At 36.4% G+C, this 248,546-nt stretch overlaps 9 protein-coding genes across 12 annotated transcripts; 5 read left to right on the top strand and 4 right to left on the bottom strand.

The window, feature by feature from the left end:
* Window positions 1–26,535: 26,535 nt before the first annotated feature.
* Window positions 26,536–112,234, top strand: LOC117326258 (receptor-type tyrosine-protein phosphatase mu-like). Its single transcript, XM_033882937.1, has 16 exons — window positions 26,536–27,783; window positions 48,227–48,317; window positions 52,733–52,806; window positions 61,891–61,927; window positions 62,647–62,744; window positions 74,202–74,333; window positions 86,734–86,882; window positions 87,210–87,345; window positions 87,724–87,873; window positions 88,198–88,297; window positions 89,921–90,000; window positions 90,713–90,844; window positions 92,175–92,297; window positions 98,795–98,976; window positions 101,977–102,112; window positions 102,487–112,234. Exons 1-16 carry the CDS (start codon window positions 27,571–27,573, stop codon window positions 103,225–103,227), a joined length of 2,574 nt encoding a protein of 857 aa, XP_033738828.1. The 5' UTR covers window positions 26,536–27,570; the 3' UTR covers window positions 103,228–112,234.
* Window positions 112,235–112,690: 456 nt separating this feature from the next.
* Window positions 112,691–133,801, bottom strand: LOC117326257 (HMG domain-containing protein 4-like). 3 transcript variants are annotated; one of them, XM_033882935.1, is made up of 10 exons: window positions 133,639–133,801; window positions 131,682–132,133; window positions 129,513–130,857; window positions 129,008–129,048; window positions 128,687–128,774; window positions 120,626–120,690; window positions 119,515–119,760; window positions 117,484–117,579; window positions 116,644–116,857; window positions 112,691–113,324 (listed from the first exon to the last, which is right to left on the bottom strand). In XM_033882935.1, exons 1-9 carry the CDS (start codon window positions 133,715–133,717, stop codon window positions 116,690–116,692), a joined length of 2,580 nt encoding a protein of 859 aa, XP_033738826.1. In that variant the 5' UTR covers window positions 133,718–133,801; the 3' UTR covers window positions 112,691–113,324; window positions 116,644–116,689. The 3 variants fall into 3 exon arrangements, 2 of the variants coding, with proteins under 2 accessions (XP_033738826.1, XP_033738827.1); XM_033882936.1 differs by having other exon boundaries at window positions 117,484–117,576; XR_004532448.1 differs by lacking the exons at window positions 112,691–113,324; window positions 116,644–116,857; window positions 117,484–117,579; window positions 119,515–119,760; window positions 120,626–120,690 and adding exons at window positions 124,925–125,537; window positions 125,906–126,523.
* An 8,600-nt stretch (window positions 133,802–142,401) lies between these two features.
* LOC117326256 lies at window positions 142,402–155,229 on the top strand. The gene is made up of 6 exons (XM_033882934.1): window positions 142,402–142,573; window positions 149,093–149,279; window positions 149,812–150,039; window positions 151,486–151,564; window positions 152,275–152,385; window positions 153,839–155,229. Exons 1-6 carry the CDS (start codon window positions 142,484–142,486, stop codon window positions 153,918–153,920), a joined length of 777 nt encoding a protein of 258 aa, XP_033738825.1. The 5' UTR covers window positions 142,402–142,483; the 3' UTR covers window positions 153,921–155,229.
* An 11,679-nt stretch (window positions 155,230–166,908) lies between these two features.
* LOC117326578 lies at window positions 166,909–168,002 on the top strand. The gene is made up of 2 exons (XM_033883337.1): window positions 166,909–167,232; window positions 167,659–168,002. Exons 1-2 carry the CDS (start codon window positions 167,160–167,162, stop codon window positions 168,000–168,002), a joined length of 417 nt encoding a protein of 138 aa, XP_033739228.1. The 5' UTR covers window positions 166,909–167,159.
* A 3,427-nt stretch (window positions 168,003–171,429) lies between these two features.
* Window positions 171,430–180,986, bottom strand: LOC117326255 (eukaryotic translation initiation factor 2 subunit 1-like). The gene is made up of 8 exons (XM_033882932.1): window positions 180,889–180,986; window positions 177,623–177,915; window positions 176,192–176,271; window positions 175,408–175,556; window positions 175,101–175,207; window positions 174,733–174,830; window positions 173,518–173,661; window positions 171,430–172,809 (listed from the first exon to the last, which is right to left on the bottom strand). The coding sequence occupies exons 2-8, from the start codon at window positions 177,858–177,860 to the stop codon at window positions 172,651–172,653; spliced, it is 975 nt and encodes a 324-aa protein (XP_033738823.1). The 5' UTR covers window positions 177,861–177,915; window positions 180,889–180,986; the 3' UTR covers window positions 171,430–172,650.
* A 2,470-nt stretch (window positions 180,987–183,456) lies between these two features.
* Window positions 183,457–190,620, bottom strand: LOC117326254 (eukaryotic translation initiation factor 2 subunit 1-like). 2 transcript variants are annotated; one of them, XM_033882930.1, is made up of 8 exons: window positions 190,522–190,620; window positions 189,085–189,363; window positions 187,723–187,802; window positions 187,327–187,475; window positions 186,479–186,585; window positions 185,908–186,005; window positions 185,126–185,269; window positions 183,457–184,360 (listed from the first exon to the last, which is right to left on the bottom strand). In XM_033882930.1, the coding sequence occupies exons 2-8, from the start codon at window positions 189,320–189,322 to the stop codon at window positions 184,181–184,183; spliced, it is 996 nt and encodes a 331-aa protein (XP_033738821.1). In that variant the 5' UTR covers window positions 189,323–189,363; window positions 190,522–190,620; the 3' UTR covers window positions 183,457–184,180. The 2 variants fall into 2 exon arrangements, with proteins under 2 accessions (XP_033738821.1, XP_033738822.1); XM_033882931.1 differs by having other exon boundaries at window positions 190,529–190,576.
* A 172-nt stretch (window positions 190,621–190,792) lies between these two features.
* On the top strand, window positions 190,793–193,686 carry LOC117326253 (centromere protein K-like). The gene has a single exon (XM_033882929.1). The coding sequence runs from the start codon at window positions 190,941–190,943 to the stop codon at window positions 191,754–191,756; it is 816 nt and encodes a 271-aa protein (XP_033738820.1). The 5' UTR covers window positions 190,793–190,940; the 3' UTR covers window positions 191,757–193,686.
* A 2,709-nt stretch (window positions 193,687–196,395) lies between these two features.
* LOC117326250 (importin-13-like) lies at window positions 196,396–236,841 on the bottom strand. The gene is made up of 29 exons (XM_033882924.1): window positions 236,725–236,841; window positions 234,744–234,818; window positions 233,857–233,976; window positions 231,662–231,720; window positions 230,796–230,904; window positions 225,542–225,640; window positions 224,964–225,017; window positions 223,735–223,807; window positions 222,922–223,138; window positions 222,162–222,246; window positions 219,959–220,090; window positions 219,654–219,734; window positions 218,072–218,210; window positions 217,278–217,327; window positions 215,671–215,772; window positions 214,387–214,534; window positions 213,355–213,536; window positions 212,206–212,232; window positions 211,389–211,523; window positions 209,325–209,471; window positions 208,726–208,806; window positions 207,647–207,784; window positions 206,628–206,724; window positions 206,230–206,282; window positions 204,315–204,381; window positions 203,817–203,875; window positions 203,546–203,635; window positions 200,760–200,941; window positions 196,396–200,079 (listed from the first exon to the last, which is right to left on the bottom strand). Exons 2-29 carry the CDS (start codon window positions 234,771–234,773, stop codon window positions 199,971–199,973), a joined length of 2,865 nt encoding a protein of 954 aa, XP_033738815.1. The 5' UTR covers window positions 234,774–234,818; window positions 236,725–236,841; the 3' UTR covers window positions 196,396–199,970.
* A 102-nt stretch (window positions 236,842–236,943) lies between these two features.
* Window positions 236,944–242,117, top strand: LOC117326252. The gene is made up of 4 exons (XM_033882928.1): window positions 236,944–237,157; window positions 238,715–238,873; window positions 239,323–239,546; window positions 240,925–242,117. The coding sequence occupies exons 1-4, from the start codon at window positions 237,016–237,018 to the stop codon at window positions 242,020–242,022; spliced, it is 1,623 nt and encodes a 540-aa protein (XP_033738819.1). The 5' UTR covers window positions 236,944–237,015; the 3' UTR covers window positions 242,023–242,117.
* Window positions 242,118–248,546: the final 6,429 nt, after the last annotated feature.

Genomic DNA, 248,546 nt, shown 5'->3' with positions numbered 1-248,546 from the left:
TTAGTGGTGACTGGTTAGCGGAACAACCAGATTAGTGGTGGCTAGATAGTGGGACAACCAGATTAGTGGTGACTGGATAATGGGACAACCAGATTAGTGGTGACTGGATAGTGGGACAACCAGATTAGTAGTGACTAGATAATGGGACAACTAGATTAGTGGTGATTGGATAGTTGGACAACCAGATTAGTGGTAACTGGATAGTGGGACAACCAGATTAGTGGTGACTGGATAGTGGGACAACCAGATTAGTAGTGGCTAGATAATGAGACAACCAGATTAGTGGTGACTGGATAGTGGGACAACCACGATAAGTGGTGGCTAGATAGTGGGACAACCAGATTAGTGGTGGTTGGATAGTGGGACAACCAGATTAGTGGTAACTGGATAGTGGGACAACCAGATTAGTGGTGACTGGATAGTGGGACAACCAGATTAGTGGTGACTGGATAGTGGGACAACCACGATAAGTGGTGACTGGATAGTGGGACAACCAGATTAGTAGTGGCTAGATAATGAGACAACTAGATTAGTGGTGGCTAGATAGTGGGACAACCAGATAAGTGGTGGCTAGATAGTGGGACAACCAGATTAGTGGTGGCAAAATAGTGGGACAACCAGATTAGTGGTGGCAAAATAGTGGGACAACCAGATCAGTGGTGGATAGATAGTGGGACAACCAGATTAGTGGTGGCTGGATAGTGGGACAACCAGATTAGTGGTGACTGGATAATGGGACAACCAGATTAGTGGTGACTGGATAGTGGGACAACCAGATTAGTGGTGGTTGGATAGTGGGACAGCCAGATTAGCGGTGGTTGGATAGTGGGACAACCAGATTAATGGTGACTGGATAGTGGGACAACCAGATTAGTGGTGACTGGATAGTGGGACAACCAGATTAGTGGTGGTTGGATAGTGGGACAGCCAGATTAGCGGTGGTTGGATAGTGGGACAACCAGATTAATGGTGACTGGATAGTGGGACAACCAGATTAGTGGTGGTTGGATAGGGGGACAATTTTAATACTGTGAATTACTGAATGAAAACCAAAGCTTTAATTGATGTGTTATTGCCTTGTATATCCTTTACCATCAATATCTCTTTGTTTGTCTCAGATTATAACAGATTTGTTTGGATAAAAAGGGGATCTGGTAAATTTGCTGATTTTCTGCCTGATTTTCTGGCTGAACGATAACGTTTCTAGCACATTTAGTTCTGAAATATTTGTATTACTTTGAAACCCTGGAGTGTGGAGTGATCATTTTCATCAAACATTATAGTCTTGCACTTTTATAGACAAATGCAGGATTGTAAGCATCACAGGAATGGATTGACAGTCAATCAATATGATATTGCTAGCATCAAATCAGTGAAGTATCAAAGCCTTTGTACCTTTGAAATAACCATCCAACAGGATCAAGCTGTGATCTTAATGAAATCACTTCAAAATCTGTTGTCTGTCTAAACGTATCAGTATATCCAGTGTACACAAGCTCTGAAGCTAGATCACATTTTAATCATGGCTGGTGTACGTGTGAGGACGGCATGAAGCATCTGAATCCAAACTGAGACAGAAAATTTATCTTTTTCCTAGCTGATGTCTACTATATCAGGTAAGGAGGGTACGTACACTAACGATTAAAAATCTGTGTGATCTGTTGATTGATAGAGTTTGAGAGTAAGGGATGGACTTAATTGGACAAAAATATTAAAGTCACCAAGTACATGATGGTTTGTTAGTATCTTAACAGCTGGGTCAACTGTTACTCCCCTTCATAGGGTTTAGTGTGATAACAGATCAGGAGTTACTCCCCTTCATAGGGCTTAGTGTGATAACAGATCAGGAGTTACTCCCCTTACAGGTTAGTGTGATAACAGATCAGGAGTTACTCCCCTTACAGGTTAGTGTGATAACAGATCAGGAGTTACTCCCCTTCATAGGACTTGGTGTGATAACAGATCAGGAGTTACTCCCCTTACAGGTTAGTGTGATAACAGATCAGGAGTTACTCCCCTTACAGGTTAGTGTGATAACAGATCAGGAGTTACTCCCCTTCTTACAGGTTAGTGTGATAACAGATCAGGAGTTACTCCCCTTCTTACAGGTTAGTGTGATAACAGATCAGGAGTTACTCCCCTTCATAGGACTTGGTGTGATAACAGATCAGGAGTTACTCCCCTTCATAGGACTTGGTGTGATGGCCTCAGACCACAATAATACTTCCGGGTCGTTGTACACGAATGTAGTACATATTGAAATTTCAGGACTGTTGCTAAATATTTTTTCCTGACTTACCGTAAATATTCGGGTATAGTGCGCACTCGCGTATAGTGCGCAGGTACGTTTTTGAGGTTCATTTTCAAAAAAAAAAAAATTAACAATTTTTTTTTTTCAATTTTCAACTGAGCGGTAGATGAATTCTAAAGCATAAGATGATAGGAAGTTGTAACTTATGAAAGATTATTTACAATGTACCACATTTAATTGGAATCACCGGTCAGATTTGACACATTGGATTGACAGGTTGTTTACATTATACCGCCACAGGCCTAGTCAGCTTACAAATTGTAGCGGTCCCATCTAGGTCCCATCTACGCTGTTGTACCAACAAAATAATTAATCCTACCCTCAATTACCTTGTGATTTTCACGCAGGTATGATCTCTTGTGGTATCTGTCCACGAACATACAAAGCTTATTAAGCTCAATTATAACAAGATTGACTGGTAAGCTGACTGCTACGTAATGTTACACAGGCCGCCATTTTGTATACAGTACGGAAACAAGTCTGCAGTCGTCGTGCTGGTCACAACTTTTATATCAATGAATTAACATGTGTAAAGGATACATCTACAGTGAAGACGATAAATAAGAGTACCCTGGTAGTTTTCACAGTCTTATCATATTTTTTTATGGCCAGTTGGTCAGTGACTGCCGCACGAGATCAAGGCATTAGTGTTACCCGTGCCTAATTGCGCATGCGTGCTGTTTCAGCTTCCGTAAATAAACAAGTTGAACGGTATCAGTTTCTGGCAACATTCTGGATTTATAAGGTGATTAATTTAGAAGTATGAAATAACTAAGTACTGCTATATCATTTCAAGTTTTGTTTGATGTTAATTGAGATGTTATACATCGTTTTGGACCTGAATACGGGAACATCCTCAAGTGAGATATCGTATGTGTACGGAACATGTGGCTCACGATCGACTTAGATAAATCCACGTAATTGCTGATAAATACACAATTTCAAGGAATTAAATATTAAAATAACTATTCATTTCTTTGATTATTTGTTAACTATTACTTTCTTAATGCTTTATATATGTTATATAAATAAGTATTAAATCAATCCTGCTGTGAAAGGAAACGATCACAAATCTCCGTCAAATCACATTCATTCTGACTGGGAAAAGGCTTGTACTTGCGTATAGTGCGCAGTGGTCTTTTTCACTTGTCAATTTTTGAAAAAAAGTGCGCACTATACGCGAATATTTACGGTAGCTGTTACAGATATGGACATAATTTTAGCATAGATTTATAGTGCAATATTTAATCTAGTGGCAGAATTTTGTTTTGACACCATTTCCATGTTTGTTTGTGAGGCAGGACACGGGGAGTTATAAGGCTTGAGTAGTAATATTTTGTGATTTTCCGGATTTTCCTACAATATATTAGGGTGGTTACACTTAAATATAAATAACTTTGTTAAATGCCGGTCATGGGGTACTTTCCAGCTCACTGTATGTTCAGCTTGAATAGTTCTACACGTGATGTGAAAGCCAGATTTTTTGCAAACTTCTGAAATATTTTAATTTCGATTTTTCTTTGGTAGAACAAAGAGGGAAATTAATTGTGGTCTGAGGCCTGCATAGAACGCACCTTTCCGATGTAAACATTCGCGCGTGGACCTTAAATTAGAAACATCGCGAACTTTTAACATTTCCTGTGCACTTGTGTGTATTTTACCTATATGCAGACGACATTTCACGTACTTTCTGTGAGTTTTTAATTAATGACAGCTTCATTTTAGTAACTACACCCCCAATACACCTCGTTTCGATGATCGTTTCTATTGCGGATCCTTGTCTCTGATCACACTGGACATGTTTGTCGAGAAAACATGTTGGTATTTGTGTTTGCTACACATTTCTAGTATACACTTTGAGGTTACTTTAAAGTTTCAGATGTGTACTAGCAGTGTTTATGAAGATAAACGGTTTTGCGCTATATTTTGGTATAACTTTTAGGGTAAAAACCGTAATACTGTTAACCGCAGTTTTGCTCATTTCACTATTTACATGTACTGTACAAAGTCAGGGGCTATATTTTCCAATAGTACATAGTGTGCTGACATGTTAAATGACTGGCCACATAGCAAATGTAGATTATTTTGTAAAATTGTGATTAAAAAATCATGATTATTATTTGAATTAATCACAAAATCTTCTAAAATTTCACATTTTCTGTCAAAAATCTTTTCTACATGCAACAAAGCAGGTGCTGTTGTTATAAGCTGGGCATAAAGTGTAATGTATGTATCTTGTGATGTACTGTAGTGGTTTAAATTAATTTTAATTCAAAATTTGAAAGAAAACAACACAATATTGTTCCCCCCCTCCCAAATATTTGAATTTCACTCAATGTGATATAGTGTATACATTCTAATTCACAATATTTCAACACATTTTTCTCAGAACAGGTTTTTCCTTTATTATTTCCTTCGTTCTATGTAAGCGAATGGTTTAAATATGTTTTTTGGCATTTTAAACACAGATCATTGAAAATTTGGTATTCATGCAAAAACAGATGATAGGATTTTGCCCTGTCCAAGGACATGGTCTCTCAAAAGGACACATAATGTAGATATACAGTGAAATTTTACATCAGACTTGTGAAACTTTAATTGATAATTAAACATTTTCTCTGTCACAAAGGGAATTTGTTCAATTGTGACCTTTTTTTTAAAGTATTTATGAGTTTAAATAGGTTCAAAGTTTGTCCGTCACGTCACTCCAGATTTGGGTCTGAAAATTAGTCAAGTATGAGGCATACCTATGCACATTAAACTCACTGTAATTTCCATACTTGTGCAAATATATTAATTGTCTTTGCATATTTGAGTACAGCTTTAGTATCACTTTATATAATTGAAGTAATGATTTCAGAAAAATGAATTTAACTTCACATTTTAAGCATTTAAATGAATTTTTTTCTTAAAAAATTGTAAAATCCCATTTTAATTTTCAAAAAAATCATTGAAAACTTGAATTTATGCCAAAAATTTAAACGGTGAGATGTTGTGTAACTTCCCAGAATTACTTAACATGAAAATTCAGTCACATTACTTGGTGCCAGTACAAGTTATGCTCTCTTTAATACTCTGAGGTAGACTTCCAGAACAGTGTACCCCCAGGGGACCCTTGACCACTTGACCACTAATTACCTGATTACTACTAAGTGACCCCCAAGTGTGTCTATGTAAATATTATCTTTAAAAACTGGTCTTTCAGAATGCAAAAAGTTAGACAGGCTGAGACATCTAATAAAAAAGTTATTCACTAATATATGCAAAAATCTTTTTTAAATCTTGAATTTTCAAGTTTTTCTTAATTAACATGTTATAACATCTTTATTTTTTTCAAGAGCATAATAAAAATATGACACAAGTTAGTCTGCTGAATGTGTGTTATTGTCATAAATTCATTGCAACTATTCCATCAACATTGTGTGCAAAACAGGAATGTTTGCATGGTGACCCTGCTCAGTTAGTGAAAATTGGCCCCTGGCCAGGGGTAGGGGTAGCAAAATGACCATAGAATTTTTATTTTTGAACAGAATAACTTCAAATTTGATTTTAAACTTAATCAATAACATACAATACTGTGTACTTTATGAAAATTTTATTTTTCAACATTTGACATATATACAGGCCTCAGACCACAATAATACTTCCGGGTCGTTGTACACGAATGTAGTACATATTGAAATTTCAGGACTGTTGCTAAATATTTTTTCCTGACTTAGCTGTTACAGATATGGACATAATTTTAGCATAGATTTATAGTGCAATATTTAATCTAGTGGCAGAATTTTGTTTTGACACCATTTCCATGTTTGTTTGTGAGGCAGGACACGGGGAGTTATAAGGCTTGAGTAGTAATATTTTGTGATTTTCCGGATTTTCCTACAATATATTAGGGTGGTTACACTTAAATATAAATAACTTTGTTAAATGCCGGTCATGGGGTACTTTCCAGCTCACTGTATGTTCAGCTTGAATAGTTCTACACGTGATGTGAAAGCCAGATTTTTTGCAAACTTCTGAAATATTTTAATTTCGATTTTTCTTTGGTAGAACAAAGAGGGAAATTAATTGTGGTCTGAGGCCTGATAACAGATCAGGAGTTACTCCCCTTCATAGGATTTGGTGTGATAACAGATCAGGAGTTACTCCCCTTCATAGGGTTTAGTGTGATAACAGATCAGGAGTTACTCCATTTCATAGGACTTGGTGTGGTAACATATCAGGAGTTACTTCCCTTCATAGGACATAGTGTGATAACAGATCAGAAGTTACTCCCCTTCATAGGGTTTAGTGTGATAACAGATCAGGAGTTACTCCCCTTACAGGTTAGTGTGATAACAGATCAGGAGTTACTCCCCTTACAGGTCAGTGTGATAACAGATCAGGAGTTACTCCCCTTCTTATAGGTTAGTGTGATAACAGATCAGGAGTTACTCCCCTTCTTACAGGTTAGTGTGATAACAGATCAGGAGTTACTCCCCTTCTTATAGGTTAGTGTGATAACAGATCAGGAGTTACTCCCCTTCATAGGACTTGGTGTGATAACAGATCAGGAGTTACTCCCCTTACAGGTCAGTGTGTTAACAGATCAGGAGTTACTCCCCTTACAGGTTAGTGTGATAACAGATCAGGAGTTACTCCCCTTCTTACAGGTTAGTGTGATAACAGATCAGGAGTTATTCCCCTTCTTAGGACTTGGTGTGATAACAGATCTGGAGTTATTCCCCTTACAGGTTAGTGTGATAACAGATCAGGAGTTACTCCCCTTACAGGTCAGTGTGTTAACAGATCAGGAGTTACTCCCCTTACAGGTCAGTGTGTTAACAGATCAGGAGTTATTCCCCTTACAGGTTAGTGTGTTAACAGATCAGGAGTTACTCCCCTTACAGGTCAGTGTGTTAACAGATCAGGAGTTATTCCCCTTACAGGTTAGTGTGATAACAGATCAGGAGTTATTCCCCTTACAGGTTAGTGTGATAACAGATCAGGAGTTATTCCCCTTACAGGTTAGTGTGATAACAGATCAGGAGTTATTCCCCTTACAGGTTAGTGTGTTAACAGATCAGGAGTTACTCCCCTTACAGGTCAGTGTGATAACAGATCAGGAGTTACTCCCCTTACAGGTTAGTGTGATAACAGATCAGGAGTTACTCCCCTTCATACACGTAGATTTTGTGTTATCACACTGACATATGTGAAATACACACATTACTGAGCACTCCAGCTCGGTTTCTTAATATTTGGTGAAACACATGATGTCTTCAAGAACTAAATCTATAAAATGGTGAACTTGTCACATCGCTACATTAGAAAACTTCCTAATCCAGGAAAGGACTAAAAACTGGATCAGACTGTGATTCATAACTTTATATTCAATTGTTACATTTGACTTTGTAGTGTTATCTTTGAATATTCGCACAGATTTATTTAAACAAGTAATATTTTTTGATAAAAATTACAAATACAACGATTATCATGTACTAATACTTTGATCACTTTGTAAATTTAAATAATTTTCAAATATATGATTATTCTATAAAAGTAATTAATGGACATTCATGTCAAATAGATTAAAAGTTGTCATTTATGTCAAATAGATTAAACCTTCCTTCATAATATGAACCAGTTTTGTCAGATAGGTGTGATTCAGCTTTAGTGGCTAAATTGGGAGAAGATGAATTCGGATTTGAAAGTAAACATGTTATATGAGTCCCCAACAAATTGAATGATGATTGTTAATTTTATTTATCTAACTTGTTAATTAATTTTTGAGTTTAGAAAAGACACATCACTAAAGCTTGTGTCCTTCCTAGACTAAAAAAATCACTCTTCAGACAATGATATTACTAGTATTTTTTGGTATGGGAAGGGAAACGATTGCTTCAATCCTCTGTTAAACTTGATTGTAAGAGTTGCCTCCCTTTGCATGATTTTGATTCATTTGATTCCCAAATTTTTTCTTCTTTTTTTTCTTAAACTAAATTGGATAACGTACGGTATGTATATGTCTAGGTATGTGCACCACTGCTAAAATCCTAATATCCATAACTTAATAAGTCCTATTAAAAGTTTTCTGAAAATTGATTGGAGCATTGATAATTAATTGGTTTACATGTGTAGTACAAATTACACTGGCTAATTGACTTAATGACATTTTAATTTTGCTGTAGTAGAATTTCTGTATGATAAATTTAAGTGAATGTTTTCAACTGAATGTCCATGATTTTGACTCTAGTCTTTTAATCATTGCCATACCGTGGCGTCCGTCCGTCCGTCAACAATTGACTTATTTGACTTCTTCTTCATAACCGCTGATCAGAATTTTAACAAATTTGGTCAGAATCATCCCTATGGGTAGGGGACTCAAAATTGTACAAATGATAGGGTTGACCCCCTGGGGGCCTCTGGGGCGGGGCCAAAAGGGGTCAATTTGACGCTTTTGATATAAACGACTTCTTCTCTGAAACCAAGCAATGGCTATCGCTCATATTTGCCTGGTAGCATCACTATGGGGTGGGGATTCAAAATTGTACAAATGATGGGGTTGACCCCCCAGGGGCCTGAGGGGCGGGGCGGAATGTAGTCAATTGGGCTATATTGATGTAAACGACTTCTTCTCTGAAATCAAGCAATGGCTATTGCTCATATTAGCCTGGTAGCATCATTATAGGGTGGGGATTCAAAATTGTACAATTGATGGGGCTGACCCCTTAGGGGCCTGAGGGACGGGGCCGAATGTGGTCAATCCGGCTATATTGATATAAACGACTTCTTCTCTAAAACCGAGCAATGGCTGTCGCTCATATTTGTCGGTAGCATCACTATGGGGTGGGGATTCAAAATTGTACAAATGATGGGGCTGACCCCCCAGGGGCCTGAGGGGCGGGGCCAAATGTGTTCAATCGGGCTATATTCATATAATTGACTTCTTCTCTGGAATATCTCTCATATTTTACTGGTAGCATCACCTTGGGGTAGGAATTTGAAATTGTACAATTGATGGGGCCGAACCCCCTGGGGTCTGAGGGACGGGGCCAAAAGGGGTCAGTTTTGCAGAATTAATATAAACGACTTCTTCTCTGAAACTAAGCAATGGATATTGCTCATATTTGCCTGGTAGCATCCCTATGGGGTGGGGAATTCAAAATTGTACAAATGGTGGGGCTGACCCCCAGGGGCCTGAGGGGCGGGGTCAAAATTGGTCGATTTCTTTAAACAACTTCTTCTCTGAAACTAAGCAATGGATATTACTCACATTTGTATGGTAGCATGGTTATGGGGTGGGGATTCGAAATTGTAAATGTTGGGGTTGACCTGGCCCACCAGGGGGCTGAGGGGTGGGGTCAAAAGGGGTCAATTTGGCTAAATTGATTTAAACATCTTATTCTCTGAAACTTAGCAATGGTTTGACTGGTAGCATCCTATTGGGGTAGGGATTCAAAATTGTATAAAGGAAGGAGTTGACCCCCCAGGTGGCAGGGTCAAAAGGGGTCAATTGGGCTAAACAAGTTCTTCTCTGAAACTAAGCAATGGATATCACTCACATTTGTGTGGTAGCATCCCTATGGGGTCGCCCCAAAAGTCAATTTCATTTCATGGATTAATGCACTTTGTGGCATTTTTAGTATTAAAATAAAACCAATGTACATGTAACCATGCATATAAAATGCTTATGATGTATACTGACATAGCAATACCAGCGACAAATATACTTAAGCATCATTCTTGTTTCATATCTCATGAAACCAGGTGAGCGATACAGGCCCTGTGGGCCTCTTGTAATTAGATTGCAATTGTACATGGCTTTAATTAAGGCTTTGTAACACATGTAGTTTGTTAAAGTCTCAGGGAATTTTTTCAACTTAAATTATATCATGTTTTTTTGCGAATAAACAAATCCCCAATTTTTCTTAGTGTCAATCCTTTATATCTCAATGGTTCAGGTAATTTAATTAATAAAGGCATAAAATTGTAGGGTTAAATTCTATTATAATGTTAGCCGTCATTAAAATTGATTCCTAACAGATATTTATACCATGAATTATATATAATCCCTATGAATATAATATAAAACATAGGCATCTCAATAAAACATGCAATTTATACAAGAGGCCCAAAGGGCCTTAACGGTCACCTGAGATTTGAAATATTTCGGCCAACTAAATTGACCCTTTTTGGCCCCACCCATCAGTCCTAATGGGATCAGTCTTTGAAGAGTATTTGATTCTAACATATAGTTGATAAGAAGATTTTGGAAATTTCAGTCAATTTGACCCTTTTTGGCCCCGCCTGGGGGTCAACCAGGGCCAACATGTACATAACATCAAACTGTAATCCCATGCTGATAATTTGAACCAAGTTAGAATGAATTCCAATACAAATCCAACAAATAATAGTCAAAAATGTGATTTCCCTATATAAACTATAGTAAAGTTTACCCCCTCCCCAGGGGCAAACGTGAGACCCCAGGGTCATGAAATTCACAATTTTGGTAAAGCACCTTAAGACCCTTCCATCTATGAAGAGTATTTGATTCTACCATATCTGAGAGTAGGAAAGAAGATTTTTGAAATTTTAGTCATTTGACCCTTTTTGGCCCCGCCCACCAGCCCCTGGGGGTCAACCAGGGCCAACATGTACATACCATCAAACTGTCATCCCATGCTGATATTTACTTGAACCAAGTTAGAATGAATTCCAATAGAAATCCAACAAATAATAGTCAAAAATGTGATTTCCCTATATAAACTATAGTAAAGTTTACCCCCTCCCCAGGGGCAAACGTGAGACCCCAGGGTCATGAAATTCACAATTTTGGTAAAGCACCTTAAGACCCTTCCATCTATGAAGAGTATTTGATTCTACCATATCTGAGAGTAGAGAAGAAGATTTTTGAAATTTTAGTCAATTTGACCCTTTTTGGCCACGCCCACCAGGCCCCTGGGGGTCAATTAGGGCCAACATGTACATAACATCAAACTGTCATCCCATGCTGATAATTTGATACAAGTTAGAATGAATTCCAATAGAAATCCAACAAATAATAGTCAAAAATGTGATTTCCCTATATAAACTATAGTAAAGTTTACCCCCTCCCCAGGGGCAAACGTGAGACCCCAGGGTCATGCAATTCACAATTTTGATAAAGCACCACAAGACCCTTTCATCTATAAAGAGTGTTTGACTCCACCATATCTGAGAGTAGAGAAGAAGATTTTTGAAGTTTTAGTCAATTTGACCCTTTTTGGCCCCACCCCTCAGGCCCCTGAGGGGTGGGGACCATATAATTCACAATTTTGGTTGACCTTCAGCCATAGAAACGTTCTGCCAAATTTCATTGAATTTTGTTAAGTGGTTTTGGAGAAGAAGTCGAAAATGTAAAAAGTTTACGGACGCACGACGCACGACGGACGACGACGGACAAAAGGCGATTAGAATAGGTCACTTGAGACTTCAGTCTCAGGTGACCTAAAAAGTTAGAAAATGAACAGATGTTTAAAATTTTGTTTACAGCAGACCATGTTCCTAAAGAGATAATACACCAACATTAGATCTGAGGATCGAATCGCAAGGAAACCTGAAATATATTATTACCACACAAATTTAGAGTAAATAAACAACATACATATACATAGATCCAGTTCCTTTATATACCTCTCAGTGCTATCTATCTGAACATTTCTAGCATTAAACCTGGTAAATAAGCCAGACCAACCATTGCTGAGGTTCATGTTCTGTATACTCAACATCTCCAGATTCTCCACTATAATTCAATAGAAATGATTAGATTTGTACTGTAAAAGTTATTTTGAAGGGGTTTCATTTTTGCTGTTTTAATAACTGAGTATTCTGAAAGCAACATTATCACAAAATTATAATCAGTTTCATATTCTGTCAAACAAATTTATTCTTTAAGGGTTGCTTAAGACTTAAATTAACCCTAAAATTTAAACTATGAAATAATTTCATAATTACTATAGTTTATCAATTCCTGCTTTGAAAAAAAATCTTGATCAAATGTACTGTTAAAGTTGAATCTATGTTAAAGTTTAATGACATTTTTAGAAATAAAATTTACTTGATAGCATTTTTTGTTATTCTAGTGTGAAGTTGTAAAGTACCTCATGCCACCATCACTATAGTAACCAATATCGCTACATGTACAGAGCAGTCGTGTGAGCTAAGCAATCTTGTGAGCGATACATTTTCTTGCTTCTTGAAGACTCCTATAAAATTCATTAAGTTGATTCATTAAACGTTTTAAGGGCAGAATGCACCTGTCCCTTTAAATGTAAATCCCAGCATGCAGTTGGAGAGGTTTTGTAAAATATCGGGAGATTGATTATAAGCCTTATTGGATTATCTCTCCGTCTTTGGCTCCCGAGTGCGGGTGAGCCGTTGAACCAGATATCATGACTTGTTTCATTATCATTTCCTATTGTCCCCAGAGCAGAATTAAGATTCAGATTGTGATGCATTTGATTCTCGAAAAAAAATGCATCTTAATAACATTTTCAAGAATACGTTGTACTTAAAATCAAGTTAAAAATAGATTTTCTTTATTCACCAATAATAGTATAATAATTGTATGATTTGTTACGATCATTATCTTCTTAAATATTCCATAACAACACATCTTCTAAGGACTAATTGAATTACAAAAGATATTTTCAAAAAGTGATCTTACTTTTTTTTTACTGCAACTTGCCTACTTGAAGTCTGCAGCAGTTTGAGTCTCCAGTATATTTCAGGAAGTATTTTCTCTCGATTCTGTACGATTTAGGTCAGAAACTGAAAATAAACTGAATTGATTACAGTACATGAAGTCATGATGTTGATGGGCAACAACATGATTGAATTAATTAACATGACTAGTTTGTATCATGTAATACACAATCAGTCTAAATTGGGGATCGATATTTTTCCCATTTTTACCAGGTTGACACGGACAGTTTCTGTAAACACAGTTATTTTCGTAGGGGGGTTAATTTTGGAATTTTGATATGTAAACTATATGCGCGGGGGTAATTTTTGCAATCAATCCACCTTCATTTATAGTTAGAAATTACCCAAATTGATATTAAAATAATAAGCATGGGGGAAATTTGCACGATTTAAAGGACTATGCATAATTAGCGAAAATTCCCCCCTTGCGTCAATTTCCATGTTTACAGTAGATGTTTACAATATAAAGTTGTAAACAATACAGAATAACTCATCAAGAGTATTATGAAGATTAATATAGAGATTTTTTTTTCATTGTTAAAATTAATCTTTTCAACCCTAAGAAACTTTAGTGGACTTTGCCATTCATTCATCATTTTAAGTCCAGTATGGTCAGTAGGGTTGAAAGGGTTTACTATCTTTAGTGGACTCTGCCATAATTCATCATTTTAAGTCCAATATGGTCAGTAGGATTGAAAGGGTTAATGCATGTCCTATCATTAAAGCTAAGGTCATGGAGGGACTTTGAGCCTTCCTTGTGAACAGATGCTTGGAGTCTACAGTATTTTCATGATCGTCTCCTTTTGATAGCACAAAACTGATGTTGACTTTATAGTGCTACCTCACTGAAGCATACTGCCGAAGACACCCAGCAGGACACCCCACCTGGCCACATACTGACACTAGGCAAACCTGTTTTCCACTCCCTAAAATGCTGAGCATTAAACAGGAGCATTTTTTTTCATAGACTCTGGTCATTGTCTCGGGGAACATTAAACTCAAAGCCTAAAACCTGACACTCATGGGGGAAAACATTCAACTAAAAGCCAAAAGTTAGGCAGTGTCAAGGGAGACATTATCTGAAGAAAGTTGCTTAGAAAAGAAAAGATAGATCCAAATTTAGTCGGCTTTTACGATCATGCAAAGGGTGGCAGCAGGCACATGATTCTTACTTATACTACCTGCATGGCCCGAAGATTTGTAGACTACATGTAATGAATATTATTGAATTATCAGCTATGCATGAGTATAACAATGGCCATGATGAAATAATGATGATAGTTGCGATGTTATACCTATGTATTGATTAACTGATATTTCCCAAGTGTGTTGTATTAGGCCTACCTTTCTCACCTGGAAGTTGACATCGTTTCTATATATATATGTACTGTCGTGATAGAATTAGTCCAGGCATTGATATAACAATGTATACAGTCTTTGTGTTATTAGCTCACCTGCCCGAATTAGTGACGCGGCGTCCGTCGTCCGGCCGTCCTGCGTCAACTTTTCCATTTAAGCAACTTCTTCTCAATAACCAAAAGACCCAGAGACCTAATATTGGGCCTGTAGCATGCTGGGGTGAAGGGCTACCAAGTTTGTTCAAATGAATGACCTTGACCTTCATTCAAGGTCACATAGTAAAAAAATGCTAAAATCTTGAAACGAGTTCTTCTCAATAACCAAGAGTCCCAGGGAGTTGATATTGGGTCTGTCGCATGCTTGGGTGAAGGGCTACAAAATTTGTTCAAATGAATGACCTTGACGTTCATTCAAGGTCAAAGGGGTCAGAAAGGCTGAAATATTTAAACGACTTTTTCTCAATAACCAAGAGTCCCAGGGAGTTGATATTGGGTCTATAGCATGCTGTGGTGAAGGGCTACCAAGTTTGTTCAAATGAATAACCCTGACTCACATTCAAGGTCACGTCGATCAAGTATGCTTAAATCTTCAAATGACTTCTGAATAGCCAAAGTGCCGAGAGACATTATATTGGCCCTGTAGCATGCTTTGAAATAACTGCAGGATCCATATATGAAAAAATCACTGCATTGTAGGTGAGCGATTCGGGCCCATTGGGCCCTTGTAATTGACTGTCTCTGACCTACCCTATGAGAGGGGTGGCACAGCTACATTTAGTACAAAATCACACCTGTACTATCTTTTATTTATATCCGAGGTAATAATAGAACATCGATCGTAAATTGTATTATCACTGCACAATAATCAGCTGTCTTATGTGGTATGGCTGAATTGATGAACGCAGCTTATACCTGTATCATACGATTCAATCCTTAACATTTGTCCTTGTACACACTTAAAGCTACATGAGCACATATGAAGATTTTTTGTCTAACATATAAATTAACTGCAGAAAATAATTTTGTATGAAATAAATAATCTTATGCTGAGATGGACATTTCAGATCAACATGAACTAAATTCAAGATTCTGTAAAAAAAAAATTAAAATGAAATAAAATTAGTTTTATTTCCCTTTAAAGCATCCCAAAAGCTCCAAAGTCAATGAATTTGAATTTAATTATGATTTTTTTCCCTATTTATTGACTATTTTGTACTTGTTTTAAACTTTTCTTTCTTTCTCTCAGATATTTTCTGTTCATGCAAATGATTGACTTTTCAGTTTTGATTGGCAATTAAAGTGAAAAATTCCATTATCTACCAGATGGAGTACACCTCGCTACATCTCAAAAGTACTACAACTTCCTTGGGATAAAGTAATTGGCAAAGAAATAACCTTGACCTCTATTTAAAAGGTCATAGAGGTCTTATTCGTTGAATAGTTCTGAATTCCAGTGATATTTTTGCTGATTTTGATTTCCCTCAGCAAAAAGTGCTACTTTCCCTGAAGTTCCAATCTTCCCCATTTTAACTTCGATACTGCTTTTTTCCCCAATTTCGTCCACGCACAGACTGCTTGAAAACTAAACGTAAAACAAAAATAACATTTGAAATGTCCTGATCAACCATGTAGCCACAAATTATCGCTGACGATAAGGGCAGGACCAGATCTTTGATGAGAAATTATGTTGACCCGTATGCGTAATGGAAATTTTACGTCCTTGAATATATCTGTCAACGATCCTTATGCAGCAGGAGTATTGATGGCACCTATCAAAGCTTTTGAAAAATTCACAAGAGATTTAAAAAAAAAATAATTTTTAATTGTGTTTGTTTGCTGTCGCCCGTGAATAACTAAGTTCATTTTAAGGAGGGGTATGCTGTAGTAGTTGGTGACTACCTCACTGAATAACATACCTGAGACCTGTCACATACCATTCACAGCAATTTCATATATAAGGTAAAGTGTCTTGCCCAAAGACACAACCACAAAAACGCAGACTGACTCGATCGTTTCTCAGCTTCCTGAGAAACACAAACCAATACCTGTAGGGATTGTTAAAATTCTGTATTAACAGTGTTGTGTACTAACCAATACAGGGCATGCTTTAGGTACAAAGTAATTATTTGCGTGACCACAATTAACCCAAATTCGTCGGTTTTTAACAGTTTTAATGAACGCTCTGATACCCAGTAAGGATGCTGACCGTTGAATCAATATATCATTCTGGACATATACCAATGTAAGCCACTGACCACTAGAACAGTCCTCAGGCAAATTGATATGATGTGTTAAGGAGAATTGATTGACTTTTATTTGCTATTTGATTGTGGATTTAAGGTAATTGAGATGTAAATCAGCGTTTGTGCTAAGCCTGCAGTATCTGTTACAGCGGCTAATTGGTAGTTTTACAGGTAACAATGGCCACTAATGGCCGCTCAGGGCCACCAGATCATCGACACACATGTATGTGTATATCAATATAATGTTATTTACTTATGGACATATGATAACACAATATTTCCTTAAAATTAACCGCGCCATCATAGCAACATAACACTGGGATTGTAATGGATGCTTGATGCCTTGTAGAGGAAATTAAATTTTAAATCCTGTCTCCAAATAATTGTTGAACAATATCTTCCAGCCGTTAATGGACTGTTTCCCTTAGCTGGCCGGCTATAGATTGTCAATCCTGTCTCCGAATACTGTTTAATAATATCGTTCAGCCATTGGGCTGCTGTCCCTATAGGCTACATGGCAAGGTTATATTGTGTAATTATGACTGACCAACTTAACTTTTATTATCAACTTGTTCATTTATCCAAATAAAAATGTATTGTATAGTTCATGATTGTTATAATCATTTAAACTTCCGGTATTTTCTCTAAATATTAATTAGATAAGTTAAATTCCTAGTTTATACCTTCAATGATATTGAATTAACACAATTTGTCAGTCACTAAGCTTACGGTTTGGTGCAGGAGTGGGAAGTGATAGTTTCCTCATACCAATGACCTTGACCTGTTTTCAAAGTTCCAGGGGCCAGATATGTTAAGATCTTAATGATCTTCTTTTCAATTTCCGATAGATCCATATTGCTAATATTTTGCCAGCAGGTAACAAGGATTTAGTGCTATAAAGGTTTAGCATACATATGACCTTGACCTATTTTACATACTTGTAAACCTGTCTATAAATGCCACTTTTACAATACATACTTGTATAAAAAAAACTGTCTATAGAGGCCACTTTTACATACTTGTACAAAAACCTGTATATAATGTCCACCTGTATATAATTATACAAAAACCTGTCTAAAGGCCACTTTTATATACTTGTACTAAAAACCTGTCTATAACGTACACCTGTATACAAAAACCTGTCTAAAGGCCACTTTTATATACTTGTACTAAAAATCTGTCTAAAACGTACACCTGTATACAAAAACCTGTCTAAAGACCACTTTTATATACTTGTACTAAAAACCTGTCTATAACGTCCACCTGTATACAAAAACCTGTCTAAAGGCCACTTTTATATTCTTGTACTAAAAACCTGTCTATAACGTACACCTGTATACAAAAATCTGTCTATAAAGGCCACTTTTATATTCTTGTACAAAAAACTGTCTATAAAGTCTGCATGTATATATTCCAAAACCTGTCTATAATGGCAACTTATACATAATTATACAAAACCCTGTTAATAAGGGCCACCTGTTTTGTTTCCCAATGTAACACAATTCATTGTTATGAAGTTATAAAGGTCACCTGCCTGTAAAGGTCACATTCTCTGGTTTATTTAGTGACCTTTGTATACAGGTTAAATTGTTAGTTTCAAGCCTTTTTGACTCAACTTTTCATGTATGAGATTCCTTAATGAAATACTGTCTGTGCACCTGCTGCCAGCTGTACATTATAACAATCGGTATTTAGCATTAGGTATCTATCTATCACCCGGGGAGAACCGCCTGTCGACAGTTTACAGGTAATTCACTGTTAATTTGTTTGAACATTTGGTGAATTTTTAAGTTAATGGACAACACCTGTGCACATTTCCTGTGAATTTGATATCATAAAATACAAATGAAATATCCCCCCATGTGTGACATCAACATGCTAGAAATTAATCTATATTTTCTCACAAAAAATAATTTGTATATGCTTTTGTTTTAAATATTGTAATTTTTGGTCTCTGTGTACAGTATAATTTCCCCAATACACTCAATCAATCCAAATCAAATATGTCATGAAAAATTTTAAAAGCCTTGTATATTTGAGGGTTTTTTATGTCTGAAAAGTATTTTCATTCAGAATTTCAAAATGGAAGATGCTTATACCGTCAACAGTGTTTGTCTATAACAAATGAAATTAATATTAAAGTTATAGAATTATGTGAAAAATGTGTGTCCCATTTTCCACGGAAACAATTCCCAAATTAAATTGAAATTTAATGTTAGTTTTAATTTTAAATTTAAAATAAATGAATTACCTTAAGAAATAACAAACTGTTTTGTTTTTAGAGATTATTGATGATTATTTTCTGCTATCTCATTGAATTGATAATAATTTCATGCTGATTTTCCGCATACAAAAATGCACTTTCCTTGCTTGATATTCATGGTAAAAGAAACTTTCATACTGTTTTCATTACATATAATACTATCAATAAAACTATCTAAAAAATGGATGTTTTTTTGGTGGTTTTCTTTTTGTGGATCTTAGATACTATGTGTTGAACAGCGTCGTAACATTAATTTTCTAATTAAGACCGAAAGATGCGTACATACCAAATTTAGAGGCAGAACATAATTAATAAAAATATTTTGAGATACATTTCATGAATATTCATTTTTAATTTAAAAGATAAAACAAAAAAAAGAAACTGAAACTCTGAAAGATGTTGTTCTTATTGTTGATCGATCCTTGCTCTTTGTCAGAGCTGAATTATCTGTAAACAATGGATAATTAATATAACAAAGGTTTTATACATGTGTTGTACAGGTTATAAATGTAACGGTGTTTATACAAAAATAATAACACGATGCTCAATTTGAATGTGTTTGTAAGTACAAGCTGTGCAGTGATATGAATTCAGATCGCCATAAACATCTCACTGCAGGGAGGGGTTGTCAGACCAAAATCCTAAAGTAAATCTGTTTTTCGTTCGAAAATAAACTCTCATTAGATTAGGTAATAAATATTTGATGTCTATGTTTGATATTTAGATGACCTTGGACACATTGTGACGTCATACCTTTGCTTGGGAAAGCATAAAACTCCTCTTATCTGCTATTATAGTTGAGGTTTTTGTAAGCACAGCAGTGGCCAAAATGACAATTCAAGTTAATGCCATGGAATGATCCTAATATAGAGCTGCAAGACACAGGTGTGCTAATTCTTTGTCAAGGGTTGATCCCTGTAACCTTAGGCCCTGGGCAAAGGGCTGAAAGGATTAGGGCTGAAATGTGATCTTGAACTTTATCCTGTATGTTCTTGTAAGGTATATTGACCCAGTTGGACATTTATTTAGTTAGTTTAGTATTTAATTAAGCATTGATGTCATTTTTTTTAGTTTCAACGTGGTATGAAACAAATTTTGTTTACAAACTTCTGTAAGAATCTGCTATATGCAGATTCTTACAGAAGTTTGCAAACAAAATTTGTTTCATACCCCGATGAAACTAAAAAATAATTGACATCAACGCTTATAATTAATTTTTGAAAATGATTTTCTAATTTAAAACATGTTTCATGTACAATTTTACTGGTTTTAAATGGGATTCTTTTTGTCAAATCAATACGCAACGTCAATTGTCGTATTGTGACGTCACATTTTTCGCGTCATTCTCAGAATTTCTTTCATGGAAGAATGAAAAGAATTTTTCGACCAATCACATTTGAGTATTTACCATGAAAACAAAGAAAAATTGATTATTATTCCTATCAACAGCTAATGTTATTTGAGGACTGTGTCCCATGTGTGCAAGACGTTTGGGTCTGGTGAGAGGAGTTTTTGGAGGCTGCGGACATATGTTCGTGTTTGTCTCCTTGTGATAGCCTGAAACTGATGCCGACTTTATAGTGCTATCCCCAATGAAGCATACTACCAAAGACCCCTAGGAGGACACCCCACCTGGTCACATTATACTTACAATGCCATACCAGTCGTCCATGTTTCCCTAATTGCTGAGTGCTAGGCATGTATATGTCTCTGCCAGGGACAGAACCAAAAGCCTTCCTCACAGGGACGAACGCTCAACTAAAGGTCAACAATGAGACAATGTCAAGGGAGAAATTAGGAAGAAGAAAATTAAGAAAGAAGAGAGAATATAAGATCCCTAATTTAGTCACATCTTATGATCATGCAATAGGGGCGGCAGGTACAACTCTTACTCCCTACCTGTATGGCACAGGAGGACATAATAGGGATTTATACAGAGTTATGGCCCTTTGGCTCAGACAATGGAAATTAAAGTCTATAGATTTGTCTCTATTTAAAATCTCTGACCACTTATGTACCATTTTACCCTGAAATAAGCGAAGTGGGCAATGCATAAACTTTGGCTCAAAGTACATGTTGGCCTATTGCAAGGATATGAAATATGCATTTATATCATGTGGGCTTATTAGTAATTATAGACTTAGTACAGGATATTGTTTTGTAAATTTTCAATTTACCCTGGTTGCTTCTTCACATTTTTAATGTAAAAAAGCACCATAAAAGCAAAATATAATGTTTTGATAATTAGTAGGTGTATACTGTTAAACCTGACTTAAGGCCACCTACATAAGAAAAATAACCTCTTTATGAATGACATGGATTGGAGCCAGTCCAGCAGAGATTGACAGCATTGGTCTTCCAAACTAGCAGAGATTGAAAAACTAGGTCTTCCAGTCCAGCAGAGATTGATAGCATTGGTCTTCCGGTTGAGCAGAGATTGATAAATTAAGTCTTCCTGTGCAGCAGAGATTGATAATGCTGATCTGCCAGCCCAGCAGAGATTAATTGGTCTTCTAGTCCAGCAGAGATTGATAACATTGGTCTTCAAGTCCAGCAGAGATTGATAATATTGGTATTTCAGTCCAGCAGAGATATTGGTATTTCAGTCCAGCAGAGAATGATAACCTATGTCTTCCAGTCCAGCAGAGATTGGTAACAACAAATGCAAAGTCTTTTCTCTGACAAATACAAAATTAGACAAAAATGTCCAAGAATTTATCCAAGATGCCATGCTGGTTGACATGGTAACCTTTATAGAAAGTTAATACAAATTAGTGTTTAATTTCTAATAATGAGTTGGAAATATATGTTGGGACCTCCAGCTGTTATTGAAAGGTGATGTTAGTGTAATATTGCTTGAAATAGAACTCAATGTATTTCTGTAAAGTGATTCATCAGGATATTAGCTTTACTATAAACCTCAAAGGGGTAATAAATTCTGTTCACAAAATAATCTTTTTAGACAATTATGAGAAGAAAAGGTAATATATTGGAGGAAATATTAGAAATTACAATCTCTGTTATAGAGAATGATACACACCAACAAATGATTGACTGGACCATAAGAAAAAAAATATTTAAACACACAGAAGCAAAATATGAGGACCTCAATATAACTGGTAATATCGTATGACAGTCCGTGTATACACCAATAATATACAGTAACTGTCCCCTGTGTCTACACCAGGTAATACCCTGAAACAGTCCCCTGTGTCTACACCAGGTAATACCCTATAACAGTCCCCTGTGTCTACACCAGGTAATACCCTGTAACAGTCCCCTGTGTCTACACCAGGTAATACCCTGTAACAGTCCCCTGTGTCTACACCTGGAAGTAATACTCTGTAACTGTCCCCTGTGTCTACACCAGGTAATACCCTGAAACAGTCCCCTGTGTCTACACCAGGTAATACCCTATAACAGTCCCCTGTGTCTATACCAGGTAATATCATGTAACAGTCCCCTGTGTCTACACCGGGTAATATCCTGTAACAGTCCCCTGTGTCTACACTAGGTAATACCCTGTAACTGTCCCCTGTGTCTACACCAGGTAATATCCTGTAACAGTCCCCTGTGTCTACATCAGGTAATATCCTGTAACAGTCCCCTGTGTCTACACCAGGTAATACCCTGTAACAGTCCCCTGTGTCTACACCGGGTAATATCCTGTAACAGTCCCCTGTGTCTACACTAGGTAATACCCTGTAACTGTCCCCTGTGTCTACACCAGGTAATATCCTGTAACAGTCCCCTGTGTCTACACCAGGTAATACCCTGTAACAGTCCCCTGTGTCTACATCAGGTAATATCCTGTAACAGTCCCCTGTGTCTACACCAGGTAATACCCTGTAACAGTCCCCTGTGTCTACACCTGGTAATACCCTGTAACAGTCCCCTGTGTCTACACCAGGTAATACCCTGTAACTGTCCCCTGTGTCTACACCAGGTAATATCATGTAACAGTCCCCTGTGTCTACACAAGTTAATACCCCGTAACAGTCCCCTGTGTCTACACCAGGTAATACCCTGTAACAGTCCCCTGTGTCTACACCTGGAAGTAATACCCTGTAACAGCCCCCTGTGTCTACATCAGGTAATATCCTGTAACAGTCCCCTGTGTCTACACCAGGTAATACCCTGTAACAGTCCCATGTGTCTACACCAGGTAATACCCTATGACTGTCCCCTGTGTCTACACCAGGTAATATCCTGTAACAGTCCCCTGTGTCTACACCAGGTAATACCCTGTAACAGTCCCCTGTGTCTACATCAGGTAATATCCTGTAACAGTCCCCTGTGTCTACACCAGGTAATACCCTGTAACAGTCCCCTGTGTCTACACCTGGTAATACCCTGTAACAGTCCCCTGTGTCTACACCAGGTAATACCCTGTAACTGTCCCCTGTGTCTACACCAGGTAATATCATGTAACAGTCCCCTGTGTCTACACAAGTTAATACCCCGTAACAGTCCCCTGTGTCTACACCAGGTAATACCCTGTAACAGTCCCCTGTGTCTACACCTGGAAGTAATACCCTGTAACAGCCCCCTGTGTCTACATCAGGTAATATCCTGTAACAGTCCCCTGTGTCTACACCAGGTAATACCCTGTAACAGTCCCATGTGTCTACACCAGGTAATACCCTATGACTGTCCCCTGTGTCTACACCAGGTAATATCCTGTTACAGTCCCCTGTGTCTACATTAGGTAATATCCTGTAACAGTCCCCTGTGTCTATACCAGGTAATGCCCTGTAATAGTCCCCTGTGTCTACACCAGGTAATATCCTTTTAACAGTCCCCTGTGTCTACATCAGGTAATACCCTGTAACAGTCCCCTGTGTCTACACCAGGTAATACCCTGTAACAGTCCCCTGTGTCTACACCAGGTAATGCCCTGTAACTGTCCTCTGTGTCTACATCAGGTAAATATTACCCTATAACAGTTCCCTGTGTCTACACAAGGTAATACCATTAAACTGTCCTCTGTGTCTACAAAAGATAATATCCTTATCAGCTGTCTCAAATGTCAGGTAATATCCAGTTACTATCCCCTGTGTCTAGACCAGTTTAAACTTGATAATTGCCCCATATGTCATGGTATACATGGACTATGTAATACTAGTACCAATGAGCCTGAATAATTGATTAGTGACTGGATCCGATGAGGAAGTTGGCTGCCTATATATATATATATATATAAATGTCCTTGTTTCAATGTTTATATTCCTGCTCTGGCTTATTGTTACAGTAATGTCAATATCAGCGGCCAGCAGGGTCCATATCAGCTCCAGTATCTATAGATAGTTATTATACTGTAAGGTTCCTGAGGCTGGGAAACCCTGCTCTGTTGTAACTCTGTATTGTAAGGTCTCAGTAACATGGTATTGTCAAAGTAAGGTTACAGTAACATGGTATTATATCGAGGTATGTCTAAAGGTTGGGAGGTGTCTCAGTAACATGGTATTATATCGGGGTATGTCTAAAGGTTGGGATGTGTCTCAGTAACATGGTATTATATCGAGGTATGTCTAAAGGTTGGGAGGTGTCTCAGTAACATGGTATTATATCGGGGTATGTCTAAAGGTTGGGAGGTGTCTCAGTAACATGGTATTATATCGGGGTATGTCTAAAGGTTGGGAGGTGTCTAGTAACATGGTATTATATCGGGGTATGTCTAAAGGTTGGGAGGTGTCTCAGTAACATGGTATTATATCGGGGTATGTCTAAAGGTTGGGAGGTGTCTCAGTAACATGGTATTATATCGGGGTATGTCTAAAGGTTGGGATGTGTCTCAGTAACATGGTATTATATCGGGGGTATGTCTAAAGGTTGGGAGGTGTCTCAGTAACATGGTATTATATCGGGTATGTCTAAAGGTGGGAGGATGTCTCAGTAACATGGTATTATAATCGGGGTATGTCTAAGGTTGGGAGGTGTCTCAGTAACATGGTATTATATGCGGGGTATGTCTAAAGGTTGGGAGGTGTCTCAGTAACATGGTATTATATCGGGGTATGTCTAAAGGTTGGGAGGTGTCTCAGTAACATGGTATTATATCGGGGTATGTCTAAAGGTTGGGAGGTGTCTCAGTAACATGGTATTATATCGGGGTATGTCTAAAAGTTGGGAGGTGTCTCAGTAACATGGTATTATGTTAGGGTATGTCTAAAGGTTTGGAGATGTCTCAGTAACATGGTATTATATCGGGGTATGTCTAAAGGTTGGGAGGTGTCTCTATAACATGGTATTATACCGGGGTATGTCTAAAGGTTGGGAGGTGTCTCTATAACATGGTATTATATCGGGGTATGTCTAAAGGTTGGGAGGTGTCTCAGTAACATGGTATTATATCGGGGTATGTCTAAAGGTTGGGAGGTGTCTCTATAATATGGTATTATATCGGGGTATGTCTAAAGGTTGGGAGGTGTCTCAGTAACATGGTATTATATCGGGGTATGTCTAAAAGTTGGGAGGTGTCTCAGTAACATGGTATTATGTTAGGGTATGTCTAAAGGTTGGAGATGTCTCAGTAACATGGTATTATATCGGGGTATGTCTAAAGGTTGGGAGGTGTCTCAGTAACATGGTATTATATTAGGGTATGTCTAAAGGTTGGGAGGTGTCTCAGTAACATGGTATTATATCGGGGTATGTCTAAAGGTTGGGAGGTGTCTCAGTAACATGGTATTATATCGGGGTATGTCTAAAGGTTGGGAGGTGTCTCAGTAACATGGTATTATATCGGGGTATGTCTAAAGGTTGGGAGGTGTCTCAGTAACATGGTATTATATCGGGGTATGTCTAAAGGTTGGGAGGTGTCTCAGTAACATGGTATTATATCGGGATATGTCTAAAGGTTGGGAGGTGTCTCAGTAACATGGTATTATATCGGGGTATGTCTAAAGGTTGGGAGATGTCTCAGTAACATGGTATTATATCGGGGTATGTCTAAAGGTTGGGAGGTGTCTCAGTAACATGGTATTATATCGGGGTATGTCTAAAGGTTGGGAGGTGTCTCAGTAACATGGTATTATATCATGGGTATGTCTAAAGGTTGGGAGGTGTCTCAGTAACATGGTATTATATCGGGGTATGTCTAAAGGTTGGGATGTGTCTCAGTAACGTGGTATTATATCGGGGTATGTCTAAAGGTTGGGATGTGTCTCAGTAACATGGTATTATATCGGGGTATGTCTAAAGGTTGGGAGGTGTCTCTATAACATGGTATTATATCGGGGTATGTCTAAAGGTTGGGAGATGTCTCAGTAACATGGTATTATATCGGGGTATGTCTAAAGGTTGGGAGGTGTCTCAGTAACGTGGTATTATATGGGGGTATGTCTAAAGGTTGGGAGGTGTCTCTATAATATGGTATTATATCGGGGTATGTCTAAAGGTTGGGAGGTGTCTCAGTAACATGGTATTATATCGGGGTATGTCTAAAGGTTGGGATGTGTCTCAGTAACATGGTATTATATCGGGGTATGTCTAAAGGTTGGGATGTGTCTCAGTAACATGGTATTATATTAGGGTATGTCTAAAGGTTGGGAGGTGTCTCAGTAACATGGTATTATATCGGGGTATGTCTAAAGGTTGGGAGGTGTCTCTATTAACATGGTATTATATCGGGGTATGTCTAAAGGTTGGGAGGTGTCTCAGTAACATGGTATTATATCGGGGTATGTCTAAAGGTTGGGAGGTGTCTCAGTAACATGGTATTATATCGGGGTATGTCTAAAGGTTGGGAGGTGTCTCAGTTACATGGTATTGTTACTAGTCAGTAAAGGCCAGAAAGTGTCTCGATAACACCGTATTTTATATAGGGTTGGTTGCCTAAAGCTGGGAAGGCCTATTACCCTCTCAGTCACACTGCTGTACCTATATCACTCCAGAATCAATTGTCAGTACCAGAAATTCAGACCTATCTATATCTGTGTTGATTTTTTCCTGCAGGTATAGCAGGGCTGACATCCCAGTATTATACACAGGTAGATTATGTTAGCTTCAGACAGTATGTCCCAGAGTAACACCGAGACAGGCCGATGATATTGTGGATTTCACTATCATCTGGCTGATCAGTGCAGGGTTTGAATGAATGTGACAACTATTGGAAATGAGTTGAGGATAGTAGACTTCTTCACATGGGAATCAGCCGGAATTATGGATTATTAGAGAGCGAGAGTATCTTTGTTCATCGGGAGACAAAGGATCGTAATATTGAAGCTGGTTGTAATTTCTGCAGCCGTAACAGCTGTAGATGTTTTAATTGTCACAGCAATTCAAGACAGTCATCGTGTCCTGAGGAGTAGATAGCATGGTGTGTTAAATGGTACAGATGCTGTACAGGGCAGCTAAATGTCAGATCCTAACTGTATCACGAGACTAACGAGGACAACTACAACATAAAAAGTGACACTACGCAAGAATCATGTGACAATGTTAGAGATTTTGGTGTCCTAACTATTCCATAAATAGGATATACCCTATGGCTTTACAACTGGAGTCGACTGTAACACATATCCCTGACAATCGCCTTCGCATGGCTGTCGATAAAGACTGTCTCCCAAACAAATCAAACTCCTGATTATTCTAGAGGACTTTGTTGAAATTTCAATGAGAAATTTTCGTACGTTTTTCATTCGGATGTCAAGCTGAATGTGAAGCTTAATGAGTGAGGAGGGTAACATGGGAAAACAATTACTTGTGGCTTTAAACCGACGTATAAACAACCTAAGGTCTGCACTAGGCTTCAATGTTTCTACTTCAGATAGGGAGGAGAAAGCGGTGACCGCCGTCAAGAGAGACCCTATCATGGCTGAAAATTTCCTTCAGAGACTGAAACAGAAGAAATCTGACAAATATCTGAACATTGAAGTGAGGGTGAGTATGATTTCACATGTAAGAATTTATGTCCATCCACATTTTGTGATATCAAATTTTATTAGATACATGTATTACTTAGTAAATAAACCCTCTAAATTCAAAAAAAAAAAATATTTTATTGAAATTCAGAATTATATTAAAAAAAAAAGTGTAATTAGTCCAAATAAAGTAAGTCACTTTTTTCCATGCAACCCCAGCTATAAATCTGTAATTCAGATCAAAAATGATAAATCAATTTATTTTAGCACCAGTATTTTTCACACATCTACAGTTAATAGTTATAGACAAAAGCTACGACACTTCAGATGTATGGGTGTTCTCTGTTTCCAAATTTATTAGTAAAATCTAATTCTCAAGAAGAGTGTTTATATGTAATGGAAATAAGTTTGTATGATTTTCTTCAACATTTCATCTGTAAAGATTGTCATGAGTCACCGTACTTCAATCCCCATTGTAGTGTAATGAAGCTGAGAACTTCTACCATTTTTTTTAGGTATTAAGCCTATATCAGGACGGACTTAATTTCAATAGGGCTGATAAATCTTCTGAACTGTTCTAAAATATTGAAATTAAAATCTCAGCATTTATCCTCAAATATAGTTCTGATTGTCCCCTGAATTCTGCCTATTAAGGACAGACTTGATTTCCATAGGGCTTATGAATCTTCTGAACTGTTCTAAAATATTGAAATTAAAATCTCAGTATTTATCCTCAGATATATTTCTGATTGTCCCTGAATTCTGCATATTAAGGACAGACTTGATTTCAATAGGGCTGATGAATCTTTTGAACTGTTCTAAAATATTGAAATTAAATTTACTGCATTTATCCTCAAATATTTGCCAGTCATTCCCTGAGGGTAAAAGCTAGTATTAAAATCTGTGGAGGGTTTAATTATGTGAACTACCTACAAGCTTACTATATATTATAATTAATGATTCTGTAAAAATGAAGTAAGTGGCTTATTTAATTGTGGGCAGAGGCTTATTTGTGGACTGGGGACTTATTTGTGGACAGGGGTTTATTTGCAAATAAATACGGTACTGTGCAGAAACGTTAACGTTGAGTATACTGTATTTATCCTCATATAAGCCCCCTTTAAAGTTTAGTATCAAAGCCTTATAAGGGAGGATTTACTATTTTTAGCCACTTTTAGATTAATTTACTATTCAAAAACTGATGATGCTGCATAAATGAAGCAGGGACTTATGCCAGATAGCTGGCATAAAATATATCAAGGTTATTCTATATTGTAGATCCCTGTAACAACCTTGGCAATTTATTGAAAAGATTATAATTAAATCTTAAATTTACATTCAATACCATCTTACTTGGTATATACCTTGATTTTTAAGAAGTCTAAGGTATGGTAAATGATAATTGAATGCTGAAAATATTTTGAATTTTTTTTCTGAATTTTACTCATTTATTTTGGATTTATATCCATTGCAGATATCAGAGCTCAAAAAATTGGTTGGATTACTTCTGGAATTTGTTTCAACTCTGCAAATACGTTTCTACTGTATAAAATGCATCAGTTATGAAGCATTAATTGAGATTTCATGTCATAATAAGTTTTTGAAATTTTAAGGTATCGTTACATAAAAGATTTTAACATATATTACTGTTCCACATAAGAAACAACCAGTATACGTTCTGCAATGGCCGCCACCGATGAGCTTCAAATTTCACTGAGTTGTTGCCTGTGTTATTTTTTTTAATTTAAAACTTAAGATAAATTATTAGCAACGAGTCATGAAATATATTCTTATAAACACGGAGGTGCATTTACAACACAATATGATATCCTCAGTTAACAGTGCTTATAATTTGATCTTTTTAAACGATTTATTTCAGGCTGACTCTGGTTTTGCCTGGGAGAGGACGCTTCCTCAGGGCCTCCATTCATCAGGGCCTCCCTCTCCGGGGAAAAACCAGTCGGCTTTTAATACATATACAGTAAAAAGAGAATAAAGCAACGCTAATTAAGGACATTATAGGCCCCAGTTGTTCTTAAGGTGATTAGCTTAATCACTTAATTAGTGAAAATCTCATTTCTACTTTACTGCAAAACCTGAGTGCATGTATTCCATAAAATAGGCATGTATAGGAAGAGACTGACGAGTGTTATAGTTTCATAAAATTTTGTCAATTTAATTTTACCAGAAATGATTTTATCAGGATGCTAACATTGATTTTAAACCGTGATTACCCTAATAACGTGTCGTTTGAACAAATGGACCCTGGTTGTGTTTTGATTTTTGCACCTCCATATTCGTAAGTCTTAGATTTATGCAATAACCCTGAATACCTGTTAACATTGATAACATTCTCTCAGCCTAGAAAAATCAAGAAGTAGACTGGACATGAGGAAATATTCTTTCACTCAAAGAATTGTGGACAGTTGGAACTCAATCTTTACTAGAAAATGTAATTCAAGCCCCAAATTTATTAGGTTTCGGAAATCGTCTGGGCAAATTTTGGAGTAAAGTATGTCACAACATAAACACTAAAATATCTTTGTTTGAATATTATATGGACTACAATGTGAATATAGAGGCAATTATGTCTGCGTTCATCAGAATATACAAAGTTATACTAAGTTAATATGAAGAATTTATGCATAATGGTCAAGTTGGATCCACTTTAAGAAGCAAGGCACTGTCTCATCTCCACCATTCTAAATACTTATGATGATAAATTAAAATCATTTCAATCAAATTGCTTAAAATTCCATTCTTTTTAATAATTTTTTTATAAAATTCCTTATGTATTGATTTCATATTGGAGACCCATTGCACTGGTTTACTGAAGCTATGTTGCTGGAACACTGACAATTGTACAAAAACTAGTTCAGATAAAATTGGAAGTGTTTTCTAGACAGTCATGTACATGAACTGTCTGTATAGATTTCCTGAAGTATAAACTGTTTAAGTTTAGCTATCAGAATTTTACTTCGTATTTGAAATTTGTGAAATTGAAGGCTTTATATTTGAAAGAATCATGAATATATTTAAATCGATCAGAAATTTAACGTTCTCGTCTGGAGTCAGACAAGCCAAAATGTAAATTTAATGATCCTACAAGCTTCGACTTTGAAATAGTTTCTGTCCTGTTGAAATTCCATATTAACTCTCCCTTAATGTAAAATCAATCCTTTTGGAGAAAACATCGATACTTCAAACCCTCAGATTTGACTGTCGACCGTTTTTGAATTTTAGATTTGTAATTTGTCTGCAAGGAGCGGATCAAATAATTAAGCCTGCAGTTCTATGTAGATCTGACGGTATTTCAACGGAAATCTTTTAAACAAACATATCAGTATATATGAATATACAAATTGATTTCTTGTTATAAAAAAAACGCAAACCAAATTTCAGATTAAAAGATTTATAAACTTTTCTAAAAAAAAAAAATTTTCAATTCTTTTTAAAATCATTTCTGAAATGTTGAATTTGTGGTTTTAAAAAAAATCTTGAGTTTTTAATCTCTTAGCTATCACTTCAAAATTAATTAATTAATTGTTATCCAGTAAAACAAATGCTAAGAAACTACACCCCTCTCTATATAGACAGGAAATTCGGTAGTTGTCCATATGGTGCTTACTTTGGTTAGTGAGCATGTGTGTTTCAGCAATATTAGCTCATGTACAAGATATCATATGAACCCATGTAGTGGGCCTGGACAGATCACAGCATCAAGTACTATATTTGATTAAAGTAATTGATGGTCAAGGTCACACTTTACCACTTTTGAAATAAAAAGCTTAAGTGTATCTTAATTGTGAACCACAATTTTTAGACAGATAAATTTATTGATGAAGGACTCCTGAGGGATGGTGTATCTTTGCCGTACTAATCCCCAGGGGGGGGGGGGGCTATAGGTTTTCTCCCTGGTCAAGTGTCCGTCCATCTGTCAGTCTGTCCACTCAGTCTTTCTGCACTTCGAGCCATATATGCTTCATGATAATGTAAATTGGTTAAAGTGGGTATGCAATTTCAGCATGAGTAGCTCAAGTTCGAGTTTCATATATTCAGGGTTTTTGAGCCAAGGTCAAGGTCACCGTTACTATTTTTAGCAGAAGACAGTGTTGGACATAGCAATACACAGAATGCTTGTTTTTGAGTCAAGGTCACTGTTACTATTTTTAGCAGGAGACAGTGTGGGACATGCATTGCTTTAACAATAGCAATACACAAAGTGCTTGTTTTTGAGTCAAGGTCAAGGTCACTGTTACTATTTTTAGCGGGGACTGGTTTGGGACATGCTTAACAATAGCGATACACAAAATGCTTGTTTTTGAGTCAAGGTCACTGTTACTATTTTTAGCGGGGACTGGTTTCGGACATGTATTGCTTTAGTAATAACAATACACAGAATGTTTGTTTAGCTTAAATCTTGTTAATCTTTATCCTGATATACAAATAATTGCACCCGTTCAAAACAGCGTCTTGTTTACATTTATTTATTATCATCCCTGCCTCATCATATGTTACATAACTCCATTTACACCCCACACTTGCCAATTTTGTCTGCTCTTAAAATGGTTTTTGCTCTTAGATGATTTCAGGTTTGCTACGATGCTGTTGGTTTGATCTCAGACGGCCGTCACATCAATGTTAAATTACAAAATTACCATGGCGGTTTAACCCACTGAATTATCTCTAAATGGATTTTCGTGTATAACGTGTCGTTCATGTCACCCTAGCCTGGACCATGTAGACAAATGCCTATTAGAGCGGCCATGTTTTATTACATAGCAGGGCTTGATCTATATCGGAGTCTGAGAGAGATCGGCTCAAACTGACACAGCTCATAGCCTCTACATGTCCTGTTTCATCATTGTATTTTATCAATTTCAACATATATGAAACCATAAATGTTTAATATCAATAACATTCTGTCCAACCCTGGCCATTTTTTGGTATGTGAGGTCTGCTATTACTAGCCCTGTACAGACCAACCATGTAGGTCTTCTGGTATGTCAGCCCTCAGTACAGACCAACCATGTTGATCTGCTGGTATGTCGGCCCTGTACATTCCAACCATGTTGATCTTTGGGTATGTTGGCTCTGTTACAGTCTGACGATATTGATCTTTGGGTATGTTGGCTCTACATGTACTCTCCAACTATCTGTGGGTATGTTGGCCCTGTACTCTCCAACTATCTGTGGGTATGTTGGCCCTGTACTCTCCAACCATGTTGATCTTTGGGTATGTTGGCCCTGTTACAGTCTGACGATGTTGATCTGTGGGTATGTTCGCCCTGTACTCTCCAACCATGTTGATCTTTGGGTATGTTGGCCCTGTACAGTCCAACCATGTTGATCTTTGGATATGTTGGCCCTATATAGCTTTCTCCAAGTCCAGCCATGTTGATCTTTGGGTATGTCGGCCCTGTACAGTCCAACCATGTTGATCTGTGGGTATGTTGGCCCTATATAGTTTTCTCCGAGTCCAACCATGTTGATCTTTGGGTATGTTGGCCCTGTACAGTCCGACCATGTTGATCTTTGGGTATGTTGGCCCTATGTAGTTTTCTCCGAGTCCAGCCATGTTGATCTGTGGGTATGTTGGCCCTATATAGTTTTCTCCGAGTCCAGCCATGTTGATCTTTGGGTATGTTGGCCCTGTACAGTCCAAACATGTTGATCTGTGGGTATGTTGGCCCTATATAGTTTTCTCCGAGTCCAGCCATGTTGATCTTTGGGTATGTTGGCCCTTTATAGTTTTCTCCGAGTCCAGCCATGTTGATCTTTGGGTATGTTGGCCCTATATATTTTTCTCCGAGTCCAGCCATGTTGATCTTTGGGTATGTTGGCCCTATATAGTTTTCTCCGAGTCCAGCCATGTTGATCTGTGGATATGTTGGCCCTGTACAGTCCGACCATGTTGATCTGTGGGTATGTTGGCCCTATATAGTTTTCTCCGAGTCCAGCCATGTTGATCTGTGGGTATGTTGGCCCTATATAGTTTTCTCCGAGTCCAGCCATGTTGATCTGTGGGTATGTTGGCCCTATATAGTTTTCTCCGAGTCCAGCCATGTTGATCTGTGGGTATGTTGGCCCTATATAGTTTTCTCCGAGTCCAGCCATGTTGATCTGTGGGTATGTTGGCCCTGTACAGTCCGACCATGTTGATCTTTGGGTATGTTGGCCCTGTATAGTTTTCTCCGAGTCCAGCCATGTTGATTTGTGGGTATGTTAGCCCTGTACAGTCCGACCATGTTGATCTTTGGGTATGTTGGCCCTGTACAGTCCGACCATGTTGATCTGTGGGTATGTTGGCCCTATATAGTTTTCTCCGAGTCCAGCCATGTTGATCTGTGGGTATGTTGGCCCTATATAGTTTTCTCCGAGTCCAGCCATGTTGATCTGTGGGTATGTTGGCCCTATATAGTTTTCTCCGAGTCCAGCCATGTTGATCTGTGGGTATGTTGGCCCTATATAGTTTTCTCCGAGTCCAGCCATGTTGATTTGCAAGGTATCAAGTTGGCCATTATTTTTCCCCATACTCTTTTCACTTCATTTACCAAAGTTTCTATGCCTCGATCCAATCCACGTTCCCTAAGGAGCACCAGACACAGCATGAATATCCATGTATACCTTACAGACATCTTCAATGTATACCAGATATATACAGAAGCTGATAAATGTCACGCTCGTTAATTTTTTATGTACTTTATAATGGTTGTAATATCAGACCTACCAGAGTTTAACTCCATTACCTGTCATAGCAAGAGAAAAACTATCAATTATTTATAAACTTTTCCTTTTTTAAGACTTCTATTTTTGTCTAAACAGTAAAATTTCACATTGCCAACAAGTACTGAGCGGTATTGTTTTTTTAATGGTGACTGTGAAACAGAAATTAAGTGAACGATCAATACTTTGGTGGTTCGAGGGAATATATTTCTGATTAATTTTAGTTTTGGCCACATATCCATCAACAAATCAGAGATATTTTTACAGTTTTAAATTGAACATCTAGCTCAAAAAAGGTGAAAGGAAGTTTCAGTCGCGTTAGAATTAAAAAATCTCTAACTTTGTAATAGTTAAAAGACAAAGTCTTGTATAGTCAGTAGAGATGTTAGACTCTCTACCTTATGACAAGGCCTGTATACAGTAGAGAAGTGATGGGACTCTCTACCACAACACACTTAGGCCTGTATACAGTAGAGAAGTGGTGGGACTCTCTACCACAACACACTTAGGTCTGTATACAGTAGAGAAGTGATGGGATTCTCTACCACAACATACTTAGGCCTGTATACAGTAGAGAAGTGGTGGGACTCTCTACCACAACACACTTAGGTCTGTATACAGTAGAGAAGTGGTGGGACTCTCTACCACAACACACTTAGGCCTGTATACAGTAGAGAAGTGATCGGACTCTCTACCACAACACACTTAGGCTTGTATACAGTAGAGAAGTGATGGGATTCTCTACCTTATGACAAGGTCTGTATACAGTAGAGAAGTGGTGGGACTCTCTACCACAACATACTTAGGCCTGTATACAGTAGAGAAGTGATGGGATTCTCTACCCTATGACAAGGCCTGTATACAGTAGAGAAGTAGGGAGACTCTCTACCACAACACACTTAGGCCTGTATACAGTAGAGAAGTGGTGGGACTCTCTACCACAACACACTTAGGCCTGTATACAGTAGAGAAGTGATCGGACTCTCTACCACAACACACTTAGGTCTGTATACAGTAGAGAAGTAGGGAGACTCTCTACCACAACACACTTAGGCCTGTATACAGTAGAGAAGTAGGGAGACTCTCTACCACAACACACTTAGGCTTGTATACAGTAGAGAAGTGATGGGACTCTCTACCACAACACACTTAGGCCTGTATACAGTAGAGAAGTGATGGGACTCTCTACCACAACACACTTAGGCCTATATACAGTAGAGAAGTAGGGAGACTCTCTACCACAACACACTTAGGCCTGTATACAGTAGAGAAGTGGTGGGACTCTCTACCACAACACACTTAGGCCTGTATACAGTAGAGAAGTGGTGGGACTCTCTACCACAACACACTTAGGCCTGTATAAAGTAGAGAAGTAGGGAGACTCTCTACCACAACACACTTAGGCCTATATACAGTAGAGAAGTAGGGAGACTCTCTACCACAACACACTTAGGCCTGTATACAGTAGAGAAGTGGTGGGACTCTCTACCACAACACACTTAGGCCTGTATACAGTAGAGAAGTAGTGGGACTCTCTACCATAACACACTTAGGCCTGTATACAGTAGAGAAGTGGTGGGACTCTCTACCACAACACACTTAGGCCTGTATACAGTAGAAACGTGGTGGAACTCTCTACCACAACACACTTAGGCCTGTATACAGTAGAGAAGTAGTGAGACTCTCTACCACAACACACTTAGGCCTGTATACAGTAGAGAAGTAGTGAGACTCTCTACCACAACACACTTAGGCCTGTATACAGTAGAGAAGTGGTGGGACTCTCTACCACAACACACTTAGGCCTGTATACAGTAAAGAAGTGGTGGGACTCTATACCACAACACACTTAGGCCTGTATACAGTAGAGAAGTAGGGAGACTCTCTACCACAACACACTTAAGCCTGTATACAGTAGAGAGGTGGTGGGACTCTCTACCACAACACACTTAGGCCTGTATACAGTAGAGAAGTAGGGAGACTCTCTACCACAACACACTTAGGTCTGTATACAGTAGAGAAGTGATGGGACTCTCTACCACAACACACTTAGGCCTGTATACAGTAGAGAAGTGGTGGGACTCTCTACCACAACACACTTAGGCCTGTATACAGTAGAGAAGTGGTGGGACTCTCTACCACAACACACTTAGGCCTGTATACAGTAGACAAGTGGTGGGACTCTCTACCATAACACACTTAGGCCTGTATACAGTAGAGAAGTAGGGAGACTCTCTACCACAACACACTTAGGCCTGTATACAGTAGAGAAGTGATGGGACTCTCTACCACAACACACTTAGGCCTGTATACAGTAGAGAAGTGGTGGGACTCTCTACAACAACACACTTAGGTCTGTATACAGAAGAGAAATGGTGGGACTCTCTACCACAACACACTTAGGCCTGTATACAGTAGAGAAGTGGTGGGACTCTCTACCACAACACACTTAGGCCTGTATACAGTAGAGAAGTGATGGGATTCTCTACCACAACACACTTAGGCCTGTATACAGTAGAGAAGTGGTGGAATTCTCTACCTTATGACAAGGCCTGTATACAGTAGAGAAATGGTGGGATTTTCTACCACAACACACTTAGGCCTGTATACAGTAGAGAAGTGGTGGGACTCTCTACCACAACACACTTAGGCCTGTATACAGTAGAGAAGTGATGGGACTCTCTACCACAACACACTTAGGCCTGTATACAGTAGTGAAGTGGTGGGACTCTCTACCACAACACACTTAGGCCTGTATACAGTAGAGAATTGGTTGGACTTTCTTCCACAACATACTTAGGCCTGTATACAGTAGAGAAGTAGTGGGACTCTCTACCATAACACACTTAGGCCTGTATACAGTAGAGAAGTGGTGGGACTCTCTACCACAACACACTTAGGCCTGTATACAGTAGAAAAGTGGTGGGACTCTCTACCACAACACACTTAGGCCTGTATACAGTAGAGAAGTAGTGAGACTCTCTACCACAACACACTTAGGCCTGTATACAGTAGAGAAGTAGTGAGACTCTCTACCACAACACACTTAGGCCTGTATACAGTAGAGAAGTGGTGGGACTCTCTACCACAACACACTTAGGCCTGTATACAGTAGAGAAGTAGGGAGACTCTCTACCACAACACACTTAGGCCTGTATACTGTAGAGAAGTGGTGGGACTCTCTACCACAACACACTTAGGCCTGTATACAGTAGAGAAGTGGTGGGACTCTCTACCACGACACACTTAGGCCTGTATACAGTAGAGAAATGGTGGGACTCTCTACCACAACACACTTAGGCCTGTATACAGTAGAGAAGTGGTGGGACTCTCTACCACAACACACTTAGGCCTGTATACAGTAGAGAAGTAGTGAGACTCTCTACCACAACACACTTAGGTCTGTATACAGTAGAGAAGTGGTGGGACTCTCTACCACAACACACTTAGGCCTGTATACAGTAGAAAAGTAGGGAGACTCTCTACCACAACACATTTAGGCCTGTATACAGTAGAGAAATGGTGGGACTCTCTACCACAACACACTTAGGTCTGTATACAGTAGAGAAGTGGTGGGACTCTCTACCACAACACACTTAGGCCTGTATACAGTAGAGAAGTGGTGGGACTCTCTACCACAACACACTTAGGTCTGTATACAGTAGAGAAGTGGTGGGACTCTCTACCACAACACACTTAGGCCTGTATACAGTAGAGAAATGGTGGGACTCTCTACCACAACACACTTAGGTCTGTATACAGTAGAGAAGTGATGGGACTCTCTACCACAACACACTTAGGCCTGTATACAGTAGAGAAGTGGTGGGACTCTCTACCACAACACACTTAGGCCTGTATACAGTAGAGAAGTGATATGACTCTCTACCACAACACACTTAGGTCTGTATACAGTAGAGAAGTGGTGGAATTCTCTACCACGACACACTTAGGCCTGTATACAGTAGAGAAATGGTGGGATTTTCTACCACAACACACTGAGGCCTGTATACAGTAGAGAAGTGGTGGGACTCTCTACCACAACACACTTAGGCCTGTATACAGTAGAAAAGTAGGGAGACTCTCTACCACAACACACTTAGGCCTGTATACAGTAGAGAAGTGGTGGGACTCTCTACCACAACACACTTAGGCCTGTATACAGTAGAGAAGTAGGGAGACTCTCTACCACAACACACTTAGGCCTGTATACAGTAGAGAAGTGGTGGGACTCTCTACCACAACTCACTTAGGCCTGTATACAGTAGAGAAATGGTGGGACTCTCTACCACAACACACTTAGGCCTGTATACAGTAGAGAAGTAGGGAGACTCTCTACCACAACACACTTAGGCCTGTATACAGTAGAGAAGTGGTGGGACTCTCTACCACAACACACTTAGGCCTGTATACAGTAGAGAAGTGGTGGGACTCTCTACCACAACACACTTAGGCCTGTATACAGTAGAGAAGTGGTGGGACTCTCTACCACAACACACTTAGGCCTGTATACAGTAGAGAAGTGGTGGGACTCTCTACCACAACACACTTAGGCCTGTACACAGTAGAGAAGTGATCGGACTCTCTACCACAACACACTTAGGCCTGTATACAGTAGAGAAGTGGTGGGACTCTCTACCACAACACACTTAGGCCTGTATACAGTAGAGAAGTGGTGGGACTCTCTACCACAACACACTAAGGCCTGTATACAGTAGAGAAGTGGTGGGACTCTCTACCACAACACACTTAGGCCTGTATACAGTAGAGAAGTGATATGACTCTCTACCACAACACACTTAGGCCTGTATACAGTAGAGAAGTGATGGGACTCTCTACCACAACACACTTAGGCCTGTATACAGTAGAAAAGTAGGGAGACTCTCTACCACAACACATTTAGGCCTGTATACAGTAGAGAAGTGGTGGGATTTTCTACCACAACACACTTAGGCCTGTATACAGTAGAGAAGTGGTGGGACTCTCTACCACAACACACTTAGGCCTGTATACAGTAGAGAAGTAGGGAGACTCTCTACCACAACACACTTAGGCCTGTATTCAGTAGAGAAGTGGTGGGACTCTCTACAACAACACACTTAGGCCTGTATACAGTAGAGAATGGGTTGGACTTTCTTCCACAACATACTTAGGCTTGTATACAGTAGAGAAATGGTGGGACTCTCTACCACAACACACTTAGGCCTGTATACAGTAGAAAAGTAGGGAGACTCTCTACCACAACACACTTAGGCCTGTATACAGTAGAGAAGTGGTGGGACTCTCTACCACAACACACTTAGGCCTGTATACAGTAGAAAAGTAGGGAGACTCTCTACCACAACACATTTAGGCCTGTATACAGTAGAGAAGTGGTGGGATTTTCTACCACAACACACTTAGGCCTGTATACAGTAGAGAAGTGGTGGGACTCTCTACCACAACACACTTAGGCCTGTATACAGTAGAGAAGTGGTGGAATTCTCTACCTTATGACAAGGCCTGTATACAGTAGAGAAATGGTGGGATTTTCTACCACAACACACTTAGGCCTGTATACAGTAGAGAAGTGGTGGGACTCTCTACCACAACACACTTAGGCCTGTATACAGTAGAGAAGTGATGGGACTCTCTACCACAACACACTTAGGCCTGTATACAGTAGAGAAGTGCATGGTGGGACTCTCTACCACAACATACTTAGGCCTGTATACAGTAGAGAAGTAGTGGGACTCTCTACCACAACACACTTAGGCCTGTATACAGTAGAGAAGTGGTGGGACTCTCTACCACAACACACTTAGGTCTGTATACAGTAGAGAAGTGGTGGGACTCTCTACCACAAAACACCTAGGCCTGTATACAGTAGAGAAATCGTTGTGTTGACAATATTGTTTCTGATGAAGGCACAGCAAATGGAAATTACCAAGAAGTAAGAATAATGATAGATGTGTTGCCTGCATTTTCTACATGTAATTTGCATATGTATGAACTTTAATGGGCTTGCTGTTGTATAATCCTTTCTCTAAACAGTGTTAGTGAAGAGTGAGGATAGGTGCCTCCACAGTGTGGTGTGTTGTCATCAAATCCTGGGGATTAGTCGTAGTTTCCTCAGTGAACATGGTATATGGATTAGACATCAAGGGTTTGTGTATGATGCTGAGATTTTTCCCCACCATGGTCACTCCCACAGCATCCTTTGTAATTTTTTCCTCAAAATAAGATTCAAAACACCTGATTAATTGACTTATAGATTTAAAATAAAATCAATTGATGCCTTTTTAAGGGTTGTAAAACACACCTCTTGATAATGAAATGACAGTATATAAATATAATGCTGATGACTTCAGTTTTAAAAAAAACCAGCATTTTTACTTGCTTATAAATTGTAGGAGTTCTGTAAGGTCATGTTCATGCAATATTAGCCCATTGTTTTATAGCTGTTCAAATCGCCTCTCATCTATGACCCATCCCATCAAATCTTAGGGCTATTTTTCAGGAAACATTATATAGATGTATATTTCACATGGTGCCTGAAGATGTACATTTTTACATTTTTTCCTTTTTATTTGGGCTGATTGGAAGCAAAAATGGCTGATAGGCAACCATGTTGAATAATGAGAATATAAAGTTGTTTCAGTGCTGTTTGGTCTGAATTTTTTTTCTTTTTTTTTCTTATGTTTATAACACATGCAGATTCTTTTGAAAAGTTGTGCACGTTGAATTATGACACACTAATCGGTAGACTAATGGATAGCAATCGGAATATTAAGATGTTAATTAAGAAACTGGTCCTTTAATTAATATTTGCATTTGAGGACATTATCTTAAATTGATAATAGATTGCTATTTCTCAAATAACACGGGTAGGTTTTTTATGATGCCTGTAGCTGTGTGCATCAAATTATGGAATTTATTGAAAAAAATATGATGGCTAGCAGATGGTGATCGTTGGTTTTGAGAGCCGTATTTAATAATTCACCGGGAACACTCAAATTGATGTTTTTTATTTCCTCATAGTCAATACATGTATATAGATTTGACTAGTTTTATGATATAAGTTCATAGTTTGTTCTAGATTTATTTAATTGTGGTAAATATGGAAAACTGACCACCTGAGCTCAGTTTTGAAAGATAATTTCACATTCCACCAGGATCTCTGATGTCAAATTCTTAATAACATTTTTGTGTCACCTGTAAAAAGCATGCAACATACACACGCATCACTATAATAATTATTATATATGTCCGCTTCGGTGGCAGCTTCTGCATAGATTTTTCATGTAATAACTCAAATTCCCTTTGGCAAATCAGACTCAAAGTAAATGACGATCTTCCTTACCAAAAGTAATCGCTTGGGGTTGCTTTTCAGGTCCAAAGGTTGAAGGTCAAGGTCACTGTTACTAAAAATAGCAAATTTGTTTCCTTTTGATAACTTAAGTTCCTTTTGGCCTAACACGCTTAATTTAATGCTGTTTTTCCTTACCTCAAGTGCTTGCTTGGGGTTGTTTTCTTTACTGGTCAAAGGTCAAGGTCACTGTTACTATAAATAGAAAATCAGTTTCTATGAAATAACTACAGTTTATTGGGCTAATCAAGCTCAAACTTCATGATCGAGGTACTTATTTACCAAAAGTGCCTGCTCTGTATTTCTGAATTCCAATCATACTTGAGTGATGCTGGTCTAATGCTTGTTGAAATTATAAATTGGACATTTCGAAAGATGGATCCAGAAACATAATTTCCAATTCTCGCTTACTTTTAACATTATTTCTTGAGGTGATAAATGCATCTAGTTCTTCATAATCTCCCAACTAATGCTGCACAGGCAATGCATCAACTTCAGTGAATTTTTGTTCATGTTTGATTAAACAGTTATGGTATTTACTCAAAAAATTAGAATTGTAAACAAAGAGTTCTCCTGATTATGGGAAACTCTGTGATATAATAAAAATTATCTAAGCAAAACATCTCTTTCTTTCAAATTTGTTGACCTCCTCGTCATACGTGGTTATGGCCAATTTAACTTTGTGAAAAATATCTGTAACATCCCTGTGTCATTAAATCTAAATCTGGTACAAGTTTTGGGAACATGGATGTGACATTAGATACAAAATTTGCCGTGAGCAAAACCAGGAGGTCAAAATTAAGCTTTTAAGCAAGAGATGTTTTACTATGTTACATTGAATGATTAACCTTTCGTTTTTCTGCGAGGATAACAGCTATTTCTTTAAATCGTTCTTGTTCAAACAGATGTTGTATGGTATTATTATTTTCTAAATCAATGTGACTTGATCTATACAGAATCATTCTGAAAATTCAAAACCCACAAAAATGTTAGTTCTCTTTTTAAAGAAACAAATTTATAATATTTTAACTTATGGGAAGCAATGAAACTGTATTAATGTGTATGAAACAGTCTATTCGATAATCGTGGTGGTATATAATAAATCACTACCAAGCTAATATCATTATAACGGAATCAATTAAAACTACATCGCTGCATGAATGAATCTTTAGTGAAAGTATTTTGTCTCATTTAGAACTGAGAAAATTAGTGGTAGAATTTGAAAGATTTTTTTTGGGGGGAAAAACATCTTAAGTCAATCCCTCCTAGCCCACATTACTATTTAACAGATATGTGGCCGCCAAATCTCCAGAAAATGTTTTATAATTCATATCCTGTATGGATCACGTCAGAAGCTTTCTCACACCAGTGTTTCTAATTATAGCCTGTGTTCAATGCCGTTGTCACTGGGCAGTCTGTAGAAACAAGGAAATTCAGATAAATATTTGATGTAATTAATGCATTAAAGGGTGTGAGCATGACCAGGAAGATGTCTTGGTCCTTTGAACGTTTGAGTTATATGACCGACTAATACAACCATGCAAGCTAAATATCTTACCCTGTACATAGGAAAACAATTCACTACTAATAGTTATTGCTTTCCGCGTGAATTTATTATCACACTAATATAGATAATAGGGAAACACCACTTTCTTTAAGCTTTCAGAAAGTAATGAAAATAAATAAACCAATTTGGTTCCGAGGGTATTGTGATAGTTTTTAATTCATCTGGAACAAAGTGCTTGTAATTCGAGCTTATCAAATTATGACTGTTCATTTTCTGTCAATACCTCTCCAGGAATCCTGGAATTGTTTTAGAGAATGTTCTATGGTATACAGTTGCTTTGTAAGTTGCTTTTAGGATTTTTAAGTTGGAGAGTTAGCTTGAACTTTGTAGGACTGACCTTATACAAATTTTTACATTGTTTTCTGCTTTCAGAAATCAAATAAAGATTTTATTGTAGTAAGCCATGGGAATAACAAATTGATTTAAAGAAGAAATTGGGCATATTGATTACATGATAATTAAAATGAAAGAATTTTACCGAACTGCAATATAGACTTGCGGGTGGGCTTATTATCCAGCATGGGATTATTTCTTGATAAATAAGGTTACTTATTTATTAACATTTAAAGCATGATTTTAACTGGAGTGTTTTTTTTATAAACATTTGGAAATTCACCAGGAGCTGTTTGAACTTATAAGTTTTACATTGTAAAGTAATTAGGATAATTGCTGTCCTACAGAGCAAATGTGATTTGAGACTAAATTATTTAAATGTAATTGGGATTCGAAGGTCATGAGACATTGGAATATGCTAATTAGACATAGCATGGCGCCTGAACACAGCAGACTGCCAATATATTAAACAGGTTATATCTCACTCCAATACCTTGGTTCTTGCACCAGGCAGTCATCAGAAAAAAATATCTGCAAGGCGGAAGGGGGGAGGGGGTTGGACCAATTAGTTAACTATCATTAAAGGCTGTTTCATGATAATAAACAAAAAAATGAGTAACAAAATAATATTTAATTTTTTTTTTTTTTTTTTTTTTGAAGAAATGGTAGAACCTGAAGACATTTTGTTTGATAAAATATCAAGAAAATATATCAAGAAAATATCAATGCATGGCCAGAAGTTCTTGACAGTGTCTGTAAAAAATCTGTCTCCGTTTTTGTCACAAGTTAATTTTCAATGAATTTCGGCACATATGTAAAATATCAGGATGCCTTGACCATATGTTCTCAAACAATGATTATTTAAACAAATGTCAAGGGCCTCATTACTGTTTGTAACTAAGATATGCCTTCTTTTAGCCATCTATTCGTTTCAATTCAAAGCAAGGAACATTGTATCTAAGAATTCATTGTAAAGGTATAGAGAACCGATCGACCCACATCCCCAAATTCCCCACCCCAATTTCTACTGAATACAAAACTTTTGTCAGTATTTTTTTTTTTTAATTAAGAAAAGTTCCATGACACCTGTAGGTTGTTGGGTCATCCATGTAGTCAGGTGTGTGACATTGTTAAAACTTTTCGTAATGAAGAGTTATCTGTCCTTTTGAGCACGTATTGATAACTATGTCATTTTTAGGTCATCTGACCCGAAGGGTCAGGATGACCTATAGTCATCATGCTTCGTCCGTCGCCGTGCGTCGTGCGTCGTGCGCCGTCCGCCGTCCGCCGCCCGCCGTGCGTAAACTTTTCACATTTCAAACTTCTTCTCAAATTCCACCAGTGGGATTGAGCTGAAACTTACCTGAAATCTTCCTGAGATGGTCCTGACCAAGTGTTGTTATTTTTCGGGTCAGTCTGAAATCCAAGATGGCCGCCATAGCCGCCATTTTGAAAACACATTTTAAACTTCTTCTCAAGTTCCACCAGTGCTGCTGGGCTGAAACTTGCCAGAAATGATCCTGAGATGATCCCGACCAAGTGTTGTTATTTTTTGGGTCGGTACGAAATCCAAGATGGCCGCCATAGCCGCCATCTTGAAAAACACATTTTAAACTTCTTCTCAAGTTCCACCAGTGCTGTTGGGCTGAAACTTGCCTGAAATGATCCTGATATGATTGCGACCAAGTGTTGTTATTTTTTGGGTCGGTCCGAAATCCAAGATGGCCGCCATAGCCGCCATCTTGAAAAACACATTTTAAACTTCTTCTCAAGTTCCACTAGTGCTTTTGAGCTGAAACCTGCCAGAAATGATCCTGAGATGATCCCGACCAAGTGTTGTTATTTTTCGTGTCGTTCCGAATTCCAAGATGGCCGCCATAGCCGCCATCTTGAAAAACACATTTTAAACTTCTTCTCAAGTTCCACCAGTGCTATTGAGCTGAAACTTGCCTGAAATGATCCTGATATGATTGCGACCAAGTGTTGTTATTTTTTGGGTCGGTCCGAAATCCAAGATGGCCGCCATAGCCGCCATCTTGAAAAACACATTTTAAACTTCTTCTCAAGTTCCACTAGTGCTTTTGAGCTGAAACTTGCCAGAAATGATCCTGAGATGATCCCGACCAAGTGTTGTTATTTTTTGGGTCGGTCCGAAATCCAAGATGGCCGCCATAGCCGCCATCTTGAAAAACACATTTTAAACTTCTTCTCAAGTTCCACCAGTGCTGTTGGGCTGAAACTTGCCAGAAATGATCCTGAGATGATCCCGACCAAGTGTTGTTATTTTTTGGGTCGGTCTGAAATCCAAGATGACCGCCATAGCCGCCATCTTGAAAAACACATTTTAAACTTCTTCTCAAGTTCCACCAGTGCTATTGAGCTGAAACTTGCCTGAAATGATCCTGATATGATTGCGACCAAGTGTTGTTATATTTTGGGTCGGTCCGAAATCCAAGATGGCCGCCATAGCCGCCATCTTGAAAAACACATTTTAAGCTTCTTCTCAAGTTCCAACAGTGCTATTGAGCTGAAACTTGCCTGAAATGATCCTGATATGATTGTGACCAAGTGTTGTTATTTTTCGGGTCGGTCTGAAATCCAAGATGGCCGCCATAGCCGCCATCTTGAAAAACACATTTTAAACTTCTTCTCAAGTTCCACCAGTGCTGTTGGGCTGAAACTTGCCTGAATTGTTCCTGAGATGATCCCGACCAAGTGTTGTTATTTTTTAGATTGGTCTGAAATCCAAGATGGCCGCCATATCCGCAATCTTAAAAAACACATTTTAAACTTATTCTCCAGTTCCGCTGGTGTCATTGAGCTGGAAATTTGTGAGAATGTTAAGGAAGGAGGGCAAACTAAGTGTTGATGTTTTTTTCGGCCTCGTAAAAACTTTGACATGGCAGCAATGACGGCCATTTTGTAACATGATTGCGCAATCATGGTTTTCATGAACAACACCTATTTCAAACTTCTTCTCAAATTCCACCGGTTGGATTCAGCTCTTACTTACCAGAAATTATCCTTAGTTGGTCCAGACCAAGTGTTATTATTTATTGGGTCGGTCAGAAATCCAAGATGGCCACCATAGCCAACAGTGCCACTATATACTTGCTACAGAGAATGCATACTACAATAATATAAGGGTTTTAATTTAGAGTCAGATGACCGTTAAGGCCCCTGGGCCTCTTGTTTTGTGTGAGCAACATATTGAGTTTGTGAGAAAATGAGATATCTTTCTCACGCAGACTAATGACAAAACAATCAATGGTAATACTTGCTCACGCGGGCAGACAATTCCACATTAGGAAAAGACAGAATATCTGGTCTGAATCCCTTCAAAGCTAAGGACAAATTTAGGGTGTATTAAGTGTCACCAACATTAACATTATAATCAATATCATTGTATAATTTTTACACTTTGTATGATATTATGTGTTCAATATCTTTATAACTTTAGCTTTTGTTTTTATGAAGTTTATATTTGATCCAATAAGATATCAGGTGTTTGCAGTAGCTTCATAGAAGATTTATTTTTGTACTTCAAAATTTTATATTCGATTATTGAGAAAGATCCTTTTGACCTATCAAATGTGTTAATTGTAATCACAATATTAGTTTAAAATTGTAAATTAGTTTGTGCAAGCATTTTTTTTTTTTTTTCAATTTTGGTAAAGTATCTGGGAGTATAGTATAGTTTATTCAACTTGAAGCCTTACGGCTCATAAGTATAACATAGAAGCATCAACATACACATATATACAATACGTAACTAATTGTTACAGAGGATGAACAAAACAGTAGGCGTAACTGGTGAAAAACATCCGCAAACATTGATTTTAACAACAAAAGCACAATTTGTCAGAGAAGTCAGGGGGTGGACAAAACAATAAACATAACTGGAGACGAGTACCTTAAGTCATTAATAAAAAGTAAATAATACAGTTTGTAAGAGTAGATAGATAGTAGTTACCAAACAATAGGTATAACTAATATAAGTATCTAGGATTTTTCAAATGCAAATATATACTTTGTGAGAATAATTAGATGATGAACAAACAATATATATAAATACACTAAATACAAAGTGTACATAATTTAGATGAATAGGAGTAAGTCACATAGCTACAGTTGACTCAATTCTTGAAAATCAATTGGGTTGATGTATTGAAAGTCTAAACAAGTGCCCTGAAAGTGCCTTCAGTATAATTAAATACACTTAAGGAACAATTAAATGTTAATCCTTTAGTGGGAATGGGTTTGGGATGCTCAACAACAGGACAATTTTTGTTATAATTCATTTTCAGTTTTCTGTTTTAATTATTTCACACTCAAAATTAAGAACAAATAGCATCTTTTAGCAATGCAGTATTTTACAACCAATTGTTTGTAATTTACTTTTTTTTTTTTTTTTTTTTTCGATAAAGTTATTGATCTTGATATATGATTTCATTTTCAATAATCAATAATGAACATGTTTTGTCCTTACAGGCGATTGTTCGTAATCAAGATGAGTTTCCATATTCAGTGTCCATGACTCCAGAGAATGTTATGAAGAATGTGAATCAAGACGTTGTACCATGTGAGTTTATTATTAGTCCCCTACTGGTTTGAGTTTCAGGGTTGTTGGGTTAAGGTCAAGGTCATTGTTACTATTTTTAGAAAACCCTTGTCAGTGCTCTAGCAGCTTCATTCCTTTCTCAAATAGTCCCCCAATCCTCCAAAATGACCACCTTACTCTCTCACAAATATAGTCCCCCAACCCTCCAAAATGATCACCTTACTCTCTCATAAAGTATAGTCCCCCAACCCTCCAAAATGATCACCTTACTCTCTCATAAAGTATTATAATAAGTCCCCCAACCCTCCAAAATGATTGTCCAGCCCTCTCTCTCATAAATATAGTCCCCCAACCCTCCAAAATGATTGTCCAGCCTTCTCTCTCACAAATATAGTCCCCCAACCCTCCAAAATGATTGTCCAGCCCTCTCTATCACAACCCTCTCTGTCACAAATATAGTCCCCCAACCCTCCAAAATGATTGTCCAGCCCTCTCTATCACAAATATAGTCCCCCAACCCTCCAAAATGATTGTCCAGCCCTCTCTCTCACAAATAGTCCCCCAACCCTCCAAAATGATTGTCCAGCCCTCTCTCTCACAAATAGTCCCCCAACCCTTCAAGGTGATTGTCCAGCCCTCTCTCTCTCTCACAAATAGTCCCCCATCACAAATGATAAATAATGTGTGTGAATGGGTTTAAGAAACTCCTATTGTTTACAGCCTTTGTATGTTAAGCTATATACACTTATGAACCTTGAAAACCTTCATTTGCACTGGCGCCATGCTCTCGGAATCCATACAGCTAAAAGCAATGTTGACACAATTTTAACGTAATTACCACTTATACTCCATGGCAGGAAAATGAGCTCAAACTCTGGTATTGGAATAATAGAATAGTTTCTCCATTAATGGTAGGCATAGTGTTATTGACAAAGGTATTTTAGCCTCATTTTGTGTATCCTAACTTAGAGACCAGGGACACCAAGAACCATAAATATTCGCCTTAACTGGGTTAGAAAGGATATTATGGCGTTTTGTCTGGCAGTCTGCGTCTATACTGTATTTGCCATAATAAGCACAACAGGACCCTTAAAATGACGAAAAGAACAAGGGCTTGTTTGGATGATACGACCTGAGTCAGCATCAGAATATTAGAGGAGAAAGTACTTGATGGGTATAGGTAGTGTGTGTCATATTAAATTTTGTTAAGTGTTATTTGGGATAATCCTTGCTTTGTTTCAAATGTGTAAAAATCATAGTTTATGGTAACAGTTTCCTAATCCCTGTAACCCCATAGTGAGTTACCCTCTTCTACCCAAACCCTCCAAGGTGATGTTACTGCCTTCCACTTCCGGTTAGACCCACCCAACACCCCCACCCCCACCTCCCCCCCCCCACCCCAGGTCAATGTTACCGTTTTTCACTCCCTGTTAACCCTCCAGTTGATGTTACTGTCTTCCAACCCCCCCACCCCCATCCCCAAGTCGATGTTACCATTAAACTCCCCAGCCAATGTTACTATTAAACCCCCAACCCCCATCCCCCAGCCAATGTCACTATTAAACCCCAACCCCCATCCCCCTGCCAATGTTACCATTAAACCCCCAACCCCCATCCCCCCACCCCAAGTCCATGTTACCATTAAACCCCCATCCCCCTATCCCCCCATCCCCCCACCCCAAGTCCATGTTGCCATTAAACCCCCATCCCCCACCCCCAGTCAATGTTACCATTAAACTCCCTACCCCCCTCCCTGTGAATGTTACCATCTTCCATCCCAATCAAACCCATTCAAACCCCAACCCCCCACCCCCCACCACAGCCTAAACACCCCTCCCCAGTCCATGTCACCATCTTCCAACCCCAGTCTCCCAGTCAATGTGCTATCTATTCTTTGCAACTCTCACAGTCTGTAAAACTGTCAAAAGTTGGCATAATTTCAAATATTTAATTGTTAAGCAATATTCGATATATTTTGTTGTCAATTCCATAAATACATGTATTATAGAAACAATATCAGCTAAGTTTTCTACCAGTAGATAGAAAGTTCTGTACTCTACCTGGTTCATACATGAACGTGACACTGATTTCCTGTTACCCAATCGTATTAGACATTTAATACAGATCTGTTTTTCCTGTGACCCCTCTGCCCAAACATGTTTATTAGCTGTGTAAATGCCTGTCAATTTTCCACTGATGCTGTGTAAACTACCCTTGCTTTGATGTCCCACAAAGATTTTTTTTATGAATGTAGAAGATAATTGGATGTACAATCAAGCAGGTAACGTGCATTGTGTGTTAACGGTGTAACGCACACAAAAAATGACTGATCCGGAAACAGCTGTATCTCAGCTCCCTAACACTATAATTCACTTATGTACAGAGTTTCCTTCTGTCAACTGAGACGTTACAAAACTATCAAAAGGTCAGTTGATTTTCCTTCCGATGATCTGTACCATGTGTTCGTTATATAAGATATAAGTGTATTTCAGTGTGGTGCTAATGATTCTCAAGAGTACAACTGTCTCCACCGTAATAGGTGTGACCGAGTGCATTATTTGTAATACTTCAGCCACAGATCGAACACAGGACACCAGTGGCTTACATATAACAGTCTCAAACAACTCTGGATCTACCTTTTGAGCTGAAGCGATCATACTTAATCTACCTAGCAGATTCAGAGGCGCCCAGCTTGCATATCACCAGGTTAAATAATAAAGAAAAAAAAAAATTGAAAATATTTTGCTGATTACTACCAACAGATAAAAAGAAAATTTGATTATTTTCATTTTTTTTCCTTTTTTTTTCTTTTTTTTTTTTCTTTTTTTTTTCGTGGAATTTGAGATTTCACTGCTACCATCACAAATAATAAGAGTCCCAGGCATATACTTTTTATTAAAGATTTTGTCAGCACATGCACACCTTACATTAAACAACTGCAGACTCCGAGATAGCTGCACCACAAAAAACCTTGTCTACCTAATATCACATGCTCTACAGTCCAACAACAATACGTTGGAGAAACTAAGCGTGAATGTTACCTCTTCATCATGGAATATGTTCAAGACATCAAAAAACACCGTGACAGCCCAATAGCACTCCACCTCAACCTCCCATCACACTCACTCCCAGATGTAGAATACCAAATCATTGACATCCTCCGCACAGACCCCTCATCCTCCAAATCTACCTCCCATTGGAAATGATTGGAGTACTATTGGATACGCCAACTGCACACCCTGACACCACTGGGGATCAATGTAAACGGTAAAAGTTGCATCCTTAGGCAGTTTTTATGCTTGGAATATTTGGTTTGGTTAATTTCGTTTAACGTCCTATTAACAGTCAGGGTCATTTAAGGACGTGCCAGGTTTGGAGGTGGAGGAAAGCCAGAGTACCTGGAGAAAAACCACCGACCTACGGTCAGTACCTGGCAACTGCCCCACGTAGGTTTCAAGCTCGCAACCCAGATGTGGAGGGCTAGTGATAAAGTTTCGGGACACCTTAACCACTCGGCCACCTCGGCCCCAGTTTTTATGCCCCTGCCATGAAATAAGGGAGTATATAGTGTTACCCATGTCCGTCCCGTCCCTTCCCGTCTCGTCCTGTCCCATCCCATCCCGTCCCATCCCGTCCCGTCCAGTCCTGTCTCCTGATGCAATGTAAATCTCAGGAACCGCTAATGGAATTCTCACCAAACTGTATTTCAGGGTGTCAAGTGGGGGCGTTTATATCTCACAGACAGTTTCTAGTTTATTATTAAGAATTACCCTGCTTAGTATTAAGAAGATTTGTAGAGGTCAACATTGAAGTAAACAATATTTTGAAAGTGTTTGTTGACTCATTTAAATCCCTGCTCACTCAGTTCTATCAAATTAAGAAAAGAGGGGGTGGGGGAAGATATGTTCAAATTTTTGAAATTTTGAAACTGCATGCAGTTGTTAAATGTCTGACACAAATTAAGAATAGCCATGTTCTTTATATTATATCTGCTAGAGTTTATACTTGCCTTTAACATTTCCCAAGGGTTTTGTTAATCTGATGCCATTTGACAGTTCAACCTTTGTCTGATAAATACCTACTGTACCATTACTCACTCACCATGGTAACCGATATCAATATTAGGGGCCATATTGACTCGAGCTATTGGTCACAACAAGCCATCCCTCTGGAAATGATATGGAAATTATTCGACAGTATTGGAGGAAATTTTCTAGAATCTTCTTTATGTCAGATTCTATTAAAAGTTGTTAAGAAAATCTTTCAAAGGTCAAATTTTTAATGTTTGGTTCGTGTGTACTGTTGTTAAAGAAAAACGTCAAAAATATGTCATTGTATGTTAGATTGTTTGTACTCTAGAAATTTCTAGTCCTAAATATTAATGTGTTCTAAATCATGTAATTTATCTTAAAACATTTTTATGATCCTGTTTTCAGATGATCACGCAAGAGTGGTGTTACGAGATGCGCCACACGGAGAAAACGACTACATCAACGCTAGTTACATCGAAGTAAGTATCAGAATTCAGCCGAATTCGTTGTAGATAACTGATTCCAGAAATATTCTGTATTTTGCCCTTGGGAACCATTTCTCAAGCATATGGAATCGGAGTTCTGTATATTAATCTTGCTGGTGGGAATTCTGACAGGATGTCGCTCTTCATTAACTTAAGTTTCAGATTTTGCACAAGAGCTTCAATCATGCTATGTATTTCTACTATGTGGTGCTAATGTCTTCAAATTCAATTCAGAAAACTTCTTGGAAATAATCCTTTTGCTCATTGTTTGTGTATATATATATTACAAATTCAATTATATTTCTGGAATGATTATTTGACGTAATTATTATTTGGATATTAATTTCTATTTAAAGATCAATTACTATTTATATATTAATTACTATTGGAATATTTGACAATAACAACATACAGAGAATATTAATTTGATGGATTTTTAGCTCACATGAGCAAAAGTCAAGTACTTCTTACGATGGAATCGGGACTCGCCTTTCTGGCATCAACTCTTTAAATGAAGAAATTATGTTTCTCACTAAAGAATATTAGTCAAGGACTATATAGTTAGTTTGAATGAATGACCTTGACCTTGTTCAGGGTCACAGAGTTCAAATGTTTTAAAAAGCTTCAACAAATTCTTTCCAATAATTTAGATGTCTCCGGTCTTGATAAAATTACTTTTAAGGTCAGATAGGTTGAATTTAGGTCACTCAAATGTAGGTCACTATTCCGTATTTTACCGGGTATAAGCCCAGGGGGCTAGTGCACTGAAAATGGGCAAAAGTGGGGGGTGGGCTTATTCCTGCAAGAGGGGTAAAAAAATTGGTCACCATCTTGGATTATAATCAGAAAGAGACCAATCTACAACATTGATCTATGACTGAAATTTTCTTTTTTAAATAATGCAATACATTGGTTATTTCATTCGGATCTTGTCAACAAATTGCAGGTGACATAATCGTACCTGCGGTAAGTGACAAGGTTCGGAAAATGTGTTCAGTCACCGCATACAGTAAAACACGGTTATAACCATCCCAGTTCGTATTACGTGTTTTACGAATTTTATTGTTTTTTCCTAAAAACTTTGCTGTATGAAAATATTAAAATAGAAATACAAGCAAGTACAAATTAAAACCGATGCAAATATTTTAAGTCAGTTATAACTTTCTACCGAAACTTTTCACGTGAGGCAAGTGTGTACAAAGTACTAAAAACATCTGACGTACATGTATCATTTTGAGACTCCAGAAAACGGCTTATCTCGCGTAAATAATCACTCGCCGTAGCACCACTGATTACGGAATGTTCCTCCTCTGTCTCTATTTTCTCTTTGTCTTCACTGTCTTAAACGTTCATAATGTCTTTTAAAACATCTGTGTCAGTCATCTTCGTAGAATTATTGACGAAATCGGTCATGGTGACCTTTACCCCAGAAGCCTCATTTTCACTAGCTCTCAGTCTCTTGATGATAAAGCCATTGCGAAACCATGTACTGTATACACGCTGAGACATCTAAGAATGGATTAACAACTCAACATAAACATCAATAAAACAACTCACTTTATTCAGAAGTCATGGAAAACACAACTCACCGATTTAATAGCCGTACGAATATATACCCTGAAATGTACCCTCGGGCGCCTCTCGGTCTTGATCACCAGGGCATGACTTTCGACTTCGGAAGATGGGTTTGTACTATAGTGTTATAATAAGATGGAATTTCAGCCGACGGGACCGCTAAATTGGTTCGTTAAAGACAATATTTCGCTATGTGAAATTCGTAATATAATAATAGATTACATACATGTAAGAGGGAGAATAGCTGGAGAATTGGAATCAGTTCGCAATATCCTTAAAATCGCTATAAGATTAGTTTCTGTAACACAAATCTAGAAAGTGTCAGTTATTAATGCTGTACATATACTTGTTGCAAACAAATAATTTCAGAATTAAGTCTTAGATAAATTATTTTGGCTTGTTGCGTATTTGAGCTGGATTAAGAGAGATACACACGAGAAATCAAATAGGAATTTTGTCATGTCAATCTGTTGTCCGTTGTGTACTTTTCTCGCCGTAGACTCGTTTTGAAATCTACTCTGAGGATATGTATTATTCGGACCATTTGACTTTGCAACAAAAAATGAATGTTTAGAATATGAAAAAAGAGATTTATTCAAGTTTAATATGTTTGTTATTTATCCAGAATAAAATAAAATATCAATGATAATGTAAAAAGATCATTTTTATCCAAAAAAAACATTTTTCATTTTTTTAGCTCACCTGCCCGAAGGGCAAGTGAGCTTATGCCATGGTGCGGCGTCCCCAGCGGCGTCCAGCCGCCCGTCCGGCCGTCCGGCGTCAACTTTTTCATTTAAACAACTTCTCCTCAATAACCAAGAGGCCCAGGAACTTCATATTGGGCCTGTAGTATGCTGGGGTGAAGGGCTACCAAGTTTGTTAAAATAAATTACTTTGACCTTCATTCAAGGTCACAGGGGTCAAATACGCTATAATCTTCAAACGACTTCTTCTCAATAACCAAGAGGCCCAGGGACTTTATATTGAGCCTGTAGCATGCTAGGGTGAAGGGCTACCAAGTTTGTTAAAATAAATGACCTTGACCTTCATTCAAGGTCACATTTGTCAAATAGGTTATAATCTTCAAACGACTTCTTCTCAATAACCAAGAGGCTCAGGGACTTGATATTGGGCCTGTATCATGCTGGGGTGAAGTGCTACCAAGTTTGTTAAAATAAATGACCTTGACTATCATTCAAGGTCACATGGGTCAAATAGGCTTATACTCTTCAAATGACTTCTCAATAACCAAGAGGTCCAGGGACTTGTTATTTAGCCTGAAGATATTTAGCCTGTAGCATGCTGGGGTGAAGGGCTTTAAAGTTTGTTAAAATAAATGACCTTGACTTGATATTGGGCCTGTAGCATATGCTTGGGTGAAGGGCTACCAAGTTTGTTCAAATAGATGACCTTGACCTTCATTCAAGGTCACATGGGTCAATTAGGTTAAAATCTTTAAAAAGACTTCTTCTCAATAACCAAGAGGCCCAGGTACTTGATATTGGGCCTGTCTGCAGCATGCTTAGAGCCAAGAGCCAAGACCCGATCTTAGGCCAATAGTATGCTGGAATGAAGGACTAAAAAATATATTGACATGAATAAACCTAGCTTACTCTGATATTTGAATAAAGTTGTTATCAGCATAGTATCTGTAGAAATGACCTCAATCAACTGCAAATTTGCTCTAGAGCCAGGTGAGTGATACAGGCCCATTTGGCCTCTTTGGTTTTTTTTACATTAAATAGAATCTAGATCTGGATTAATCAACTCGTTTTCACTAAATGTTTTTTCGTTTTATTTTTTTATTATTTTTCCTAGTGTGAATTAGACATTCAAAAGTTGGGGATGGGCTTATTCCTGAATATGAGCCTTATGCAGAAAAAAAAGTGAAAAAAATGGGGGGTGGGCTTATCCCTGAGCATGGGCTTACCGGTATTCCTGGTAAAATACAGTATATGGCTAACATTTTTACCTTAAACCTACATGACAGAAATAAAATTGTCCATCCGCCATAGCCGCCATTTTGAAAACACACTTTAAACTTCTTCTCATGTTCCACCAGTGCTATTGAGCTGAAACTTGCCAGAAATGATCTTGAGATGGTCCTGACCAAGTGTTGTTATTTTTCGGGTCGGTCCGAAATCAAAGATGGCCGCCATAGCCGCCATTTTGAAAACACACTTTAAACTTCTTCTCATGTTCCACCAGTGCTATTGAGCTGAAACTTGCCAGAAATGATCTTGAGATGGTCCTGACCAAGTGTTGTTATTTTTCGGGTCGGTCCGAAATCCAAGATGGCCGCCATAGCCGCCATTTTGAAAACACACTTTAAACTTCTTCTCATGTTCCACCAGTGCTATTGAGCTGAAACTTGCCAGAAATGATCTTGAGATGGTCCTGACCAAGTGTTGTTATTTTTCGGGTCGGTCTAAAATCCAAGATGGCCGCCATCTTGAAAAACACATTTTAAACTTCTTCTCAAGTTCCATCAGTGCTACTGAGCTGAAACTTGCCTGAAATGATCCTGAGATGGTCCTGACCAAGTGTTGTTATTTTTCGGGTCGGTCTAAAATCCAAGATGGCCGCCATAGCCGCCATCTTGAAAAACACATTTTAAACTTCTTCTCAAGTTCCACCAGTGCTATTGAGCTGAAACTTGCCTGAAATGATCCTAATATGATCCCGACCAAGTGTTGTTATTTTTTTCGGGTCAGTCTGAAATCCAAGATGGCCGCCACAGCCGCCATTTTGAAAACACATTTGAAACCACTTCTCAAGTTCCACTGTTGAGATTGAGCTGAAACTTGCCTGAAATGATCCTAGGATGGTCCTGAGGAAGTGTTGTTATTTTTCAGGCCTGTCAGAAATCCAAGTTGGCCGCCATGGCAACCATCTTAAAAAAACACATTTTAAACTTCTTCTCCAGTTCCACTGGTGCCATTGAGCTGGAAATTGGTGAGGATGTTAAGGAAGGAGTGCCAACAAAGTGTTGTTATTTTTCAGCTTCGTGAAAACTTTGACATGGCAGCCATGGCGGCCATTTTGTAACATGATTGCGCAATCATGGTTTTCCTGAACAACACCTAATTCAAACTTCTTCTCAAATTCCACCATTGGGATTCAGTTCTTACTTACTAAAAATGATCCTGAGGTGGTTCTGACCAAGGCTTGTTATTTTTCGGATCAGTCAGAAATCCAAGATGGCCGCCACAGACGGCATTTTGAAAACACATTTGAAACTTCTTCTCAAGTTCAACTGGTGAGATTGAACTGAAACTTGCCTGAAATGATCCTTGGATGGTCCTGACCAAGTGTTATTATTTATCGGGTCAGTCAGAAATCCAAGATGGCTGCCATGGCAACCATTTTGAAAAACACATTTTTTACTTCTTTCCAGTTCTACAAGTGCCATTGAGCTAGAAATTTGTGAGGATGTTAAGGAAGGAAAGCCAGCAAATTGTTGTTATTTTTTGGCCTTGTAAAACTTTGACATTCTCAAATTCCACCAGTGGGATTTAGTTTTAACTTACCAGAAATGATTCTAAGATGGTCCTGACCAAGTGTTGTTATTTATCTGGTCAGTCAGAAATCCAAGATGGCAATCATCATGAAAAACACATTTTAAACTTCTGCTCCGGTTTCACTGGTGCCATTGAGCTGGAAATTGGTGAGGATGTTAAGGACGGAGAGCCCACAAAGTGTTGATATTTTTCGGCATCGTAGAAAGTTTGACATGGCAGCAACGGTGCCAGAAATGATCCTGAGATGGTCCTGGCCAAGTGTTGTTATTTATTTGGTCAGTCAGAAACCCAAGATGGCCACCATAGCCAACAGTGCCACTATATACTTGCTAGAGAGAATACATACTACAATAATATAAGGGTCTTTAATTTAGAGTCAGATGACCGTTAAGGCCCCTGGGCCTCTTGTTGGAATATAATTTCACTTTCTTAAATTAAATGGCAGACTGCAATTATCTGAATTGTCTCGTTATCAAAACAGCTTAGACTTTTGAAAAAGATCAATATTCTGTCGTTAATTAAGCATCTAAATACGTGTATTGGATAAAAAATAAAGGTGAATAACAACAGCTATATATAGAATTCTATCCTATATATAGTACCTGATCTGTATTGATGGTGTGACACCTACAGACTGTATTGATGCTGTGCTAGTTGACCTCTTGGTTACTCCAGTAGGAAATCACTCCCAATATTGGAATTGAGAGAATGTACTGTAGCCATTTCTGTGGCATTCTTATAAATAAATAAATGGTTATCATCCTTTCTCCTCCAGTATTTTTCTTGAGAATTTAAATTGAAACATAAAAGGAAAAAAATAAGTGAATGGCAAATTGGGGGAGGAGGTTGGTATGGGCAAAATTATGGAAGATCATAAAAAAACCTGACCTTGATTATATAAGTGTCTATTTTCTTGATCAGAGCAATGACCTATCACTGTATCAGGAATGTACACTGGTGTTTTCATCAGTGATAAGGCCTTGACCAAATAACTCCTCAATACCCCATGTCCTTCCACAGTAAACAAATAATGCTAACAAAGTAAACAAAACTAAAAACAAAACAATATTCTAGCCTGTATAAAATTATTAAAATTGATAATTTTGATTTTCTGTTGAATCATTAAAGGGGAGATTTAACCCATAACTAAATTAATTTCATTCAATATGGATATGAGATTCACATTTAAAAAAAGCTTAAAATGCATGTGCACATTCTTAATTAGCTCTACATAAGAATTTGAACAAGGCAGGCTGAATTATAGCGAGCCCTGGGGACTGAAGTCTGGAAAGCAATGCAGGTGGCACCAAAGTGACTATTCTAGATTAGTCAGTATTTTGTTATGACATCATGATGGAGGGTTGGTCAAGGTCAAGGTCATAGGGAGGTCAGGGTCTGCAAGGTCAAATCTTGTATCTTAACTTAATGCAATGAATTATATTCAAAATAAAACATGGCAGAGAGCGTTATATTGTTGTGCCTTATATGCAACTGACCCAAGGTCAAAGTTATCAGGCCAAGGTCAAATTTTGTATCATAACTTAATTAATATAATGAATTCTATTCCAATTCAAACTAAAAGCATGAAAACAGGATTTTTTTGTCTTATGCATTATTTCAGATAAGTTTTTTTTTGTAACAACAGTTATATAAATTAGGACAATACCATTGGTTTAGCTGTGATACATGATATCTGATCTCTGATGTACAGTATTATGTCATCAAGGAATCTTTCCTTTCAAATCAAAATAAACCTAACGTTTAGAATTTGTTGTGGAAACATTCACTGGCTAAATCATAATAAAAGCCGTTTACAAAATTAACAATTGATAAATTACAATAGCTTATTCTTGTTGAGAAGGGTCGTTACTTTGATTACAATGTGCTTCAACCTAATTGTTTATTAGTTCTCCGAACAGACAGGGTCACAGAGGAAATAGCCATACCACTGTTACTCAGGGCCTCTGAGCCTCACAGTGTAATTAGGATACGTTTTATTTAATTTAGCTGAAATGATGTCCGCAGAAAGTGTAGCTTGTAATGTCAAGCTCCGATTAACGACTCGTAAATGGCTTCTACCTGCTTCGTCAGCATCTGTAGCTTCCCAGCTCGAAGCTTTTCTCATAAAAACCTCATCACAAGCTGTCAGAACCAAAGCAGAATGCGTTATTGCTCCTTATAAAGCTACGGAAGCTGCAGGGTGTGTGTTATAGGCCTCTGGAGAATAGTATTGTGTTGTAGAATCATCATATCTTGTTTCGATGGGACCAGTATCGTTCTGTAAGTTTATAACCTAGATTTTGTCGGTCTAATTGTTGTACGATTTCCCTCTTGTCTCCTTAATTTACTTCTGTATCAAAGTTATTATTTCTCTTAATTGTGGAACAATAAAGACACACTGAGAAGTTGTTAAAAATGCATGTGTATCTATCTTTAGCACGCTTTTAACTAGACTTAGGTACATGTATACGCCAGGAACTGTAACACAATGGAGGAGAGGGATCAAAATACTGAACATCACTTTAAATATATTATATCATTGACCTTGAAAAGTGCTGTTATAACACTTCTTTCATTCTTATTAGGGCCCAGCATCATGGGTGCCCTATAGTGATCACAGTGTCTGTCCTTTTGTCCTTCTGTTCATCAGCACATTCGTAATTCCAGAGATATATCTCAGAATCCAGAAGGTTTAGATTATAATCAATTGACTTTCTAAAACTCAATATGGTGTGATGTGCAGAAATGCAATAGCGGTTTGAATAGTTATTCTTAAGGTCAAGGTCACTGTTGCTAAAAAAAGAGTTTCTGCTGTCAAAAATACACCATATAAGGCTACGATAGGAAGGCCAAACTTTCAAAACTTTCATATGAGAGTAACAATGCAGACGTGAGCAATAGGAGTCTTGAAAAATTACCTAAGGTCAAGGTCACTGTTACATCTAAGTTTCTTATACAGATGGTCACACTTTGTGATGGAGTTCCTAAAGCCAAGGCCAAAATCAAAGTCAAAAATCAACCTCATTAGGTCTTAAGGTCAAGGTCAAATTTTGTATCTTTTCACTGAGGAGCATTTTGTTATGACATGATGAAGCAAATTTGATTGGAATTTAATGAGGAGTAAACTGACCAGAAGTCAAGGTCATAGGTATTAAGTGGCATTGAGATGTGATATTAAGTGACATTGAGATGTGATATTAAGTGACAATGAAATGTGATATTAAGTGACAATGAAATGTGATATTAAGTGACAATGAGATGTGATATTAAGTGACAATAAGATGTGATAATAAGTGACAACGAGATGTGATATTAAGTGACAGTGAGATGTGATATTAAGTGACAGTAAGATGTGATATTAAGTGATATTGAGATGTGATTATAAGTGACAACGAGATGTGATATTAAGTGGCATTGAGAGGTGATAATAAGTGACAACGAGATGTGATATTAAGTGACAATGAGATGTGATATTAAGTGACAGTGAGATGTGATATTAAGTGACATTGAGATGTGATATTAAGTGACATTGAGATGTGATATTAAGTGACATTGAGATGTGATATTAAGTGACAATAAGATGTGATAATAAGTGACAACGAGATGTGATATTAAGTGACAGTGAGATGTGATATTAAGTGACAGTAAGATGTGATATTAAGTGACAGTAAGATGTGATTATAAGTGACAACGAGATGTGATATTAAGTGACAGTGAGATGTGATATTAAGTGACAGTAAGATGTGATTATAAGTGACAACGAGATGTGATATTAAGTGACAACGAGATGTGATATTAAGTGACAGTGAGATGTGATATTAAGTGACAGTAAGATGTGATATTAAGTGATATTGAGATGTGATATTAAGTGGCATTGAGAGGTGATATTAAGTGACAATGAAATGTGATATTAAGTGACAATTGTGGCAGTATAAAAAGGGTTCCATGTAATATTAATCCAACAATGCTTTGTATATTACAGGGTTACAACCAGGAAAGGGAATACATTGCCTCACAAGGTAGGTCAGAGGTCAAACTCACGATGTTGGTCAGAGGTCAAACTAACGATATAGTTCCGATGTCAACAATGTAGGTCAAAGGCTAATCTCACAATGTAGGTCGGAGGTCAAACTAACAATGTAGGTCAGATGTCAACAATGTAGGTCAAAGGCTAATCTCACGATGTAGGTCAGAGGTCAAACTAACAATGTAGGTCAAAGGTTAATATCACAATATAAGACAGAGGTCAAATTCACAATGTAGGTAAGAATTGGAACTAACAATGTAGTTCAGAGGTCAACAATATAGGTCAAAGGTTAATCTCACCATCTAGGTCAGAGGTCAGTCACAATGTAGGTCAGAGGTCAGCAATGTAGTTCAAAGGTTAAACTCACACAGTAGATTGGAGGTCAATCTCACAAGGTAGGTTGCTTTCTGAAGTTGTAAGATTTATAAAGATATAGGTCAATGGAGTACTGATGAGGTGAATTTTGAGAACTAGTAATTTTGCAAAATTTTATATTTGTTTTATCAACAAATCAATGTTTACAGATGTCCACAACATATACAAGCCACTTCCATACTGCCACTTAATTAATGTGGAGGTTTGCTTGGTTCTTTTTTTAAAATACAGAAATTTGATTGAATCATGAAGTTTATTTAAAACTTAATTAGTATACTGTCTCAGTGGGACAGATGAGACAAATAATCACACTTTATTCTTCTTTACCTCCAACAGGTCCAAAACAGAAAACAGTTCCAGCATTTTGGCACATGGTTTGGCAAGAAGATGTTCATTGTATAGTCATGGCAACAGGACTTTTTGAAAATGCCAGTGTAAGTTTTTTGATAAAATGAATTCTTTTTATAATTTGCTTTCGCGTTATAATTTGCTTTTTTTATTTTTAAAGATATTCATTGCTTTTAGAAGTGCATGATCACGTTATATAAATGTGTATGCTTTTGGCATGCTTGAGTCATAATAATAATCTTTACCATTGCATTATTATTATTATTTTTGTTTTTTTTGCCTAGAATTGATAGATATAGTAACAAGCAATGTGTTTTTTATTGCTTATGTATATATTCAGAATAAATGTTGTTCACTCTGGTATACAAATGTAACAGTACTTGGCTTATAAATATCATTTAAATGAAAAGAAATGTATTATCAAATATATACTCCAGTGAGAATGTATTATGTGTGGCTCTTTTAATATGGTAGTATGATGAAGGTTCCTATATTGACGACTTAAAACAAGTCACTATCATAGGATTGATAGGTTGGTAAATAGTTAGTTCTCCCTGAATCGGAACATAATGGTTTTATGTCAAGACTGTTTATATCATGATCTATTTATATCATAACTGTTTATATCATGACCTGTTTATATCATGACTGTTTATATCATGACCTGTTTATATAATGACTGTTTATATCATGACCTGTTTATATCATTACTGTTTATATCATGACCTGTTGATGTCATGACTGTTTATATCATGACCTGTTTATATCATGACTGTTTATATCATGACCTGTTTATATCATGATCTATTTATATCATAACTGTTTATATCATGACCTGTTTAAATCATTACTGTTTATATCATAACATGTTTATATCATGACTTTTTATACCTTGACCTGTTTATATCATGACCTGTTTATATCATGACCTGTTTATATCATGACTGTTTATATCATGACCTGTTGATGTCATGACTTTTTATATCATGACTGTTTATATCATGACCTGTTTATATCATGGCTGTTTATATCATGACCTGTTTATATAATGACTGTTTATATTATGACTGTTTATATCATGACTGTTTATATCATGACCTGTTGATGTCATGACTTTTTATATCATGACTGTTTATATCATGACCTGTTTATATCATGACTGTTTATATCATGACCTGTTTATATCATGACATGTTTATAACATGACTGTTTATATCATGACCTGTTTATATCATGACCTGTTGATGTCATGACTTTTTATATCATGACTGTTTATATCATGACCTGTTTATATCATGACTGTTTATATCATGACCTGTTTATATCATGACCTGTTTATATCATGGCTGTTTATATCATGACCTGTTTGTATAATGACTGTTTATATTATGACTGTTTATATCATGACTGTTGATGTCATGACTTTTTATATCATGACTGTTTATATCATGACCTGTTTATATCATGACTGTTTATATCATGACCTGTTTATATCATGACATGTTTATAACATGACTGTTTATATCATGACTATTTATATCATGACATGTTGATGTCATGACCTTTAATGACACCTGTTTATATCATGACATCAAAATCCTGAGTGTTATTCTTCATGTCACCTTCAAAAAAGTCATACTTTGCACATGAGGTCACAGTATCCCATTAAGGAACACTACTCACAATATTTACAATTAATTGAGGTTAATAATCTCAATATTAACCATTCCATGAGGTCAATATCACAGATTAGTAACTTTTCAAGGCTTTTGAAATCCCGAAATATTTCCATGAGGTCAATATTTCCAAAATATGAATTTATCTGCAGATGCCACTGTTTTAAACCATTCTATTAGGTTCCATTTTTTTTTCATCTGACAAGTGATGGCTCTTTCAGTCATGAATAAATGTAAAAGTACAGTTCAAAATTAATTTAATATTGTTCATGTTCCATCAAGAACTGACTGTGGTCAGAAACAAAAGTAATGCTACCATCCATCCATTCATCTAACATAAAATGTTTAGAAGTTTTGCAGGGTTTTCATGCATTCGTTCATATAGGATGCTGCCATGTAGGTAGTAGGAGTCTTTCAATTAATGATGCGCAGTTGAATTGGAAAGTATTTTTAGATTTTGGCATTATTTTGGGTTATGGCAAATTTTTGGATTATCATTAAACTCCATTTCTGTCAAGGAGAAAAGGGGAGGCATACATGCATGTTAAACAAATAACCTCTATAGTTATGAAAGATCTTTGTTGCTCAGTGAGGTAACCTTAAATGTTCATGAATCATTCATGAACATTCATGAGCTCATGAATACCATCAGCAGGGGCTCGGTGGCAATGAACAGCTGGATAAGTTACAGGCCACTGTTGTTTGTTCATACATCTATGAATGTTAATGGTTCAGTTTATCAAAGTCTAGAAAGCTGGACAAGACTTGTTTATTTGTGAAATTTTAGGACAGACTTTTCATTTTTGTTTTAATTTCTGGCCGACCTTGACAATGACTTTCTGTTTTGATACCTCTATTTAGGATTCAGGATTTAAACCTGACAAACTACATGCATTGTTATAAACATATTAAGAACTTATATTTGAAAATGTTTTAAACCATCCATTGTCTGCGCAACTTACTGAACCTGCCTTCGTTGCCACCTGAATAATAGATTCCCTCTCTTATGTGACAGTAATTTCCCCTCCAAAATAGTTTTTACTATACTAAGTTACCTGTACCTGTATGAAGAGTCCACCTGTCATATGTGACCATTTTTTATTGCCCCCATTAGACGGTCACATGACAGGTTTGACTGTATAACAGTCGTATGAAGTGTGGTTAATTCCTTGCTAGATTAATGATATAGCCAGGGTTTCTCCGCTAAATGCATGTTACAGATGCTGAATTTGACTTGCTTTAAATTTACACGCTTGAGTGATTTATAGCTACTAGTTAATTTCATGTAAGATAATAATAACACTGGACGCAAATGCCTATATCTTTAGTGGATAAGTTTATCATTGTCTATTTCATGGTTGAAAAAACATTCTGGTTGTCCTCAGTTTCTGATGGCCGAACAAAGGAATATTAAAATGCCAATTTAAAAAATCTTTGATTTAATCAATTCTTTTTGAAAATTTAAATCCAATTAATATTTAAAAACTTATACATGTACATCTTATAGGTATAAGTTACCTTCATGATATAACTCAGGTAGCAAGTGAAAAACACAGGTTTAAAGCTACTCTGAAATAGACTATAATTCTTATCATAACACTCCACTCATTATAGGATTTTAGAATGTGGGCAAATGGAGATACAGCCATACTTATCCAGCCAGGCCTCAAATATTTTCAGTGTCGGTGATGTGATGACATCATTTGTATTGATGTTTGTATAATGTCCATATGCCCTAATTAGTGTAATGTTCATTATTATAAATATCTTTTTCCAGTGATGTTCTGCTATGATATATATTCATACTATAGCGTTCATCTTTTTTAAGCATTTATTTAAAATGCTGATTAAGTGTGTCATCAACAACAATTCTAGTAGGATTCTTATAGTGGTTTTTAAAACAGAATGTATTTTTTTATATGTGTTTGTCCCCATAGAATGTACATCTGCTTTGATATAAAAATGATTTTAAGCTTGATTTAGTTTTTACCCATTGATGAGTAATTTAATTCTAATTTAGAAATGAAAATAAAAATTTTTATTTACAAATTGACATGGTAGGTTAGAAAATTTCAGTCGGCATGTGAAAGTTTTTAATTCATAATTATAGGAAGCTAGTATCAAGCATGCTGTTGGATGTAGCAAAGTTAGTTTTCTCTATTTCTAAAAACACTATAAAATCTGTGTGCTTCAAATATAGAATTATAAAATATTGTCCGCAACATTAAGAGAAGCCAGTGACAATCAAGTACCATAAAATGTTTATCAGAAAATATTTTTAATGAAGTCGTATAAAAAAAGGGGGAGACAATTGAAGTACATCAATGATAGCCGCAATGAGCCACCGAGCTGTATAGATGAGAAAACCGATGATGATACGAGCCACGGTAAAAAACAGATAGAGCTTATCACTAAGCACTCTCTATAACATCGCCAGCCATTTTCGCATATTATCACTCGATGTTTAGGCTGTTATCACTTTCTATTGCGTCAGTATGGCCATCAGTCCAGCCAGCGTACAATTTTCATGCTGACAACGTGCTATTTAATATTTCTAGAGCAGGATTTTAAATTGTTATGGTGACACATCTCTTCAGATCTCAAACACACAATTTTCAGTTAACAGAAATATTCAAACCTTGGTGGTCTTTTAAATTGAAATTTTTAACAATTAAATTGAATTTTTTTTTTTTTTTTTTTTAATTTTTAAATTGAAAATCTATAATTATTACAAATAAGTGTACTAATTGTGATGAATTTGGTGAAGACTCGTATATAAGGTAAAGCTTAAAATTCTTATTTCAATTCGAAGATCACTCTCTCTGACTCATGGCTTTGATGTCAATGCGGAGATTTAAAGAGTACTTAGGTGACTCACTTGTAATGGTAGATCGAAAATTGTAATCAAAATTAATCCAGTATTATTCAATAAACAGAATATGGATTTTTTCCTGGGACAAATTTAAATTCACAGGATTGGCATCTTATGTTTTACAAAAGAATATATAAACAAGTTAAGGGCGATCGTCTGCTGCCAGGTCTCCATTGAAATATATCCCTTTACTTTACGTCCACGTCGCTAATCCTTCATCAAGAATAATGAAGAGGTCCTGAAAGATTCCAAGCATGCATGGTTCGAGGCTCGGGTATAAATTACTCGGGACACGGTGATATTCCATGTAAGACATGCGTCTTTAAATGTTCTTGTGACTCGAGAGTTTGTGTTGAAGTTGTACGTCCCAATAACCTTTTAAGACATAGAAAATAGAAAAGGACTTATTTTCTCGAGGGCCATACAATTTTACTTTACACTTACGGACCCCATGTGTGAAACACCCATTGGAAAACCTGTGAGGTTTTTACACTAGAGATCAGAGAGATTGAAAAATTTAGCAAAGTTCCATTTCATAGACTGTAATTTCAATCAATTTTCATGCTTACAGTGGTGTTTTTGCATCTGATGACATATATTTAGTTTTCTTGTCAATGGTTTGCATGTTGATATGTTTGCATGCCTTACACTTCAGTGGCCCGCCTGTATTATCGTAAATGGTTGTGCCCCATATAATTTTCCAGTCTGTTGTCTGCCCGTGCATCCCTGAGCCCCTCAACCTGCATAAGATTTGTTTTCTGCTTAAGTTGATGCTCATCAGTCAGTTTACCAGTCAGTCTGTGGGAATACCTGTATCTCAATCCTATCATACTTGAGTCATTTGTAATGACGAATTTCTGTATCAATCTTGCCAACTTTAGCTGCTCTGAAAATTAACATCAAAATTGAAATGTTGATCAAAACACAAAATGGAATGTAGTTTAATTGGTTGATGAATTTTCTGAACATTGGGACCAAATTTCCTGTATAATATATATCTTATCATTGCTTAAAACAATTTAAGAAATATAGATGTGTATTATCTGATGTTGATGTATATATATATGCCATTTTAACTCACCTGGCCCAAAGGCTTGTGAGCTTCTGCCATGGTTTCACGTCCGTCAGTCATCTGTCCAACTTTTTCAAATAATTTTGTCTTATACATTTGGTATGGAGCATGCTGGGATACATTGATCAATAGAAATTCTGTCTGCACCTCTATAGGTGTGTGAAGTTGGAGTCAGGGCAATGAGGGATATCAAATCAACAACAAATCCTTTTTTACAAATAATTTGATTTCAATACATTTCTGGAGAACGATATTTGGAAAAAAATTATAGTGATCAGGGTCTGGCTCTCCTGTTAAAAGGGGAGTGGAGGTCATAATCTGGGGAACTTAGTGATAAATCTTTCAAAAATGTTTCTTTCTATATAAATAAGGGTATTTCAAACTATATTTGAAAAAATCTTTTAATGAAGATTGAAGATAGTAAATACAAACAAGCTAAGGGATCTGGCCCCCAATGGCAACCTGCATAATAAACGATTTGAGAGTACATCGTCAGCATCATAATTTATTTTTTTATATTTCAAAATTCACAATGAAATTCAGGTATTGTAATACTTTATAAAGAGAGGCAGAACCAAACTGGCTGAAAAATTGTAATAAATTATAATTTTAAGCCAAAATCATTCATGATAATTGCTGGAAATATGTTTAATAGGTGAGCAATACAGGCCCTCTTGGCCTCTTTTGATGTCTGATGAGTGAAATACTTAAAATATTGAATTATGAATATTGAATTTTGAATATTGAATTTTGAACATTTTCTCTCAGAACTACTCCTGCAATTGGGTAAACACAACAATGGATGTTTATAGCTCTTCGTCTGTATGAAGTGCCGTCTTATTTTCCTGGGCGATAAAAATGCCATTTGTTTTTGTTCACCTGTCACACCTGCACGCACCTGTGTTTGATATTTGTAGGTAAAACCTGATTGGTATTTGACACAGAATCTGCACTCTTTTCCGAACATGTCCCCCTCACAATTATTTCTTATCGTAAAATATTTCATGTTGCCTATATTAAAATCAAAAGAGTAAATTTATTTGATAAAAATTTTCAATTTCAGAGTATTTTCTAGTAAAAATGTATAAATATTAGTATAGCTATGTAGGAATTTATATGATTTTTATTAAAATCTGTGTTCAAATTGTAAAAATTTCTGAGAAGAAAAGAACAAATGAATTCATTGAAAAGGAAAAAAGAAGTTTTTTATTACAAGAAATGTTAACAAGAAATGTTTCAATATTTTTTTTCCGTGGTAAAGAAGTTGGGGAGGGCTGAGGTAGCGTTATGTCCATTCATAGACTTGTTTGTTCATTCATTTCACCTTATCAGTGCTTAAGTGACTGTATTTATCAATGGAATTTGATCAAATTTCTTATGTAACGTTCAAGTAAGAGAATTTAAACCTTGAATGAGATTGTGTTTCAGGGTGCCAATGTCAAGGACAAGGTCATTAGTATTGATACTATTTATAGAAATCTTTGTCATTGCTCTAGCGACTTCATATTTAAATGGATTCGGTCAAACTACAAATAATGGTCAAGTACGAAAATTCTTCTGGTCTTATAAATTGTAGAATATTCGAGCAAGTACACTATCGGCAAACGAGGGGAATTTCATCACTTACAATGTCTTGTTTCCTCATAGAGATGATAATTGTTTTTCTTTTAAGTGACTGCAGCTTGTGTTTTTTTAGTAGTTTGTTTTGAAATGTTTAGTTTCATTTGTAAACAATTTATGAAAGATTTGTCTGCTTCATAAAAAAAGTAATAAAATCTGTTGAAATATATAATGTTTAATAGGATTAGACAAAACAGATAAATTTGCAAAATGATTTGGCTAAACATCTTTAAGTCCAAAATGTACATCTTATCCAAAACCTCCTTGTCCAAAATGTCCTGATCTAAAATGTCCTTTTCCCCTAATGTCCTTGTCCAAAACCTCCTTGTCCAAAATATCTTGTCCAAAATGCCCCCATTGTATGTCTGAAATGTCCAACTAAATTTCCAAATTTAAACCCTTCATAACTTGCATAATGATTTGGCCTTTCCACCTCATACTTAATATTCATGGGTACAAATTGACACAAACATTGTGTGAAGTAATATGGTATATACAAAGTACTTGACAATTTAAGCACTTTGAAAGAAAAGCTCACAGGATGTTAGTTCAAAAATTGTTGTGTTTTTTGTGGAATGTTTATTTTGGACGTAGATATTTTGCCATCAGCAATGTACTAACTGTCAAAAATCATGTGACATTTTAAAATATCAAATGAAAGTAATTATACCCCTGCTAACATTAACCATTACTATGGAAACATTAATGGAGGCATATGATTGGTCATGTGATATTGTCTGTTTAAGCTGAAAATTGGTATAAAAGGAATGTCAAATCAAAGGATACCATACTTCAACCACAAGAATATATATATAACGCAAGTGATCGATAGTGGAGGTAAAACCATTGTCTTATAGTCCAAGTTTCTTTTGTCATTCGAATTCAGGATTATGAAAACTTTAAGCTCCATGGAGAACGATAAGATATTTCACAGTTGGATGTCCCATATGACATTTGCAACTTGCAGACGCAAATGTATAAACATGCTATAAAAAACAGTGATGTTTCCGTTCTGAGCTGCAGATCTGCAGCTTCAAAGCTAATTAGTCCACAAAACACTTAGTAGAAAAATAGATCAATATTTTATTGCTAGTTGAGTGATCAGAGGAACTTTTACTACCTCGACGGATCTCATTGAGCCAGTAAATTAAAAATGGTTATCACAGGATACATGTAATTAATGAGCATTCCTTGTTTACAGTGCATGAAATATTTAAATGATGCATGCAGATAAATTTTCAATGATATATGGACATGAGATATATTTAGTAATTTTATATCATAGTAATAGAAAAAAAAATTTCACATTTCCAAATTTAATTTGCTTGTGAATTTTTCACATTTTCTGAGAATTGGTAGCTAGCTAACATCTTGTAAATTTTGTTGTCACATTTCCTGAGAATGGTTACCGTAACTACTAACGTATATAAAAAAAAATCCTGAAAAATTGTTATTGTTTCACATATGTCTTGTGATTTTTTTTTTTTTTTTCACATTTCCTGTGAATTGTTCTCTTAACTTATTTGGAGTTTTTACATATTTTAATAAAATCTTCACATTTTCTGAGAATTGCTTACTCTTTCTACTTTTAGTGAACAAATGTTTTATACAGCAGTTTTTATGCCACCTCTCAGGTGTTCTGTTTGGGCCACTAATTTCTGTACTTGCATGCATACACCCAATAATTCTGTAGCTAAAACAGCTTGTGTGGTAAATATCTCATGACCACTCAGTGCAGATCATGTTCAATAGTGTATCACGTTTTACTAATTCAAATTAGAGTTATATGGTCATTACAGTCAAGGTTAAAAGGTCAAAGTTCACACTTGACCATTTTTGAAAATGATTTCAGGTATTATCACAGACCATTCCATGAGGCTGATGTGAAATGTAAATCTAATGTATATAATTTAGATATATTGATATAAAAAAAACACATGCCAGGAGAACATGTACAATAATATTTCAATAACTGGTAAAAAAAAGGAGGATGAATTAATAACGCACATTTATTATATGCAGACAATTTTAATTGATTAATTAAGCAGAATTTTAGTTTCTCAAAAATTATTATTTCCCTGTGGAGGGGGGGGGGGGGAAACAGATGTGGACATTAGTTTTAAAGACAGAAATTATTATCTAAATTGATAAGGATAAATTACTGCCTCATAATAAAGTTGATTTTAAATTGTAATTTTTGTAATGAATTTTAAAAAAGTGTCCTATTTCATGATAAAAATAGGGCATGCTAATTACCCACTCATTATACATTGATCATTAATTGATTAATTTATTGATTTATTGATTGAATGACTTGTTGTTGTGGAATTGTTATATATTGTTGTTGTTGACTTGTTGTTGTTGTCATTGTTGTTGTTGTAATTTATTGATTGAGTAAATGATAAAATCTATTAAATGATCAAATCTATCACTTCTCAGACGAGTAAAACAATCAGCAGATGTTTTATTTTGTTAAAATGTATTGCAGCTTTATTTGTAAATGAGAAATTATAATTACGATTTTGAAATTGAGCTGTAGGATTTCATGAGTGATGTGGTAAATTGATTCACTCTCACACAATCACCCATAAAATGTAGGATGACAGCATCGAAAAAATTTCTAACAATGCGTTCAAGTTCGATTAAATTTCTTTAAGTTTAGGATGTTTTATTGACCCTTCAATGCCTGCATTTCATGAATCCTCTTATTAAATGTGGTAAAAAACAACGTAAAATGATTTATGATATTTAAATGTTGCCTAATGAGAGGTAGCGGATGAGGTTATTGGAGGAAATCATTACAATTCCAGGTATTCATTATTGAAAGGTCAAGCCGGGGGGGGGGGGGGGGGGGGGGGGGGGGGAATCACCGAGTTGTATATCACTATGTTGTGTTTGTTTACATGATCCTAATGTCAATTACAAACTTATTTACTAGACCAGATGTATTCATATTGTGAGGTATCAGATACCCAGAGGTTTAGGATCATCACGGATGGTAAATTTATTTGGGATTCGAAATATCGGATACTTTGAGCTTTGGAATCATATGGGAGCAGATACTTTGAGATATCAGGAATAATTAAGTAGGATTGGATATTTAGAGGTTTTGAATCATGGGATCAGATATTTTTGAGATTTAGGATAATAGGATCAGAAACTTTGAGGTTTGGAATCATGGGATTTGATACTTTGAGGTTTGGAATCATCACCAGGGATTTGATATTTTTGAGGTTTGGGATCCTGGGATTTGAAACATTGAGGCTTGGAATCAGATAGGATATTGGAAACTTTGAGGTCGGGATCATGGAATCGGAAACATTGAGGTTTAATTGGATTCATAGGATTTGATACTTTGAGGTTGGGATCATATGTGATTGACACTTTTCAGTTTGGGATCATGGGTTGGACAATTTGAGGCTCAGAATCATGGGATCAGATATTTTTGAGATTTGGGATAATAGGATCAGAAACTTTGAGGTTTGGAATCATGGGATTTGATACTTTGAGGTTTGGAATCATCACCAGGGATTTGATATTTTTGAGGTTTGGGATCATGGGATTTGAAACATTGAGGCTTGGAATCAGATAGGATATTGGAAACTTTGAGGTCAGGATCATGGAATCGGAAACATTGAGGTTTCATTGGATTCATAGGATTTGATACTTTGAGGTTGGGATCATATATGTGATTGACACTTTTCAGTTTGGGATCATGGGTTGGACAATTTGAGGTTCAGAATCATGGGATCAGAGACTTTAATTGAGGTTTCAGGAATCTTGGGATTAAATATTTAGAGGTTTGAGATCATTGGATTAGATACTTTTAAGGTTTGGAGTCATCGGATCGGACACTTTGCGGATTGGATTCATGGGATTGGATACTTGGAGGTTTGGAATCAGTGGATAAGATACTTTGATGTTTTGAATCATGGGATTGGATACTTGGAGGTTTGGAATCATGGGATAAGATACTTTGAGGTTTGGAATCATGGGATTGGATACTTGGAGGTTTCGAATCATGGGATAAGATACTTTGAGGTTTGGAATCATGGGATTGGATACTTGGAGGTTTGGAATCATGGGATAAGATAATTTGAGGTTTCGAATCATGGGATTGGATACTTGGTGGTTTTTTATCATGGGATCCACTAATTTGAAGTTTGGGTTCATGGGATCCGTTACTTTGAGGTTTGGAATCTGGTCTTGGATTATGGGATTAGAAACATGCATATGGGCTCATTGTGGTAAGATCATGGTAAATAAATGACGATTAATAAATTACTGTTTTTTACATTCACAGCAACAATGTGACAAGTACTGGGGAGATGTGTTTAGTATGCAGAAGTATGTTCGTCATGGTGACATTCACATCTGGCTTGACTCATCCATGGAGATTGCTCAACTTACTATCCGCAACTTTCGGATAAAGCGGGTAAGTTTTGAACTGCATAGACAGAATATCAACAACTTTTGAATGATCAGGTAGATTTTGGTTCTAGTAAACTGTTTAAAGTGTAACTGCACCTTTATTTATTCTGTCTCCTCTATTTTTAAATTCTAATAATGTCGAGCAGTTCTAGAGACAGGGTATTTTAATGACTGATATAGTAAGTTGGCTGTGTGAGGTGTTACTGACTCCTCTCTCCATAGTCTAATTCTCAAATAGCTCTTGTGAATTTCTTAACTGTAATATTTCAGTCAATCCAGCATGAATTCATATTTCAAGGTGTCAAGGTCATGGCTACTATTTATAGATTTTGTACAGCAATAAAACTATTTTGGTATGAAATTTGAAACATAGTCTAGTTTGTCTTAGATAATCAACAGTGTGATGATGATCCTTTACATAACAACAAAAAAGTTTGTGGTTTATTTATATGCCAACAATTTTAAAGATCTAATATAATACAGTCCTCTTCCATCTGTCCTTCTGGGTGTCCATCTATCTCTCAACAGTTGGTTTAGTTTTCATGCTTTTTTCTTCATTTATCGACTATAGTTCAGTCAGATAATGTGTTTTTATCCTAATTTTCGGTATGCATGTTCTTGTGGGATCTACAAATTATAGTATGGATGATGTGATGTACAGAAAGAATTTCCAAATGTTTGTTCAAAAACATGTAAAATTCATTCACCTCTAATATTGAAAACTCTTTCGGTAAAAGTTTTGATGCAGTATAGAGTTCAGCCAGCTTTGTTGTTACTGGTAACCTTCTAACCTTTTTATCGGTGTACCAGGTACATTATTTAAATATAACAGGAAAAATAATTAAATATGATTAGACAGGTATCTGATACAGCCATTTGTGGTCACAGCTCTTCTTTAATTTGGAAGCCTGCAGATGCTGCTATTTTACGAATGAAACTCTGATATCAGAAGTGGGTTATTTTTAGCTCACCTGCCCAAAGGGCAAGTGAGCTTATGCCATGGTGCGGCGTCCGTCGTCCGTCCATCTGTCCGGCCGTCTGGCCGTCCGGCGTCAACTTTTTCATTTAAACAACTTCTTCTCAATAACCAAGAGGCCCAGGAACTTCATATTGGGCCTGTAGCATACTGGGGTGAAGGGCTACCAAGTTTGTTCAAATAATTGACCTTGACCTTCATTCAAGGTCACATGGGTCAAATAGGCTATAATCTTCAAACGACTTCTTCTCAATAACCAAGAGGCCCAGGGACTTGGTATTGGGCCTGTAGCATGCTGGGATAAAGGGCTACCAAATTTGTTCAAATAATTGACCTTGACCTTCATTCAAGGTCACATTGGTCAAATAGGCTATAATCTTCAAACGACTTCTTCTCAATAACCAAGAGGTCCAGGGACATGATATTGGGCCTGTAGCATGCTGGGGTGAAGTGGTACAAAGTTTGTTCAAATAAATGACCTTGACCTTCATTCAAGGTCACATTGGTCAAATAGGCTATAATCTTAAAACGACTTCTTCTCAATAACCAAGAGGCCCAGGGACTTGATATTGGGCCTGTAGCATACTGGGGTGAAGGGCTACCAAGTTTGTTCAAATAATTGACCTTGACCTTCATTCAAGGTCACATTGGTCAAATAGGCTATAATCTTCAAACGACTTCTTCTCAATAACCAAGAGGCCCAGGGACATGATATTGGGCCTGTAGCATGCTGGGGTGAAGGGCTACAAAGTTTGTTCAAATAAATGACCTTGACCTTCATTCAAGGTCACATTGGTCAAATAGGCTATAATCTTCAAACGACTTCTTCTCAATAACCAAGAGGCCCAGGGACTTGATATTGGGCCTGTAGCATGCTGGGGTGAAGTGCTACAAAGTTTGTTCAAATAAATGACCTTGACCTTCATTCAAGGTCACATTGGTCAAATAGGCTATAATCTTCAAACGACTTCTTCTCAATAACCAAGAGGCCCAGGGACTTGATAATTGGCCTGTAGCATACTGGGGTGAAGGGCTAACAATTTGTTCAAATAATTGACCTTGACCTTCATTCAAGGTCACATTGGTCAAATAGGCTATAATCTTCAAATGACTTCTTCTCAATAACCAAGAGGCCCAGGGACATGATATTGGGTCTGTAGCATGCTTGGGTGAAGGGCTACCAAGTTTGTTCAAATGAATTGCCTTGACCTTCACTTAAGGTCATATTGGTCAAATAGACTATATTCTTCAAACGACTTCTTCTTAATAACCAAGAGACCCAGGGACTTGATATTGGGCCTGTAGCATGCTGGGGTGAAGGGCTACAAAGTTTGTTCAAATGAATGACCCTTGACCTACATTTAAGATCACAGGGGTGAAATCAGCTTAAATCTGTAAACAATAATTTTGCAATAGCCAAGAGCCTCCTAGACCAGATATTAGGCCAATAAAATGCTGGAATAAAGGACTATAAAATTTATTAATATGAATAAACCTAGCTTACTATGATAATCAGCATAGTATCTGTAGAAATGACCTCAATCAACTTCAAAGTTGCTGTAGAGCCAGGTGAGCGATACAGGCCCATTGGGCCTCTTGTTCAGGACTCTCATGATCAGATGTCTATCTTTTTACTTAAAGTTAGGTGATAACGCCAACTGATAAAGGTGGTTAAAATTACATCATTGTATTGGTCCACTACCGGTGAAACCTAGGGGACTATACGTTTCCTCCCTGTCCGTCCGTCCACACTCACTCAGATATACTTGTGGGGTGAATTCCGTGATTCATTCCATGCAAAAATCTTCGTCGCCTATAGGAAATGAAATTTTATGTAAATTTGTGTTTTATCCCATAATTCATCAATAAATCTTACTGCGCATATGCTTTTTTAGCGACCGAATGAACTGAATTTAAATGTGGTGTCCATATCAAATTAAAACTTGTGCCTTGCACCTCACAAGTTCTCTGACAAAACACGTACAACACCCCATAAGTCGATCTTGTCCATATCACTGTTCGTCCGTCTGTCCGCTCACTTTTCTCAACCATGCTTCAAGATATGTTGTGAAAGTTGGTATATAAATTCAGTATGAGTACCTATACTGATCAAATTTGAGTTTCAGAATTTATTAATATGTTCTCTGAACAACAAGTTGGCATGCTGACTAGTGTTAGCGATGACATCGAGTTTCTGTCACAGATCAAAATAGATATCGCCAGCACCATTCTATGTTTGTACTGGCCCCTAAGTCAACATTGACAGCTACAAAGGTCAGTCAACAAATCAATGAGTTTAAATTAGAGATTCTGGCACAGGAATTTCTCATTATATGATTCTGTATACACAACAAGTTTTATTGATACAAAAAAAAACAATGAGAGCAAATATTTGTTGGAAGTTTCCGTATCCAGTGTTTCGAAATATAATAACTAAAAAAATCAATATTTTTGGCGGGGTTGAAATTAATAAATGTTTGATCATGAAGTATTGTTCAATAATATTTTAATATATATATAGGTACCCTCTTTATCTGTAAATAAGCCCCTTGCAACCCACATGTAAGCCCCTGCCAGTAAATAAGCTCCCTTATTCATTTGGATGAATCATCAGTTTTAGGATTAGTAAGCTATAAATGCGGTTCACCAATAAGACCTTCCCAACCTTTAATACTGAACGTTAATAATAATAAAAAAACACACCAGGGGATAAAAACGGTACTTAACATTTTACACAGGGGTGTTGGCTTATTTGAGGGTAAACACAGTACCATACATTTTATACTTGGGGAGCTGGCTTATGGATAAATGCAGTACTAAATTTGGTACCTGGTAGTAAAGTTGGCTGTTAATAAGCCGATGTCTGGTAATAAGCCCATGACTGGTAATAAGCCCATGTCTGGTAATAAGTCCATGTCTGGTAATAAGTCTGCCTTTGGTAATAAGTCCATGTCTGGTAATAAGTCCATGTCTGGTAATAAGCCTATGTCTGGTAATAAGTCTGCCTTTGGTAATAAGTCCATGTCTGGTAATAAGTCCATGTCTGGTAATAAGTCTGCCTTTGGTAATAAGCCCATGTCTGGTAATAAGTCCATGTCTGGTAATAAGTCCATGTCTGGTAATAAGTCCATGTATGGTAATAAGTCCATGTCTGGTAAAAAGTCCATGTCTGGTAATAAGTCCATATGTCTGGTAATAAGTCCATATGTCTGGTAATAAGTCCATATGTCTGGTAATAAGTCCATATGTCTGGTAATAAGTCCATGTCTGGTAATAAGCCCATGTCTGGTAATAAGTCCATGTCTTGTAATAAGCCCATGTCTGGTAATAAACCCATGTTTGGTAATAAACCCATGCCTGGTAATAAGCCCATGTCTGGTAATATAACCCTGCCCGTGTCTATTGCAGTTTCATACTAATGTGCTATTTTATCATCCTCCATTAGCCTGCAGTACTCTCTTCTCTGAAGTCTTAGTCTTTGTAATGTTTGTACCGTATGGACTTATGTATGGTCTTTGTAATGTTTGTACCGTATGGACTTATGTATGGTCTTTGTAATGTTTGTACCCGTATGGACTTACGTATGGTCTTTGTAATGTTTGTACCTGTATGGACTTACGTATAGTCTTTGTAATGTTTGTACCCGTATGGACTTACGTATGATCTTTGTAATTTTTGTACCCATATGGACTTATGTATGGTCTTTGTAATGTTTGTACTGTAGGGACTTACGTATAGTCTTTGTAATGTTTGTACCCGTATGGACTTACGTATGGTCTTTGTAATGTTTGTACCCGTATGGACTTACGTATAGTCTTTGTTAATGTTTGTACCCGTATGGACTTACGTATAGTCTTTGTAATGTTTGTACCCGTATGGACTTACGTATGGTCTTTGTTAATGTTTGTACCCGTATGGACTTACGTATGGTCTTTGTACTGTTTGTACCCGTAGGGACTTACGTATGGTCTTTGTAATGTTTGTACCTGTATGGACTTACGTATGGTCTTTGTTAATGTTTGTACCCGTATGGACTTACGTATAGTCTTTGTTAATGTTTGTACCCGTATGGACTTACGTATGGTCTTTGTAATGTTTGTACCCGTATGGACTAACGTATGGTCTTTGTTAATGTTTGTACCCGTATGGACTTACGTATGGTCTTTGTAATGTTTGTACCGTAGGGACTTACGTATGGTCTTTGTAATGTTTGTACCGTAGGGACTTACGTATAGTCTTTGTAATGTTTGTACCCGTATGGACTTATGTATGGTCTTTGTATTGTTTGTACCGTATGGACTTACGTATGGTCTGTGTAATGTTTGTACCTGTATGGACTTACGTATAGTCTTTGTTAATGTTTGTACCCTATGGACTTACGTATGGTCTTTGTTAATGTTTGTACCCTATGGACTTACGTATGGTCTTTGTAATGTTTGTACCTGTATGGACTTACGTATAGTCTTTGTTAATGTTTGTACCCTATGGACTTACGTATGGTCTTTGTAATGTTTGTACCGTATGGACTTACGTATGGTCTTTGTAATGTTTGTACCCGTATGGACTTACGTATAGTCTTTGTAATGTTTGTACCCGTATGGACTTACGTATGATCTTTGTAATTTTTGTACCCATATGGACTTATGTATGGTCTTTGTAATGTTTGTACTGTAGGGACTTACGTATAGTCTTTGTAATGTTTGTACCCGTATGGACTTACGTATGGTCTTTGTAATGTTTGTACCCGTATGGACTTACGTATAGTCTTTGTTAATGTTTGTACCCGTATGGACTTACGTATAGTCTTTGTAATGTTTGTACCCGTATGGACTTACGTATGGTCTTTGTTAATGTTTGTACCCGTATGGACTTACGTATGGTCTTTGTACTGTTTGTACCCGTAGGGACTTACGTATGGTCTTTGTAATGTTTGTACCTGTATGGACTTACGTATGGTCTTTGTTAATGTTTGTACCCGTATGGACTTACGTATAGTCTTTGTTAATGTTTGTACCCGTATGGACTTACGTATGGTCTTTGTAATGTTTGTACCCGTATGGACTAACGTATGGTCTTTGTTAATGTTTGTACCCGTATGGACTTACGTATGGTCTTTGTAATGTTTGTACCGTAGGGACTTACGTATGGTCTTTGTAATGTTTGTACCGTAGGGACTTACGTATAGTCTTTGTAATGTTTGTACCCGTATGGACTTATGTATGGTCTTTGTATTGTTTGTACCGTATGGACTTACGTATGGTCTGTGTAATGTTTGTACCTGTATGGACTTACGTATAGTCTTTGTTAATGTTTGTACCCTATGGACTTACGTATGGTCTTTGTTAATGTTTGTACCCTATGGACTTACGTATGGTCTTTGTAATGTTTGTACCCGTATGGACTTACGTATGGTCTTTGTTAATGTTTGTACCCTATGGACTTACGTATGGTCTTTGTAATGTTTGTACCCGTATGGACTAACGTATAGTCTTTGTTAATGTTTGTACCCTATGGACTTACGTATGGTCTTTGTAATGTTTGTACCGTATGGACTTACGTATGGTCTTTGTAATGTTTGTACCCGTATGGACTTACGTATGGTCTGTGTAATGTTTGTACCTGTATGGACTTACGTATAGTCTTTGTAATGTTTGTGCCGTATGGACTAATACATAATGACGTAACAGATTACGTATATTGTTACAGAGTTGTTGTTTCTTACTGTTCAGAAGGATGGACAAAATGTGTATATATCCTTGTTATTTTACATAAGTGATTGGTATAGTGTTGAAATCAGAATTTCAATATGGAAACGTGATCGATACACATGTACACATTGAAGATGATACTGTAGTGATAAAATCAAGGCACTCACCTCATTAGGGTTGATTGCCACATGATCAATAATGTCATTGTTTTTGTAATTTGATTAGTTTCATATCCTACTTGAAGAATCGTTCAGCACTCACGCAGCAGAATCACAGGTACCAGGAGTGAACCCATTGCTAATTCAGTATGGATATTATCCAGTATACTCAGTCTAGCTCAGACCCCAATATCAGTTTTTTCCGTTCCTTTGATTTGAAAAAAAAAAATCTAGGTTAGAAATTGATACGAAAATTGAAGAATCAAATCTTACCATATTAAAATAACTGAATTGATTTGAAGTTGTAAAATCCTGCCCATTTGTAACTTAAAAAGGCTAAATGTTTTTAAATATAATGTTTAAATGTACAGGGAATTGAGACTATCCTACCTCCAGCATCAAGTTCATAGAAGCTTCAATCCTGGTGATTCAAATTAAGTACCTTACCTCACCATTGTTATCATATCAGCCTTACATCGACCAATGACATAATCTGCTCAAATCTTGAAAAAGTCTGAAGCTATGCCCGTTATTTCATTCAAATTTTGATCAGAATCAAAATGGCAAAATTCAGTTTTTGAAAATTAAGAATAATCCAGGTAAGGTTTAGACATTAAGATGGACTATTACTTTGAGAGATACAAATGGGATATTATGATGCATTAAGATTGAGGTAACCCTTTTGAACTTTAACCTTTGAAGCGCTCACACAGAGTATTTAATGGCTGAAGGGCATTAAATTGAGGTAACCCTTTGAACTTTAACCTTTGGAGCGCACTGACCCGATATTTGATGATTAAAAGGCATTAAGATTGAGGTTGTCCTTTTGAACTTTAACCCTTGAAAGACTCTGACTCAATATTTGATGGCTGAAAGGCATTAAGATTTGAGAACTTTAACCCTTAATTGAAGGGCTCTGATCCTGTATTTGATGACTGTAGGGCTTTCGGTTGGGACCCTTTTGAACTTTAACCCTTGAAGGGCTCTGACCCAATATTTGATGACTGAAAGGCATTAAAATTGAGGTTGTCCTTTTGAACTTTAACCCTTGAAGGGTTCTGACCCAATATTTGATGACCGTAGGGCATTCAGTTGGGACCCTTTTGAACTTTAACCCTTGAAGGGCTCTGACCCAGTATTTAATGACTGTAGGATATTAAGATTGAGAACTTTAACCCTTGAAGGGCTCTGACCCAGTATTTAATGAGTGTAGGGCATTAAGATTGAGAACTTTAACCCTTGAAGGGCTCTGACCCAGTTTTTGATGAGTGTAGGGCATTAAGATTGAGAACTTTAACCCTTGAAGGGCTCTGACCCAATATTTGATGACTGTAGGACGGTGACACGGACTAGCAGACATCAGGGTATAATGTATATCCGGTTATGACATGAAAATTAATCATTATGCAAAAATCAATAATCATGTACTGGATGGCTAGGATGATCTCAGTCAGTCTTAACACATAAAGGTGTTGATAGCTGTTAAAGAACCTGATAATATACAAACAGGTTAAATAGTTGGCAGATAATGGATATATATTCTAAAATGTAATATATTTAACTTAACCAGTGTAATACATGGGGGTAACATTTTCATGGATATTTCACCTTTTGCATTTTTTAGTCGAGAATTAGCCCCTGTGAGGAAGAAAAGAAATTTATCCTGATTTAAAATTACTTTGAAATTTTTATTACAAATTGCATTGATGTGACCACGCAATTGCAACTCGACGCAATTTTTAAAATTAACTTTTTTTAATGTCATTATCGATAATTAATAGTTATTTTTTACTAGAAATAGGTTGAAACATGTACAAAGGAAAGATTATCGATCATCGCATCTGTTGCCAATTTATCTGGTTAAAGTAACTTCGAAAATTGTTATCACAAATTGCGTTGTTATTACAAATTGCATGGTGACAGTGGTAGCACGATAAATTTAGGTATCTGCAGTTCCACGCGATCACATGGACGCAAACAGACTGATGAACATGCAGCCTCCTAAAACTCACACTCCCCACACACATTCAGTTTGTACGCAGGGAAAACCATCGTTAATTAACCATTAAGTTAAACAATTCAAAACAATTACTCAAATTTGGATTTAAAGCAGGTCTTAAATAAACAATGATTGTACCAGGAAAAGCTGTAATCTGGATCAAATGCAGGAAGAATTTTCAGTTTAAATAATTGCTTTATACCAATTTTTATACCCCTGGCATTTAATAGGGTGATGGTCCTATGTCTGTCTTGTCGTGTCCCATCTTGTCTTGTCCTGTGTTGTCTTGTCCCATCTCGTGGTGTCCCATCTTTGAAGTGTCCAGTCTTACCATGTCCCATCTTGATGTCTTCCATCTTGTTGGTCCAATCTTGTGTCAAGTCTTGTGCCCCTTCTTGATGTGTCCCGTCTTGTCATGTCCAGTCTTGTCGTGTCCCGTCTTGTCGTGTCCCATCTTGTCGTGTCCCGTCTTGTCGTGTCCCGTCTTGTCGTGTCCAGTCTTGTCGTGTCCCTTCTTGTCGTGTCCAGTCTTGTCATGTCCCATCTTGTCATGTCCCATCTTGTCATGTCCCATCTTGTCATGTCCTGTCTTGTCGTGTCCAGTCTTGTCATGTCCCATCTTGTCATGTCCCATCTTGTCATGTCCCGTTTTGTCGTTTCCGATCTTGTCATGTCCTGTCTTGTCGTGTCCCATCTTGTCCTGTTCCAAATCACTGACATGTCCCGAGAACCTCAAAGCAGATTTGGTTCATATCAACAGCACTACTGCTGTACTAAGTTTTAGACCACATTCTGGTCGTTATTGGTCAAGATTAAAGGGTCACAGGTGACTAAAGGGTCAAAGGTCACCTTTGACCCCTTCTGCACGGAACACATTGTTACATGGTACAGAGCAGCTAGGGCATCGTCATGTTGTAATTACAGACAATTTTTAGTCTGTCAAACATTAAATTTGAACTCAAAGGATATTTCTGTTTAAACCAACTTAATTGATGGGAAAGTGGGAAAGATAAAAATTCTGATTGAAAAGTCTTTTATCAACAACTTGTAATTAAGGAAAGATTACTTGATGATACGGGGAGCAATAATTAAAGTTCTCATCAAAATCAAATTAACTAAAACATTTATTTAAAAAAGGAAATTCTTAGATTTTCCAGAAAAAAACATATTCAAATTAAGTTAAATCTTATTATGATATAAAGTATAAAGGTTATTCGAAGGACTGTGATATCTCAGAAATCTGAAACATTTTAATCACAATGCTTATAATTAATTGCTATTGTCGAATTTGTTGTAGAGTTTTAGGAATGTCCTCACAAATGTGTGATCAGTCTTTGTTTTAGACAGTAATTCTGATAAACTGATTGAAAGACACCAAGGTTACTGAAATGTGATCATTTTCAATCTTTTTGTGTTTATAAATTGCTATGAGAAAATTCAATTTCGTGAGGTATTTTTGCAGTCACATAAATAATTGCTTTGATTGAAATTAAGTTTTCTGTGAGAAGGAAGGTGACATAGGCAGTTTGATTTCAGTTGTTTGTGACCTGACCCCAAAGGACCTACCTAAAATTTGGGTGATGAGTAAAGTTTGATAATGTCTTCAGTAGTTTAACTACACAACAATTAGTCATTCAAAGATGGTAGGAAATAGATGTGCTTTTCTGAATGATTTTCTGTGTCATTAAGTGCTATTCTTTAATCATGTAATTCTATTCTGTAACAATGATGTAGTGCTATTCTGTAATGATGTAGCAGTTTTCTGTGATGTAGCGCTATACTGTAATGATGTAGCAGTATTCTGTGAGGTAGCCCTATTCTGTAATGATGTAGCAGTATTCTGTGAGGTAGCGCTATTCTGTAATGATGTAGCGGTATTCTGTAATGATGTAGTGCTATTCTGTAATGATGTAGCGCTATTATGTAATGATGTAGCGCTATTCTGTTATGATGTAGCGCTATTATGCAATTATGGAGGGCTAATACTATAATGATGAAGTGCAATTCTATAAAGATGTGCTATTCTATAATGATTTATCACTATTCTGTAATGAATTAGTGCTATTCTGTAATGAATTAGTGCTATTTTGTGATGAATTAGTGCTATTCAGTAATGATGTAGCGCTATTCTGTTATGATGTGGCACTATTCTTTATTTATTTGATGATCTGTAATGCTGTAATGTTCTATAACAAAGTTCTGTAATGATGTAAATTTGTTCTGTCAGATGTGGAAATTGTGACACAACGTTTTGTGTGAGTCAATCCACACAGTTGACAGAGTGAGCAATCGATGTAAAGAGCTAGGCAGATTTAGATCACATTCATCATGGTAATTTAGCTCCTGTTTCAGTAAATTCTGTTTCAGTTTCCAATTATTGTCTGTACTGGAATTTTATTTGAATCCAGCAAACATCAATTTCAGTTTTCCTGATTTGTTTTCACTTTGGAACAGCAAACAAAGGATATCATTCAATTTGTCAGAATAACTATCTCGTTTACGCTTGCTAATCGTTCCCTGATCTACTCAGCCCTAGAAATGCTCAATAATGTTGTTCTCCAATTGCAATCTTTTCAAAGGCAATGACTAATCATTGAACTAAAGTTCAAAAAGCTTCTATTTTCTGCTTCAGCAAAGGCCTCAACTTTTATTAAAAAAGCTGACGTGAAGTTTTTGTTCGTAGATTTAAAAATTGATACCAATAGCTGTTTTGGCTAAAAAAAACTATCAAAAGTAAACTTTAATACGAAATGTTGTGACATTAGTAAAAGCTTGTCAATGGAAGGCTGTGGTGCCGATAGGCATGACAAGGTTCAGGTATATGGTAGGCAATTATTGGCAATAAAAGGTTGAGGTGTATGTTAGGCATGGCAATGAAAGACTGTGGTATATTGTAGGCATGGCAATGGAAGGCTGTGGTGCCGATAGGCATGACAAGGTTTAGGTATATAGTAGGCAATCGTTGGAAGGTTGAGGTATATGGTAGGCATGGCAATGGAAGGTTGAGGTAAATGGTAGGCATGGCAATGGAAGGCTGAGGTATATGGTAGGCATGGCAATGGAAGGCTGAGGTATATGGTAGGCATGGCAATGGAAGGTTGTGGTATATGGTAGGCATGGCAATGGAAGGCTGAGGTATATGGTAAGCATGGCAATGGAAGGTTGTGGTATATGGTAGGCATGGTGATGGAAGGCTGTGGTGTATGATAACCTTGGCAATGGAAGGCTGTGGTGTATGATAACCTTGGCAATGGAAGGCTGAGGTATATGGTAAGCATTGGCAATGGAAGGCTGAGGTATATGGTAGGCATGGTGATGGGAGGTTGAGGTAAATGGTAAGCATGGCAATGGGAGGTTGATGTATATGGTAGGCATGTCAATGGGAGGCTGAGGTATATGGTAGGCATGGTGATGGAAGGCTGAGGTGTATGGTAGGCATGGCAAAGGAAGGTTGAGGTGTATGATAACCTTGGCAATGGAAGCTGTGGCAATTATGGTAGGCAAAGCCATGAAAGGTGTTGATATCAGTCAATATCTGATCAGTCATACAATGATGGTTACAGGATGGAGCCAGGGAGGAGAGAAGTATCAAGCATTTTGAGATGGTAGGATTCAATGATGAAGCTACCGACCCAGGATTTCTCCTCGACTGTATACGCCGTGTTAACACATACACGCTGGGAGTCACTGGGCCCATCCTTGTCCACTGCAGGTAAGTCTGAAAGTGCTAAGATAGAATTAATTTATAAAACAGGAAATCACGATTGTTTGGTTACCATTAGTAATCTCCGTCATAAAGGTCAAGGTCATTGTTAACACTACCAGGTATGTGTTTTATCTGACAATGGCGTTTTGGATTTAAACACTCAATATTTATACATGTATATGCCTGGGATCTAAAAAAAAGGATATTTTGTTTGTATGTTTACCTGTGTAATGAGTACCTGTGATGTTGGTCAGTAATCGTTACCTTGTGAAGGAATTACATTGTGATAAATGTTGATGTTCGTATCTAAACAGTCGCGGTATTTTTTATCAGGTGTGGTGGGGGTAAGACGTCTGTATTTATAGCCCTGGACTGTTGCCTGAAACAGCTAGAGAAAGAAGGCTGTATTGACATATACAGTACTGTCCTTCATCTCCGGAAGTTCAGAAAAAATATGGTTCGCACACTGGTAAGTGTTCTGTACATTAATGGATCATTGGTTCAACCTAACTTGTCCATAAAAGTCAGTCTCCGATATCCTGACCAGTACTGGTTCCTCAGCAGACATGATGGAATTTTTGCAACATTTTAACTCTAAAATAACTGGTACATCAGAAAGTTTGATAAGAGATTAAGATATTGGATATTTTTCTCACGATTCAGTAGATATACCAGATGTTCTGCCCTTTTTTTTCGGTGTTTATATTTGAATAACTCAATTGCGCCCATATTCTGCATCCTTAATTCTTTCCATTGATTAAAATTTGTTGGCCAGACTCAATTTTCACCCAAACCTGGAAAATGTTGAATAGTTTTGCTGCACAAGTTGAATCTTGTTCTCTTACAGTACCAATATCGCCTTATTTACGAAGCCGCAGCTATGCATATCCAGTGTGGGACGACTGTGGTGCCGTCTGCACAACTCCCTGCCGTGGTCCAGCGACTCGCTGTTAAAGATCCGCGGACACGTCTGCATGGATTTGAAAAAGAACACCAAGTAGGTTTTTTGTCTGTAACAAAATAAGCATTACCTATAAGCTATCAGGTGTGTTGAATTATACTGTAATCAGATATGTTGAATTATACTGTAATCAGATATGTTGAATTATACTGTAATTAGATGTGTTGAATTATATACTGTAATCAGATATGTTGAATTATACTGTAATCAGATATGTTGAATCATGCTGTAGTCAGATGTGTTGAATCATACTGTAATCAGATATGTTGAATTATACTGTAGTCAGATGTGTTGAATCATACTGTAGTCAGATGTGTTGAATCATACGCCAGTCAGATGTGTTGAATCTTCTTTTTCTAGATAATAAAAAACATTGCAACACGACTGAGTATTGGAGACTGCGCTGGAGGACACCGATCAGAAAATAGGACAAAAAGTCGTGACATCATGTTACTTCCACGTGAGTTACTTCAGAGAGTTGATTGAAATCTTTATATTACAAATACCCCTCATTTATCAATCTTTGTAGAATGCCTCTAGTTTATGTGTCATATTAAACAGTATAATTACCCTTTATTTGATAAAATCTCCATTATTTATGATGGACCTTTACATAATGCTCCTAATTTATTAATTCCGAGAATGGCGCGAAAAATGTGACGTCACAATACGACAATTGACGTTGCGTATTGATTTGAGTATTGATTTGAGAAAAAGAATCCCATTTAAAACCAGTAAAATTGTACACAAAACATGTTCTAAATTAGAAAATCATTTTCAAAAATTAATTATAAGCGTTGATGTCAATTATTTTTTAGTTTCATCGGGGTATGAAACAAATTTTTAAAATGTGGATTCATAAAGTTTGCAAACAAAATTTGTTTCATACCCCGATGAAACTAAAAAAAAATTACATCAATGCTTAAATGAATTGTAAAGATTATCGGAGTACCAGCTTGAGAAGATTGTGTCAGGCATGAGAATTACATCACTTTCTGCTCTAACTATTGGTCCCCTACTGGTGAAACCCACGGGGCGACTTGATGTCTTCTCTGTTACATATGTATGTAACACTGAAGTGCACTGTCAGCACTCCAGGGGCTTCATTCCTTAAGGTATTTTCATCATGCTTCACACAATGATAAAGGACTATAAAATCACGGCAAAAGTTTGAGTTTCAGAGTTGTTGGGTTTAAGGTCAAGGTCATAGTTACTATTCTTTAGAAAATCCTTTGTCAGCACTCTAACCACTTCATTCCTTGAGGGATTTTGATCAAAACTTCACACAATTATCAAGGACTTATAATATCTTGGAAAAGTTTGAATTTCAGAGTTGTTGAATCAAGGTCAAGGTCATTAATACTTTTTTTTTCAAAAAGGCAATCCTTTTTAGCACTCTTGCGGATTTCATTGAGGGACATTATATGAGTGCAAGGGTTGTTGGGTGAAGGTCATTACAATTTCTCGAAAATCATTGTCGATGCTCTAGGGCTTCCTTCCGTAAGGGATTTGGATCAAACTTTAGGCACTTGTAAAGGACCATAATAGCTAGCAACCTGGGCTGGTAGGGGACATGACGTATTACTTCAGCAATACTCAGTATGCTGGTTTTGAAATTTGACCTTCAATTTGAAAGGCTAAATACATTTTTCAGACCATTATCTTACAAGGTATATCTATTGTGACTTGTAAGATTGGTGTTTGGGTTTATCTTAGGTGGGCAGTGTGTCAGAAGTAGGTCAATATAAGCAAAAGTAGGTCACTGCTACTATATTTATACCTTTCAAATTTGACCTGCATAAGTAAAAGCAGAAGGCATTGTATTACACTGTAATAGTTTTACAATTTATCCAAGTTCCCCAGTATTGGGCCTCGATCATTTTGTTGCACAAATCAGGATGGAAAAGGACACAATCTTTTATTGAATCCTCTCAACCTAGACAAAATTTAGTGAAATCCCCTCGGGATTCTGCTCAGGTGTTCTTACAAGACTTTACAAAAAAAAAAAAAAAAAAAAAGAATGGACAGACGGAAGCCATGCAACAAATGGTTACCAGCTTTTTAATACCAGTATCTGTTTCAGCGGAGAGAGCTCGACCGTATCTGTTGACGTCGGAGTCCAGCGATAACGGGACAGACTTCATCAACGCAGTGTTTATTGATGTAAGTATTGGAACTTATACTCAGAAATGTACATAAGTTGGACTATCAACTTCATTACCTATCAATATACAATGCAAGATGTCGATATGGCCATCAACAAAAAATTTGCAAATAAAAATTATTTTCATATTTTTATTGTCAAATTAAACATCAATATTACTCATATGAGTAACTTTTGTTTAAAGATATGTGTTAATACAGGGAAAATCAAAGACTTCTTATTTACTCCTCAATCCTTATATTTAAAATCTTAATTTGTCAATCGAAATATTATAGCCATGTTGTGTTCATTCTCAGTCTTTTGTTACTTACCACTGGCACTTTGATTGAATTTTAATGGGCGTTCCTTTGTTCGGACATCAGAAACATACACAATTTCTAATGATGAAAACTATATCCGAAAAATGATTATATGAGTGTTTGTGCCTACATGTAATGAAATTACCGCCGAAATGTACCAGAAAAAGGCGTATCGTATACAAATACTGTATGTCTTTGCGGTAATTAATGATACTTCCACGGGTCGAATAAAGAATTTTCAGGACTTAATACTCAAAGAACTTTGGTTTATCTTGAGAGTAAAACTGCCGCATTAATGTGAAGATTATAACTTAATTTATATATGTTTAATTTTGAAGACCTAAACTTTATTCAAACAAAGGAGTGCCCCTTTAATACTCCGTCAGTCTATAATGTATGTTGTAAATTGCAGGGTTACTATCAGGAAAATAACTTCCTAGTTACACAATGGCCTATGCAAAACACAGTCAACGACATTTGGCGCCTCATTTACGACTACAAAATTATGTCCTTAGTGGTTCTCAATGACGTCAAATATTCCCGGGTAAGTCATTTTGTTTTTGTTTTACATGTTATTTCCCTTACAACAAAATTCCTGAAAGAAAAAAAGAAAAACAAGTACATGAACTGTAGGTCTGCTGAACTTTAAAAATAAAACAAGATCCTAAAATCCATGTTCCACTACAGTGTTTCAGCCTGATGGTTGTTGTATGCTGCAAACTGTTTTGACATTTTGAACTTCTTTTCCAATTCTGCCATTGGGATTTGGTTGATCCCTAGAATGCTGTCATGCCAATTTTTTTTTTTTTTTTTTTGGTTGGTCTGAAATCTAAAATGGCCGTCATAGCTGTCGTCTTAAAAAACACATTTAAAGCTTCTTTTCCAGTTTAATCGGCAGAATTTTATTACAACTTAACCACCAGGAATTGAATCTGAGGTGGTGAAGAATTGAATCTGAGGTGGTGAATTTGGTTGAAATAACTAGAAATTACCTACCAAGTGTTTATATTTTTTGTGTCAGTCCACAATACAAGATATATAACAACAATCTTCAAAAACAAATTTGTCTTCTAATGGAATTTTGTCGAAACTTATCAGGAAAGATCCTGAGGAATCTTGGCAGATCATGTGGTGTTGTTTTTCATGACAACATCTTGGATTTCAGATTTGCTTATTATGTTCAGGGCATCCTGTTGACCCTTGACTTTTACCAATTTCAGAAGTCAAATCGCCTTTTCTCAGAAATATGAAGGGTCAAAACATTATGTCTAATAGACATGCTCCTTCAAAGTCAAGAGTCGGATCTAATTTTGGAGAGTCAAAAACATACTCTCAAGGGTCTACTGGATGCCCTGTATATATGTTGGTAGGGATTGCATGTTCCAGAAAGGTTTCAGCTTTTCCCATACCTAAACCTAAGATGAAGATTTTTAAGATGATTGACAATCTTGGATTTTGGACATATCTGAAAACAAGAGGCCAACGTGGCCTTTATATAAATGGTCATCAGCTCTTTCTAAAGACCCAAGTACTAGTGAAGTATTAAACTTTTAATGATATTACACAAACCTTGAGTTCCTACTTTGGTAGTCAAATGACCAGTAAAACCAATCAGCCTCTTTTTGGGGCCACGGTGGCCGAGTGGTTAAGGTGTCCGACACTTTAACACTAGCCCTCCACCTCTGGGTTGCGATTTCGAAACCAACGTTGGACAGTAGCCAGGTACTGACCGTAGGCCGGTGGTTTTTCTCCGGGTACTCCGGCTTTCCTCCACCTTTAAAAAAAAACCTGGTACGTTCTTAAATGACCCATGGCTGTTAATAGGACGTTAAACAAAAAACAAACAAACCAATCAGCCTCATTTTTCATTACAGAGCCACCCATGTTTCTGGCCCACAGACTTAGATGTGGAACATAAGTATGGTCCAATCGGGGTCCGCTATCTTGGTTGTCAGAAATTTCCAAACATTGTTATCCGAGCCTTTGCAGTGCGAAAGGTAAGAATATCTACACTTATTCAAGAGCAGTTAGCTTGCACAATTACCAGTTTGTAATTAAGGGTTTGTTTGTTTATTGTATTTATCATACCTTGAACTGGCAGAGTCAATTTGAGGCAGAGTCTCTTTGTAGTAGCTTGTGGCTACCTCACTGAACAATTTTTGATAATCCAATCACATGCCATTCAGAACAATAAGGGATATATAAGTGTCTTGCCCAAGGACACAAACACGACATCACAGAAAGATCCGTTTCTCAATTCCTGAGAAACACAAACTGCTACAGGTAAAACCAGGGGGTCTATGGGTTTCCTCCCCGTCTGTCCGTCTGTCTGTCTGTCCGCTCAGTTTTCTCCACTTTTCTCAGCCATGCTTCGAATGTATGTTATTGAAAGTTGGTATGTAACTTTAGTATGAGTAACTACAGATCAAGTTTGAGTTTTAGGGTTTTTGGGTCAAGGTTAAGGTCACTGTTACTATTTATATCAGTGGAAGGTAAGGGATATGTATTGCTTTAGCAATTACTCAGCATGCTTGTTATCATAAAATTGATGAATCTGCAAAAATGAAGAAAGGGGCTAAGTATATATTTGTGGCGGGGGTTTATTTGCAAATAAATACGGTATGGTAGATAAATGTCTGATAAAGTAGACATTGTTTGTGATACTGGCGCCGCTATAGGTAATTATCGGAGTGGACGGCATATATATTTAATAATGACCCACATAATTACAGCTTAACGCAGTGACAAATGTGGCGGTGGGGAGGATGTAAATGAACACTGGAAAGACAGACAGACGTAATCAATCGTCAGATTGAAGAGTATGTGGGATTGGTGCAGAGTGCTTTAAAGATTTTCATTATATGGGTGTTATATAAATGAGAACTGTTTTACAACAGAGGGAGAAATCTATATCAGATCAGGACACAAGTACACACCCTATGTCGGCATAATCTACTCTTCATAACAGTGTGGGGAAAAAAAGATTATCAAATCTACATAACGGCACACAAATTCAGACCATAAATCTTTATACAAAATCTCAACAAGCATGCATTTATTTCCAATTTCAATCTCAAAATCATTATTCTGATTGGAGCACATCTGAAGGAAAATAAACTTAATGGTTTACAGAACTCTCCAAATAAGATTTTGTTTGTTAAATAACCATTATTAGATGCAATTATTGATGTGCGAGTAATAAAAAAAAAATTGAATTTGAAAGTATGGTTTATTTCTGTTATTTCAGGGTTTAGTTAAGACATAAAAAAGATTCATACAGACAGAGGATTTTAAATCACTGATTGATTTGTATATAACAATAATTTCATTCAGACAAAATAGCTTCGGCACATTCGTTTATTTTTCAACTTTCAATTGTTTTATTAAAATTATAGTGTTGTGTAAATAATAATGTTTTCGAATCCTGAGTTTGAATAACACTTCAACTTTATTTCTGGTTGAAAAATTGCAAACTCAAAAACTGAAAGTATCTATTAAAGCATATTTCCATGGGTATATGAAATACTTTGTGTCTGAACTGTATTTAAATCGGGAGTACCAAACTTCCCAAAATACCGGGTAAGGGCGATGCTCATATCTACCGGTAGGCATACTTTTAATGTCTGGAAACATTGATTTCATCCGCTGTATAAGAAACGCTGGAAACTTTACAGACGCTGAAGTCAGAATCTAAATAATTTAATCACAGACTTTGCCAAGTATGGCTATAGATTACAGCGATGTTAGAGAAACACGGAACATCTGAGAATGGTCGTAGATTATTTGTTCTGACAGGATGGCTGAGTGTGTAAATTTCGCTCCCCATGTTTTACATTCGTGGACTTATCAAGTCTAACGTTATGGGTTGTATTTCCTCTGTTTTGGGAATTTTAACGGTATTTTCGAGATACATTTGCCACATGTATTGAGATTCTTCCACGAGATGTCAAGATTAATTTTGCTGTTGCACTGACTATCTCTGAACGGTTTGACATGTGAAATCTCGGGAGTAGGGTATCGGCATCCACACAATAGACTAGTGTCTACCCACACAAATGTTGATCAAAGCATTTGACAATAACCATCAGTTCTGTACCATAAACTCTAAATAGTTTAAATAAAGTTATTGAATGAAACATTATTTCAGGAAAATCTTTAAAGGTCTTCTTCTCAACGAGAAAAAGGTCCAGGGTCATGATATTGAGCCTGTAGCATGCTGGGATTAAAGACCTACAAAGTTTGTTCAAGTTAATTACCTTGACCTACTTTCAAAGTAATTGATTTCTATTGGCTCTTATTTGATCAATATAATAATTATCTTGAGGAAATTTCTTAACTTGAAATTTTCGATAGGAAATGCATTAAATATTGCATGTATTCAAGGCTAAAAGGCTTAGTTAAGGGTCAAAGTTGCCTTAAATTAAGTTAAGGAATTTCCGTAAGCAATGCATGCTGATGAAACGACCAGGACCAGGATGTATACACCTATACTAGAACCTAGAGGTGTCCATCTGTTGGTCAGTATACATAAGTTCTTGCAAAGAAGTTAAGGGAAGGGAAAAGTGGTTGTGTACCATTTCTTCAGACGAGAGTTTGTTATGAGATTTCCTGCTTATTGATTTCTGTCATATAACCCCTTACCTAAAGTTTGAAGTAAATGTGGCTCCTCCCTCATATAACCCCTTAACTAAAGTTTGAAGTAAATGTGGCTCCACCCTTATATAACCCCTTACCTAAAGTTTGAAGTAAATGTGGCTCCACCCTCATATAACCCCTTACCTAAAGTTTGAAGTAAATGTGGCCCCTCCCTTATATAACCCCTTACCTAAAGTTTGAAGTAAATGTGGCTCCTCCCTCATATAACCCCTTACCTAAAGTTTGAAGTAAATGTGGCTCCTCCCTTATATAACCCCTTACCTAAAGTTTGAAGTAAATGTGGCTCCACCCTTATATAACCCCTTACCTGAAGTTTGAAGTAAATGTGGCTCCACCCTTATATAACCCCTTACCTGAAGTTTGAAGTAAATGTGGCTCCACCCTTATATAACCCCTTACCTGAAGTTTGAAGTAAATGTGGCTCCACCCTTATATAACCCCTTACCTGAAGTTTGAAGTAAATGTGGCTCCACCCTTATATAACCCTTACCTGAAGTTTGAAGTAAATGTGGCTCCACCCTCATATAACCCCTTACCTAAAGTTTGAAGTAAATGTGGCTCCATCTTCATATAACCCCTTACCTAAAGTTTGAAGTAAATGTGGCTATGGCCTCGACTTAGAATCTTGTGAAACTTAATATTGACCCAGAGGTGCTATTTTTACACCTTATTTACTGGTTTAGCTATGTTAGGGAGACACCATGTCATTGGTACCAAGTGCCGTGATTATTGATTCCAGCCGTCTAGTGCATGCTGACGTCAGTGTTTCACTTAATATAGAGCGTTGTTCGTGTCCATTGTAACGGGGTGCACAACGGAGACTGTGGTATTTCTAGTGACACAGATAATCCAGCCCTGTGGGAGCAATCTACACACACTTAATTTGATTTGTATGACGTCATCGCCACCATATAGCCACCGTCCTTGAACAAATGTCACAATGTCATATCGGTACACTCCGTCTCCACCACACAAACGGGGGATATTAAAAACCACAGATATTTTTGCATTGGACTATTGTTTGACAAGTTTACGTTAATATTGGTCTCAACATTACTGTTACGACTCAGTTTTACATTTCATGACTATGATACACTCCTTGCCATTACTCTTTAACAATCATATTTACAGACAGATTTCATTTTCACAATTTGCTTCGGACATACCTGTATATATAGACAAGTTTGCATATTTTTGCTATAAATTGTCAATGTACCTGACCTATACTTAATGTCACAGGGGTCAAATGTATCAAATTTTTCAAACAATATTTCTCAGCAACCAGGAGCAATAACCTAGAAGCTCAGGCTTATAATGATATTATGCCAGTGTGTTTAAATGAGTTGCCTTTACCTTCTTTCAAGGTCACAAGGGGTCAGATGTGTTCAAATCTATAAACAAATTCTTCTCTATAATGAAGATGCTTGGATGAATAACAACCAATTTGTTTGTTCAACTGAAAGACCTTGACCTACTTTCAAGGTCACATGGGTCAGATATATTAGAATCTTTAAAGGACATTTTTTCAATAATGAAGAGGCCAATGGTCATACTATTGAGTCATTAGTATGCTACAATAAGGGGCTAGCAAGTTGTTTAAATGAATTACCTTTACATACTTTCAAGATCACATAGATCAAATTATTAAAATACTTCAGTAATAAAGAGGCCCATGGTCAAAATATTGGGTCAGTAGCATGCTGGGATGAAGGACTAACAAGCTTGTTAAAATGAATGACCTTGACCAACTTTCAAGGTCAATGGGTCTAATGTGTTGGAATATTGAAACAGCTTCTTTTCACTAATGTAGAGGCCCAGGGTCCTAATGTTGGGTCAGTTGCATGTTAGGACAAAGGGCCAGCAAGTTTGTTCATATGAATGACCTTGACATATTTTCAAGGGGTTTTATTTGTTCAAATCTTTGAAACAAATTTCTCCTCTTTAACCACAAAGCACAGATTCATGGTATTGTACAAGTAGCATGCCTGAAAGATTACAGGAGTCAAATTTATTCAAATCTCATAAATTATGAGGCCTATATGGTCATGATATTAGTCAATCAACATGCTGGAATGAAGAACTTCAAAGTTTGATCTAATGAACAAACATTTATCTACTTTTAAGTTCCCAGGGCCAGAGTGAGATGTGTTAAATGTCAGATTAAACGCAAAACATCTATCAGTCATATCAGAACTGATCAGGTTACAAAAAAGGCTCATGGGCCTCTTGTAAGTCTTCTATCAGGATCCGGGGGCTATAGTTTTGTCCATCATGCATCCAACCTTCTGTTACCGTGTCCAGACTCTATCTCCAAGTCATTCTTGTCACTGGAGCTTCGTACTCGGGGTATGGGCTCAATTTGGTGAGGAAGTATGTCATGTATCAAAAGTAGGTCACTCTGACCTACATTTTGACCATTGGCCTACATGAAAGAAAATGTTTGTCTGTGCTCTATCTACTACATTACTAGTCACTAAAACTTTGTTAGACTTCGGATAGGGGTGTACCTCGGTAACATGCGTGTCATGCATAACAAATAGGTCACTCTGACCTACATTTTAACCTTTGATCTGCATCAAAGAAACAGTTTGTCTAAGCTCTATCTCCTGTGTTACTGGAATTTCATACTTGTAGTATGGGTTTACTTTTAACTATTTAGTACAGATCTATCATCTGTGCATTCTTGGCGTATAATTTCACATTTAGTGAGTAACTGTAATTCCTTTGTTATAACAGAGCTGTGTGTGTCATACCATTGAATCCTTAGACACGTTATCTCCTGAGTCACGACCAGACACATCACGAAAACACTTGACAGATTAACATTGTCGATTACAAACAGAAAATGCAAAAAAAAAAATGAAGTATGCTATATGGTAGCCACAGCCAGGCTAAAGTGTTGGTTGTCGCGCAATAGCTCTAGGTACAATACGGCAATAACATCTGAGGGCCAGATCACTCAGATATTTGCTAGACATTGCATACATTGTGTACACTGACGAAGATTGGCCATAATGTTATATTAGCTTGGGATGACAAAGACTGCCAGTTGTCACTAATTTATAAACCTGTACAAACATTGAGGGATCTTAAAACCGCTGAGCCAGCATCACTCAGGACAATCCTTACCTCAGACTTGTCTCGGGGTTGGTAGCAGCTCTGCTTTGCTGAAATAGAGAAATTCAGAATTTTCTACCCTTCCTAATTCATTGTACTGTATAATTGTGATATTTATAATGAAGTATTGTTACCGTAGGAGAGTAAAAATCATTGTAATGTATTCATAAATATAGAAATATTCACGCAGTATTGTTATATATATACCACAATTTCATAATTATAATGACCAGCTTGACACAAGGAAAACACAAGAGGCCCCTAGGGCATGTATTGCTTTAATTTTACAATTATTGTCGATATTTGTTATCAAGAGGATCAAAACATCTTCCCTTGAAAAGTCATAAATTTTTAAATGGAAGCATTTAGATATTAAACTCTGGACCTCTATGACCTTAAATGTGATGCAAAGTTACGATCACATTTAAGTGGTTAGTGGTCAAGGTCAAAAGGTTGAAGGTCACACCTTTTTTTATCAAAAAAAATTACTGTAACAGGTAATTATATGATTAATTTCATTTACATACCATCAACTGATCACAGAGCAGGTGCAATGTCTATATATATGTATATGCAAACCTCCTCAGTTTTTCTTTGAATTTGTAGTATGCAAATTTAAATGTATGACAGATTTGACCTGAATTTTTCATTTGAAGATCAGATTTATCATGAAAGCAATATGGCTGAGAATACCAGACTAAGCTTAGAGTATCTTTTTCAGAACCTGACGTGCATGTCTGACATCACAGCTGAGTATGCTGTGGTCAAAACTTTCCAACTAACCTGTTGGCCAGCCAAGGAAAAGACCCCCCACAGTTCTAAGTCCATGATCTACCTGATGGGCTGTGTGGAGGAATGGCAGCAGCGTACCAACCCACTCAACCCTGTCTGTATCATGTCTAAGTGAGTAGTGTACCAACCCACTCAACCCTGTCTGTATCATGTCTAAGTGAGTAGTGTACCGACCCACTCAACCCCGTATGTAGCGCGTCTAAGTGAGTAGTGTACCGACCCACTCAACCCTGTCTGTATCATGTCTAAGTGAGTAGTGTACCGACCCACTCAACCCTGTCTGTATCATGTCTAAGTGAGTAGTGTACCGACCCACTCAACCCCGTCTGTAGCGCGTCTAAGTGAGTAGTGTACCGACCCACTCAACCCTGTCTGTATCATGTCTAAGTGAGTAGTGTACCGACCCACTCAACCCCGTCTGTAGCGCGTCTAAGTGAGTAGTGTACCGACCCACTCAACCCCGTCTGTAGCGCGTCTAAGTGAGTAGTGTACCGACCCACTCAACCCCGTCTGTAGCGCGTCTAAGTGAGTAGTGTACCGACCCACTCAACCCCGTCTGTATCATGTCTAAGTGAGTAGCGTACCGACCCACTCAACCCTGTCTGTATCATGTCTAAGTGAGTAGTGTACCGACCCACTCAACCCTGTCTGTATCATGTCTAAGTGAGTAGTGTACCGACCCACTCAACCCCGTCTGTAGCGCGTCTAAGTGAGTAGTGTACCGACCCACTCAACCCTGTCTGTATCATGTCTAAGTGAGTAGTGTACCGACCCACTCAACCCTGTCTGTATCATGTCTAAGTGAGTAGTGTACCGACCCACTCAACCCCGTCTGTAGCGCGTCTAAGTGAGTAGTGTACCGACCCACTCAACCCTGTCTGTAGCGCGTCTAAGTGAGTAGTGTACCGACCCACTCAACCCCGTCTGTATCATGTCTAAGTGAGTAGCGTACCGACCCACTCAACCCTGTCTGTATCATGTCTAAGTGAGTAGTGTACCGACCCACTCAACCCTGTCTGTATCATGTCTAAGTGAGTAGTGTACCGACCCACTCAACCCCGTCTGTATCATGTCTAAGTGAGTAGTGTACCGACCCACTCAACCCCGTCTGTATCATGTCTAAGTGAGTAGTGTACCGACCCACTCAACCCCGTCTGTATCATGTCTAAGTAGTGTACCGACCCACTCAACCCCGTCTGTATCATGTCTAAGTGAGTAGTGTACCGACCCACTCAACCCCGTCTGTATCATGTCTAAGTGAGTAGTGTACCGACCCACTCAACCCCGTCTGTATCATGTCTAAGTGAGTAGTGTACCGACCCACTCAACCCTGTCTGTATCATGTCTAAGTGAGTAGTGTACCGACCCACTCAACCCTGTCTGTATCATGTCTAAGTGAGTAGTGTACCGATCCACTCAACCCTGTCTGTATCATGTCTAAGTGAGTAGTGTACCGACCCACTCAACCCTGTCTGTATCGTGTCTAAGTGAGTAGTGTACCGACCCACTCAACCCTGTCTGTATCGTGTCTAAGTGAGTAGTGTACCGACCCACTCAACCCTGTCTGTATCGTGTCTAAGTGAGTAGTGTACCGACCCACTCAACCCTGTCTGTATCATGTCTAAGTGAGTAGTGTACCGACCCACTCAACCCTGTCTGTATCATGTCTAAGTGAGTAGTGTACCGACCCACTCAACCCGGAGTGTATCATGTCTAATGAGTAGTGTACCGACCCACTCAACCCTGTCTGTATCATGTCTAAGTGAGTAGTGTACCGACCCACTCAACCCTGTCTGTATCATGTCTAAGTGAGAGGTGTACCGACCCACTCAACCCTGTCTGTATCATGTCTAAGTAGTGTACCGACCCACTCAACCCTGTCTGTATCATGTCTAAGTGAGTAGTGTACCGACCCACTCAACCCTGTCTGTATCATGTCTAAGTGAGTAGTGTACCGACCCACTCAACCCGGAGTGTATCATGTCTAAGTGAGTAGTGTACCGACCCACTCAACCCTGTCTGTATCATGTCTAAGTAGTGTACCGACCCACTCAACCCTGTCTGTATCATGTCTAAGTAGTGTACCAACCCACTCAACCCTGTCTGTATCATGTCTAAGTGAGTAGTGTACCGACCCACTCAACCCTGTCTGTATCATGTCTAAGTGAGTAGTGTACCGACCCACTCAACCCTGTCTGTATCATGTCTAAGTGAGTAGTGTACCGACCCACTCAACCCCGTCTGTATCATGTCTAAGTGAGTAGTGTACCGACCCACTCAACCCTGTCTGTATCATGTCTAAGTGAGTAGTGTACCGACCCACTCAACCCCGTCTGTATCATGTCTAAGTGAGTAGTGTACCGACCCACTCAACCCTGTCTGTATCATGTCTAAGTGAGTAGTGTACCGACCCACTCAACCCTGTCTGTATCATGTCTAAGTGAGTAGTGTACCGACCCACTCAACCCTGTCGGTATCATGTCTAAGTGAGTAGTGTACCGACCCACTCAACCCTGTCTGTATCATGTCTAATGAGTAGTGTACCGACCCACTCAACCCTGTCTGTATCATGTCTAAGTGAGTAGTGTACCGACCCACTCAACCCTGTCTGTATCATGTCTAAGTGAGTAGTGTACCGACCCACTCAACCCTGTCTGTATCATGTCTAAGTGAGTAGTGTACCGACCCACTCAATCCTGTCTGTATCATGTCTAAGTGAGTAGTGTACCGACCCACTCAACCCTGTCTGTATCGTGTCTAAGTGAGTAGTGTACCGACCCACTCAACCCCGTCTGTAGCGCGTCTAAGTGAGTAGTGTACCGACCCACTCAACCCTGTCTGTATCATGTCTAAGTGAGTAGTGTACCGACCCACTCAACCCTGTCTGTATCATGTCTAAGTGAGTAGTGTACCGACCCACTCAACCCCGTCTGTATCATGTCTAAGTGAGTAGTGTACCGACCCACTCAACCCCGTCTGTATCATGTCTAAGTGAGTAGTGTACCGACCCACTCAACCCCGTCTGTATCATGTCTAAGTGAGTAGTGTACCGACCCACTCAACCCTGTCTGTATCGTGCCTATAAGTGAATGCGGTGTTTATTCTTGTCAGGGATGGGTACACACGTTGTGGAGTATACTGCGTCACGAATATTTGTCTGGACCAGTTGAAGGCTGAAGGAGAAGTTGATGTGTTCGGTGCTGTTCGGATTGTCAAGAAAAATCGCCCAGACTTGGTGCCAAATGTTGTAAGTAAAAAAAAAAGTAAAATTGTTTTTTGACAACAATCAGGGATATTTAGGTACCTGCCTTAATAATGGGCATAAATAAGATCATACCATGTTGAAGCTTGTCCTCCTTCATGCCACCTCGTAATATTTTGAAGCATTAAAAAGATTTATATTGTCTTTTATTCTACTTAAAAAATCCCTGAAAGATTATTAAGGACATTGAAAATCCCTGAAAGATTATTAAGGACATTGAAAAGGCCTTGAATTCGGTTTAACTGAATGTTGTAAGTTGATTAATTCAGTTGAATTTTTGTATAAAAAACGTCTTAAACGAGGTGTTAATATATACAGCTCACCCAATTATATATAATATCACATTTTTTTTTACATAGGTGGAATATGTGTTCTGCTATTCCTTTGTGGTGACTGTACTGGACATTATGCAAGAAGACAAACCAAAAATTGTGATAACTGGTCCGGCTTCCAGAGGAGGCCAGGTCAACAGGGGTTACCATGTGGACATGTCCGGTCTCCATGGCAACCTCTTTAATAACGATGAGTTCACCAACCTTATCACCAAATCTTCACAATTAAGCTTCCACCAGGGATTTCTGCCTGCCTTGGACAACAAGAATCTGGCCGCCAAAGGTCACATCACTACACAGAGGGCAGCACTTGCACACCTTCAAATCCCTAGTATTGACAGCGTCAGCGTATCATCAGCCGACTCGGCCTCGGACCAAGGCGAGACAATAATAATGAATAAGAACGTGCTGCCAAACTGTACCGTGGCAAATGGTGTGGGTACAGGAAGTAGGTACGAGGAAAATAACAACGTTCGAGTACAAAGTAGCAATGGAAACCTAACAAATGGTGGTCACGCAGGAAACTGTCCTCTGCAAATGGCCTCTCCCAGTGCTTTCTATCCTTCTGCCTCGTCCTCACGAAACTCAAACTCAGAAATATTTCGGAGTGACTTTGTGCCAACTCAAAAGCCACTTCGTGACTCCAGAACCAAACGACCAACATTACGTCGTCAAGATGCTACAGATTCAGATGCTGTGGAACTGAAAATGCTCGAAACCAAAAATCAAACCGATGAAAGTCTTTCACTTCAAATTTCACCATTATGATCAATATTACGTTAAGGTGTATTACATCATTATTATACATAGTACAGACAGTTAATTTTGCAGTATTTTTACCGATTCACTGTGATGGCAAACATTTTATCAAATTATTGTATCACTAAGGTAGCACCTGTCTTATGGTTATCAAGGACAACATTCATAAAAATCTGATACTTTTCTACTTCTAGGTCATGAAACTGTATTCTGTATAAAATTCCCTTCCGTTTAGAAAATCAAGCAGCAAAAATTCAATCTGCAAAATTTTCTGGCTATACAGTTATATGTTGTGTATAGTGTTTCCTTTGACCAGTTATAACCATGAATGACATTCTATACCATAAATGACATATTCTATACCATGAATGACATTCCTTGACATTTATGACATATTCTACACCAAAAATGACACATTCTATACCATAAATGACACATTCTATACCATAAATGACACATTCTTTACCATAAATGACACATTCTATAATGTAAATGACACATTCTATACCATAAATGACATATTCTTTACCATAAATGACATTCCATACAATGAATGACATATTCTATACCATGAATGATATTCCATGACATTTATGACATATTCTATACCAAAAATGACACATTCTATCCCATAAATGACATTCTATACCATAAATGACATATTCTATCCCATAAATGACACATTCTATCCCATAAATGACATTCTATACCATAAATGACATTCCATACAATGAATGACATATTCTATACCATGAATGACATTCCATGACATTTATGACATATTCTATACCAAAAATGACACATTCTATACCATAAATGACACATTCTATACCATAAATGACATTCCATACAATGAATGACATATTCTATACCATGAATGACATTCCATGACATTTATGACATATTCTATACCAAAAATGACATATTCTATACCATAAATGACATATTCTATACCATGAATGACATTCCATGACATTTATGACACATTCTATACTGTAAATGAAACATTCTATACTATAAATGACACATTCTATACCATCAATGACATTCTATACCATAAATGACATATTCTATCCCATAAATGACATATTCTATACCATGGATGACATTCCATACAATGAATGACATATTCTATACCAAAATGACACATTCTATCCCATAAATGACATTCTATACCATAAATGACATATTCTATATCATGAATGACATTCCATACTGATATAATGAATGACATATTCTATACCGTGAATGACATTCCATACAATGAATGACATATTCTATTCAATGAATGACATATTCTATACCATGAATTAACATATCTGTATCACCATAGGATAAAAGCTTAAAATTGTCCATAGTGGATTAGCAGGAAATAATCTTATTTATGGAATAGTCCATAAATTCAGTGATGATTTTAAATCCTTTGAAAACATTTAAGTTTCGAAATATTGATGAAGCTGGGGTCTAGAGCCACATTGTTCAGAATTACTTTTCCGTACTCTGATTAGTTGTTCACGGTGACGAAGATCACTCATGTTAATTAACTGGTTATCGGTCTCACAGGTCATGCCAACAAATATAGATTTTTACAGTGGATTTAAATGAAATTGTTTTATATTTGTGCACGATTCTTAAACCAACAAAATGTTTTGTTGCATATTGATTTAAAACGGAGATAAATCCATCAGAAAACATGGTGTATTGAGATTACATTGGTTAGATTGTACCACATTTTTTTTTTTTTTTTTTCTTTAATTTCTGACACATGATCATTTGTCTATTGTTTTATTTTTCCTTCATTTTATTGATGTGTTCATATTTTTTTGGGTACTGTAAACCAGCTTATTTTTGTGAGCGATTAATTTTCGCATATTCCGTTGGCGGTTAAAAATCGCAAAAATTGTAATTAATTTTTTTGATTTTAGGGAATTTTAATAACTGCGAAAGACTTTCAATCACAGGAACAGTAGGCCTTTTATGACTGTAAATCATGAAATTAAATCGCCACGAAAAGGTTTTGAGGCATGAAAAAGCAAAATTAAGTCACCACAAAAATGAGTTGGTTTTTCAGTAATTTATAGTCATGTCTGTATCACAAGACCATCTAAAGGAAAGCTTAAAAGTGAACTTTGAACAGAGGCGGCCTCTTTATAGAGGAAATATGTACCCAGGTGTAAATGGTCTCATAACACAGGTTTAACAGAGATGTTCTATCTAACAGAGGATGTTTATTTAAAGGATAATTGGTCACTTTAAAGAGGTGGTCTACTTATAGAGGTGGGCTCATCACAGATATGTGATATTGTTAGTGTATATAATATATAGTTTCAAGCCTTGGTGTAAAAATTAAAAGTATTGGACAATTATCTAGAACAATTTGACAAAATCATTGTCCAGCGAGTGATGCACAGGGCCATGATGGGAATCGTTGTTGTTTATATATCTATATATAATAATCTAAGAGGCACTTGAAGAGTACTGGGTTGAGCTGGCATATAAAATAGCCTGCAGCCATGGATGAACAGAGAACAGGAAGCTGTTATATTATAAATATAAAACCTGGAAGGACACAGAACTCACTACTGGGTCGAGTCTTATGTAGGCTTGACAGAGGGAAGTTTGTACCTATAGTCTGACCTTGTTTTCTTTACAAGAACCTGTGTTTATACATGTACGACTGCCTTGCATGATGTTCACAATTTTTCAATCATTTCATGTTGTGTTTACATTCATTTGCATTCCGAAAAAAAGATGAAATGAATTCAAGTGATTTTTTTTTTCCTTTTGTGTCAATATCGACAAGATATACTTGTATGTATGAGAAATCTTAAAAAAGTCTTCCTCAAATCCATTTTGTATCATGTATATAATATTGTCTGTTTATATCCTTGTATAAAATTGTTGATACATTTTTCAACGTGTACTTTTAACTTGCCTTTGGTTTATGAGGAACACCACCAGATATTCTGACAGGTTCTGTATAGATAAAGGGAGGTAAGCTGGTTCATGTTTTTCCTATTTTCTTCGTCACCATTCACACCTTCCATTCCTTGTTACATTTTCGTGCTGAGCCTCACAATATACACTGGCATAAATTTGCCCGATATTACAGAGGGAAGAAAGGGTTGTGGGTTTCAGATCAGCTCGCATATATCTTTGTACATATATTGGTATTTTGAAATAGTTTATACATTCCGAAATTCATAACATATAAATTGTGGTTATAGTATTCGTGTACACTGACACAGGTGTTTTCTTTGTATTTAACAGGAATTGTGACATGCTGAAAACATTTAGTTCTTCAGCACACCTATGTGAAAGTATGACAGGCTTTGAGATAAAATTTAATTAAAGACAATGTGAATTGTTTGCTGTACAATAAGACTTTATATATTTTTGTAAATTTTTGTATGTTGTTGATACTTGGAGCAGGAGAGAGCTTTTTTCACATTTTACACAATTTTATACACTAATTGTCACCAGTTTCTCACCAGTTTCTCACTCATTATTGGTAATATAGCTTTTTAAAGAAGAATTTTGCCGAGCATCATTTTTTTCACCTAGTTGCAAATCATCACATGTTTCACCATGCATTGGAAGAAGGGTTTCCATGGAAATGTTTTCAATCATAGTCACTTATCAACTGACATTGCTTTTTGACCGATACAATACTTGTTCATGTTTGAATCTGCAGTTCAAGGCTTTGCTAGCAATTGGATTGAATTCATTCTCTTAGAAAATTTCAAATCAAGAAAAATTTTGACAATTTCAATTTTGTACAGGCTTCAAGTGAACTCAAAAATTCAATCCAGGATTCAATGTCTGAATTGACTAAGATATTTCTCAACATTAGGAATAATTCAGAAGGGGAAAAAAATCAGAAAGAAAAATGAAGAAAAAGTAATGAAATGAACAATAAGATCACTACATGTTTATCATCTAAACCTGGAAAAATTGGCAATGCCATTTAATTTAATTTCACAGTTCAATATTTTCTTGTCCATTCCAACGGAAAACAAAGTGACCATTCCCGACTGTTATAATAATATGGTGCATCATTCATGTCATTTGTCATTCAATCATGTTGTTCACAGAGAATTTGTACAGTTTTCACTTGGTAGAGAGTTATTACTGGCCTAAAATATACAGTTTGAAAATGACGAGATATTTAAATATTGTTTATGGATGTACCACAGTCCTCATGAGTTCATATTCCCTAGAAAGCTTTCAGAAAATGAAATTTAAGACTGAGAGTTTTGTGGTATAAATGTACGTCTATTCAGTTTTCCAGTAAAATGGGTTATATGAGTTTTAACTGTAAACTGAGTAGACTTTTAGACCTGGTTTTGAAAGTATCTCATTATTGACAGACCTTGCAGAAAGTCTTGTTACTTTAATAATACATGATGTAATTGTGCTTTAACATATTGAAGAAAATCCACAGGAAATAAAAAGCCTGCTTAGCCTAAAATATCAAAAACTGGTCCAATTTTCCTCAGTTCTCATTGACTAATTATAAAGCATGTCCACATGGAATTTGAAATTTACAGATATTAACCTATGTTTCAATTTTTAAGAGACACTGGGTCAATATTGCATTAATGACATCATAATTATTGTGACACCACAATGCCCAAATGTAAATTTCCTGTTACCAAGATAAATATAATGCAATCCCACCATTTTGTAAACAAGTTTCATACCCAATAGAAAAATGAAGTATTCGGTCAATATGGTTTTATATCGATACCACCATATTGACCTCACGAAAGGTCCATAATTGATAAATATTCAATCATTATATATATATTGTTGATAATCCAGTGGATTGCTTGATTGGCTCAGGAGATGTATCTATAGTCATAGGATTTAGAAATATTTTCAACCTATACTTTTAACATGCTGTCAAAACACTTGCTGGGTAACGCTTTAATCTGTGTATCAACTAAACTTACAATCTATATAAACAGAAATTTAGAAACATTATCAAAATGGTCATTTATATAAATAAGTTTTTTATATGAGTGAAATTAATAGTGAGATTATGTTTCTAGAACCAAAGACCAACAGATCTTCTTTGACGAATAAAAATACCCCACAGGGACTTGGCATGAATTCCCATCCTGTATTTCATATTTATATAAATACATTATATACAGGACAGAATATACATGTATATGGGATTTTGTGTCTATCAAGTCCCTGTGAAATGCACCATTCCTAAGTTGTTTATTTTAAGAAATGAGGGGTGATTTACATTACTTGATAAGTTACACAGTTGCTGTGTTTTCATATTTGTATGGTTGTTACTATAATTTGTTATTTCCTTTTTTTTTTCCTTTTTTGAAATTTCCTTATGACAGGACACTTCAATATAGAATTATTTCATTCTCCCATAGAACAGAACTCACTAAGAGGGTACCTTCTGGAAAATGGGGTCTTCACAAATGTCATCTGCCTCTAAAACTACACTGACTTCCAGTCAAGTTATTTTTGATGCCTGCAGTTACCTGGTATCAAATTTTTAGGTCACCGAGATAAATTTTTGATTGACCTGCTGCAAACTCCTTGAACCTGTCATAATCCATTGTCTGTCTACAAAACAATTGATATTATTTTACTCTTAAAAAACCCTAAATTGATTTAATAAATATTCCTGAAACCTTCCTTGGCTAGATAACCTTGCTGAAAGTGTGGAATTGGCTACAATTTCAACATCTTCTTTTTCAGACCCAGATATATCCTAGACTCAAATACTCTTTAATCATAAATTTGTATACAGAATCTGATACAAATGTATTAGAATTTTCTTTTTTTTTAAATTCAAAACTGTATGTATAATGCATGTTTGTCAAATTCATTATTGTCAAATTACATGTATATCCATACCCTGCTGACATTCAGGCCCTTGGGCCTCTTGTCAATTTATGTTAATCAGTACAAATATTAACTTGGTTATATTTGATCTATCAAAACAGATTTAATAACAATATACAAAGCAAATTAACAAGTGTTACTGGAAACGAAAAAGTTTAATGTTTATAAGCTTATCTGGTAGTAACAGATTAAAGATATATATCAATTACTATAAATGTATATATTTTAGCAGTAATCTTATTTTAACCATTTTCGTGGTGAAAGTATTCCGCTAAATTATGATTGCACTGATCTTAATTTCTGGAAATTGTTTTCTTCAGCAAGTACTGAGGATGCGCCAATTTATCACTGCTTTAAATGAATCTAATATTTAAATCCATTTAAGCACTTAATTTTTTACCAAAATATATACAATGTACGTTTACGGTACACTGAGCTATAACAAAATTATAGAAAAATGAAACAAAGGTTTGATCTGTATTTATCTGCAAATCAAGTCCCTGCCCAAAACGAACTAGCCCCCTCCTTCATTTTTGCAGAATTATCAATTTGAGTGATTCACAAATTAGCCCGGCCTCCCTTAACTTTACGCCAAATATTTTACACTACATGATATAAGAGGGTACATAGGGGATTTCATTTCTCTGTATGTCGGAATATGGTTTACATTAAATACATGTCGCTCCAGCATATGTTGGTCTTAATCTCCGAGATTATTTTTTTATAAGATGGAATTACCCTCTGCTGTGATATGTGGTAGTACGTACAATTTTAAATGAACGATTCATTGATATTTTTTAACTAACGTTTCATATTGTTGAGATCTTTAGACATATGCTCATGTCCACAATCATTATTACCTTAAACATTGTGTAATTCTTGTTTTTTCCGAAGGGAATTTTGTCCTTTGTACAAAGGGAGGTAACTCATATCGACATTGTATGCAATTTTTTCAGCAATAGACCTTTTTTTACATTCTCTGTGATTGCCTAGGTTTATTTGCTCCTTGTGAAGAAAATATCCTTTACATAAACTGTTGTATAAGATGCTTCAAGGTTTTCAACTGCAAAATAATCTAGTTTTTGCTCAAGTCTTGTGTGTGGGCTCCATTTTCTGAACTTGAATACAGCTTTGTAACATTTCATTATGTAATATTTACCAGTGTTCAATTTGTGTTCACACCAGGGATACATGTAACCATTCACACAATAATTTGTTCATTGATAATGTATATGTGGCAAGTTCACCAGAATGGCCTGCATTTAAGTATCTACTTCAGGGTATGGTTTATATAAGGATTTCCGCAACACAACCAATGAATGTTTATACGCGACAATTTGATGACTAGTACGGTATGTACACCGTCACCTTCACCAGACAAATGACTAGGGAAGAATGTATACACAAAGGTGTAAAACGTGTACAAGTTTTTTTCCAAACTCAAAGATCGATGTCGATTTCGGCCATGCTGCAGTGTACATTGCTATGCTGACGGGGCTTTTTCTCACTGGTTTGGGAAAGGGACTTTTTTTCTCATTTTGGGAAGAAAATTGGTGAATTGGGAAAGATTTTTTTTTCAGGAGTGAACTGCAAATTTTGGGAATTTGTCTTAAATATTAAATAATTTCAATTGGGCCCATAATGGCCCCAAAAAGCCCTGGCTATAGTATTGTAATTGGACTGAAATGACGATTCTGCAACTCTTTGCCTAATACAGTATTAGTCATCGAAACTTCACATATAAACATTCATTGGTTGTTTTGCGGAAATCCTTATATAAACCATACTTTTCAACGTGAAGAAAATGTTTAGAAATATACATCTGAGTGATTGTAGAATGTGGCTGGCAAGTCACAAATCATCGTTACTCGAGGGATTATGTTGACTTTTGCTCTCTGTACCCGGGGAATATTTCATGGCAAAATTAACAGCACACAACTGTTTACTTGGTGGTCAAGAAAAAAAAAACTTGACCAAAGCTAACCTGAGGTTTTCTTTTGAAGATTTCAGAGGAGTGATAACAAAATTTAAAGCCAGTTGATTTAATTTTATGGCGACTTCGAGATTTGTTTCACCCAAAGATCAAACAAGTCTGTTCATCTACAAGATTGCAATGACTGGGCTGTCGATTTTGCCACAATATATTCCAGAGATGCATGCTGTCAATGTTTCCCTGGGTATCGAGGATGGTTCCAGGGGAACCGAGAGCAAAAGTTAACACAATTCCTGTAGTATGGAGGATGGGAGTGACAATGATTGTGTTCTTGGACCAAGGATCATGATATGTTCAGAATTTTAAACGTTGATATTTTTCATGGAAATTGCACTCATCTGGAAGTTCATATGCACAGCAAGCACTTTTAAGTAACATGCATTTGAATGGAAAACTAGAATTGTTTGAGCATTAATTTTTTTCATGATCACAGGTCTCACGATCTTCTCTCCCATTTAACTGTGAACTGCTATTTGATGTTACCATGGTGACCTTGACATCTGGGGCCTGTTAATTTATGTGAACAATTGTCTATTATAAGATGTTTAAATTGTTTTATTCCTGGCAGACCTACAGATGTTAATACAGGCCCCGGACAAGGCTAGCCAGGCATTATCTAACCCTAACAGACCTTCACATATTGATACAGGCCCGGACAAGGCTAGCCAGGCATTATCTAATCCTAACAGACCTACAGATGTCAATACAGGCCCCGGACAAGGCTAGCCAGGCATTATCTAATCCTGACAGACCTTCAGATGTCAATACAGGCCCCTTACAGTCTTAAGGCTCGCCAAGCATTATCTAATCCCGACAGACCTTCAGATGTTAATACAGGCCCCAGACAAGGCTAGCCAGGCATTATCTAACCCTAACAGACCTACAGATGTCAATACAGGCCCCTTACAGTCTTAAGGCTCACCAAGCATTATCTAATCCTGACAGACCTTCAGATGTCAATACAGGCCCCAGACAAGGCTGGCCAGACATTATCTAATCCTGACAGACCATCAGATGTTAATACAGGCCCCAGACAAGGCTCGCCAGGCATTACCATGGTGATGAGTTACCCTGCAATGTTAAGTTTTCCTTTTATACACTTCTTACATTCCTTTTTACTCAAGAATAAAAAAAAAATGAAATGTTCTTTTGAGTGTTTGTCTTTTTGTATTGGCCTTATTAGTCAAACATTTGTTTTTATAATTCACTACAGCAGCTGTGAAAATACTTATATTGGAGCACTCATAGCTCATATTAACTGAATTCAATCAGATTAGCAATTTGCTCAATGATGAATTTGTGAACCACAGAAAAGCAATACACAAAAACTGTATTATAATTACAATAATAATTAAGCAGAATGCTTTCAATGCAAAAAGCACTAAATAAGAAAACTGCTAATATAAATGTATTTATAGCATCAAAACTTTCACTTTTGTCTCCAGTGACCTAACAATGGACAGAGGGGTGAAAAAAATGATTAAGAGAATTAACATATTGTTAATAAATTCATTTTGTTGAACAAATAAAATTAATACAAAACTTAGGTGTGTATGGTCGTATTATGTAGCCATTGTCAATGTGTAAAATCAAAAGTCAAAGTTATTAATGCAAATACAATTTTAATGAATTCACAGAAAATAAAATCCTGTATAGACGGTGATCATCTACCTCTACATGATGCACATGTACAACAAAAAACATTTTAATCATTTTAAAATCTGCACATTTCAACAATTCTGTTTTGAATTAATTTTTTTTTTAAAACATAATTTTGTGGCAGATAATGTACTACAGTGTTATGACCACTTTTAAGCAGTAACATTACTAACAAAATGTACACCTGTTCAGTAGTAGTGTGTATTGCTGAATGATAGGACCTTGTTACACAATCGCCAAGCTGCTTATTTAGCCATTTGCCAAAAACTTACTTAAGATGGCATGAATGAAATAATTTGGCTATCAAAAAAAAAAAAAAAAATTGTTTTCTCCAATATATTTGATCCTCATAACTTTGAAGGTAATTCAAGGTCAGGCATTTGAATAAATCTGGTATGTAAAGCTTCATCCAAGTCTTTGAATGAACAGACAGATGGGTGATCTCTGAAAAAACCATATTGATACAGTGTTTAAAAAAAATCTTCCTGGTATAACTGAAAATGACCAGATTTGTGTATGTTTTAAAAAAATCTTCCTGGTATAACTGAAACTGACCAGATTTGTGTATGTTTTAAAACAAGAGGCCCATGGGGCCTGTATCGCTCACCTGGTTGGATTTGACCAAATGTCAAAATAATGTACATGTTCAATTTGTCAATACATATACAAAAATGTACTCTCTGAAAGACCATATGGATTATTTTTACACAATAATGGTGTTTAAAGAAACTAAGTCCCTTAGGGTGGGGAAAACCCTTTGGCCTATTTTTACATAAAAATTGTCTTTATCCCTTAATGACCAGCGATACTATACATAGTTATGGGATTGAGGGTCACAGTAACCATTTATGCAAAATCTGTTCCCCCATCACCAGGGATGTTTCTGACCAAATTGGGTTCAAATCCATTTAAAACTCAAATCTCTATTTCCCCTATTTGGCCCCTCCCTTCAGGCCCCTTGGGGGTCAGAGTCAATATTTATATAAACTCCCTTTCCCCCTTCCCCTAAGGATATTCCAGACCAAATTTGGTTCAAATCCATTCATAACTTTATGAAAATAACGATTTAAAGGAGTAACCCCTATTTCCCTATTTGGCCCAGCCCCTCAGGCCCCTCAATATTTATACAAACTCTTTCCCCCCCTTCCTCTCTGGATGTTCCTGACCAAATTTAGTTAAAATCCATTCGTAACTTAATAATTAATAGCGATTTAAAGGATTAACCCCTATTTTCCCTATCAGACCCCACTCCTCAGTCCCCTGGAGATTCAGAGTAAAACATTATACCAACTCGGTTCCCCTTCTCCAATGAATATTCCTGACCATATTTGGTTTAAGTCCATTTAAAACTTTATGACTAGTAGCAATTAAAAGACTAATCTCTATTTCCCCTACTTGGCCCCGCCCCTTAGGCCCCTAGGGGTACAGAGTAAAAATTCATATAAACTCTGTTCCCCCTCCCCTCAAGGATATTCCTGACCAAATTTGGTGAAAAGCTATTCAATACTTCAGGAGTAGTAGCGATTTAAAGGAGTGACCCTATTTCCCCCCACCCCTCAGGCCCCTGGGGGTTGAGAATAAAGATTTAAACAAACTCTGTTCCTCTTCCTCCAAGGATGTTCCTGACCAAATCTGGTTCAAATTCATTAATAACTTTATGACTAGTAATGATTTAAAGGATTAACCCTATTTCCCCTATTTGGCCCTGCCCCTCAGGCCCCTGGGGGTTCAAAGTAAAAATGTATACAAACTCTGTTTCCTTTCTGCCAAGGATGTTACTGACCAAATTTGGTTCAAATTCATTCATAACTTTATGACTAGTAACGATTTAAAGGATTAACCCTATTTCCCCTATTTGGCCCTGCCCCTCAGGCCCCTGGGGGTTCAAAGTAAAAATTTATACAAACTCTGTTTCCTTTCTGCCAAGGATGTTACTGACCAAATTTGGTTCAAATTCATTCATAACTTTATGACTAGTAACGATTTAAAGGAATAACTCTATTTCCCCTATTTGGCCCCGCCCCTCAGGCCCCTGCGGGTTCAGAGTAAAAATTTATACAAACTCTGTTCCCTTTCTGCCAAGGATGTTCCTGACCAAATTTGGTTCAAATTCATTCATAACTTTATGACTAGTAGCGATTTAAAGGAGTAACCCTATTTCCCTATTTGGCCCCGCCCCTCAGGCCCCTGGGGGTTCAGAGTAAAAATTTATACAAACTCTGTTCCCCTTCTGCCAAGGATGTTCCTGACCAAATTTTGTTCAAATTCATTCATAACTTTATGACTAGTAGCGATTTAAAGGATTAACCCTATTTCCCCTATTTGGCCCCGCCCCTCAGGCTCCTGGGGGTTCAGAGTAAAAATGTATACAAACTCTGTTCCCCTTCTGCCAAGAATATTCCTGACTAAATCTAGTTCAAATTCATTCATAACTTTATGACTAGTAGCGATTTAAAGGAGTAACCCTATTTCCCCTATTTGGCCCCGCCCCTCAGGCCCCTGGGGGTTCAGAGTAAAAATGTATACAAACTCTGTTCCCCTTCTGCCAAGGATGTTCCTGACCAAATCTGGTTCAAATTCATTCATAACTTTATGACTAGTAGCGATTTAAATGATTAACCCTATTTCCCCTATTTGGCCCTGCCCCTCAGGCCCCTGGGGGTTCAGAGTAAAAATTTATACAAACTCTGTTCCCCTTCTGCCAAGGATGTTCCTGACCAAATTTGGTTCAAATTCATTCATAACTTTATGACTAGTAGCGATTTAAAGGAATAACCCTATTTCCCCTATTTGGCCCCGCCCCTCAGGCCCCTGGGGGTTCAGAGTAAAAATGTATACAAACTCTGTTCCCCTTCTGCCAAGGATATTCCTGACCAAATTTGGTTCAAATTCATTCATAACTTTATGACTAGTAACGATTTAAAGGATTAACCCTATTTCCCCTATTTGGCCCCGCCCCTCAGGCCCCTGGGGGTTCAGAGTAAAAATGTATACAAACTCTGTTCCCCTTCCCCCAAGAATGTTCCTGACCAAATTTGGTTCAAATTCATTCATAACTTTATGACTAGTAGCGATTTAAAGGAATAACCCTATTTCCCCTATTTGGCCCCGCCCCTCAGGCCCCTGGGGGTTCAGAGTAAAAATGTATACAAACTCTGTTCCCCTTCTGCCAAGGATATTCCTGACCAAATTTGGTTCAAATTCATTCATAACTTTATGACTAGTAACGATTTAAAGGATTAACCCTATTTCCCCTATTTGGCCCCGCCCCTCAGGCCCCTGGGGGTTCAGAGTAAAAATGTATACAAACTCTGTTCCCCTTCTGCCAAGGATATTCCTGACCAAATTTGGTTCAAATTCATTCATAACTTTATGACTAGTAACGATTTAAAGGATTAACCCTATTTCCCCTATTTGGCCCCGCCCCTCAGGCCCCTGGGGGTTCAGAGTAAAAATGTATACAAACTCTGTTCCCCTTCTGCCAAGGATATTCCTGACCAAATTTGGTTCAAATTCATTCATAACTTTATGACTAGTAACGATTTAAAGGATTAACCCTATTTCCCCTATTTGGCCCCGCCCCTCAGGCCCCTGGGGGTTCAGAGTAAAAATGTATACAAACTCTGTTCCCCTTCTGCCAAGGATATTCCTGACCAAATTTGGTTCAAATTCATTCATAACTTTATGACTAGTAACGATTTAAAGGATTAACCCTATTTCCCCTATTTGGCCCCGCCCCTCAGGCCCCTGGGGGTTCAGAGTAAAAATGTATACAAACTCTGTTCCCCTTCCCCCAAGGATGTTCCTGACCAAATTTTGTGACGGACGACGGACGCCGGACGCCGGACGCTGCACCATGGCATAAGCTCACCGGCCCTTCGGGCCAGGTGAGCTAAAAATCTTTCTGGTATAACTGAAACTGTCCAAGTGTGTGTATGTTTGTTAAAGTCCGGGCATAAAGAAGGCTACATTGTCCAGAGTCCTGGAGTGAGTTTCACTGGAACACCCGTTCATTTCTGGGATCTGAGTGGTGAGGCACATCAATGGTCCTAGGGCACACAACACCGAGTCCAGTAAAACAGAGAGACTTCCTTGTACTGCTATCAGTCCCTGGGAAAGAGATCCGAAAAACAAAACTATTCAATTACAAGACACACAACAATCGATTCCAGTATGTAATCGTTCCGAATGATATATGAGTGCGGTTTAATCAGAATACACTGATATGATTTATCAAGTTAATACAATAGCAGAAATGTTTGGATATTCCAGCAGATTGGAACACTCATGTTGGAATATACATTTTTTCCTGCCTGTATCTTTGGAAGTCCGTTTATAATTAAGGGTCATTTAAGGACATACCAGGTTTTGGAGGTGGAGGAAAGCCGGAGTACCCAGAGAAAAACCACCGACCTACGGTCAGTACCTGGCAACTGCCCCAAGTAGGTTTCGAACTCGCAACTCAGAGGTGGAGAGCTAGTGATAAAGTGTCAGGACACATTGACCACTCGGCCCCTTTTTGGGAGTCCAGATACAGGTCCCATCCCAAATTGTGTATCAGCAATCAAATTCCTAAAATCTTAAAACCTGGTGTTTTATGTGATAACACAAAATCCAGCCTTTGCTGTGATCCCAAATTTCCTCCTAATATTTTGTCTTTGCGTTCCCAATTTCTGCCAGGTGGCAATTTTCTAAAAATGCCAGGAAAAACACCGACTCCTTAGCTCCATACATACCCGGTGTTCCTGGAGCCTCATCCCGATAATGCTGAGTGATTCCCCGACCAACTTCAGGTGAGCAGACACATCAATGGGTTCTATTCCGAATGCCTGCTGTCGGAGGGAAATTTCCAATTATTAAACGGTTTGGTCCATTTGAAATGTATCCGGAATAATTGCTAAATCCATACATTAATAGTAACTTGCATGCTGCAATTTATATGAAATATTCCATTATCTGTTAAATTCTGTATTTAATTTTCATTATTTTTCAAAATTTAGCCTTCTAAAATCAAAACATCTGCAATTTCAAAACATTTTTTCAAATTCACTTACTCATATGCAAAATCAATTATCATAAAAGGTGACAATCATAAGATCAACAAAGTATGTTTTTCAAAAAAAAAAAAGTAACAGTAAATTCAAATTTGTGACAGATATTATGGTCATTTACCATAGTGTGAAGTTTGATGAAAATCCCTCCAGGAATGAAACCGCTAGAATTCTGACAAACTGAAGCATTACATACAATTGATCTGATATTTTCTAACCCCTGTCTTGGACAGTTTCTGCCTGACATATAATCCTACATTTTACCTTCGACATAGACAGTTTCTCCCTGACAAATTATCCTACATTTTACCTTCGTCATAGACAGTTTCTCCCTGACAAATAATCCTACATTTTACCTTCATCATAGACAGTTTCTCCCTGACAAATAATCCTACATTTTACCTTCATCATAGACAGTTTCTCCCTGACAAATAATCCTACATTTTACCTTCGTCATAAACAATTTTTCCCTGACAAATAATCCTACATTTTACCTTCGTCATAGACAGTTTCTCCCTGACAAATAATCCTACATTTTACCTTCGTCATAGACAGTTTCTCCCTGACAAATAATCCTACATTTTTCCTTCGTCATAAACAGTTTTTCCCTGACAAATAATCCTACATTTTACCTTCGTCATAAACAGTTTCTCCCTGACAAATAATCCTACATTTTACCTTTGTCATAGACAGTTTCTCCCTGACAAATAATCCTACAATTTTACCTTCGTCATAAATAGTTTTTTCCCTGACAAATAATCCTACAATTTTACCTTCGTCATAAATAGTTTTTTCCCTGACAAATAATCCTACATTTTACCTTCGTCATAGACAGTTTCTCCCTGACAAATAATCCTACATTTTACCTTCGTCATAGACAGTTTCTCCCTGACAAATAATCCTACATTTTACCTTCGTCATAAGACAGTTTCTCCCTGACAAATAATCCTACATTTTACCTTCGTCATAAGACAGTTTCTCCCTGACAAATAATCCTACATTTTACCTTCGTCATAAGACAGTTTCTCCCTGACAAATAATCCTACATTTTACCTTCGTCATAAGACAGTTTCTCCCTGACAAATAATCCTACAATTTTACCTTCGTCATAGACAGTTTCTCCCTGACAAATAATCCTACATTTTACCTTCGTCATCTATAGACAGTTTCTCCCTGACAAATAATCCTACATTTTACCTTCGTCATAGACAGTTTCTCCCTTACAAATAATCCTACATTTTACCTTCATCATAAGACGGTTTCTCCCTGACAAAATAATCCTACATTTTACCTTTGTCATAGACAGTTTCTCCCTGACAAATAATCCTACAATTTTACCTTCGTCATAAATAGTTTTTTCCCTGACAAATAATCCTACAATTTTACCTTCGTCATAAATAGTTTTTTCCCTGACAAATAATCCTACAATTTTACCTTCGTCATAAATAGTTTTTTCCCTGACAAATAATCCTACAATTTTACCTTCGTCATAAATAGTTTTCTCCCTGACAAATAATCCTACATTTTACCTTCGTCATAAGACGGTTCCTCCCTGACAAATAATCCTACAATTTTACCTTCATCATAGACGGTTTCTCCCTTACAAATAATCCTACATTTTACCTTCATCATAAGACGGTTTCTCCCTGACAAATAATCCTACAATTTTACCTTTGTCAGACAGTTTCTCCCTGACAAATAATCCTACAATTTTACCTTTGTCGTGGATTGTTCCTCACGCTGAATAGGAGTGACCTTTGCTGGCTGTGATGGGGGAGTGGCTTGTAGAGTCGGCGTGGCATGGGCAGTAGTGTTGGCGGCTGCAGCAGCTGCAGCAGCTGACATGGCTTGGGAGGAGGGGATTGTGGTTGTGATGACCCCACCCCCGCCCTTGGATGTGGAGATGAGTAGACCTTTTCCCAGTAACTTGCGTGCTTCCCGCTTTGCTTTACGTTTCCATGCCTGCAAAATTATAATCATGTATTGAACAATTTCTAGGGCAAATCTTCAATGTTACAGGGCATGAATTATCTCCTTTCAATTTGAAAGATATAATGATAAAAGGCACTGTGCCTTTAAGTTTGTAAAGATTTGATAAATCATCACAGGATTTCATACAGATTTGGATTTTATACTCTGTGTTTCCAAAAATATCACACTTTAGATTGACATTGGTTTGTTCAAAAAATAAATTAAAATAAATTACACAAGAGTAACCTTCTAAGTAGTATATATATATATATATATAACATAGTAACACAAATGAAGAAAGAAGACAACTTTTTGACTCGTGCCCTGACCAGGCCCTTGAATTCACGATCTACGGCACCCAATCGCCTAGCCAGAAATACCCGCAGCTTATACCGCTGCGCCACATCGGCGTTCTAAAAAAGAACGTTTCAATGGCGCAGTGATAGATGCCCAATACCCTGACATGATCATTGTGGAAGTCGTCTATTAGATGATATGAATACCTGGATCGCAATGTATTTACATACATGGATACGAATTGTACATATATTATAAATATTTCTCTCGGTACAACTATGACAGGAAATTCAAAACTATATCTTCGGATCACCAACACATAGTGTATATGATACATTGTGCTAATAAATAGATATATAACTTAGCAACACAAATGACAAAGGAAGACAACTTTTTGACTCGTGCCCTGACATGATCATTGTGGAAGTCGTCTATTAGATGATATGAATACCTGGATCACAATGTACTGAACTTAGCGATTTCGCTCCATCATGGGAGTTCTTCAGATTTCATGGCCATCAATTTTATGAGAAAGCTGACAAAATAACCATATACTTACCATTTTTGCCTTTGCTGGTAAGCCTTGCCAAATTTCACCCAAACGCCTACTGAGCTGTGCAAAATCTAAAAACAGAAAAATAAATACATGTAAAACATTTAAATTCAGTGGGGTTGAATTCTTTCATTAATGGTTGTCATACCATGAAACATTGTCAGAAACCCAGGAGATCCTGCGGTCATTTTGACTCAAATGACAAAGCAAGAAGCAGGGCTCAAAGTGGATATTTTTACCAGGTGGCCTATTTGGCTACCAAGTCATACAATCTAGGTGCCCATTGGAAAAGTTAGTCACCAGGCCTACATGTAGTCGTCTTATAATTTAAAAAAAATCTTTTAATTCTTTAGTTCAGTGTAACATCTCTGTAACTTTTTTGATTGTGAACGTCATTTTAACATTGATTACAACCTTTGAAAGATTAACCAAATCGCAAATTTACACAATATTTTAGTGGCCATGCAGGCGCCTTATAGGTCAATAACTGGTTGCTAATGGTATATTCAAGGTGCCATGGCCACTAAAATAGGCGCCACTTTGAGCCCTGAGTAGTCTTGTGTGATTCTGACATTGACCGTAAAATATTCATGGCTTAGTTATATATTGTCTAAGATTTTGTCTGCTAAAACACAATCTACTATAATTAATTTTTCTTTGTTTTCATGGTAAATACTCAAATGTGATTGGTCGAAAAATTCTTTTCATTCTTCTATGAAAGAAATTCCGAGAATGGTGCAAAAAATGTGACGCCACAATACGACAATTGACGTTGCGTATTGATTTGAGAAAAAGAATCCCATTTAAAACCAGTAAAATTGTACATAAAACATGTTTTAAATTAGAAAATCATTTTCAAAAATTAATTATAAGCATTGATGTCATTTTTTTAATGACATCAATGCTTAAGTACAGTAAATGTTATCAGTTGTAAATGTCGTATCTAGAGTGGTCATACTACAGTGGATAGTCGACAAGTCTCTGGATCAACAAAGTACTTCAGCTGGGGTTCGATTCCCAGATTGGATGCGAGAAGGCATGGCTACTTTATATACCTGCCTGTATAACCAAAAATGGTCTTTCTTGAGAAACACAAATTTCCTCCCACATTTATGGCTCTCTGTACACTTCAGTTCAAGCCAACGAGATCAGTGATTAATATAGGTCTATTGAATACAGCTTGTTTTGCGATTTCTATAGATAATGTACTGTAGTTAACATTAACACAGTACGGATATAGATATCCCCAGTATAGCCCGACCAGACCTCTGGAGAGATCTGTAGTGAAGTCACATCATAGTGGCACCGTAAAACCACCAGACCTTGGAACCTCAATGGCCATCAGTGTCCATCCGTGGATGATTTTAAGTGTTCCGGAGTAATGTCTCCTTCGACCAGAGATGTCGCCACCAGGGACAACCGTAGCATGACCTTAATTGGAGAACTGGGACAAACTGCATAATACCAGTAATGACACTAATAGCATGACATTGATGTACCGTGCTCATACTTAGCTACATGTATTGAAGGAGATCTGTGGTAGTCATCAGCTAGCGCAGGATTATAGTGACATTGTACAAAGACAAACTTTATGAGATCCATGTTTTTGGACCAATATTAAAGAGATCGAATGCAAATTCCCCAATTTATGTAGAACTGGAGACATCCAAGATACACTTTGGTCTTAAGTTTACCAGATAAGCGTGAATTTTAATTCTAATCCAATAACCATTTATTCTGCATAATGATCATTGATGAGATGTCTCGAATCCTATTTAATTTGTAGACAATGATGAAATTCTATTCCGGTGATGACTGGTCGCTTATAGGTTTTACGTCTCCGAGGGATCCTTTCATGGCAGTTGCTGTGTCCAGGCGTCTTGAGGGGTCCAGTGGTCGAGTGCCTGTATCCCCCTTAGGTGAGTCATGTCCTATCCATCCAGCTGTACATCCACAGGACTGGTTTTGGTTTGGTTTATTTCCTTTAACAGCCAGGGTCATTTAAGGACATGGCAGGTTTGGAGGTGGAAGAAAGTGAGTACCCAGAGAAAAACCACCGACCTACGGTCAGTACCTGGCAACTGCCCCACGAAGGTTTCGAACTCGCAACCCAGAAGTGGACAGCTCCCTGGGACGAACATGGGTGCGGCTAGGTGGTCATTCTCGGTCCAATGTTGAACTCTGTATATCACAAGTCAATGACCAAACTCAACACTTTAGTTTTCAAGACATACAAGAAATTTCTATATTCTATTTACAGAAACCACATATGACCTAGGGCTTGTTCGTTTATTAAATATAGTATTTCCAGCATATATATTGACGACCTGCAGATATTAGTGCAGGCCTTTAAAGTCTTTGAAGCTGGTCCGAAAACAACAAATTATCACCAGGTCCGTCTTTATTTCATAAAAGAACAACTCTGGTCCAACTGTTTGGACCGCAGTAATCTAAAACGGACCCAGTTAAAAAAATTCTGATGCAAGGATCCCAGATGTCAAGATGTTAAAATGGTCAATTTTCTTTTTACTATAAAAAGTTTGTATATGTACATATATATATATATATACCCGGTATAAAAAACAAACTTGTAAAGCTGCAATTACACAGTTTTAATGAAAAATTACAAAAGCAAATAAAAATGACAATTCAAAAAAAAACTTCATAAAATTAATAAGTATAATTTATTATATCTTTGACATTCACAGTCAATATGACTCATAGTTAAAGAATGTTAGGTATCTATGTATATAACACTTGATTACATAAATCCCAAAATTGCTTCGAAAATCGAGAGAAGATAATAGTTTAAGATATAATTAGTTTAAGACGCCTCCCCTCCAACAAAGAGTGGGTAATTATGATAGATTGTAAAGAAGAATACACAGTTATACATTCTTATACAATAATGTGGGGAAAAAATCCCCCCAGAGGAATTTTATCTTGCACTTCCTATTTTGTATGTATTGTTCAGTCATATGTGACCATTATATTTATTGAAGTTTTGTTCTTTTTTCATTTGTTGCAATTTAAAATTTGCTACAGGTGAGACAATAATGACTAAAATAAATACTATATACAATGCATAAAGAAAAATAAAAATAAAAAATAAATACCATAAAAAGTTCAATTAACATCAAAGGTATATGAAGATTTATCAATACATCCAGCATTTTCTCATAAAACACACATCAACACGCCCAGCATGCACTATGTAGATTTCTTACAAAACACACATATAACTGCTTACATTACTTTAGCACTGACCATATTAAACATTTTAAAATCAAGTACAAAAAATACTTACATGAAATTAACATCACATTATGTACCATAACAACCAACATGAAATGTAAATTTTAGTTATTGTTACAAGGTACTAGAATTTTTGGCACTATATTTTCTTTTCTTTTTTCAACAAGAGGCCCATTTTTTACCATTATGGATCTGTATCACTCGCCTTTAACTGGAGCTTGTAAAGTGAAGATATTATTGAAAGATTTTAATATATACATGTATGCATAAGTTGATTTAAAAGGTGGGATCAATGCCTATGGAGATTTAACATTAGCACCAGCCCCCACTTCAATTTCTTTTACTTTTTCACCAGTTATAGATACATAAAAATAAACCATAATCGCATAAATGATTAATAATTATATAAACTGATAGTCGTAGTGGACCTCCTTGCATAACACCAAGTCGAGTAAGGGGGAATACCCTAACAAAATGGTTAATAATTTTCACAGTCTACTGTCAATTTGAAAATCAATAATAACAATTTAAAGTGTATAAAGTCACTGTTATTTTGATAGCAAATATGTCATATTGACACACATTAGCTAAACATTGTGAAAAATTTAATTAGAAAAACATTCAAAATGTTCACAAAGTTTCAAATGTATCCAACATTGTCAACATGAATTAGTACAGTTGTAATCACAGTCTATATTTTATACTTCTTTAAAAACTTCCCAAAGCTGTTAATACATTTGACTCCTTTGACCAAAAAAGTAGGTCAAGGTCAATAATTTGAACACAATTGATAGCTTTATTTTCTCCCCAGCATACTTTTTAGTCTATCAGCCAAATATCACGAGCCCTAGCTGGACGATTTGGTTACTATGAAGTAGTTAATTATGTTAAGAAACATTCTCTAAGGTTGGTAATTATAAGTATGCTTCTAAATAAACTTTCAAATATCACAAGTTGTGATAATTAAATTTAAACAATACATTTCTGTTTCAAATTATATATATATTTTTATAACATATAATAAAATTACATGTACTACAAAATGCACTCATACCCAAAATCAATTATAATTAATGAGAGGGATATACTTGTGCTATTTATAGAACAGAAAATGATGAAATGAAACATTTGTAGATTTTGCATGTACATAAACACTTATCTAAAACTATGTTTTATACTGCCAGGGTTAAAGAAAACCTTGCTATACTGCCAATATTTGTCCAGCAACATAATGACACAAACAAGAGTTCACCAAGTATAAATTAGTCATTCTTATGAGAATTATGTAATAAATATCAATAAACTTTAACAAAAACATAAAATGAATTTTCCTTTCGTGACTTTTTGTCCAAGAGGAGGAAAAAATGAAGCATCATTCCATCAATTTATCAACACATAGATATGCAACTTAAGATTTTCAGGTTTTGTCCAGTAAAACACGGAACATTGAATTACTGGAGTTTAGTGATTGCTCGTTAACTAAGTTCATTTGATGGTCAAGTTTTAAAATTACAAATTTCTCACAAGTACTGGCATGGCCCCATGGTCATGATCAGCCATCTTAATTCATCAATACTGATACAACTGGACACAACAGAAAATCTCAGGCACTTAAATGTATTATTAGATCTTGATCTACGACATCATCAAACCGCTGTCAGACCTACAAAGATAAAAGAAAGCATTGAGAGATTTGTAGCTAGCATAACATACTTTAGATAACAGGTAAATTAACATTACAGAGTTGACATGTTATAAGACATGAAAGATCTACAAATTATATCACCTGACACTTTCATGTTTTAAAATTCCCATGATAAAAAATGAATAAATTATTGTATAAATTTTTTTTTTTAATTTGGTTCAAGACCATTCAACATGTTCAAATGAATTGATAAATCAACAGGTTCAAATGAATCGATATTTATCAATTAATTTAACACATTAAAGAAGGACATCACAATTCATAAAAAAAAAAAAACAGATTTCTCCTCTTCATTAATTAAAGTGAACACATACATGTACAATTACCTTGAACTTGACAGAATCCATATGTTGATTTCAGAAGCCTTGTAAATTCTGACTTGCGATCAAGACTAATCACACTGACTAAGCAAGAGGCATTCCTTCATTGTCTCACTATGACTAAATGGTCTCTCTAGGTTCCTGACATACTTTAATCTCACAATGACTAAGAAGTCTGTGTAGGTTCCCGATCTGCGCTAATCTAATCCAGTTCTAATGTCTTATTTTCACAACTGAAAATCACATTGTGTCGTTTCTTCCATCTTCTTAGCCATCCGTTTGATGCCTGAAAGCCGTGCACATTGAGTTCAACAGCAACATCTCGAGCCTTGGACATAAGCACCCCGTTGCTAACAGATCTGCCCGACATTCGTTCATCCATAAACCATTCAAACATCAAATAGTCAAGTTCTGAGGAAGCTGGTTTAGACTTGGTAAAAATGCATTTCTTACTTCTGTCAGGGCCAAGAGAAAGGAAAAGAAGATAATCGTAATCTCTGTTCCACTCGCGCACCTGCTTCCGAGCAATGCCAAATTGTCTCTCTGTCGCCGAAAAGTTGCCTCCGTGTTCCCTGCACCACTGAACCACTTCAACCTTCTCCCCCGTTGAATATCGTCTGCGCACTGTTGGCATGACGATAAAGTGTTTTTTAGTGAAATGAATCGCACAACCAGACTAAAATCACGTTTTTTTAATTCTTATCTGTAGTCTATTATATATAATCTTGTTAAATCCAGCAGTCACTGTCACCATGCCGAGACTGGCAGGAGATATATAACAGACAGATTACATGTCCAATGTGCCTTTTTCCTTCTACTTAAGAAACAACATTCGTCCATGGTCTCTCGACTTGTATGATGTCTTTTGAACGACCATGAACAAATTTTTGAATAATTAATAAGTTCCTTGCAGAAGTCTTTCATGCAAATCTGCCTGGCACAGATCAGAGTAGGAACTCTGGATGACGCTCGGCCCATATTAGCTGGGTTCCGTATATATATAAATACAATTACATGTCTCCACACCGAATTTCTTAAGCAGTAAATCTGTTAGGCTTCACTGTCATGAAATTTGGCCTTTACAAACAGCCAACAGCTGTTAAGATACAGGACTATAGCTAAATAAGCTATATGTGTGGATTAAATCAGTACATATGAGTTAATACTAGCACCTGCTCAATATAGATTTTTGTCTAAACCTGGTGATTCGTCCAGATATTGTATGAGTGTTTTGCTATACAAGCTAATAGGTTGATTCTCTACCAAAACGCTGAGATGATGCACAGAACCAGACCTCCCTGTATGTACAGACCAAGACCGTCAAAGCTATGGATGGTCACCCCACAATTCTCTCTTATCTATATTCCCTCTATTTCATCAGAGTTTATGACATGTTACACAAAGACAGGAAATGGTTCCTCACATTCACAAAACCAATAATGTTTCTTCTGAGGACCAGCTGTGTTTGAAAATGTGAAAACAATAAATCTAACACTCATCTTTTACCCATCACTGAGAAATTTGTTACTTGTTCCAACACTCACACTTGTCACTGAGAACTTTTATTTGTTACTAATTCCAATTCTTTCTCTGACACAGAACCATAGTTGTTACTAATACTTTACCAGAACTTTGTTACTAACACTCACCCTTCCCTGTCACAGAGAACTTTGTTACTAACCGTCACCCATCCCTGTCACAGAGAACTTTGTTACTAACACTCACCCATCCCTGTCACAGAGAACTTTGTTACTAACACTCACCCATCCCTGTCAAAGAGAACTTTGTTACTAACACTCACCCATCCCTGTCACAGAGAACTTTGTAACTAACACTCAACCTTCCCTGTCACAGAGAACTTTGTTACTAACACTCACCCATCCCTGTCACAGAGAACTTTGTTACTAACACTCACCCATCCCTGTCACAGAGAACTTTGTTACTAACACTCACCCATCCCTGTCACAGACAACTTTGTTACTAACACTCACCCATCCCTGTCACAGAGAATTTTGTTACTAACCGTCACCCATCCCTGTCACAGAGAACTTTGTTACTAACCGTCACCCATCCCTGTCACAGAGAACTTTGTTACTAACACTCACCTATCCCTGTCACAGAGAACTTTGTTACTAACACTCACCCATCCCTGTCACAGAGAACTTTGTTACTAACACTCACCCATCCCTGTCACAGAGAACTTTGTTACTAACACTCACCCATCCCTGTCTTAAAGAACTTGTTACTAACACTCACCCATCCCTGTCACAGAGAACTTTGTTACTAACCGTCACCCATCCCTATCACAGAGAACTTTGTTACTAACACTCACCCATCCCTGTCACAGAGAACTTTGTTACTAACCGTCACCCATCCCTATCACAGAGAACTTTGTTACTAACACTCACCCATCCCTGTCACAGAGAATTTTGTTACTAACCGTCACCCATCCCTGTCATAGAGAACTTTGTTACTAACACTCACCCATCCCTGTTACAGAGAACTTTGTAACTAACACTCACTCATCACTGTCACAGAGAACTTTGTAACTAACACTCACCCATCCCTGTCACAGAGAACTTTGTTACTAACAATCACCCATCCCTGTCACGGAGAACTTTGTTACTAACCGTCACCCATCCCTGTCACAGAGAACTTTGTTACTAACACTCACCCATCCCTGTCAAAGAGAACTTTGTTACTAACACTCACCCATCCCTGTCTTAGAGAACTTGTTACTAACCGTCACCCATCCCTGTCACAGAGAACTTTGTTAGTAACACTCACCCATCCCTTGGTTTTCACTCAGGACTTTGTTTCGGACAGTATTACACCACATGGTATAAGCAGTCAGTCGCTTCTTTTTCTTTTCCTTCTGAAAACAATCAAAAATTATCTGATGAACATGTCTTTAATGCCTTCCTCTTTTATATACGATGGAGATCACAATCCGGATATGACAGCTTTCTTTAATTACCGATGTTGAACTGGCCGATACTCAAATGTGAAATACAACTGTAATATTCAGTTATCAATTATCAACACAAAATATCAATCGGACATGGAAATTATATAAGTACACTGTATATGCAAAAAGTATTTATTTACCGATGCTTTTCCACCTTTCTTTCCATCGCCTTGCTCACCATCTGAAATAAATACTGAAACATTACCAAAGTATCCTTTAAGTAACTGTTGTAGGATTGAATTTCCCTTTATGTTTGTTGTCATTTATTATAGCGCGAAAATAATCATATATACCCAGCAAATATCTACATATAATTTGATCTATAAAAGAGCTTACTGTTGTTTGCATGACATATATAGTGTTTACAAGGCACGGTTGCACGAAATTTAATACCTAGGTCCAACTTGGACAACTGCGACATATTAGCCCTGCAAAATATTAGTCCTGCAAAACATTTTCCCTGCAAAATATTAACCCTGCGAAATATAAACAGCTAAACAGATAAAATCTTTAATCATATTTAACCACTTATTTACTCCTCAAATCCTGAAATCTCTTATTCATGGTCAGAAAAAAGTATGCAATAACAATGATGCATCTTCACAGATACAAATTTAAGTCATATTCATTCAATGGAAATTTTACCTGCGTCTGCCCCTTCTGACTTGCCCTTGCTTGGCGCTCGCTTTTTAGGGGTTGGTCGTTTTGGAGATTTCTTTCCTTTACCTGAATCCATAGCATGTTTATCTTCCTCTGCTTCCTCATTTCCTTTCTTAGGAAAATCTGCTATTACCAGCTTACCGTCCTGGTTTTCAAACTCCCATTCACCAGATTCATCAACATTGTCAAAATCATCGTCATCATCGTCTAAATCGTCCAGGTCATCGTCATCATCATCGTCATCCATTGGATCCATCAGAATTGTCTTTTTAATGATTTTTTTAGGTTTTTTCTTATCGAACACATCCTCATCCCCAACTGTCTCTGTTTGCTCCATAATATCTGTGGACAGTAGAATTGTCGATTCATCTCCGAGGTACATGGCTTCAGACTTGACAATGCTGGTATCCATGGACTCAGGAGAGTGTTTCTGTGCCTTTTCACCAGTATTTATAGACTGAGTGGACACTGTCGGACTAGAGAATTGAGTTGGAGTATTTAATAACATTTTAATGACACTACCACTTTGCCCTGCCATGGTGGGTGGGATGCGTATCCCAGTTTCAATGAGGGATGGATCGATGGAAGGAGGCGATGCTTTCAACCCCTTTTTAACAGTCTTTCCTGGCGATACTGGTTCTGTTTTTACTTTAATAGTGTTATCTGACAAAGTCCCAGATTGTAGTATACCAACCTCCTGGTCCTCAATCATGGCCCCACCCACTAAATGTGGTTCAGTATCCATTAGATCGGGTTGTTTGGGTTTTTTAACTTTTGGAGTAGTTTTGACTTTTTTAGCACCAGATATAACTGGAGATGTAGGAGCAATCAAAGGTGGGGCAGGTAGAGAACCTACTTCATCCTTCTTTTTCTTCCCTTTTTTAGAAGAGTTTCCAAGCTTTGACGGTGGAAATGGTGGAAGATTTGCTAACACTGGATCTATCTTTCCAGGAATGGCTGGTTTTGATGAAGTTCCTAGTTTTGAAGGAGGAAATGGTGGGAGATTAGCCAATGCAGGGTCCATTTTCCCTGGGATGGCTGGTTGCGACAGAGCCTGAGGTGGAATACTGGTGTCCAGCATCTGTTCTGCTGGCTCCATCTTGACTGCGGTCAGTTTGCCGACCTCTGCGGCCACTCCTTGAGACAGACCGGTCAGTGTAACAGCTGTAAGACCAGCATCCACAGCCTTCCCTACAATCTGACCACTTTTTCTAGCTGCAGGTGATTTTTGACTTCCTTTAGCTTCAGGAACTTTTTTTGCAGTTGTTTTTGTTCGCTCTGCCTCCTCAAATGCTTCCATCTCCAGTACTTTGGTTGACTTCTTTCTCACCTTTAAAAGTAATAAAGCAGAAAAAATTGTGTCTTAATTAATTAACAATGTATTGGAAACCTAAAAATCAAAGAGAACCTAACAAAACATCTTAATATTCCTTCACATAAATATTTGATAGTACCATACTAATTTTCTTTACACTGTTAAGTAAAAAAATGAATTGTAAATTTATACATGTATTGATCATTTGTTTTGAAGGGTTTCTCACATTTCACAAAACTGAAATGTCCTGTATATGCATTCGTTTGTTTGCTGGTTGTATCACCCCATGAACAGCCAGCTGGGTCATTTTGAGGCAGGGTCTCCTTGTAGTAGTTGGTGACAACCTCACTGAACAACAACATATACACAATTTGCAATTAATGTTAAATGTCTAGCCCAAGGACACAAACCCCACAGCACAGACCAGCCTGTTTCTCAGCTTCCAGAGAAACACAAATGAACAGGGGTAGGGAGCGTCGAACTCGCAGATTTTCACGTGAGGCTATGTGAATGGCGCTCCACTGACTAAGCTATCACAGCCCCTTTTGTTTGATCACCCTATACCAGATCTATGATCAGGGACCAGTTGTTCAAAAGGCGGATAGCTTAATCACTTGATTAGTGAAAATTTCATTTCCCCTTTACTTCAAAACATTTGTGTATGTATTCCTTAATATAGGCAGCTGGTAGGAAGACTAGGCTAATATAGCTTTTATAAAAAATTGTCAAGTCAGTTTTCCAACAAATTATTTTATTGGGATTTTGACTTTGTTATTAAATCATGATTAGCCTAATCACCTTTTAAACAACTGGGCCCAGATTTTAATCCAGAAGCTTACCCTTCCGGATTTATTGTCCAATTCGATGCTCTGTTGTGTCTGAGCTTTCACAGCCACTGGCGACTGGACAAGGGGCATAACTGGTGCTTGGACCACAACAGGCACCGAAATAGGTGCTACTGTAGGAACAGATGCCACATGTGGCGATGCAGGTAAAGGATTGGTCTCCACACTTGCCGCAATTAGGCCTTGGTTCTGTACGATAATTACACCCGGAGATTTGGCGATGACTGTCTTAAGTTTGGGCCCTTTTGATGGACTTGCCACTGCATCTGGTTTCAGGATGAATGGTACAGCTGCAGGTCCCTTGGGACTTAAAACAGACTTTACAGGGATCGGACTGGTACTGTCAGCACTTTTAGGGGTCTTTACTAATTCTCCTTCTTCATCCGATTCCTCTTCCGTATCTTTGAATCTAGCTGGTTTCTTTCTTACTCGACCAGATCTTTTCACTGTAATCAATGTAATCAATTCATTTTTATTTTCTCTTTTTAGCAGACAGGGATGAATATAGAATATTATTCTACAGTAACACTTATGTCACATTTTCTTGATAGTGGAATTTTTATAAATCTGGCGTTTAAGTCGCATAAAAGTACATGTACATGTACGTAGCTCTATTGAAAGTACATGTAATTAATATTTTTTAGTTAGTACTCAACATTTAACATAAGCAAATATACATGCATTTGGAATATTAACTTTGAATTTTATCACCTCAACGTTAACCTGACATTTGGATATGTTTGACAAAGTCTTTAATATTTAAATAACATCCTTTTGGTAACACATCGCTTTACTAACAACCTATATCTAAATTGATTGTGTATATAGTGGTGCGTAACGTAGCGCAGCCGAAATGTAGAAAAATAATCCGCAACAAACTGTAAGATTTTTTTTTTGCGAGAAACATTTGCTGGAGGAAACTTTCTTTAAGGAGAGGAGAAAATGTAGCGGCCAGACCGGGGTTCGAACCCGGGACCTCCGAACACTAGCCGTCGATGCTCTACCATTTGAGCTACCTGGTCGCCGATGATCGACCCGGTCCAGTTCCGCTACACTCTTCCCTCCTATTTTTTTAAGTCTTCGACCCAGAAGACTTCACAACTTACAACCCAGGTTCGGGTATCCCCTTGTCAAGTATTCACCTCACTTGAAACAAGGTTTGGTCACAGGCACCAAATGTAATAGGAGTGGAAAAATGCACGGCCAGACCGGGGTTCGAACCCGGGACCTCCGAACACTAGCCGGATGCTCTACCAATTGAGCTACCTGGTCACCGATGATCGACCCAGTCCAGTCCCGCCACACACCTCCCTCCTTTTTTCCAAGTCTTCGCCCTCGAAGACACACGAGACCCTTATACCACCACCGTGGGTATTTTAGTTGGGCGCCAATGTTGTAACAGGAGAGGAGAAAATGTAGCGGCCAGACCGGGGTTCGAACCCGGGACCTTCGAACACTAGCCGGATGCTCTACCAATTGAGCTACCTGGTCACCGATGATCGACCCAGTCCAGTCCCGCTACATAATATAATGTAAGCTACTTGCAATTTTGGTTGTATTTGTAGCAATAACAGTACTCTGGTTAAGACATGAAAATCAAAACAAACGATACTTTGGATGATAATTAGGTTAACGTATCTGTTTATTCTCTTTTTACATACTGTACTCTACATAATTCCGTGTTCATTGTTCAATACGATCGATCCGTCGAAACTGGTGACGTGATATAACATTTTACTTTCAAACATCAACATAATACTGTTCTATCTGTATGTGTAGGCCTATAAGTAAAGGTTATAAATAATATCAAATGCTGTTGATGGAAATTTATTGATTTCATTGGCCTTCTGGTTATATATATTTACTAAAAGCACAGGATGTTTGGGGGGGGGGGGGGGCTGCAAAATAACATATCGGCCTAAATCATTACAGTTTGCATACTATAAATCACCTTCTTCCGACAATTTTGCGGCTTTGCTAGGAGTGGCGAACGTTTCTGCATCTTCTTCGAGCTTGCGTTTACTCGCCATTCTGCAAATATAGCCTCAGAAATACTAAATCTGTGTCTGTTTACATCTCTCTTAAGAGACGGCCATTGTTTCGCGCGCACTGCATTACTGTATGCATCACAATGTACTTCCGGTTTTAGAATTTCTTTTAAGGATGCTTTCACGTTGTTTTTGTTTTCCTTATTGTTTTCCTTATTGGATGTTCATATCTATATGAACATCACTACACATATTTGATTTCAGACATGCAAATTATTTTTGGGCAATTTATACGAAAATATCAACTCGTGATGATAAGTGAAGAGGAAAAACAAAATGGTCACACACACAATATTATTTTGACACATGTATGTACAAAGTTGTTGTTTTTATTTTCGATTTTGTATACTACACTGTGATAATTCATCCGGGCCAACATGCGTGATTGATATAAGTTGATATAACTTGTTTCGAATCGGTGTAAAATCAATAAAGTTTAATTTTTTACATTTTTGCATCTGCACTGTATTATTTGTATGCTAGTTAACTGAATAAATACGTTATTATTCGAAAGAAAATAATATTTCACGTAAATGTGTGTATTGACTATATAGCGGATGGTGATGGAGACCCGTTAACCAAATTAGGGGCGGTAACTGAGAACAGAGCCACAGGAAATCAGATGTAGATGGAAGGGTATCCTTGAGGCAATTTTCATCTGTGGTCGGGGATGAGGGACGGGATACCGTGGAGAATGATCGAAATTCTTTGTTTCGACGAGTTTCACAAAGGTAGGTAGAAATCCAAGGAAACAGTCACTTGTTCACGACTCATTTTTAAGTTCTGAGCCTGGTTGTTTACTTCAAAACCTGAGTGTTTGTATTCCTTAAAATAGGCAGGTAGGAAGAGGCTGGAGAATTTTATAATAGTTTCTTAAAATTTTGTCAACTTAGTTTCGCCAGAAATGATTTTATCTGGAATTTCAAATTGTTGTTTAATTGTGATAAGCCTAATCACCTTTTGAACAACTGCATGAGCCCTGTTTTTTTAGTTTAGGCGTGCTGTCGTACGTGGGATCTCATGGGACTTGTTTAAAATGGTCGTCCCCGTAAAAGTTACCTAGCGTTACATACGTTAATTGTTATTTTCGAGGTTTCCATGGTCACTAAAAAGGTGTATTGTGTTGCAATATAATCTTCGCGATTAGCATCAACAGAAAATGTATGAAAAACTCTTTTCTCTGACAAATAATAAACCACGAAACTTCGAAAATCGAATGACACAGCAATACGTGTAGAGGGAGGCGTACGTATTTTGAAATGATGTCACCAACATCGCGCATACTGTCATGGCATTACAAAGGATAGTGTAAGTACGGAAGCGAAGTAGGCTCAGTTGGAGTATATTTTTCATGGCATGCGAAAATATTTTATCTGGCGGCCGCCACTTAATTATATGGCGGCCGCCACTTAATTTTCTGGCGGCCGCCACTTAATTATTTGTTATTGTTTTTACAATTTAATATGATACCTGCTACGGTAATTACAGTGATTGTCGTTTTCAAATCCAATATTATGATTTAGAAATGATTTGTTAAATTTAAATTTGATTTTTATAATTTCCGGAAATCTGAACCGGTTACCGGATCTATCTTCTGTTATTATTACTAAATGAAGAAAACTGAGACAAAATCAAGGTGTTGTCATGTTGCTACATGTAATTCCCTATGACTAAAATGCTACGGTTATGTTGCGGATAACGCTTTGAAAACGATCAGATGATACAAATAAATAAAGTTTTACAAAAAAAGAAATCTTTTGATTTTGTTGGAAACGGTAATATATTTCAATAGCTTAACTGGGCAATTTTCACTGAGGCTGAAAGCCGAGGTGCATATTTCTTAGGTCAGATCCGTAAAACTATGGATTGTCCTAAACTAAAGTCTGCATTTACTTTATTATGATTTCTACAGATTTTGATGGAAGTCTATTTTTATATTTTAAATCTTTTTATTACAGTTTTGCCAGTGAAATATAGATAATTATCTAACTAATAAAGCTGATATTTTCTCTGCAATGGAAATATAAGATGACAAAACCTTATATTTTCAAATATAAGCTTATATTTTTCACTAGTGAAAATATAAGGTTTTGTCAGAACTACCCTAAACTGAATAAACACGAACTGAAGTTTATGTCGTTTATTATTTATAATACATTTTTAATTTTAGATTATTCTGCGAAATCTTGACTGTTGAGCTTGTTGTACCTGAACTACATTAAGGGGTTGATATAACATTCCGCGGACCTGGCAGAACGTCATATTGACTTCTCGGTGACGTCATGATGTTTTATAACGAGATAATCAATGTAATGTTATCCGGTTTGGACCAATGAGTAACATTTGCCCAGGTCAGGTTCGTAAAACCATGGATTGCCCTCAACCAAAGACTGTATTTGTATAATATATTTTAAGGATCCGAATTACTTAAAATCTAATAAAGGACAAAGAAGTAATTCCAACAGTGTAGACAAAATGGCGCTGTAAAATTTTCGGAGCATTCCGCTCCTTTATCGAGAAATATTTATATGTATATATTATATTTCTCTCGGTAGAACTTCGACAGGAAATACAAATCTATATCTTCGGATCACCAACACATAGTGTATATGATACATTGTGCTAATAAATAGATATATAACTTGCAACACAAATGCCGAAGGAAGACAACTTTTTGACTCGTGCCCTTACCTGGCCTCGAACTCACGATCTACGGGAGATATTTGATACACGATATATTGTAAATTTTAAGTCTTGTCTTACATATATGGTGTTCCGTAAGGGCCAAATTTCCAATATCGCTCCTTCGCTCCTTCGACCTAAACGCGAAGGAGCGAAGGAGCGAAGGAGCGAAAACACGATGGCGAAGGAGCGAAAACATGATGGCGAAGGAACGAAAACACGGTGGCGAAGGAGTTATGTAGGAGCGAAAACACGATGGCGAAGGAGCGAAGTTCCATCGCTCCTTCGCCATCGTGTTTTCGCTCCTTCACTCCTTCGCGTTTAGGTCGAAGAAGCGAAGGAGCGATATTGGAAATTTGGCCATAACGGAACACCATATATATAAGATACAAATGTATCTTATATAGGAACGAAACCTTGCCAAAGTATAAAAAAAAAAAAAAAAACGAACTCTCCCCACCCGGAATCGTTTTATGACCAATAATATGTTCTCTAGAACCATTACCGTTGATGTGGAACAGCTTTGTTCTCTTGATCTATTTTTCCATATCATCGAGCCTTCCCCGGGCTTTGTTTCCCAGATGTGATAATCGACACAATTTTACCGTTAAAGGAGTTACCTCTAGCGACTAATATTTTATAATCACGAACATTTTTACAATTAGCTCAAATTACTGCATCTCTTTTTCGGCATAGCCGTATAATATTTACTTTTGGCCGCGGATATGACGCGACAGGTGGCGTTACTGGTCAAGATGAAGTATGTGATTGGTCAATGTAGCGGTAGATGCAAAATGTAGATATGCAGTTAAAAACCAAACAAAATTAAGATTGAATGCAAGCTGAATAAGTGGATGTATCTTTGCAAATGACACATTAATAAAATTATATTACTGATTCAAATGCAGCCTTATTATCACAAAAAATGATTCAAATCGATATAATTTTGTTATCCGTGCTGAAATGCATTAGTTCGTTAATTTATTTCAACAGCAGATTTACATTATAATCAACAGCATTAAAACTATGCCTTTTATCTTTTTAAAGATATTTCTTGTTATGAATATCTTCTACGAGAATCTGTTCTAGTAAGCTCATACATGTGACGTAAAGTTATTCAAGTATATTACCGTTTCCAACAAAATCAAAACATTTCGTCTTTTTTTTGTTTTTTTTTTGTAAAACTTTATTTATTTGTATCCTCAACATAACTGTAGCATTTTAGTCATGCTTTCGGAGTACATTTTGTATTTCCGTAGTAATACCGTAGTGCTACCGTACGTAGCTTATAGGGAATTAGATGTAGTAACATGACAGCATAGCACCTGGATTTTGTCTCTGTTTTCTTCATTTAGTAATAATCACAGAAGACAGATCCGGTAACCGGTTCAGATTTCCGGAAATTATAAAAATCAAAATTAAATTTAACAAATCATTTCTATATCATAATATTGGATTTGAAAACGACAATAACTGTAATTACCGTAGCAGATATCATATTAAATTGTAAAAACAATAACAAATAATTAAGTGGCGGCCGCCAGATAATTAAGTGGCGGCCGCCAGATAAATAAGTGGCGGCCGCCATATAATTAAGTGGCGGCCGCCAGATAAAATAAGTGGCGGCCGCCAGATAAAACATTTTCGCACGCCATGAAAAATATACTCCAACTGAGCCTACTACGCTTCCGTATGTAAGAGACTGATGTATTAGATCTACTATGCATAATATAATTTCTTTACAAGAGTGCAATTATTTTTCGGCATAGTCGTATAATATTCTTTTGTCCAAGGAAATGACGCGACAGGTGGCGTTACTGGTCAAGATGAAGGATGTGATTGGTCAATGTAGCGATAAATGCAAAATGCAGAAATGCAGTTAAAAACGGAACAAAGTTAAGATTAAATGCAAGCTGAATAAGTGGATGCATCTTTTCAAATGACACATTAATAAAATTATATTCCTGATTGAAATGCAGTCGTATTCAGGCGCGTAGCTGCCTATACGCAGTTGCGTACACATCAGTTTTCAACAACAACAAAAATAAACAAAACAAAACAAACAAACAAACAAACAAATGGGATGGGTGTAGTCTCGGTGACTCAGACAAACTAGAAAAACTTCAACTAGAAGCTGCACGTGTGATTACGGGATTACCATCTTACACTAGTATACAGTCATATTCTGAAAGTGGTTTAGAACCTCTTGCTATTAGACGCTCTTGGCGAAAATTGCAGCTTTTTTTTTATAAAATTAAACATAAATTATCTCCTAATTACCTAACATCATTTCTGCCAATAATTACTAGATACCAAATTACCGTTTACATCTTACTAATTCATCTTTCTTTTCCTCTACTATCCAACTATGGAATCATTTAGATAACGAAATCCGACAAAGTGTTACGTACTCGGCCTTTAAACATTCTCTTCAAAATTTTACAGACACAAAAGTTCCCTTCTACTATCAAATTGGTGACAGAAAACAGAACATTATGCATGCAAGATTAAGAAACAGGCCTAGTACTCTAAACAACGATTTATTTCATGCAAATTTGATTAATTTTAAACACTGCCAATGTGGACACCCTGTTGAAGATGCATATCATTTCTTTTTTTAATGTAATAATTACTCTGTTCAGCGTTTGCAACTGTTTCGTGATCTAAATTACTTCATCCCACTAGACCTGCAACTTCTGCTATTCGGAAAAAATGAACTTTCTCATCAAGAAAATGTAACTATATGCCAATCAACCCAACTATTTATTAAAAATACAAATAGATTTTAATAATATCTTTATTGGAAATTAATGTACATTGTATTTTTGTCTTTGCGGACTCGGGTGACATTCGGGTGTGTGTGAAATGTTATAAATGAAGGACCAGAAAAGAAAAGGAGGAAGACACCACTGGCATGGATTATCATAGACATTAGACAAGTTTGAACGAAAGGAAAGTCGAATTGTGTACCAAAGTGATTGTTGCCCGAGTCCGCTTAGGTCTACCACAAAACTACTTGTCTTTATGAAGTATTTAGATATACATGTATATCCCATCATATATAAGATTGTTTGTATCAATATCTTATAAAATCTCTCTCTGTCTCTCTCCTTTCCCCCTCCCACTCCCCCTCTCTTCCTCTTTCTCTCCGTCACTCTCTCCGTCTCCCTCCCCTTCTGTCTCTCTCTCTTTCTCTCTATTTCTTATAAAATTAGATTGTAAATATGTAAATAAAACTGCCATCATGTGAATTTTCTCTCAATGTAAAATTGTATCGGGAGAGGGCTTAATATAAGTTGGAAAACTTGTGCCCAATCCCGTTGTAACAAATTGTAAATTACAAATAACATATGTTTAAATCAAAAACAAACAAAACAAAGAAAAAAAACTCTGATATTTATATGAGCTTATCTATACACAAACTATGAATGCTGTCCCTAGGTGATGGTTCTAGTGAAACCCACTGATTGATATACATCTTGTAACTAGTCATTACGTGGTAGGGAACGCAATCAATCGGTCGGTTAAAGGGAGACAAAGAAAAATCCGAAGACCTGTTTCTTTGGAAGAAATTTCAGCTCGCCCAGCCGGAACCATCAGCATCAGAAACAAGTCAAAATGATACACCTGATGTAACAAAGCTCCCTGGTGGTTGTCAGAATTGCAAAATGCTTACGCTAACATTTTAGAGCATTGAGGACATTAAGGGTCAATGCCAAATGTATCATTTTATATACAAAATTTGCAAGATATATGTATAAATGAGAGGTTGAAGCAAATTCTAAATAGCACACCAAACTTAGTTTGGATATCCAACGGTTTACACAAAATTTGTGAAAAATGAAAATAAATCCAAATAATTTCAAAATTAGTTGTCAAATAAAAAAAGATGCCAGATATAAATATATACTAATATAGACTTAAAAACTTAATTTAGACTTAAAAGTGTTTCGATAAGTTTAAAATGAGCTTTGATACAAAAACGTTAAGTCCTAAACATAGGAAACTTAAATTAAAAGAAAAAAATAGAATAATTCAATAATATTTTTTGTAACTTTACTCTACTAAATGATTATTAACTTGCTTCCGGTTTGGCGTCCTCCACCTCTCTTGTCTTGATCAATCAGTCTATTGGTTATTGTACCTTCAAAATAGAGCAAATTGTTTTCTAAATTCTCCTAATTTTCTTCTGTTTATCTCTCCTACCATTCCCTTTTACAATACATATTTATTTTATACAATTCAGATTATCTTTTTTATACTAAACAGATTATATTTTTAAATATGTCTCAAGTACACGTATTTGCTTTTTAGCAGTTAGACGTACATGTAAAACCATTTCAGGTAAAAGTAGATTTCAATTGATTCCACGAGGAAAAGGGGTATCTGAAAGCTCTTTTACACATGTCAGACAATCTAACAGCTATATTCAGATACGTGCTGAATGTAAACTACATGTATATAGCATTGTTAGATCTCCTACCCCTTAAATGTATTTATTATCTTATAGAAGATATGTTATCAAGATAATATGCCGAAACACAATATAACAAAGAATTATAATTTAACTCATTCCATTATAACAATTATACACAACGAGAAAACTTTTTTTTCAAATAATTTTTTAATGTGTGTGTGTATTTCGGCACAAATTGCATGAAACTTGTAGAAAAAATAATCTGATACTTTCTCAATTAAGAAAAGTAAAATAAGCGCCTATATCATCTATTGTTAAACGTACATGTAGTGAATGAGCGAATAGTGAAAATTGGAGATAATATCTCATTTACATATTCAAATTGCTCATTTAAATATGATTCAAAAGGGCATAGTAACATTTAATTTTTTTTCTGGGGTCTGATCTAGCCCACCATCCTCCCTTTGGTGCCATTCCTATAAAGGACTACTTACAACCGGAAACCAGGGTGAAGTCTGATTTACATATTTGTTACTGTTAATCTTAAAATGAATTATAAAACATTAACCAAAATAACAGGTCCGGAGTTATATATGCGCATAGAGTACAAAATTCACTCTTGGATTTTCCTAACTACATGACAGTTGGTAAGATGCAGAAATGAATCAATACGTTTAAGGAAATCGTTTTCCTTCAAACGTTAGGTGAACGTTACTATACGTATGCTGAAGAATGTTATTGAATATATGAAACACAGCTTTCTGAACGCAGATAGACACAGAAATCTAATTTTCAAATGTACAGACTTTGATATTATATACAATGTATGTACCCTTTGTCTGATCTTCAATGAAATTAACCAAAACGTCGTGTTACGGTAACGCGACTTAAATACAAGGCTGATCTCAGGTTTTTGGTCTTGATTTCTTTCTTTTACAGCCCTTCCCACAGGAAAGGTATTGCTTTGCCCAATGAAATATTGTTATGTACGTATGGTTATTGAACACATTCGGACATTATGTAAACCTGTTCCAAGCGTGCAAAATAAGGTAAAGTCAACACAAATTATCATTCTAAATGTTGTACAAGGTTCGTCGTTTCAAGAAAACAGGACAACGTAACTATTCGGACATCGTTAAATGACGGACATAAATTGTCCAAACACTTAACTTAACTCATTCACCCCTCATTTCATTTCTCTGCATACACATACAAAATAACTTTGGTACGCGCATGGTATTATCACCAAAATGATTCAAACTGATATCATTTGGTTATCTGTGCTGAAACACATTAGAATCTGGTTCGTTCATTTATTTCACCATGCAGCAGTTTTATATTATAAACACCAGCATTTAAACTATGCCGTTTTTCTTTTTTTAAAGATATTTTTTGTTAGATATTGGTTGAAAAATAAAATCAAAAAAATCCAAGAAAACATATGACATTGTATGAAACGAAGAGGAAAAATGACAAAAAGTTTAAATTTTTGGCACGTAAGAAGCCTAAGAATCTTGCCTCAACAAGGGAAGTAACTCTTCAAATGTAGCTCTCTGAGTATTTCCCCTTTGGTTATGCACTTCCGCTCAAGGTAACTACAGACGCCATTTTCTGGTGTCCAGATAGAAAAGAAACTAGATAGGCATACTATGGGTTCTGGAGCGAGTAACGAAGCCGTCGGAGTTCCAGCCAACCCTCGGATGATCTATTCCGATGCTTTAGGGAAGAGAGAAAGGAAGGTAACAATAAATTTAGGGTACAAATTGAGTTCAACGAGACTCTGAGCACTGCTTCCTCAACAATATGTTGTAGAGGTTGACAGGCGATACAATCATAATAGGCGCTGTTTAACTATCAGCACATTAACGTCAGATAATAAATCCGCCGACCAGCGGCCTGTTATGATATAGGATTACTCCAAAAGGTTAGCACCGGCAAATCTGGTCGACACGGACCATACAATTTTTTTAAATGTCTATACATATAGGCTATTAGGCTATTATAATTAGCCCGAGTTTTCTCTGGCCCTGTCACCATGTCTGGTGTAGGGCCAGAGCGCACTACTATATGAAAACGTGGAATTATCCGACACTGTTTGGTGTCGGGGATATTTTTTCATGTTTAAAGTTATCCGAGGGCACCAGTGAATAGATAATTGTGGTGGATTAGGTTAATATAAACCTTTTTCACCTCCATACGAAATATATTCGCGATCCGAGGCCAGAAACCTCTAAATTTGCAATTATGCCCACAGGACAGGTAGTAAACAAACCAGACGCTGACAACGGCGTGCGGAAGAGTAACCGGGTGTCAACATCCAAGGGAGCCAAAGACAAGTCTAAATCAACGGGAGGATCATTTACCACTCCATGGACAGATGAGCCATGGACATGCAACATTTGCAATAACCTATATGAGGATCAGGACTCAAAACTGCTGGAATGCCAGCGCTGCGAAGGCCGCTTCTGTACTAAATGCCTGGATAAGGGAGATAATGAGTACACCGTGTTGTCAAAGTCGAATGCAATGTGGTTCTGCGCTCCATGCCGCGTACACATTGAGAAAAATATCAACAATGATAAGATGATAGAGCAGAAATGCAAGGAAATAATGAACGAGTTTGAAGAGAGGATCACAACAATCGAGGAAGCTCTGAAAAATAAATGTGACGAGCGAAAAGTCAGGGACATTATAAAAGAGGAGCTGGCTTCAGGAACAAAAGGAGATACACCACAGGAATCAACAACAACACAGCAAAAGGCAACATCCAACACGCAGGAAGTTCTCACGGAACTAGAGGACAGAAAGAAGAGGGAAAATAACATTCTAGTCTTTGGAGTAAAAGAACAAACTAACAATGATGGAAGTGAGAGGAAAAAAGAAGATGACAAAATTATACAGGACATGTTGTCCGCATGCAAGCTAACCAAGGAATTACTTGATGGCATTACAAAAGTGGCACGATTGGGAAAATTTAAGAAGCCAAAGGAGGAGTCAACAGAGTCAACAGAACCAGCAGGTATAAGGCCGATACTAGTCTCATTCGGAACAACAGATCACAAAAAATGTTTCTTCAGAAACATAAGTGAACTGCAAAAGCATGACAAGTATAAATCAACTAAGATAAGCAACGACCTCACGAAAAATGAAAGGGAAAAAGAGGCATCACTTAGAGAGGAGGCAAAGCGAATGAGTCAGGAACAATCGCAGTCGGGGAAATATGTCTTCCGTGTAAGGGGCCCACCCTGGAACAGAAAAATCGTACGGCAAACAAAGAAAGAAAATTAGATCCAGACAGGACAAAAAACCACCGAAACTCTCAGGATCGTCTGCAATGTTTTTACACAAATGCCGACAGTTTACCAAACAAATTACATGAATTAAAATTTAGATTAACAGGCAAAGAAGCTGATATAATTGGAATTACAGAAATATACCCGAAAAATGCCAGATATCTACCTCAGAAGTCTGAATTTCTCATCAATGGTTACGATCTATTTATGAATGATAACAACAAAAATTGTCATAGGGGAGTTGGTATATACGTAAAGGAAGGATTTAAAGGTGTAGAAGTAAATATAGGAAATGTATTCAAGGAAAGCGTATGGGTGAAAATCAATTTGTCAGATAAGAATTGCTTACTTATAGGATGCCTATATAAAAGCCCTAATTCAAGTGCAGAAAACGTGGAGGAGCTAAACAATATAATCGCAACAGTGTCATCTAACCCAGCATATAGTCATTTGTTACTAATAGGAGATATTAACATGCCAAAAATTAACTGGAATACTTGGTCATCCAACAATGATAGGGAAGGAGAAAACTTTATTGAATGCCTAAGAGACAACTACTTGTACCAACATGTAAGAGAACATACAAGGGACAGAAAAGGAAACGAACCCAGCATCCTGGATCTTATTATAACAAATGAGGATGAAATGATAAAAGATATCTCTTATGAAAGTCCTATTGGAAGTAGCGATCATCTGGTACTTATATTCGATTTTTTCTGCAAAACACTACAATCAGTAAATGAAACACCACGCTTGAAGTACAGTAAGGGGGATTACAATGGTATGAGAGGAGAAATGCCAGATGACTGGACAGGAATCATGCACGGAAATATAGCAGAATTGTACAGTAAATTTACCGATTTTATAACAAAACTTTCAAATCAATATATCCCAAAACACAAATTTAACAGCCACCAGGGAAACAAAAAGGATCACATGCCACTAAAAGAGTCTATTCTGAAAAAGATTAACAAAAAACACAGAGCATGGCAGCGCTACATGGAAACCAAATCTGAAGAAAAATATAAGGAATATGCGAAAATCAGAAACCAGCTGAAATGGGAAGTCAGAAAATCCAAAAGAGAACTTGAGAAAAAAATTGCCGAGGATATTAAGGAACAACCTAAGAAATTTTGGAAATATGTCAACTCCAAAAGAAAGGTCAAAACTGGAATTTCGGACCTTAAGGGTCTGAACGGAGATGATACAAAAATTGCAGTGAGAGATAAGGACAAAGCCGAAGTTCTCGCCAAGTTCTTCAGCAGTGTTTTTACCCAAGAACCCCTAGGAGACCTACCAGAATTCAACAAAAGCAACATAGTTCACCCGTTTGAGGATATCATATGCACTCAGCAAAAGGTTGAAAAACTGCTGTCGGATCTAAATGAAAATAAATCTCAAGGACCAGACATGATGCACCCTAAAATACTGAAAGAACTACGAAAACATATCAGTAAACCTCTGTCAGAAATATTTAACAAATCACTACAGGACGGTAAATTACCAGAAGCTTGGAAAGAGGCAAACATTACTGCTATTTTCAAAAAGGGCTCAAAATCAGAGGCAGGGAACTACAGACCAGTCAGTTTAACCAGCATAGTAGGAAAAACATTGGAAAAATTAGTAAGGGATAGCATAGTCAATCATATGAACATAAATAATCTACTCAGCAATAAACAATTTGGCTTTGTCTCCGGGAGATCTACACAACTTCAACTACTAATGGTTTTGGAAGAATGGACAGAAATAATTGATAATGGCGGTCAGCTGGATGTTGTATACATGGACTTCATGAAAGCCTTCGACAAAGTCCCACATCGTCGATTACTCGAGAAAATTAAAGGATACGGAATTAGTGATCAGGTCACTAACTGGATAAAAGACTTCCTCAGCAACAGATGTCAAAGAGTACTAGTAAATGGAGAATCCTCAAAAACGTACCCCGTAGTAAGCGGTATACCCCAAGGAAGCGTGCTTGGACCAATCTTGTTTGTAATATATATTAATGATTTACCTGGAATTCCCAAATCAAATTCCCCACTTTTTGCGGATGATACAAAACTATACCGAGAAATCAGAAATAATAACGATAAAGACATTCTGCAAAATGATCTCAGCAAACTTGAACAATGGTCTGCAAAATGGCTACTAAAATTCCACCCAAACAAATGCAAAGTGCTCTCAATTAACTCCAAAGAGAAAAGATTATATTACATGTCAGGAACAACGGGTGAAAAATTAGAACTAGAAAGTATAACATCAGAAAAGGACATTGGAGTGACAGTAGATGAAAATTTAAATTTTAGAACCCATATCCAGTTGGGAGTGAATAAAGCAAATAGTATTCTAGGACTAATTAGAAGAACATTCACATATTTAGACGAAAAGATGTTCAAACTATTATTTAAGGCACTAGTAAGACCCCATCTTGAATACGCCTCAAGCGTATGGAGTCCCTATAAGACGAGGGACATCGATTTGATAGAGAACGTCCAGAGGAGGGCCACAAAACTCATACCTGGTTTTAAAAACTTGTCGTACCCGGAACGCTTGCAGAGACTGAAACTGCCAACCTTAGAACACCGAAGGAATAGAGGTGACCTAATCAACGTCTTTAAAATCGTGAAGAATATTTATGACGAGCGAGTCACAACAAATATGTTCCAAATGGACACCACCAGCAGGACAAGGGGACACTCGCACAAAATATTCAAAAAACGATGTAACCTAGACATAAGAAAAAACTTTTTCAGCTTCAGGGTAGTAGATGTTTGGAACAATTTGCCACAACATGTTATAGATGCCGAGGAGGTTAAACAGTTTGAAATTGCACTGGACAATCACTGGGATAATACCAACAAATAACTTGTGTATATACAATGTATATGAAAAAGGACAAATTAACTCATTGCACACCAGATGTATATCACATTGTAAACATTGTAATATCAATTGATATGGACATAGAGGCTTACAGCCTGCGTCCATTATTTATCGTATTAAATCGTATTAAATCGTGTCGCTAAGAATCTGGTGTAAATACAATAAAATCGGGAGTGACATAACACCTAACGTTACCTTACATATATGGATAAATGAGATATTTATTTACCCCAGAACACCCATTTAGTCCCATCTAGGTGTTTTATTCCGTCCGTATAGACCCTCGCTTTACTCTAGTCAAAATTTCATACTTGACTCGATGCCATATTGCTAACTATGTAGGTCGCGGTCGGCCTAATTACCCTAATCAGTACGCGATGGAGCGAAAACGAAAAAATACAACATTTATTTGTATATATATTTTACCCCTTATAATTTATAAATAATGAATTTTTGAATTTAATATAACAGGTTTTGGGGAATAATAAGCTTAGTTATCTAAATTTAAACTATGCAAGAAGAAAAACACAATAAATCATATGTGGTCTTTTCGAACCATTGCGTTCCGATTCGGGTGGTTAGTCGTACTGTCACTTACAAAATGGCGGGTCAACAGTACGAAATTTTGACTAGCATAAAGCGAGGGTCTATACAGACGGAATAAAACACCTAGATGGGACTAAATGGGTGTTCTGGGGTAAATAAATATCTCATTTATCCATATATGTATGGTAGGTGTTATGTCACTCCCGATTTTATTGTATTTACACCAGATTCTTAGCGACACCAAATGGTGTTGGATAATTCCACGTTTTCATATAGTAGTGCGCTCTGGCCCTACACCAGACATGGTGACAGGGCCAGAGAAAACTCGGGCTAACATAACACCTACCTTACATGTATGGATAAATGAGATATTTATTTACCCCGGAACACCCATTTAGTACAATCTAGGTGTTTTATTCCGTCCGTATAGACCTTCGCTTTACACTAGTCAAAACTTCATACTTGACTCGATGCCATATTGCTAACTATGTAGTTCGCGGGCGGCTAATTACCGTAATCAGTGTGCAATGGAGCGAAAAGAAAAAAATACAACATTTATTTTTATATATTTAATTTACCCCTTATATATAAATTTATTTATATTATTTATAAATAATGAATTTTTGAAGTTAATATAACAGGTTTGGGGAAATAATAAGCTTAGTTCTCTTAATTTAAACTATGCAAGAAGAAAAACACAATAAATGATATATGATCTTTTCAGTCCAATGCGTTCCGATTCAGGGTGGTTAGCCGTACTGTCACTTAAAAAATGGCGGGTCAACTGTACGAAATTTTGACTAGCGTAAAGTGAAGGTCTATATGGACGGAATAAAACACCTAGATGGTACTAAATGGGTGTTCTGGGGTAAATAAATATCTCATTTATACATGTAACTGTAAGGTAGGGGTTATGTCACACCCAATTTTATTGTATTTGCACCAAATTCTTAGGGACACCAAACGGTGTCGGATAATTCCACATTTTCATATAGTAATGAGCTCTGGCCCTACACCAGACATGGTGACAGGGCCAGAGAAACTAGAGGGCTAACTTGTAGGCTATTAGATTATAAGTATAACATCAGAAAACCCCGGATTAACTACCGTACTGCAGTACAATTTCCACGGTATACAGGGTAAAATATTTTAATTATACTATCACACATCAATACCTAAAACAAAAGAAAACAGGCCGTAACATCAGAACCTAAAACATTTAAAGACATCCTGACCAGCAGTGTAATAGAGAGATCTGTACTGTATAAGTACTGTATATGTTGGTCACCACTCCAAAGGGACCCAGATACCAACAATAACGACCAGTATGAAAACTTGTTCTTCATATATGTATAAGTAGTAAAATAATCTGTACAAATCTTTTACAAAGTTCTCAGTCCAAAAGTCTTTTATACTGCAAAATGCCTCAAATTTGATTCTTCCTTCAAGTATCTCAATCACCTACTTTTTAAACAGTTGAAGGCATTGCATGTACACCATACTGTAATTGGCAATATAAATATATTTTTTTTGTAGCGTCTACGTATTGATGCTCCAGTCTTGGTAGATGTAGAACATGGTTCCATCCGCTACAGGTACGGAAACAAGGATTCATCCGAGAATGTAGATCCACACAAGACCAAGGGAAAACCATTTGAGGGAACGGACAGGATCGACAAAGATCACTACTTCTACCATGCAAGACTCAACGACTTCAGCGAGAGTAAATATTTATATATGTTTTTTGTTAATCAAGCTGTTCGACTTTATTGTTTATGTCTGTAGAGAACTGGACAGGGCTGAACGCCTAATGGTGGCCAGGTAGCTCAAATGGTAAGAGAGTCTGTCCAGAGTTCAGAGGGCTTGGGTTTGAGTCCCTGTCTGGTCATTGTGTTTTTCTTCTATTACATTTCCAAATGGTAGAAAATTTGTATTAGAGAAATATTTTATTCCTTTTTACATTTAGCTATACCTATTTTAAATATAAAAATAGACGACTAGAATATGATGTCATGTCGTTATACGTATGTGTAGTTTGATAATAGTCATATGGTTAAAGTTTTGCTATTGAAGGTCAACTAAGAAAAATTTCTATAAATCTATACCTATTCATAACCCATGTGTAGTGTCATTTCAGTCATTTTATCTTTTTTAGCAAAACATTCAAATATATTTTTCTTAGATAATATAAACAAAAATTACTGATAGGTTTAATTTAACTAAGTTTTCTTGCAAGTGTTGATTATTTTTGACAGAGGGTTCTCGTGAAAAGGAAGATGACTTCAAGTTTATGTATGTGCAGAAAGGCCCCAATCGGGCTAAACAAAAGAAATTATTTTACGTATACGGAAGAGGATGGAATGCTATGGATGGAAAACGGACCCTTCCCACAGAATCTAAACAGGAAGGCAAAGATTTTGCGTGGCCAGTGGAGACAAGGATTCCTAATGATGTGTACTACAATGTAAACTTTATACCCCAGGGTAAGTATAAATTTAAGTTTATTTTCCCAGTTTATCTCTGAAATTTAATAAGATACCTTGTAAAAGTTTATGAGTTATATAGAACTTCTCGTCTCTTGAGATTTCCATGAAAAGCCATGGAATGTTGAGGGAATTTTTACTTCTTCCATGGAGTTTTTGGACCAATTTTTCCATGAAATTCCATGAAGTATAGAAAAATATCATACATGAAAATGCAACTGGACCTTAGTTGAAAACATTCATGTTTTTCCATAGAATTCCATTTTTTCCATGGAATTCCATGTTTGTCCATGGAATTCCATGTTTGTCCATGGAAATCTATTGCAAATCATGAAATCTGAATGTATCCTATAGGAAGCTAGTAGTGGCTGTGTATTTTGGATTCATTTAAACCATGCAATCATCAAGTGGAGTATGGTACACGATATACAGGCCTTTCATGAAGATGGTCAGGACTCTTCTAATTCTTCTAAAAAATAATCAGAAGGTTCACAAGATGCCTTTCATAAACCTCTAAAATTAGAAATCTCCTCAGCTTGTTACCAAAACATACTTAGAAATTAAACCCGGTCAACAAACATAGTCAGTATACCGGTAGGTATCTGGATAAGACAAGTTAAGCGTTCATTGTGAGACTTATATCAGAGGTTTGTGAAAAAGGCACTGCATGAAATTTCAAGAGGTTGTATAAATAAAAGTTTGTGAACAAACATATATATTTGTTTTTGCCAAACTTGCAGAAAACTTTTTATTTCCTTGTATGAGTTCTGTTTAGGTGATACTATAGATGTCATGTAATTTGGGGAGCTCCGCCCATTCTTTTGTAAGGGAAATAACTAGTTATCCAGGTCATATGTGATAGGTCAACTGTAGTGGTGTAACAATTCACTGATGGATCGATGTATTGTATCGTAGTGTGGTGCATTGATGCATTGTCTATCCTTGATTTGTATCGCAATTAAATGTGTAGTTATCTCCCTTGACCAACGTTAGCATACGTTTTGTAGTAATTCCAGCGGCTTATATAGCTGCCCGTTGGAGTTCTTTCAAATCTAAATTATCTTAATTCAAGAACACTTCGTGGAAAAACGGACAAAACATATGTGTTTTGTAATAAATATAGGCAAAGACTCAAATATTCTGGAATTACTACAAACAAAACACGAGTACTGTATGATGGAATACCAGATATCTGACAGGTCATCAGCTTCTCATATAACGCGATACGTATCGTATCATGACCCCTGTATCGTGATACAAATTGTATTGCTACCCACCTTGTGATACAAAGCTCTAATCAAATGTCATTGGACAGTAGGATCAATTTCAGCCCTTCGTTGTTCTGCATTCCAGAACCCCATATAATACCTACTTGAAAAATTCATCTCCACAATGCATTTTGTATAGATTTTAAACAATTCTAATTCTTCGGATTTTATTTTCCAGAAGCTGAACTATTGGAGGAATCAGCTGAGGACAGACTTATTGTAGATCTATCGTCTACTGCCAACAAACAGGAAATAGAGTAAGTAGTCGTAGACTTATTGTAGATCTATTGTCCTCGGCCAAACAACAGGAAATAGAGTAGGTAGTCGTAGACTTATTGTAGATCTATCGTCTACTGTCAACAAACAGGAAATAGAGTAGGTAGTCGTAGACTTATTGTAGATCTATTGTCCTCGGCCAAACAACAGGAAATAGAGTAGGTAGTCGTAGACTTATTGTAGATCTATCGTCCACTGTCAACAAACGGTAAATAGAGTAGGTAGTCGTAGACTTATTGTAGATCTATTATCCTCGGCCAAACAACAGAAAAAAGAGTAGGTAGTCATAGACTTATTGTAGATCAATCGTCCACTGTCAACAAACGGTAAATACTAATAGAGTAGGTAGTTGTAGACTTACTGTAGATATATCGTCCTCAGCCAACGAATGGGAAATGGAGAATTAGTCAAAGTCTTAATCCCTGCCAAAATTGAGGGCAAGGTAGATGATATATTATGTGTTTGTTGTTTTTTTTCTGTAAACTTTGGACATATAATCATTTACTAAATGTTGTATTTTGTCAATTTATTTTGTTTTCAATGATTTTCCTTTGGGTTATGTCCCTTTGATGCTTTTGTAAAACACATACTTGCCAACTTTCCCGATTCAGTCGGGAATTTCCCAATTTCAGACTCCCTGCCCCTGTTTTAAACAGATAAAACGTTGACAGCATTTTTGTGTTATTTTCAGACTCAGTTTGACAGATGCAGATACAGCAAAGGACATACAGAAAAAGATTGCATACAAAATTCTCAAGTCAGCGAGTAATATCCACATATGTCATAAGGGGAAGGAGATCAGGTACGTCAGGTCAGAAATAAATAAAAAAAAACTAGATTATATTATGACATAAGTTTATCAATTAAAGATATACACTTGAGTACCAGCTCACCATACATAGAATAAGTTAAGATAGGTGTATAAGATTTGATCTTTAATAACTAAATGTAGAAGTCAATACGAGGGTTAGGGGTGGGGACACAACATCCTAGAAGGTAGGGTGTAAGAATTGAACCTGCTGCCCCCATTGCATGATCGTAAGAGGCGAATCAATTTGGGATCTTATCTTTTCTCTTCTTTCTGAACAACTTTCTTCTTCCTAATGTCTCCCTTGACAATGCCTCACTTTTGGTCTTCAGTTGAGCGTTCGCCCCTGTGAGGAAGGCTTTGGGTTCTGTCCCCTGGCCGAGACATACCAGAGTCTTTAAAAATGGTAGTCGCTGCTCCTGCTTAGCCCTCAGCATAGTTTGCCCGTTGTCAGTTTAATGTGACCGGGTGGGGTGTCCTTCTGGGTGTCTTCGGCTGTATGCTTCAGTGAGATAGCACTATAAATCGACAAAAGTTCCGGCCTATCACAAGGAGACTTAACACAAACATACCGCAGCCTCCCAAAACACACATACGCACTTATACCACATGCATGCATATCACACGCATAGGAGGCCGTTCTTAAATGACCTTAGCTGTTGATAGGACGTTAAACAAATCAAACCAAACCAAATCGAACCAAAGGTAGTGAATCGTAAAAATCTAGACGAACCTGCTGTGGGTGAAGGTGTATACAAGAGGTGTCACCAAAAACAATGAGCCCAACACATAGGTTCTTTTGATAGTCCAATTTCTTAATAGAGAGCATTGTTTACATGTTTCACTTATAGGACTGTCATCAGAACAACAATAACTTATTGTGACATCTTAGATACATGTGTAAACATCAGAAATTGATAATGTCATCAGCGAATTGCACAAAAAACAGCCAAACAGCAATTTGGCAGAGAAATAAATTTGATGTGTAGATGAAGTTAATAGTGCACTTAATCAACACATCAAAATTATTTACAATTTTGTATGTATTGTTCCCGACTCTTTCCCTTTATTACTGTAATTAGGAAGAATCATGTATTCATATCCCAGCCCTACGAAGTACCTAGCATGTATACCTGTACATTACACCTGTGTATACCTGTACATTACACCTGTGTATACCTATACATTACACCTGTATATACCTGTACATTACACCTTTATAAACCTATACATTACACCTGTGTGTACCTGTACATTACACCTGTGTATAACTATACATTACACCTGTGTATACCTGTACATTACACCTGTATATACCTATACATTACACCTGTACATTACACCTGTATATACATGTACATTACACCTGTATATACCTATACATTACACCTGTATATACCTGTACATTACACCTGTATATTACACCTGTATTTACTTGTATTTCCAGAGATGAAGATGTGATTGGTGACCTTAGGGACCCAGAAGAAGGCAGCTGGACAGTATTTAAAGTGACCATGAGGCTTATCTAAGTTACACTGTCGGGAAGTAAAATAAATAGCACTGGATCTTTCAGTATTCTGATGAACTTTCATATTCTTATTGAAGTTGCAGTAATTTTGGGAGGTGTTAGATAACTTGTTTAAGATCAGTTAAGTTTTTATGATAGTTCTGAAATAAGCCCATAATGACCAGAGTTTAAGGGTATAGAATTAAATTGGTGATTTAGAGAAAAAGCTGCCATTCGATAATGCCAGTATTTGGTTGTGGAGCCTCCGTGTAATACCAGTACAGTGTCAAGCGATAGTCTGTACAGCTCTCGACACGGGTGACTTGCCCCGACATTTTCCCCTCCGCGTGGTGAAAAAATTGTACGGTTTATTGCGGGAAATTTACTAATGAAAAGTATGTTCCGTTCCCAAAATGGGGTTCCGGAATCCGAATCCGAATTTCAGGACTGTTGAGTACAAATAACGTTACGGAAATCTGGTCCTGTGCATTTCCATCCAGACTGCGAGTTTTCCGGCCTATCGGCGTCCGGATTATCGCGGGTCCACTGTATTCACAATAAAACCTCATGATACAATTATAAGATTTTTTTGGCATTTTAAAAAGGTGTAGCAATATATATTAAGCGTTATGCTATAATTCTCAAATTATTTAAGAATGAAATAGAAAAGGGATCTAGAGATATGTTGGCAGTAAGCCTTTTGGAATGACATTATATAAAGGTTTCACTTGGTGATGTATAGAGGTTGGATGTTTACCAGGTAAGATATGGTACTTAAAACATTTTACATGACAAGGAATGCCATTAATAAATTAACTGTTCCATAAATGAGATATGTACTAGGAATTGATGTTTTGAAGTTTCTCTAGATACATTGTCGTAATAATTAGCAATGTAAGTGGTTTTCAGTTCCTGGAAACTGAAGGTTTCTGAACAGCGATGGTTTTTTTTATTAATTGATGTCAATATTAATATTGATTATAATTAATCTTTTTTTTTATTGAAACTTGAAAACTATTGATCGATTTCCACTGTTTTTTACACTGTATTAATTAAATTAACTAAATTTTCTTATATTTTATGAGGGAGAAAACATGCAGGAAGTTTGAAAAGCAAATATCCATGTAAAATCACCAATATATGTTGTAGTATAAATCAATACTAATATGTATATGAATAATTCTATGCAATGATTAAATATCTGTCTCTGTAATCTCGGTTCCTTCCCTGATAACATGCTGGACATGTAAAGCTGTTTTATCTTACTTTTATTCTTAGTTGTCATTTTAGCTTTATATAATGATTAGGTAATAATATTCATAATAATTTTTCTTTTTTTGTTCTTTACTTACTGCCAATTCACATAAATAGATTAAAGTATAAATGTCAAATTCTTTCGTAAGACTAAATACAGGTTGTACACGAAAATATGAAAATTGTAGTAGATCTATAATTAAAGTTATTAGACTTGTTTGTACTCAATTTTATTTGTGATATTTTATTAAGTATGTGTAAGAAGAGCTCCTTAAGAGGAATTGCTTTCGACAAACTAGTTTTTATTCATACTTTTTCAAAACCATTATTCGAGCAATTTTTACATTACTATCTTGTCATCTTACCATTACATTTGCTACCATTTTTTTATGGCTATTTCATCACCAATTAAGAAAACACATATTTCAAAATAAATAAAAGAAATTTTCTTTTTTTTTATGACAATTTCATCGCCAATTAAGAAAACAGATATTTTAAAATAAATGAAAGAAACTTCCTTGCAACAAGTAATATACCATGCGATATGCAATAATAAACTCTGTCCAATTGTAGTATAGAGAAGGATTATGTATGATGGTCATTCATCAGATTTCTATTTTTGTATCTGTATAAGTATATATAAATATAAGGGAAGATTCTATTTATAATCAATGTCTGAAATCCAAGTTTTGTTACTACAGTGTACTTGTATGTATCATACACCGAATCAACACGCTACTTTCTATTCTCAACTTCCGAAAAATTGTTATACTTAATTGTTACATAGCAGCTTAAATATTAACTTTGTTTGAAAAACTTTTGGATAATATAGATTTATGATAATATTTTTGTAGAATTTTAAGTTTAATTTTGATCCTACTATTGTTTCCATTGCATATTTAACCACTGTTTTTAACTTGAACAAGATTATGGGATTGTAGGCTTTTCAAATTGCCTTTTGTCCATTGTCTGTCCATCCGTTACCTGACCTTAAAAATCTGTTTAGCTCTATTTCTGAAATTTTCTGTCTTCCCTATCAGGTCTAGAATGTAGTTATAGATATTACATTTTGGGACTGATCAGAAACCAAGATGGACGACAGGCGGCCATCTTGGATATTGAATTTTGAAGTTTGTTTTACAGAGAGCTGTAGTATATCGGTAAATAATGGAAGGAACTGAATGGATCGCTCTTCACTTAAACAGAGATTAAGTGTTCTGTTTATACTTAAGGAATCAATACTCTGACTTTTAAACGACGATACCAATACATGTACCTGATTTACAACCGATAATTTGAAAGTAACAGAAAGAAGGGACAAATTCAAAGAAATGGTGATCGTCCATACCCGCGGGGATCTTCTGTTTTAGTGTGTTTTTTCTTCATCATTGATGTGTTAACATTGTACAGAATTCATTTGATATAAGGAATCTGTTTTGAGAGATATGTAGCCGTATTTACTAGGAAGCTGGGCTTCAAATGTACATAATATATACCAATTTTTCCATTTAAATCTTATATATGACATGTTATAACAATAAACTGTGAAAAATGAAGTTTCTTTCAATTTTGTACAGCTTTCCTTTTGGTCATTCATTTAGGCATATGGAGTTGTCAATCATAAAGTTTGGTCAATGTGAGAAATATTCACAAAGTTTGGTCAATGTGCGATATAAATCACGAGGTTAGGTCAATGTGAGATATAAATCACCAGTTTAGGTCAATGTGAGATATAAATCACGAGGTTAAGTCAAAGTGAGATATAAACCACGAGGTTAGGTCAATGTGAGATATAAATCACGAGGTTAGGTCAATGTGAGATATAAATCACCAGTTTAGGTCAATGTGAGATGTAAATCACACAGTTTGGTCAATGTGAGATATATATCACGAGGTTAGGTCAATGTGAGATATAAATCACGAGGTTAGGTCAATGTGAGATATAAACCACGAGGTTAGGTCAATGTGAGATATAATCACGAGGTTAAGTCAATGTGAGATATAAATCACCAGGTTAGGTCAATGTGATATAAACCACGAAGTTAGATCAATGTGAGATATAAATCACAAGGTTAGGTCAATGTGAGATATAAATCACAAGGTTAGGTCAATGTGAGATATAAATCAGGAGGTTAGGTCAATGTGAGATTTAAATCAGGAGGTTAGGTCAATGTGAGATATAATCACGAGGTTAAGTCAATGTGAGATATAAATCACCAGGTTAGGTCAATGTGAGATATAAATCACAAGGTTAGGTCAATGTGAGATATAAATCAGGAGGTTAGGTCAATGTGAGATATAATCACGAGGTTAGGTCAGTATGAGATATAAATCACCAGGTTAGGTCAATGTGAGATGTAAATCACCAGGTTAGGTCAATGTGAGATATAAATCACCAGGTTAGGTCAATGTGAGATATAAATCACCAGGTTAGGTCAATGTGAGATGTAAATCACAAGGTTAGGTCAATGTGAGATATAAATCACCAGTTTAGGTCAATGTGAGATATAAACCACGAGGTTAGGTCAATGTGAGATATCAATCACAATGTGAGATATAAATCAGGAGGTTAGGTCAATGTGAGATATAAATCAGGAGGTTAGGTCAATGTGAGATATAAATCACAAGGTTAGGTCAATGTGAGATATAAATCACGAGGTTAGGTCAATGTGAGATATAAACCAGAGGTTAGGTCAATGTGAGATGTAAATCACCAGGTTAGGTCAATGTGAGATATAAATCACGAGGTTAGGTCAATGTGAGATATAAACCACGAGGTTAGGTCAATGTGAGATATAATCACGAGGTTAGGTCAGTATGAGATATAAATCACCAGGTTAGGTCAATGTGAGATATAAATCACCAGGTTAGGTCAGTATGAGATATAAATCACGAGGTTAGGTCAATGTGAGATATAAACCACCAGGTTAGGTCAAAGTGAGATATAAATCAGGAGGTTAGGTCAATGTGAGATATAAATCAGGAGGTTAGGTCAATGTGAGATATAATCACGAGGTTAAGTCAATGTGAGATATAAATCACCAGTTTAGGTCAATGTGAGATATAAATCACCAGGTTAGGTCAAAGTGAGATATAAATCACCAGGTTAGGTCAATGTGAGATATAAATCACGAGGTTAGGTCAATGTGAGATATAAATCACCAGGTTAGGTCAATGTGAGATATGAATCACGAGGTAAGGTCAATGTGAGATATAGATCACGAGGTTAGGTCAATGTGAGATATAAATCACGATGTTAGGTCAATGTGAGATATAAACCACGAGGTTAGGTCAATGTGAGATATAAACCACGAGGTTAGGTCAATGTCAGATATAAATCACGAGGTTAAGTCAATGTGAGATATAAATCACCAGGTTAGGTCAATGTGAGATATAAATCACCAGGTAAGGTCAATGTGAGATATAAATCACCAGGTTAGGTCAATGTGAGATATAAATCACGAGGTTAGGTCAATGTGAGATATAAATCACGAGGTTAGGTCAATGTGAGATATAAACCACGAGGTTAGGTCAATGTGAGATATAAATCACACCAGGTTAGGTCAATGTGAGATATAAATCACCAGGTTAGGTCAATGTGAGAGATAAATCACGAGGTTAGGTCAATGTGAGATATATATCACGAGGTTAGGTCAATGTGAGATATAAATCACCAGGTTAGGTCAATGTGAGATATAAATCACCAGGTTAGGTCAATGTGAGATATCAATCACCATGTTAGGTCAATGTGAGATATAAATCACCAGGTTAGGTCAATGTGAGATATATACCACGAGGTTAGGTCAATGTGAGATATAAATCACGAGGTTAGGTCAATGTGAGATATAAATCACCAGGTTAGGTCAATGTGAGATATAAATCACCAGGTTAGGTCAATGTGAGATATAAATCACCAGGTTAGGTCAATGTGAGATATAAATCACCATGTTAGGTCAATGTGAGATATAAATCACCATGTTAGGTCAATGTGAGATATAAATCACCAGGTTAGGTCAATGTGAGATATAAATCACCAGGTTAGGTCAATGTGAGATATGAATCACGAGGTTAGGTCAATGTGAGATATAAATCACGAGGTTAGGTCAATGTGAGATATAAATCACCAGGTTAGGTCAATGTGAGATATAAATCACCAGGTTAGGTCAATGTGAGATATAAATCACCATGTTAGGTCAATGTGAGATATAAATCACCAGGTTAGGTCAATGTGAGATATAAATCACGAGGTTAGGTCAATGTGAGATATAAATCACGAGGTTAGGTCAATGTCAGATATAAATCACCAGGTTAGGTCAATGTGAGATATAAATCACCAGGTTAGGTCAATGTGAGATATATACCACGAGGTTAGGTCAATGTGAGATATAAATCACCAGGTTAGGTCAATGTGAGATATAAATCACCAGGTTAGGTCAATGTGAGATATAAATCACCAGGTTAGGTCAATGTGAGATATAAATCACCAGGTTAGGTCAATGTGAGATATAAATCACCATGCTTGGTCAATGTGAGATATAAATCACCATGTTAGGTCAATGTGAGATATAAATTACCAGGTTAGGTCAATGTGAGATATAAATCACCAGGTTAGGTCAATGTGAGATATGAATCACCAGGTTAGGTCAATGTGAGATATAAATCACGAGGTTAGGTCAATGTGAGATATAAATCACGAGGTTAGGTCAATGTGAGATATAAATCACCAGGTTAGGTCAATGTGAGATATAAATCACCATGTTAGGTCAATGTGAGATATAAATCACCAGGTTAGGTCAATGTGAGATATAAATCACCAGGTTAGGTCAATGTGAGATATAAATCACCAGGTTAGGTCAATGTGAGATATAAATCACCAGGTTAGGTCAATGTGATATATAAATCACGAGGTTAGGTCAATGTCAGATATAAATCACCAGGTTAGGTCAAGGTGAGATATAAATCACGAGGTTAGGTCAATGTGAGATATAAATCACCAGGTTAGGTCAATGTGAGATATAAACCACGAGGTTAGGTCAATGTGAGATATTAATCACACAGTTAGGTCATTGTGAGATATAAATCACGAGGTTAGCTCAATGTGAGATATCAATCACGAGGTTAGGTCAATGTGAGATATAAATCACGAGGTAGGGTCAATGTGAGATATAATCACGAGGTTGGGTCAATGTGAGATATAAATCACCAGGTTAGGTCAATGTGAGATATGAATCACGACTTTATAATAACATCACCCGTAGTTCGTTTTAATTAGACATATAAAAACCCTTTTTAAACCCCCATTACATAAAACATATATTCAAAATAATCTTTGAATAAATTTCTTATATAAAATAATATTGCTAATTCATATTCGCCTGATCAACCTGAAAACAGAAAGTAAGTAATACGATTGTTCTTTTCATGATTTTCCAACATTTTATTTGTATTTACGGGACACAAATTATAATTCGTGCAAAAATATCTATAGAAACATACCTAACATTAGAGAGAAAGTATTTAAGTAAACGACGTCGTTGGTGAATCATGTTATTATGACCTAGTTTTACGTTAAGAAGGATTAAAGAGGGCATCAGAAATGCACAATTTCTATTGAAGAAATCTGTGTCTGAAGGATGATTATACGCGTGTTTGTGCCTACATGTAATGAAATCAACGCCGAAATGTACATGGAAAAGGCCTATCGTATACAAATACTGTATGTTTTTGCGGTAATAAGTGATACTTCGGGTCAATTTAAGAATTTTTAGGACTTAATACTCGAAGAACTTTGGTTTATCTTGCGAGTAAAACTGCCTTATTAATGTATAAAGATGATAACTTTTACTATTTGGAAAAAATACATATTTTCCAGTAAGTTTAATTTTGACGACCTAAACTTTTTTCAAACCCTCTTTAACAAGGTACATATATGAAGATGCATACGTATTGATTATTTTGATACAATAATTCACCATGCAACATATAACTTAACACATGTATCTAGTATTATCATTTATTACCTTTAAACCCTGTATATCGTATCGAGGTGTATAAATACAACTATATACGCTTCTTGTCAATATGATTCATATTCAACAATAAATGTCTTAGAATACTTGTTTTGAAATATACTAGCGGAAAAACGAAACGCAAGTTTATGTTTGATAGTTATTATTTTACATGATTCTTTCATGGTTTGTTGATGGTGTGGAATATTTATCATTACTGAATACATTTTGATGATTTGTGTTGTCCTATCACAGACGATGTTTGCTTGAATGACGTTAAAACAATGGTACCCTACATCGTTTCCTGGTCCAAATCAGTAGCGTTTGTGCACAGCCTTGGCATTAGTCGCTACTCTTACTCTCTTTAACATTGGCCCATCAAGGTGTTTAATGCTCTTTGAGGGATATGTATTCCACTCCCAAATAAGGGCATGCGTGAGTTGAGCGACGTTATATAGAACGGATACCCCGGATGCAATGCACGCTTTCTGGGAAAATTGCTGAAAGCATGCAGCATCGTGTGGTGTCACTGTCGGCTGAACTTTTAACTGAACAACATTTTCATATTGTAAGGATTTAGCTCAGTGTGACATTTAATTGAATTTAAATCACGTGTCTAAAAGCTATACTAGAAAAACCGAACTTGCGTTTCTTTTATCCTCTAGTATACTAGTATTATATATTTTTGCAATATATTTCAAGTTTGACAGTGGAACATATAATTTATGGAATACGATTAATGCGAAATTTGAAAAGGAAAGATATGACCATTTTATGATATTGAATAAATAACACATACATAAAAAACGATCGATGTCAATTCAACATTTGCGACGTTAGTTCTGTTTACTGCATTCGTGGATTGTAAAGGTTAAATGACAATCTGGTTATTACTGACAGATAATACGGATCTTTTATTATGTATTTACAAAACTGGGGACTTCAACAACTATTTGTCACTGTTTAATGGACAAACAGAAAAATACCGACACATACGCGTAGTTTTTACCGGCAAGGAGGGAGCCGGGAAGACTACCATATGCCTTCGTCTTAGGAATAAAAATGTCAATCTCCAATTGCGCCAACCTACTGAAGGGGCTGTTTTATACCCCGTTTGGATCGGGAATTCAAAACATGGAAACATATTGATGGTCATTCTGTTGATCATGTGAACATGAGAACATTGATTGAGAAAATGGAACCTTCAGCTGTACCAAACAGTATGGAAACGTTGCCCGATGAAATGGAATCGTTAGCTCTATTAAACATGATAATTTACAATATCCTAAAGCCCATTATTTCATCAAATGAACCTACACATAATAAAGTACAGGAGGCACCAGCTGTTCGATTTGCTTCACTTCATCACAGTTCCAATGCCACGTTTCTGTCCCTGTGGGATATTGGTGGACACATGTCATTTCAGACTTCACACAATGTCTTCATCTCATCAAACGGTGTACACCTACTAGTCTTCAGACTCACAGATTATCTCAGAGACAAGCTGGAAACTGGTAGGTGTATATATCGCATACGTTTTGATAAGATCGTAGAGTGGCATGCTTTATATTCTTAACCCACTATGATTACATTTAATCATAAAAATGACGTCATAAAAAAGTAAGCAATTCCTTTTCTATGGTTGTTATAAATGGCATCAAACAATGGTCGTTAAGATCTATCTGGAATATTTTTAATTCTTCTATGGATTTACTTTTTTTTATTCCACCAATTTTCTGTTGTCCTATTTTCTGTGGTATGACAAAATGGACGTTTAAATGTATCTAAGTACTCAGTCGTTGTGTCATTGATTATTTGAATTTTGGGACATGTTAGCCATGGCAATTGGAGTGACTTTGACGATACGCTAACCTTCACAATAAACGTGAAAAATGTTAGGGTTTAATGGTATGTAATTTATTTCATCATGTAGAGAAAAATCACCTACACGACATATGAACATAAATAAACAACCATTGCCTATCGCTGCACATTTTTTGCATAAGAACATTTCTTATGGATTATCCGTAGAACCACATATGGAAAATTTTTATTCGATTTGCCTGAAAATGATAACACTTTTAATTATTGCGATAGTGTTCATAATGTGAAATAGAATATGTCATTTAAGTCGACCGAATAAGAACATCTGTTTTGAATCACTGACATCACTTTCTGAACACAGATCGACTAAAGAAATTGATCCGATTTATTGGACCATGTTCCACAGATGAAATAACTGCTCCAAATCTCCGTACACAAATGATACAATCCCCTCCAATTATTTTCGTCGGTACATTTCTTGATGAGTTAAAGAGAGAATACAAGGTAAATGACGTCAATGTGTCATGTCTACGACAAATCGTCTTATTGTATGTATTTATTTGTTTTACATTTAAGCAAGATTGTATTTACATTTGCTCCGCATTTCCCCCATTGACACAATGCTAAGAGGCAGTTGCCACCATACGCCTATAACACCCAGTGCCTCAGGCTATAACACCCAGTGGGTCATGTGCGGGTTCCCATGCCATTTGCCCACCATACATCTTGCTGCCATATCGACTATAACAACATTAAAACCGCTGTTCATTGCTTAAATGACACGGTCTTTTAAAATATAACGTCATTTTTTACTATGATAGTACAAACATTGTTTATGACATTCAGGACACGTATCATTGCATGTTCCTGGAAAAGGAATTAATCATTTGTATAATCCTTTATCTTAATAAAGTCTGAATATCTGTTACATTTTACAAATCATGACGGAATGTTGAGAACGAAACTTAATATCAATATAACAGAACGAGTATAAGTGTCCTTACATTTTCAGATTGCGGAATGTATTCAACGTAAAGTTGATCAAAATCATAACTGTTTCTTATAAGACTTGGCGACACAATGAACGCCACGACATTGTCGTATCAAACTACTATTGAGTGGACGAATAAAACGATTCATTCGTTATGGAAATTATCATATTGTCTATTCATTATGAGTATTTAACATAAGTCGAAAACATTTTATTTGTTCAGGTACCTTCACTGCATAATGTCTGTGATATACTTCCGGGAATTTGACTACATCATCATTGACCCCCAGTGGCTTGCTGATTTCTTCAGAATCCTAATTACTGATTACCAGTTTCTCCCTAACGAAGACCTCCTACTCAACCGAGACCTAGATTTGTACAAAACCTAAGGCGAGTTGACTCAGAAGTTGATCAAAGGTCCTCTCTGTATGAAAAAGAACGAAGCTTTTTCTCCCTTCAAGTCCATTCTCCTCGCTCTGATGGAAAAGTTTGGACTGATAGTGAAAATACTGCTGTCGGAAAACGCCACAGAAAATGCACAATTCAGTGAGACGTATACCATTCCAAGCAAACTGTCGGAGCTACAAGATATCGACGGGATTACCGATGAGGTTAATGCACTTAAGCACAGAAATCTTGCTGTCTCTAAAACGTTATGTTTCGTGTTTGGTGACATTTATGTACCATACGAACTGTTCCACAGAATATTTGCCGAGATCCTTAGGACGTATAGAGCAACTTCATTGTCAGCACGAAGCTTGGAGGAAGCTGCTGAAGGTGGCGAGTCGACGGCAGAGACTACGGATTGTCTCTATATGGATTTTGGGTGTTTTGAGGTCAACGACATTTGCAGAATAATATTGTCCATGCACGCAGAGAGGTCAACCATTGCCGTGACAGTGTTCAGTCCCACAGAATCTCAGCATCCTGTAGATTCTGGAAGAATCATTAGGCTTTCTATCGACCGTATTATTCAGGAAACATTGCAATGAGTAACCAACAACACTTTCATTACTCACATCAAATACACTGAAATTTCTACCTCAGTCCATACGACATCCCAGTACAGCTGTACGGCATCATCCACCCGGAAGGGGGCGTGCCCTGTAAAGGCGGAGAATGTCAAGGAAAACATCGTCTGTCAAATATGGACATCCAGGTTTGGGACGTCTCAGAGGTAATATGCGTATTTTCTAATGGGTATTCATACGTTTGTGACATTATGATAAATCTTCATATTTTGAGAAGATACCTTAATATTTTCAATGAAGCAAGAAGCAGGAAACGCTCAAAATCATTTTATATCACCAAATAAAACATTGGCTGAACGTCCCTTATCATTTTCGGATCATATGGAAATACTCTTGGTTGAGGTAGAACATCCCATTTTCGAAATCGATATTCAGTAAAAACGAAAGATACACCTACATGAAAATTATACTTGAAATATACTGAAAAGACTTATTATGATCATTTTAAGACATACCTAAAATCATAACATCTTGTAGATAGCAAATACCAAGTAGTAGGACGGAATTATTCGGTAAATAATGAGGTTGTGAGCACATTTTAGTTGTATTAATTGTGTTTTACGATTAGGTCTGCAAGTAACGATATAAGTATAACTCGGCATTTATGAAACTAACAATTGAAGTTTTTTGAAAGACAAAAAATGTACTTTGAATTATTCCTGCTCTATTGAAGCATGGTGGTCTTTGAAACGTCAAACATTGTCAGTAAAAATCATCTTGAAAATAAGCAGATCTAGAAAAAGAGCCATGAAATCCTTATTAAAAAATAAACCGCGGATTTTAAGGTACGAATTTAGCTTTTGAGACGGTCCTCTTCAGACACATTCATGGGTTCATGGGTCATTCTTGCATTCGACAGATGATGAAAATGTCAAGTTGCCGTTTATCAACCAACATTCCATTTGAAGTTCGTTGTTTTGCCGAATCACTATAAATGCAGGATAGCTTATTACTTACCAATACCTTGATTGTTTAAGGATTCCTCAAAGTTTGGAGAAAAGGATGGAATTGATGATGAGAAAATGTCAGAAAATTTGTCCAGTGATAGTAAGTATATGACTTTGAAGCATACGTGAATATTTTGTTCAACGGTGATGTCCAAACAAGTGAAAATTGTAAAAAGAAAAGGGGCGCGATGGTATCCGTTTAGTCAAAACCAAGCCCGAGTAGAGTTGTATGGTCATATGTTTAGTAACCGTAAACGAACAATTTTAGCATTACTTTTGCTTTATCACAGTATACTATGGTTTTTATACAGTAATTGGTCTATGTAATATGGTATACGACGCGTTAATGTTCAGGGTAACCATCTGCTAGAATTACATTATAGTTCATCTAAAAATATAAATATTCACAGGCGTTAGTTTCATTCATAGAAATAGATATTTGATCGAGAAAGAAATGTTTCTATAATATTCATAACAATTTCTGAAACTTATCATCATTTCTTGAATTTTGACATCCTACGTGTACTTCCCCAAAGAGATAAGCATAAAATATGACAAGCATAGAAATCAAGTCCCTTTCTAGGTTTGCGCTGTAGGATATTTCCCTTGAGTAAGTTCTGAGCCGTGATGGGTTAGGTAAGGGATGGTCGCGGGTTCGGATAAGGGATGTTTGTTTTTGTTTAATGTCCTATTAACAGCCAAGGTCATTTAAGGACGTTCGAGATTTTGGAGGCGGAGGAAACCCGGAGTACCCGGAGAAAAAACACCGGCCTACGGTCAGTACCCGGCAACTGCCCCACGTAGGTTTCGAACTGTGAGGGCTAGTGATAAAGTGTCGGGACACCTTAACCACTCGGCCACCGTGGCCCTCGGCTGAGGGAAGAGGCACTCTAATTGTCTACAATATATAGTCGTTTAAGTAGTCTAATTTGATAATAATCATCACCATGTTGTAGATATGACAGAGGAAGAGGCTATGAAACTTGCCAGAAGGCCGACCCCACAGGAGCTAAGTCGTCTGTCACGTCTAGTAGACGCGTCATCATGTGAACTGTTGTTTTGTGGACTAGGTCTTCCTTACCCAGACATCCATACCACGGTACGGGAGTCATCGCGGATGGCAGGAAGTACACTAGTCACCAAGCTGTTTTTTTTAAATGGACAAACGCCTACCCGAATCAGACGTTCAATCACATCAAACAGGCTATGACGGAAGTTGGCATGGCAACTGACCGCATCTTAGAGGCGGTAGAACCTGCGGAGGGAATTATAAGTGAAGGTAGGGAGATAATCAAAATACATTTTTTTTTTTTTTTAATTTTCTAGCTGTTAATAACAAAAGTAGATATATAGAAATGTTACCATCTATCTGTTGTGTTAGCAGATCAATAAAACTAGATTTTTCCATTTTATACGAACAGAGATTTAGGCCTCACAATCTAAATTGTATTTGTACTGTATAATTTCATGATACAATATATTATTTATTTCCTTATCATTTTGTGATATTGATCATTCAATCCTACTTCACCGCACAGTTTTTTGCAGATGTTGTTCGGACGATGCTTACACGATGTTTATTGCAGATTGTGTGATCAGCAACTGTTAAATATCTCATATATTTATGTATAATGTTTATTGTATGATGCATTTTTCGATCTGCTTTTCGAACTTCTTTAATCATATCAAATGATCATTTTTGCAGACATAGTCCCACATGACGTGTTAGCAAGACCTCCATCTGGTGATGAAATCAAGAAAATAGCCACTTTCATTGGCGATACATTCTTCAACCTGTTCCTTGAGCTGGGATTGTCACCTCCAGTCATAGAGCAGCATATGCTGTGTCAGTCCAGTAGCTTTCATCAAAAAATGAAAGACCTCCTCCAGTGTTGGATAGATAAATTCAAGTTGCAGGCAACCATAGGCAGGTTATTGTCTGCGATGAAACTTTGTCAGATGGACTGGTACACAGCAGTACAAATCTGGGCGAGTAACGATACTCGATGGATGCGTCCAGTAAAGGATACATGGTGTGTGGTTATTTAATTTCTGATGAACTGAGAGTGTCGTTGTTTGGTTTGGTTTTATTTTTTTAACGTCCTATCAACAGCTAAGGTCATTTAAGGACGGCCTCCCGTGCTTGCGATATATATGCCTGTGGTGAGTACGTATGTGCTTTGAGAGGCTGCGGTATGTTTGTGTTATGTCTCCTTGTGATAGGCCGGAACTTTTTCCGATTCATAGTGCTACCTCACAGAAGCATACTGCGGAAGACACCCAGCAGGGTACCCCATCCGGTCACATTATACTGACAACGGGCGAACCAATCGTTCTACTCCTAATATGCTGAGCGGTAAGCAGGAGCAGCAACTACCATTTTTAAAGACTCTGGTATGTCTCGGCTAGGGGACAGAGCCAAACGCCTTCCTCACAGGGGCGAACGCTCAGCTAAAGGCCAAAAGTGAAGCATTGTCAAAGGAGACATTAGGAAGAAGACAGTTGAGTAAGATAGAAGAGAAAAGATAAGATCCCAAATTTAGTCGCCTCTTACGATCATGCAATGGGGGCAGCAGGTACAATTCTTACGCCCTACCTGCAGGGAAGGGGTGTCGTTGTAGTTGTGTTGATGGGATAAATGTTGTAGTGCATATTCCTATCTATCAGAGAAAGTATGGGCAACCAGATTAGTAAATTAACGAAAACTGATCTCCTGATAACCAAGCCAACAGTCAACTTAGTCAACAGCTATATTCACCATTTTACCGAGAGTACTAACGAGTATAGGTTTAATATTTTTGTTTCATGCAGCAAAAATATTGTATCATATCATAATTACACAACCTCATAATTATGTTTCATGGTGGATTCTAGAGTGAATATAACTAATGACACGTTCCATCTTAACAAACAATTTCATTGATTTTGTTTCCCAATTTATATCTGGTACACAGTATCTGTACAATATGAGGTTATAATTTCTATCTTTACACCATACAGAATGTAGTACCATTACATGATAATCATTTACATCAAAAGGCACTGTCCTAAAATTACCAGTGTATTCGTCTACGAGAGGCAGTAGAGGACACACATTGCTTTGTAAGATGTTTTTATATCGTGGCTGTTTCTATCAATTTTAAAGAATTCAAATATTTCATTTTTTATTTTCTTTATCTATATGGAAGATGGAAGTTGCCAAGTGTTGTTAATATTGTCTTATTTCTTTTCAAAACATTCGAAACAAATTAGCTTTCAGTTTGGTGTTTAGCTCATGTAACCAGACGTTACTATCGACATCAACGATTAAAATTTAATGTGGTCGACAGATTTCAGCATCAAAATAGTCTTTATACTGATATTTTATACATTTTCAAATTGCTAAGTCTGTCATCTGCTTGTTTGGAATATTTCTTATTTCAAAATACGACAGCGGCTAATTTGACACATTATATCTAACCACGTTATTGAGTTGTCTATAGTATTTTTATGGTTGGTTAATTATCATTTCATTTTAATGCATTATTTTCATATCTATATGTGTACATCTTGGCTTAAAACACTAAATGCTGTAACGATGTATAGTCACAGATTTTAATAGCGCGAAAACTCAAACGTACAATGAAATGACAACATGATGATACAATCGGAATGACTTGGGATTCCAATATCCGGAAACAACCCGGGACCGGATCCAAATCTACTGTAAAAAGTCTATAATATGGCACTGATGGTACATAAAGAGATTAATGTGAGATTCATGAAATATTTCTGTATTGTTGTCGCATTTGTAGGTATCTGAAATCGTCAAAGGAACTATATAATGGAGTGACTTTCCTTCTAATTCATAACATGCACAATGTAAACTAGATTGCAGATAATTATAGCTTAGCTTTAATTTTATTATTAATATTTTTGCATTGTTACTATAATGGAGGTCATTGCATAACATCCGCTTTACCAAAAAGATAAGCAACCTGTTGTCATAACTTTGTAAAAGGTATTTTTATTAAAGAAAATATATCGTGTATTTTGTAGAAATCCTAAATATTTCTCTATTACAACCTGATGTCAGAATATTCGTACAATGGATATTCATATATTTATAAATGTAAGCATAGGTTAACTATCTTAATATCCATATTAGCTAACATTCTCTATTTTGTTTTATTCATACCAATTATTTCAAATTCATTATCTTAATTACTATGATATTTTCATCGAGTTATGGTATTGTAATACAAGAGCTGTTGGAGAACAGCATAGCTCGTCTCGCAAATGTTTGTCAATAAATACTTAAAATATATTAATTGGAATGGTTTCGCAAATTGCATTAATAATATTTATATTGTTTACTTGATCAGATTATGTTTTGTGAATTCATGCAATTTTCAAAACCATACCATTTTATATATATATAAATTATTTATTGACAAACATTCAGGAGACAAGCTATGCTGTTGTTAAATGAATATATTAAATACAAATGTAATTGCTTTTGGACATATTTCTTCAATTTTTTGACAAAATATTATCCTAAATGAGAGTTGTCTCCCTTGAAAAATGTGGACCAGCATAAATTGTCTATTGTGAGCATTTCGACATTGTTTTATTTTCAGTTTCACCCCAAGAAGGGATAGTGTAATTCCATAGGGACTCTTTAACCTAATATCAGCACCCTAGTACATCATAAAGTGACGTGTTAATAGCTTTCAACATTTGCACAAAATGTTTTAAAATGTGTTTATTCCCCCAAAAAATCTTTCAGTTTAACTCCGGCAAGGGATAGTTTAACCCCCACAGGGAACCTAATACCATGTATTACTATGGCTTTCAACACTCACAACATAAACTTAACACAAAGTCCAAAGATTTAAAAGCAAAAACAAAAAAAATACAGATTTAAAAAGAATTTTTTTTTTTTTTTTTTTTTAAGTTTTACTCCAAGAAGGGATTGTCTTACTCCATAGGGACTCTATTGCCAATTATCAGCACCCTAGTACAATTATAAAGTGATGTATTAATACCTTTCAACACTTGCACCAAAAACTTAACGCAGAAATATTCTAAGTCCAAAAATTTGAAAATTCTGGTTTTTTCCCAAAAAAATCTTTCGGTTTTACTCTGGCAGGGGATAGTTTAACCCCCAGAGGGACTCTATTGCCAATTATCAGCACCCTAGTACAATTATAAAGTGATGTATTAATACCTTTCAACACTTGCACCAAAAACTTAACGCAGAAATATTCTAAGTCCAAAAATTTGAACATTCTGGTTTTTTCCCAAAAAAATCTTTTAGTTTAACTCCGGCAGGGGATAGTTTAACCCCCACAGGGACCATATTACCATAAATTACTTTGCCTTTCAACACTTGCACCAAAAATGTAACATTTGGAAAACCAACGCCGACGCCGGACTGACGACATAAGCTCTCACTCTTCTTCGAAGAGACGAGCTAAAATACCATATTGAGATAGTCTATATCAATTACAAGTAATTTATGTTTGTTTTTGAGTGACAGAATTGATTATGAAAACAATAAACATATGCATGTAGCTTATCGGAATGTCTCCATTATTATTAACAGAAAAGCAAGACAACATAAAAAATAATTTTATTTCACTTTAAACCCCAACGGAGCTTGATAGTCTTAAAATGTGTCGAGATAGTACTAAAATTCTTTATAATAATTATGTAAAACATTGTGCATTGTTTGATAGAGAACGTGCAAATCATATTAATTGTAGAAGGAATAACAAACAAAAGGATCCGCTTAATCTATGTTTTGTTCTTACTGGTAAAGCTCCGTCAGAAAACGTGTTACATTGAAACTAGTCCTGATATACTTTTAGAAACAATGACTTTCAGTTCCGTGTTTTGCCTTATGCCAAGGTATTAACGATATAATTTATAAATGAGAATATATGGCAACGAGTGTGGTGATAGGTGGTGAGTTTAGTGGTGAGCATGTGGTAGCGAGTTTCCGAGGAATATAATTTTATTAATGTGTCATTTAAAAAAATACATCCACTTATTCAGCTTACATTCAATCTTAAATTTGTTTTGTTTTTAACTGCATATCTGCATTTTGCATTTACCGCTACATTGACCAATCACATACTTCATCTTGACCAGTAACGCCACCTGTCGCGTCATATCCGGGGCCGAAAAAGCGGGTGTTGGGTTTGGGTTTGGGTCCCCCGTCCTCTGTAAATGTCTTTCGAGTACCCGTTTGCTCGTATTTGCAATTAAACCTATACAATAACATAATGTAAGTAGCCAAAACTTGAAACCTTAATTTGATGTAAATTTCACATCGTTTGAACGTTAGGTGGGCGATTGAGTGGATGGTACCACCAGTAATAACATACAGTAAACTATTTAGTTGTGCGAGACCTGCAGTGTCTTCCGTCGGCAATCTCAAAGGCACAAAGGCATACAAGATTTTAAGCACCTTTCAGCAAAATATCACTTGGTGTAAATAATCACAATTTTGCTTGTGAATTATGCTATCCTCATATTTTGTAATTACACTGATATCTTTGCATTGGATTATAAAATCATTTGTATTGTTCAATGGATACGAATTAACAAAATGATTTAGTCGCGTTGATAATACCGCGTAAACTACAGTTTTCATCTACAAAATGTAACATCAGTTCTGTCATCGAAACTGATCAACCACACATTATTTATTCTAATATTTATCATCATCACTACACGAATCTATGTCATCGCCGGTGTCGTTACTATTGTCATCGCTGTTTTCATCATCACTATTATCTTTGTTCTCCATTTCCATCTCCTGTAATCGTCGTGTCAAGTACAGCTCATCCGTGTCGTTAATGACGTGTGGCTGAGGGAGAAAACACATAATCAATATTCATTTCCTACCACAACTGATAAGGTTCATAAAATATAAAGTATATAATATCAGTTCACACATTGATCTAATCAATGTCATTTAAACCACTTCCTCGCGATATATAAATATATAATTTAATTTTGTATGAAACACGCATTTTCATTGGCTGAAATAATTTTATTTTTTTATTACCTCCATAACAAAATTTTTGACGTTACAAAATGTAACGTCATTTTGATTGGCTGATGACGTTGCGTAATAATTTATCACAGAAAAGAGTTCGCCAAAGAAAGTGAAATATCTTGGTGTGTATAAGACGAAATTAAATTAAAAGAATTAACATTGATTATTTTTTCTGTTATACAGTCATAACATAAAAAAAACCTGGAGTGTACTCTCTTCATAAACCGCTTCGCGGTTTATTTAGAGTACACTCCAGTTTTTTCTGTTATGACTGTATAACAGAAAAAATAATTGATGTTAATCCTTAAATAATATAACTTTTTGAGAATGGTCAAATTATACTATTAGATTGCAAAATGTGAACATTTTCGAAGTCCATACAAGATACAAACTATATAATCCAGCCACTACAATATTACGTCAAGACAGTGAGATATGAGGAGCCAAACACCACCCGATTGGTGTGATAAATCCACATTGTTCGCTCTGTTGGCATTGACTACGTCCATTACTTACATCTCGACGTGTGTGATACAGTCCTCCTTCCTCTAAAATGCTGGATTTTACCGTCTCCAGGACAGTGTTCAGTCTCGATATCCCGGCCTGCCAGTCCAGTGTGGTAGTGGACACGACAAAGAGTGGTGGGGCTATCAGATTTATCTGGTAAATAAAGAAGTTGTCAAACGCTCACAGAATGACAGTAATAACATCAGGTACGATATCATAATGTTCCATAGGTAATAACATCAGGTACGATATCATAATGTTACACAGGTAATAACATCAGGTACGATATCATAATGTTACACAGGTAATATAATCAGGTCCGATATCATAATGTTACATAGGTAATAATATCAGGTACGATATCATAATGTTACATAGGTAATAACATCAGGTACGATATCATAATGTTACATAGGTAATAACATCAGGTACGATATCATAATGTTACATAGGTAATATCATCAGGTACGATATCATAATGTTACATAGGTAATAACATCAGGTACGATATCATAATGTTACATAGGTAATATAATCAGGTCCGATATCATAATGTTACATAGGTAATAACATCAGGTACGATATCATAATGTTACATAGGTAATAACATCAGGTACGATATCATAATGTTACATAGGTAATATCATCAGGTACGATATCATAATGTTACACACAGGTAATAATATCAGGTACGATATCATAATGTTACACAGGTTATATCATCAGGTACGATATCATAATGTTACATAGGTAATATAATCAGGTACGGTATCATAATGTTACACAGGTAATATCATCAGGTACGATAACATAATGTTACACAGGTAATACCATCAGGTACGATATCATAATGTTACACAGGTAATATCATAACGTACGATATCATAATGTTATACAGGTAATAACATCAGGTACGATATCATAATGTTACACAGGTAATATCAGCAGGTACGATATCATAATGTTATACACAGGTAATAATATCAGGTACGATATCATAATGTTACACACAGGTTATATCATCTGGTACGATATCATAATGTTACACAGGTAATATCAGCAGGTACGATATCATAATGTTACACAGGTAATATCAGCAGGTACGATATCATAATGTTACACACTGGTAATATCATCAGGTACGATGTCGTATCATGTTACAGACATTAGCATTAAGCGCCATTCGGGACTTTAACTTATGACATAGTTCTGTATTCAAGTTACCTTTATAGGCAGGGCATCCGTTGTCAGCGCCAGTCCCTTCTTCAACGCCCGCTTTACAGCATCAACCCCTTCGTATTGTACACACGCTACCTCAATATCTGTAGCACAACGGCAATTATAAAAATCATTTATAAATAACTACCAAACAAATATTTTGTAATATTCAGCATTCTCTCTTGATTTACCGGTAGTGTATTTTAATGTTTTTTTTCAATAATGCTAATAAGTCTTGGCTTTACAAGAAAATAATAAAACGTTAAAAAGTTAAGGTAATAAATGTTGATTTGTCACCAAAGCAATTATGCGGTATTAACACATTTTTCAATAATAATTTGGGTTTCTATTCGATATTGGTCAGTAATATCTACCTGCTCTGACTTTGACTAGTTTAGGTGACAGTTTCTGTTTGATATTGGTCAGCAATGTGTCCTTTGTGTTGGTGTCGATGCCACACTCGTCCAACAAATCAGGGTTGCTATAGAAGGAAAAAGCAAAATAGTATATTGATGTATGTGTACCATGGCATGAATATCACTTGGTCCTAATTTGTCTACGCATTTATACCATGTATCACATGTTATATTTCTGGTATATTTCTGTCGCGTTGGTTACTTTCATACATAGATATGCTTCAACCTCATTATTTGTCCTTAAATGGGTCGTCTGTCTACTTACCCCACTGAACACCTAAATGCATCATACGATGCTCCCTGTTTCTTGTATTTTCTGTCAAAATACCACGCTGTACGAGAATAGAGATTCTCTAGCTGTTGGTCTGTGTCGTACCCAAGGACAGACGCGACGTGACACAAAATGCTGTTGACCTGGAATATTCAATTGCGATAATGGGCCTGCCTTCAAACTTTTATTCCTATATTTTTCCATGTTTTATTTCATTTAGAAAAGAGTCAGTAGGACCTTGCTAGACTGTGCGATTTATGTGACATTAACTTGACTTGGACTGGCATGGCGGATGACCTTGATAAAGCAGGAGACGCTTTCTCTTCTGTACCATCTGGTCTTATTTTTTTAGTGAATACACTTCAACACGAATTGTTTCTCTTTATGTTATATTTGTGTGATATCAATAATGAACACCTTTTACATTTCGAGGTCAAAATAGAATAAGTGTATACGTATATAAAAGTCAAATCTGGTCAAAGACATGCTCTTGTTGTGTTTTATCGTTTGTTCGCTGCTGAATCTTACCACAAAGTTACTCTACAGAAAAAGCTGGATATTAGTTTGTAAAATTCAACAACATTTTCCTATAAAGATGAACCTTAGATGACTCTATAAATAGCACATGGAATTTTATGCAAGAAAACAAATGAACCTAAAAGCCATTTAATGCTCATACGTTCAGGGTTTTTTATTTGATTTATTATTTTTTTTACTTTATTTTTATTTTTATTTATTTATTTATTTATTTATTTATTTTTTGTTAATTGAGACTCACAGTTTTGGCTCTGGAGTATTTCTCTTCACATGTGTCTGCATCCTCCTTCAACACTCGCCTTTTCGATAGGTCTATGTAGCCTGAAAAGATTGAACACAAAAATTATTAATCAGCCATATAGTGATGTACTAGCAATAAAAACGAGCGATTAGATAAGACATGTGTACCTTTTAATACAGTCTGAAAACTTAAATCACATGATTACCCAATGACACACAACATATTTTCAAATTGAGAGGTAGATACTGCAGCGCCACAAATGAATTAAAATGGTCAAACAAGAATGAACGAGGAATTACAAAAAAGGCATTAACAAAAGGACAAAAAGAAAATGAAAAAAGACAATTATACAAAACAATGGAAACTATTGTAGTCTAGATCAATGATAACAGAAAAACGAGGTACAATATCTGCTTGCATGGTTTGAAATATCCCCAATAGTATTATAACTTTCACGTCATTTCCACAAATTCATACATTCCTTTCCCAGCTGTCGTGCCTTCCTATCCATCTGATTCTTCGTTACGACATGACATTTCAGGTTGATATAATAGAACACATGTGACAAGGAGTTGGACAGAAGGTAAGAGTTGGACAGAAGGCAAGACTTGGACAGAAGGTAAGAGTTGGACAGAAGGCAAGACTTGGACAGAAGGTAAGAGTTGGACAGAAGGTAAGACTTGGACAGAAGGTAAGAGTTGGACAGAAGGCAAGACTTGGACAGAAGGTAAGAGTTGGACAGAAGGTAAGACTTGGACAGAAGGTAAGAGTTGGACAGAAGGCAAGACTTGGACAGAAGGTAAGAGTTGGACAGAAGGTAAGAGTTGGACAGAAGGTAAGACTTGGACAGAAGGTAAGAGTTGGACAGAAGGTAAGACTTGGACAGAAGGTAAGAGTTGGACAGAAGGCAAGACTTGGACAGAAGGTAAGAGTTGGACAGAAGGTAAGAGTTGGACAGAAGGTAAGACTTGGACAGAAAGTAAGACTTGGACAGAAGGTAAGACGTGGACAGAAGGTAAGACTTGGACAGAAGGTAAGACTTGGACAGAAGGTAAGATGTCGACAGAAGCCCAAATCAACGTTGCTCAGTTGACGTTGGCGCGGGATGAGGAGGGTCAATACCCTAGTCAATTCAATACATAAACGAACCCATGCAACCACTGCAGCTCATTGGGACATACACGATATTGATGGGCCCAGGAAGTTATTGATTTTGAGAGAGGTACTCTTGAATCAACTTGAAATTTAACGGACGACAGTGTGGTTTCATATCTTTCAATTGCACCGTTATTCCATTCTATGACATCTTTGTTTTATTTCCTGTATTAAACCGGAAGATTTCTAATTATTTTTCTTTTTACTGGATAGATTACCGATATGATTGGGTTTCCAAAAGTGGGAAGACGAAACAGACCGTCGATACAGACATACCCTTTTCCTGGTCGACTCTCATGACGAGGGCATACTCCGGTCGGCCAACCCGAACCAGTTTGTTGACAGAGCGGATCCGTCGACGTGTGAGCTCACTCAATAGGATCATACCCTCGATATTGTCGTATTCAAGGAGCTGGACGTCCACAACAACCTCTCCCACGGAGTGAACGCATACCTTCACGATATCGTTCTGCTCCGGGAATCGATCCTCGTAAAATCTGCAGTGTAGCCCCATAGATAGCTTTTCTTGTCTCCCAATGTAGACAATTCTTGATGATAATTTAAATATCCTAAAGAAAACAAGCGGAGCTTATCAATTAGACAATTTTAAAAGGCTTGATCAAACAAACCGACGTATGCCTAATTCGGTTACAAATAAGGATAAACAGTTTTTGCATTTTCTTACTTCTCGGATAAATAAAGACTATTATAGTCTTTTCGCCCCACCAATCATTTCTTTTCCCAGCTACAAAAAAAAATGGAGTAAAATTGTATTAAGTAGCTGTTGAACAATTTTGCCTCGAAATAATGGCGGATTAGACGGGAAAATAATGAAGATTAACGTCGCTAAATTCACTTAAACTTCTTAATTATATGGCAAAAGATTATACATAAAATATACCAATGTCAATAGCATCATGGACTATGAATTTAACATATATGAAAATGCATCACACAGTTATGTCGTCATTCAAGACTTGTCAGTGTTGCTAGGGACCAAATTTAGAATTCCAGACGACAAGAAATTTTAAAATGCCAATAATTGTTGAAGTATAGTCAGGAATATAACATAACAAAATGACACATTCTAAAGATCATAATTCGACAAGGGCAAAATGAATTAATTCCTATTGGATCATAGACTAGTCTTTTTTAAGATACTTCCAATGCGCCTGATGTCAAAATTTATTTATTCTATTTTTATTTTTAGATTATAAGAAAAACAAAATCACCAATGCGATAGTTTATGATATTAAATTATACCTCAATAATGTTGTTAATAATTCCAAAAGAAACATTTAAGCACTGATGTCAATTTTTTTTAGTTTCATCGGGGTATGAAACAAATTTTGTTTGCAAACTGTATGAATCCGCGTAGCGGATTCTTACAGAAGTTTGCAAACAAAATGTGTATCATACCCCGATGAAACTAAAAAATAATTGACATCAACGCTTATAATTAATTTTTGAAAATGATTTTCTAATTTAAAACATGTTTTATGTACAATTTTACTGGTTTTAAATGGGATTCTTTTTCTCAAATCAATACGCAACGTCAATTGTCGTATTGTGACGTCACATTTTTCGCGCCATTCTCGGAATTTCTTTCATAGAAGAATGAAAAGAATTTTTCGACCGATGACATTTGAGTATTTACCATGAAAACAAAGAAAAATTAATTATAGAAGAATGAAAAGAATTTTTCGACCAATCGCATTTGAGTATTTAACATGAAAACAAAGAAAAATTAATTATTTGCTTCCTATATGAAATGATGCAAAAACATCCGAAATCAACTTATTCAAGAAAGTGTAATATGTATGAAAAACATAGTCAAACTACATATAAATAGACTTGTATGTCCACTATCTCATAGTCACACCTAACAAAAATGGCTACTTTACGTAAATCTGATGCAATACGTCACAGTTAGAGATAACTTGTTTTCCGGGTAGATCATTATATTATAATAGCTATTCACACAAAGCCTTGTGACAGAACGAAACCTGATGTAATAAAATAATAACCATACTGGTGATCAATATGTGGATATATCAAACTATCCGACTGGTACGTCATAATGTTGAGTATAAGATATTATAACTGCCAGCACATTTCACTATTGTGAACTGAATTTCATCAGCTATGTTTCCGCAAAACTTCAAAACCTAAAATAAAACTTCCCCCTATTGTTCGACACAATATCACCCCGCGCTGCTGTTTTGTAATTACAGACATGCCATTTACGCTACAGATAAGATGTTTGTGATTTACACCCTATAAATGTATTTTTTTTTAATGACTGCTTAAGAAGATACTTGAATTATAATATTGCTACCTATCAAAACCATACGAGTAACTTCTGTGAACACTCAAAATAAAATTGTTAATGGAACATTTACTTATTATAAAAGGGAAAGGATTTGTCAGTCTATAAAACAATTCCAAAGGAAACTGTAGAGTTAATTGTCTTTCGGAGAAGAAGGAATTTATGTTGTAGATTTTTTTATGAGACTTTACAGCCAAACGTGTTTCAGGGAAGGGGGGGTTTGAGTTGTAAAATGTTTTAGGAGTCTTTTCAGCCAACAGTCTCTTGGGGAAGGGGGGAATTTATGTTGTAAAATATTTTAGGAGACTTTTCAGCCAAGTCTTTCGAGGAAGGGGGAAAGTCTGTTGTAGATTTTTTAGGAGACTTTACAGCTAACTGTCTTCCGAGAAGAAGGAATTTCTGTTGTATAATGTTTTAAGACACTTGACAGCTAACTGTCTTTCGGAGAGGAGTGAGTTTATGTTGTAGATTTTTTAGGAGACTTTACAGCTATCTGTCTTTCGGAGAAGAGGGATTTGAGTGGGGTTGGGGGTAGGTGGTGGTGGGGGTTAACTGATAGAGTGTTTGTGGTTCAATGTCCTAACAAAGGGTAAGGACACGTGATTATCTGAACTAGCATTCGTGTTTGGTTTGGTTTATTTTGTTTAACGTCCTATTAACAGCTAAGGTCATTTAAGGACGGCCTCCCGTGCGTGCGACATGAATGCGTGTGGTGCATTCGTGTATCAGGTTGGTTACTTATTAAAGATAAGAGTGGGCGTTATCCTAAAAGTTATTTTCCAAGAAAAATCACAAAAATCATTCCTGTAAAACCATATATTTTAGATTAATAGTGAATTTAACACGAAATTAACGAAAATAAAACCATCACAAAATTAAATGATTTTATAGTAGTGGAAAAGACCTTAATAGGTGTCATGTCAGTGTTCAACGAAATAGTATCTCTATTTTCTGATATAAAGACAGCATTCTCAGATCAACAAGCTACATCATTGATAATAATGATTTCATAAGAACAAAAAGTTGCATCAGAAATCATATTTGAAATATCAGACTTGTCCTTTAATGAATAAATTAGCGACAATCTACGTGAAAGCGAGTCTAAATTTCCCCCAAAAACCGATCTGGATATCAACACTCGACGAAAATGCACAAATCTGTGTGTGTTTTTATGACATTTTCTCAGATAGATAAGTTTAAACGTCAAAATTACCTGTAAGTTTAGGGGATCTCTTTGTCCCAGACACAGCTGTACAATAGTCCAAAAGCAGCTTCATAATCCGGTCAGATTGGTGTTATTTTGTCGTATTGGTTTTTACAGTGTAATGTAGGAACTCTAGACATTTACCTGGTATATATAGGACAGGTATTCTATAAATAAACATATCTGATGTAAAACAGCGTATTGTGTCGTCACGTGCTAGTGACGGACATTGCTATCAATAGATACTTCAATAACGAGAGTTCATTGGACAAATCGACATTAATTTGTGTTTCTCGCCTGCTTTTCATTCCTAGTTATTGTACATTTATTACATCCTTTTCCGCTGGTAACATGGTTAAACAATATAAAAAAAAGAAATTTCGTTATTTTTTTTTTATAATGTACACTTATCATATATCGTTCAAAGACGCAATCTGCTCTCGATTACGGAATGATAAAACAATTTGGAAAATATGAACAAATCGTAGAAAATCGCCAACAATAATTAAAAAATATCTGAAAGCAAATATAGACATTTCATTGTATCATGTGATAATAAAGAGAATATTTTACGTTTCGTGTTCTAGTCTACGCTAACCCTTTCTTGGTCACGTTGTTGACGCGACCATGTTGTCTCTCATTTTGTTTTAATGTTTTCATCCTATCTTATGTCATTCAGTACGAATTCTACTTTTGTTAATACATCTAGTCCGTCCTCAAGAATACGTTTACAGATGCCATCATGTTCGTCCACGCGCGTGATGCTGTTTATGGATTCCTTTCAGGGCACGTTTCCTACACCGTTTCAGACAATCTTCAATGATTTCAAGAATTGAGTTACAAGAGACGAAACTCTAATTAAAATTAGACTTGCAATTTCCACTCCTCTACGATACACTGCAATACATTGAAGTGTATAGAAGAGTATTGCAGAGGAGCGGAAATTACAAGTATAATTTTAATTAGATTGAGACGAAACTGAACTAAACCTCGTCATACATCTTTTCCGTCTTTGTAGAACTCGTCAATGGGCCTATAGTGTTCCTCTCTGTCCGTCTGTGTAAGTAAGTAACATCAAAGATTGTCAGCGCTCTAGCGTTCCTCGATGGATTTTGATCAAACAGTTTCAAATTACCATAACATCCCAGCCAAGTTCCGGTTTCACGATTGTTGGGTCAAGGTTACTTGTAGAAAATCCTTGTCGTTCAAGGTCAAGGTTACCATTAATATCTGTGTAGAAAATTCTTAAGAGCAATTTTAGGTTTCATTCCAGGAAAGGATTTTGATCGAACTCCCACAATTCATTAGTCAAAATACTAGCATTACAATTTCTTGTATTATTTATTGCATGAAAACCAGTTGCAAGCTAATTGTTTACTTCATTTTCCCAATTCACCCATTACAGTGTAATTGCGAGGGGATGGGTGCTAAAAGGGGGACATGTATTGCTTTAACAATATATAGTATGCTTTTTGGTATTTTAACTTATTTAACTGGTATCAACACAATAAGGTCATAAAAGAACAGTGCTCATACTTAATACAGTGAATAGCAATTAGAATAAAGTCGATCGAGCTCAACACGAAGCTACATATAGTATTTTGTAAAGTAAATCTGAAGTAACCAAGATCCTTTTTTATACCAATATAAGTATGTATCGCCAGAGACTGATATACTAAAATATAGGTCTCTGGTATCGCCTGGTCTTAAATTACCAATAATATCGTTTTTGAACCATGCCTTTACTAAAACTGCAAAAATTTGACCAATGTGTAAAGGGAGCTTACAGGTTTTGCATGATTTTTCGGCATAGCCGTCTAATTTTGTTTTGGCCCCGGATATGACGCGACAGGTGGCGTTACTGGTCAAGATGAAGTGGTCAATGCAAAATGCAGATATGCAGTTAAAAACGAAAAAGCTAAATAAGTGGATGTATCCTTTCAAATGACACATTAATAAAATTATATTCCTGATTCAAATGCAGTTTTATTATCACCAAAAATGATTCAAACTGATCTAATTTTGTTATCCGTGCTGAAACGCATTAGTTCGTTGATTTATTTCACCAGCAGTATTACATTATAACCATCAGCATTAAAACTATGCCGTTTATCTTTTTTAAAGATACATGTATTTCTTGTTATTCTTGTGTTAATCTGGCATCATCACAATAAGTTCAGTACTTATACCTAGTACATTGAATGGGTTAGGAATCAGAATAAAATGGAAGTGGATGTATCGATTGACTATAACAGTTACATGTAATATTACGTAAATTTGTAGTAACCAAACCAAACCAAACTACCTTAGTCTAGCTGACCTACCTGTGTCTGTGTTTATCTTATCGTATCACATACTGAAAGGCTATTTCAAAAACAGTCTCGTTTGTCCAATTTTCAAGGAAAAGACAAAATTGCCAAAAATAGAAATTTTGAAAATAAAGAATTCAATTTACCAGGATATTATTTGCATCAAACTTTTGTTGAAATTACAAAAATTTGACCAATAGATTTTTTTAACAGCACCCTGTACTCCACAATAAATCTTCAATGTTTAAACAATCAACAAAACAATTCATACTTTTTATTTTTATTATGATATCATGTACATATACAAAAACATACAACTGATATCAGTGTGGAATAACTTAATCCATAATGGTTGATGACGAGATTACCTTAAGATACAAAAGTAGCATCCATAATTCAGTCTTCAAGAACGACAAACTGACCCATTCATCCAGAAAAATGTCTATCAGCACTTTTATGTAGAAAGAAGAACATTGCTGCTATCTATCAAATGTTTAATACATCATTTTTTGAAGATGTAAAAATGTTTAGTTTAAATCTGAAGATTTCACATTGTACATTGTAATCATTTTTTACTACAACCAACTAAACTAACACCAATTAAGTGTTTTATGTTTCATCCCAATGAGGTTCTTTAATCCAAATATGAGGCATCGACACCAGCTATGAATACATGCTGATGAATCTAGACTTCTGGTTACAGCTGCTCCATTTGCCATCGACAGAGGCGACTCATGTAATTAGCACTAAAGAGGCAGAAGCTTCTTAAAACACTGGCTCATCTCAATATAACGAACCAAGAAACCTTCCCACAACTGATCCTGCAATCTTCGTCCTGCTAACCTTCTCCATAATTATTTTAACGAGGAACTATTGCCGTAGCCTCAGTAATGTTTGTAATCTTCCATACTGATTCTGGATTTACTAATCTGAACATTTATCCTGTCCTGATTTTCAGCCATAAAGTATCATCACTCATTTTTTCCTGCTAATCATTCGTCAGCTTCCTCTGCTTTTGTTTCACCACCCTCCTCCTCTAAGTCATCGGCTACACCCATCCCTTCATCCTCCTCCTCACTATCCTCATCTCCGCTAACCTCCCGATTTTCATCCTCCAGCTGCTGTAGTTTCTTGGCCAACTCTTGATCGTCCATGTCCGACACCACACGAGGCTTAAGAAAGACATAAACGTCATGTTTTAATCATATTGAAAACCAGAATTAAACTAACTACTTTAAAAGCTTATACTGAAAATCTGTGAACCTGATTCATGGAGTTTCCTTTCAACATTCATGTGTAAAATTCTGTTTTCACAAAATGGTGAAAAAAATACTTCTACAGAGTTCTGGTGGGTAACGAAACAGTTAAATGGTGGTAAAGTACAAGGTAGCAACATTAATTTATCGAATGGCAAATTATTCTAGCAAAGTGCCCTTCCAGCCATGTTGTGTGTGTAACATGTAGAATGGATTAGGCCTAAAAAAAATATTATTAAAAATCTGTGATTTCCTCTAACCCTACATACCCTATATTTTTGCGTCTACCCGGAAGTTTTTTCCATCATTTTCAAGGAAGGACTATTAAAGTCAAGATTCCTTGTCTACATAACCTTAGTAAAAACTATTTTAAAACAAAAACATTTCCCTACCTATCTACCCTATTATTTTCTGGCATGTTAGTTGAAAAACACATTATTTTTGTAGGTCTTAGGGAAGGGCGACAACTCTGTCACACATTGTAATATCGTAAGCATTGGCTGTTTTTGTAAATAGAGGCCTAAAAGGTTGGCGGAATGTGATTTGAACATCGCAAAAGTTGATGAACCAGTCTGTCTGCATAAACAAACTGGCCCCAGGGTATATTTTTCATGATCAGCAAAGTCAAAGCATGCAACCATAACACATGGTATAGAATAATTAAACATTTAAAGAAATTACCTGTTTCTGGACGTTAAATACACCTCCAGCCTCCTCTATGTTCTTTTTGATGGCGTCTAAAGCCTTGTTTAACATGGCTAGGCCGTCTGACCTTTCTAACGTCTGTGTTGTCATTACATACAAAGGTGGGGCAATCAAATTTATCTGAAATTCAAAATCATTCCATTGAATCTCCATTTCAGAATTAAACTTGATTCAAATATCAATTTGGTATCATGGCACATCTACAGCATAGTACGTCAAACTTGTATTTTGTTAGCTATCAGACACTTGTACGAATCATTTAGACTGCATATGATGTTAAACTTGAACTGCTCCCTGAATACAAATCCTTTGATAGCTAAACACTAAACATCATCCCTACTCCCTCATAAGCATCAGACAAAGGATGACAATTGCAAGTTATCCAATAATGTTGCCCAAAAATATTTCACTAAATAAATATTTTCTATTCAGATGTAACATTTTTTCTGTAATTTCTGTAAATTTATTTGAACATATCACATTTTCTTCTGTAATTTCTGTAAACTTATTTGAATATATCACATTTTTTTCTGTAATTTCTGTAAACTTATTTGAATATAAGAACAAATGCAAAAATAGTTGTATCAACTTATATTGAATGGAAGTGTGCGAGGGGTTTTCCGTGGGAGAAAACCAGAATACCCTGAGCCCAAATGGTGACCCCTAAACGTTTTCTTAATTTTTTTAGGTATACAAAGCAGATTAATCGACAGAAGTTGATACATTAAAAGATAAAATGATCTTTAGATAAGAATAACCTTTATAGGCATGGCCTCTGTCGTCAGTTCGAGACCCTTCTTCAACGCTCTCTTGACAGCGTCAACTCCCTCATAGTTTGTACAAGCTACTTCTAAATCTAAAACAAAGACAAAATCTCAATTGATTTATAAAATGTTACAATCTTAACCTGTTCAATAAGCTTTCATGTGTGAATATATTATATGATTCACTCTAGGTCTATCAGAAAGTATTTTTCAAGTACTTGCAGATTTTCTTCATGCACTTTTCATGCACTTTTCAAGCATTTTATCCCACTTTTGTCCCAAATATAATTTAGAGGATTCAAACCAAATCTAGTACAAATGCTCTCTAGACAAATAGGCAGAGTAGCATTTAAAATCCAAAGCTAATTTCCTCCTTTTGAACCTCACCCCACTGGCCCAAACAGTGGAAACAACTTTATTTAAGAAATGATTGACAGGCCAGATGAGAGACTAAATGTGTTCATCCATACTGAAGGAAATAAAAATAAAATCTTTATAACTAAGTGTTAACGATGGCAAAACGCGATATCTATAGCACGGTCAGATAATTAAATACAATACAAACCTGCTCGTATCTTGACCGCCTGTGGAGTTAATCTCCGTCTGATATTCTCCAGTAAAACATCTTTTGTTTCACTGTCAATGTCACACTCGTCCAATATTTCTGGATTTCTGAAAAAAGGTCAGAACAATTATTCATTCATCACATCAACATGAATCATCTGAACAAAATATAACTGCAGGATAGGTTTTAATCATATTTTAGTTTTAATTATAGATTTTGATTAAGGACTACACTTGTTGGATAATTTTAATCAGTCAGTAACTCTAAGCTAATCCCATAATTAGCATAAATGGAGGAATTGGTCGATTTGTGGAATGAGGATTAAAAATCAATAGTGTTTAAGTACTTTTTCTGTTTCTGCACTAGTCCAGTAAGTCTACAGTAACATGTTTTTCAACAGCGAATATGCCAGCGACCGGGGATCTGAAAGTCCAGACCACAACGATGTGTGGTCTTATATGATAAAATTTGCGAGAAATGCATATATGTAATACCTAGCAAATTCTAGTCATTTGCTTCTTTTTGTCTGTACAACGCATCACATTCATGATCATTCAAAGATGAAGTCAAATATAGAAATACATGTCTTCCCATGGTTGTCACAGGACTAGCTGTAGCCTAAGCTCCGCCTACGTAATTGTCAATCAAGATATTGCTCAGACATCTGACTGAAAAACTAATACCGGTACACCTTCTGTTGTGGACAACTGACAAATCAATACATCAAAGCTGATCAGCGACCTGACTACCTTTTAAGCTGCTGATATTATCAACGGCCTGATGTCTGTCGCTGTATTGTCAATTTTTACAACACTTCGTTTTAATCACCCAGATTTTATTTAACTCACGTTACAGCATGTTTGAATGCCTCATATGATGATCCTGGCTTTTTGTATTTGTCATCAAAGTACCAGGCTGTTTTTTTGTATAGCTCCTCTAACTGTTCTTCAGTTCCGTACTCTAGTAACTCACCCACATGTCGAAGAATGCTGTTTACCTGCAAAGCATGTATGATAAGTGATTAATGAAGATTCCAAAATTCTCCACATTAAGATTTGTGAATGCTAGGTTTACTCTAAACTACATCAAAATTAGCACAACAATTAATTAATTCAAATAGCAATGTTTTAAACCGTGTGGGAAAAAAGGCCTAATCAAAGTATATGAGTTGAAAAATTAATGTAGAATATTTAAAATGAGATATACAACATATAGATATACACATAACCAGACATTTTACTTACTGCCTTTGCCTTTGCAAATTTTTCTTCACATTTAGCAACTTCTTCTTGAGAAACTCTTCTCTTGGACAAATCAATATAACCTGAGGACAGAGATGATAATGCTATTTGTAACTGTGAATAGAGGTCAAAGGTTGTTTACACATTTAAAACTGTGGGCAGAGATCAAAGGTTGTTTATATATCTAAAACTGTGGACAGACCCCACAAGTTGTTTATATATCTAAAACTGTGGATAATGACCACAGGTTGTTTACACATCTAAAACTGTGGACAGAGATCACAAGTTGTTTATATATCTAAAACTGTGGACAGAGACCAAAGGTTGTTTACACATCTAAAACTGTGGACAGAGACCAAAGGTTGTTTACATGTCTAAAACTGTGGACAGAGACCACAGGTTGTTTACACATCTAAAACTGTGGACAGAGACCACAGGTTGTTTACATGTCTAAAACTGTGGACAGAGATCACAGGTTGTTTACACATCTAAAACTGTGGATAGTGACCACAGGTTGTTTACATATCTAAAACTGTGGACAGAGATCACAGGTTGTTTACATATCTAAAACTGTGGACAGAGACCACAGGTTGTTTACACATCTAAAACTGTGGATAGTGACCACAGGTTGTTTACATATCTAAAACTGTGGACAGAGACCACAGGTTGTTTATATATCTAAAACTGTGGACAGAGACCACAGGTTGTTTACATGTCTAAAACTGTGGACAGAGCTAGATCACAGGTTGTTTACACGTCTAAAACTGTGGATAGTGACCATAAGTTGTTTATATATCTAAAACTGTGGACAGAGACCACAGGTTGTTTATACATGTATATCTAAAACTGTAGATAGTGACCACAGGTTGTTTACATGTCTAAAACTGTGGACAGAGACCACAAGTTGTTTATATATCTAAAACTGTGGACAGAGACCACAGGTTGTTTATATATCTAAAACTGTAGATAGTGACCACAGGTTGTTTACACATCTAAAACTGTGGACAGAGATCACAGGTTGTTTACACATCTAAAACTGTGGACAGAGATCACAGGTTGTTTACATGTCTAAAACTGTGGATAGTGACCACAGGTTGTTTACACATCTAAAACTGTGGACAGAGATCACAGGTTGTTTACACATCTAAAACTGTAGATAGTGACCACAGGTTGTTTATACATCTAAAACTGTGGACAGAGATCACAGGTTTTTTACACATCTAAAACTGTGGACAGAGACCACAGGTTGTTTACATGTCTAAAACTGTGGACAGAGACCATGCACAGGTTGTTTATATATCTAAAACTGTGGACAGGATCTGATGAGTATATTTGTGAGATTTAGAGAATTAGTAAGCTGTATACCTTTGTCTTTATCCACTCTGATCACAACAACACATTCACTTCGCCCGACACGTATAAGTTTGTTGATGGACCGGATACGTCTTCTGGACAGTTCACTGAGCAAAATCATGCCCTCAATGTTGTTATATTCCAGTAGATGTACATAAGCTCCCATTTCTGCGATGGATTGGACATTGACCATTACAACATCCTCCATCTCAGGGTACTTGTTAGCATAAAAACGACAAGTCAACACCATTTTGACTGTCTGTATATGTGTTGATTCTAAAAGTCACAAAACTGAAAAAGAAAAATCATCAGATTGAAGGTAATTCTTTTTTACTTTCATTACTCTCGTAATTAACAACTTCGCTAGGGAAAGGCGTTCAAAACGATGAGTATCGTCACTCACAGAATATCTGGAAATAGTTAAATTATCATTGTTTTTAGCAATAAAGTTGAAACGGGCTCATATAATATGTCATCTCCCAAAATCAAGATTGCTTCAAGTGACTCAGAAGCAGGAATTCCCAATCTGTTAAAAGTCTGTACACTAAATTCTGCATATTTCTGTTGTTCTGTATATATGGAATAAACGTATACATAATACATATACATAACACCAATACACCCCTAGTAAAAGCTATAGGAGATTGAGAGGCTTCCTTGGAGCTAAAGAATCTGGGTTGTGATCGTCTTCAGGGGCGAAGACTTTGTGAAGGAGGGAATAGTGTAAAAGTAGAGAGTATAAGTTTACTAGCTCAGACTAATGGGAATTTCACTTTAGCCTAGTGGTAGGATGTTTGCCTTGAGAGCAAAAGGTCACAGCAAAGGTAGGGTCTTTTTCATTACTCCTTTTTTTACAGATTTGAGTGGAATTGTAGTGGAACTGGACAGGGATGAACGCCGGTCACCAGGTGGCTCAATTGGTAGAGCATCTTGCTAGTTTGGAGGTCCCGGGTTCGAACCCTGGTCTGGCAGTGCATTTTTTCCCTCTCCTTTTACACAAACGAGTACCAGTTAATCACTTTCTTCTATACTCCTTTGATACAAATCTCCATGATTGGAGCAATTACTGTCTCTGGACATAGTGGAAGCACGGATGTAGAATTGTACAATGATTTTAATTATTTTAGAGCCTTACTTTTAGGAAATACAAGATTTGGGGAACTTTCAGATCTGTGGTATCCAGATATAACAGCTTTGAGTGAAAATTAGGGAGACTTACAAAAACTACGGTTGGTTGATGGATGCATTACGTACGATATGTCTGTTGAACTAAATTCATTAACCAGACAGATTTTACCCATATCTGGCGGTGAATTATGTGGTTCGATTATCGCTTATACGGAAACAGTGCTAAATTTTAATTTGCATACATGTACATTTGAAGTTAATCACGATAGACGAATGGAATATTTAATATTATATTATATTTAGAAAGAAATGTCAAACTACCTCTTACAATAATCAGCTTCTGTCCATGTGTTCTGATGCAAGTTGTCGAAATATATATCATACGGATTGCTTTATGAAACGAAACAAACTGGTTTGATACGTTCTACTAAAATTAGCTTATCATGACAGTAAGTCTAAAAATTGTTAAATTTATTAGATTTAAAGTGATTTAAACAATTGAAAATGGATTATTCATATATATGCATGAGAACTTTTAACATCTATTACATATATTTTTGTAAATTTTAGCAACCCAATTCGCCGGTGCTACTTCCGGTCTAAACAGGAAGCGCGAAAAAATGAATGACAGAAGCCCAGATAGGTATAAATGTTTGGATTTTACCTTTAAAGATGATATGTGTTATCATCATGTAAGATGCAAGCACCGCCAATTTGTAAACAAGATTTTCATTTGAACTATGGCGTGTTCTCAAGAGGACGATCTAGTGGCGAAGACATATTCCAAAATGGAAGAAGTTGAAGAAACTTTCGCAAAGCTGGAAAAAGCAAATGTACCATCCATTCCTATTGGTGCTACGGGGGAGGAAGCAGATGATCATTCTTTATCCGAACTGTCCCCAAAAATTCTCACTGCGAAATTCCAAAGAATCAAGGCCGAATTAGATGTTTTACACCATTCACCAGTGGCCAGTATTTCTGACAATGAAGAAGTACAGTTTGAATTATTTACAAAAGAGCTTGAAAAAGATATTTTAGAATTGCAAGAAACATATTCTTTTGTGTGTGGACAAACAAAGGATATAGATAATATGATAAAAAAGGAAGAAGAAGTACTCAACCAAAATAAATGTGTATCAGAAATGCTTCAGAAAAAACTTCAATGTCCAGAGGAAGAACGTGACCGCATGCCTGACCGTCGCAAAGAGGAGATCTATCAAAAGATACAAAATGGAGAAAGTTATCTCACGGAGGTTGTGAAGAAGCTGGGATCATTTGTCGACAAACATTTTCCATTACCTTCACAGCAGGTGTTTTCAGAACAGATGAAAAAGTTAAGATCTGCAGATCGAAAATTTAAACTGCATGACATGATATCCTTAAAACAGATTTTAGAAAGTCTCATGAACAAATGTGTCGATAACCCAAGTGATCCTTACATAACCATAAATCATCGGTTTTGGCCACCCTACATTGAACTCTTGATCACCTGTCAGATTGCTCTACGGCATCCAGACAACAAAGACAGAATCAAACTATCCCCATTTCATCTCTGATGACTGTTTGATTTTAAAAGTGTAAAATTATTTGTTTTTTGTTTTGCATTAATTATATTGGCTCACCAACAAATGAGCCTTATCCATATGCCATTGTGCAGTCTGTCTGTTTGTCCAGGTTCAACCCATTTTTTTCTTAATGGCCCAGGCTTCTATATAACCAAAAATCCAAACTGATTTGATTTTTTCAGTAAAATGTTTTTTTTTTTTATTCCTATGCTATGGGAGTAGAAGAATGAAATCTGAGAAAGATCCGGGGTTAATGAAATCTATTTAAATGAGATATGTTTGTGATACAGGCCCATTAGGGCTTTTGTTGCATATTTATTATTAATCTGTACATGCTCTAGATCTACTACACAGCACTTCATATGCACAATGTAGTTTAATAACAGAGACAAGTTTTGTCTGTATATTAATAATTAATAATTAGTAAAAAAATTCAGGGTTATGGCAACTTATGGAACATATCACTAGAGACTTAATAATCAGGTTTACTTAGCATTCTATTAACAACTTTTAGTTGACATATTTAATTTTCATGTATTTTGAAAATTTCGGAATATTTTTTTTTCTTGAGCTTAAGGCTATATGTTAGGTCAAGGTCACCTTAATTTATTCTGAAACATCAAATTGTACAAACTGCTTTGTCATCACTAGCTATAATGTAATGAAAGAACATACAAAACTTTCTTTTACCTTGAATATTAAGCAATATGTGCAATGTGTTGTATGTTAAAAATCAGTACAAAGATAATGAATTGATGGATAATGATCATCAGTTAATGCCTTAATTAGACATTAAAAACAATAATGTAATTATATAACGAGTTGTAATAATTCATTTATATATACAAAACCCGACATAACATTATTGCTTAAGGTAATATTTTACCGTTTTTTGACATTTTAACCATCTAAATTACCCTATTTGTTGATAAAAGTCTAAAAATTTAAAGAAATGATGACTTTAGTGAAAACTGGAGCATTTCTATTTTTTGGTTGGATTATCGTAGTCGAATAACCGAAAAATACGACTTTTCCAACCCAATTAAAATGATGCAAGAGAAAATGCTTTTGTTTTTTGAATTTTTACCCCAATAAACGAAATACCCTATTAAGCGTTACCCGATTAAGTGGAATCTACTGTATATAATTTCAACTTAAGAGTCATTTTCCTGAAAGCTAGTCATATATTTTTCACTTCAACATCGTAATTTCCATGACTAACCTTTTTTTACCAAGTTACACATGGGGGTAAAATTGTAAAATGAAAGATTATTGTTTATAATTGTATATTATAAAAAGAGAATCCAAATTTCACCATCATATTTTCACCGTTCCAATGACTTTTACCATAGTCCCCGACAGATTTTAACTCTACATGCAAGGATCAGTTTTACTTAATCTTCGATATAAAAAAAGTTTGAATAATTGATCACAGAGGAAGGTTTTAGTTATTACTATGTCAAGAATATTAAAAAAATGTACCATCAAGGCTTCCAATACAACTAGCTGATCCTCCACTTTTAGCAATTTCATTTTAAAATCAGAATTTAACATGTCCCTTCAATCCCCGGAGTCAAATCTCACTTGCAAGAGTTTGACACTAAGGATAGGGATAATACAAAACTTCTACATTAGAAATGCGACATGCAATACAAAAATTTTACACTAGGAGAGGGGTAATGTAAAACTTTTACACTAGGAGAGGGGTAATACCTGGTACATTACCCCTACCAGATTTTTAACCCACCATCTGATGATAAGGGGCTTCTCAAATCGCCTTGCTTCCATCAGTCTGTCCCTCTGTAAACAATTCTTGTTATCGCTATTTCTCAAAAAGTACTGCATTTTGGGACTAATCGGGAAAACAACCTGGCCGACAGGCGATCATCTTGGATTTTGACAATTGGAAGTTGTTGTTTTTTTCGCTATTTCTCAGAAGGTACCGAAGGGCCTTTCTCAAATTTCATATATATGTTGCCGTTGGTCTCTAGTTGTGCATATTGCATTCTGGGACAGATCGGAAAACAATATGGCTGACAGGTGGCCATATTGGATTTTGACAATTGATGTTTGTTATCGCTATTTCTCAGAAAGTACAAGGGGATCTTTCTGAAATTTCATATGTAGGTTCCCCTTGGTCCCTTGTTGTGCATATGGCATTTTGGGACAGATCGGAAAACAAGATGTCCGACAAGCAGCCATCTTGGATTTTGACAATTGAAACTGCATTGTGTAATAACCATTTCTTAAAGTATACTAAATCGCCATTATCTGTCTTTTCAATTTTGAGGTTCCCCTTGGTCTACAGTTGTACATGCAAGTCTGAATGGATGACAAAGAATATGGCCATCTTGGATTTTGACAAATGGCAGGGTGCTACTGCTATATATTGTTATATAAACAGAAAAGATCAGTGTTTCATTTGACTGATATTGATCATTCCATGTTGGGCACCAAGATCCATCTGGGATCTCGTTTACGCAAGGGGAGGGGCTTATTTGATAACAAATATGGTAATAAGATAAAATATTGTATCTGGTATATATTGTCACTTTTATTAAAATGTTAGTACAGTGCTAATTACAATTCACAAGTACTTAACCCACTTTTTTTTTGCAGTAGTTCCACTTTTGGATATACAAGTACAAATGTAGATACATTTTACATGTATGCTGCCGTATAGTGTATTTAAGTACAAGATTCCATGTGTAGTAGAATTATAATTAGACTGGGCCAAATATATATATGCTGGTGGCCAAACTATGGCTAGGTTGTTCAGAATTTGAGAGCATCCAGAGGCTCTGTGTTTCAAAAGTCCCTGGTCTGGTAGTTATATTTTCCCTCTCCTATGAATTGAGCCTGTAGACACCTTATGTCTGATACTGGCCGGTCAATCCTTAATTTATTTGTGTTATAGAAAAATACTGTGCAATTTATTCCCTCTGACACTTGCACTTGTTAATTAGGAACATTAATTTATCCCTATAGCTATGTAAAATAATTATTAATATTGATCAGTAGAGACATTTCAATGTAATATCTTTTTGCATGGTCAGTATTTCACTTTTCACAGATCTAAATATTAATTGTACAATTGTTTTTAAGCTGATGAAATAATACTATATATTTACATGCATATTTTATTTTACCTTTCTTTTTTGTAAAAAATAAGCTGAAAGGTTCACATTGATACTTAACTTTAATTTTAGGGCTGAGGTTTTATTTGAGGACAAACATGTATAGGGAATGGAGTATAATGTTCATTATATAAGCAATTGTCTTATACATGTAGATAAGTCTATTCAGACATGTCAATATATATGGGGAGATATTTTCATATGACAGGCATGAATTGTTCTGTATACTGTAAACGTACATATTTTAGCAGTAATATTATTTTAGCGCTTTTCACGCTGGAAGCCCTGCACTAAATTATGATTGCGCTAATTACTTTTTGTACGTTCTATTTCTATAGAAAGTTATGTGGATACGCTAATTCATCATTGCGCTAACTGGCTAAAATCTGCAAATGCGCTAAAATTTGATTGCGCTAAAATAAGTACGTTTACAGTATATATTTATACATAAAGGATTCCAATTTTGGATGTATGTATACCACATTTGGCATAATAAGCGCACTGTGCTTGAAAAAAATGAGGAATCATATGCATATAATCAGTAACAAAACATCTTAGAAAAGTTAGCTGTATACACAGTCATGTCCCAAATCAATTAAACTACTGGGTTATCCATCTTTTTTGCATGTATTAAACACCAAAGTATGTCGGCACTCTTGGGGCTTCATTCCTCGAGGGATTTGTATCTACATTCACACAATGATATAAGGCTATAATATCTCGGACAAAATCAAGTTTTAGGGATTTTGGGTTGAGATTAGCAGGGGACGGTAAGGGACATATCTTAGTTTAGCAATACCAAGAATGCTGTTAAAGACAGTATGTAATGTGTATATCAAGTTTCACATATTTGTCCAGGTATTAGATAATTTTATTTCAGCCTACAACACAACATCTGTCAGAATATTATGTGAATTCATTAAATGTGTCTTTGCTTACTACACTGTGACAGTCTTAAGTCTGTATGGATCTGAAAGTGTATCCCGTTTCTAGGTGTATCTTTTATCATTACTATGGTGTCAGCCATAACTTATGTTCAATACATACATTTTGTACTGCCTTCATTGTTTTACACCTATATATATCAAATGTACCTAAATTGCCAGGATGTGTTCAAGCTATACGCTCAGTGCTAATTTTCCATGTTGATTGTGTTCAAAAGTCTCATGTTGGTTGAAATAAATCATGTTGTGATGAATTTAAGACAGATTTGAAACTTGTTTCACAATCATAAAGTAAGTTTTGAATCAACAATTAAGGTAGATTGTGAGAAACAGACTTGGAAGTGAAAACTGTACAGTGATACTATGCTATTAATTTCTGTAGTAATTATTTTTAAAGCAATTGTTTAATAAAGATGAAAGTAATTTCAGAATTCCTGTTTGTGTATTTGTAAGTTTATGCACTAATACATCTGTCAAATGATGACGAATGATCAAATGTGTCCCAACCTGTGACAAGTCATCTTTAAAGAGGGAACGAAAACAACACTGTCATGTTTGAATGACATTTTTTTAATCAATGAAGTTCTGGGTTCAATATATTATAACTCTAGTACTTAAATACCGAGATTACAGTGCATTACAATAACAGCTACACATTGGGTATCTTGTGTTCCATGTGTTCATATTGAAACAGTATCAACAATGACTCGCTTTACACACACCAACTATCTATCCTTGAATACACTCAATTTACACTTATCCGGTATCCATGGCAGCCATCCTTTTACACATGCCCAGTTTCCATGGTAGTATGGTAACAATCATTTAACATATACTCTGCATCCATGGTAACCCAGTATCCATATGGTAACAATCATTCAACATATACATTATGTACATACACAATGTATTTGGTAATTGGTACCAATGGTAACATTCATTTACACATAATCAGTATCCATGGTGACACTCGTTTTACACATAACCAGTATCCATGGTGACACTCGTTTTACACATAACCAGTATCCATGGTGACACTCATTTTACACATAACCAGTATCCATGGTAACATTCATTTGCACATACCCAGTATCCATGTTGACACTCATTTTACACATAATCAGTATCCATGGTGACACTCATTTTACACATAACCAGTATCCTTGCATATGGTGACACTCGTTGCATACTCGGTATCCGTAACACTTCTTTTACACATAATTAGTATCCATGGTGATACTCACCTTGCAAACTCAGTATCCAGTTTAACACTCAATTATACATGCTCAATAACCATGGTAACACTCATTTATACATGGTCAATAACCATGGTAACACTCATTTATACATACCTACTCAATATCCATAACACTCGTTAATACATGCTTAGTGTCCATGGTGATACTCGTTTTAAACATACCAAGTATCCATGGTGACATTCGTTTATAACATACCTGGTACCCAGTATCCATGGTGACATTCGTTTATAACATACCTGGTACCCAGTATCCATGGTGACAATAGTTTTAAACATACCTATTATCCATAGTGACACTCATTTTACACATAACCAGTATCCATTGTAACACTTGTTTTAATACACATACCCAAGTATCCATGGTGACACTCATTTTACACATAACCAGTATCCATGGTGAAACCTGCTTTACTCACACTATCTAATAACACTATAATCCAAGGTTAGGCATATACAGCAGTGCTATATATAGGATCACAGGAACTTGTGCAGTGTTGTACAACATCATGATGATTTAAATGAAGTTTTCAGAAAATTATGAAATTGTACAAAATGGTATGCAGTAGTTTATTTTAGTACATTCACTTGAGATTGCTCTCTCTCCCTCTCTTTACTCTCTACCGTCTCTCTCTTCCTCCCTCCCTCCATCGCTCTCTCATTTCTTTTAATAGTGTCAAAAGTTAACAGGTGCCAAATCATCACTATACATGTTTGGGTAATTTCTTCTTTCAAAGGTAAAATAAATGTGATGTATGACAGTGTATTTTTGTACAAACCAATACAAATCTCATGTAAATATGTCTGTTAAGTAATGCTTGGTTTGGAGGCATGATTAGGAGCTAGGGAAATCTTTAAAACATTCCTATACATGACAATAACATTTGTGATATTTCTCAACGAGTGATAAGTTAGCGAACTTTAGAGTGATAAGTTAGCGAACTTTACATTGCAAAGAGAGTATGTAGAAGTACAGCCAGGAAAGAAACACATTGATAGACACTGGGGATGTTGTCTATGGTAGTACGGCATACTCAACCCTTGAAATCTGAGAATACACCAACATTTACGATGATAACTGTCTTCTGTTTATGATCAGGAAATACACCCAAGCGGTCCTGTTTTACAATCCTTCTACCACACCTAACCTCATCTTGTATAAATAGATGATCATATGGATAGCAAGTACTCTCCAACAGTTCTATATATATAACCAACACAATGGGTCGTACTGAGCCTACACTACTCAGTCACGACAAAGATCAACCACTATAATAATGTCACGGCTCAGATTCAAACCTTGAAGGCATGTGTACTCCATTCAGTACGTTTTTGTGCAGTTATAAATTGTAAGTGTTTCAAGGGGGGAAAAGTCAAATGGGTACGCCACGAAAAATAGTGCTGAGAAAAAAAATCAAAATGGTGTCTAGTGATAGGATGTCTGCATAGAAAGTTCAAGGAAAAGTGTATATGTTATTTTTTTCCAGCATTCTTTTTTTTTATAAGAAACACAGTTGTATAATAGTGAAAGGATTTATAACAGTGAAGGAAATGTACCTATAGTATTTCTTATACATGTATAATGATGGGCCAATACACACTCAAGTTTTGATTACAAGCCTTGACAGAATTTGGCCAGAAGTTGACATGTCATTGGAGGTAATATTATGAACAATTTAATAGTGATTTCTTCTGTTTTCAAAACAGGACAAAACAACAGATACATGCTTGGTTTTGTCATTACTGTACAAATAAAACAAATTACTTTCATAATTCATTGATATTAATTTGTGACATTTCTATACAAATTTGAATTACAATGCACACCACAATCAAATAAATATTACCGTTCAATTTTACCAGTATCACATCATCAGACATTTCACATAGAGATATTTGGACATTTTTAATATGTATATCAACACATGTTTAATTGCAATGCTGAATGACTTGGGTGAAATAATGCAAAGACTTATTTTATATACACATTGTCTGGTTAGCACTTAAAATTTATCACAACAGTTTTAGCACAAATCACTAGAAAATCTCGTCAAGCACACAAAATTATTCCCATCAGTATATTGCTATCAAACACAATCATCAATTGGTATAATCATACCAAACACAACTACACATCTGTAGATTCGATCAAACATGTCGTATATCAGGTTTTTTTGCGAGGTGATTTTTTTTTTGGAGGGGGGTGATTTAAATGAACCATTTGCAATTTCTACATTCATTTTTCATTTTAATTTCAAGGCTTTTATTTTCAAATAAATAATTTGGTTTATTCACTTCAAATGTTTTTGGCTTAACTTAAGAACCTACAATGAGAATTGGAGAGTTATATGTAGTTCAACTACTTGATGTAATTTATATAAAAATCTAAATTTTCTTTGAGATGTGCTCACATTTTAGTATGTTTATAGACAAACTAAGGTAGGCTAACCCAACACTGACAGATTCCATTATTTCATTTCTTTTTTGCGATTTTGATTGGGTTGCTTAATTCACAAAAAAAAAAAAAAAAAAAATTGCAAAAGAAAAACCTGCCCGATATACAGTATTTACCAGGTATCCATTTGTATAATATATCAAACCGAAATAATTATTCAGATCCTGCACTACCACATCTCACACACACACTACTAAAACCTAGAAACAATATTTCCTAGATAGTGAAATGCCACACAACACCAATCACAGGAGAGGAAGTATTGCTTGTATAACAGCACGAGGTATATCTTCTCTTCAGCCAGTTTCCTCAGTCCAAAGTCTGCAGCTTATAACAGAAAATCATTTGGTATTGGCCCTAACCCGTCCTCAATCTAAAGGTTTAACAACACAGCTATGTAAAGTTGACTTTCTGTCATAGCATTGCTGCTGCCTGGGCAACGTATTCCGTCCCAAACAGGCCTCTGCATTTCAGTGTGAATTCCTTGATCAGTTCTCTCACTTTCCTCTTATTCATCCTCTCCCTGAAATCATAAATGATCACATATTTATATCACAAAGGATCATCTACATTTACATCACAAATGATCATCCACTTTTACATCGTAAAGGATCATACAAATTTATATCACAAAGGATCATACACTTTTACATCACTAAGGATCATACATATTTATATCACAAAGGATCATCTACATTTACATCACAAATGATCATACACTTTTACATCACAAAGGATCGTCCACATTTACATCACAAAGGATCATACACTTTTACATCACAAATATATCAAAGGATCATCTACATTTACATCACAAATGATCATCTACATTTACATCACAAAGGATCATATACACCTGTATATTTATTTCACAAAGGATCATACACTTTTACATCACAAAGTATCATACACATTTATATCACAAAGTATCATACACATTTATATCACAAAGGATCCTACACATTTATGTACAAATGACCACACATATTTTTAAAAAGATATTGTGTTTCACAAAAGATAACAACTATAGTCTGTTTCATAAAACTCTTGTTAAATATTTTATGAAGTGAGAGCAAAACTAAAAAATTAATGGAAACAATTTTTGATTTGATAAAGTTAAACATTCAAGTAAACTGTTGCAAAAAATGTTAGTTAACAATATTGCATTTGCATGGTCACAACAGAAATACAATGTACACTAACCTTCCTATATTCTTTACAAACGTTTCCTTTTCACTTTCAGACACCCTTGAGGAGGGGTATCCCTCTCGATCCACCATCTCATTTAGCCACTTGTTTAAGTTCTGTCGAAAGTGTTTGCTGAGTGTGAAGACAATGTCAGCTATGTGTTCTATGACACCTCGAGACCCTTCTCCACCGATAGCCTGTAGACAGCAATTCAAAGATATTTAACAATTACTAAATAACAATTTCATCACCTGATACTTCACATGTGATTTCATCATCAATTTGTCCATTTTCTTGATGTCTACAATCACTGAGCCGGTGACGTCATATGCCAAATGCAATATAACTTAAGATGTCATCTTTGATGATCTGAAGATTTAAACATAGATTTACTCTTTGGAATGAAAGTACATTTCCTCCTACTTGTGTAAAATTTACATAATTATATGGTATATGGAAATTCAAGAATTTAAAGACTATATGGACCCTGAACTAGTGATTTGAATGTAAACCATCTGGGTCTAGTTGTTCAAAAGATGATTTAGGCTAATAATAGCTTAACAACAACTTTGAAATCCTGATGAAATTATTTCTGGTAAAACTAACTAGACAAAATTTTCCTGAGAACAACACTTTTCAGTCTCTTCCTACCTACCTATTTTAAGGAATACACACAATCAGGTTTTGAAGTAAAGGAGGAATGAGATTTTCACTATAATCAACTGATTAAGCAAATAACCTTTTGAACAACTGGGCCCTGATGTTGATAGACAGTATATCTGTCCTTACTCATAACGCTTTCATAATGTAGACCAATGAACAGCAAGACCACGACCCATGATTTAACAAACCTAGAGAACGTCGTCCACGAGGATGTACCTACCATTAGATTTTCCTACATGTTGACGTATCTACCCTGAGAACTTTGTCCATGAGGACGTACCTACCCTTACAACTTTGTCCATGAGGACGTACCTACCTTGAGAACTTTGTCCATGAGGACGTACCTACCCTTACAACTTTGTCCATGAGGACGTACCTACCCTTACAACTTTGTCCATGAGGACGTACCTACCCTTACAACTTTGTCCATGAGGACGTACCTACCCTGACAACTTTGTCCATGAGGACGTACCTACCCTTACAACTTTGTCCATGAGGACATACCTACCCTGAGAACTTTGTCCATGAGGACATACCTACCCTGAGAACTTTGTCCATGAGGACGTTCCTACCCTTACAACTTTGTCCATGAGGACGTACCTACCCTTACAACTTTGTCCATGAGGACGTACCTACCCTTACAACTTTGTCCATGAGGACGTACCTACCCTGAGAACTTTGTCCATGAGGACATACCTACCCTGAGAACTTTGTCCATGAGGACGTACCTACCCTGACAACTTTGTCCATGAGGACGTACCTACCCTTACAACTTTGTCCATGAGGACGTACCTACCCTGAGAACTTTGTCCATGAGGACGTACCTACCTTGACAACTTTGTCCATGAGGACATACCTCCCTTGAGAACTTTGTCCATGAGGACGTACCTACCTTGAGAACTTTGTCCATGAGGACGTACCTACCCTTACAACTTTGTCCATGAGGACATACCTACCTTGAGAACTTTGTCCATGAGGACGTACCTACCTTGAGAACTTTGTCCATGAGGACGTACCTACTCTGAGAACTTTTTCCATGAGGACGTACCTACCCTGACAACTTTGTCCATGAGGACGTACCTACCCTTACAACTTTGTCCATGAGGACGTACCTACCCTTACAACTTTGTCCATGAGGACGTACCTACCTTGAGAACTTTGTCCATGAGGACATACCTACTCTGAGAACTTTGTCCATGAGGATGTACCTACCCTTACAACTTTGTCCATGAGGACATACCTACCCTGACAACTTTGTCCATGAGGACGTACCTACCCTTACAACTTTGTCCATGAGGACATACCTACCTTGAGAACTTTGTCCATGAGGACGTACCTACCTTGAGAACTTTGTCCATGAGGACGTACCTACTCTGAGAACTTTTTCCATGAGGACGTACCTACCCTGACAACTTTGTCCATGAGGACGTACCTACCCTTACAACTTTGTCCATGAGGACGTACCTACCCTTACAACTTTGTCCATGAGGACGTACCTACCTTGAGAACTTTGTCCATGAGGACATACCTACCTTGAGAACTTTGTCCATGAGGATGTACCTACCCTTACAACTTTGTCCATGAGGACATACCTACCCTGACAACTTTGTCCATGAGGACGTACCTACCCTTACAACTTTGTCCATGAGGACATACCTACCCTGAGAACTTTGTCCATGAGGACGTACCTACCCTTACAACTTTGTCCATGAGGACGTACCTACCCTGAGAACTTTGTCCATGAGGACGTACCTACCCTGACAACTTTGTCCATGAGGACGTACCTACCCTGACAACTTTGTCCATGAGGACATACCTACCCTTACAACTTTGTCCATGAGGATGTACCTACCCTTACAACTTTGTCCATGAGGACGTACCTACCCTGAGAACTTTGTCCATGAGGATGACCTTCCCTGAGAACTTTGTCCATGAGGACGTACCTACCTTGAGAACTTTGTCCATGAGGATGACCTACCCTGAGAACTTTGTCCATGAGGACGTACCTACCTTGACAACTTTGTCCATGAGGATGTACCTACCCTGAGAACTTTGTCCATGAGGACGTACCTACCTTGACAACTTTGTCCATGAGGACGTACCTACCCTGACAACTTTGTCCATGAGGACGTACCTACCCTGAGAACTTTGTCCATGAGGACATGCCCTTCTGTTTCTACCACTTGCTTCATCACTGGACACTCTGGTGCATTACTGATGAACTCGTTCTGCAAAATTCAAACTTCTGATTCAGTGAAACAAAATTGTTGTGAAAAGCTTATTAATAATAACAGCTAATTTGTTAACCTGAAATAACCATTCAACAAGTAGATATGTGTAGCTTGGCTCTGATGTAGGGATTTATTCTCCCAGAATAAAGATACATAGCTAAAGTTGTACTTCACTTACCAAAAATGAGCAAGCTGACTTCACGGTCGTGTGTTCTGGTAAACATATCGCCTGAATTCCTGAACAAAACATTAAAAATATAATTGGGATATGTACAACTCCATAGATGTTTTTATATCCTGATTATAACAGTACTGCACACAGCCTATTGTGTCCCTGTACATCGTTATTCTCCAGGTTAGTATTTGTGGGTAAAATTTTTCTGAAAGCTAAAGAAATTTCGAGGGGATACAATATTTGTTTGTAGAACACATTTTAGACGAGATAGATACTATCATAGTCACAGTGTAAATGCAGGAAATCTAAGCCTATTCAAAAATTAGGTTCAAATTGGTTGAAATATTACTTCTTTAATAACCCAAGTGATTCAATGATACTGCAAAGTTACACACAACTTTGAATGCAAAAGTGTACTATATGTATTTAAAATTTCTATTTGATTCAAAATAAAATTTCAATAAAATACTCTTCCAAAGGTCGAAAATATTTTCAACAAACCTGCATGGAACAGACTTGGAATGTTGCAGGTACCATCAAACACAAGTTGTTTATTTTTCTTTAAAACCTGAAAATAAATTTATTAATTACTGTGGACTCTTAATTGACAATGAACTACTGCAAAGCTTATGATGATATAAGCATTAGATTAATATCAAGTCTTCAGATATCATAGCCCAGAGGTTGTATCATATGGCTTCTTTTACTGGATAACTATAGCTTTTTTTTAAAATTTTATGCGGCTAATATTTCGGGGTCTCAGTCAGGCCTAGTTCCCAGGTATTAAATTTGGTACCAACACGTCTTGTAAACATTCTATAGTAAACACTTCAGAATTCTCTGGGTAATTTTCACACTGTATTCAATGACTGTGAATATAGCTAAATCAAACCCTCTACAAATGCTACGTACTATACATGTATTCATGTGTCTTTATTTTCGCATTGTATTCAATGACCCCAAAAATAGCTAAATCAAATTCTCTGCCAATACTACCCACTATACATATATTTATTTTCACACTGTATTCAACGACTGTAAATATAGCTTAATCAAGCCCTCTACAAATTAATGCTACCTACTATACATGTATTTATTTTCACACTGTATTCATTGATTGAATATAGCTCTAAATAAAACCCTCTACAAATGCTAACTACTATATATGTATTAATTTTCACACTGTATTCAATGATTGAATATAGCTCTAAATCAAACCCTCTACTATACATGTATTTATTTTCACACTGTACTCAACGACCACAAATATAGCTAAATCAAATTCTCTGCCAACATTACCAACTATACATGTATTAATGTTCACACTGTATTCAATGACTGAATATAGCTAAATCAAACCCTCTACAAATGCTACCTACTATACATGTATTCATGCATTTATTTTCACTGTTAGTATTCAATGACCACAAATATAGCTAAATCAAATTCTCTGCCAATATTCATACTAAGTATTTATTTTCACACTGTATTCAATGACTGTGAATACAGTGATATTAAATTCCCCTCCAATCTTACCAACTACACCATACTGCATAAAAGTCCAGATATACATGAGTGTAATTCCCTTCTCCTTCCTTTTATGCGATATGACGTCTGTCCTTTTATCTGATATGAATGCCCCAATTTTATTTGATACAAACATCTCCCTCTTTTTCTTTGATATAACGCCTCTTATTATTCCTTATATATTACTAAAACTTCACTGAGCACAACTGTGGCAGAATAACTATGTTTAACAATTTAATAACAAGGATTCACAATTTAATAACAAGGATTCATAATTTAATAACAAGGATTCACAATTTAATAACAAGGATTCACAATTTAATAACAAGGATTCATAATTTAATAACAAGGATTCACAATTTAATAACAAGGATTCACAATTTAATAACAAGGATTCATAATTTAATAACAAGGATTCACAATTTAATAACAAGGATTCATAATTTAATAACAAGGATTCACAATTTAATAACAAGGATTCACAATTTAATAACAAGGATTCATAATTTAATAACAAGGATTCATAATTTAATAACAAGGATTCATAATTTAATTCTTATGTCCAATGTTTAAATGTGTTTGACAATTTTTTTAGATTTTTCAATTTACAATTGACTTTTTTAATGAATGCAAAAATGGAAATTCCATGCAATATATTTTTGACATCTACATTTCAATGGTACACATAAATTTTTGTTTCAATCTACGTATTTTTTTTGTGCTGAAAGCATTGCACTAAAAAATGGCAACTATGGATATGTTAATTAATCGTTGCAATAATCAGTCAAAATTTGATATTGTACTTGAAACAAATTTACAGATCAATCGATCATGATAATCAGATAGTATTTGTTATTGAGCTAGAAACAAATTTACAAATCAGTACTACCTGAGCCATGAACGCCATGAAAGCTTCTATAACGTCTGTGTAGTTATGGACACCTGTGACGGATGAACGAGTACATTATTACATTATGGAGAGGATGTTTAAACATATGTATAATTGTTTCTATATAAAGTTACTGCTCTTCACACCAAGCACCCAGATGTAATAGGATCGATAGGATAGTTACATACCATAAGTATTTATTTAAATATCACTCATAAATAAACTTCTGTGTTCACTAAGGATGTCACTAGTACACAGTAAAGTTGTTATTTCATTTTGAATGTGATTTCACATGGTAGAGTGTCATACTATAGCCCAGAATAAGAATATTATTCTCTTAACTATTAGAATAATAATGATAAAATAGTGGAACTTATCACCAGAGAGCCATGTCCTACCTTGCTGGTACAGCAATAGAGTTTTATCACTGAGAGCAGCTAGCAGCACCCTGACTGTGTTGGAGAACTCAGCATCAGCAGCAAACATTAGGATCAACTGCAACAATCAAAATAATTGACAAAATTAAAGCTGCAGATGGAAAAAGACTAATCAATCAATAATGAATTGTACCAGAATATCGTATAGTCTTATAATTTCATTATTTCAGGAAGGACTGAAAATCATTCAAATGATTCAGAAAAATATAACAGCAAAGGTACAAACTTATAACACTGATGATATCCACAAGTTTCACAATTGATTCTAATATATATCCTGCATTCTCCCTTTACCAATAACAAAACCCTATCAGAACTGTGCCTTGCATTGACAGGCAAAGTCTATCAGTCAACAGAAGAGCATTTTATAATTTTAAAGTACAATTACCAGATACATATTTCAAGTTTGTTTGATAGCTGGGTTTATCGCACCATGCATATTACAGCCAAGGCAGTCTACTGTGTACAGTAGTAGCTGGTGGCTACCTCACTGAAAAAAACATACAGAAGGCCCATTACATCATCTGCAGCACAACTGGGGTAAAGTGTCTTGCCCAAGGACACAACCACGACAGCACAGGATCACAGCTTCCTGAGAAAAACAAACCACCCTAAAGCAGGAATCGAACCACAAACCTCAGATCTCCATCTGAGGTTCAGAACTCCATAACTCCATCTAAGGTTCAGAACTCCATCTAAGGTTCAGAACTCTATCTAAGGTTCAGAACTCCATCTAAGGTTCAGATCTCCATCTCCACCTGAGGTCCAGATACGATCTGAGCTTCAGAACCAGATCTCAGCTGAGGTCCAGAACTCCATCTCAAGTTCAGATCTCCATCCGAGGTCAAGGAGTCTGATGCTCTATGAATTGAACTCGCAAAGCCCCATATCTAAAGTATAACTGATGTTCATAGATCAAAAAGTGTCAGGCTGTGAGTAGTAAAATGAAAATTGATGTGAACTTTGTCTCAAACATTTACCTGTTTTGCCAGATCTAGGATGGCTGCTTGGGGAACAACCTCGTACATCTGAACCACCATCTGTGCGACACTTTGTGACATAGGTGCGAAGTCGTCCATTAATGTACTTAACGACCTCTTAAACAGGTCACACACAGCCTGGAAATGAAACATTGAACTCAGGTAAAACAGCTATAATAGGCAGAATAAGGTAAAGTTGGATACAATAAAGCAACAAGATATCTGTGGAGTTTAACAGTTACTTGAGTCCTGATATATACACACAGGGAGTATTGACTTTTTGGTTTTTAAAACATGTCAAACCAAAGAAATATTCAAGATGTTCAAAACAATAAAACCACCTTATCCAATAACTAGCATTAATTCAAGAAATGTAATGTAATTTGATTCTAGCATGTGTGGATCTGATGAAAGAAATTTTAGAAATTTAACAAATCTGACTTATTTGGGTCCCATCCCTCAGCGCCTAAGGGTTGGTTACGGTTACACAGTTGAAGGAATCTCTTACTATACTAATGCCTATACAATGTAATTTTATCAGAAAAGTAAAAACTGACTATATAGAGGTTACACAACGAGTGGTTGTTGGATATGGAATTTATTTCCCACTCATAAGTTATCTTTTAAAGTTACAAAAGTCACAAGCTTTAGCGAGTGTCATTTGTAACTTTTGAATGATAACTTACGAGTGTGAAATAAATTCCATATCCAAAAATCACGAGTTGTATGACCTGTTTCTACCACAATAATATCGGCTTGAATCAAAGGGAAATGTGGCCAAATCTTATTGCACGTATGCAAATAAGGTGTACAGGTGACAGCCGGGACCCGGTGATGTGACGTCATTCGATTATTGATGACGTCAATAACAATTGCAGCTCGGGTCAAAGTTCGAGTTCTTGACCAATCAAAAGACCGGAAGGTCATATTCCACTAGTGGAATATACCAAATATATATCCAATAGTCGGCACATTTATACAATGGCTTGAGAGTGGAATAACACAGCGTATTGTGGTAGAAAAGGTGCTATTGAACAGCAGGCACAAGTTATTGTGAATTTGATGCATGAACAACTTACCTCAATGATGCTGGAGTCAGTGATCCACTTGGCCACCAGTTGGTGTATCACAGGAGCTACTTGTTGTAATATCACAAACACCTACCAACAGATAGAGGCCATTTGTACAGTGTGGTTGTCCTCTGGGACATATATTTAATATTTTCTACCTGAGGTCATTTGGTGGTAGTGAGTTGAATTTGGGTGGTCAAACGGAGGTCATTTGTAAAATGTGGTGGTCTTAAAAGACACTTGTAAATATATCTTGTAATATCTGGTTGGTTTTGATAAGGCAGGCATTTTTACTACCCTCAACACAGGACTAGACCATTAACTATTGTTTGCTTAATCTTTCAATGTTGAAATTACTGAGAGATTTCATTTAAAAAAAATAAATTCAAGTTTATGAATGAAAAGCTGGTCAAATAATTGATTGAAAAAGTATATGTGGTAATTAACAATTCTAATTCTGCTAATTTTTCCGTGAGTTTCAAATTCTCAATGACATGTACATTGTATATAGATAATGGTAACTTCCAGGCTTTGAATACTCATATTTCTACAATAAATTTAAATTTGAACTTCGCACGACAGATGTTACTACTACATGTATAACTTACAGGCTTTGGTTGATCAGATTTAGGTTTCTGTGTCTTGCCGTCAGCTATCTGATTGTTGTCAGAGTCACGGTCTGTGTCCAGGGAGGCCACCAACCAACTCACCATGTTCAGTTTTAGCAGCACGCTATTCTTAATGGACGGTGAAGGCTGTTGGAGGAAAAATTGTCTGTAGTTACTGAATCTGTACCCTGATGGTCACCATTTTAAACCATCTGTTTGTATCTGTACAATCTGCACTCCAAACAATATATTTAATTAAATTGTTATATAAAAGGGAATTCTGTGAAAATCATGTCTTGCTTTTCCTGTTTGACGTTATACTTTTGAAAATTAAGTCCAAAAACTGGTGAAAATCAGAAAAAAATTAATGTGTCACGTAAAGAGTACACTCTATTGAATATTTTGTACAAACTTTTAATTAATATCAACATTTTTGAAAGATTTCTTATCAATCTGCACTAAAACTTCAGATCTTTCATCCATGAATTGGATAAAGTCAAAGATCTGTAGATTTTACAAATTTGTGTTGAATGTAGCTTACATGGCAACCGTATTGAAAATGCCATACTTATCATTTTTTATAGATATATTTAATCTGGTTATTGCTGGCAAGAAAGACCACACATTTTTTGAACAGTAAAAATCATGAATGTCATAATAATCATAGTTTGAAATACATGTATTATGAGTTAAAAGTAACAAGTTTAAACTCTTCAGAGAAACAAACAAAAACTAGAAAATGTCTGTAAGACATAAATGCTCCTGCTGCTACTTGACACTCTGAAACCTCAGCATTTCCTAAGATTGGCTAGTTACATTGCATCGGGACTGGGCGGGACGGGGACGGGGCGGGACGGGAAGGGACGGGGCGGGACGGGACAGGACGGGAAGGGACGGATATGGGTAACACTATATGCCTCACATTTCAGGGGCATAAATATCAGAAACATAAACCTGTCTTCCATTATCTGTATTGATCTGCATTGAACCAATCAACAGTGAAGTTGGTTTGTTGGTTTGCTGGGTTTATTGGCAATTAAACAGCTAAGGTCATTTTGAGGCGAGTTCTCCTGGTAGTTGGTGACTGTCTTACTCTACAGCATACAGGCCTGTTGCGTGGCATTCACAGCAATTAGGTTAAAGTGTCTTGCCCAACGACACAGCCATGATAGCACAGACCAGCCCGGTTTCTCAGCTTCCAAGAAACACAAACTGCTATGGGTAAGTAGCGTTGAATCATGCACCTCAGATCTTCACCTGAGGTTACGTGACCAGTGCTCTAACCATATGAGCTGTTGCAGCCCACATGGTTAAGAACCCTCCCAATTTATCAGCTTCTCTCAGGCAAAGGTTAGGGGTTGGTCCACTGGGCTTATTTAAGAAATAATTAACGATGATTCGTGTATTGTTGCAGGATATACAACAAGGATGAGAATATTTTGCAATTAAATTGATAGGGCCGCAGGAATACCTGCAACAATACACGAGTCAAAGTTGATTATTTCTATTCTACCATGTACTGTTTAGTTCTGAGACCTACCTCTTCCTAATAGAAAAACAGCAAAGAAACCCCCGGAAAACCTTGTAATATATTTCTTGAGTATTGCATTATTTTGTTGATAAAATATACATTTCTTTACAGCCACTACAGTACTACAATCAAGAACATCTATCATATGGCATTGATTTTGAAAATAAAAAAAAAAGGATGAAAAAAAAAGAGTGGCATATGTAGGATTCGAACTCGCGTCGTGATAGTGAGCAGAGGAGTGAACTAGGATCTAACCCATTAGCCCACTCAGCTACAGTAACAGTGTTATCAGTGGGGGAATATTAGATACATAAGTGAAGCTAGTACGACGGCTTGGACCTGTGCCAAATTGTCGCAAGCATGTATTATTGACATGAGAGTTGATTACTGGCAAATAATACACGGTTTTAAACCAATCAAAACTGGAGTTGCATAGCAAACGTGGTAGAATACAAGATAATGTGATATGTATTCAGAAGAAAATCGCTGTCCGTAAGGACTGGTACATATGTAATATAGCCTTACAAACCTACCTGCTGCTTGACTAGCTCCTCCAATTCGTGAATGTGAGGAGTAAGGATGGTATTCAAATACTGTAGGATTTCCTCAAACTTTAACACAGATAGGACCTGGCCGATACAGGACATCAGTCGTATACATTCTCGTGGCTGAAAACAATAGAAAGAGACCTAAATCATACATACACTTAAGTCATACATACACTGTCATGTTGGAAAACAACAGTAACAAGAGGCCCATGGGGCTGAAAAGTCATCCGACAAACCAGCCTCATTTTAATAAATCATTATTGTCCTCCTCCAGTGATGTTTCAAATCGAAGGTTGTAATCCATTAAGGAATTAACTGATTCTGTGTTGGAAGATGGACTAATATTCACCGCTCGATCATTAAAGAAAATGACTCGAAAATAATGTAAGGGGACACAACTGCATTGGGTCAGGGCATGGCTAGATACAGTTCTGTCAACAGACGGACAGAAAAGCAGATTCTCTTGTGACTGAAAACGATACTTCATTCCTGTAATATACTTTATAATTTTCCCCGACATTCAAAGATTAGAAAGATAATAAAATTCTCTGCTAATTTATTTCCTGGCCATACAGTGGTGGTTGTTACTTTGCTGACAACATACAGGGGCCTCACATCATTCCAGAGCAATAGGTAAAGTGGCTGCCCGGCACATGCACAGTGCCCATCACAGAGCAATTAGGGGTGAGTTGTAAGCCACCCATGGACATCCCTACATCTGCACTCTAACCACAGTACAGACCATACTGTCACAAGACTAATACCAGCTTACTTATGAGTTATCTTTTGACTATCTACTCACCTTCAAAATGCCACTTTCTAACGCAGACTGTGGAAGGAAAGAAAAAAAATCAAAGTATAGTGGGATGATTATGTCTTTATTTTTCAGGCAAGAAAATATTTATAAGAGATTCTTATTTTCTCAGTGTAAAATCAGACGCAAATCAGAATTCAAATTCATGCATTTCAAAAGACCATTTTCACCAAATAATCATTCTTTGAACTTGGAATAATCTAGACTCTGGTCCTATTGTAATTCAACTTCAACTAGATTTAAAGTTATTTCTATTGAATAAAAGAAACTCAAAAAATAAATTCACTGTTTACACTTGAATCAGATTCTAAGCATTAGTAAATTTAAGGTGATCAATTCAGGTTAATATTTGATCGGGGACATGTGGTTAACTGGAGGTTAGTAATTGGTGGGTGTAGGGGGATGTGTGGTTGACTGGAGGTTAGTATTTGGTGGGTGTAGGGGGATGAGTGGTTGACTGGAGATTAGTATTTGGTGGGTGTAGGGGGATGTGTGGTTGACTGGAAGTTAGTAATTGGTGGGTGTAGGGGGACGTTTGGTTGACTGGAGGTTAGTAATTGGTGGGTGTAGGGGGGTGTGTGGTTGACTGGAGGTTAGTATTTGGTGGGTGTAGGGGGATGAGTGGTTGACTGGAGGTGAATATTTGGTGGGTGTAGGGGGATGTGTGGTTGACTGGAGGTTAGTATTTGGTGGGTGTAGGGGGATGAGTGGTTGACTGGAGGTTAGTATTTGGTGGGTGTAGGGGGATGTGTGGATGACTGGAGGTTAGTATTTGATGGGTGTAGGGGGATGTGTGGATGACTGGAGGTTAGTATTTGATGGGTGTAGGGGGATGTGTGGAGGTTAGTAATTGATGGGTGAAGGGGGTGTGTGTGGATGACTGGAGGTTAGTATTTGATGGGTGGGGGGACATTTGGTTGACTGGAGGTTAGTATTTGGTGGGCATAGGGGGGCATGTGGTTGAGGTTTTACCTGACTGGAGGTTAGTATTTGGTGGGCATAGGGGGGCATGTGGTTGAGGTTTTACCTGACTGGAGGTTAGTATTTGGTGGGCGTAGGGGGGCATGTGGTTGAGGTTTTACCTGACTGGAGGTGAGTATTTGGTGGGCGTAGGGGGGCATGTGGTTGAGGTTTTACCTGACTGGAGGTGAGTATTTGGTGGGCGTAGGGGGGCATGTGGTTGAGGTTTTCACGGCTGACATCCTTCAAAGCCATTGTAGCCGCAGTGGCGGCCTCGGTGTTACCAAGGCCCTGAAGGATGAGTGGTATCACAGAACTTAAACTCCCAGGGTGACAGTTTATCCACTCTCCAAATGACCCTATAAAAACAGATTATTCCAACAATGGATATATATATCCTAGAGATGCCATTTTAAAATACATAAGTGTTTTAGTGATGCACCAATATGTATTATATACATTGTATTGCCAAATACTGGACAACTGTCTGTCTAGTAAAAAGCCGATATTTCAAGCATTTGAACGACAAGCAGTTACAAGCTCTTAAGAGACCTAACTAGTTGATACAATGGCTAACTATCTCCTTGCAGACGGTGGCTTTGATTTCCATGTACACACGGCATGCAGATTTGGAAAGGATCAACAATAATAATGCCATGGAATATACTCCGGACGATTTTCAGAAGCTTGTACAATAGCAGAACTATAGACTTTGATTAAGGATGAGGCCATGATGATTGGGCATGGACGTTTCCTGACAAACTGAAATGCCATGTACCGTTTTTTAAGAAAATTTTGCTGTTTCTTGCTGAAATAAATGGACACAGGAGTTACTTCAAAGCATTCATTAAGATATTTCATTTTGATGTGAATGAAAAAAATAAAAAATATAAATGCTCTCATCTGTTTTATATCCAATAAAATGAAAAAATACCTCCCTCTCTCATCTATTTATTTTCAAATATTGGCCAACTAATTAATTTTATATGGCCTAAGAAAACTTTGCATGGTCAACCAGGTGAAATTAGGTCCTATCTTGGAATCAGCCCCCGTCACCTAGGTGAAAGGTAAGTATGCTTCGACTTCTCCACTCGACCACCCAATAAATGGGTAGAATGCATTTGATTACATTACCAGCAAAAATAAATGACAAGCATGAACATGTGGACAATGTATCACAAGTTAAACTGATGTCATGTAGCGACTCACCAATCATATAGAGAGCAGTGGACACAAACTTTATGTTGCTGAATGGAATTTTTGGCAGTATATTTAACACGGCAGGTAGATAAGACTCCTCTTCAAGGTCGACATTCTCAGCGACTGACCCAAACAGGAAAAATATTCCCTCCACAAGCTGAAAAAACAATGGTTTTCAGTCAAATCACATTTTTTGTGGGACTCCAATTTTGTGGTTGCATGTAAAATTATTATTTTTATGGGTACTAGATTTTGTGGAATAATTAATTACCCACAAATCAATATACTACAAACTTAAGCATTTATTTTTTCAATTATAAATTTAAAGCAGTTTTGAGAAACAGGTATCCACAAGAGAATCTTGATATCATATTTTGCAATGGTTTCCCCACTGTAGGATAATATATCAATTTCTATTTAAATGTATGTATTTCATACCTGTAGTACCAATATTGTATTTCATACTCGTATACTGGGTATATCAGTTTCAAGAATCCATTCAACAATCCATTTCATCTGTCAATTTTTAACATTTTATGAATTTGTGGACAAAAAGGGTACAATGAAATCAACAAAAATTTAAATAATGAAAAATGCTTTTTTTTAAATTAAAATTTTCACACATTAACAGAAGACTTATAAATTTTGTCTCTGTAACAAATCTCAAAGGAGCTAGATTTAAGTCATAAACCATAAATTAACTATCAAGCCACCGGAGACCAACTCGATTTGCACTCTTCTCCTTCTAGAATATAACTTCTGGTCACTTGATTTGTAGCTATTCTGCTTCTGGAAGATCTTCTACCTCTTCCGTCTCGAAGCTTGATGATTTATCTACCAAGATGGCGGCCACCATGTTTAATTGTGCTACATGCGGAGTGATGAGTTTCACTAGAGAAGGATTTATGGCACATACATGCACAGGTTTGTGTTACAGTGCTTGAGAAAACTTAAAAGTTTGTTTTGGGTAATGTTTTTCCGGTTTACTCGCTTTACATATAACGGAATGCGATCTTCTGAGAAGGATTCTCTTCCAAGAAGGGTACAAATCAAGTTGGCCTCAGAAGAATGAAAATATCTCTTTTCCCCTGTTGGAATCAAAATGAAACACTACTACAGTCTTCAAAACAAATTCAACCACCCATAACTACAGTCACAAAAACATTTGTCTACAAATAACATACAACATATTTGCTCGGTAAAATTTCAGGTCCAAATCATACCTGCCATGTTTATTAAGGGAAATGCATGATTTTTCTTCAATACTTATTACCAGACAACTTCAAATTTTACCTGCCACCGTACTTCTTCCACTCTAGAATTTTCTACCATCGTTTGTAACACACTACACAAATGGCCTAGCAATGGCTCCCGGAGTATACTGAAGGAGTACATCTGTCAACAAGGAAATATTATAACAAAATTATCACTGGGGAATTTAAAGAGTACAAAAGGCTTATTGATATCAAATACATTGTAAAATAAGAAACTGTCCATATAAGTATAGGCGGATTGCATCAGCTTTTACTTTTTCTGTTTACTATGATAAACTCACAACCACAAATGTTAACTCTTTCCATACTTTGTGTTCTTTCCAGACTCCGTACCAGAGATAGTTATTAGGCTTGCATTAAATTTAAACAAAATGATGGACTACATGTACATTTTTGGTGTGTTGTTTTCCAATATAGATAGAAAAAGTGTTTTCATTTTACGTTATTGAGAAATAATGATATTTATATTTAGACTTTGTTTGTTTTTGTTTGTTTTTGTTTAACGTCCTATTAACAGCCAGGGTCATTTCAGGACGTGCCAGGTTTTGGAGGTGGAAGAAAGCCGGCGTACCCGGAGAACAAGAATTCCACGGAAGTGGAGGTGTCGCCTGTGTATGCGAATAATTAAAGGGCCATAACTCTTTAAAACTAGGACTTGAATAAAAAAAAACAATAACAAACTTGTCCACAGTATTATGGTAACGAACATTCTATTTTCGCAAAAAAAATTAAAGGGCTATAACTCTTTTAAAAAGGTCCGAATAAATTTGGTTAACGAACTTGTCCACAGTATTATGGTAACGAACCTTCCCATGCAGTTTCAAATTAATCCAGTAATAATTATTCAAGTTATTGAGTGGAAACAATTTTCGCAAAAAATTAAAGGGCCATAACTCTTTTTAAAATGGTGCAAATAAATTTGGTTAACGAACTTGTCCACAGTATTATGGTAACGAACCTTCCCATGAAGTTTCAAATTAATCCTGTAATAATTATTCAAGTTATTGAGTGGAAACTATTTTCGCAAAAAATTAAAGGGCTATAACTCTTCTAAAAAGGTGCGAATAATTTTGGTTATCGAACTTGTCCGAGCTATCATGGTAATGAACCTTCCCATGAAGTTTCGAATTAATCCGTTTTAAACTACTAAAGTTATCGCACGAAAACCATTTTCCGGACGACGCCGACGCCGAAAAGTAATACCTATATGTCTCCTTTTTCAAAGGCGACACAAAAACCACCAGCCTACGGTCAGTATCTTGCAACTGCCCTACATAGGTTTCGAACTCGCAACTAGAGGTGGAGGGCTAGTGATAAGGGGTCGGGACACCTTAACCACTGCCACCCCTTATATTTAGACATCGCATCAAACACTATGCAGCGTTGCAGAGGTACTATCCGAAGGAAATGTGGTACAAACTGCCATATTGTTTACGTTAGCAACCTTTGTGGAAATCATCACCTATTACTGTTGAACAGCTTTTATATATAGATAATTATATGTGTCATGTGCTATTTTTACCAAGTATCAATGACAAAACATAGCCTGTCGACTATAGTTGACAACAGGGAAGTGGGAGCACAAGTGGAATTGGTTAAAAAAATAGTAGACAAAAAAAAGCTTACCATCGTATCACCGATATCTTGTCTGTAGCAACGGAACTGTTCCTTTTCCTCTGAAATATTTCAAATGTGACATTTTAGTTATAACAGAATTGCCAACCTTTAGAGGTGTGACGGTGGAAGATCTTTCTTCACTGGATAGTGTAACTTTTACAATTAATGAATAATGTATGCATAATTACAACAGTAGCATAGATAATATACTTCTTATAATTTCTTAATAATCTAGAATTTTCCTATTTGAAATAACTCCTTTTATCACAATTGCTGAATTCAAGATGGTGAAAGTAGTCAGTAGAAGATGGTGGTCAGTACAAGATGGTGAAGGTAGTCAGTACAAGGTGGTGGTCAGTACAAGATGGTGGTCAATAGAAGATGGTGGTCAGTACTAAATGGTGGTCAATACAAGATGGTGGTCAGAACAAGATGGTGGTCAGTACAATATGGTGATCAGAGCAAGATGGTGGTCAGTGCAAGATGGTGGTCAGTACAAGAAGGTGGTCAGTACAACATGGTGGTCAGAACAAGATGGTGGTTAGTACAAGATGGTGGTTAGAACAAGAAGATGGGTGGACCAAAATTTGACAGTTACTGTGTAATATTTCAACACCGTCTTCACAATTGTCGAACGTAACTGATGTTGTTTTTGAAGTGATCTTCCCCATTTCTTAATCATAAATCATTGATTAACTGTGATTTCATTCAAATGAATCACCAAGGGGCTCAAATGACCACTTCACAGCATGCATGACTTCCTACTCTTGCATCAGGAATTCAAACGTCATGGGATAAATTACCTGCGGTCCAAGAATCGTACTCTTCATCTGTAGGATATTGCACTTTGACCAACAAAATTTCAATCAACGAAAAATAAATTGGTTGGAATATAGGTAATAGGAGTTGTTGGCGTCCCTTCTCCGAGTCCAGTATGTCGTCCTGTAGAAAAAAGAAACAGGATGACATATAATAATCATAATTAGTATTGGAATGTTGTAAAGGGGGGGAAAAGGAGGGTAAGTTTTATCAATTGAAACCTTTCTAAACAAAAAAGGTACGAATGATACATCAAAGAAAAAAAGTATTCATATGTGAAGTATACAAAGCTATTGATTACTTCCATCACAGGGGTCTGCATCTGTTCATAGAAAAAAATATTATCCCCAAATCCTACTACCAGTATATCAAAAATGTGTAACACTTGAAAAGTTGGAAGTGGGGAGGGTCAGCTTCGATTCACTTTAAATATAAGCTCACTTTGACTAAAATATCAGCTGCACCCAAATTTCAGTAACGTACCTTGGGTTAAAATCTTAAATAGCAATGCATGTTCAAGATGAGAAATTGGACCAAAAGTGGTCATGATAGCCAATGACACATCGACTGTGGAACGGAAGTAGGCTAGAGCAGTTTTGCAAGGGGCAATCTGATTGGTTGACAGCTATGTAAACAATACTAACTATAATTGTCGACCAATGAAACTGTCTATACATACTAATGAGAAGCAGACATCTGTGCTTCCATAGAGTACCAAGACCTGTAGTAGGTAAACTGGACATCTGTAAATGACTTACCTGTAGTATGTAAACTGGACAACTGTCACTGACTTACCTGTAATAGGTAAACTGGAAACCTCTTACTGACTTACCTGTAGTAGGTAAACTGGACACCTGTCACTGACTTACCTGTAATAGGTAAACTGGAAACCTCTTACTGACTTACCTGTTGTAGGTAAACTGGACACCTGTCACTGACTTACCTGTAATAGGTAAACTGGAAACCTCTTACTGACTTACCTGTTGTAGATAAACTGGTCACCTGTTACTGACTTACCTGTTGTTGGTAAACTGGACACCTGTTACTGACTTACCTGTAGTAGGTAAACTGGTCACCTATACTGACTTACCTGTAGTAGGTAAACTGGTCACCTGTTACTGACTTACCTGTAGTAGGTAAACTGGTCACCTGTTACTGACTTACCTGTAGTATGTAAACTGGACACCTGTTACTGACTTACCTGTTGTAGGTAAACTGGTCACCTGTTACTGACTTACCTGTTGTTGGTACACTGGACACCTGTTACTGACTTACCTGTAGTAGGTAAACTGGTCACCTATACTGACTTACCTGTAGTAGGTAAACTGGTCACCTGTTACTGACTTACCTGTTGTTGGTAAACTGAACACCTGTTACTGACTTACCTGTAGTAGGTAAACTGGACACCGGTAAATGACTTACCGGTAGTATGTAAACTGGTCACCTATACTGACTTACCTTTAGTAGGTAAACTGGACACCTGTCACTGACTTACCTGTAGTATGTAAACTGGACACCTGTTATTGTCTTATCTATCAGTACGTAAAGTGGACAGGTGTGACTTACCTGTAGAAGGTACCAGAATGTGAAAGACATGTCACTGGTTGTCTCGTCCACTGGGAAGTGTCCAGGTAGAGAGCAACAAGACTATAATAAATAAAACAACACTATTTTAAAATCATTCCTCCTCTGGTATATCATATTCTATTGAATATTCATCTATGGGTTTTTTTATATATAAAATCATCCTGTCAAATTGTCATTGAATTTTAAACCAGTGTTTTGTTATAATGTCATTGTTTGCTGACATTTCCTTAACTCAAATCATCTTTGAATTTTCATAACAAAAAAGGTGAGACTGGTGGACATACCAACACCATCTGTATGAGATTCATCACAATGTTTCTGCAGTCCTCATCCTCGCTGATGGAACACTCCAGCAGCATTTTGGTGTGGTTTTCTGCCAGAGCTATCACAATCTGGGCTATCCCATTACACACATCCTATAGTGTAATACCAAGAGTAAATCTAATTTAGTACAATCTGTTTAAAAATCATATTCACAAACCACAAACTTTTTAAGGAAATGAAATTTGACAATTTTTCATGGCCATTGCATGGTAGTTAGAGCATCTCTTTGTGATTAGATGAACAAAATCAGGCTGAAAATGATATTCAGGAAACGTCTTGTATTTGCCAGTCTGGCATTACTCCTAAGAACTTTCTTCGAGCCAATTATTTATCACATTTCTCAATCAAACCGGTCGGTATGAAGACATATCTGTATTGAAGACAACACTAACCACCTCATCTACTTAATTTAAAACATCCACCCACACTCTCACTGCCCACACAAACACTAATCAAACACCTCAACCCCTTCTTGCCTCTACTTGACAACAACTCTCCCGGACTCTCACTGCCCACACAAAAATCAAAGGGCCAAAGGCCCTGAGAAACGTCAGGGTCTGAGGTCATATTATAAGAAATTTAAAATTGGATTTTATAGTCAGACAGTTACATTTGTATCAGATGAAATGTCTTCATCTGGCCCTGGTATTTCTATTCTATATATATTCAAGAAAACATGTATAACATATATCAGCTGACAACTTTACAATAGCTGAGTATAGTTCTTTCCCCATTTCTTTAATGCTTGTGGCAGATTATTGATATATTCCTGAATCAGTAAAGCTGCTTGTAAACTTTGAAAAAAGAATCAACTGAGCGACAAATCGGTCTATTAACAGAACATGTTGTCAAGTAACTACAACTAAAGATAAAATCCAAGATGTACACAGCCGAAGTTTTTTATTTTATTTATAATATAAGTTATTAATAAGGCCTATCAAACGTCTATTTTATGACCCCTTAGGTAACACATTTTAACTCTGATAGAAAATTGCGGTCGCATTGTCCGATGAGACATATCTAGTTTTGACACCGCCAGTACATCAGTCACGGATCATAATCATTAGATTCTTTTCAAACAACAAATAATAACCGTATTTAATAAAATCCTCGCGAAAAACGGCAATGTAGTTTGTTACAACTTGCCCTCAATTCCTGGTCATATTTCTTGCGTATTCTAGCGACTTACAAATGAATTAAAGAATATGAAACTGCGAACGGTCGTTGGTTTAGTTACAGTAGACATAACCGCCATTTTGGCAGACTAGTGTCGTGAAGAGTCACGTGACAGCTGAAGTTATCTCGTGGAATGCTCGGGTGCATTTGACTACGTAAATAGGATTGGTTTTAAGCTATCAAATGTTCCTGCATATGAACTCAGGATGAACAGATGTGGATAGTTTCTCTGTGAATGCATGTAAATTTCTACAACGATCAAACTGATTTTTCTACTTTCGTTTTCAAGGCAGTATCGAGACAGAACTACGTAATCCTACGCCAACAAAATTGCATATACTGACGAGGGAAAAGGTTAATAATTATACTCTAAAATAGTCTAGAACACCAAACCTTAACATTTCATTTTAAATAATTGCAGTAAACACGGTTTACATCTCTTAAATTGTGTCAATAATTGCTATCAATATAGGAACTATATTAGGCTGCGGATGTATATCATTTGTATGACAGAAAAGAGGAATAGTTAGCCGGAACAGATCTATCAGTAACAACATTTTCCCACCACGCCCATAACGGCAGGTGCCAAAGGCACCCTGACGTTAAAAATAAAAAAAAAATAGGGGCCTCGATAGCTCAGTCGGTTAGAGTGCCAGCCATGTAACCAAACATAAAGATCCAGCGTGCTTGGTATGATGCTCCCAGTCTGTGCCAAGTTTTTTGGGAAGCTGAGAAATTAGTCGAACTCTGCTATTGTGGTTGTACCCTTGGGCAAGACACTTCACCTTAATTGCTCTGGATGGCATATGACGGGCCTCCCATACGTTGTTCAGTGAGGTAGTCACCAACTACTACTTCAAAATGATTCTGGCTGTTCACGGGATGATAATCAAGCAAACAAACAGACACTAACCCCACACATCAACATCTCCACTTGACCACCCACTTTCCCAGACTCTCACTGACCACATAACTGAATGTACTGACCATATCGGGTGTCTCCACAGCTCGCTGGTGCATATCCTTCAACTGCAGCACAGAAGGTATCAACTTTTGTATCGTGTTGGGAAATCTACAAAATACAGACACACTGCTGAAGTTAAAACTCAAAACCAATAGTATCCGAAGTTTTCTGAGCATGTATAAAACAAGAGGTCAAATGGGCCTGTATTACAAACCAGTTCTACAGCTTGTGAAGTGAAGACTTCGTCCTAACTTTAGACCATTTCTTTTCAGTAATTGATATTGGTCAAATATAACCCTGAGATTTTAATATTCAGAAGATTATGATTTTAATACATTTGACCATCAATGTCATTCATTTGCCCTTTGGGTAGGTGAACTAGCAATATTTCAAAAACTTATAAACAGGGTCCCTTTTCACACACCACTTATATTTTTATTTTTTTTTAAATAAGTTTTTAAATTTACATAATCTCTTATGTGAAAGAACAGATTTTGTGAAATGGCCCTTAAAATTTGCTCTTTCTCAAATGGAAATGGAGCTAATTTCAAAATTTAAATAATTCTAGAAACATCACGAGTTGAAGAAATATATAACTTTCTGACTCCACAGCGTTGATTGTTGTTCCCGAATAACACACAGATGGACTGACAGATGAAACCAGACCGAAAACACTGCATACTGATGACCACTTTGTGACAGGGCCATAAAAAAATTGTGCTCCAAGAACTTAAAGAAAAGGTAGCAGGACATTTACCTAATCTTCGTTGAAGGGCGACATACCTGTGGTTGTCTGGGTGAGAGAAGACGCTGACTAGAGAATCGACTGCTGTATCAAACAGCTGACTGTTTTGTAATGCTGCAAACACTTGAACAATGACCTGTTGACTGTCGACAGGTGACACCCCAAACTCCACCCAGGAAGAGAAACATTTGAGGGCCTGCTCAAATATCTCTGGAGGCGAGCCAGGGTTCATCAGTCCCTGAAGTAGGGGCAATACTGAACAGAAAGAAAACAATCACTGTATTAATCTGCCAATAAACACCTGCCCACAAATAAGCCCCCTTTCTTTACTCTTTCAAGTTGTTTGGTTTTACTTTCTTTCTGAAACAAAGTTTAATTCTCCTTATCAGTAAGAGTCAAGATCTAGTTCTATCATCTTTACACATAACTGGTGTGTTATCCAGTGAATTTGCTGATGTAATATTTTTGCATATGTCACTAGTGTAATATACCCTGGACCATTTTTTGTTCGTCATACAAGTCAGAAAATGTCACTGTTACATCATAATAATTATAGATAATGATGTCCCATCATGAATATAAAATGGCATACAGAACGGCTGCCTCAATGTCCTCCACATTCTGCCTTAAAACCTTCAGTTTTCTGAGTTATATGATAAAAAGTATCTTATTTATTTTCATTTCAGTAATTAATAAAACTTAATTTCAGAGTTTCAATTTTTGCTCGCTGACACGTCCAATAAAAAAAAATAACATACATTATTATGTACTTTTTTCATAAAATCTTAATTATGAAATGAACTCACATTCAAGATCCTATACATAAATAATGCCTGATAATTACTACCTACCATGCTGGAGACTATTTCCAAGTTCTGTTCGTAGGATGCCACGGCGGTACTCAGCAAGGTTAGCACTGAAAAACTGGCAGAAAAATCTCTCCTCTAATTCAAGGCATAATCAACGTGTTTTTTTTTTTTAGTGCAGAAGTTCTTTTTTGTTTAAACTACACTCTGTTTGATGCCTAATTTCTTCAGTAAGTAATTTCTTTGTTACTCTCTGATCAATATATCTCAACTGATGAGGAATCTTTGCAGATCAGATTCAGATATACTGCAAACATGCTTTATTTGGCGCACTAAAATTTTAGCGCATTTCAAAATTTTAACAGATTAGCGCATTGTGTTTGGTTTACTTTGTTTAACATCCTATTAAAAGCCAGGATCATTTAAGGATGTGCCAGGTTTGGAGGTGGAGGAAAGCCAGAGTACCTGGAGAAAAACCACCGGCCTACAGTACGGTCAGTACCAGGCAACTGCCCCACATGGGTTTTGAACTCGCAACCCAGAGGTGGAAGGCAGGTGACAAAGTTTGAGGGGGACGTCTCAACCACTCGGCCACTGCGACCCACACATTTATAAATTGGCACACCAAAACTATTTCATATAGAAAAAGTCTATAGAAAGTGCAATTAGCATGATCATAATTTAGTGTAACGCCAAAATAAGATTACTACTAAAATATGTAAGTTTACAGTATTTTGAGAGTTCAGTGATATCACAAGTATGAAATCTACCCCATCACTGTCTGATTAAGGTGACATGTAATGTACTAGTCAACGCGACATCACAACCATTTCCCGGGCATTAATTTTTATTTACCAAATCAGGTACATCAATTTAAAAAAAAAAGTTTTTTCATTGGGGATATTTGCTAAACAACTATCTAAAGCAAACTCTTCAACAAATTTGTTCGTATCATTTACATTATTCCACTGAAAATATATACAAAGTACACCAACAATTCAAAATACTCTTTTAAGAACATCAATATAGATTGATCCTGCTATTGCTTAAAATGTTTTAAAATATTTTCAAAAATTCATGAATTCATGAGTGTTTGGTAAAAAATATAATATTTTCATCAGTATTCTCAAAAGACATAATTCCAGAAAAAAAAAGTAATCTTGACCTTAGGCTAGGAAGCCAAGGTCAATCTTTTTTTTTTAAATGACTCGAGTTGAATATTATCTTGATGTTATATTCGTAATAATAATAGATCTACAGGAATGTTGCTTTACCTCCTCTGGTAGTACACGCAGTGTCTCAAGTAACAGGTGGCACCGCTGTAAATTCTGAAAGATATCATAACATCACGTTTATGATAAGAGCCCTGCAGATGAAATTGACAACAAGAGGCCAAGAGGACATGTATCACTCATCAGAAAGTTTCAGCAAAATGATAAAAACACTCTTCATATTTTTAGTAATATTATGTCGGATCTGCCACTTAATGCCATAAACGACAGTTTATTTCCCTTATTTGATTTCCTTATTTCCTTGTTTCAAGGATGAACTTTCAGTTGAAAACACTGAACTATAATATCTTATCTATATTGTATTCCTCTTATTCAATTTTAAGACACCTTAATCCATGGATATCCAAGACCATATTTGGTCAATACTAAACACATGATCTAGACAAGAAGCATTTCTAAGAAAAAATTATGCATTTATGAGGATGAACTGCAAACAACAGATTCAATCTCTTGGCATGTTCACAAGTTTTTTTAGACAAAATGAACTGATTTTTTTTATTATTATTTTGAGATAGAGAGCTGATTGCATATAGATATCAGGTAACAATCTTGTTACATACTGTGAGATTTGGTATATCCTCCTGTTGAAACATGTCGATCAGTGTCTTTAGTGGGTCCGGCCAGTTATTTGGTGTTGTATGCAGAATCATAGATGATAACTGTCAAAATATAGGAAATTAAATCTGAAGACTATTTTTTCTTAAATAAAAAAAGTAGTTTCAGGGTTTCAGTTTATCAAAAGGAGGTCTATAAATGTACTTAACACAGGTGTGAATAGTTGAACCTCAATCTCCTAAATGGAAATTCCAAGATGTTGGGAAGAATGGATTAGTGCATTGTCTTAATGTGGAGAGAAATGGAAGTGTGCAGTATCTTAATGTAGAAGGAAACCAAAGCACCCAATGACTGGTTCAAAGTTGATTGTGTTACAATCATTGGACCACCTCACTACCAGTAATGTTGTCATACAAACATTGACCTCGTTTCCTCTTTATATACGACAGGCTGATAATATGTAAAAAAAAAAAAGAAATCAAAGTACTGGAAGTACTGTAAACGAACATTATTGTTTAATGCAAAATCAGTAATCTTCTAAGTTTAAAGTCGATAAATTTACTGATATTGGTTTAGGAAATAATTGCAAATTATTTGAAATGTTTGCAGCTGTTCTGATATGATTGAACACATGCATATTTCTGTCATATTTCTGTAAGGTCCTGATTGAAATTGGAAGTTTATTGATCTATCTTGGATGGATGAAAATAAAATATGTCTTCTTTCTTTCGGGAAGCCATCATCAGTTATAATACAGCCAGGACTGTGTGACCTTATTGATGCCAACTTCTAATATGCACTAAATTTAGGCTAGTTCTATCGTTAGTTTAGCATATTTCAACTTAATATGATGAAACACACATAAAGAACTACTGAAAACCAAAACCAGAGCTGCTAATCAAGGCCCGGATTAGGAATGTATCCTATTGAAACTGTACTCAAGCATGTATGGTACTTCAAAACAAAAAACTTGACTCCTTTTGTTCAGGAATCATTTGATGTTAATAAATCTTTATATGAGAAGATATACTTCTGGTATAATTACAGCATTGTACACAATGTGATAAAGAATAACAACCATATAAAGACTATCTTCATCAAATAATTCAGCAAACAGGAAAAGAAAACTTCAAGCTTCATTTTCAACTTCAAACTGATAAAGGTTACAGTCCATTCGATGGGATGACACATTCCCTATTTATTGTCCCTTTCCAATGTTGACCATCCAATCATAGTGAACCACACGCAGTTCAGCAATGTAATTGCACAAATCACATCCTTTATGTGGAGAGAACAGTTTTCGGGGTGTTATAAGATTCCATAACTGTATGCAAATTTGTGAATCATTCCATATCTATATCTATATACAGTCAAACTTGTAATAGCGGACACCCTTATATAGCGGACACCTGTCCATAACGGACACTTCCAGGAATCCCCAATGAAAATCACTATATAAATATCATGTATATAGCGGACACCTTCCTAATGCGGACAGCGGACACTTATTTTTGTCCGTAAAGTTGTTTAAAATTCCGTATAACGGACACGTGAAACCATAGCTGTGTTGATATTTGTGTGTAAAACGTTTCTAAATAACAAGCAGAGCCATAATTACTCAATTCCCCTGGCAGCAATGCTAACTTAGGAAGCCACTTCATCAGTCACTAATTGTCCTGTTACCTGTAAGTTGCTGTAACAATGGGCAGTAATTACAAGAGAGTGACCGATCGCCATCGGCAGAGGTGTTTGTTTACTCAACCTCACAGGTGACAGCTAAGCTTATTAGCCATTCAACCATAGCCTAGACAACAAGAATGGTCAGGTGGTATTTAAATCATTATCAATACCAACAAAAGAGGGACAAAGCAATAGTTATGTTTGTCATAATTGTTTTACTTACAAAATCAACCGTACGCAAATCTGACAGCACATGGTTGTCAGCCGCCATTTTCTCACACTCGGAACTCCTCGGAATATGACTACGTAACATATGAAGAACTGCTGAAGAGTTCCGAGTGTCTTTGTATACACTATACTAATTGACTGAACCAGAAAACGGTATTTATTAAATCAAATCCCTACATGTATTTCAGAAAATAGGTCTCAAATAAATGCTGAGGGATTATAATTATCAGAGGAAAATGCACGTTCATTTATAAAGAGTTAATTTTGTAATAGAAAAGATATTTCAAGCATATTTATTTTCCAAAATATTGAGGATTAATGAAAATTGTTTTACTATGATAAGAATTATCTTTACATTTTTTACAATGTTGAGTATTTGTCTGAATAGATATTCAGTAAAGTATGATATTGGGAAGATTTTTTTAGAAACAATAGGCTTAATATAAATTATTAAAAATATCAGCTCTAATTTTTGTGTCAGATGAATGATTGAAAATTAATTAATCAAGCATTTATCTTTAATTATTTGTCTTTTATTCATTTGTTTAAGTGTTTAGATATAATAAATCAGGAGACATATAGTGTACTATGAACAGACTTTGGTTTGTTTCTTCCTTTATAAGGGACATAACTCGTTGAACCTCTATATAAAGGACACCTCTCTATAAAGGACACTTTTGCCTTGTCCCTTAGGTGTCCTTTATAGACAGGTTCGACTGTATATACCGTTCGTGTATATATTTACACATATCAAAATTGGAATGACACAGGAGATTGGCAAGTTTAAGTTCACCATCAGTCATGGGAGGTTTACGTAAAATGTTATATTTACCGGGGTAATTAGTAATTTTGATTATATATTTATCAAGCTCTATTCTGTACTTTCTACCAGTGCTTATATTAGAGAATGGACACAATTATATGTTCTCCAATGTCAAAATTAATCATATGTAAAATATTAGGGGTTTATTTGACCGAGACGTATTTAAAATGTTTGTAATCATTCGCCATTCGAGGCCTGATTGCCGTCATATTTGAATTACCAAAATGGACCTGAAAGCAATATTTTAAAAAAGAGAATGATCTGTGACATGAATATTTCATAAAAATAATTTAATACATCATTTATTCACTTCATTCAGATCTTCAGACACCACATAATTTGTGAAGTCATATATAGAAATATATGAACCATTTTGTTATTGATTAATAGTTCACACAAGTAAGCACTAGATGTAAGCAGTAAGTATATGTACCGCTATCTACTGGCATGACTTTGAGTACAGTAGACTACACTCGCTTTGTGGATATTGACAGGATAACACATATTTACATACTAATTCAATTTTAGAATTGTAACTGAAATCTTGTAACAGCATGGCACAAATAGTCATCTGAATATTTGTTGTATATTGAAAAAATATTTAAGGTAAATATTAACTCATTTGCTCGACTTAAATTTTCAGTTTATCAATTCATCGATTACTCTGTGTTTGAAGTATGGTGTAGTGAGAATTTCAAGTCTTGATTATGACTTGATGAAAATTCTAAATTAACAAATTATTAAAATGAATTTGTTTGAAAAATAACACAAGTTCCACAGCAATATTATATAGAGTATCAATCACAATATATCAGAAGTTATCAAACTACAGATAACAATTAACGAATGAATATCAAATTAAGTGAATATCACAAGTATTTTTGCATTTGTTTTTAGATAATCCGGATTTCCGTCTTTAAAAAAAAATACCTAGTAGACGTAGTGCATAGTAAACGTAGCCATGTAACAGCTGATTTTAATCAGATATAACTTAACATGAACTTAACACCGTCACAGAAGTTCGTCGCAATCGAAAATTTGGTCGTGAATTCGGTATTTTGCAAATTATTTCAAAATACTTTCAGGTAAAAGAAAACAAAAATTCTCGTAAAAATATCGATTTTGGGTCGACTATCGGCCATTTCGGTAATTCAACTCCAACGACAATCGGGCTGCGATTCGCAAATGAATAATTAATTTAAAATTCGGTCAAATAAACCTCTAATATTTTATATATGATACAATCAGGCATTGCAGAACATATATTTTGGTCAATCCTCTGAAAATAATGCCAATTTATATTATAATTAAGCCCGATTTTTCTTCGTTTCGGTATTTCCAAGTCTGCTTCACGTGTGGTCCGTTTCAGTAAATATTCTCGTCTTTACCGAAATAAAAACAAGCTATATAATTGTTCATTTTAAACATGACAATAACTGCCAACCACACGTATCCAAAAATGTTATTGTTGATATCATCTGAATATTGCCGTAGTTATCTGTCACTCCGATTGTAAACCCCATGCCAAAGTGAAGGAAGAATCGACCAATCAAATTGGTTTATTTTTTATTTCCGTAAATCTTGCAGTTACCTCCCTTACAACAGTAAATACGTTCCAAGTATCGCCTACAACAAGCAATCCCGTGCACATAGCAAGATATTATCATTTGCATTTGATTTATTGGGTCATTTTCGTCAAAGGAAAATGGTATATGGAAATCGATGACAATTTTAACGCTATGACCAGTCACCCTGACCACAAATGCCACCTAATTGTAAGCCTATACATATGTACAGTTCTTTCTCGCAAACACGTACAGTAACTACAGTATAGTATGATACAATGTATCGTCTCGTATGCCGTCATTGATATATTTCTTTCTCTAAATTATAGAAATACACACCTAGTTGATAATGATGTAACATTCTAGAATATATATATTACAAATTTAAGTAAATTGCGGACAAATTTGCAGACCTATGCTATAATGTCAGCCGTTTTGGAAAGAACACAGAAGAGCAAAACTTTCTAAACATCCGGAGACGAATGCGCCTGCGCAATAGTTGTTTACATAAATATATTGACCTGGACCGGAGTTATTCGCAAAGTTCAGGTTCATTTAGTCTTCTCATTTCGCTAGCGTTATGCATTTCTCAAATCGTATGCATCTTGAAAACACCTACTGAATACATTTCAACCTTTTCGGTAAAACTACTATATAAAACGAAGATGTTTTTGCAAGTAAATTATTTGAAGCGTAAGGCAATGGGGGCAGCCATATTTCATTGAAACAGACAGTAGATGGCGTATTGGTGAATGTGGCTACCATATATGGTTATATTTCTCAGTCCAGTTCTTGATCACAATAACCGAACATTAATGTTCGTTTAAAAAAGTGGCAAATAAAAATTTCTGAGTAGGCATAACAGATTTTCCAGAGTTGTTCTAATCTTTTCGCCCCACCTGATCATGGCTAAATGTAAACAGAACTTAAGTTTTCAGAAACTCAAAATCTATCAGAACTTACCGCCACACAAAGTCGTGTGAGAACAATTTTTGGGCCACTGCCAAAGTGTATGATTCTCTCCAGAAGTCGAGTCTTTAGTCCTTCATACTGGTCTTCAGGAACTTCAAACCTAGGTCAGAAAACTTAAACTGTTACCAAATATCTCTTTATATATGATCATAAAAACAACTACTGGTATTAAGGAACTTCAAACCAAGGTCAGGAAACCAAAGTCTTTACAAATCATGTCTCTATATCCGAGTAACTAAATTTAACACAGATAACTTCACATGGCATCCAGCTGATCCTTGATTTTGAACAATTTTAGAAGTCAAATCACTATTCTCCAAAAATATGAAGGGTCAAATCATATCATTGACAAGTAGGTTAAAATACAAAATGGCACAATGTTCTTTAACATTTTATGAATTATGCTTTAAAACTTATTTCAAATATTTGAAAAAAAATCCTGACAATTTTTAATTTAGTGAATACTTTTCTATATAGATTTCAACTTATTTATCTTAAATGTATTCGATTATAACACTGGTAGTCCTGAATTTTGTAATTTCCTTAAGGAAAACATGTACTAATTCTCACAAAATATAGTGATAAGCAGTTTAATACATAGTACACAATGAACATAACATATTTTTCATTGATGGCTGATTACAACTTGGTGGTTGGAACTAAATATGTTTATAGTTATTTTAATATTAGGATTAATGCTGAAAAATTCTGATTCCAAGTGGAATGATGAAAAAGTTGATTCCAAAACTGTGATCAGGTCTTAACAATGGTTGTCAAAAGTATCAGATACATTTTCAGCCCGATACCTAATATTATTTTTCCATACAAGGCATTTTTTCGTTTTTCAAAAGACTTACCAGTATCTTGATATTTTTACGTGTAATGTGTTTGCACCAAAATATTGCACTTCTGTATTCTGGGGACAAAACAAAAGTACATGTTCAAACAAAAATTCATAGTTTAAAAAATTCAGACAATTTTTTTTTTTTTTTTATTTCACCACCTTATTTTCACGCCCTTCGTCTGCTTCTAGCAACTAAATCTGGCTGATAAAAGCTGCCAGTCATCATCATATTTATTGGCCTGTTTGTAAATTCTGAAGAAGCACTTCAAATCCTAACACACCTGTCACCTTGAAAGTAAGTCAAGCAGTGTTCCAGCTAGGATTTGAAAAGGGCAGGGTGCTGCCTAAAAAAAGGGCATTTTTGTGCGCGACATTTTTTCCAGGCCTATCTATCTTCTACCTTATTTTACAGGACAATTCAAGTACATTCATGCATTACATATGACCTGATTCATAGAGACAAATAGAAATATGTTGATTTTTTTTTTATTATTTCGTTTGTGTGTAAAAATATCTTCTTTCTTCTCTTTATTCTTCAAATATTGTTTTAAATTTTGATGGTAAAAGTAATGACCTAGAGTAATTCAAAAATAAAATGGTATTAGCATTATTTCAATTTAAGGGTGTATTGATAGAATCCATATACGATAATTACGTCCAATCAAAAAGTTACTATCAGATTATAGTCAACAGAGCGATATTTTCAACAAGAAGTTGGTCTGTCCATATACCTACATATATATACTAACTAATTAATATAGGTCTCTGGTCTGTCCGTTGTGATTGTAAGACGACTAATTGTAAGTGAAGATATTATGGAGCAAAGGAGAAAATGTGGTCAAGCATATACGAGAAAAAATGATTAAGTAAAAGAAATTCTATTATTTAATATCTGAATAAACTTCGTCCAAATAACTACGATGCATCTTGTAAGCGGCGGTAAATTTCTACTTTCACTTTAGACTCTTTAGAAATAACGGTAAACTAAAATCAGGAAATTATAGCAAGTTAACATTTTCTTGAATTACTATATATATATGGTAAACGAATTAGAGCCGGTTATGATTCGCAAGTTTCTGATCAAATATTTGTTCCGTTGCTCTCGTAAACAAACGGTCCCCGCGTGTTGTTAGAAATGTAATCACTTGGCTATCACATGACCCGCAGTTAATGCAGAGTCGGCATTTCTGATACGAAAATAACACAATATACACTAAACTTTTGCAACCATTATTCACATGAGAAGATATTTTTATATGTCCTTTATTTATTTATGAAAAATAAACATTTTGTATAGAAATCCGCAATCCAACAAGGAATTTGCGACATCTGCATTTACAACGAACCATTTCCGGCGTCCCGCCAAACTTCATCAAATAAAATCAACCGAAAGCTAATTTTGATTACTGGAAAATCACTGGAAAGTGATCTCATGATCATTTACCTAAAAGTTGCTTGGTTAAAACCAGAAGGATTTCGTGTTGTCACGTGAAGAAAATTTCAAAGATATATAGATCGATCGCCAATGCACACGTGCTCATGGGATAACTTTACGACAAACGTGCGGCTCTTTTCGGTCTTGTCAAAAGTTGTTTACATAAGTAAAACAACATTTCCATCCATTATCATTACTTTGTCAATCTTCAAAAAGCCGTCGTGATTATGATTTAATTGGATTACCAACCGATCCCATCGTCAGTATCGACTCGTCACGGTTAAATGAATCTATTAAAACACCATCTCGATCCCCAGCTGACCGATCACTGCCTCGGGCAGCGTACATCAGAACCGTGGATAAGGGTCTAACACAGGTAAGGGACTAGTGTTACATGTGGCCAATTAGTGACTGACTGACTGTATATTGCATGGCTTCATCAAATCGGATTTAGAGTATACGAGGCAAAATGAGCATCAATGACACTTAGAAAAAGGGCAGTACTACAGGAAAAGGGGCGGGGCGCATTTCTAACTTTGAATTAGGGGCAGGGCGCCGCGCCCTGCTAACCCGACCTAGCTGGAACACTGTCAAGGTCATTCATTTTACAAACTTGACAATATATCATTCAATATATGATGAACTTGAGGCTTATTTTTCATTTAAAGAATCTTTGGGCATGTCAGCTCAAAAAAAGCCAAAAAAATACTAGCAGATTTCAGAAGATACTCATAATACAAGATGATACTCCATGATTGAAGATTGAAGCACACCTTATCTGTGCCGAGAAGCTCCCAGCAGAAGGACCAGGCATCGGGGGAGATTTGAGCGGTTGTCAACCACTGATGGACCTGATGATGGAGGCATGCTGTCTGGTAAAACTGGAGCACTGCCTGTGGATAAATGGAAAACTCATTAATATAAAAGTATCATACATAGCCACTATTATTACCTTCAGTTCTTAACATGACATTTTAGATGTTTTCCCCATTTTTTTTTTTATCCTGATTTCTTTCATTTTGTTTTGGTTTTTTTTTTTTTTATTCTTGAAAATATCTAATAAGTTCACACTTACATTTTTTTTTCAAAACTTGTTCAAAATTTACAGTGATAATGTAAATAGATTCCAGATAACTGGTATATGTCAAACTACATCAGATACATAATTAATATGAAAGTTCAAGGTCATTATTATTCGGATTTAACTAGAAAATTATAATACACAAGTGTAAATGATTACTGGTTAAGCATGAATTACTATCTTTTGACTATCCTCAAAACTGTTTAATGCAACTTACTCATTTGTTATTTCTATTCATTTTCTTGCACTTATATTTTATACTTATTATTAAATTAGCTTGGAAATGAATGCAGCTTTTGTTCTTAAGATTTTTACTAATAAGTTTTTATGGCCAGATCATTACATAATTAAGAAATTTACAATAATCAATTATGGATTTTAACTTATAACTTATCATCCGATTGATGATATTACTGTATAGAGTAGAACCAGGAAAATGACAAAGACCTATATGCAGTAGTGATGGGAAAATCTTACAAAAGCCTAAAGTAGAATATAATGGAAAACTTGTTGGAAAACTCTACCTTAGAATCCTTGTTAGGATATTGTAAAGGTTTAATTTAAAGGATTTTTTATTACCTGCTCAACAGCAGCAGCCTGGAAAGTCATCTTTTCTCAGTTCCTATGTCCCTTCTCTAAACCATTGTGTGTTACCTGTGGTTGTAAAATACACAAAATCTTAGATGATAAAATATTTCTTCTTTTGAAGGAAGAATTATCCATTAATAATAAGCTATGTATAGTATTAAGTCCAGCCATGTCCATTGCTGCTTATAAAATTATCAAAACATGGTGTGTCATTGTCCTGTAATTTGGTTTGGTTTATTCTGTTTAACGTCCTATAACAGCCAGGGTCATTTAAGGACGTGCCAAGTTTGGAGGTGGAGGAATGCCGGAGTACCAGGAAAAAAACCACAGGCCTACGGTCAGTACCTGGTAACTGCCCCACGTAGATTTCGAACTCGCAACCCAGAGGTGGAGGGCTAGTGATAAAGTGTCGGGACACCTTAACCACTTGGCCATCATTGTCCTGTAATGAGTCTGTCCCCACTGTCAAGAGCTTTCATGATGCCTTCCTGTGAAATGTCAGATCTACCTAGGCCACTCCTTATAAACAATCAATAAGTGAACACCTTTCCACTAGACTAATTGGAAGGTTTCAGTGGTCAAAGTTAGTAACTATAACGTTATGGTATAATACTCTCAACTTCAATTCTTTTCAACTACTCCACCTTCATAAAATCTTTGACCTGGAAGCCAATGTCAATTAGCTATGATGTACCCAATAACTATACTTTTGACCAAACCTCCCAATGAGTTGATATCTCACACATAGGCTTTATAACAATATTGTCAATGTCTACGACACCTGTAATAGGAAGGAATGTTGAAATAAATATCCCAGACAGCCTTACACTGGACTTCCAAATGTCCTACTACCGCATAAAATGTAAACTGTTAAAACAGTAGAATGCATCAAGGTATATTTACTCAACTTTTACTTTAAAACAGTTGTCATAATAAAAATCTGGGCTTTCGTTTGACAAAGGGCCATGCTAAGTCAGTTAGAGCTACAGCAACATAAGATCAGGTGAAGATCTGAGGTGCGTGGTTCAATGCTCCCTACCCTTGACAGTTTGTGTTTCATGGGAAATTGATGTATGGGCCGGTCAGTGTGCTGATGTGGTGTCCTTGGAGAAGACATATTTGACCATATTAAAATTGCTCTTGTGATGGGCCTCCAACTACTAGAAGGAGGCCCTGTCTCAAAATGACCCTGACTGTTCATCACATGACAATAAACCCAGCAAACAAACAAGGGTCCATTTCATTCTTGAAAGTTTGACTAATTTAGTATGCCTATTGTATTTGCAAAGACGTGAATTTGAACTGATGCTTCAGATTTGAGATTGCACTTCTAAATCGTCAAGGGTCAGTTGAAAGTCATGCATGATGAAGGCCTAGCTAGTTAAAAGCTTGGAACAAATAAATGTGTATCGTTATACTGAATGTCAACCTTTGAAAAACTTAAAAAGGGCATTTTCTTCTTATAACATCAGTGCTGTGTCCATAAGCACAGTCTGAGCTAATCCGAAGGGTTATGATGTTAATAACGAAGTAAGATCGTCAGAAAATTTGGACTAGGTCTGAGCCAACCGTTAAGCGCTATTCCCGTTTTTTCTTTTGATCTCCATCAGATTTTCTAGTATTATTTTGTTTGTAATATTTTATGTAAAGTTTAGTTAGTACAGTAGATACAGTAAATGGTGCGGACAAATGGTACACTATACACATCAGTCAACTGGACTATCGGAAGAAACAAACACATCTGATGCCATGTCATCTTGATGTGCATGAAGATACTGTCAGATTCCCGGCACAGTAGGAGTAGTAATATCGTACCAATCGAGAGCGAATATTATCAATGAAGACAGTTCACCGCAGGTTATTTTAAGTACGCAGATATTTATGATCATTAGTATACAACCGAATTGTTTTTATATCAACATTTCAATATTGAATTATGTGTGGAGAATAGAGATAAATTAATGATAATTACAAGATATGTCTCCAAAAGGTAATCAATCATCTGCAGACACAGAGCTTGAAGCAAATTTGGCGACCATGATAGATCTCGTTCTCTCATGAAATCTCGTACAGGTGAGTATATTTTATAATCAGTTAAGATGTCAGTCTAGAATAAAATCCACCCGTGAAGCTTCAAAATTGGATATCTCGACTAAAATTTTGTTATCATACGGATATGGTTTTAAAATTAAAGGAATGAAACAAAATTAATTAGCACCTAATGATTCTCACGTGATCTTAAACGAGATTTCAAAATTGCAAAATGGCTGCCACCTACGGGAAAACGAGTGACTATGACCGAATGAAAAGAATGATGAATGTGCCTCGTCCATTTAGAAAATATGTCTATTGTCAGATTATAAGTGGATTTTTATTCATATACCTGTGGTACTCTTTCAATGGAGGTATGCAACGTTGTTTTTGCAAATCCGAAAACTGTTTGTTTTGGCCGTTGGCAAGTTCCAACATCACCGGTATAAGTCAACTCGGTCAATTGTTTTAATGCTTAATATTTGGCCGAGTTGACTTATAGTTAGAATTCGGTCCCATCTTCCAATTTTAAATGACTTTACACAGACTGATGTGACATATGCGTCAGCTAAAGTCAAATGCTCTAATATGTTAATTAATAATAAAAAATATACAACCAGGAATTACAGTATGATATGGGTGTGCCCCCCCCCCCCCCCCCCAAAAAAAAATGATACATTTGACTTTGAATTGGCATGACTAGCGTGCATATTTTGCATAATCTGTCAATCTGTTTTGACATTTTGTCCAATGAAGCATATAGATATATACATGCTGTACCGAACTGGTCATCTTCAGATGCATGATGTGACGAATGGGTGAGAATTGATGACATTGAAAAATTGACAATTCAATCTGAAAGGGAAATATTGAGATAACAAATGTTCCCTTCTTCGATGTCGTTAGATGTTCATGTAATGCAGTGAAAATGAGCATCTGTATTTTAATTAGATTGCTGGTTTCGCAGACAATCAAATCCTCAATGAACGATGTATTGCGAAGGGAGGTAACTTTGGGTGAGATAAGGGCTGCCAGACACTCATCAGCAAGCCTCATGTTTGTCAATTAACAATATTTCCCCCTAGCTTAGACCCATTATCACCCTCAAGGGGTTGAAAGATTCTGTTATTCTTTTTGCAGAGAGCTCTAAGGAAGTTTTCTTCAAAACAGAGAGTGGTATTTTTAATTCGTCATAATACTGTTCAGTTCTTACCAGTTAGTGATGCCATTTCAGTAAAGTAAAAAGATAATAAATTCAGAAGAGGGGCAATTCCTGAAGCTAGGTTCCAATTGCTATATTCCTTTCTTCTATCGCTGGTTGCCAACATGTTTCAGCCTCAGACAGGCTGTTGTCAGGGCACAGCTTACATTTTGAACATGTAGTTAGGCATAGAAATAGATGTTATGTCAATTAAAAAATTGTTTGCTTTTCTTTATAGTTAAATTGCAATACACAGTTGATACAGATATAAGTTAGTTTCTAATCACATATTACAGTTGTAAAATGTAATTTAAACATCTCTGGTTTACAAAACTCTTGTATACTAATTCAGTATCACCTGAAAATCTCATTCTGTCTTCCTCTTCTTCCCTCCTTCTTAGCTTTCACATGTTGTCGGTTATTGATGTAGTATGTATAGTTATAACATTCCATCTATCTGACTTCCTCTTTCTTCTCTCCCCTCCCTAATTTTTCACATATTTGTCACTTATTTGTTATATACTGTACTTAGTTTACAATATGCTCTTAAGTGTTTGTCACCAGCCTTTCTGTTCTAAGGAGACAGATTTATATAAGTATTCTTATAATTTTTTCTGAATCCGTACATTTGTAATATGTTGAAATGTATGACTTTGAATTTGAAATAAAATATGGTTTAAACTAAAATGTCATGTATTTTGATGTTATGTGTGTGATTCTCATTTGACAGGGCTGATTCCATGGTTCCTTCGTCATAATATTCCAGTCCTGAAGATGGGACCTGACATAAATACTCTGTACTTCTTTCCTCACACATCTGATGACGGAAGCAAACTAAAGTGGTCTCATGGAGCAAACACGCCCAACCTCCTACAGCGATCTCTACAGGGTAAGAACACTAAACTTGTAAGACTTGGTAGGCTTTATAAATCATTGTCGAGACCATGACGTAGATGTGCAGCAATTGGATTCAGAGTTAGTGCACTCATTTATTTTGCTTAATGTTTTGATTCTTCTCCAGGGATTCTCCTCAGTCAATTTTCAAGCAATCTCTTCTGAAACTTGATGAATTCTTTAAACATGGTATATATTTGGGTGTCTTCAAGCAGCATTTTGTGAATTTCTTTTCGGACAAATCTATATTTTCACTCATTTTATTACAAACATATATATATTGAATATTTTTGTGTAGAAATGTCAGGTTTTCATGACAAATATGAAATTTCTCTTATTTTCTCACATTTTTATACAAGCATATATATTGATGTGTCCTTATGAACACCATGTTGAAAATGTAGAACAGTTTAAGATGTCGGGTTATTGTGTTATTGTTTTCAGTTGATGTTGACATGATTGAGGGCGATGTGATGTTGAAGGGTCAAGGTACAGACAGCCAGACCCTTATTCCAGTGATGGGTCAGCCACACACTAAGGACGACAATATGCCATTTGAAGACTGGCTCACCAATATAACACCCACAGGAAAGGGTATTAAGATCGACATTCAGAGTACAGACGCTGTTGAAATCACTCTGCAGACCCTCAAAAAACACAAAAACAAGGTATGTCTCAGGATAACATACAGTCTTTTTTGAAAACTTATGTGGCCTTGAATTTACTTTTGACTTTGAAAAATCTTGACACCTGGTCCATTGCCAAGAAAAGGCCTTAATATACAATGATTTGTGACTTAAATGTTTCACAGTGGCAAAACAAAAATGCTTAGAATTATTTAATTAGGTCTTTGAAATGCCTTGATATAGTCCTGAATTTGGTTTGAGCTGATCTTGGTCTGTACATACTCTGACATAACTGATTACAATGAGTTATATACTTAGATAAGTGTTCAGTGCTTTTCTCACACTCACTTGTATACACCACTCCCTACATTATTAGTCCCCTGCCGTTTGAAAAACGGGGGGACTTTAGGTTTACCCTCCATCCGTCCGTCTGTCTGTCTGTCTGTCTGTCTATCACGCAACAGTTGTCCGGATAACTCCTCCTAAAGTACTACTCCGATTTTAACAAAACTTGGTATACATGATCAGTATAACATGTAGTTGTGCATCCCACATTTTTTCTCTCGAAAATCCATTTTTCAAAAATGAATAGGTGCACTTCTAGCTCAGGCAGGGGACTTTGTATTGCTGTTGCAATACTATCCATCCTTGTTCAATGGTGCACCATCATTCAATTGTACACCATCATTCAATTGTACACTTTATATTTGTTTATTAGTATAGGAACAAGAAAAGGTAGGAAAACAAACACTCCTGCTGTTTTAAATAGCAGTAATCATATCACTGTATGGGTTGAATACATCCCTTATATGGGATGCAGGGGACCCTGGTTCTCCTCTAACACAATTGTCCAAGGGTAATTATGATGTCACAATGTATTTTTAACTGCAAGAGTATACTTCTGAGCATAGAAACTTTGTAAAAGTTGTCCTGATGTTGGCTGCCTAGCAGTTGAAACATGTCAACAACATCTAGGCCGCAATAAAATAAGATGGCCGAGAAGCCTTTAGCCTGGGTATTTCCAAAAAGAAGAGTATGGTGTAATGGAAAGTGTTTGGATGTATGTTACAAATGTTCATTTCGTATGAAGATTAAGGATGTGTTTGCCAGTAAGTGTAACTACTTGTACATTGTAACATAGGGAGGAAACAAATGATTTATTGAAAATAATTCAATGGTTCTTATCTGTGTGATGTAAAAGGAGAGAAAAGAGATTTGAAACCTGAATCAGAAGTGATACGGCTCATTCTGCAAGGTCGATAACAAAATTAGGAAATAGTAGGACAGGTTGCTGTACCTGAAATGTGAGAGTCTTAAATTTCAGACTATCAGTGTATGAGAAATAAACTAAAAACGGCAGTGAGAGAGTTACCTTGAGGCGTTCCTGTTGTTTGAATTATGTTTGTGTTTGCTTTTCTAGATCCGTGTACCCCTATGGATCCATGCTGATATCTTCAAGGGCCCACTGGGAGGTGAACCACCAGTTGATGGTACGAGATTCATCAAACATGTCCAGCGTCTGTTCCCTCAATGTACCATCTCTCTGGGCTGGACATCGGGCACTCACACTGACCTCAGCCTGGTCAGTTACACATGGAAAATGGTGATTGACATGTACCACTTGGTACACGAGCACGAACTAGAACCGCCCATCGTGTTCTCAGTTCGGGCATCCATGATGCACAACTCGGTGCCGCAGATAAAATGGCTGACAGACAATACCAGAGCTTCACTGCTGGTTTGGAATACCCCTGGAGATAAAGTTCTCACCGAGGACTTCATGCATCTTGCCTTCAAATTCCCACCCCATAATTTGTATTTTGACCTCCAGGACAAGCAATTGGGTGAATATGTGAAAGAAAACAGGCATGTTTCAAAGGACAAAGTCAATCCATTAGTACTTCAGAGAGAGACTGTCATCTTTAAACCAGAGGCGTGGGTGAAGATGGGCCTCCATATTGAACAGCACTCCATACTGCCAAGTGAAGAGGCAATTGTTCTCACAACAAAAACTGTATACATTCTAACTAAGAATAAATACAAACCCAGAGGCCTCATTGTTCTACATGGACGTGTCCAGTTTTTGAACATAAAGAACAAAGACGCAGTCGAAAGAGAAACTGGATTGAACATCTACATGCGACCTACAGGCTATGCCGATTTTGAAAACATTGTGGGTATTCGTTGTTTCATCGGGGTAGATGGGTTCTTACAGATATCAGGAAGTAATTTAAAACGGGTAAAAGACTTTAAACAGACACACAGGATAACTCCTGGTACATCCAATTGTTTTCGATTTAGCGTACAAGACACAGGTAACGAGATCGTGATGAGAGTAAATGTGCTGCACAATTGTGAAACACTTGAGAGCACGAGAAAAGACGAAGAGGTGCATGCCGAGTTTAAGGTCCCTATTCCAGCCACCGTTGGAATAGACCAACATCCATTTATCCTCAAGCTAGAAGACAGCAATAGATACGCAGTGCTGGATGAACTTCATGTGAAATATAATCAGTAGTTAGGTTTCAATTGTACTTATGTTTGTAATGCTAAAGGATTGTTTTCATTTCTGATTTTCTACATGGTTGTAAAATCAGTTCAATTTTCTAAAAATTCTCACAAATATTTAACCTGATCTATTTAGAGTCAATACAACAGCTATGATTTTTAGCCCACCATCATCAGATGGTGGGCTATTCAAATCGCCCTGCGTCCGTGGTCCGTCGTCCGTCCGTCCGTCCGTCCCTCCGTCCGTCCGTCCGTCCGTCCGTCCCTCCGTCCGTAAACAATTCTTGTTATCACTATTTCTCAGAAAGCACTGAAGGGATCTTTCTCAAATTTCATATGTAGGTTCCCCTTGGTCCCTAGTTATGCATATTGCGTTTTGAGACCAATCGAAAACAACATGGCCGACAGGCAGCCATCTTGGATTTTGACATGTTGAAGTTTGTTATCGCTATTTCTGAGAAAGTACTGGAGGGATCTTTCTCAAATTTCATATGTAAGGTTCCCCTTGGTGCCTAGTTATGCATATTGCGATTTGAGACCTAATCGGATAACAACTATGGCCGACAGGCAGCCATCTTGGATTTTGACAATTGAAGTTTGTTATCGCTATTTCTGAGAAAGCACTGAAGGGATCTTTCTGCAAATTTCATATGTAAGGTTCCCTTGGTGCCTAGTTATGCATATTGCGATTTGAGACCTAATCGGATAACAACTATGGCCGACAGGACAGCCATCTTGGATTTTGACAAATTGAAGTTTGTTATCGCTATTTCTGAGAAAGTACTGAAGGGATCTTTCTCAAATTTCATATGTAGGCTCCCCTTGGTGCCTAGTTATGCATATTGCGATTTGAGACCAATCTGAAAACAACATGGCTGACAGGCAGCCATCTTGGATTTTGACAATTGAAGTTTGTTATCGCTATTTCTGAAAAAGAACTGAAGGGATCTTTCTCAAATTTCATATGTAGGTTCCCCTTGGTCCCTAGTTATGCATATTGCGTTTTGAGACCAATCGGAAAACAACATGGCCGACAGGCAGCCATCTTGGATTTTGACAGTTGAAGTTTGTTATCGCTATTTCTGAGAAAGTACTGGAGGGATCTTTCTCAAATTTCATATGAAGGTTCCCCTTGGTGCCTAGTTATGCATATTGCATTTTGAGACCAATCGGATAACAACATGGCCGACAGGCAGCCATCTTGGATTTTGACAATTGAAGTTTGTTATCGCTATTTCTGAGAAAGTACTGAAGGGATCTTTCTCAAATTTCATATGTAGGTTCCCCTTGGTGCCTAGTTATGCATATTGCATTTTGAGACCAATCGGATAACAACATGGCCGACAGGCAGCCATCTTGGATTTTGACAATTGAAGTTTGTTATCGCTATTTCTGAGAAAGTACTGAAGGGATCTTTCTCAAATTTCATATGTAGGCTCCCCTTGGTGCCTAGTTATGCATATTGCGATTTGAGACCAATCTGAAAACAACATGGCCGACAGGCAGCCATCTTGGATTTTGATAATTGAAGTTTGTTATCACTATTTCTGAGAAAGTATTTAAGGGATCTTTCTCAAATTGCATATGTAAGTTTCCCTTGGTGCCTAGTTATGCATATTGCGTTTTGAGACCAATCTGAAAACAACATGGCCGACAGGCAGCCATCTTGGATTTTGACAGTTGAAGTTTGTTATCGCTATTTCTGAGAAAGTGCTGAAGGGATCTTTCTCAAATTTCATAAGTAGGTTCCCCTTGGTCCCTTGTATTGCATTTTTGGACCAGTCTGTCCTGAAAACAACCTGACAAACAAACAGCCATTATCGTTAAATCTCAAATTTCTTATATAGCTAGGATTCCCTTGTTTGAAAAGTACTGGAGGGATGTCTCAATTTGCACAGATTAGTAAAATGAAGGGAAAAGTAGAGAAAAGATCAATCTGACATGGAACCTATGAAGATCATTCAATGGTGGGCGCCAAGATCCCTCTGGGATCTCTTGTTTTACACTAAAAAGATTGTCAGCAAAGTTAGAAAATTTCATAATTATTTCAAATTTGCTTACAGATCATGTTTACTGGATACTTGAAATGTGATATTATTTAGATAATGCATTTGTTCTTTTTTTTTTTTATTTCTGCAAAGTTTAAGGGAGATAACTCATTAGTCTACAGTTGAATAATTTCTGGAATTGTGTTAATTCTGTTATTCTAATATAGAGAGATTGATATTTTGTATGAAAGTTCATGTGAGGTCAAATATCAATGCTGTGTAAATGAATTATGAAATGGAAAATTGAATTATATTTTCTTGGAATTTTGACATATTTTGCCATAATTAATGTTTTGGCCAATGAGGTTTTGGTTAAGAAGTTTTGGTGAGTTCAGGATAGACTCACTAATAGTTTTTTTAAAGTGCTAATATTTTGCATGGAAGTTCTTTTGCATCACCTGAGCTGCACATGCAGTCAAATTGGATAATGAGATTTTGACATTTTGATTTAACTTCACTGTCTAATCTTTGCATATTTGTATTCTATGTATTGTTGCAGTGCACCCAAACTTTGTTTATACATATCATTTCAAAGTTAAAAAAACATTGTTATCTAATATTTTGTCCCCTTGCTGTTTATAAGTAGTATACATTTACCTATATATGGATGGTGGCATCGACCGTTAAGTGCTTCCTTGAAAATTGCTTGTAAGAAATTAGGATAGGCACAAAATATTAGTCTCAGCAAGCAATCTCTGTCGTTGGCCAATTTGATGAGAATTGTTTACTGCTACATGTTGATTTCACAGATAATGACAACCTCAATGTTTGTTATTTATCAACCATTTGTAAATATTGTACATATTAATGTGTCTTTTTCATGACAGAATCATTTATATTAAGAGTTGTAATTAATAAGGTTGTAAGTTTTGCGCACGTGAGGAGTCTAATATCTGTTGACTATCTACTCTAAGTTTTAATATCTTGTTGTTCATACATACCCTGGTACCATATTTATCTGCAAATAACCACTTCCGTCATTTTTGCAGAATCATCAGTTTTAATATTACGTAAAAGTGGTTCACAAATAAGCCCTCCCCAAAACTTAAGTATATAAAGATAACTTAACACTAGGGAAGGGTTCATTTGTGGATAAATACGGTATATGTTATATTGTTGTGCAAGTTATTTGTTAAAAGTTTATTGATGCATAATTTAGCAAGTTGCAAACAGAAGATATGGGTTATTTCCCTTTTTGCTTTTGGCAGCTACATATTGTACAAGTCATGCATTTGACCATTAGATTGTCTAAACTATGTTGTTAGCTCAAAGGCAATGTTCTTGGGTCTTTAATAGAAATGAGAATGATGTTTGTGTCCCTGTCCGATATTGTTGTTTCAAAAACATTTTCATTTTCTAAATCATTATTCATTTTATGCATTGTATAAATTTAAAGATCTTGTCCAATGTACACATACTGAGAATATACAGAAATCAGGTTGTTAAGTAAAATTTTTTTTTTTCTTTTTTTTTTTCATTTGTACATTAAGTTTTATAAATACTTTCCTATATTCTTTTAATCAAAGATTTCTAAGAAAATAGTCATATTCAGAATATTGTATATTACACTGTAGATACTATAGATCTATACCTAATTAATTTCTATGCTTTAGAGAATTTGGAGTTTTTTTAGTTTAAACATTCCTACATCTCTTAGAATGAGATCAATTTCACATCTCTAACTCACCTGGTTCGAAGAATCAATGACATCATGCCATGGCTCAGCATCCTTTTGCCCATTTTTAGTTCACCAGTTACGAGTATCGGTGAGCTAATGCTGTACCCCTGTGTCGGCGTCCCACCCCAAGACTTGGAAAGCTTGTTAGTCCAAAACTACACACCTTACGCCCTTCTGATTTGGTTATACATTCATTAGAGGTCGAGGAGTGGTTTTATGGCAAAATTATGCAGAAAAAATGTAGCAATTTTTTCACACTTTATCATTTTGTCACCAAAACCCACTTTTAAAGTTTTTGCTTATACAAGAAAATGTACATACATAAAAAATGAGTGCATAGTGTGATTGCTGCTGCCGGTGAGCTTCGCAATCATTGATTGCACTTGTTATTTAAAACAGTAGTGTGGATGGCTATTGAATTAAGGGCCAATTTTGGATCAAACTTTCCTGAAATTTGTTTTACTTGCACAGCTTGATCAATTACAATTTTAAGTGGATTGTCAAGATTACTGTACAAGCAATCACTTGGTCCTTGTGTGGGTTCATCGTCTTCAGTTTGAAATCTACATGTTAAGTCCTTGTGTGAATTTATCATCTTGTGTGAATTTATCATCTTGAGACCATTGTTTGAAATCTGCATGTTTATTTGTTAAATCCTTTAACAAGCATAATTGTACTGTGCCATTTGCTTGCATTTAAATACTGTAATTGTTCACTATTTGCATTTTATTGTCATGCCATGACAAATACCAGTCATATAACATAACATATATTGTTAAATGATATTGAAATTATATCACAATGGAAAATATATGAATTCAAGGTTACTCTATTTTATAATACAGGAATAGCATAGAGTAAGAAAACATTATTTGCAATTCATGTAAAAAAAAATAATTTTGGTATGATGAAAAATAACTTTCATTTTCCAATTTCATTTATTAAGACCATGTGAAAATTTACCAGAATTCATTGCTCACCACAGGCTCAAATGAAGCTTTGTTTCCTGCACCTCGTGTGAAATGGAAGGTTTTTTTGAGATCCTATATATATATTCATACATATCAAATAACTTGTATCATTTTATATGTCTTTTTTAGAACAAATATTATTTGCTCTACATGAACTTTGTCACTGCTTTTTACATAAAATTCATATACATGCAACTATTCCTCTTGTTCTTAAAGAACTTTTTTTTTTTTTTTTTTTACACAAGATACATTTTTTCATCCAATTGATGTTGGAATCATGTTAATCAGGTCTTCAAGTATCCTTTTGATACCCAGTAGAAGTATATTGCTATACTTTAATCTTTACAACATACATTGCAAAAAGATATTCACAGAATTTATACTCCCAAATTGTTATTTGTGTTTTGCATGCGACAGTTGCGAATCCCATGCTTACCAGGGTGATCATGTGGTCACTAGGGATGGGATTAATAGAATCTTTCACACCCTTGGGGTTGAGACAGGTCTCGACCTGAAAAAAAAGGGGGGGGGGGGGGGGGGGGGGGGATTCTTAAGTTGCCAGGCATGAGAAGTGAGCTTGAGAACCTACCATGAGGGTTGAGATCCCAAGCTTGGTGCTGACCATCCAAACTCTTACACTCGGGTTGAGATATCGCTGTCCATAGATAAATATCACACTTTTCCGCCTACAGTGGCAGTCAACTTTGGGTTATAGTTGTTCAATAATTACAGATATATGCAAAGCCATTGAATCACACATTTCAGATTCTGAACTTATCCTACAGTTTTACTGTTAATTGGACTTTGAGAAGCGAATTAAGACATGAAAGACATCATTATATATTTACATGTCGTTCTTGTTGATATTTTAGATTCTGCATAAATTCTTATCTGCTTTGATTCTATATTGAAATACTACTTTGCAAGAAACAGCTTGAATAAGAAATCTTTATGCAACACTTCATCAAAAGCCTTAAAATATTTATGATAGGTTGTGAAAGTACAAATACCGATGCATTACATGTAGTGTAGAAGTATTCATTTTAATGTTGATAGGTACAAATTTTAAAGTTTTTATCGGATGAATTAATAAACAAAATTTAAATGGCTGGTGATATTCTTTCGAGGAATATTGTCAATACTTTGAGTTTTTGTTTTAAACAATATCTATGATCATTTATTATGGATGACTGGAGACACTGGCCAGTCATATAAACACTGGATTTATAAAAGCTGGTTAACTTAGTATTATCATAATATTATAATGATTAAATTCTTCTCTTTGGAAAAATGTCAAGTTTTCATCCATTTAAAAATGATCAAAGGCATCATACATCTTCATGACTATATATCCAAGAAAAAAGTTGAATAGCTTTTCATTTTTGCCTGATGACATTTTGCAAAATGAATGCTTTCACAGTACATGTACATGAATTTGTGTATTTCCATTGTTTCAAATGTAAAACTTGATTGCTATTCATTTGCAATATCATATACCATGGTTTCTTTTTAAAAATTTGTTTCACTCTCATCCCTTCACCTGTATGTTTGTGTAGTCTATATATACATAACACAATCGTAATTAAGAGAAATTGTGATAATCTAGAGAACATGAAATGTCATATAATAAAAATTTGATATTTTACACCAACTTTGTCTTATTTGTTTGTAATTGTATATTATTATTTCTCCTGTTGTTTTAACAATGATTATCAATATGTTTGGGTCAGTTTACCAGTCATCCTAATAAGATGTTGATCGATTGAACTTCCTTGTAAACACTTATTCAAAATGGAGGTGTTATTTTTACTGCCGGACACGCGAATGCTCGATTCCC

This window comes from Pecten maximus, chromosome 4 (assembly GCF_902652985.1).
Source record: "Pecten maximus chromosome 4, xPecMax1.1, whole genome shotgun sequence".
NCBI classification, from domain to species: Eukaryota; Metazoa; Mollusca; class Bivalvia; order Pectinida; family Pectinidae; genus Pecten; species Pecten maximus.
Note: the sequence above shows the minus strand (reverse complement) of the source record. Positions and strands in the feature narration are given on the sequence as shown.

Coding starts and splice junctions, on each gene's coding strand:
- LOC117326252 (XM_033882928.1), top strand. CDS start 237,016: ATGGCTGCCACCTACGGGAAAACGAGTGACTATGACCGAATGAAAAGA. Junction 237,158..238,714: donor GTGGTACTCTTTCAATGGAG/GTATGCAACGTT, acceptor CTCATTTGACAG/GGCTGATTCCATGGTTCCTT. Junction 238,874..239,322: donor CCTACAGCGATCTCTACAGG/GTAAGAACACTA, acceptor TATTGTTTTCAG/TTGATGTTGACATGATTGAG.
- LOC117326578 (XM_033883337.1), top strand. CDS start 167,160: ATGACGGAAGTTGGCATGGCAACTGACCGCATCTTAGAGGCGGTAGAA. Junction 167,233..167,658: donor GGAGGGAATTATAAGTGAAG/GTAGGGAGATAA, acceptor TCATTTTTGCAG/ACATAGTCCCACATGACGTG.
- LOC117326255 (XM_033882932.1), bottom strand. CDS start 177,860: ATGGGGCTACACTGCAGATTTTACGAGGATCGATTCCCGGAGCAGAAC. Junction 175,208..175,407: donor GCATTTAGGTGTTCAGTGGG/GTAAGTAGACAG, acceptor TTCCTTCTATAG/CAACCCTGATTTGTTGGACG. Junction 172,810..173,517: donor TGTATCACACACGTCGAGAT/GTAAGTAATGGA, acceptor TTTCTCCCTCAG/CCACACGTCATTAACGACAC.
- LOC117326258 (XM_033882937.1), top strand. CDS start 27,571: ATGAGTGAGGAGGGTAACATGGGAAAACAATTACTTGTGGCTTTAAAC. Junction 27,784..48,226: donor ATCTGAACATTGAAGTGAGG/GTGAGTATGATT, acceptor TTGTCCTTACAG/GCGATTGTTCGTAATCAAGA. Junction 98,977..101,976: donor CCTGTCTGTATCATGTCTAA/GTGAGTAGTGTA, acceptor TATTCTTGTCAG/GGATGGGTACACACGTTGTG.
- LOC117326256 (XM_033882934.1), top strand. CDS start 142,484: ATGGGTTCTGGAGCGAGTAACGAAGCCGTCGGAGTTCCAGCCAACCCT. Junction 142,574..149,092: donor TAGGGAAGAGAGAAAGGAAG/GTAACAATAAAT, acceptor TTTTTTTTGTAG/CGTCTACGTATTGATGCTCC. Junction 151,565..152,274: donor GCCAACAAACAGGAAATAGA/GTAAGTAGTCGT, acceptor TGTTATTTTCAG/ACTCAGTTTGACAGATGCAG.
- LOC117326253 (XM_033882929.1), top strand. CDS start 190,941: ATGGCGTGTTCTCAAGAGGACGATCTAGTGGCGAAGACATATTCCAAA.
- LOC117326250 (XM_033882924.1), bottom strand. CDS start 234,773: ATGACTTTCCAGGCTGCTGCTGTTGAGCAG. Junction 219,735..219,958: donor ATCTCATACAGATGGTGTTG/GTATGTCCACCA, acceptor TATTTATTATAG/TCTTGTTGCTCTCTACCTGG. Junction 214,535..215,670: donor TGGAAGAAGTACGGTGGCAG/GTAAAATTTGAA, acceptor TTGTTTTTTCAG/CTTGTGGAGGGAATATTTTT.
- LOC117326254 (XM_033882930.1), bottom strand. CDS start 189,322: ATGGTGTTGACTTGTCGTTTTTATGCTAACAAGTACCCTGAGATGGAG. Junction 187,803..189,084: donor CAGAGTGGATAAAGACAAAG/GTATACAGCTTA, acceptor CTCTGTCCTCAG/GTTATATTGATTTGTCCAAG. Junction 187,476..187,722: donor AATTTGCAAAGGCAAAGGCA/GTAAGTAAAATG, acceptor CATGCTTTGCAG/GTAAACAGCATTCTTCGACA.
- LOC117326257 (XM_033882935.1), bottom strand. CDS start 133,717: ATGGCGAGTAAACGCAAGCTCGAAGAAGATGCAGAAACGTTCGCCACT. Junction 128,775..129,007: donor AGAAAGGTGGAAAAGCATCG/GTAAATAAATAC, acceptor GATTGTTTTCAG/AAGGAAAAGAAAAAGAAGCG. Junction 120,691..128,686: donor GAGTGAAAACCAAGGGATGG/GTGAGTGTTACT, acceptor TTCTGTTTTTAG/ATTTTGCACAGCTCAGTAGG.